This window comes from Cetorhinus maximus, chromosome 14, assembly GCF_964194155.1.
Source record: "Cetorhinus maximus chromosome 14, sCetMax3.hap1.1, whole genome shotgun sequence".
Taxonomy (NCBI): domain Eukaryota; kingdom Metazoa; phylum Chordata; class Chondrichthyes; order Lamniformes; family Cetorhinidae; genus Cetorhinus; species Cetorhinus maximus.
The window spans coordinates 78,650,537-78,883,145 of record NC_135892.1 but is presented as its reverse complement, the minus strand read 5'-3'; the positions used below and the strand labels follow the sequence as shown (position 1 = coordinate 78,883,145).

The 232,609-nt window shown below is 41.4% G+C and overlaps 2 protein-coding genes across 7 annotated transcripts in view; both read left to right on the top strand.

Annotated features, from left to right (window-relative positions):
- The first annotated feature begins 55,243 nt into the window (after positions 1–55,243).
- LOC144689757 (transcriptional-regulating factor 1-like) lies at positions 55,244–186,714 on the top strand. 6 transcript variants are annotated; one of them, XM_078557136.1, is made up of 16 exons: positions 55,244–55,305; positions 101,495–101,614; positions 103,612–105,275; positions 118,085–118,131; positions 121,061–121,205; positions 126,252–126,473; positions 132,872–133,235; positions 134,714–134,774; positions 143,602–143,741; positions 145,563–145,666; positions 147,080–147,155; positions 163,341–163,429; positions 170,863–170,976; positions 180,652–180,822; positions 184,966–185,168; positions 185,344–186,714. In XM_078557136.1, exons 3-16 carry the CDS (start codon positions 103,893–103,895, stop codon positions 185,654–185,656), a joined length of 3,432 nt encoding a protein of 1,143 aa, XP_078413262.1. In that variant the 5' UTR covers positions 55,244–55,305; positions 101,495–101,614; positions 103,612–103,892; the 3' UTR covers positions 185,657–186,714. The 6 variants fall into 6 exon arrangements, with proteins under 6 accessions (XP_078413262.1, XP_078413261.1, XP_078413260.1 ...); XM_078557135.1 differs by having other exon boundaries at positions 103,612–105,314; XM_078557134.1 differs by lacking the exons at positions 55,244–55,305; positions 101,495–101,614 and having other exon boundaries at positions 103,768–105,275; positions 126,207–126,473.
- Positions 186,715–214,484: 27,770 nt separating this feature from the next.
- Positions 214,485–232,609, top strand: part of mrps10 (mitochondrial ribosomal protein S10) — a 20,967-nt gene continuing 2,842 nt past the window's right edge. Inside the window, exons 1-5 of the mRNA XM_078557139.1 lie at positions 214,485–214,571; positions 216,982–217,040; positions 222,232–222,304; positions 225,110–225,249; positions 231,284–231,392. Of these exons, the coding sequence (XP_078413265.1) occupies positions 214,536–214,571; positions 216,982–217,040; positions 222,232–222,304; positions 225,110–225,249; positions 231,284–231,392 (417 nt within the window). The 5' untranslated portion in view covers positions 214,485–214,535. The remainder of the gene's footprint in view (positions 214,572–216,981; positions 217,041–222,231; positions 222,305–225,109; positions 225,250–231,283; positions 231,393–232,609) is intronic.

The following is a 232,609-nucleotide window of genomic DNA, read 5'->3' as shown; positions in this document are numbered from 1 at the left end:
CACCTGAAAAGGTAAGTTATTAAAAAATGAGAAACTCTGTGGAAACCTCCCTGAACTGCATTCACCAACGCCCCACTGCCCCCACCCCCCCAACTGCACACAGGTGTCTTCTCCCTCTCTTTCCCCACCCCACCACTCTCACATGTGCCTCTGAGGGGTCATGGCAATTTCAAAACTGAGAAATGGGCTCCCAATGGGAAAAAGTTTGGGAAGCACTGCCATATTAACTGCTTTCTCAACCTGCCCTGCCCCTTTCAATGATTTTCGCAGATATACCCTCCCCGCCAGTCTCTCTGCTCCTGCACCCCCTTGAGAATTGTACCTTTTTATTCTATATTGTCTTTCCTTGTTGTTCTGACCAAAATGTATTACTTCACACTTTGCTCTACAATAAATTTCATCTATCACATGTCTGCCCATTCCACCAGCCTGTCTGTGTCCCCTTGAACTTTACCAGTATCCTCCTCACAATTCACAATATCTGCAAATCTAGGTTAGGAATATAGCTAAAAAAAAAAGCGATCCTGATCCTGTTTCCTGCGGAACCCCACTAAATGCCTTCCTCCAAACTGAAAAAGAAAAACTACCCTGTTTCCTATCACTCAGTCAACTTAATGCATTGCTGGCTTTTATTCCGTGGATTTTAACTTTGCTGACCTTGTTACATGACATTTTATTGTGCACCTTTTTGGAAGTCCATGTACACCACATCAACTGCATTACCCTCATCAGCCCTCTCTGTTACCCCATCGAACAACTCGATCAAGTTAGTTAAACATAATTTTCCTGAGCAAATTGTGCTGTCTCTGCTGTGGAAATGACTGTTACTTTTATCCCAGATTTGTCCCAGATTATCATTTCTAAAAGCTTTCCTTTCATGGAGGTTTAACTGGCTAGTCTGTCGTTGCTGGATTTATCCGTGGAACCTATTTGGAACAAAAATGGTAGGGATTTTACAATTGATGTATGTTTCAAACTATGCAGAAGGCCACTGACAATTCTTTTCCTAGATAAAATTACACCCATTATTCTTGACGACTCCCTCCCAAAAGCTGAATGTAATATTTGTAATTGGAGTGAAAAGCATGGAGCACTAATCTTTCTAATTATAGTTTTCCAAGTTTCAAGATCATCCAGCAGCTGCCAGGTTTTTAGAATATTTGCCTTGGTTTATTTAGGCAAGAAGCTATTGCCTATATTGTACAAACATTCAGGACTGCACAGTTTAAACTCTGTTGAGCCAGAATTTGCATTTGCCTTAATTGTGGCATTGTTAGCTATATTGACTAGAGGATGACATCATACAAATCTGTAAGCTTACTGGAATTAGTTATCTATGTGGATTTAAGGAAATGGCTTCAGGCAGAAGTGTTGATGCCAGCAGTTTTTGCATCTGCTTTCTCTGAAGACTTTCGCTGCTTATTATTCCTGGAAGCATTCAAAAATAGAAATATATATCTCAAAATGTGTTAAATCTGCTTGCAAAGTATGAGAATATGCTGATATAATTCATGGCATTAATGATTAAGCCTAAATATTTCCCCAGTTATGTGACCATAATGAGCTTTAATTTGAGTTGATGAATTAACATTTTCTCCTTGTTGAGTGAGGTAGAACTGTGTAATTAAATTTTTTTCTCGTACTTTTGGGACATAAACTTTATCCTCAGTTGTGCTATTTGACTCCTAATAGCTTAGTCAATAAAGTCGCAGAACAGTGTTAAATTGACGCATGTGGACCAGGAGATCCTCGGTGTAGCCCTCAGTCTATGCTGACTTGACGTATGTGAATGGGAGCAGTCATTCACACTTCAGATAGCGTCAGTACCCTTGAGTCAGAAAGGCTTTTTTTTAAAAAAAGGATGCTATAAGTTTGTTGCTGGCTTCTGTTGGAAAAAGCATATTAGTGAGCATCAAGTGAGAGCAGGCTTGGTCATTTCTTTGGTTGATTAGATCAGTTCCACCCTCACTCAGCACACAGGCCAAGACTGGCTGTTTGGCATATAACCATGTCTGCAGATGATGGTCTTTTTAAACCTGTGCAAATTCACTTTGTTTTAAAATAAATTCTTTAACTGTAACTCAGACTTATGAAGAAAACAAATTGACAATTCTCAATGTGGCAATATGATCTGTGCCTGTTACCTGCTCTAGATTTGAGTTTTAATTTCGTCATCTTTTGATGTCATCTTTGGAACAACTGAAAACTCACTTGCTTTGCTATGTAGAAATGAAGAATAATCTGTTTGGTCTATTGAAATGGAAATTTTGATGACGTGGCTTCCTTGGCTCTGGTGATGCCAGGAGCCTGTGTCTGTCACTGGGTTGGGTTGAGTTGCCACTGGCTTTGAGCATCTCCCAGTCTGGTTCCTATTCCCCCCTCAGCGCCGATTGTCTGTCAGCCCATGCCTCATTGTCTTTAAGGCTACCAAAAAGTTTAAAATTGGAAAATAATTTATTCGCATTTGCCTAATTTAAGTTACTGGTCAACAAGTGTCAGTGCCAACTTGTTTTCTCATAGCACTTTTGGTTTTTCAGTCACAAGGTTGAGAGTTCAAGCCCTACTCCACCAACCCACTTGTCCTACCTCCCCATCACCTCTACCCCATCCCCCACCTCCAGGGTTTGAGTACATAATCTGGACTGATGCATCAGTGCAGCCTGGAGGGAGTGTTTTGGCCAGTTTTTCTTCTTAATCCAATTCCACCAAAACAGATAAACTCTTCATCTCATTTCCTGTTTGTGGGATCAAGTGTGTGAGTTCGTTGTCACTTTTGCCTGTGAAGCAACAATGATTACACTTCAAAAGTGCTTAGTTGGCTACGAAGTGTTTTGTGAATGATGATGTGAAAGGCATGATATAAGTGTAGTATTTTAATTCCTACAAGTGCATATCGTGGAAGAATGAGTCCAAAGCTAGTTTTTTTTATCTCAAGCTGGTTTATTCTTAAAACAGCTCAGCAGAGTGACAGACCCTCCCAGTCTCTTCCACTCTGTTATAGCTGTATCCATTTATAGGTGAGCCAATGCCCATTGCATGTTTTAACAATGCAGTTGTCTTAACAATGTAATTGCTATACAATGTAATTGCCAGTCAACAAGAGAGTTGTTATTGAACCTTGGCAATGTAATTACTGATACATTGACAAAGTATACCTTTCTGTGAGACTCTTTTTATTGTTCAAGGAAATTGAATCGTGAAAGTTTCTTTTTCCGTGGGTGTTTTGCATTGAAGTTGAGCTGAAATTTCCAAATTTCACGATGTTGGGCATGTTCTATGCAACTGCTTCTGCATAATTGACAGTGCTACTTATGCAATATTGCTTGAAAAGGTAATGGATATATGGTCTCAATTGGTATAATTAATTTCATCTTGGATTATATGTAAATTGGTCTCTTTTGCTTCTTTCAGTATGGACAGAAAACAAATTTAATCAGTTTACTTCTATTTAAGCTTTACTCAGATGTCTTGATCACCAGCAAATTAGAAAAACAACTTGTGTTTTTAATGTCTCAAAATGCAGCATTCATGGAACAGTGATCAGACAAAAATAAATGCTGGACTAATAGGAGATATAAAGTTTTATGGTGAGGTGGCATAGTGGTTATGTCTCTAGATGAGTAATCCAGATGCCCAGGCGAATGCCGTGGGTAGCTGGGAAGTATTGTGAACTGTGAGGAGCATAGTGAAAAATTCGAGAGGGCATAGAAACACTGGTGGAATGGACAGACATATACGACTGATGAAATTTAATGGAAAAGTGTGAAATTATACATTTAGGTAGGAAGAATGCGGAGAGACAATAGAAAATAAAGGGTCTAATTCTGAAGGTGGGGTGCAAAAACAGAGAGAACTTGTATATGTGCACATATCATTGAAAGTGGCAGGGCATGTTGAGAAAGCAGCTAAAAAGGCACACCGGATCTGTGCTTTTTAAATAGAAGCAAAAGGTACAAGAGGAAGGAGGTTATGATGAACATTTCTAAAGTACTGGTCAGCCTCCACTGGAGTATTGTGTCCAGTTGTGGGCACCACACTTGTAGAAAGCTGCGAAAGCTTCAGAGAGGATGGAGAAGGTTTATGAGAATGAGAGGCTTTTGTTAGATGGATAGAATGGAGAAGCTGGGATGTTCTCCTTGGAGAAGAGAGAGTTTAAATCATGAGGGGTCTAGACAGAGCAGCAAGAGAGAATATGTTCTCATTGGCAGAAGGGTTGAGGACCAGAGATTTAAGGTGTTTGGCGAAACCAAAAGGGAAAAACTTGTTTGCACAGCAAGTGGGTCGGTCCTGGAATGCACTGCCTGAGTGTGTGGTGGAGGGAGATGCAATTGTGGTTTCACAAAGGAATTGGATCAGCATTGAAGGAAAAAAATTTGTAAGGCTGCAGGGAAATAGCAGAGGAGTGGGATGAGCTGAGTTGCTTTTGCAGAGAGTCAGCAGGAAGGTGGCCACTTTGATTCTGTGACTTAATAATTCTCTGGCATTACTCCACCTACAATCGGATAACTCGGCATGAAATGTATAGCAAATTTAGGGCTTCCTCATGTATATGGCTTCTTCCATATACACTGAGTTGGAGGAGTCCAGAGTGTGCTTAGAAAAATATCTGTAAAATGCACCTAAAAATAGTGCAAAGACTTCCCAACCGTTTTTGACAGCACTTCTCAGCATCAGCGTATAAATTAATGAGAAGTTAAAATCAATTCAGATGGTTTTTTCCCCTCCCCAGTGTTGACCTTTTTTTGTTTGTTCCTCCATTGAAACTTGTAGATACATTTTCACATCACCTCTATTTAAATGTTGCTGATTTTTTTTAGATTTTCAAGTTTTTTGTTTACATACATCCACTACCTTGAGATTTGTTTCTGCTCCCTTCCAGTTATGCATTTGAGATGGTCTCTTACATGGAATAGTATTTCCTGTACAATTCGGCATTGCAATTGACATCAGCTTTTTTCGGTATTATTTTATTTAGGTGTTTTAAAATAACGAAACCAGTGAAAGGGAGAGATTGCTTGAATATGCATTGAAAAACATTTGCTGACTTTGTCATTCCTTTCTCTCTCATCCTCTGCCCTGCTGTTCTGATGGTGTCAACACTTTTTGGTGTTGAGCACCATCTGACACATTTTAAAGATTGGACCTTGCTCTGGCAGGGATCAAAGAATGCAGAGACTTGGGATTAAACCAATGTTTTCTTGGTCTACATTGCCCCGTATCCCGAGACTGTGGCCCCTGGTCCTGGACTTCCCAACCAGGGGAAATATCCTCTGTGCGTCTAGTCTGTCTAGCCCTGATAGAATTTTATATGTTTCAATCAGATCCCCTCTCATTTTTCTAAACTCTAGTGAATATAGGCCCAGTTGAACCAATCTCTCCTCATATGATAGTCCTGCCATCCCCGGTATCAGCCTAGTGAACCTTCGCTGCACTCCCTCTATGGCAAGTATACCCTTTCTTAGGTAGGGAGACCAAAACTGCACGCAATACTCCAGGTGTGGTCTCACCAAGGCCCTGTATAACTGCAGTAAGACATCCCTACTTCTGAACTCAAATCCTCTTGCAATGAAGGCCAACATGCCATTTGCCTTCCTAATTGCATCCTGCACCTACTTTCATTAACTGGTGTACAAGGACGCCCAAATCCCTTTGTACATCCACGTTTCCCAATATATCATTATTTAAATAATACTCTGCCTTTCTGTTTTTCACACCGAAGCATATAACTTCACATTTATCCAACTAATACTGCATCTGCTATTGGTTTGCCCACGCACCCTGAAACCTCCTTGCATCCTCCTCTCAACTCTCAACCCCACCCAGTTTTGTGCCGTCAGCAAACTTGGAAATATTGCATTTGGTTTTACACCAATCATCACCGCCTGCCATCCGGAAAAAGACATCATCACTTCTCTCGACTCCTGCACTGTTACTAAATAATCAGGCTGTTTATCCAACATCCAGTGCTGGTCAAATAGAAATTTTCTCCAATTAAATATTGGGAAGACTGAATCCATTGTTTTCGGTCACAGTTCTAAACTCTGTTCCACAGCTACTGACTCCATCCCTCTCCCTGATGACAGGACGAGAGTATGATAATAGTATAAACTATCTTCAAAACCTTGGTGTCACATCTGATCCCGAGCTGAGTTTCTGACCTCCTGTTTGTCACCACTAAGACTGTCTATTTCCAACTCTGTAACTTCCCGTCTCAGCCTGTTGCTGTTGAAACCCTAATTATGTCTTGTTATCTAAGCCTGGACTATTCCAACACACTACTGGCTGGTCTCCCACATTCCTCCCTATGTAAATTTGAGGTCAACCAAAACTCTGCTGCCCGTGTCTTAACCTGCAGCAAGTCCTATTCCCCTATCACCCCTGTGCTCACTAATCTACATCTGGTTCCCAGTCAGGCAGTATATTGATTTTCAAATTCTTATCCTTGTTTTCAAATGTCTCCATGACATTGTCCCACCTTGCCCCTGTAATCTCCCCTCACCCCACAACCCTCTGAGACATCTGCACACCTCTAATTCTGGCCTCTTGTGTGTCCTCAATTTTAATTGCTCCACAATTGGTTGTCCTGCCCCCAAGCTCTGGAATACCCTCTGTGCTTTTCTGCCTCTTCTACCTCTCTTTCCTCCCTTAAGGTGCTCCTTAAAACTTCTTTGACCAAGCTTTTGGTCATCTGACCTAATATCTCCTTATGTGGCTTGATGTCATACTTTTGTTTTATAATGATCCTGTGAAGTGCCTTGGGATATTTCATTATTTTAAAGATGCTATATAAACACATTTTTGTTGATATTGTCTCCACCTTAACCGATTGCAAGTGAGGCTCTTTGTAATTTTCCAAAGATGTTGCAAGGTGCTATACTAACCTTATTTTGACTCTGAAAAGCTATTGCTAAATTCAGAAATTTGAATAGAAAACAGGGAAGGACAATAAATATGGTTGTAGAAAGGATAATGAATCATGATCAATAATGCCTGTAATTTTTTTTATGGACTTTTTGTCCCCTGCATTCTAAGAAATAGATATGTACATGTTTAACAGGACTCAAACCGGTTGAAGTCAAAACTAAGACACGGCCTTTCCTTCCCAAGTTTATTAACTTTATCCAGTGTCGACACTCCTTGCTCACACTCAGTGTTCCAGCTGTCCCCTATTTGTATTCAAATACCTGTTTCCCTTAACAATGTAATTGACAAGACATTGGCACAGGAGAATGAGACAGAGAGGAGGAAACTGAGGAAGGGGTTTTAGCTAGCTTAATGTAACGTGAACTGTTTTTTATTTAGTTTTGAAACTATTTACCTTTGATTCCTCTAATTTTGTGCATTTTACATTTTTGTACTGACATGATAAAATTAAACCTTAAAAGAATATTAAGATTGTAAATATGAACTGAATACAAATGTTACTTTTATCAATCATTTTTGCTCTTTTAGTTCTGTATATTTTATATCTTGATGTTTTTTTTTATTCGGGATGTGGAGTTTGATTTTCCACGTTCGCATTAGTGATCGACAAGTTTTCCTTCTCTTCCTATTTTGTCGGTTGCTGTTTCAATTGTTAATGTTTCAACTGTGTTTTGCATTTTAACTTACAAATACTACTGAGCCTGCAGAATTTTCAAGATGTAGGGCAGTTCATTAAAGTTTAACATTGGAGATTTGAATTGATTTTGTTTAAAGCTGTTTTTAGTTTCTATGTTAGCCCAGGCTAAGATCAAAGTGATGTTATCACTTTTAAGAGTGTAAGTCATGTGATGCACACTTATCAGTGTCATCAGGAAGTTGTTAATGGTTTTAAGTAAGGTTTTAAGTGTTTCGACACAAGTGCTTCACCTGCTGCTCACCCACACATTGGATTTCCCAGAAATTGTAGATTGCGAAGGAGGGTGACTGTGTCCAGAACCTAATAAATTTTTAAAATTATTAATTAAGAACAGTGAAAGATGTGAATTTGGCCCCTTTAGTGGGCAGTATAGGTGAGAGAGAGAGAGAGTTTTTGTAAGGCTTCTGTGTGATGGCTTTTATCTTTCTGAACCTGAGGCTGGGGAAAAAAAATAGCAATCTGGTCATGAAATGTATCAACGGCGTTGTATAATGAGGTCACATTTGAATATGTGAAATCGCCATCATCTTGCAAGCTTGCCCTTCCTGAGGACCGCATTTTATTCTTATTTCCTCCACTCTTGTAAGTGTGATTTGTGTTGGGGGTATGGCCGTATGCCAGGAGGCAGCTTTCTGGTAGCTTTCACGCAGTTGTTTTTTTCAAATGGAGCCTGGTGATTTTCTGGTGTTTGACTATGCAGGATATCACAGCCAAGCTCAATCCTTACATTGCCCAGTATTCACAAACTCTTGAGCAATAGTGGTTGAACAGTGATCATGATCTGGAGATCTCAGTATTTTTTATTTCTCCCCCCCACCCCATTAGTCCAAGTGAGTGACCCTGGTTTAATCTCCTGGGAGCTGCCTTGGCAAAGAGCTTAACTGTAGACCTGCAGATCTGTAAGAGTTTGGGTTATTGGTGAGTTTTTTTTGTGAATTTGTCTTTGTTGAAATTCAGTGCCATGGGGAATGCAATTAAGGAAATAATTCAGCCATTCTTTCTGAAGTATCTTCCTCGTTAGCTTATACAGTGCAGACTCTGTCTGTGCTGAGATGCAGAGGCTGAGAATTCTTCACAGTCCAGCCGACCCTTTCCTGCTGCCTTGCTCAAGATGCACCAGCTTTAGGCAAAAGAGGGAGGTATGGAATGTGTCACCAATTATTTGTTTGCATGTGTAGATAATTGAGTCAATGAAAATTATGCCTCGGGTAATAGAGACAGTGAGGTGTTCCTTCAAGAGAAATGGTGCTTGAGCATGACTCTTTGGTGCTTGAATGGTTCACATAAGCTTGTAACACTCCAATATTTGTTCAGTTATTCTGCTGCAAAATAAAACTGTTGTACAGAGATGTAATTCCTTTGCAGGTTTATAAAAGTCACTTGATCTGATTAGTCATCCTGTCTTCCAATCCCAGCCCCGGCCGTGTATTCACCATACCCCCTGACCTTCCCCTCTCTGATGCTGAATGTTCAGTGCTCAGCAAAGGACTCAGCTTCATACCCTTACGCCCTCATCTCATGAATTCCGGGCTCGGCACAATGCTGAACTCTTCTTCCGCTGCCTTCGTCTCCGTGCTCACTTTTTTGCGCAGGAGTCCTCCCTCTGTTCAACGGACCCTTTTACCCCCCTCCAATATTCGCCCTCCACCTGGACCCCTCCCTCTGGATTCTTACCTGCCCTTGATCCTTTCATTGAGAACTGTCGGCATGACATCAGTATTCTCAATTTCTCTGCTCCTGTCACCCACTCTAGCTTGTCTCTTTCTGAACTCCGTTCTCTGAGGTCCAACCCTGACTTTGTCATCAAACCTGCTGACAAGGGTGGTGCTGTTGTCTGGCATACTGACCTCGATCTCGCAGAGGTTGAGCACCTCGCAGGCACTACCTCCTACCTCCCCCTGGACCATGACCCCACCACTGAACATCAAGCCATTGTTTTCAGGACTGTCACTGACCTCATCTCTTCTGGAGATCTTCCCTCCACAGCTTCCAACCTCATAGTCTCCCAAGCTCGGACAGCCCGCTTCTACCTCCTACCCAAAATCCACAAACAGGACTGTCCTGGCAGACTGATCACGTCAGCCTCTTCCTGCCCCACGGAACTCATTTCTTGCTATCTTGATACCATTCTCTCTCCCCTTGTCCAGTCTCTTCCCACCTACATCTGCGATTCCTCTGATGCCCTACATCATATCAACAATTTCCAGTTCCCTGGCCCCAACCGCCGCCTCTTCACCACGGACGTCCAATCCCTCTACACCTCCATCCCCCACCAGGATGGCATGAGGGGTCTCCACGTCTTCCTTGAAAAGAGGCCCGAACAATCCCCATCCACCACCACTCTCCTCCGCCTGGCTGAACTTGTTTCTCACTGAACAATTTCTCCTTAAACTCGTCTCACTTGCTCCAAATAAAAGGTGTGGCCATGGGTATCCGCATGGGCCCCAGTTATGCCTGTCTCTTTATGGGGCATGTGGAACATTCCTTGTTCCAGTCCTACTTGGGTCCCCTCCCACAACTCTTTCTCCGGTACACCGATGACTGCTTCAGTGCTGCTTCATGCTCTCGTCTGGACCTGGAAAAATTTATTAACTTTGCTTCCAATTTCCACCCCTCCATCATTTTCACATGGTCGATCGCTGATTCTTCCCTTCCCTTCTTTGACCTCTCTCTCAATTTCTGGTGATAGACTATCCACCAATATTCATTACAAGCCCACCGACTCCCACAGCTATCTCGACTACAGCTCCTCACACCCTGCTTCCTATAAGGACTCCATCCCATTCTCTCAGTTCCTTCGCCTCCGTTGCATCTGTTCCGATGATGCCACTTTCCAAAACAGTTCACCTGACCTGCCTGCCTTCTTCCTTAACCGAGGTTTTCCACCCACAGTGGTTGACAGGGCCCTCAACTGTGTCCAGGCCATCTCCCGCGCATCTGCCCTCACACCTTCCTCTCCCTCCCAGAACCATGATAGGGTCCCCCTTGTCCTTACATCACCCCACCAGCCTCCACATTCAAAGGACCATCCTCTGCCATTTCCGCCAACTCCAGCATGATGCCACCACCAAACGCATCTTCCCTTCACCCCCACCGTCTGCATTCCGTCAGGACCACTCCCTCCAGGACACCCTGGTCCACTCCTCGATCGCCCCCTACACCTCAACCTCCTCCCACGGCACCTTCTCATGCAACCGCAGAAGGTGCAACACCTGCCCCTTTACTTCCCCTCTCCTCACCGTCCAAGGGCCCAAACACTCCTTTCAAGTGAAGCAGCACTTCACTTGCACTTCCCTCAATTTAGTCTACTGCATTCGCTACTCCCAATGCGGTCTCCTCTCCATTGGAGAGACCAAACGCAGACTGGGCGACTGCTTTGCGGAACACCTTCGGTCTGTCCGCAAGCATGACCCAGACCTCCCTGTCGCTTGCCATTTCAACACACCACCCTGCACTCATGCCCACATGTCCGCCCTTAGCCTGTTGCAATGTTCCAGTGAAGCTCAACACAAACTGGAGGAACAGCACCTCATTTTCCGATTAGGCACTTTACAGCCTTCCGGACTCAACATTGAGTTCTACAACTTCAGATCATGGACTTTTTCCTCCATCCTCACCCCCTTTTTGATCCCCTTTCCTATTTCTATTATTTTTAGAATTTAATTCCATCCATTGTTTTATCTCCACCTTTTAGCCCATTTCGATCCCTTCCCCCATCTGTCACTTGCTCATCCTGCTTTCTACCCTTAATGTCACCTTTAGCTAATATCACTACCATGAAAACCTCTTTGTCCTTTTGTTTATGACATCTTTGGCAATCTCTCCTTTGCCTCCACCTATCACTGGCCCTCTATCCAGCTCCACCTGTCCCACCCGCCTTAAACAGCTTAAATTTCACTACATATCTATTCCTGTTTAGTTCTGATGAAGAGTCATGTGGACTCGAAACGTTAACTCTGTCTTCCTCTCCACAGATGCTATCAGACCTGCTGAGTTTTTCAGCAGTTTTTGTTTTTGTTTCAGATTTCCAGCATCCGCAGTATTTTGCTTTTAGCTTTGATCTGTTTGGTCATCCTGATCGGGCTTAGATCTGACAAGATCATAAGAATTAGCAGCAGGAGTGGCCATTCGGTGCAGTGAACCTGATCAACCATTCAGTGAGATCATGGCTGATCTGATTGTGTCTTTAAAGTCATTTCCAAGCCAAATCTATTGTAATAATCTGATTCCACTCTACTTTAAAAGCAGACTTGCATTCGTACAATGCCTTTCACGATCACCAAGCATTTGAATACACTTTATAGCCATTGACATACAGAGCATAGCTTACTTGAACTTTTCAGAAAGGTTTTAGTAAAATTTCATGGAAACTACTTCCAAATAATCTAAAAGCCATTGGAATCCAAGTTATATCATATATTAGGTGGATTGTTTAAAAGATCGCCCCTGGAGAACCCCACTAAGTATCTTTCTCCAGTCTGAGAAAACCACCGTTCACCACTACTCCACTGTTATCTGTCACTCAGCCAATTTCATATCCATGCTGCCACTGTCCTTTGGAACTTCAATCATAAACCTGTTGCCTGGCACTTTATCAAACACCTTTTGCAAGTCGCTGTGCATGCCAGCTGCACTACCTTAATTAACCTTCTCCTTCACCTCATCAAAAAACTTAATCAGGTTAGTTGAAAATGGCTTGCCCTTAACACATCTCTGCTGGCTTTCTTTAATTTATCCACATTCTTCGAAATGACTGTAAATTTTGCCCTGGATTGTCATTTCTAAAAGCTTCCCCACTAACGTGGTTAATTCAAACTTGAATATTAGGAATCGGGCTCGTGTCTCCTGGCTATGTTTCCAGTGCTTGAATGTCTCCCTTGTTGTTTGGTGCCAGAAATGGCAAATGTATTCGAGGTGTGGTTTGACCAAAGTACAAGAAAATTTGATTGTTGCCTCCTTTGACATATATTCTGCTGCTTGGTTATGTCATTCCACATCTTATTAGCTTTGTTGATTGGTTGGATGTGTTTAGTTTTAAATCTACTAAAGCTTCTTTCAGCTTCATGCTGGGCTGTTTCACCACCATTTGTGAAAATTGCTAGAGAACCTGCAAATTGTGGAGAACCTAAGTAAAATGCATGGGTTATGTAGTATGGCTTGCTGATTCAGAAGTAAAATTACAGGGGATAGTCGAGAAGTAAAGTCAGAGCAGCTTAGAAAATGGATTTAAAATAAATGCAAAGAAGGTGAGCTTCTGGTCGTCAGAAATCAAGATAAGCTCATGAGTTCTCCTGAGTCATTAAGGTAGAAATTGTGCAAGCGGTTTTCTTGCATATTAGATCAACACTAGAAGGCTGAAGTAATGACATGAAATAAAGGATAGCAAATTGATATAGGGAGTGACAAGGTATTGGAGGTGTTGGCAGGCTTAAAAGTGGACAGATCTCCAGGCCCGGATGATTTGTGTCCCAGACTGCTGAGGGAGGCAAGGGAGGAGCTCGCAGGGGCTCTGACCCAAATTTTTAATTCCTCTCTGGCCATGGGGGAGGTGCCAGAGGACTGGAGAACAGCTAATGTGGTTCCGCTATTTAAGAAGTGCAGTAGAGACAAGCCAGGGAACTTCAGACCAGTGAGTCTCATGTTGGTGGTAGGGAAACTATTGAAGGAAATTCTAAAGGAGAGAATCTATCTCCACTTGGAGAGGCAAGGTTTGATCAGGGATAGTCAGCATAGCTTTGTCAGAGGGAGGTCATGCCTAACAAATTTGATTGAATTTTTTGAGCAGGTGTGTAGATGAGGGTAGTGTGGTTGATGTAGTTTATATGGATTTCAGCAAAGCCTTTGTCAAGGTTCCACATGGGAGACTTATAAAGAAAATAAATGCACATGGGATACAAGGTAAATTTGATAAGATGGATTCAAAATTAGCTTAATTGTAGGAGACAGAGGGTGATGACAGAAGGCTGCTTTAGTGACTGGAAGCCCGTGTCCAGTGGCGTACCACAGGGATCTGTGCTGGGTACCCTATTATTCATCATTTATATAAACGACATTGATGACTATGTGGGGGGTAGGATTAGTAAGTTTGCGGACGACACAAAGATTGGCCGGATGGTTAACAGTGAGGCTGAGTGTCTTGGGCTACAGGAAGATATAGACAGGATGGTCAAATGGGCAGATAAGTGGCAGATGGAATTTAACCACTTGAAAAGTGTGAGGTGATGCATTTTGGAAGGAGTAATTTGACAAGGAAGTATTCAATGAACAGCATGACACTAGGAAGTTCTGAGGAACAAAGGGACCTTGGCGTGTGTGTCCATAGATTTCTGAAGGCAGAGGGGCATGTTAATGGGGTGGTGAAAAAGGCATATGGGACACTTGCCTTTATCAATCGAGGCATAGATTACAAAAGTAAGGAGGTCATGTTGGAGTTGTATAGAACCTTAGTGAAGCGACAGCTGGAGTAGTGTGTGCAGTTCTGGTCGCAACATTATAGGAAGGATGTGATTGCACTGGAGGGGATGCAGAGGAGATTCACCAGGATGTTGCCTGGGATGAAACATTTAAGTTATGAAGAGAGGTTGGATAAACTTGGGTTGTTTTCGTTGGAGCAGAGAAGACTGAGGGGCGACCTGATCGAGGTGTACAAGATTCTGAGGGGCGTGGATAGGGTGCAGCTGTTCCCCTTAGTTGAAGGATCAGTCACGAGGGGACACAAGTTCAAGGTGAGGGGCAAGAGGTTTAGGGGGGATGTGAGGGAAAACTTTTTTATCCAGAGGGTGGTGACGCTCTGGAATGTGCTGCCTGGAAGGGTGGTGGAGGCGGGTTGCCTCACATCCTTTAAAAAGCATCTGGATGAGCACTCGGCATGTGATAACATTCAAGGCTATGGGCCAAGTGCTGGTAATTGGGATTAGGTAGGTAGGTCAGGTGTTTCTCATGTGTCAGTGCAGACTCGATGGACCGAAGGACCTCTTCTGCACTGTGTGATTCTGTGATTGTGATAGCATTGCAAAAAGAGAACAATTCTGTATGGGTTCCCCTTGCCCCTCAGAGACCGTCCCAACACTCAAGTTCATGACATCAGATTCACAAGTGTATGGCTTGAACAGAACGACCAGCAAGACAAGTTTCTTATAATGTGCAATTGCTTTATTGAATCACCCACAACCCCACGATACAAAACTCAAAATTTAAGACAATCTATTCCCAGTACCCGACACAAAATCACGACTCGGTTAAAACTTACAAAAACACAGGGTCCTGTCCTGAAACTGAGGAAAAACCCTCAGACCAATATCACCAAGATATGGCTGAAACAAGTTACAAGGTTCTGGCAAAATCACCAAGTTTTCACCCCAAGTATTCACTAAAACTTCCGACCAATATAACTATGATTTGGCTGAAACTTACAATCCTCCACACGGTTGGTCCTTGCGGTGAGAACTGTAGGTACGCAAGCCAGGTTGACCCTTCCTGACCGCGCCACCCCCCCACCTGCCGACTGCAGTGCCAAACCCTTCGCTCTTGTCCCTTTTCTGATGATCCTTATCGAACATGTTTCCTGAGGCCACCCTGCTGGATGGTTAGTGCTTAGCACCACCTTTGATCCTTCAAGTCTGTTCCAGACAGACCTACTCAGTGCTGATGTTGTTTCCACAACTGAAAACAATGAATCCCATCAAGGTGAGGTATCCTTGGCTCCAAAGCTGATCTTTGTGTGTAAGGTTTCTCTCCTTGTGTGACAGGAGTGAATGGATGTTGTCTGGGGCCATTTATGACAATGGCCTCCTTCAATTCTTAATTAGATTGTGATGGTGGTTATTGTGTGTTCACTGCTGTGATGATGACTTAAACTCTAGTCCTCTTAATAGTATCAGTTCTGTTGTGATGTTGGAATATCTGAGATCAACCCCTGCCCCGCAATGTAGCCTGCCTTGGTGTAGGCTGGGCTTTCGTACACAGTGCTTGTGTCTGTGGGGGTTTTGGGGTTCTTCCACCACATTTTAGGAGGTGTCAGCTGTGGCTCAGTTCATAGCACCCTCGCCTTTGAATCAGAGGGTTGTGGGTTCATGTCCCACTCCTGGAAAACCAAGAACTGTGATTGTACTCGAAAGAAGTTGCAATCTGTGACTGTTGGTAACTCGAAAGAGTTTCCACCACATTTTATGCAGTCCAGGTGCAGGGGATTCTGATCCTACAATTACAGCATGGTGTTTCTGTGCTTCAGTTAAACGAAGGTAGTGATAAATAGAATGTTTGTACTGTGTTCAATAGCTTTATGCAGATGTGAAAAATAGACTTGGATTTGAACTGCGAGGTGCTTCAGTTGAAATGTTTCTAGTATATTTTGAAAATTAATTAATTAAATAACTAACAAGCAGGACATTCAATTAACAGAAGAGAAATTGAGATTGATTATTACTAACATTGGCAAATGAGAAGTCTGAAGTCATAAGATGTTATTTGTATTACCAACACCCTGCTCCCTTGTTTCTGTTGTGATTTCCATAATAACCACTCATCTCTGCATTATTTTCCAAATTTCTATTATGAGTTAGCAAGTACCTGTACTTGTTATTGGGGTTCATTGCATACCCATCATCACATTGTCTGAAGCCTAGCTCATAATAAGTGCAGAAGCCAAGTTTTTAAGTCCCTTTGCAATATATCCAATGTAAGTCATATGCCTCAATCAGGGCTTATCTTTGCCTTTATTCCTAATTTTGGATTTATCCCAAGTTATCAGTACATCTAGTCACACCAATGATCTCTCTTTCTGTTTCTTCTGTTTTGGAGGACAATACCTTGCTCTCATTGTGGCCACACCCCCAGCCCCACCTACCCTGCCTCAAATGGCTGCAACAATGACACGTCCTTTTCTCCAGCCTTCTAAGATTCTTCCTTCCCTCTCATGCACTATTCACAGCTACGTTCCTTGTCATGTGGACCATTGTCCTGGAATCACCACCCACTTCATCTCCATGTTGTTTCCCTTCTTCAAGCCTCCCTTCCACCTTTTGGCAAACCTTTTGGTCGTTCCTCCTGATCTCTCCTTCAATTCAGCATCCATTTTCTTCAGACTTCTGTGAACTGCCTTGAGATGTTCATATGCTAAAGGCATTAGATAAATTCAAGTAATAATAGCAATGGATCAAAATGAGTGCAAAGAATAACTTGGGGTGGCTGGTGTGATGAATAGATTGTTGTGTTGACATTGATTCAGTCTGCCAATGCGGAGTTCAGAAAGTCTGAAATTTTCTTTCAACCTCCAAAACAGAAAAAGCACAGAAAGAGAGATCATTGGTGTGACTAGATGTACTGATAGCTTGGGATAAATCCAAAAATAGGAATAAAGGCAAAGATAAGCCCTGATTGAGGCATATGACTTACATTGTATACATTGCAAAGGGACTTAAAAACTTGGCTTCTGCACTTATTCTGACTCGTGTGAATCAAAATTTAATGTTAGCTTAGATGTGATTCGTATAAAGTTGTTTCATCTTCAGTTTTCATCATTGCACAGATATGACTGTTGGAGTTTTAATATTCAGCATGTTCTGCAATGTCTAGCCAAGGAACTAAAATAGCTTTATAAAAAAAAAGCATGAATGAGTGTTATTTGATAGGCTGAATAACAGTTCATGGGAGTTTTTTTATTTTATGTATAAAATTACTTCCAGGAATGCCAATTCAGCTGACTCAGTTTCAGAGGCATATCCCTTCTGAGTACTTATTGTTTATGGGATGTGAGCATAGCTGGCAAGGCCAGCATTTATCGACCATTTCTAATTGCCCTTGAGGTGGTTGTGAGCTGCTGCCTTGAATCACTGCAGTCCATGTGGTGTAGGTTCACCCACCCTGCTGTTAGGTTGGGACTTCGGGGATTTTGACTCAGTGATAGTGAAAGAATGACAATATAGTTCCAAATCAGGGTGGTGTGAGACTTGGGAACTTGCAGGTGGTGGTGTTCCCATGTGCCTGCTGTCCTTGTTTTTCTAGGTGACAGAGGTCACAGATTTGGAAGATGCTGTTGAAGGAGTCTTGGTGAGTTTCTGCAGTGCATTTTGTATTTGGTACATACTGCTGCCACTGTCCACAGGTAGTGGAGGAAACTAATGATGAAGGTGGTGGTTGGCTGCAGACCAAGCAGGCTGTTTTGTCCTGGATGCTGATGTGCTTCCTGAGTGTTGTTGGAGCTGTACTCCTCATCCAAGCAAGTGGGTATTGAATTGGTCATTTCATAATGTATGCTTCGCGCAAAGTTTCTCTTAACCACACTGACTTGTGAAAGTTTGGTGAGAATTTTCACAAGAAACAAACTAATCGCTAAAAACATATCCTGCCTTGGCTAATTTTTGTACTTGGATGTCGGTGATAAGCATGGAGCAGTGCTTTGCTGCAGCTGTGTAAAATAGTGTACTAAATAGGTTGCCACATGAAGCAGCTTTTCTAAAAACAAGTTATTTGTTTTACTAAAGCTCTTGATTCAGCAGTCATTTTGTTGAGTATTCGTGGCCTGTTTTATCGACAATTGGGCTGAATTTCACATATTCCCTGTGCTCTTGTGCATTGCTGCTGAAGTTGTCATTTTTGTTTTATTTTTGAAGTAGTCAAACGAGCATTGTTTCAGAGAGCACTTCAGCCTGATTTGGATCGTTTTGTGCAGAATGTTTCATGCGCAAGAAATGCGTTTCATGTTGTAACAAGTTAAATTTATGTAACCTAAAGCTGGACCATGCCTATTGGAGATGCAGTGCTGTGACAAGATGTGTTAGCCTGTTTTTTAATACATTCACGAGATGTGGGCGTCGCTGGCTGGGCCAGCATTTATTGCCCATCCCTCCCTGCCCTTGAGAAGGTGGTGATGCCTTTTTGAACTGCTGCAGTCCAAGTGGCGTAGGTACACCCACAGTGCTGTTAGGGAGGGAGGGAGTTCCAGGATTTTAACCTAGCGACAGTGAAGGGACGGCAAGATATTTGCAAGTCAGGATGATGAGTGACTTGGAGGGGAACTTCCAGGTGGTGGTGTTCCCATCTATTTGCTGCCCTTATCCTTCTAGATGGTAGTGGCCGTGGGTTTGGAAGATGCTGTCTAAGGAACCTTGGTGAATTCCTGCAGTGTATCTTGTAGATACTGCTGCCACTGTGTCGATGGTGGAGGGTGTGAATGTTTGTGGATGTGGTGCCAATCAAGCGGGCTGCTTTGTCCTGGATGGTGTCAAGCTTCTTGAGTGCTGTTGGGTGGTGTGATGAGCTGCTCACTCCTGACTTGTGCCTTGTAGATGGTGGACAGGCTTTCGGGAAGACAGGATGTGAGTTACCTGTCGCAGGATTCTGACCTGCTCTTTTAGCCAGAGTATTTATATGTCTAGTCCAGTTCAGTTTCTGGTCAGTGGTAACGCCAAGGATATTGATAGTGGGGGATGCAGTGATGGTAGTGTCATTGAACGGCAAGGGGTGATGGTTGGATATTCTCTTGTTGGAGACAGTCATTGCTTGGCATTTGTGTGGCATGAATGTTACTTGCCAATTGTCACCCCAATCTTGGGTATCGCCCAGGCCTCGCTGCACTTGGACATGGACCACTTCAGTAACTGAGGAGTTGCGAATGGTGCTGAACATTGTGTGATCATCAATGAACATCCCCACTTCTGACCTTATGCTGGGAGGATGGTCATTGGTGAAGCAGCTGAAGATGGTTGGGCTGAGGACACTACCCTGAGGAACTCCTGCAGTGATGTCCTGGAGCTGAGATGACTGACTTCCAACAACCGCAACCATCTTCCTTTGTGCTAGGTATGACTCCAACCACCATGCTAAATGGGACAGATTTCGAACAGACCTGGCTACTCAAGCCTGGGCATCCATGAGGCACTATGGGCCATGCCATGTGCAGCAGCAGAACTGTACTCGAACACAATCCTTCATGCCACACACTGTCAAATTCGGCCTTGATGTCAAGGGTAGTCACTCTCACCTCATCTCCCCTCTGGAGTTGAGCTCTTTTGTCCATATTTGAATCAAGACTGAAATGAGGTCAGGAGCTGAGTGGCCTTGGCGGAACCCAAACTGGGTGTCATTGAGCAGGTTATTGCTAAGCGAGTGCCGCTTGATAGCAATCTTGATGACCCCTTCAATTAAGTTACTGATGACCGAGTGTAAACTGATGGGGTGGTAATTGGCCAAGTTGGATCATGGCCCACAGTGCCTCATGGATGGCCCAGTCTTGAGTTGCCAGGTCTGTTCGAAATCTATCCCATTTAGTGTGGTGGTAGTGCCACCCAACATGATGGAGGGTATCCTCAATGTGAAGATGGGACTTCATCCCCACAAGACTGTGTGGTGGTCATTCCTACCGATACTGTCATAGACAGATGCATCTGCAGCAGGGAGATTGGTGAGGATGAGGTCAAGTATGTTTTTCCCTCTTGTGGGTCCCCTCACCATCTGCTGCAGACCCAGTCTAGCAGCTATGTCATTTAGGACTCAGCCAGCTTAGTCAGTAGTGGTGCTACAGATCCATTCTTTGTGATGGATATTGAAGTCCCCCACCCAGAGTACATTTGGTGCCCTTGCCACCCCTAGTGCTTCCTCCAAGTGGTGTTCAACATGGAGGAGTATGGATTCATCAGCTGAGGGAGGGCGGTATGTGGTAATCAGCAGGAGGTTCCTTGCCCATATTTGACCTGATGCCATGAGACTCCATGGGGTCTGAAGTCAATGTTGAGGACTTCCAGGGCAACTCCTCCCCACTGAATACCACTGTGCCGTCATCTCTGCTGGGTCCGTCCTGCCGATGGGACAGGACATACCCAGGGATGGTGATGGTGGTGCCTGGGACATTATCTGTAAAGTTTGATTCCGTGAGGGTGACTGTCAGGCTGTTGCTTGACTAGTCTGTGAGGTAGCACTCCCAATTTTGTCACTTGCCCCCAGATGTTAGTCGGGAGGACTTCGACAGGGCAGAGTTTGCCATTACCGTTTCCAGTGCCTATGTTGATGCCGGATGGTCCGTCCTGTGGATTAACATGCTATTAATTCGGGATTGATTTTATTCTAATAATAACAACCTGTATTTATAAAGCACTTCAACCTAATAAAACATTCCAAGACATTTCACAGAGGCATTATGAAACAATGTGGCACCAAATCACATGTAGATATTAAGACAGATGACCAGAAGCTTGGCCAATGAGTTAGGTTTTAAGCCATTGAAGTAGTTCAGTCTGGAAGTAAACCCGCACCCATGGCTTGGTTCAGCAGCGGTACAGTTGAGACAGGGTGGAGTCGAGTGATGTTCGTAGGTGGAAATAGGCTGCTTTGGTGACTGTGCGGATGTGTGATTGAAAGTGCATTTTGGGGGCGGGCATGACAGAGGTTGCAAACAGCCTGGTTTACTCTGGTAGCTGCCAGAGAGGGGGATGGAGTCAGTGGTAAGGGAACAGACTTGGGAGCTTGAACTGAAAACAGTGACTTTGTTTTCCCAATGTTTAAATGGAGAATATTTCTGTGCATCCAATATTTAGATATCTTCCAATTTAGAGACAATTGGAGGGTTTGAGAGAAGTGGCGAGGTAAAGCTAGGTCTCATTGAAAACTGATGTTGCATTTCCAGATGCTGCTGCTGAAGGGCAGCATGAGAAATAGGATGGAGGCCAAAGATAGATAGTTGCTTCAGAAAACGGAGGTGACGGTGCAAGAATGGGAAGAGAAGCCATTGATGGTGATTCTCTGGCAATGATTAGATATGAATGGATCTAGGTGAGTACTATCCCATCCACTTTGACCGTGGTGCAGAGGCATTCGAGAAGGTTGGTGTGATCAACTCTGTCAAAGGCTACAGAGAGTTCCTGAAGTATAGAGGTCCCACTGGTTTTCAGTGTATTGCCAGGTGGAGGATTGTGTGGCATCAGATGGTTCTATATCAAATGGGATCTCCACCTATCACTGGCCCTCTATCCAGTTCTACTTGTCCCACCCCCCCCCCCTTAAACTAGCTTATATTTCACCTCTATTCTATTTTTACTTAGTTCTGTTGAAGGGTCATTCGGACTCGAAACGTTAACTGTGCTCCTCTCCACAGATGTTGCCAGACCTGCTGAGTTTTTCCAGGTATTTTTGTTTTTGTTTGAGATAAAGAACTGTTGGGATTTGTTGTGCCTTGGAGATTTTCTATCTACTTTTGGTTCACAAGTAAGTGCTCTGTAAAATTTGGACCTGAGCCCTACCAACAAGTCAAGTTAAGTTTGATTCTTGCTTTGCCTTGCATTACCTCATTTCAGCCAGGCTGGTGGAAAGGGAAGTTGCAATTCTTTTTACTGTTATGGGTTAGAAAAATAAAATCAATTAGATTTCCATTTTAGATGGCTATCAAATGACACCTGTGGGCAAGTGCATTTTCACTCCAGGCAATGTTTTACAGAATTTTGCAACCAGGCAATTCACAGATTTGATCTTTTAACATGATTGCTATCTGCAGCAACTCTTATTTTAACAGAACATTCAACATAGTAAAATATCCCAAGAGGCTTCATAGGAAAATAAACAAACTAGATTTGATGTTAAACTACATGAAATGTTAGAGCAGAAGGAGCTAGGTTTTAAGGAGCATCTTGGAGGAAAGAGAAATCTGGAGAACTGGGCTCAGTGTGAGTTTTTCAGAGCTGAGGGCCTTGCAGCTGAAGGTATGGCTGCTCATGGGTGGAGCAGTGAAAATTGGGAATGCGCAGAGGGCCAGAGTTTGAGAGCGCAGATTTCTTGCAGGGTTGTGGGGCTGGAGGAGGTTAGAGATAGGGAGAGATGTGCCTTTGCTTGTGGACCGGATTCATACTATAAATTCGCAACTTCTTAGGAGAAGGAAGGAGAAAACTGGATTCTCTACTCGTAAGGTTTTTGTGGTGATCAATGGGTGTGGAATCACCCATCGCATCACTTAATCACCGCATTTAATTTCTAATTGGTTCCACTGAATTTGATTTGAATCTTCGATTCCTAGATGCTAACTTTTATATTGCTCTCGTTAATCGTGTGCATTCCAACCATGAAGACTGAAAGCAATTTTTAGTGAACTTGTGTTTTTATTTCCTCAAAATTTGATGCATAAAAATGTCTGTCTTGCTTGCTGGATTCTGTAGGCTGTAATTACTGTTGTACTGTACAGATATGCAAAGTAGCTGCATTGTTTTTGGGCCAGGTTTCAAGTACAGTGTTTTTACTAAAAGGAAGGTGATGTAACTCCTATTTTGTTCAGGTCCTGAGTACTGCGTGGTAGCTTGAAACTATTTAACTGCCTGAAAAACTAAGACTGAGCAGAGGCTCACTGCATTAAATGAGGAAAAGGATTCTTAGTGAAATCTGTTGGCCAGAAAAGAGGACATGCAGTGGGGTGGGGGTAGGGGGTGGGATTTGGTGGAGTGGCTGGAGTAGGGAGTGGGTGTATGTTTTTGTGTGGTGGGGAGGGGGTGGTGGGGAGAGAGGTCGTGTTCCTTGAATAGCTTGCTTGCTTGTTGATGGCATGCACTCAGCAACTTTGTAGCATTCAGCTGAAATTTCACATTTCTGTCCCTGTGATGCAGATTTCTTCTGCGCTCAGCAACACCTTCAGATTAAATGACAGAGCTATCCAGAGCTAAATATTAAGGGGAAGAGTAACTTGTTTCGAAAACATGACTGGCTAGCTGATGTTCCCATCTTATTTTTCAATGTATTCACATTATGTAACTAATTTAATAAACCATATGCTTATTTTTCATTAGTATTCCCTTTAAACCCTTTGTTACTATTTTCTTTAAAGTACTGTTTAATTTTTTTTCAAAAGTAGCTTTGACCAGAATGTCTGGGAAAATGTAGAACAATGCACTAAGTTTTTTTTCAAAGAAAAAATATATGTCCTGTGAAATCTGCACACATTTGTAAAGGAAGTGAACAGTGCAGATGTGGTAACTGGATGTGTAGTCACCTCCTCCTGCCAATCACAGGTCATGTGATGTGATGTACTGTTGGGGCTCCGACCAGTGAGCTATTAGCATAGGCAATCCATGAAGTGGGGCTTTTCCGGTGAGAGATCCGATGTCAAATGTGTGCAATGTCCCTGTAATAAAGTTTAATTGTTTCTTGATGAAATTGGTCTGCTCTATAGAGTTATCACATTTGGCAACAAGGATGGGATCAACTTTGACCCTGCATCTTGCCCTGTTACAGTGACTAAATTTGAATTAAAAAAAAAACTACTTTCCAGTCATGCCGCTGTTTGGAAGAATCGATCCATATGATGCGAATATTGAAGATTGGAGCCAGTACGTTGAGCACCTCGGATTTGACTTAGTAGCAAAAGAAAAATGGAAAGCGAACCTTTAAGTGTATGTGGCAGCAAAACATATAACTTGATGCATGACCTCAATGCCCTGAGCGCACCCAATTCCATGTCATATCTTGAATTAGTGGACCTTGTGAAAACACGTTTCCAGCTGAAACCATCCGTGATAATGCAAAGCTTTAAATTCAATTCAAGAGTTCGGGCCCCGTGAGAGTCCATCACAACCTATGTCGTGAACCTCAAGCAGTTAACAGAATACTGCGACTTCGGAGACGTTTTAAACGATATGCTGCAGGACTGATTCGTATGTGGAGTCAAGGATGATGCCATTCAGTGCCGATTGCTTGCCGAGATCGATATTGGTTTTCAACGTGCCCAAGAAATCTCCCTTGCCATGGAAAGTGCTGCAAGAGACTTGCAGGCTTTGCAACACATGGATAATGGCGCCATACTTCATGTGGAGTGCGAACCTGCTGCCGAGTGTGGCGTGAAAGCCAGACCCGCAGAATTAAAGTGCGATTCAATGGCCACTGTCACAAACATTAAGAAGCCTAACAGAAATGCTTCATCATTGGTTTCGAGACAAAATTGCTTTAGATGTGGAGGTGACCACAGAGCAGGTACTTGTAAATTCAAAGAGGCAGAATGCCATTACTGTCATAAGGGGCATGTGGTTAGGCAATGCCAAACAAAGTTGAAGCAGTCTGCTAAAGAGCAAACAAATATGTTAGAAGTAATGGGTACAGCAAAGGCTAAAGCTACTGCTCCTGACGTTTACTCCTTATACAATGTGACTGCTGTGAAGGCTGAGCCTATTACGGTGACAGTCAAGTAATGAGAAACCACTGAAAATGGAAGTGGACACTGGTGCCTCAACTACGGTGGTAGAAGAGCACCCTTTCAGGCACGTTTAATGGACGACAGCCAATAAACTTGGAACAGACAACCGCGAAATTAAGAACTCTCACAGGAAAATCTGTTCAAGTAAAGGGCATTGCCACTGTGCCAGCCTTTTGCAAGTGACAGACAGCACAACTGTCTGTAATAATAGCGAAAGGAGAGGGACGCAGACTTTTAGGTTGGGGTTGGCTACAAAATATCAAACTCAACTGGTCTGAGATATTTCACCTAAAATCGGATGGAATCCCAGGACTTCTAAGGAAATACAACATGGTTTTTCGGGATGAATTAGAGAAGTTAAAAGGTATGCACGCCAAAATGCAAGTTGATCCTCAGGCGACACCACATTTCTTTAAGGTTAAGCCTGTGCCTTATACACTGAAAGAAAAGGTGGATGCAGAGTTGTACAGGTTACAAAAGCTGGGTATCATCCAACCTGCCCAATTCTTCATGGGCTGCACCCATAGTTGTAGTGGTTAAGTCTGACCACACCATATGCACCTGTGCAGATTATAAATTGACTGTAGATAAGGCAGCAAAACTAGACAAGTACCCCATTCCAAGAACAGACAACTTTATATGCTAAGCTGGTTGGAGGCAAGTCCTATACGAAATTGGCTATGAACCACGCCAACAAACAATTAACTGGGTAGCATGTTGAGAGAATATGTGACAATTCACACAAGGGTCTCCATCAGTGCACTCGTTTGCTCTTTGGAGTCTCGTCAGCATGTGCTATTTTCCAGAGAATAATGGAGAGCCTTTTGCAAGGATCCCCACGAGTGATCGTATATTTGGATGATGTTCTCATTGCTGGGTCAACAGAGACTAAACACTCGGTCAACCAGGAGGCGGTGCTAAGAAGGTTCATGGAAGCCAGCGTGCAGTTAAAGAAGGAAAAATGCAAAGTTCAGGCACCAGAAGTCACTTATCGAGGTCATAGGGCGGACACTATGTATTTGCATCTGTTGAAGATGAAGTTCAGGCAATAAAAGGTTCACCATAACCATCCAACGTAATAGAGCTCAAGTACTTCCTGGGTATGATCAACTACTATAGCCACTTTTTACCCAGCCTGTCAACTGCTTTGGCACCATTTCACTCACTGCTTAAAAAAGAACCACCGTTGATCATGGGGTCAACAACACGAAGAAACCTTTCGTGAAAGCAAAGTAATTGCTGCATTTATCGTGTTTATTGGTATCCTACGACCCATCGAAAGAGTTGATGTTAACATGCGATGCCTCTTTATGGTGTCGGAGCCGTGTTATCAAAAGAGTGGAAAATGGATCAGAAAGGCCCATTGGCTATGTCATGAGAACCCTTTCCCAAGCCGAGAAGGGCTATTCTGAGTTATTATCAGTAGTATTCGGCATAAAGAAAAGCTTTGCCAATACGACATTTTACCATTGTGTTGGACCATAAACCATTAATGGGATTATGCAGCGAGGATAAGGCCATTTCACCAATATCATCAGCAATGGTTGGCTCTGACATTTTGGGCATGAGTACACTCCCATCTACTGCCCTGGCCTAAACATTGCAAATGCAGATGCACTCAGCCGTCTCTTGTTACCAGATAGTTTTGTAAATACTCCTGTTCCACAAGAATTAGTACTACTATTTAATTTTTTGGCTTCTTTGCCTGTGTGCGCAAAACAAATTAGAACTTGGCCGAACAGAGATCCAGTATTGTCAGAAGTCAGAGACTTTGTTTTGCAAGGATGGCCAAACTCACCTGTGTATGAAGGATTTGAGACCATTCCATGTCAGAAACACGGAATTAAGTTGTCAAGACAGAATTGTGTTGTGGGGTTCAAGAGTTGTCGTCCCATCACAAGGTAGAGGGCCGCTCTTGATAGAGCTCCACAGTGCACATCCATGCATAACAAAGATGAAAAGGCTTACACGAAGCTATGTATGATGGCCAGGCATTGACCGTGATATTGAACGTAGGGCCAAGCACTGTCTCCACTGTCGGCAACAGCGGAAGTTGCCTGTTTCAGTTCCCCTGCGTTCGTGGGAGTGATCTGGTTGACCTTGGGTTAGACTACATATCGATTATGCAGGACCATTCATAGGCACCATGTTCTTAATTGTAGATGCACATCCAAAATGCATGGATGTGTACAAAGTCAAATTGGCACGGTCGAACGCAACTATCGAGAAGGTACATCACTGTTTCAGCATTCATGGCCTACCTGAAATAGCCATTCCTGATGATGGTACGGCCTTTGCCAGCACAGAGTTTCAGAAATTTATGGATCTGAATGGAATCTGACCCATGAAACAGCCCCTTTTGCATCCCTCATCGAATGGCCTAGGTGAGAGGGCAGTACAAACTTAAGTCTGGTATGAAAAAATTATCAGAAGCGACTCTGGAATCTCGACTTACCCAGTTTCTCTTCAGTTATCATACAACACCACGTTTGACTACGGGTTCAACATTGCCTGAGTTATTAATGAAACGTTGTCTGTGTACACGTTTACACTTGGTGTTTCTGAATTTAGAGGGGAAGGTGGAGCAGTGCCAGTGTAACCATAAATTTAACCATGCCATACATAGTCAAGTTCACAGATTCAGTATTGGTGACACGGTATACATGCAAATTTTCTGTTCTGGACCCTGCTGGGCTCTGGAGGCCATTGTTTCAGGAACTGGCCCGTTATCTTTCCAAGTACAAGTGGGAGATAGAATCGTCCGTAAGCATGTAGATCATATCCATGCCAGAGAGATATTCCAACAATTATCTGATCAACCTGAGATTAACGTTGAACCATTGACTTCTGAAGTGTGTGATCGACTTAGAATAGACATTACAGAATTGACCAAGGCTCCTTCGACTGTACCTTCCAAACCCACGACCACTACCACCTAGAAGGACAAGGGCAGCAGATAGATGAGAACACCACCATCTGCAAGTTCCCCTCCCTCCAAGCCACTCACCATCCTGACTTGGAAATATATCGCCGTTCCTTCAATGTCGCTGGGTCAAAATCCTGGAACTCCCTCCCTAGCAACACTGTGGGTGTACCTACGTCACATGGACTGCAGCAGTTCAAGAAGGCAGCTCACCACCACTTTATCAAGGGCAACTAGGGATAGGCAATAAATACTGGTCCAGCCAGCGAAGCCCACATCCCAATGAATGAATTTTTAAAAAAAATTACATATGTCACAGAACAGTTGTCAAATCCTGAAATGCCCAGTTCCAATAATGTCACACAATGCAGCTCCAGATCCTATTGATCCTGTTCAGGAACCTTCAGTGGTAGAGCTATGCTGCTCTAACCATGCAAGAAGAGCACTTCAGACTTGATTTATGATCACCTGAAATTGTATATATGTTCGTTGGATTGTTTAAATGTTTTTCTGTAAAGAGTAATTGTAAACAGGGGGAGGAAATGTGATGACTGGATGTACAGACACTCCCCTCTGCCACTCACAGGTCGTGTGATGTACTGTGGGGTGTTCGACCAGTAAGCTCTTAGTGTGGGCAATCTATGGGGTGGGGCTTTTCCATTGATTGATCTGGTCAAGCGTGCAAGCACTGAAAATGTATGTGAAGTTTAACTGTTTCTTGATGAAACCAGCCTGCTCCATAGTCATCACAGCAGCATTGGTTATTTCTTGTCCACGCAAAATCCAGTAAGCTAGAAATAGAGACAGGGCTGAGTTTAAAAAAAAATCTTTCTCCCAGACGCATTGAAAAGCTGGAGATGAGCATTTTTTTTTCCACATACAGAACAGAGGTTTTGGCATATCAAAAAGAAAGGTTTGTGTGGCCCTGCTTGATATCATGAAAGCTCTACAATTCAGTTAATGTTGAGGTTGTGTTGAATCATTGTTACGTAAGAAAGGGCTTAATTGTCTAAATGGTGCCTGACAAAATGGAATTTAAAATGTTATTCCTCTACATGAGGGCTAGAATAACCTTTTTGAGGGTGAGACTTTTTTTATTACGTTGATGGGATGTGGGCGTTGCTGGCTGGACCAGCATTTATTGCCCATCCCTAATTGCCCTTGAGAAGGTGGTGGTGAGCTGCCTTTCTGAAATGCTGCAGTCCCTGTGATGTTAGTACACCCACCTTGCTTAATATGGTGCTTGTAGGTGGGGCTGGATGCTATTGTGATTATGGTTTGCTTAGACCTTAAGTATTCGTCAGATTAGAAACACAAACAGAAAATGCTGGAAATACTCCGGTCAGGCAGCACCTGTGGAGAGTGGAACAGAATTAATGTTCCAGGTCTCTTATTTCATTAGCACCTCTGGATAAGAAATGTTATTTTGTAGTTGTTCTGTAAGACTTTTCCAGTGTCTTTCACAGACTTATCAACACCCATGTATAAATGACTTGACTCCAGTGTCAATCTTAAGGAGTTCAATTTCAGAAAATTGAACAAGTGAAGATATTGATGAAAATTCCAGTCTGGAGGACCCAGTGAGCAAATGATTAATCAAGAGAGATTAATAATTCAATAGGTACACTGAGGACTGTAATAAGCAGGTGTGAACATTTCAGACAGATGTTGAATATCTTCCCTTCACCCCACCCCATCCCCACTAGGGCTATCTGTACCTTGCTTTTCCTGCTTTCTACCCTTAATTAGCACATTCCTCAGATAATATCACCACCTTCAACACCTCTTTGTCCTTTTGTCTATGACATCTTGTGGCTATCTCCACCTATCACTGGCCCTCTACCCAGCTCTTCTTGTCTCTTCCCCCCCACCCCCCAAACCAGCTTATATTTCACCCCTCTTCTATTTTTACTTAGTTCTGTTGAAGAGTCATACGGACACGTTAACTGTGTTCCTCTCCGCAGATGCTGCCAGACCTGCTGAGTTTTTCCAGGTATTTTTATTTTGAATAAGTGTTATGAGCATGTATAATTTGAATACCTGAAACTAGTGTGTTTTGACCAATTTACTGAACAAACAGCCAACTGCTCCTGTAACTATATTGTTCTTGGGTTTCCATAATGAAATTACGAAGTGAAACTAGCCGCCTTTGGAATACAGAATGTGAATATTGGGCTGGATGTTCACTCCAGAGGTGAGTAGCCTGAGTCATGAAATTTCCCAGCTTGGCGCACCTCCCTTAGGGGTATATGTGCCCCCCCCCCCCCGACTGTTGCGTTCTTTGCTCTGGGAGGGTGCAGGATAAGGCCTGCTGCCTTCTGACGCAGTTTGTAGGTCGCCATGGCTGCTGAGCATGGAGGTGGGCTGTTTAAAAGGCCCGCCTTGGTTCCCGAGGACTTTGTCCCAGTTATTTTTTAAATATGAGGCCCTCTAGCCTCACATCCCACCAACTCCCCATGGTCCCATCCATGCCAATCATGCCCCCCACCCACCCACGGTGGCCCCTCATACCCTCCATGTCAACTTGTATGCCCTACCCACCACCACGCCCCCACTCCCGCACTCCCAAAGGCTCCTTTTAGCATCCAGGCTGACTTAATACCAACCCATGTTTCCCCCCCCACAACAGTCACCCTTTGACCTTGCACCATCGCCCAGTATTCACCATGAGCAGACCTCAGGAGCCATGTTGAGGTGAAATAAAATCGAGGTTTAAATACCTATTGCAGCTTTCACCATATTAAAACATACTCCCGTTCTTGAAAGCCCATTCAAAGCTTTAAAACCCCCTGAAGTATTTGATCCCTTATCAAAGCAAGTGGACTTTTATTCTTAGCCCCATATCAAAGGCAGTTAATTTTTTAATAACCATTTTTGACCTGTCAGTCAAGTTGAGGACTTACAATTATCCCTGCATGGGGGTTTTTAAGTTGTGGAAAGCAGCCAACCTTAATAATGATATCAGGCTAGCCATTGGGATAATGCCAACAAAAACCTGTTGTAACTGCTGGAACAGATTTTTTTTTTAACACTCACTGACATAGGCAGGCTGTTTTTATCAAATGTTTAATGCGCTGTGGATTTAACTAACTTCACAGCCTGACAGCTGTACAGACCTTAACCGCCCTTCTCGATTTTACACCTTCCATAAATTCATGACTCCCATGCTGCAGCATGAGACCCTTGTTACAGCAAAAATGGGCTGTTTGAATTCTGCAGAGTTCAAATAGCCCAGCTGAATTCAGGTTTCCTTCCTGTGTGAGTCACACTTAGCCCCCTTTCTCCTTCCGGCAAAAATGGGATCTGTTGGAAATAGGGGCGGGGCTGCTGGTTCCAGGCCCCATCCGCCATTTTTAAAGGTCCATGGAGTCTCCGTGCCTTCTCAAGAACCCGGCTCGTTTTCTCAATTTGATACGGACAGGAAGCCTGTTTATATCACCACTAAAGCTTGGTTTCTCTAAAACCATCCTTCAAAGCTATCATTGACACCTATTCCAGCTTGTTTAAAATTGCCCTGTAGATTATTTCTCGGTCCTATGTCTCAGTTTACACCTCTTGTTCCTCCAACTTCAGCTTAATGCAACATCCACTACCCAGCCCACTCTTTGCCCACTCAAACAAACTTCCTCTGTTATGTGTTGCACTCCGGCATTATCTCTGAAAACCCGTTTCCTTTTTTTGCATGCATCCACGGGATGTGGGTGGGCCTGCATTTATTGCCCATCCCTAGTTGTCTTGAGAAGGTGGTGATGAGCTGCCTCCTTGAACTGCTACAGTCGATGTGGCATAGGTACACCCACAATGCTGTTAGGAAGGGGGTTCCAGGATTTTGAACCAGCGACAGTGAAAGAATGGTAATGTATTTCCAAGTCAGGATGGTGAGTGACTTGGAGGGGTGCTTCCAGGTGGCGGTGTTCCCATCTATCTGCTGCCTTTGTCCTTCAAGATGGTAATGGTCATGGGGTTGGAAGGTGCTGTCCAAGGAGCCGTGGTGAATTCCTGCAGTGCATCTTATACATGGTACACACTGCTGCTACTATGCGTCGGTGGTGGAAGGAGTGAATGTTTGTGTATGTGGTGCCAATCAAGCAAGCTGCTTTGTCCTGGATGGTGTCAAGCTTCTTGAATGTTGTTGGAATTGCACTGATCCTGCTTCATCTTTCCCCACTATATATTTTTAACAAATCTGCCATGTTTGACAACATGTTGGTTACTTCCAGTCTGATGTCTGTTACCTGCGTTCTTGAGACACCTTGGTGTTTTAGCTGTATTAAAATAACACACACTGGTTACTTGCTATGTGATACAAAATGCACCCACGTACATTTTGTTTCTTTTCCTTTTTGAAAGTGAAACTCTAGACAGTCAAGCTAACATTTTAGCTTTCGTTTTTGTTGTCCTTTACAGCCTCATTCATGACGTGACATGATCTAAAAGGTCCACCCCATTATCTGTCCCACTATCAGTCCACCCCCCTCCCTCCGAAGTGCACTTTCTCAAGGCTACATTGGATGTAAAAAAAAAAATGCAGCTGTACCCCAATGTAGTGAAGGAGTGCTCGGGTTCAGTTTGCCCTGAAGTGAACGATGAGCACCGCATTACAATGGTAACTTGTGGCTAGTGTGAAAAAAATCAGCCAGGATTTCTAGTAGATTGCGAACTGCAAAGTGCATACCTGTAGTTTACAGAGTGTAGGCCTGAATTGTGATGGTGTGGATAATCCAACCGCTCAGAGACACTGATAGTCAAGTCCCAGACCAGAAGAATTCAGTGAGAGTGTGGGCAGCTGTCAATCCACGCTCAAGCATGTTAGCAACTGAAGGCAGTTTGGTGTAGAGGAGAAAGTATAAATCTTAAACCGATCCATCTCAGTTCTGTTTTTTTTGCATTGTGTGTTTTGAAGATACTGAAGCTTTGGCAGCATATTTGCAGGGATTCTGAATACTGTACATTTGGAGTATTGCCCCTAACACCTTTGTCTCAGAATGTTAATGCTGTAATTGGCAGACACCTGGGCATAGAGCAAAGTTTCATCGTTTGATGGCATTACTGTTCAATGCTAACTTTAACCCTTGGTGCAAAAAAGCAGCTAATTTAAGAAAGAAAGATGAACAGTTTAGACAAGTGGACTTCTCTTCCTCTTTGCATTATTGTACAAGATATTTAGCAAAAGTAGAGCTCAAGAATGTGCAGAATCGCCAGGCTTCTTAGTCCAGCTGGCTTATGCCAAAGTTTAAAAGCAGCGTGAACAGTTTGCTATCTCGCCCCTCAATTTATTTTGATTTTTTGACAAATGCATGTGTAGCTTAATCTTAAAATTATCAGCTTCTCACAGCACGGTCCCTGGTTGACCATTGCAGATTTTTGCCACCCTTTATTTAAAATGGTTAGGAAGAATCTGCCCATTCACCTAATTTCTTCTGACTTTCATCCGATGCCACTTAATTGTTGGTATTGGGCCCTGGTAAATAGTTTATTAAGGTGCAGCTTTATTGAGTTAAGAGGCTTTCCTCTCATAAATGAATTTGGATTTGCAGTTTCTCTTTGAAGCTCAAGAAACATATGGGACACTTTTTGGTCCACTTTGTCCAGTGTTATGGTGCCCTTAATATAATTTGGTGATGAGAACAGCTTGCAGTGCTGCACTTGGAGACAAACCAGTAACCTGTGCAGAAATAAAAACAGAAAATGTTGGAAGTTGTCAGCAGGACTGGAAGCATCTGTGGAAAGAGCAACAGAGTTGACATTTCGGGCCAAGGACCTTTCCTTGACCTGAAACATTAACTCTAGGCCAAATCTTCCGGTCTCTGGATAGTTGGAGGCTGGACATGGGACTGAAGTTGTGTCGGGACCCTGTGGCAGTCTTGATGTGCGGGCCTAAGTGGGGGTTGCCTGGGAAGTTTCAACTTCAGATCGGCAATTCCCCTGCTCCCCAGGACCCTCCGTGAATGTCTCCGACTCTGAGCTGGAGGCATGGACTTGGGGCAAAATCCGCAGTTATTACTTGGGTAGTTATCCAGGAAATGTTGGATTAAAACCAAGTCTTAGCACCTGGGTAACTACACAACTGAGCCCCCAGTCAGCCCCCCGCCTCCTGACCAACCTCCCCTTACACTAACCCCACCCCCCAACCCCCAAACCAGACAACACCATGAGACCTGACTAACCTCCCCTGCCCTACTTGACTCATCCATTCACTAACATTCAGACTGGACCTTTGAACTTAGCACACCATAGTTAGTGCAGTAAAAAGAGAATGTGTCCTGTCTTCCCCTGGCTCAACTCCAGTCCGACAGGGGACCCAGGGTGATGCACATTTCTGTGAAAGCTGGGATTGGAAGATCCCAAAAGAAATGCACAGCATAGTTGAGTTGGGGGAATTTACGAACACAGCACAATCTGGCTATCATTGCAGCTGCTCGGAAACTCTGGCCCTCTGTCTTTTTCCTGACAGATGCTGCGGGACCTGCTGTGTATTTTCAGCATTTTCTGTTTATATTTCCAGCATCTGCAGTATTTTACTTTTGTTTTAATGACTTGTCCATAGTCAGTGACTTGTCCTGTGATTTATATTCTATTTTGCATAATATATAACCCAACATCTTAGTTGCCATTGACCATACTGCAAATAGTTTCAATGATCTATCCAATAATATCCCCCAATCTCTTTCCTGTACTGTATCTTTTAGACAAGCCATGTTTAGTTAAACTCCCAATGTTTCTTTCCTTAGATTTGTCACTTTGCACTTGCTAATAGAATTAGATGTGCTGTTTCTTGGCTCAACTTGCCTGTTGCTCCAGGTGCCTCTGTACCTGATCAACCTGTTCTTGATTGTTGGCAAAATTCTTTCAACAAATCATCAAATTTTTATTGCTTCATTTGTTTTGCTATGGAATAGGTATAGCAAAAGTCACAGTACTGATTTTTAGGGCACCCCATTAATTACTTTTTGTAGCTGCATGTGTGACTACCTTCAAAGAAGCCAGTTGCTAGTGCAGTTATTTAATTATCTAAGTAAGCAGTGTTCGTGGGCTTTGCCTTTACCTACAAACTCTGGTAAACCAGTCAAAAATTATCACATCTGATTTTGCTCTGATCTGTAAACTCACTTTGCCTTTGCTGATATCCCTCCCTCTTTTCCTCCTTTCTCAAATAAGAGCAACACCAAATTTCCCTGATTTGATGCCCTTTATTCGGGTAGTGTCTTAAAGGTGGAATAATTTGAAGCTTGAGTCTTTCATTTCTGGCATACTCCTTTTGTCCTCATCCTTTTTAAAAGAGCTCATGGTCTCTTCCCTCCACTTCCTTATTGTTACTTAGTTTTATCTGTAAAATGTTCTGCTCATTTCACAGAAAATGAACACTCATTCTTGAGTAAATCGGTTGCCGCTTCTATGAACATTAATACGAAGAAAAAATAAAAGCAAGAAACTGCAGATGCTGGAAACCCAAAACAAAAATAAAAATACCTGGAAAAACTCAGCAGGCCTGACAGCATCTGCGGAGAGGAACACAGTCAACATTTCGAGTCCATATGACTCTTCAACAGAACTAAGGAAAAATAGAAGAGAGGTGAAATATAAGCTGGTTTAAGGGGGGGTGGTGGGACAGGTAGAGCTGGATAGAGGGTCAGTGATAGGTGGAGATTGCCAATAGATGTCATAGACAAAAGGGCAAAGAGGTGTTGACGGTGGTGATATTATCTAAGAAATGTGCTAATAGGTGACATTAAGGGTAGAAAGGACGAGCAAGGTACAGATAGCCCTAGTGGGGGTGGGGTGGGGGGAAGGGATCGAAATAGACTAAAAGGTGGAGCTAAAACAATGGATGGAAATACATTTAAAAATAATAGAAATAGGTGGGAAAAGAAAAATCTATATAAATTATTGGAAAAAAGGGGGATCGGAAAGGGGGTGGAGGAGAGAGTTCATGATCTAAAGTTGTTGAACTCAATATTCAGTCCGGAAGGATGTAAAGTGCCTAGTTGGAAGATGAGGTGCTGTTCCTCCGGTTTGCGTTGAGCTTCACTGGAACATTGCAGCAGGCCAAAGACGAACATGTGGGCATGAGAGCAGGGTGGAGTGTTGAAATGGCAGGTGACAGGGAGGTCTGGGTAATGCTTGTGGACAGACAGAAGGTATTCTGCAAAGCGGTCACCCTGTCTGCGTTTGGTCTCTCCAATGTAGAGGAAACCGCATTGGGAGCAGCGAATGCAGTAGACTAAATTGAGGGAAGTGCAAGTGAAATGCTGCTTCACTTGAAAGGAGTGTTTGGGCCCTTGGACGGTGAGGAGGGGGGAAGTAAAGGGGCAGGTGTTGCACTTTCTGCGGTTGCATGGGAAGGTTCCGTGGGAAGGGGTTGAGCTGTAGGGGGTGATGGAGGAGTGGACCAGGGTGTCCTGGAGGGATCGATCCCTGTGGAATGCCGCTGGGGGGGGGCGAAGGGAAGATGTGTTTGGTGGTGGCATCATGCTGGAGTTGGCGGAAATGGCGGAGGATGATCCTTTGAATGCGGAGGCTGGTGGGGTGATAAGTGAGGACAAGGGGGACTCTATCATGGTTCTGGGAAGGAGAGGAAGGTGGAAGGGCGGATGCGCGGGAGATGGGCCGGACACGGTTGAGGGCCCTGTCAACCACCTTGGGTGGAAAACCTTGGTTGAGGAACTGTTTTTGAAAGTGGCATCATCAGAACAGATGCGACGGAGGCGAAGGAACTGAGAGAATGGGATGGAGTCCTTACAGGAAGCTGGGTGTGAGGAGCTGTAGTCGAGGTAGCTGTGGGAGTCGGTAGGCTTGTAATGAATATTGGTGGACAGTCTATCACCAGAAATTGAGACAGAGAGGTCAAGGAAGGGAAGGGAAGAATCAGCGATGGACCATGTGAAAATGATGGAGGGGTGGAAATTGGAAGCAAAATTAATAAATTTTTCCAGGTCCAGACGAGAGCATGAAGCAGCACCGAAGCAGTCATCGATGTACCGGAGAAAGAGTTGTGGGAGGGGGCCTGAGTAGGACTGGAACAAGGAATGTTCCACATACCCCATAAAGAGACAGGCATAACTGGGGCCCATGATACGAAGAATATGTTCAGGATATCCACTGAAGGATAGCAGGCTTCAAGTCATGGATGCCAAGACCTTGTGCCCTCCCCCACCCCCGTGATCATATTTCCTCTTAATTTCCTCTCACTCGATCCCTTCTTCCAATCTCACCCTTGCCATGTTTTCACTATCTGCTTGGACCTTTCCCTCTCTGACTCTGAACAATTAGCCCTCAGCAAAGGCTTCAGTTTCACCCCCTTGCATTCCCCATCGCAATGACCTGCATTTTGCGGTTAGCAGTGAAGCAACAACTCTAGACATTGACTTCTCTGTGTGTTGGATATCCCCCTTTTTTTGATGTCAGTTTGAGTCAAAGGGATATCCAGGTGTCCAGTAGCATGTCATCAAGCCGGGTAAGGGCCTAATTATGTTGAAGTATCCTCACAGAGCAAACCAGGAAGTTAAATGTACTGAGTTCTAATTTTACTTAAAATTTTAGATTGTGAAATAAGTGATTGGGGTTAAGGTGTTAGTTGAAATATCATTAACTTAAATATACATAGACGTTATATGCAAATAAAAAGGAATAAAACAGATCACTGTGCAAGATTTCATTGGGCACTAAGTTCGCCCGAAGAATAATCTTTACATTTGCTTTTTTTTGGGGGGTTTTCTCACTCCCGTTTTATGCCTTGTGAAGGTAATAAAGTGCTGTACGGTTCCATGGATGCCTTGGCAATCCTTTACTCAGGAGCCTGCAATGTGTTAGCAGATTGTTTACAGGGAGTTTCAAAGCTCCTGTCCTGCTATGATGTTTGAGCTTTTAAAGTATGACTTAGTGGAAATCCTGCTATATTCACGCCCCCCTTCATTTTCATTTTCTTCCTTTTAAAGTATAGAATCAGAATTATATTGTGGCTGCTACAACCATGATCTGCTAACACAGCAGAGATTAAACATCAAATGTGAGCCCTTCTTAGTCAGTACCATACCCTAGTAACAGTGAGGAGATCTACCATGGTGATTTGGAAGATATCTGAGCACAAATTCCAACATAAGTACAGCAGATATGTTTGAGCGGTACACAATAAAACACCTTGTACTAAACTAAAAGTTATTGATGAATCAAAATTCCAGTTCTAGACTACAAGGAAACCCCATCCAAGTTATTTCACTAATGCAGCACAGGAAGGATTTTTTTTTCAACTGTTATGAGAAGAATGGTTATTGCTTTCGGCAATCAACTCTATTGTTGAAATAAAAGCAAAATACTGCAGATGCTGGAAATCTGAAATAAAAAGAAACGAAAAACTCAGCAGGTCTGTCAGCATCTGCGGAGAGAGAAACGTCTCTAGTCCAATTGACTCTTTTTCATAAGGTTTGCTGTCTAATGTGAGCACTCAAAGTTGTCGTGCTATTGCAGCTGCTTCCTCTTTGTTTTAGTGACAGTAGCATGACAATGTATTCTGGAGAAGTTTGTCATCTCCTTAACAAGTTCTTTCTAATGTTTCCATGCCTCTTTTCCTAAATGTGCCGTCTTCATTGGATGTTTTTTTTATTGGGGCAACAAGTGACTTGTTACTTCATAACTGAACTCGCATACTGAATGTCTGTCAGTGGATTATTGAACCATGGCATCATCAACTTGGCCTGATCCTGTTTTCCAACAATTGCAGATGAACACTTTCCTACAAAGGCTGTTGGATATCTAATGGGAATGGGACTCGGTGTGATTTTCCTCTCTAGGCCAGGCTTTATGATGCTAGTTGTAGCACTTTCTGCTGTTACTCTGGCTATTCAGCACAGATCATCAGTTGATCTGGTGCCTTCTGTTCTGCTGGAACCTTCTGGCCTGCATGGTTCAACGACCATTTTAGCTTTACTGAGTCATGGAAGGGAATTAATATGTTTGTTTTTAGGAGAATGTATTCTGACTTTTGATCTCTCCTTGCTTGTAATCGCAGATCTGGACAAGATTAATCAACATTTAAAAAAAAAAAGAAACACCTTTTGTCTTTGACATCTTTTGGCAATCTCCACCTATCACCAGGCTTCTATCCAGCTCTACCTGTCCCCCCCCCCCCCCCCTTAAACCAGCTTATATTTCGCCTCTTTTCTATTTTTCCTTAATTCTTATGAAGAGTAACTCGGACTCGAAATGTTAACTGTATTCCTCTCCGCAGATGCTGTCAGACCTGCTGAGTTTTTCCAGGTATTTTTGTTTTTGTTTTGTGATAAGAAAAATGTAACCTGAAAAGGTGTGTAGGTACAGACTTTCCCTAAGTCTGAACATTTGGCCCTATTACTGGGGTCACATGAACAAGGAACAGAGATTTATACAATACTGCAGTTCCTCTTTCAGATTTAAGATGCGTGGAGTGATCCCAAAAGTTGAGTTACGCAGCATTAGACGATTTGTTTTTGTGGTTTGGAAATGATGGGAATGTTTTTTTTTAAATACTATCTTTAAAACCGGTTAATAGGAAAATGGATTTATTAGCTAAAGTTGAAAAATCAGTTGAGAACATCTTCGCTTATTGTAAACCTGTTGACAATTAGTGGAGCTGGGTAACGGCCATGACTTTGGATTAGAGCACAGGGTAAAAAAGATGGAGACTGGGAGTCAAGGTTCACATATGAATATTGCAAAATGTTACAATAATGAAATAGCACTCCAGTTGCTATTGTGGTTGTCGTCATCCAAGTGCAAATGCTTATAGTCCCAAATTTTTGTGTTTTTCTTGAGGGAGGTGAGAAAAAGGAACTTCTGGTGGTTCAGAAATGGGTTGCATCTTTATGCGTACTTTTTTTGTCTCATGTTTCCACGAAATCCATGGTTAAAGTTTTCAGGAACAATTGAATCTTTTTCAAATTTAATCCAAGGTTTCAGGAAGAGAATGTAGTGCCTGTGATGACCAATGCAGCAAAGGCATTGAATTGGGAGTCGGCAAAAATGCTGCATCGGTTGATTAGCTAAACATGAAAAAATATTTTTGTTTTCTGGAAGTATTTTCACTTCTTCAGCCATTGACAATTACACTGTTGATACAGGTGCTATAAAATGTTGAATAGTCTGTTTATTATTTCCTCCCCAAACCTTGTGGCCCCCAGCTGTACCAGACTTGCACCAGTGCTGAGTGGTCATTTTCTATCGTTTCTGGTTGCTTGAATTTGCAGAGGAATGCCTTGTGGTAACTTGCCCTGCTTGCTTTTTCTGCCTTCCTTGTTGGGAAAATGCTTTCTCTTGCCTCTTGATGACACAGCTGAGGTCAGCCCCCACCCCTCCAATATATTACAGGAACAAACCAACATTCTACAGGGTGCCATAATATGGTTGATCATGAATCCACGCTACCACCTTGTGCGACAAGTCTCAAGCTGAAGGACAATTCCCTGTTTAGTAGCAATCTTTTACTAAAATATTTAATGCACGTCAAATCTGCCTGGAACAATGGTTGTAAGAGGGCATATCCTTTCAGTAGTAAACTTTTTTTGAGCAGTCTGTTTGTGGTTACCATGTGTCACCAGCAGACGTACTTAAATTGTCAGCTTTGGTGGGGTTGGAGAGAAATTAATTTGGATGTAATTATGTTTTCTTGTGGAGGTTATGGCGAATTGGTGCAGAGTAGATGGGGTTTTGTTTTTCGTTGTGACTGACCCAGGGGAGTACTTGATGCTAAAATTTAGGTGCCCAAAATGGTGGAAAAAGTTCTACAAGTGTTGCACATAATTGCCAGACTACAGAAGTTTCTAAAGCATTGAAGAATTGTTGGTTGAGAAAGGACTGTTGTAATGCGTACCTGCACTTCTTTGTTCTTTCACGTCATTGATGCTCCCCTGATTGGTATATGTAACTTTACCACTTGGATCTCTACAAAAAAATAAAATTGCAGTAAATGCAACCCACATTTCCAGTTACATTTATATTCCTGGATACTGATCCTAAAATTTAACTCAAATGATGCTTGCTTTAATGGCACATAGAATTTATACAGTGAATAGCTGAACCATGTAGTTTGTCAAAGCCCCATGTCTGATCCTTGGCCTGTGTGAATGGACTTCAGCTGTATCAATGGATTGTGTACTGTGCTTCGACCCTGCACTTCAGGCAGAGAAAATCAGCCAGGTAGGCAAGAACTCCTGCTGAAGTGCAAGTTTCTGATTTGTTGCTGAGGGTGGGACAAAGGAGGACTGGATTGTTTTCCACCGGTTTTATCCCTTGAGTCAAGTTTATCTGCCATACTTCTTCAAGGCCTGACTGTGAGGAGTAGCAACTTGAATCAAGTACTTGATAGAGCCCTGCAGTTGTGCATTAGTACCTTTGCAAGTAGTGGGTGCCTTGAGAAAGGGCGTGGAGAAAATTTGATGAGTGAAATTAGCATTTTTCTCCATGCTCTTCTTTCATCAAAGAAGAAAATGACATGTTTGGGATATTAAGGAAGGCTGCAATCTTCCTGTTGGTTTATCTTGTAACTGTCACTACTAGGTCAGTGTTACGATCAAGAAACATCTAAGGATTGTATTTGTCTAGCATCCTATCACATCACGTAAATATTCTACAGTGAATTCAAGTACTGAGACCGTTAGATAAATGCAGATTTGGGGAAATAAGTGTTGACCCTGCAATTTTGTTTTTGCTTTAGTAAAATAGCTTTACCTGTTCAGTGGGTAAATCAAAAAAGCTGATTGTTATTGACAGTATTAATACTTTGCATTCTACAATGCTCAGTCATTAATGGTTTTAACTATGTGCAATGTAATACACTGTTGATTATGCAACCTGCTGTTTGACAAAAGTAAATAGCAGTTCAAATTATGTGTATTTCGATTTAACCAATGTGGATATATTTTAGTATAATTGAAGCCAAATAATAGTTTACAAGATGCCTATTTTATACACATATACTGTCTATATATTTGCATTTTTTTTTCAGCTGAGTGAGATGCAAGCAAATTTAAACTCAGCCAGTAGTGGAAATTTTGAGATTAGCCTCTTGTAAGTGCGGTGTAAGAATGAAAATGTAACCTGGTTGCGCTCTGTGGTTATTAGGTTTCCTCTACACATGTACAGTAACATGAACCTTTTTACTGAAACTGTGGTTGAAACTCTTTTGTATGATGTATAATTTCTTGTAAGTAATGAATCCTACAGTAGTTCATGGCCCACAACTGCACTCATTCAACTCACTGTAAGCTGCAATGATTTTTTTTGCCTTAAGTTTTTACTAAAAATACCAGAAGCAGGAAATGCAAAAGGGTATGACCAGTTTTGAGAGTTTCAGTTGCTGTAACATAGCTTCATGCTTAGTATCCAGTGCTGCCTGTGACACTTTCTCATGCCCAGTATTGCAGGATTTATGTATCTGTTTGCAATCAACTGTACTTGAATGCATTGGCCCAAATCTTATCTTCAGGGCTTAAGATGGGAGATATGTGTCAGGACCCTGTGAAAGTCCTTGCGCAAGCACATGCACAGAAATTGTCCGGGAAGTTTAAACCTCCAATGGGCTGATTTCTGCTTCCACAAAAACTTGGGTCTTGAGAGGCACAGAGTTTACTTTCCACTGTTCCAGTTTGAAGACAGGATTATTGCTTGGGTATTGCCAAGAGCACATGCTCAGAGAATGGGGAGGGGGCGGTCGATGGTGGCGGAGTGATAATGTCACTGACTGGGGTGACAGCTAGTAGAAATTAAATTAAATTCATAAAATCTGCAATCAAAAGCATGGTCTCAGTTTCATGGTCACCGTTAATGCCATCAATTGTTTAAAAACCCATCTAGTTCACTACTGTCCTTTTAGAGAAGGGAACCTGCCATCCTTATTCACTCTGCCTACTTGTGACTCCAGGTCCACAGCAATGTGGTTGACTCTTAACCCTCAGAAATGGCCGAGTAAGCCCCTCAGCTCGAGGGCAATTAGGGATGGGCAACAAATGCTGGTCTTTCCAGTGACACCCACACCCCATGAAAGAATTATTTTTTTTTAAAAAGCCCAAGGTGAATAGTGAGCATGTTAAGTTAGCTCACATTACACTGATGCTGAGAGAGGAGAGAGATTCTGTCCGAACCACTTTTTAGGTTTACGTTGCACCAGCTTCCTAAATACTATGAAAGTAATCTCAAAAACTTGAGGTAAAGTAGCAGGGCAAGGCATAAAGAGCTGGAGAATGGGACAGATTAGATTGCTCTAAAGTGAGCCGGCATGGACTCGATGGGCTGACTGGTCTCCCTCTGTGTTGTAATGACTCTAAAAGGAGTTCAGAGAATTTACTGTCGGTGAAACAGTATTTGTACGAAACTCTGGTGGTGGATCGAGTTGGTTACCTGGTGTAATAGTTTCTGTGACTGGACCATTTTCATACCATGTAGAAGTGGAGGGCCGGATCACCCAAAAACAAAATGGGAACCTTAGGGTGGAGTTGTGTTTAGTTCTGGTTCTTGATGGAAGCATGTAACTGCTCCTGTAAATAAAGTTCACGGTTTCTTAAAGACTTGATTTATGAGAAACCTGTCTGGAAACTTGCCTCCCCTGTTCAATGTTTTTCTTACAATTTTTGTATTTACAAGAACAGCTGTATTCATGACATTACAAATACATACACGAGTTATGAAATTATAAGTTCAGTGTCTCGGGTGGCTTCCTGATCCAGGTGGGACGTCGTAGCTCCATGACTTGAGAATCTCTTGCTGATTCTTCATTTTTTTGGAACCGCAGCAACATCAAGTACCCCCTTAAGCACAAGCAGTTCGTTGTTATCCACTCCGACAGAGACATCTGTATGGCTATCCTGGGTTGATTAATCACAATGGGGGACCACAGGTTCTCCAATGGTTGCAGGTGGAACACTGGTTTGTTGGGCTATCTCCCTTCTTCTCAAATAATCCGCATGTTTTCAGGGGATCCGGCCCTCCACTTCTACGTGGTACGACAATAGTCCAGTTGCAGAAACTATTGCACCAGGTAACCAACTCGATCCGCCACCGAAGTTTTGTAAAAAAACTGTTTGACCAACAGTAAATTCTCGCTCTTGACTATGCAAAGCATGAGTCACTTTTTGATTCCCTTAACTGTTCTTTACCTTCCACTCGAAAATTGGGAAGTACCAGGCTTAGTCTCATGTGAAGGCAGCGCTTCATAAGTAATTCAGAAGGTGTTGAACCTGTAGTGCTGTGGAGGGTCATTCTACAGTGAAACAGGAAACGTGGAAGTTTAGTCTCCAGTGATCCTGCCAATTTTTTCATCCCAGCTTTAAAAGCTTGTACTATTCTCGGCCAATCCATTGGATGACGGGTGATACGGTGCTGTCTTTGTGTTGATACCATTTAGGCTCGTGAATCTTTGAAGTTCAACACTAGTAAATGTAGTACCATTGTCTGAGACAATAACTCCTGTCAATCCATGTATAGAAAAACTTTGCATAACCTTTCTACAGCCACACATGACAGGCGATCTAACTTTGTACGTGTCGAACCATTTGGAATGTGCATCAATTATTAGTCGAAACATGGTGCCTAGAAATGGACCCATATAATCTATATGCAGCCTCATCTAGGATCGACCAGGCCATTCCCACAGGTGCAGTGGGGCTGCAAAGGGCAACTTCTGTTGGCACTGGAGACAGTGTTTAATCATTTTTTTTCTATATCGCTGTCTATACCTGGCCATCAGATATAGCTCCTTGCAAACATTTTTGTTTTGGAAATTCCAGGATGCACGCTATGCGACTCAGTTAAGAGCTGTTCCATTCCTTGTGAAGGAATGACGACTCATGCACCCCATGACAGGACACCACCCTGACTGCTCAGCTCACTTCTTTGGGTGAAGAATGGCTTCAGTTCTTCAGGGACTGGTTCCTGGGGCCATCCTTTCAATACTTGGTCTTGTACTCCCGATAAGACTGGATCATAGCTCATCCAGTTTCTTATTTGTCTCACGCAGAATCTAGGAAATTCATTGCTAATATGATCTCTTGGCGAGTTGCAGCATGTTCAATGCTCTTCTGCAAAGGAAGGCGACTTAGGGCATCTGCATTGGCTATATGCACCCCAGGCCTGTGCATATAAGCATGTTCATATGCTGATAAAATCCAAGCCCACCTTTGAATTCTTGTGGAAGCTATGGGAGGGCTAGCTTTTTCTCCACTAAACAGACCCAAGAGCAGTTTGTGATCAGATACTATAGTAAAGTGTCAGCCATGTACACACTGATGGAATTTTTTAACTCCAAAAATAATCTCTCATCCTCCTTTGTCGATTTGTGAATAACCCTTCTTGGCCATAGACAGGGTTCTGGATACATAGCCTATTGGCCTTTCTGAACCATCATCAATCTTGTGAGAGAGTACCGCTCCCACGCCGTAAGGGGATACGTTGCGAGTTGGCACCGATTCTTTTGTCGGGTCATAGTGTGCTAACAAGTTCGAAGAATGCAAGAGCTGTTTAACTTTCGTGAAGGCTTCTTCTTGAGGTGATTCTCAAGACCAACATTGGTTTTTCTTTGATCATGAGTGTAGAGGGGCTAGGACTGTTGATAAGTTGGGTAGGAATTGACCATAGTAAGTTACCATACCCACGAATGACTTGATCTCTGAGACATTTGTAGGCGAGGGTGCTCCCTTAATAGCTTTGACTTTTTCTTCTACCGAGTGTAACCCTTGAACATCCACCCAGTGGCCCAAGTAAACAACTTCACTTGCCTGAAAGGTAGAATTTAACTTTTTCAAGTGCACCCCTGCTTCCAAGAATCGTTTTAAGACTTCTTCCATGTTAGCCAAGTGTTCCGCTTCTGGTAACCCAGCTATTAGGATGTTGTCCAGGTTGACCACAAGTTGAGGTAGCCCTTGCAGCAAGCTTTTCATTGCCTTCTGGAAAATCATGTAGGCCAAAGAAACACCAAAAGGCAGGCGCATGTATTGATACAACCCTTTGTATGTGTTTACCGTTACAAATCGCCTGGATGTATTATCCAGTTCCAGCTGCTGATATGCATGACTCGTATTTAATTTAGTTAAAGTTCTCCCTCCTGCCAGCATGTGCAAATTCTTTATATTTTTGGCACTGGTTTTGATTAACCTGGGAAGTTTGAAGCTTTTCAATATTTTAGATAGTCCCCGGCTCGGATTGTCCAGTTTTTGTTTTAACCTCTGTCACTGAAGGTGGACAGAGGTAATATTTTTGCTCCTGTTTTGTATGTCAGTCTGTCAACAATATATCTCAAAAACTAACAGGTGGATTTCAACAAAACTTGGTACATTGCCTGTCTGGCCCAAGATAGAACCAACGTGTTTTTTTCTTAAAGATGCAGATCTGGATCCTGGCATTTTTTTCAAGGATCTGTTAATTTGTCCTATTTCCCAATGTTAATGTTTCTTTCAAAAATGTGTTGTCTCAGCTGCTGTGGTGGAATTTATCACAGCTGTCAAAAAGTGAGCAGAGTTTTCAGAGCAAGTTTTTGGATGTGGATTGGCCTGAAGCCTCCTCTGTGAGATGGAAGCTCTTAATAAAAAGATGTATTTTCTTAGCTTTGTAGTTCAAGCGCATCAACCAGGCAAGGTAACAGCCTTGAGGAAGAGCTGTGCAATTGTAGTAACGTTGAGTTAGCACAGTATGGCAGATTTTTTGCACTCTACTGAGTGCTCCCTTCACTTGTTCAATTCTGTTTCTTCACTGAACAAATCACACGTACCTGTTATTGCCTTGATTTTAGATTTGTGTGCTCCAGTGCAGATATGGGATGATGCCATACATCTGTGTGCAAATGGAGGAGAGGAGTAGCAAGCCTCTGTATATTTTTATTTCTTGGGCTTCATGTTAAACATATTTAAAACTAGAATTTTGCTTCAAAAAGTGCAAATGTTTATTACTTGACAGGTATGTCGTTTTGCTGAACCATTTGTACTGCCCTGTTCCGATGGAAATTTCAAGGACACCTTTTCAGTTTCCAAGTTGAAAATTATTTTCATTAAGTTTGTCCTTAAATCACATTAATCAAATCTTAAAATAGACTTGTGCATTCTAGGCTGTACTTAAATTTATAAAGGGAAACTTGTGCTGTTATGCAACTGATACAACACCTGGAATTCTGCTCCCAGCTTATTTTGACTTAACAGAGACACCTTTGCTGCTGTCAGGATATCTTTTCCAAATATACACTTTTCATGTCTGTCCCTTGACAACAACTGTTGGCAAACCCTTTATTCATAAAGTCCCTTGCTGCAGCACCAAATCCTATTTCTGTTCGATGTCCACATGCCCAGCAAGGATATCTGTGATCATAGAGAGCAAGAATAGGAGTTCTAGCTGAGCTAATTTTGGGCTCTTTTTCACCATCGCCCCAAATCAGCTAACTCAGCACAAGATTGATTAAACCAGAGACAATGCTCTGTTTACGAGCCTCAGTTACTCGTTGACTGAACCAGCCGATGGAGGCATTGGCTTTTCATGTACCTTTTTTTTAAAATAAAAACACAAATGAAGTTAGGTGTTAGTGTTATCATTGGATATTGAGCTGTTCCCACAGAAATCAATCAGAGAAAGTTCCTGTGCCCCAAAGTCTATCCAACAATTTAAAGTTGTTGCCCACAAAGTAGGTTTAATTAGTTTTGTTAAAATGGTTAATTCATGATCTAATTGTCAGACGAACGATGTAAGTAACATCATCAGATTTACTGGTGTCTCTGGATCACAAATTATCAATTTACTCCAAATAAATATGTTTCTGACTTGTTCCAGTCACTGAATTGTTTTTATTACACGGTTTTATTTTTGATACGATGTTATATTCTGAACACCAAATTTCTCCTTTGTACAGGTATTTTGTGTAAAAGTTTGATTTGGTTCTTGATTTTTTTTCTTGATGAATAAACAGCCTTGTGTACGGAACTTGGTTTTAAAATTGGTTAGGTTGGCTAGATTACTGTTGAAAGGAGAACACAAACTATTTGTTCATAAAAGAATGTGTTGATTCTAACGTATAAAGTCACATCTTGCGTTTTACATTTAATTCAAATTTGCACGAAGATGTCGACTCTTTAGTGTTAACAATTGGAGCCAAAGCTGTTGAACAGCACAATCCAGTTATGCTTACATAACAAGTCATGGGTATTCTCATGTTAAGTACTGGTTAGCTAATGTTGTTGATGGAACTGTCACAAGAGTATAGTGCATCAGTATGCTATTTTTAAACATGGTGCCAAGTTGATGTACTCTTGCCTTTTTGTCCCATTTGCGACTAAATTGACTACTGATTCCCCCGCCCCCGCCAATCACCCAATTGCCCCAGTGAGGTTGCCACTTGAGAAATGGTAACTCTGAACAATTGTCCCAATTACACAGCACATGTTAGGCATTTTGTTTTGATTTGCTAATTGAATCAAGTGCATGTTGAAACAAGATTTGGGGCTGTGTAAACGCTTAACAGGTTGAACAGTACATCACAAGATGTTTTGCGATCAGATTTATTGAATGCTGTTAAGGTAATTGAAATTTCTCTGAAATTTAGTTTTGCTAAATTTTTGCTTTCCAATCCAGTTTTTTTTTTCCTAATCCCAAAGATGCCTGGGGATAGTTTAATCAGGACCAGTCCTTTAAATGGCTATTTTCAACAATGTACCTGCAGAATGATTATTGATATTTGAGGACATCACAGCTAAGACTAACCATGTTCTAATCTGAAGTCTCAGAAATTCTCCCTTTCTGACATACATTCACAATCAAAAGGTGTGATGTGTCAAGCTGTGTGTGGACCCTTGGTACACAAGCGCCAAGTGTCACGACATGCTGAGGTTGTACCTGTCCCTAGTGTTGTGAAAGATGGGACTGACCATGTCGCTGCGGGACGTTCCAAGCAGTTGGACCATGCTGTACCATTTATGTAGACAAACACCTTTGACCTGAAGTCCATCAGACAATGGTCTGCACCTAACGTCCTAGAGGCTCTGTGCGAGAACAAGATGGTAGATCATCTCTGATGGTTCCCTGAGCAGACTGTCAGTCATTTGGCAGAATGCCCCATCGTCAGAACTTTCAAACAAGCACCAAAACGTAGCTTGGCTGGTCGTGAGAAAGGTCCTCCTTGTTAGATCCTTCCTCAACACCCAGAGTCTTGCCCTTGATGTGGCCATGGTGGGAAGAGACCGTTGTCCACCTCCTTCTGGAATGTGCCTTTGAAAAGAAGGTCCGGAGAGGGATGCAATGGTTTTTAATCGAGGTTTACCCCAAGCAGCTCCATGACGTAGGACTGTGCTGCTCGGACTGTTCCCCGAGATAACCATCGACTGTGGCTGGAGGGCCATCAACTCGGTGAAAGGTGCCCTTCAGTCTGCCCAAAATTTGTTGGACTTCTAGTGCGAGGAGTTGTCCTCAGTGTTGCAGACTGGCACATTCCGAGGCCCAGAACTACATGCTGAGGGACGTAGATTAAAGCTTGAGGCTGTCGTCACAAAGATGCTACAGGGTAAGGTCACTGTTTGAGGCTTTTCAACCATAGTACACCAAGGAGCTGGAAGCTGTGGAGAACCCCTTGAGCTGTCTGCTTGACAAGGAATATACATTGTGAATATCAAGAGTATTGAAATTGTAACGAGTGGCTCAGAATGGAACATGCTGTTTTAGACGAAAGTTTAATTCTATTGCACCTTTTTCTGTAATTTTCAATTTGAAATGTTTGCCCCCGAGCCGTATGCCTGACATGGAATGTATATTGTAAATATCAAGAATATTACAGTTGTATTGAGGCATCTTGAGTGGAAATGCTGTATGGAGATAAGTCAAATTTTATGACATTTTCTGTAATTTTCAAGTTCATGTGATGTTGTGATGTACTTGTGAATAAAGTATATTTTTGGAAAAGGAAATCAGTACAATACTGAGGCAGATCTGTAGAGTTGGTGCTGTCTTCTGGATGAAATTTAAACCAAGGCCTTGCCTGCTGTTTAAGGGGATGCATGGCATTTTTGAAGGAGAGCACAAAAATATTGTGCCTGGTACTCTGGCCAGTATTTATCCTTCAAAGCATCACAAAAGTAGGTCATCTCATTGCGCGCTCATTGTTATTTGTGGACTTTGCTGAAAGAAAATTGGCTGTCCTCCGTGACAACCGTGAATGAACTTCAAAGGTACTTGGTTGTGAAGCACTTTGAGCTATCCTAATGTTGTAAAAGGCACCATTCAAATGCAAAGCCATTAATTTGTGAACTCAGTTGAATATCCAGTATAAGATCCTCAATAATTGCTTGCCCTTTTGAAAATAAAATCAGTCCCTTGACAAAACAAATTGACTTCATTTTTTTTCAATTCTTTGCTTGGATTTATTTTCTTGCAAGCGTAGCACAGAATTCGGACTGCAGTTTAGATCCATGCTGGATAGCAGTTCAATTGATGTATATCTAAATTTCAGTTCACTTAACTGCACTTGACCTCCAATTTTCAAAACATGTTTAGGGAAGGGTTGGAAATAGTTTGCTTTTGTAGTAAATATTGGCTGTGTATTTTTTAATGGATGAGGGCTTCATCTCCAGTTTGGTGGTTCAGTGCTTCTTGACAAGTTTTGAGGTGGGTGATGATGTTAAAGGATACAACTCGCCCTCAAATGCGTTATTCATTACTACTTTCTTTAGAACAATTGTTTCGCAATGCAATCTGCTTCACACCAAGCTCCAAGAAGAATTCTGGCCAAGGAGCAAAGGTAACAAGAGAACCTAAAGAGAAGGAAAAGTTTTCTTTTAAAACTTTGTGATTTAAATAATTTGACTGTCTGCTACTGGATGCCTGTATTAGGATTATGTAAATTAATTGTAGTTGGAATTGGACTACATCAGATTTGAGATCAGCATGGTAATGTGAGCATGAAATTTATTTTCTTCTTTATGCATCATCTGCAGTTGAAAATCTTTTCATTGTCTCACTCCTTACTGGTGAATTTGTGTCCAAAAATATTTCTAATTTTTTTTTTTCTGGCATTACGGCTGATTGTAATTCATTGGTGGCAGTAATTCTATTTATAGAGAATCAAGTTGGTGTACCAATGCATTCTGCCTCCAAGAATACAAAATATGCTGTTGCATCTTTCAAGTAACATGCTTAAAAGTGGCTATTTTTCAACATGTGTGGACATTGATTGGCAAATTCTAAATACTCTTTTTGGCCCACCACATGCTTGGTCTTGTAACTTCAATTGGGATTTTTTTTTGAAAAATATAATTTATTCATAAAATATCTGAAAGAACATCACAAAACATTGCCAAATCGCCATCACATAAAGTGCAATCAGATTCAACTTTTACACATGGAACACGAGTTGCTTCAATACAATCAATGAATATTACAATCATTTCAACATGGTCATTACAGACAACTCCAATACCATTGAACTATCGACATACATCATGTTGCACTCTGATGTGCTTCAATACAATTAGTATTCAATGCATACATTTATTGTGAGCTGTACAGCCTGAGGAGTCTATACCTTTCCCAGCCCCTTGGTGCACGATGGCAGGAAGGCCTTAGACAGCGACCTTTCCCCTTTGCGGCGGCTGCCCCAAGCTTTAGTGTGCCCCTCAGCACGTAGTCCTGGAGATTGAAATGTGCCAGCCTGCAACACTCGGTCGGGGACAACTCTTTGCAATGGAAGACCAACAGGTTTCGGGCAGACCAAAGAGCGTCTTTCACCGAGTTGATGATCCTCCAGCTGCGGTTGATGTTTGTCTCAGTGTGTCCCCCTTGGAACAGCCCGTAGAGCACAGAGTCCTGTGTCAAAGCACTGCTTGGGATGAACCTTGACAAAAACCACTGCATCTCTCTCCAGACCTCCTTTGCAAAGGCACATTCCACAAGGAGGTGAACAATGGTCTCGTCCCCCCCCACAGCCACCTCGAGGGCAACATGCAAAGGGGTTGAGACTCCTGGCGTGTTGGAAGGATCTGACGGTAAGGGCCTTTCTCACCACCAGCCAAGCTACACCTTAGTGCTTGTTGGAAAGTTCTGATGATGAGGCATTCTGCCAAATGACTTTTTGACAGTCTGCCTGGGGAACCATCTGACAGGACCCACCATCTCCTTTTCCCACAGGGCCTCTAAGACATTACATGCCGACCACTGCCTGATAGACTTGTGGTCAAAGGTGCTTCCCTGCATAAATTTTTCCGTGAGGGCCAGGTGGTATGGCACGGTCCAACTACTTGGAGCGTTCCGTGGCAGCGTGGCCAGACCCATCCTTCACAACACCGGGGATAGGTGACAGCACGTAGCGACACTTGGTATTTTCGTACCTTCAATTGGGATCAGTCAGAAGCAGGGCACTGCCAATTTTTTCTCCTCTACCTTGGCTTCTCTGGTCCAAGGATGCTGGGGCCAGTTGCAACAGCTTTAATGTTGCTCTAGATAAGATCACAAAAATGATGAGCAGTTTTTGAACTTTGCATTTAACAAGAAACTTACTGTACCAGAAGGTTTATATAATTTCAAACAGCCAATAAGTGAGTGGGGTTATGATGTAAAAATTGGCTGTTTGCTTGCCTTTTCAAAACTTGTTTAACAGCAGAGCAGAAAGCAAAATGAGCTTATGCCTGAAGTGGTTTTACTTAACAGGTACTTAATTGTCTGTGAGTAACTTTGGAAAGATTTGAGGGTATGAAAGGTGCTGCGTTAATGCAAGTTATTTCCTTTCAATACTGTTGCAATGTTATCATCGCATTCTCTTGACTTGACTTTCTCTCCCCTGCCTACCCAAACCCGAATAACAACACCAGCTCGTATTCATATAGCGGCTGTGGGGTCCCAAGGCCCTTAGCAGAAGTGTTAACAAACCAAATTTGACACTCAGCCATGCAAGGTATTATGGAAGATGACTAAAAGCTAAGTCAAAGATCAGTTTTAAGGAGCATTTTAAAGGACGAGAGAGGTGGAGAGATTTCAGGACAGAATTCTAGGGCTTTGGACTGAGGCAGCTGACAACATTGCCACCAATGGAAGAGCTTCGGGGGTCACACAGGAAGCCAAGTTTTAAATGAAGAGCTTATTGGGTGGCAAGTTGTGATATTTACCCTGTTCTTTTTGTCCCCTATAGTCAAAATCCAGTGCCACCTGCTGTCCAGGCTCATTAAGATAGGAATGGCTGCTAGTTGAAGGAACTGTAGGATTGTTCATAGCTTAATGGGTTATATTGCGTATCTTACTAACTTAAGGTAAGGGAAGAAAATTGGTGATATGGGGAGAACAATTACAGCGCATCAAGACAGAATGGAAATGTAATGCACTATTTTTCAAAGCAATGAATGTGATGCCTTTACGAGGATATGTAGATTTAAAGTAGTACAATGTTATTTCTGTGTCTCCATGGCCAGACTGGTTATATTATTCTCATTACTGCATTTTGCGGCCCTAATTGGAATTGGTAAAGTCAGGAGATACAATTAAACTGAACTGGTAATACGTTTCATTATCAGTACTAGACGATGGTTTAGCACCTTTCACCTTTAGGTCAGTGTTAAGTCTGGCCCAAACTGATGGAATGAAAGTTGTTTGTTTGTTGCTAATAATGGTGTATTGTGAATGGAGTCTCAGGAGTCTCAAAATGACTCCCACTTGAGCATAAGGCCACAATGCAAAACTGATCCAAATTTTCCACTAAATTGGCAGATGTACTCTCAGGCTGCTTTTCAACCATTGCCTGTGGCAAAACATTCCATGGTCTATCGACTCTGTGTACAGAAATGTCTTCTGACCTTCTCCTTAGTCTCTCTGCAATTATGTTGAGTTAATAACTCAATTGAATCTAGCCAGGGGGGTTTGTCTTTTGCTGTTGTGTTTATCAAAACCCTACAAGGCCTTTTTGCTCGAGGTTTAAATCCAGTTACTCACTAATTTCGTGTTGTGCTTTCTGTATCCCTGAGTGAAAATGTTTATGAATTGCTAACTACCTTGTTAAAGTATCATCATTTCACTGAAGTGTTTCTTGTAAATAATCAAGACTGCATAATCCACTTGTCAACTAAAATTAGATTTGTTTTGGGTGAACAATTAATTTATTTGCACAAAATGTCAGCTTGCCTTGATTGTTTGCACTTTTGTATCAGACAGAAGACTGCAGGATCAAGCCCCACTCCAGGACTTCAAGATAGAGTTCCTTTGCCGCGCTGAGGAAATAATGCATTTTAAAAATATGTATACAGCCTTTCATACATCTGAACTGTAATACCAGTTTTAGATACTGAGTGCAATTTTAAAATGGCTTGTTTCTGTAATGCCCTTTTATAACCAAACGCTTGCTTAAAAAAATGGAATATAAGAATATTTTATATATTGATGAGCTTCAGTGGAACAAGTCATTTCTAGCTTTCTCACTTAAAAGTCATTAGATCATTCTATCTACAAAGGTAGATTTTGTTTTACTGCATTTCCTTTCCATATAATGTAAAGCCTTCTGACTTATTTCTGAGGCTTAATTTTGTTTTACAGATTCTAAAGTTAAATTATGCAAACTTAGTTGCATTGAATTTTTTAATCATCCAATGAGTCCCATCTTATTGGCATATTTCCAGACATCCTAGTAAGCTGCTCATTTGAGACAGCTGCTTACCGAAAAAGGGATGCAAGGTCATGGCGAAGTTTCACACTGACCTCTACATTGAAGTAAGCATATTGTTTTTGAGGCAAAACAATATACTATGGATGCTGGAAATCTGAAATAAAAACAGAAAATGCTGGAAATACTAAGCAGGTACAGCGTTCATGTTAGTATCCAATTCTGAGATATTCTGAAGAACACAGGAACTGAGTATTACCCACAAATATTATCATGATCCACAGAAATAAAAAAAACACATGGTGGAAATACACAGCAGAGCTGTAAGTGTTTTAAAATGGGTTAAGAGTTCCATTTGTGCACCCTGCTCGCATGGTTCTGTCACCTGAAAAAAAAATCAACTTCTGTGTGGATCGTGATGTACCTTTTTTTGGCTCATGGGATGTGATGTTGCTGGCTAGGCCAGCAATTATTGACCATCTCTAATTGCTCTTTTTCAGGCGGTATTTAAGAGTCAAACACCTGTGTATTTTTAGGATATTCTGTTGTGATTAAGACTTCGAACATTTAAAATGTTGGAATACTGCTGCACAGAAGCAGGCCATTTGGCTCATCTGGTTTGCAGCAGTTATACTTTTCTGTTTGTCTGATCAGGTTAGGCTGACTGCTAGTTTGAAAAACGACAGGGAAGTAAACATTTCATAGTTGATCCTGTGGAACTGAAGATGGGGAAAATGAAAATCTTTTTAATAAGTTGCCTATGTGGTATTATTTAAATATTTTGTGTTGGTAATACCATTAATGAGGCGTCTATTTGCAGTCATCGACTTGAATGATCTAATGGAGTGGGGTGGTATAGGATAAGAGGAATTCATTTGTCATGCACCCACTGAAGATTGCTGTGAAAGTGATTAGATTTGAGATTTATCCTCGCACCAACTCAGCAAATTGATATTTCTGCACTATTAGTGAAATATTTTTTTGTTCTTCAGATAGGTTTGCTCCTGAATGCTGTGCACCAATCAGACTCCTATTGCGTGAGTAGAAAAATAACATCCTTTTACAATATTGATGCGTAAACTGTTAAGTGGTTGCTGACTGGTGACAACAACCTGTATTTATGTAACACCTTTAACATGCTAAAATGTCTCACGGCGCTTCATGGGAGCATTTTAAAACAAAACGATGAAACCAGGTTACATAAGGATAAATTTGGGGAGATGACCACAAGCTTGGCTGAAGAAGCAGGTTTTAAGGAGCAGCTTAAAGGAGGAAAGCAAAGGAGGGAGGTGGAGAGATGTAGGTATGGAACTCCAGGGCTTGGGCTGAGGCAGCAAAGGCGCAGCCACCAATGGTGGAGCAGTTCAAATGGGGGCATGTTCAAGGGCCCAGAGATACATGAGCTCAGATACCTCAGGTTGTGGGGCTGGAGGACATTGCAGGAAAAGGGCGGGGTGAAGCTGTAGAGAGATTTGAAAACAAGATGTGAATTTTAAAATCAAAACCCTGTTTGATTGGGAGCCAATGCAAGTTAGTGAGCATGGAAATGATATATTAACAGGATTTGGTGCAAGTTAGGATGCAGGCAGAAGGGTTTTGGATGACATAGCATTTACGGAGGGCAGAATGTGGGAGACCAGCCAGGACTGCATTGGAATTGACAAGTTCAGAGGTTTAAAAAAGGCATGAATAAGGGTTTCAGCCACAGATGAGCTGAGGCAGGGGCAGTTGTTACAGAGATGGAATAGGTTGTCCTAGTGATGGCAAAAATATGAGGTTGGTAACTTATTATGGGGTCATATATGATACCAAGGTTGCAAACACTCTGGTTTCAGTCTCAGACTGTTGCCAGGGATAAACCTGGATTCAGCAGCTAGGGAATAGAGTTTGGAGTAGGTTTGAAGCAGTCCCACCCAGCTGGACAACAGTGGAGAGGCATTGGAGGAGGATCATGTGGTCAACTTGAAGTCAAAGGCTGCAGACGAGTCGAGAAGGATGAGGAAGGAAAGTTTACCTTTGCCAGTCACATATGATGTCATTTATGACTTGAAGAGCCTTTTTGGTGCTGTGGTAGGGGATCCAAACATAGAGTTCCAGAAAAGACAAACACGGATTTTGTGGGCTACTACGCATTCAAGGTCTGGGGAGAGGAATGAATGGTTGGAGATGTGGTGATGGTTTGCATGGATGGTTTGTTTTTGAGAGGGGTGATGACAGCAGATTGACAAGGACTTAAGGGAGATTGGAGAGAGCCTAAAGAGTTCAGTGCTAAGACAATGGGGAAGGTTTAGAGAAATTTTGGCAAGACGGGCTAAGAGAATGGAGGGACGTGAAAGAGCTAACTGATTAAATGGTCTCAATCTTGCTGACAGAAGAAATCCATGAGTTCCTCACACATGTTGGAGGTGAGGAGAGAGGTTTCGGACTGTGGTCTGCAGTAGAGAAAAGAAGCTGAGTTATCTTTGCGTTCCAGGATGATCCTAGAATAGTGAGTAGTTGTAACTTGACTAGAGCAGGACCTGTGAGAATGTTGTGTGATCTAGCCAGACCTGGTGATGGATAACGAAACCAGTTGTTTGTTGTGTCCTTTGGATTTAATCAGAGTGGAGATGAGGTTCATTCCAGTTAGTGGCTAGTTTATTGGAGGTTAGTGCATCAAAGGTGGAGGTGAGGGTGGGATTAAGCAAATCATTAGTTCCAGAAATGTTGTGTTCAATGGACAGCCAAAGACTAGATTGTTAGGACTTTGTAAGTGCTGTTGTTAGAAAAGCTATCCTGCAGTTCACTTACATGTCGTCGCCCCCCCCCGCAAACACACACACACACGCGCACACCAAACCCCCAATGAAGGAGGTCGGGTTGAGGTGTGAAAAGGTCATGCGAGTGGAGTGTGATGCAAGGAAGCAATCAGAGATAGGAATGATGAGACGAGCAAGACCCACCTGAGATGGCTAAGTCAACGGGGTGGCCATGAATATAGGTTGAGATGTTTACATGGAGGGAGATATTTAGGTTGGAAAGAGGGCAGTGAGTTCAGGAGAGAGAGAGCATTGAGTTGAGATGGAAGTTGAAATCAACAAGAATGAGAAATTGTTTGGCTTAGAGACTGAGGGAAGAAAGCAGTGAAGGTATTTCAGTGAGAAAACTTTTATCATACTTGGGAGGCTGTTAACATGAGAATTTTTAACGAGGTGAGAGGGATGGAACAAGGTGAGATGCTCTGAGATGGAGAAAATGCATGACAAGTCGGGCCAAAGAGTGATCTGGTGATAAGTGCCACCACGATGATCTTGGCAGGGCAAATGATGGAAGGTATAGCCAAGTGGGGAGGCTTCAAGGAGGGGAGAAAGTTGTTGAGTGGAATCTAAGTCTGCTGGTGTGGGCATAATGGTGGCGGGGCCAGAAGGGCCTGCTGTGGGATGTCAGTTAAGTTCATCAATAAGCCACTAAAAGCCAATTGCTGAAAAGAAAGACATGTTGCCAAAGCTTTTTGTCTTGCACTCACCAGGCCAAATGCAAGAATACCAAATTTCAAACGGTAACAACAATTTATACTACAGGATGAAAAGGGCTGCTGATTTGGTTGGCAAGTCAACTGGTTGACTGAGACATAGCCATGGAAAAAGCAACCTGGAACAATAGACTTCCCATGCTTCCAGGTAATTTAAAAAAGGCGGAAGGTTTGAGCATATTCCTTTGGTCTGCAAAGGGTCCCTGCATATGAATGTATGTTGTTTCTAGCAAACATAAATGAGCCATGTTATGAGCTTGACTGGTTATCTTAAATTGGTTGTTAATGTAGCTATTAGTGTACTCAGGATTATTTAGCAAGTATTGCCCAGTTGAGGAATCACATCTAACTGTAGACATTCTGGGCTTTGCAAGCACAGGCTGGTTGTCGTTGGTTTGTACACTGCCTATTAACAACAGCCATTCATAGACTGTACATCCTGACAATTGGTTGATTGAATCAAGCAAGAAGTTCCTCCGACTATTTTGTAATAGGCTTGCTCCTTTCTCCATGGCAACACCTCAGCCAATCAGGTTGACTTTCCAGTCAATCAGCACCCCTTGTTCTTCTGTAATATAAATTGTTGTGGTCATTTGAAATTTGGCATTCTTGCATTTGGCCTGAGGAGTGCAAGACAAAAAGCTTTGTCAACATGTGTCACTTTTGGGAGTATTAAAGCCAATTATCCTTGAGCCCACTGGTTTTAATGGTAGCTCAGGGTTTAACAAGCCTCACGGGATTCCTGAAAGTCGCTCAACAAGTCTAGTCAGGTTTTCCAGCGGCATACATTGTAGGTCCCTTGGCAGGCAGTTGGTGCTCGATCAAGGGAAATGGCATTTGGTAGAGGGGGAGGCCCTTTAAGCCTTGCTTCTGACACTCTTTATCTCTCCTCTCCCCCCCGCCCCCAAATACTCCCTTGCAGCCATTCCCCTCCCTGTGACCTCCATCTGCCCTACTTCCCGATCTTGAGGGACCCAATAATGGTTGCTGGTGAAGGCCTCAGAGCACTACCGCAGCAGCCACTACTTGCAGTGGCACTGCCAGCAAGGAGACTTGACAGTCTCTGGCTGGCGGCTCTCAAGAGCAGGTTTTCTGTCTTAGTGGGGCCTTGATCATGTGGGAGGCCCATTGCTGACCAGGTTATGTGCCTGTTTGCACCAAAATTGCATTGAGCCTCCTGGGGAAAAGTGACATGGTGTTCTCACCAGTTCTCTTGGTGTCGATGTAACCATCCTCAATAGGTTCATGGATAAATGTTGCACGTTACAAGTTCTGATTTTTTTTTTAACAAGTCAGTAGGTTTTATGATTACAGTTTTGGAATAAAAATCTTGGAGCACAGGACTTGAATTGATGAACATAACTCAAGCCCTCAGCTTTGATGTTTACTGTTTCGTGCCATGAAAATTAAATTTTAAAATTCAAGTCAAAATTCATAATTTTCCTTTTTAAGGAATCAATTAATGTCTTTCAGGGTTGTCACAGTTAACAAGTGGGATGCAGGCTTTTCTGAGGTGTGCTTGTGCACTTCTTCGAAATATCCCATCCTGTGAAGGTCTCTGCAAATTTGCTTTTAAGAAGTGTTTGAACCAGAGAATCCAGGTTCCTTGACCTTGGGTTCAGGCTAATTGTGTGCTGTGTGTCATTGGATGGAAAGTCAGAGGCAAGTCTGCTTTCATCATCCCAGGATATCATAATTCAGTTTTGCATGGCTCAGTAAATTAATTGCCTGAGGTTGTGGCTTCAGGCCTCATGAGGGCGGCTGTCCCATCTCCGGCTCTCCAGTTCCAGCAGTGTCAGTGGTAGTGGCGGCCACTGTTGGAACTGCAGTCAGTCCCTGAGCAGGAGCGTCGCAGCAGGCTGAAGTTCAGGATAAGTGGGGCAGCCTCAGTGGGGCCAGTACTGCAGGCCCAAGGGTCAGTTGCAGGGTGGTCAAGCGTTCAGGGCCTTCCATGGCTGCAGGGTGTTTGAACTGAAGGGAACACCTCCCATATGCCTGCTGCCAGGATATATCTGGTGGCCGAATCATGAGGTGTGGATACCCCTGGTGGCAGTGAGAGGAGGCCCTTAATTGACCACGAAAGTGCCTCCATTGGCCCAAGAGTGGGTGTGCTTACCCTGCCACTGGTAAAATGCCAGTGGACGTGGGTTGGCCATGGTCATGGCCTACCAGCCTGCTCCAGGTGTGGGAGAAGGAATGAGTAATGGCAGTGCACTATTTTGGACTCGTCCCTGCAACAGGTCCAGAGTGGCTATAAAGAAAATGCAATATAAATTTATCAAAGTATTGCCAGGGATAAAGGGTTTGAGTTACCAGGAAAGGCAACGCAACTAGGTCTGTGTGAGGGATTTGGTAGAGATGTTAAAAAGGCACAAAGAATAGACATCGTCAAGATAAATTATTTCCATTGGCAAAAGAGAACAAAAGCTGTTGATTTCAAGATAAATAGACAGATTATAAGGGATTACAAGAAACTTGTCATAGTTATTGATATTTGGAATACTTTGCCACAATTGAGGATTAATATCAAATTGATTACAATAGTCAAAAAGATATAGTATGGTTAATTTAAAAGTACACCACGGTAAGAGTTGGAAGGCAAGTACAGACTGTAACAGTTACATTTGTCCACTTACATCCATTTATTCATCTATCTGTACATTTGCTGTGTTCATGACCCATCCATCAGGATTATGCCTGTAGTCGTAAATTCGTTCAACCCCATCAGCTCATAGGGCAATTTTCTAGTTTTGATGCTTCTTTTTGCTCCTACTCTTAGCTCAATACGGTTCTAAATGCTTGAAAAATATTTTCTCTTGAGGTCAATTCTGTTAGATTCTGATCCTGAACCCCAATTCTTTTTGTCTTTCCGCTGCCCCCCTGATTCTTTTCCCTTCTGACCACCTCCGACACGATTCCTATGTTATATATAGTTTGGTGGATGGATTCCAAGTGATGACAGTTGAGGGGCAGTGTACATTCTGAGACACTGTTGCTGGCCTAAGCATCTCCTTTCTTGCATTTAACCAACTGTTTATCTTGTCCTGCATTTCCTGTCTCTTTCACAGTTCATGAAGCCACTGATCGCCTGTGTTTAGCCTATTTATTTTTCCCCCACGCCTGAATATCAAATACCAAATGAGCTAGCTTCTGGCTACCAGATTCTGCCTGAATGCCATTTAACTGTGTGATGGAGCTATGCAGAACATTGGACTTCACATCTGAGATTATTATCCTGAACCAGCAACACCTAAATCTCTTATGCCATCAAATCAAGGTTGCTTATTGTCTCTCCCTTCCCATGCCCAAACAAAAGTTGTATTGTTCCATTTATCGCCCCCTTCCAATTGAACCAATTTAATTGCCTTGGGCTCTGCACTATAACTGACCAATAGCTATTACAAACTAAACTGTATATGGAAATAACCATAAGAGCTCAGAAAGCAAATAATTGCCGCAGCCAAGCACATTCAGACAAAACATACAGTCCACAAACACGATACAAAAACGCACCATCTTGAAATAAAACAAGAAACCAGTGAGAGCGAAAATATTCTTAATATATTATGACAGTGCTCCCTTCTACTCTAACATGGACATACATTGACCTTAACATGAGGATAATGCGTTCTCCATTTACATGATATCCCACACTCTCATCTAATTCACCATGAACTGGGAGGTTCACAAAAATGAATAAATATATAATCTCAACTGCACATCTAATATTAAAACAGAAAATTTGGCAGTAGTCAGCTGGTCAAACAGTATCTGTAGGAGAAAAACAAATCAAGTGTCTGATTTGTTACGCGTGTCTCTACAAAATTAGTTTTTGGTGTACATTTTTGTAACAATATTAAGTCAAGTATGAGAAACAAATAGAACACAACACCTTATTGATACTAACAACAAAAAACTACTGCGGATGCTGGAAATCCAAAACAAAAACAGAATTACCTGGAAAAACTCAGCAGGTCTGGCAGCATCGGCGGAGAAGAAAAGAGTTGACGTTCCCTGTCGCTTGCCATTTTAACACTCCACCCTGCTCTCTTGCCCACATGTCTGTCCTTGGCTTGCTGCATTGTTCCAGTGAAGCCCAACGCAAACTGGAGGAACAGCACCTCATCTTCCGACTAGGCACTTTACAGCCTTCTGGGCTGAATATTGAATTCAACAACTTTAGATCTTGAACTCCCTCCCCCATCCCCACCCCCTTTCCATTTCTTCCCTCTCCCTTTTGTTTTTTCCAATAATTTATATAGATTTTTCTTTTCCCACCTATTTCCATTATTTTTAAATCTATAACTGTAATACCCTGTCAGTCTTTCCACCCCACCCCCACTAGAGCTGTACCTTGAGTGTCCTGCCATCCATTCTTAATTAGCACATCTTCTTAGATAATATCACCACCTTCAACACCTCTTTGTTCCTTTTGTCTGTGACATCTTTTGATTATCTGCTCCTATCACTGCTTGCTTGTCCCTACAACCACCCCACCCCTGCAACTTCTCTCCCCACCCCACCACCTTAAACCAGCTTATATTTCACCCCTCTCCTAACTTTACTCCGTTCTGCTGAAGGGTCACGAGGACTCGAAACGTCAACTCTTCTCCGCCGATGCTGCCAGACCTGCTGAGTTTTTCCAGGTAATTCTGACCTTATTGATACTGCTGTGAGAACTTTGTGACCTTGGCAACCACATCTATTCGAGAAGAAAGACATTTGCTTATTGCTGAATGCTTCTGACCTTCAACCTGAAGTTTGAATGCTTTCTAATCTGTAACATTTCTTGATCAAATAATAAAATTCCAAATTTAAGTGCAGCAATGTTTACTACCAGTTCTTAGCATTAAAGGGGCATAGCTCCACCTTCAGAAAATAATAAATTGTGCATTACATGGCCTAAAAGTGTAATTCTCAAACCAGCATATCATCTGATGTACCATGAGCAATACTTTCATAGAATCGTAGAATAAGACACCATAGGTCTTTCAGCCCATCAAATTTTTTGAAGAGCTGTTCAGTTATTCCCATTCCCTTTCTCTTTCTCCACATGTTTGCAGTTTTTCTCCTTTAAGTATTTATCCAATCCCCTCTTGAAAACAGCTGTTCAGTCTTTATTCACCACCCTATTGGGCGGTGCATTCAAAATCCAAGCTATTTGTTACATAGAAGGCTTTTTCCTCACATTGCCAACAGCTTTTATGAAAGGTACTAAATTTGAGCTTGAAATTTACAAGTAATTGCAACTGCCTCTGCATGATCTAAACCTTGGTTTTCCATTTTTATGCAGTGGCAAAGAAGGACAAAGGAAAGCCATGTTTTTTTAAAAATCGTAGTAAGTTCTTCACTAGGACAGATGCAAGTACTGCAGAGAAGGAGGCAGCAGTAGTGAAATTGGGTAGGATTGGGTTATGGAAAAATACATAAACGATGTACTTCTTGAGAGAGAAGTCGATTCATATGGGGTATTGACATGCTGCCTGATTATAATGAGTATTTTCTGCATTTTTTTTTATTTCCGGTTTCCAGCATCTGCAGTGTTTTGCTTTTTAATGAAATATTATTGCTGGCCCAATTTGGATTTCAAACACTTGTTTCGAAAACCTCAAGACTGAAGGATCGTATATCCTTTTCTTAAAGTTGCTTTGGTCTTCAGTAGTGCAGTTGGCAGCTGGACTATCATTTTGAAGGCTTTAATTAGATCACCGCTCAGACACCTAAACTAAAGGGACGAAAAACCAAGGTAACAAAACTTGACCTGATAATTTTACTGTTCAAGTTACAGTATCATTGTGGTGAAGTTGTATCTCTTCAGGTGGAATACCAAAACTGAAATTATTATCCTAATTGGAATATGATCATGGAACTGTACAAGGATGCATCACTACTTCTCTTTACTGTTCCAGCTCCCTTGCTGTTTGTCTTCTGTTAGTGATTTGACCACATGGTCATTTTTTGCTTCCCCACAAGTTCTAGTGTCTCACCATTAAAATAAATATTCTGGTGTGTCTGTTTCAGAACCCCTCACATCCCCACATTGAAAGCCATCTGCCATAGTTTTAGTCACCCCCTTAGCCCCTCGATTAATTTCTCCTTCAATTGACACAAATTACTTTCCTACATGTCATTTATAAAATTGAATACATAACACAATTCATTCATCCAAGACATGTATATCTGTGTATTTGTATTTGTCTATATGGTTGTGTGTGTGTGCATGTTATGGTGAAAAGCAGAGGTCCCAGTACAATCTTTGGTGCTATGGCAAGTACTGACCCCCAATCAGAGAATCTCCCCTTTATCTTTACACTCCATCTCCCCAAGCAATTACCAACATAGATTAGTTTTTTAAAATTTGTTCATGGGATGTGGGCGTTGCTAGTTAGGCCAACATTTATTGCCCATCCCTAATTGCTCTTGAGAACTGAGTGGCTTGCTGGGCCATTTCAGAGAGCAGTTAAGATTCAACCACATTGAAGTGGGTGTGGAGTCACATGTAGGCCAGACAAGGTTAGGATGGCACATTTCCTTCCCTAAAGGACATTAGTGAACCAGATGGGTTTTTACAACAATCAACACTGGTTTCATGGTCATCATTAGACTTTTAATTCCAGATTACCAAGGTTATCTCCAATTCCATCTATTTTAATTTTTGGTGTTTTCCTGCATAAACCTTATCAAATACCCTGTCATCCATAGACACTCCCCTATCCTCTATGCCAAAGGTAACTCAACTAGATCGGTCAGACATAACCTACCCGTCACAAATCTCTGCTGCCTCTCTTCAATCAGCTCGTACTTGTCTAAATGCAGTTGCCCTGTCTCTAATCACTAGATTCCATTGACATCCCCCAAACTGATAAACGGACAGGTTTTGAGTTATCTTATTTTTCTCTCCTTCCCTTCGTAAGTAACGGGTCTTGACTTTGCTGTTGACCTCACTAGTGGAGCAGAGAAAATAACTCGCTACACGTGGCAATACAGGTGTCAGATTTTGTCATGAAAGCATTTACAGGGTTATGGGGATAGGGCGAGGGAGTGGAATGAGTTGGACAGCCCTGCCAAGGAGCAGACATAGCCACAATAGATTGAGTTGTTTCCTTCTGCCCTGTATAATTCTATGATTATATGTCACAGCGTGCTAATGTAACAGTTCAATGGACCAAAGGCTTCATGCACTTAGGTTTTTGGAGTGGACAATTCATTTTAAAAGTTTAAAAATGCTTGTGTTCACCAATTTTCTTCCATTGTAGGAGTTGTAGAACAAATATGCAGCTTGTGTTTACATGTTTACCCTAATAATGCTCAATCCTTACAATAGCCAAGAGACTTCAACATCCATGTGATGTATAGCCTGGTCACTGGGGAAACTGGCTAGCGCAGTACTATGAGCTTAATTTCCACAAAACATAAGGGATGCTTCAGCATTGTAAGTGAGAGCATAAAACATAAGACATAGAAGCAGAAATTAGGCCATTCGGCCCATCAAGTCTGCTCCGCCATTCAATCATGGCTGATAAGTTTCTCAACTCCATTCTCCCGCCTTCTTCCCGTAACCTTTGATCCCCTTACCAATCAAGAACCTATCTATCTCAGTCTTAAATACACTCAATGACCTGGCCTCCAAAGCCTTCTGTGGCAATGAATTCCGTAGATTCACCACTCTCTGGCTAAAGAAGTTTCTCCTCATCTCTGTTGTAAAAGGTCTTCCCTTTACTCTGAGGCTGTGCCCTCGGGTCCTAGTCTCTCCTACTAATGGCAACATCTTCCCCACGTCCACTCTTCCAGGCCTTTCAGTATTCTGTAAGTTTCAATCAGATCCCCCCTCATCCTTCTAAACTCCATCGAGTATAGACCCAGAGTCCTCAAATCTTCCTCATATGTTAAGCCTTTCATTCCTGGGATCATTCTCATGAACCTCCTCTGGACCCTCTCCAGGGCCAGCACATCCGTCCTGAATACGGGGCCCAAAATTGCTCACAATATTCTAAATGTGGTCTGACCAGAGCCTTATAAAGCCTCAGCTATGCCAACATTGCATTTGCCTTCCTAACTACCACGTCAACCTGCAAGTTAACCTTAAGAGAATCCTGGACTAGGACTCCCAAGTCCCTTTGCACTCTAGATTTCAGAATTCTCTCCCCATTCAGAAAATAGTCTATGCCTCTGTTCTTCCAACCAAAGTGCATGACCTCACACTTCCCCACATTGGATTCCATCTGCCACTTCTTTGCCCATTCTCCTAACCTATCTAAATCCCTCTGCAGCTTCCCCGCCTCCTCAATACTACCTGTCCCTCCACCTATCTTTGTATCATCTGCAAACTTAGCCAGGATGCCCTCACTTCCTTCATCTAGATCATTAATGTATAATGTGAAAAGTTGTGGTCCCAACACTGACCCTTGCAGAACTCCACTAGTCACTGGCCGCCATCCTGAGAAGGACCCCCTTATCCCCACTCTCTGCCTCCTGCCAGACAGCCAATCTTCTATCCATGCTAGTACCTTGCCTCTAACACCATGGGCTCTTATCTTACTGAGCAGCGTCCTGTGCGGCACCTTGTCAAAGGCCTTCTGGAAGTCCAAGTAGATAACATCCATTGGCTCTCCTTTGTCTAACCTACTCGTTACCTCCTCAAAGAATTCTTAACAGATTTGTCAGGCATGACCTCCCCTTGATGAAACCATGCTGACTTTGCCCTATTTTACCATGCACTTCCAAGTATTCTGAAATCTCATCCTTAATAATGGACTCTAAAATCTTACCAACGACCAAGGTCAGGCTAATCGGCCTGTAATTTCCTGTCTTTTGCCTCACTCCCTTCTTAAACAGGGGGTGACATTAGTGATTTTCCAGTCCTCTGGGACCCTCCCTGACTTGAGTGATTCCTGAAAGATCACCACTAACGCCTCCACTATCTCTTCAGCTATCTCCTTCAGAACTCTGGGGTGTAATCCATCTGGTCCAGGTGATTTATCTACCTTCAGACCTTTCAGTTTTCCTAGCACCTTCTCCTTGGTAATGGCCACCATACTCACCTCTGCCTCCCGACTCTCTTGAATTTTGGGGACGTTACTCGTGTCTTCCTCCGTGAAGACTGACGCAAAGTACCTATTCAGTTCCTCCGCCATTTCTTTGTTCCCCATTATTACTTCTCCAGCGTCATTTTCCAGTGGCCCGATGTCCACTTTTGCCTCTCTCTTACCCTTTATATATCTAAAAAAACTCTTGCAATTTTCTTTTATATTACTGGTTAGTTTGCCCTCATATTTAATCTTCTCCCTCCTTATTTCTTTTTTAGTTGTCCTCTGTTGGCCTTTGTAGGCTTCCCAATCCCCTGGCTTCCCACTGCTCTTCGCCGCATCGTATGCTTTCTCTTTAGCTTTTATGCTGTCCCTGACTTCCCATGTCAGCCACGGTTGCCTCGTCCTCCCTTTAGTATGCTGCTTCTTCCTAGGGATTGAATTTTTGCTGTGTCTCCCTTATTACTCCCAGAAACTCCTGCCATTGCTGTTCCACTGTCTTTCCTGCTAGGCTCATCTCCCAGTCAATTCTGGCCAGCTCTTCCCTCATGCCTCTGTAGTTAGCTTTATTCAACTGTAATACTGCTACATCTGCTTCCAGCTTTTTCCTCTCAAATTGCAGGGTAAATTCTATCATATTATGGTCACTTCCTCCTAAGGGTTCCTTCACCTTAAGCTCCCTTATCAAATCTGCCTCATTACACATCACCAAATCTAGAATTGCCTGTTCCCTAGTGGGCTCCACCACAAGCTGCTCCAAAAAGCCATCTCGTAGATATTCCACAAATTCCTTTTCTTGGGATCCACTACCAACCTGATTTTCCCAGTCTACCTGCATATTGAAATCCCCCATGATCACTGTAACCTTGCCTTTCTTACACGCTGTTTCTATCTCCTGGTGTATCTTGTGCCCAACATCCTGACTACTGTTCGGAGACTTGTACATAACTCCCATTATGGTTTTTTTTTTACCTTTGCGGTTCCTCAACTCTACCCACACAGATTCTACATCATCTGACCCTACGTCGTTTCTTGCTATTGATTTAATATAATTTCTTACTAACAAAGCAAGCCTGCCCCCTCTGCCAACCTGCCTATCTTTTCAATAGGATGTATATCCTTGGATATTTAGCTCCCAGTCCTGATTCCCCCTGCAGCCATGTCTCCGCAATGCCCACCACATCATACCTGCCAATTTCAATCTGCGCCACAAGCTCATTTACCTTTTTTCATATACTGCGTGCATTCAGATACAACACCTTCAGTCCCATATTTCCCGTCCCCCTTCTCATTGTCGTCCCTTTATCTGATGTGCTTGAAGTTAGATTCCTAGCCCTTTCCAAACACTCTGTCCTATTTTGTGTTCTGGAGACTTTAATAGCCTCTCCTGGGCTCTCCTTCCTTTTCAGTTTTTTCATAATTTTCCATGAAGTTGAATCCACCCCCCCACATGCTAACCTGCTGCTTTGTTTACCATTAGTCCTACTACTTGGAGTTTTACCCTTCCCTTCCCCCTCCCACTTTCTAGTTTAAAGTCCTGTTGACCACCCTATTTACCCTTTTCACTAGAACATTGGTCCCAGATTGGTTCAGGTGGAGACTGTCCCAACGGTACAGACCCCTCCTGTTTCAATACTGATGCTAGTGCCCCATGAAATGGAACCCCTCTTTCCTGCACCACTCCTTTAGCCACGTGTTTACTTCCCTTATTCTCGCGTCCCTATGCCAATTTGCATGTGGCTCGGGTAGTAATCCGGAGATTATAACCCTTGAGGACCTGTTCTTTAATTTAGTTCCTAGTTCCTGATAATCCCCAAACAGGTCCTCTTTCCTAGTCTTATGTATGTTATTTGTCCCGACGTGGACCACAACAACTGGATCCTCCCCCTCCCTCTCCATTGCTTTGTTTGCTGAGATCAGATGAAGTGAAAATTGAAGGTTTAATGGTACATTGAGAAGAATTCCAAGTTCCTAAAATCAGTAAAGGACAGTACTTCCTGAGTTGATCACTGGGCCTCCCTCCACTCCTTTTAAGGAAAGTGGAAAGATAAGCCACTGCTGATCTCTGACAACACAACGGTTTCTTCAATTGACAGGAACTAGAATAGACTGCTTACAGTTTACCAGCAGTTTGAGTGGAGGTGGTTCGTGCATCTGAAAAACTTGATTTGCGTCAGAAAAATTTGTATGTAGCCCTTGAAGAAATTATGGAATGTTAACAGGCACTTAGTAGTTTAAAAAGTATTCCTTCAGAGCGATAACATGCTGCACTGTTGGTTACATGGTACGACAGAGCAAAAAGCTGATGCATATTCCACTTTCATTCCATGTATTGAAAACACATGGATCTGTTTAAATAGCTATGACTAATAACGACTAATAAAGTGAAAGGCCAAGTATTTGTCTGTATTTTTGGCTATCCAGTTTGTAGCAACGAAACATGATTGCTCAGTGGCTGTCTAATTGTACAACCAGTATGGGGTGTACCAAATGGTTTGTCTTTTGTGAAAAAGGATTGAAATGTGGCTTTGATGATTATGATGCATGCTGATGTCAGATGAGTGATACTTTTTTGAAATGCTGTGATAACTGAAAGCAAATATATCAAGTTGTATGATCACGTAACAAAAAGGAAAGCATTGCAATTTAAAATTTGGCGACGGTTTCCTCTTTTTAATGGGGTAAAGGTCAAATGGAGAAATTTGCATGAAATGATGGTCAGTCACGGAAGGTTTGCCCATTACATCTGCAATCCTCATTATCCTTTCTTTTAATTATAATGGAGTAAATGTAGCCTTAAATTGAAACCTCTTTTGACTTGTGCATGTTATCCATTACAATAGAATCCTTCAGTATATTGGAGAAAGTTACTACAAGTTGCATTTAAATAATTATGGAATGTTGAGGAGGCAGTTTTGCCCATGCTACAGGGACATCGCTGAATAAGTTTTAACATGGAATAAGTTTGAGTTGATATTTTTTTTAAATTAAGGCGTGGATCATGTTGCCAAGGATGCATTTATTGTTATGCCGTATTGGTAGTGGGCTTTTCCATGCTTCAATCCTTGCTTTCTCCATTATCCTCCTGAGTTATGTAGCTCTAAGTACTTGAGACAATATCCAAGTTTGGACTGAAACAAGTTTTAAATGTACTAGTGGATATTTCCAAAATCCTTTTTCCACTGATTCATGAGATGTGTTGCCATCGCTGGCAAGGAAATTTTTTGATTTCTACCTGTCTCTGACTGAGGTGATCACATCTTCTGTTTCAGCTGTTGTCCTCCCAACTGCAGTTCCCATGTTCAAAGCTGCCAGTCATAACAGTCCTGTTCCTGTTGGTGTGCCCTTACTGACAGGTCCTTCTTAACCCAATCTAGCAGCCTCTTCCAGTTGCCTTACCTTTCTCTGGTTGCCAATGCTCATGTCTTTTGGCCCATTGTTGCTTTTGCCAATTCTCCACTAGCCCTAATCTGGGGCATCAGTAATCTGGCATTACTTCTACCACTTTATTCTAACTCGGTTGTTTGGCTGTGATCTGCCAGCAACCATTTTCTCTTGCCTTCCCGACAATGGGGAACAGGGAAACCGGCACTGAGCTTTTTTTTTAAAAAAGAAGCATTTAACTCTAACTTCTGGGTTTGTGTGGCTCAACTACTAACTGTTTTAAGCCACGATGGGAAGTATGAAGCATTTGCTCAATTAATCTCAAGTGCCATGGAGCAACTTGAGTGAATGGCATACTCCTCCTGTAGTCTTAGATGATTTTCATTAATTGAGAGTTGATGCTGAATTTTGTTGAGGTCCTTCAACAGCACCTTCCAAACCCATGACCTCTACCACCAAGAAAGACAAGGGCAGTAGATGCATGGGAAAACCATGGCCCTCAAAATCCCCTCCAAGCCACACATCATCCTGACTTGGAACTGTATCGCCGTTCCTTCACTGTCACTGGGTAGAAATCCTGCAACTCCCTTCCTTCCTAACAGCACTGGGTGTACCTACACCACATGGACTGCAACAATTCAAGAAGGCAGCTCACCACCTTCTCAAGAACCAGAAAGAATGGGTAATAAATGCTGGCCCAGCCAGAAATGCCCACCTACCGTGAAAGAGTAACAGGAAAAGGGCTTGCAGTTGCTCGGTGTCAAACGTATGGCAGACTGAAGATTGAAGAGGCACACAGAAACAGAATTTGACATGGGAATTTAAAAAAAAAATGAGGCTTGGGAATCTTGAGAGTTCATGGAATCTACAGCAGAGGAGGAGGTCATTCAGCCCACCATACCTGTGTCAACTCACTTCAAAAAGACTGTCCAATTAGATCCGCTTGCTGTTTCCCAACAGCCCTGCAATCTTTCGTTTTCAATTATATATCCAATTATTTGATCTGTTTCCACCAGTTTATAAGGCAGTGCATTCTAGATCACCATAACTTGCTGTGTACAAAAGAATCCTCATCTGTCCTTTTTACATGAAATTAATTTAAATAAATCTAAAAATTTATTGAGGAAAATGAGCAGCAACTATGAGCGAAGATGATTATTTTGACAATTCGGTACCCCCTCTATAGTTTAAAAGGAGGTCTGCATTAAACCGGAAAAGCTAAATAAGCTGTAATGTGGTAAAATGATTCAGGTAGAGCCAGTTTACCAATACTTTCAAATGCTTACTTTAATCCTGAATTTTCAAGTCCATTTAATGTTTTATAGTAGTTATTAACCCCTTGTGCATTGTCATGGGAACTAGTTGTCACTAAGCAACTACCTTCAGTCAAGAGAGAAGCCATCTCGAATGATCACAGAGCAACAATGCTCCATGACCAGCTGATGGCAAGTGTGTAGCAGGGCAAGCTGCATTTGGAGCTTTTTATTGATTTAACCTTCAACCCTGTAGTTAGGAGACTGGCATTCTACTGCTGCGTCTTACAGGCCAGCCTTCATCATAATGAATTTTTGTTTGCTACTCGAGTTACTCTGCCAGTCACAGGAAATGAATTCCATGAAACAAAATTTCACACATGCACAGATGAAAAAGGTGCACAGAACCAGAGCCTGTGATGAACTCAAAAATCGTAAGACTTTGGGGAAATCTTATGAATTGGTAATTTTTAAGCAAAATAAATGAACGTTGAAGCATTATTTTAAAATGTAGCAATTTATTGGACCGTGAGTGGGGTGGGGCAAAATGGGGCAAGGTTATGTCGATAACTAGTTTTTTTTTTGCTTGCTTGTGGAGAAACAGTAGTGGAGTAGTGCACTTAGTGCAATATTATTAGATATTAAACCAGACCTCCATGATAATTGAATCTAAGTTTTGTGACGAGGATATATGTACATTTTATACATTGTATATAATCATATATATTACTTGAGGATAGAGCACCACGGTAAGGGAACCACAGTAAGATAGGGGATGAAGGAAAATATCCCCAAGTGTTTTGGATGTAGACATAGGCTGTCTTACGTAATGGATTATTGTGGGGTTTTATGCTCTGTTCATGAGCAAATATGTAACATTTTCATTATGATCTAATGAGGATGGTATAGCTAGTGTTAATTTGCAGGGGCGGTAGTTGAGGGTTCAAGTTCTGGTTAGCCAGTAACCTGATGTCAGACAGCACAGCAGCAATGATGGAATCTGGAGTGGTGGTGGCTCAGTCATGCTGAGTGTCTTTAACATGGATCTGAAAACTTGAAAGCAATAAGTAGCATTTTTTTTTTCAGCACCTTTCAGACCACAGGGCATCCCAAAGTGCTTAATAGCCAATGAAGTTGTTTTGAAGTTACTGTTGTAATCTAAGAACATTTGACTGCACGCTTACTGATGTAATTTGCATGAGGCAATATGGAAATAGGCAAAAAGTGGAAATAAACATTAAGGCACAAGTGGTTATGTAGTGATGGGAACATACTGTAAATCCACAGTGTAAGAACACAATTCATCTTTTAATATCTAGCAAGTAGTTTTGGCAAGAGAAGAAAGTTATTTCTATCTGGAGCCAGTTTTTTTTTTGTATAAATGATAGGGACTATTACAAATGAGTATTTTGCATTACCTGTAAGGTAGGTTGATTCAAGTAATATATTGCTTCATTAAATTTGTGATATTAGGATGATAAGCAAAACACCATCCTTAAGATGGCAACAGGTACGCATGAGAAATTACACAGCATACTCTGGACTACCTGTGAGAAGCACGACACAAAATATACACATTTTTTGCGTGTTCTTGATTTGTCTATACTAGTTATTGTTGAAGTTGAGTCAAATAATGAGAGTGAGGGATGTTGCTGGAGACAGAATTTGGTTCAAAGGTAGGAAATGGAGCATGGCCATAAATGGAAACTTTTCAGACTGGAGAGAGGATGAGTCGTGTATTCATGAATATGCTTTGAAATCCTGCTATTTAACATGTCTGTGTTCTGTTACAGGAATGGATTCTTCTTGAGGATAGCATTTCTGCATTGAAATCTCAATATATCCCACTGGCATTCATTTTAAAATTATATTAATTAAGAAAAGTTTCATTTTTCTCTGCAATTCTGAGTTGCATTCATTAAAATGTTGACCATGCCATTCTGATGTGCTATGTTGAAGGGTCAGTGTACTTCAGCGAATCAGGATAGAATGTGGATTTGAGCTGTTTTCCATGCAGTGAATCACACACATAGCCATATCACTAAGTGGATTAGAGATAGAAAGCTGATGGGAATGAAGAGAATATTTTATGGTAGGAAAGTAGCCTGCTTCCAGGCTCCTTGCATCGTGCGGTAGTTTGTGCCCAAGAAACCAAAGGAGATGGGGGAGAAATGCTTCCCCCATCCTTCTCAGACCATCAATTATAGAAACTGAAAAATATTGCAAAGTTATATTAAAGAAAAGGTTTAAGCAGGGGGATGGAACCAGGGTGTTGCATTAGGATGGATGAACAAGGTGCACAAAGGATTGCGAGAGACAGGTAGCACTCGGGGAAGAAATCGTAAGGGTGTTAGGTGGGGTCAGACTAAGGGGGAGTGCAATAAAATCTAAATTAGATTTACAGTAAATATATGTAAACAAGCATAGTGCAGTATGTATGTTGGTGAGCTGCAGGTGTATATAACCACATGGAAGCATGACGTTGTGGCAGTAACAGAGATCTGGTTCAAAAAAAAAAGGCACAACTAAACATTCCTGGATACAAGGTGTTCAGGAAAGATAGGGAAGGAAAGAAAGGAGGAGAGCAGTCAGTTTTGATTATGAAGAATATTAGTGATGCTGAGAATTATGTTCTGCAGGAGTCAAGAGTAGAATCTATTTGGTTCGAGATAAAAAAAACAACAGAAGCACCGTACACCATCAGGTGTGTTTTATCGGCCACCAACTAGTAGGAAAGATGTAGGGGAACAGATTTTCAGGGAAATTATAGAAAGTGCAAAAACTATAGAGGAGTGATAATGAGGGATTTGAATTATCTTAATGCAGGTTGGGGGTAGTGAAAGTATGAAGGGCAAAGAGGACGCATAGTTTCTGAAGCATGTTCAGGTGAATTTTCTTGATCAGTTTCTGCCCAACAAGGAAGGAGGGATTGCTGGATCTGGTTCTGGGGAATGAGGTTGGTCAAGTGGACCAAATGCCTGTAGGCGAAATATTTGGGAACAGTGATCATGCCCAAGGACAAGGATCAGCTATCATAAAAAATACTTAATTGGAGGAGGGCCAATTTTGGTGGGGTGAGAACAGATCTGTCCGAGGTACATTGGAATCAGATTGGCAGGCAGAACTGTAATTTAACATGGGCTGTCTTTAATCGAATCGTATTTACAGTCGAGGTATATCCACACAAGGGGAAAAGGGTGAGCAACCGAAGCCAGAGCATTGTGGATGACACAAGAGATCGGATGAAGCAAAAAAGAGCGCATCTGACAGATGTCAGGTTGATGATACAAAATGAAAACCAGGCTGAATATAGAAAGTTCAGAGAAGTGAAAGAAGCAGGAGCAGCAAAGTATACAATAAGAAACTGGCAGTCCGTGTAAAGGGGAACCCAAAAGTCCCTTTAGTCATGCTACTCCTATAAAAAGGCCGTAAGAGGGAGGGCGTGGCCAATTAGGGATCTACACATGAAGATGCAAGGCATGCTGTGGCAATAACTGAGCACTTTGCGTTTATCTTTACCTAGGAAAAAGACAGTGCCAAAGTCATAGTGGAAGAGGAAGTAATTGAGATATTGGCTGGGCTAAGCATTGATAAAAAGGAGGTATGGGAAGGCTGGCTGTACTTAAAAATGATAAGCTACCAAGATCAGATGAGATGCATCCAAGGATGCTGAGAGAACCAAGGGTGGAAATTGCTAGTTCACTGGCCATAATCTTCCATATGGATATGGGAATGGAGCCAGAGGACTGGATGTGAATGTTTCACCCTTGTTCAAAAATGTGTGTAAGGATAAACTCATCAGCTGCAGGTAGATCAGTTTAACCTCGGTGATGGGAAAGCTTTTATCAACGATAATCCCAGACCAAGTTAGGTCATTTGAACAAATGTGGATTGATTGAGGAAGGCCAATATGGATTATTAAAGGTAAATTATGTTTAACTAACTTGATTGAGATTTTTGCTGAGCTAACAGAGTTGTTGAGGGTAATGCAGTTGGTGGGACATGTGGACTTTCAAAAGGCACCTTAGAAAATGCCACATAATAAGCTTGCCAGCAAAGTTGAAGCCCATGAAATAAAAGGAACAGAGACAGTTAGGATACCAAGTTGATTAAGTGGCAGGAAACAGTAACAAGCAGTTGTTTGTGGGGTTCTCCATGTTTGCTACAAGACCACTGATTTTCTTGATAAATCATTAATGCCGTTGACTTGGATGTCCAGGGCACAATTTCAAAATTTGCAAATAATACAAAACAAGTAAAGTGAATTTTGAGGAGGATGGTGTTAAATTTGAAAAGGGCATAGACAGGCTGGATGGTGGAGTGGACGGACATGTGGCAAATTAAAATTGATGCAGAGAAGTGTGAATTGGGACAGCCCTTTTGGTGGGAAGGATGAGGAGAGGCAATGCAAACCAAGGGCGCAATTCTAAAGATGGTGCAGGAAAGAGACCTGGGGTTATGTGCACACACAATTGTTGAAGGTGACAGGGAAGGTGGAGCAAGTGGTGTATGGGATCCTAGGCTTTATAAATAAATGCGTAGAGTCTAAAGGCAAGCAAGTTATGATGAACCTTTATAAACACTAGTTTGATCTCGATTATGTCCAATCCTGGGCACTGCACTTGAGGAAGGATGTGGTGGAGGAAGTAGGTAGTCTTTGCTTAGTGGGAAATTGGCTGGAAGCTGAATTTGGTGTCAGATATGATGCTGAGCTTCTGAAGAAACTTTCAGCATGATATAGTGACAGACGAAGCAGATTTATGTGAATGAAATACTCTAAATCTCAAATTAATGAATCAAGGTAACGCTGTGGAAACAAAATCTTCACCATTTCTGTCAACTTCATCTGCAGAAAATGAATTTAAACAGTGGAATAATTTCTTCAGTGTATAAAATAATTTTACTCTTGTACAGCCCTACCCAAGCTATATCAAACTGAGCAAAAATATTTGCCTGATTTATTAAATATCCTTGCCATCACATTGAAGTAAATCTCCTCATTCAGCTATTTGAGCCTCACAATAGACCACAGGAAATTAATGACTGGCTTTGTAACCTTGGCTTTCTAACCTTGGCAACTAACGATGATTGGTTAAATGGATTTCAAGTCGTAATAGCTAATTTCTCTTGCCTTGATTATTCTTAGACAAGTTTTGCTGTCAATCAAGATGGGTGGACTTGTGCTGCACTTGTTAAATTTCATGGGGAAATTGCATGAAGTTTGAATATTGCAGGACACAGGTTTAGAAATGGAGACATATGCAGTGATACAGTAGCATGTAGCTCCTATCACAAATGATGTCATGTTCAACTAATACTTTAGAAATTTGCTGGTTGTTTTTTTATGATGTCTATCGTTTTTGGAGCAAGTTGTTGTTAGCTTTTCAGCAACCAAGCCTGAACCTTTCAACCGCTCATTAATATGATGACCCTTGAAATAAAAGCTATGTCAACACAATAATGGACAATGTTGCAAATCATGGGCCAGAATTTCTGTGGACGTTAATCTCATGGTGTTTGCTGTTGACTGGGCCTTGCACATTTAGGTTTTAATTTTTGCAAGTTGGTGCAAGTGTGAGCTTATAACATCACAATGAGGGAAACGGGGAATCTGGGACCTAACTGAACAAGACAGGGAACTAACTGTGGTTTCCCCTTAACCAATCAGATTGAAGGATTGTGAAAATAACAGTACAAGTACTGAGGGGGAAGCATATTGTTGGCGAATTCAATGCCAAATCAAATGCAGAAAGAGAAATAGACTGTGGAAGAAATGGAGAGGGGGAGAAAAACAAGTGACAAAGGAAAAGTAAAAGAGAAATTTTAAATTTCCCATTTTTTAAAACCTCCAGCAATTAAAATCTAAAAGAATGAATGTTCTACACTGTTAATTTTTAGTGCGAAAGAGGTTGTTTTACATTTATTGATGCTTACTATGATATTAAAGGTGAAGTGGACAAGACTTGGCTTCATGTGATGAATTTGGGTAGGTTTTGTGTAAAAATACAAACCATCTATTGAAAAGAAAATGAAGTTGGTCATCTTCAGTGATCTAGGGAACATGTATCATGGTATTTGAGTAATTAATTTTTGGTTATTTTAAGTTGGTAATGGACTTTTTTTTTCAACAAGTGGATTTTAACCACAGAGATGACAGTTATGCACCTACATCTATGTATAGTACATCGAGTGGGTAAAGTGAATAACAGTGATGCATTTAAGAGGTAGTAAGATAAGTACATGGGGGGGGAAATGAATAGAAGGTTATGCTGATGGGGTTAGATGAAGTAGAGTGGGAGAAGGCTCATGTGAAGTATATTGAGCGGCATACCGAGTTGGGCTAGATAACATATTTCTGTGCTGTAATCCTTTGCATTCTTATCTATCATGCAAATACAGCAACTTTATGGTGTTCAATGTATTTGCATGATGAGATAGATGATGAGATGCTGTTTTTGCCAAGCTAATGACAATGACATGTCTCTATCACAGTAACCATACATCTGCCTTTGTCTGAAGCTGTTGTGGCATTTGCACATAATAACACGAATGCTATTAGCCTCACCATTACTTTAACAATGTATTATGGGCCCATTTGAAATTTCTGGTTTGATTCTGGACCTGACTAGGTATCGCAGACCTGCAACGTCAACTCTGTTTCTCTGTCCTCAGATTCTGCCAGACCTCCTGAACATTTCCAGCATTTGCTATTTTCATTTCAGATGGGCAGCATCTTCAGCATGTCATTCTGCGCTGAGTTAGCAATCCGAAATTTGACACTTGATGTGCTCCATTTGATTTTAATGCACTGGGTTAGAGATTCTGAAAGCTGACTGGTGTTTGAGCTTGTGATTGCCATCCAGTAACCTCTGTTAAATTGGGGACGTGTTTGGACATTATGGGCACCTTGTCTTGATCACGAATGTTCAAGGAACACTTCAGGAACTTCTCTGGTGTTTGCTGTCTCGTTTTGTTTTTAAACCAGCAAAAAAATAGCGACTTCCTATACAGGCCATCAAAAGAGAAGTGGAGTCCATCTGTTGGATAGTTTGATAAAACCTTGTGCTAAATATAAGTTTGTGTTCTGACATACTTCTAGCAGAAATGTTTCCTCCCTTCACTTTGTTTCTGTAGAAACAGCAACAAAGTGAATTTATTCTGTGTTTACATCTTTACTGATGAGTTGCTTACTAACTTTTTTTAAAAAGCTTTAAAAATTAGTTATCTCAATTCCTTAAAACATGCTTTCCTTCTATTTTCAAACATGTTTTAACTATTGTACTTCCGACTATTGTATATATAAAGTCCACTTCCAAATTTGCATGTAAACACCTTTGCTGTTCTGGATATAGGAAGAAAGAAAGACTTGCATTTATAATGACCACCCAGCTTCTCAAAGTTCTTCACAGCCTGTGAATATACACTGTTTTGATTTTTATTTTCTAATTAGGTACTTAAAATAATTTCTCCTCTTTACTGATGATACTGACCTTCAGTTGAGTCCAGTCTCATGGCTGGGGGCACTCCTTAGACATTTCTCTCAAATAGCTGCTCTTAACCTGTGCACCCAGGCTAAGGATACTTGTGCCTTCTGCAAACGCCTACCATTGTGGCTCCCAGTGCAGCTTTTGTAATGTTTGCCATTTTCAAACTAAAAACATGATTTGGTGATGTCTGATTAAGTCTGTCCAAAGTGTGTAACCGTGTGAATTTGCCACTTTAAAGTTTGAGAATTCTCTGCTTTCTTTCCAGATCTTGTCTCTAATGCACTTGTTATAGTTCTTCTGTTCTGTATGACAGTCTTAACCATAGAAACCAATTCATAGATTTATGGGGTTAATTATCTTTTTTTTTCCAAAAAAAAGATCGCTCTGTCTACCTCTTTCTCTTTTCGGTAGCTCTGTATGCTTCTCCCTTTCATCTGTTTCTCCACTTTCTTTCAGGAGTGAGTAGTAGGACCACATTCTGGTCGTGATAGGAGTTACCAATGGCTGCAGGCTACATTTAGGTGCAGGTTGTAGGGAAAATGTATCCTTCAGTGGCCTTGCTGTTTCCATCCCTTCCTAACCATTCAGACTTGGCCTCGCTTGCTCCTCTCCATTTCTTATCCTTTCACCTTCCTGCTACCCCTTTCCCTTCCTACTTTTTCGAAATTCCATGTAAAATGACCAATTTCATAGGAAAATCCTCACTCCCTTTGAACTGAAATATCACCCTAACTAAGCTGAAATAATAGATCGCAGAGTGAATGATGAACTGTTGTACTAATGAGTTATAGCACTGAAAGTGAAAGCAAAATACTGCGATTGCTGGAAACCTGAAGTAAAAACAAAGTGCTGGAAAAACTGGCAGCATCTATGGAGAGAGAAACAGAGTTAACGTTTCAAGTCCAATATGACTTCTTCGGAACAGGAGAGAGGTAAAAATGTGATGGGTTTTATGCTGTTGAAGAAGAGGGGAGGGGCAGGTGGAGCAAAATAGAAGGGCAGGAGAGATGACAAAGATGTCATGGAACCCAAGACAAAGGGAATGGTGATAATGGTATTAAAGACAAAAGTTTTAGTCCAGAATAGGTATTTATAGCAGAAAAAGGGGTCAGCGCTGTCTGCAAGCAAAAAAATGAGAAAAAGATACAGACTGGCATTTGGAAAGAGAGGGTGAGGGTAGTGGGGCGAGAGAATTCAAAATGGAGGATAGATTTCATGACTGAAGTTATTGAACTCAGTGTTCCAGAAGGCTGTAAAGTGCATAATCAGAAGATGAGGTGCAGTTCATCCAGCTTGTGTTGGGCTCCACTGGAACATTATAGAAGGCCGAGGACGGAAACGTGAGCATGAGAGCAAGATGGTGAATTGAAATGGCAAGCAATAGGAAAGTCGGGACTATGCTTGGGGACTGAGCACAGGAGTTCCGCAAAGTGGTCACCCAGTCTGCGTTTAGTCTCCCAATGTAGAGTAGACCACATTGTGAGCAGCAAATACAGTAGGCTAAATTGAAAGAAGTGCAAGTAAATCGCTGCTCCACCTGGAAGGAGTATTTGGGACCTTGGACAGTGAAGAGGGAGGAGGTAAAAGGGAAGGTGTGAAACCTCCTGCAATCGTATGGGGAGGTGTTGGGGTGATAGAGAAGTGGACTAGGCTGTCACAGAGGGAACAGTCCCTTTGTAATGCTGAAGGGAAGGTGTGTTTGGTAGTGGCATTGTGCTGGAATTAGTGGAAATGGCAGAGGATGATGCTTTGAATATGGAGGCTGGTGGGTTGGAAAATGAGGACAAGGGGAACCCTATCATGGTTCTGGGAGGAAGAGGAAGGGGTGAGGGCAGGGTGCAGGAAATAGGTCGGACACAGTTGAGGGCCCTGTCAACCACAGTGTGGGAGAATCCTCAGCTGAAGTAAAAGGAAGACGTATTAGAAGCGCCATTGTGGAAAGTAGCAGAACAGATGTGACGGAGACGGAGAAACTAGGAGATTGGAATCAAGTCCTTATAAGAAACAGGGTTGTGAGGAGGTGTAGTCAAGGTAGCTGTGGGAGTCGGTGGGCTTTTAATGAATATTGGTAGTCAGCCCATCACCAGAAATGGTGACAGAAGTCAAGGAAGGAAGGCAAGTGTCAGAGGACCCTGTGAAGGGGAGAGGTGGAAATTAGAAACAAAATTAATGAATTTTTCCAGGTCCGGACAAGAGCTTGAAGTGGCATGATACAGTCATTCAAGGCAATCAGGCCGATTGCATGGTTTTGCAAAGAGGAAATCATTCTTCTTGGAGTCCTTTGGAGGAGTCACTTGTGCTGTGGATGAAGGGGAACTGGTGGATGTACTGTCCTTAGATTTCCAGAAGGCACTTGATAATGGGCCACATCAAAGGTTATTGCGGAAAATAAGAGCTGATGATGTAGGGGGTAATGCATTGGCATGGATAGAAGTTTGGCTGGCTCTCAAGAAACAGAGGGTGGGCATAAATGGGTTTTTTTTTTGCTGGTTGGTGGAATGTAACTAGTGGTGTGCCACCAGGATCAGTGCTGGGCCCTCAACTTCTTACAATTTACATAAATGACTTGGATGAAGGGATCGAAGGTATGGTTGCTAAGTTTGCTGATGATATGAAGATAGGTAGGAAAGTAAGTTGTGAATAGGACATGAGGCTACGAAGTGACAGGTTGGGTGAGTGGGCAAAGATCTGGGAAGTGGAATATAATGTGGGCAAATGCAAAATTGTCCATTTTGGCAGGAAGAATGAAAAAGAAGCTTTTTATTTAAATTGAGAGAAATTGCAGAGCTTCAGGGGGATTTGGTTGTCTTAATGCATGAAAGGCTAGTACACTGGTACACCAAGTGATTAGGAAAACTAATAGAATATTATCATTTATTGCAAGGGGAATTGAATACAAAAGTAGGGAGCTTATGCTTCAGTTGTACAGGATAATGGTGAGACCACATCTGGAATACTGTGTACAGTATTGGTCTCCTTATTTAAGGAAGGATGTAAATGTGTAAGAAGCATTTCAGAGAAACTAATACCTGGAATGAGTATGTTACCTTATGAGGAAAGATGGACAGGTTAGGCTTATATCCACTGGAGTTCAGAAGAATAAGAAGCGACTTGATTGAAACATATAAGGTCCTGAGGGATCTTGACAGAGCCGATGTTGGAACGATGTTTCATCTTGTGGGAGAATCTAGAACGAGGGGTTACTGTTTAAAAATAAGGGGTTGCCCATTTAAGACGGATGAGAAGAATTTTTTTTTCTGAGGGCCGTGAGTCTTTGCAACTCCCTTCCTCAAAAGGCATTGGAAGCAGAGTCTTTCGATGTTTTCAAGGTAGAGGCAAATCCTTGATAAACAAGGGGGTGAAGGGTTACCGGAGTAGGCAGGAGGTTACAGTCAGATCAGCCATGATCTTACTGAATGGTGGAGCAGGCTTGGAGGGCCGAGTGACCTACTCCTCCTCCTCCTCCCCTCCTCCTCCTCATTCGTATGCATCAACATATCAGAAAAAGCGTTTTTGGAGGGGGCCTGAATAGGACTAGAACAAGGAATGTTGCACCTACCCCACAAAAAGACAGGCATATCTGGGGCCCATGCAGGTACCCATAGCCACTCCTTTTATTTGGAGGAAGTGAGACAAGTTAAAGGAGAAATTGTTTAATGAGAGAACAAGTTCAGCCAGGTGGAGGAGGGTGGTGACGGATGGGGATTGTTCAGACCTTCGATCAAGGAAGAAGCTGAGACCCCACAAAGTCCTTGTGGGGGATGGAGGTGTAGCGGGATTGCATGTCCATAGTTAGGAGAAGGCTGTTTGGGCCAGGAAACTGCAAATTGCTGAAATAATGTAGGGAGTCCTAAGAATTGCAAATGTAGATGGGAAGTGACTATACAGTGGGAGAGAAAGTCGAGTCAAGATGGGAAGAAATAGTTCAGTGGGGCAGGAACAGGCTGAAATGATGGGTTTACCGGGGCAGTCCTGTTTGTGGATTTTGGGAACGATGTAGCAATGGGCCGTGTGGGTGGGGCATTGAGGTTCGAGGCTGTGGAGGGAAGATCTCCAGAGGAGATGAGGCCAGCATCAGTCCTGGAAACAATGTCTTGATGTTTGGTGATGGGGTCATGGTCCATGGGAAAGTAGGAAGCAGTGTCTGAGAGTTGGCACTCAGCTTCTGCAAGGCAGAGGTCGGTATGCCAAGCAGAAACAGCACTACCTTTGTCAGCAGGTTTGAAAACAAATTCAGGGAGAACGGAGTGCACTAAGTTCAGGGGGAGACCAGGTAGAGTGGCTGAGAGGAGCAGCGAAATTAAGATGACTGATGTCACACCGACAGTTCTCAATGAAAAGATCAAGAGGGGTAAGAGGCCAGAGGGAAGAATCCAGGTAGAGGGAGAATACTGGAGGCAGGTGAAAGAGTCTATTGAGCAGGGTTTGGTGGGGGAGGGTATCTCCTGTCCAAAGAAGTGATCACGGAGACGAAGACAATGGAAGACGATTTCAGCATTGTGCTAAGCCTGAAATTCATTGAGGTGAGTGAGGACATAAGGGGATTAAACTGAGTCCTTCACTGAGCACAGCATTCAGCATCAGAGAAGGGAAGATCAGAGGTTATAGTGAATTCACGGCAAGAGCTGGGAGTAGAAGAAGGGTCAGGGGGAAGGAGGGGTGTCAGTACCATTAAGTTGTTGGAGCTTAGGTTCCTTAATACCTGAAATGAAGAGAGAAAATTTCTTGCTGAGGCATCGGATGAGATGAAGAATGAAATGGAACTGGGAACAGGGACAGCTTTGAGATGAGGATGAGTCGGTGCGGCTCGAGAGAGAGAAGTCGAGTGTATACAAATGGTGGTGCATGGCCCTGAGCATGGATCTCGGACTGTGGCAAAAGTAGCAGTCCGAGGAACATTGTGTCTTGGAGATGCCTGTAATCCCCGCACTCAAAATAGTGGCTTTGTTCTCTTCAGCTGTCAAAAAATGCCACATTGATCAGACGTGGGCTGGGAACTACAACAGAAGTTCATTTAAAGTATAGGAATCAGAGAATTTTCTTTTTAAAAAAAGCTGGACTTGGATAGATTGCAATCTTTCACTTCATTTTTCCTTCCAAAATAGTAAGTCCATAAATCTTTTGCAGTTTTTTTTTGCAGTACCTTAGAATTTAGCTAACATGTCCTTAATAAATTTTTATTTAAAAAATGAGCCTTTTGGAGCTCTTAGCCTGTGTCTGGTACACTGAGAAGCAAACAGAATGGGGAACCTGAAATTCATTCAATCCTAGAAGACTCCGTGTGTTATCAAGTTGATACAAAAGGAAGATAATGGTATTGCTCCAATTGATCAAAACTATAGTTCAAATCTATAGAAAAAAAGATTTGTATTTTTAAAGCACTTTTCACGACCACTGGACTTGTCAAAGTTGTTTACAGCCATTGACGATAGTGTTTTGATTTTATTTAATAATTAGGTATTTAAAATAACAAATTCTTTTGCCAGCTTTCTGCCATTTCTCCTTACGATAATGACTCTTTTTAGTTATCCTGATCAGTGTAGCAAGTGAGGGTACTTCAGTTACAGTTCCCCACCTGTTGCTGCAAATTATGCAGCCCATAGACCTGCTGGAGTTGAGATGCCATCTTTGTTTAAACAACTGAAAACTAATCCCACTGACCTGATCACTACCTGGAATTCTTCCTCTTCCTTGCCTCAAATAATCTTTACTCTTCCCCAAAAGATGCAGTTCCCTTCTCCTCAATCATGCTCAGTGGCAAAAGTACTCCATATCCAGCAATTCTGCACACAAATACTAACCTCGCTACTTAGTATAGATATACCCACAATGAACTCCAGACCATGTTCCTTATCAAAAAATGAGCAATCCAGCTGGATCACCTGGTAGGAGGATTCAAGCCAATGCACTGAACGCTGTACAGAAGGAATCAATGGTTTTACATAGAACTCCATACAGCAAAGCAAGATTACACCCTGATTGAGCAACTCATTTTTGTCAAAAAGACAGCAAACTTAGTAATTACCATAGCAGCCTGTCTTGGGATGGCATAGACATAGGATCCAGGAGGCATCAAGACTTTTACTGTGAGCACATGTTGAGCAGTGTTGGGAACCTGAAACTGCAGCTGACTCAATTGTCAATAGACAGTTATAACTCGAGCAGCTCCATGGATTCCTCCATGTGCACCGACAGATGGGGAATTATAATTGAAGCATGCTCACTGACTGCAATGATCAGAGCTACAGCATACCATTTACTAAATAATAGACCAAATAGTGAGTGCCGTAGGGCTACAGTTATTACATTGGCACATATGTTACACTCCGATATGGAAGTGCAGGCCAAACTAAATTATTCTCGTGTACAGTAGTTTAACTGGCTCCTTGCTCTGGGATAGTTGTAATTTGAGAGGTCGATTAGGGATTGAGGTATTTTTAATGTAAGTATATCCCATTCTGTGAATTATGATTTAAGGTGCGAGTCATGGAGCTGTTCGCTTGACATTTCCAGGAATGACCATAATGCATTTGGTTGGCCCACGGACAGACTTAAAATTTTGAATTTGTTGGCTTGCCGGTCTGTGTCTCCAGCTTTCTGAAGGATTCCGAGGAAGCCTCTTTGAAGTTATAATTCTGTTCCCTAACACCTTCCAACCAAAATAAATTTATGGAAAAAATTTGAAGGCCTGTCGTCTTCTGAAGCTGGAGACTCTGGCTGGGATTTGATTTCAGCATAGCACAGGAGGCCATTCAGCCCATTGTGCCTGTGTCAGCTCTCTGAAAGAGCTATCCAATTTGCCCTACTCACCTGTTTTTTCCCTATAAGCCCTGGAAGATTTTCTTTTCAAGTATATATTTACATTTGAAAATTACAATTGAATCTACTTCTTCACCTTTTTGTGTAGTCCCTCCCCAGTCGTCATAATCAGTGAAAAAAATTCTTCCATGTCAGTCGCAGAAGGGGTGGGGCCGGAAAATGCGGCAAGCCCTTCAAAAGCCCATTGACTGTGGTGGGACCAGAAAATCTTGCTGGTGGGAGGGGCCGTAAAATTCCGTCCCATATGTCCTGTTGGCCTCGGGCGACTCATTTGAGTGGCCATTCTTCATGCATTAGAGTACATGATGAACATTGGAAGTCTGTTCAATTGCTAGAGCTATCAAGGCAAACTTGGTCCTGTTTTCTTCTGGCAAACACATATGTCCACTTTCCAGCAATGGCCATTGGATAGTAATCAGGAGCTGGACTGTTAATGATTCTGCATCTTCTATGCTTCCCAGCAACTTACATTGCCCAGGGCTGATGAGGCCTGTTGTAGCACCCTGTACTGCCCTGGGTGAGATCAACTTGCTGATCATACTGTGACCCTTCCCAATTTCCACAGCTTAGTAACACGCATGACATTGCATTTACCCACCAAGACCAAGGTCAAATACTCCTCCTTCAAAGTAAAATCAACACATGAATTTAATATAGTAATTACTCCATTCTCCTGTAGTTATAGATGTTGCAAATGTAGTGCTTATTGCTGACTTTTGTTCAAAGGATCCAAATTAATTTATTGGTCATGTTACTTGCATATCTGTTTATTCAATGTAGTGACAACTATTTTACAGGATAATAATGCAACTGTAATATAGTTTGGAGAAAAAATTCTAATCTTAAGCATTTCTGTTCATGGTAAAGTTAATTACCAGATTATTTTTATTCCAAAAAAAACTCAGAAATAGGGACTCTCCTGGGTTTATGTATTAAGAACAAAACTGACTTTACTAAGGTAATAGTTGAGATTTGACAGTTCACTTTATATAGTGCTTCTACTGTAGGTCATAGTGTGAATCATTTCTACTCACAAAAGGTAACAGATACTTCTGAGTGAAAGCTGTGATCTGATGGTCAAACCACATACTGTGTGTAGGCAAACCGCATATTGGGATACAGCAGGATGTAGATAACCTTTTGAGTTGGTGAATGAGGTTAAAAAAGGCAAACAACTGGGTGGTGATGGTTTGCCATTTTAGGTTGTAAGTCAAAATTAGTTGTGATTTATTAATATATCCCTTAGTCTGTAAGCCACATGCGAGAGTTGTCGGATGAATGTTTCTGTTCACACTGTAGGATCCTATTTTTTCACCTTCAGTTGTTTGGGTCTCTGAGGTGCTCTCTTTGGTGTATTTGTTTTATTATAGAAAATTCAGTTTCATTCTATTACAGCAGAAGTGCTATGAATGAGTACTTAATCAGAGGGGCCACAAAGGAAAACTGTGTAATACCCACCTTACTGCATGAACAAGGAACACTAAACTTGATTATCAAAGCAAGTGATTCCAGCTCCATTCATACTGACACACAGAATCAGCATAAGCCCTGGAAGATTTTCTTTTCCAGTATATATTTACATTTGAAAATTACAATTGAATCTACTTCGATCACCTTTTGTGTAGTCCCTTCCCAATCTTCATAACTCTGTGTGAAAAAAATTCTTATCACCCTCTCTAATACTTTTGCCAATTATCTGAAATCTGTGTCCTCTGTCTTCCCTGGTTGGAGGGTCAGTAACCAATGTCTCCTTATTTACCCTATCAAAACCCCCCATAATATTGAAAACTACATCGTTCTCTCCATAGCCTCTCTGCTCCAAGGAGAATAATCCCAATTTTTCTTGTCTTCCCCAATATCTGAAGTCTCTTAACCTTTGGAAATTTTACTCTTCATCCTTTTATCATTCTTCCTAAAGTGTGATGCCCAGAATTAGGCACAAATTCTAGCTGAGACTTAATGGGTAATTTTAAGGGTTTAGCATAACTTTTTTTTTTGCTTCTTTATGCCTCTGTTTATAAAGCCAAGAATTTAATATTGTTTCACAGCTGTGTCAACTTGCCTGTCAGCTTCAAAGAATTTTTGTATGTGCGAACCTACCCTAGACCTCTGTCCTTGCATCATTTAAAACATAACACCCTTTAATTTATATTGACTTTCCTCATTCTTTCACCCAAAATGCATCATTTATTACATTGTCAGGCATTCTATTTCCAATTGGTCATCCAGGTAATTGGGAGCATTTCTCTGTTCCGGGAAAAGAGGCAGAAACTTGGATGGAAATAGATGTTAGAACTTTTTTGTATACCTTGAAGGTAGAACCACCGACACAATCCTGTGGAATGTGCCAATACCCTAAAATGTTCAGTATCCTAGGATAGTTTCAAAATACTACTGAATAAAATCTGGCACTCCCTCCATTCTCACTCTTGTAATTGCTCTCTTGAATTTTACCACTCTTATTCATCACTCTCCCTTACTCTGCTGTTCATCTAAATTTCATCGTTACTATTCATTACAGTTTTTCTTTTTTCTAATGGTGCACATCTGGTCAGTGTTTCTTTGAACTCTCCTTTCTCAATTCTTCCCAGTGTGCTGTACAGGATACTACATGCTCCCATGTGTATCCTTCCCAACTGTACAATCTTGTAATATTAGTTCATTCTTTCCTAAGAGCTTTAAACCTCAAAACTCCTATCATCTTCCAAGTTTCAAAACGCGAGCTTCGCATCATCGAATCATGCCCCACACTTCCCTTGGATTTCTTTCAGACTTGGTGATGATTGCACAATGGACTTAAATTGTTTCAGTGAAACAAAGTCACCATGCCTGCATTTTATGGCAAATTGATTTCTCAGTTTTAACTAGTTTAAAGAATTCCTTGGTAGCTCAACAGATTTTATTCTTTTACGGGACACGGGCGACGCTGGCTAGGCTAGCATTTTTTTTTTATTGCCCATCCCTAATTGCCCTTAAGAAAATAGCGGTGAGCTGCCGCCTTGAACTGCTGCAGTCCATGTGGTGTAGGTACACCCATAGTGCTGTTAGGGAGGGAGTTTAAGGATTTGGAGCCAGTGACAGTGAAGGAATGGCAATATATTTCCAAGTCAGGATGGTGGGTGGCTTGGAAGGGAACTTTCAGGTGGTGGTGATTCCATGTGCCTGCTGTCCTAGGTGGCAGAGGTCAGGGGTTTGGAAGCTGCTATAGAAGGAGCTTTGTTGAGTTGCTGCAGTGCATCCTATAGATGGCACACACTGCTGTCACTGTGCAACTATGGTGGAGGAGAATGAATGTTGAAGGGCACATCAGTTAGTGTGATTCCTGAATTACTGTGCTGTCAAAAGTTGAGACAACTTCAGCTGGAGAAATCACAATTATTGAGTAATGGAGGAGAGAAAATCCCCAAAATGGAAAGTGTGTCTGTTCCTTGTATGTGACTGGACCTATATGCAAAATTGCCCATCATTGTAGTGAAGAGTGAAAAACCAGCCTTGTTAGGAAGAAACTGGTCATTAGCACTGAATGAGCTTTTTCCCGTAGAAGTGAAATTCACAACGCTAGGTGATGTGACCTGGGTGTTTAGTGAAACCAGCAAACTGATTCAAGGATATAAGGCTAATGTACAGGTTCAGAGGATCGCAAGACCAGTTTATTGCAGGCCCTTCCAGTGCCCTAAGCTTTAAGGGTGAAAATAGAGCAAGAACTGAAAAGACTTGAGACTAAATATATTATTCTAAGTAGAACAAATTGGGCTGCTCCCATAGTGGTATCAAAGTCAGGTGGCAGTGTAAGAATTTGTGCTTGAGGTAACAGTAAATCGGGTACTGGCATGTAATCCACCTGATACTTGGCCAAACATGGAGGATCTGTTCAGTGTTTGGAGGCCAGATTTTTTGTTAGATTGACAAATGCCTATCTGCAACTTGAGTTAGGCGATGAGTCTGTCATTTTTGGCTATTAGTACACACATGGGTCTATTTTACTTTCATAGGCTGCCATTTGGTGTTTCTTCTGCCCCTGGAATTTTCCAAGGGGTGATGAAACACATTTTGCAAGGAACTCAACTAATAATGTGCTATTTGAATGATCCAGCTCCAAACAGGCAGACCCATGATGAAAGGTTGAATAGGGTACTCCAATGTTTGGAAAGGTATGGAGTTCGGGCGAAGACGCACAAATGTGAAATGCTTCAAACCTCTGGAGAATTTGGCTTAGAGGGTAGACAAAGATGTATGACATCCTACCAAGAGTAAAGTTCAAGCAATAGTCCAAAAAAGATTTGAGCTCATACCAAATTTGGCAACGTTATTGCATCCATTGAATTAACTCTTGAGGAAGGGTAATCGGTGGAATTAGACAAGGGAGTGTGACAAGGCATGCCAGTTGTATACAAGTCAATTAGTAGATAGCACAATGGTTGTACACTGTGATGTGTCCAGAAAGGTTAAGCTAGTATGTGATGCCTCTCCATTTGCCTCTCAAAGCTGTGATCTCTCTTGCGCATTGCTGAAAAGAGACATTTTTGCCAAAGCTTTTCATCTTGCATTCATCCGGACAATTTGCAAGAAAATACCAATGTCCTCGGGGGAAACAACAGATGTATGAGAAGAGAGTGCGGATTGATTGGCAAGTGGATTCTGGTAGAGGTGTTGCCATGGAGAATGCACCAGTTGATCTTGCTTATATCGGATACTGGTGAGGAGAGACCTGATTACATTTGCTTCACACACGGTACCAGTGAGGGAAATTATGCTCTGAGAATATGAAGCATTAGCTTTGATTTTTGGAGTATGAAGATTTCAGAAATATTTGTATGGTTATAGTTTCACAATCAAAACTGATCATAAACCACTGATGGCTATTTTGCATCCAAGTCTCCAGTTCCCACTTTAGCTGTAGCCAAATGCAGAGACGGGCTTTGATTTTTGTCTGTTTATCAGTATGAAATTAAGCACACGTGATGGGAAGATCATGGAAACGCCGATGCAATGTCTAGATTATCATTCCCATCAGGGGTAGAGCCGAACGGGGATGATGTATTTTTCTTTTCACATGTAGACGCGTTGCCAGTCACAGCAGGATGACTTTGGTAGGAAAACTTTTAGGGACCCTGTGTTGACAAGGATATGCGACTATATCGCAAATGGATGGCCAACACAGAGACTGGATTTAGAAATCAGGCAATTTTTTATGCGTAAGAATCAGATGAATAAAGGTTATTTGGGGTGCCAGAGCTGTAATTCCCGAAAGGTACAGATCGCAGTTACTGTTGGATTTACAGGATCAACATTTGGGGATGAACTTGACAAAGAGTTTAGTTTAGTAAGAACCCTGTTTGCCAGGGTTAGATTAGGATAGAAGACAATGAAACAATGTAGAGTATGTCAAGCAGTAGAAAAGCTGCCATCAGTACCTTTGCAACCATAGAAATGGCCAGTGTGACAGAGGGTGCACATAGGTTTTGCAGAACTTCAAGGACACCAACTATTCATTGTGATATATAGCCATTCAATGTAGGTTGAGGGCTTTACAACGAATCAAAAAACAACTATCAAAACTATTGTTTGCATATGAGTTCTCAGACGAAATTGTCCAAAAACGAACCTCAGTTTTGTTCAGAAAAATTTGGATAATTCCTAAGTAAATGGGATAAAACTATTATCACCCTGCTTCAAATGGAGCAGCAGAGCACAGTACAAATTGTTAAGAGCGCTCTCGTTCAGAAAATGCTAGATAAAAAATGGAATAAATGTCAGCTGTCATTGAATCACAAACTGAAGAATTTTTTGTTGATTTATCGTAACACACCTCGCATTACCTTCAGCAGAATGCCAGCTGAATTGTTTCTTAGCCCATCGAGATTTTCGTTGCTGAAACCACCTTCCAAACCCACAACCACTACCACCTAGAAGGACAAGGGCAGCAGCTAGATGGGAACACCACCACCTCGAAGTTTCCCTCCAAGGAACTCACCATCTTGACTTGGAAATATATCGCCGTTTCTTCACTGTTGCTGGGTCAAAATCCTGGAACACTTCCTAACAGCACTGTGGGTATACCTACCCCACATGGACTGCAGCAGTTCAAGAAGGCAGCTCACTACCACCATCGTTTGAAGGGCAAGTAGAGATGGGCAATAAATGCTGGCCCAGCCAGCGAAGCCCACATCCCATGAATGAATAAAAAAAAATTTAGTGCAGTCGGTAGAAGAGAAACAATCAAGACAGAAAGAGAGTTATGATTGGGATACAGTGAGAGAAAGAAGTCCGAAGTTGAACCAGAAGGTTAGTGAAGGATCTTCATCATAAGTGGTTGAAGTGGCTGCCAGGCAGAGTCGTGGAAATATGTGGTCCTCCCACATATTTGCTCAAGATGTTTAATAGTGGTGAGGTTAGGTTTGTGCACATAGATCATGTTTTCACATTTCCTTCACAGTCTCATGAAGAAGGAGGAAGCTGAGAAGAATCAAATGAGTCTGATGAATTGGATAGTTGGGATGCTAGTAGAGTACCAATAGTTACTCCAGTACAAGTTGTTCCTGGTCAGAGTCAGACAGACATGTCTGATGAAGTGGAAATTTCAGGTCAAAATCTGTCTTTGTTGGAGAAACCTTCTACACTGACTTGGGTTCAGACCCAAGTTTTGAAAGTATGGGTCAAGGAAGGAGGTATCTTCTTAGGAATAGGAAACTAGTGGTTGGGTATGATTTGTAAATAAATGAAAAACAAATTTATATAAGCTGTATGGATTTTGAACATTGCGTAACTTTTTCATTAAGGAGGGAGGAGCATAATATTGCCTGCTTGTGGCTATTTGTGTTATATGTGTATCAGGAAACAAGTTTAGCTGGACATTAGAGCTACATGTGTATGCTCCAGTATTTCTACTCTGCAAAGCTAATCATGGATCCATACCCAGGACATAGATGTGTCTATTCTCTCTACAGATGCTAACTGACTGGTGTGTTTCATGCATTTTCAATATTAGCACCCTCCTGGCTGGTGTTACTCTAAGAGAATGTTGTCAGGATAATTGAGAAGGGAACTAAATTAGGAGTGAAGGAGTGAACCCATTGAACAGTATTATTGCCTTGATAAATTGCTAAGATAAAGGCCTGGATTTCATGACAAAGCGATGGTGCTCATCACCAACCTTAAAGAAAGTTGTCAACAAAGTTCTAGCGGTCTCTGTGGCTTGGGTTTCTCCTTCCCCAGTGTCGGTTGGAATCTGAATCTGGCACCTAAGCTCAGAAGATCTTGAGGTATTCGACAATCAAGCAGACAATGACATTGCTTTGTTCTCTCAGATAGCAAACCAGAAAGTAAAATGCTTTAAAATTTACACTTCAACATGGTTCTACAGAGAAAAATAAATGACTGGTATGTACAGGATTAAGGTAGAAGCTGAAGTGTACAAACTTTATATAAAAATATATTGAAAGTGTATTTTATCATAAATGAGAGCATTGACATATAAACACAATTTGTTTTTCAGGGACAGAGTAACTTGGCAGTAATTATTAATTTAGTACACAGTTTAAAAATCCATTTACACATCATTTAGCAAGTGTTGCTTTTTCAAGGGGTTTTTGTATTGATACTAATAGCAGGTTTCGTTTGTTCAGTGATTGCTAATTGATTGCAGTCGTGGGGCAACTTCAACATTGCACCCTGTGGGGAAGCATAGAAACACTGGCTGCATGTGCAGACTCCAAAAGTTGCTGAGTTTCAATGGAATTCTGACAATGAATGCAGATAGCTTCACCACTATTTCGACCACAAATCTAGGCCCAAGTATTTTGTTTAATCTGCCAATTGCCTGACTAATAAAGTAACAATTCCATTTTTTTGGTATGAGATCTGATTTTGTAGGTCACATCAAATGTGTTTCTCTAGTATTATAACATGCCAGGTTGTTGCAGCTTGTTTTTAATACAAAGCTATGCACGTGTGGATTTTATTTCGGACAAGTGGGGGACTTCTGTGACAGGATTATTACCTCTGAGCCGTTACCAGGCACACACTCTGCTTTTGAATGCAGCTAAGACTCATTGGTGTCACAGTGTCCTCGGTGCTCACTTATGCTTCCAAGGAGTTGGTAATGCACACCAGTGCAAGAATTCAAGAAATGGGAGCAGGAATAGACCATCTGGCCCATCGAGTCTCCTCCAGCATTCAGTACGATCATGGCTAACCTTGGGTTTCAATTCTGTTTTCCCTGCACACTCCCCATATCCTTTAATTCCCTGGAAGACCAAAGACCTGTCTATCCCAGCCTTAAATGTATTAAATGATGCAGCATCCACAACCCTCTGAGGTATATAATTCTAAAGATTCACAACCCTTTGAGCGAAGTAATTTCTCCTCATTTGAGTCCTAAATGATTGGCCCCTTATCCTGAGACACTGCCCCTGTGTTTTAGACTTGCTGACCAGCGTAAAAAATCTGTGTCAAGCCCCTTCAGAATTTTGTAGGTTTCCATGAGATCGCCTCTCATTCTTCCAAACCCCAGAGAATATAAGTCTAATTTACTCAGCATCTCATCGTAGGACAACTTGCTCACCCCAGGGAATAATTTAGTGAACCTTCACTGTACTACCTCCAATGCAAGTATATCCTTTCTTAAATGTAGAGACCAAAACTGCACACACTATTCCAGATGTTGCATCGCCAAAACCCTGTACAGCTGTAGCAAAACTTCTTTTATTCTTGTACTCCAATCCCCTTGCAATAAAGGCCAACACACCATTTGTCTGCCTAACTGCATGCTAACTTTCTGCATTCCTTGTATGAGCACAGCCAAGTCTCTTTGAACATCAAACATCATACCCTGATACCTTGCCTCAGCTGCCGAGCTAAGGTTATTATCTAAGTGAGGATATTAATCAGTTTTGCCTGGTGTGGATAGGGGATGTCACCCTCGAGTGATGGAGTCTGCAATGATGGAAGAGGCAGATGATCCAAGCAAGAGGACAATGGCTTTGAAGGCAGACACCAGCAAGGTGCATGGCACATCCAGGGCACTCTACTGATGAACTTAACTTGTAGCCAGTCACTTTTTGAAAAGATTAGCACCTTATCGAGTATCATCTCGTAGTTAGCAATGAAACTTGGTCTGAAAAATGCTGTTGCTTAGAATGGAAGCAACTGGCACAACATTGCATTCAACTCTCAACAAGAGGAAGGAACCTGAAGAAGTTAATATCTTGGGTATTTTGGACCAAATACAGTTCCTATATGAGTAAGGTTAGAGGGTGTGGGCTAACTGGACCTGGAAGAGTTGGAGACAGATAAGATGTCGGGAAAGTGGAAGGTAGAGAAAAGGGAAATAAGAGAAATGGAGAAGACTGGTTAGTGGGAATTGATAAAGGAGTGGTAATAGCATTAAATCATTGAAGGGAGGTTCTGAAATCTTGAACATGGTTAAACGGAACTTTTTCATGACACCAAATGCTGTTACTATTTGATGAAGAGGAAGGGTATAAATTAGTTTGAATTTTAACCCTCACTGTTGTTTTATTGGGCTACAGGCTTTTAATAGTGGAGACAAAAAAAAGCTGACATCAGACATAAAGGTCAAAAGGACAAATGAGGTTTATTTTCTTCCTCCGATGGATATGAAAGATCCCATGGCATTATCTACATAGGACTTGGCAGGAGTATGCCATTCAGCCCTTCAAGCCTGCTTTACCATTCAATAAGATCATGGCACTATTTGAAAAAGAGCAGAGGAATTCTCCCAATGCCCTGACCAATATTTATCCCTCGATCAGCACCTTCAAAGAAGATTATTTGCCCTTTGATCTCATTGCTGTTTGGGGGTGCTTCCTCTGCATGAATTGGCTGCCATGTTTCTAAGTAGTAGCAGAGACTCGGCTTCAAAAAATGCTTAATTGCTTATGAAGCACTTTCGGGCGGCAAGGTCATGAGCGTCACTGTGTAAATGGAAGCTGCTTATTTATTTCCCTTTCCTCCTTTTTTGCATTTTTTGTCTCTGTGTTTTTGGCTGGATATGTTGTGCTTTTTTTTTTTTGCTGGTCATTATTAACTCGAGTAAATCTACTCTGATCTTTATGTCTGCCTCCAGCACACTCTCTTTGTATATTGTTGCATGATGTTTGAGGTCCTGCAATCGAAGTATTTGTCCTGCTGAGTTGGGGAGTGCAGAAAGGAAAAAATTCAAAAGGCAAGGTGAACCTCCCTTGGGTCTCGCTGCAGCCATCTGTTTTTTATGAAATATCTTTTGCTGTCTGCTTCGGTCATATTTTCAAGCCATCTGTCTTTATTGCCACGTCTTTGGATCTTTATGGTCTGTTTATATTCTGACCGATCCCTCTGTGCCCCATTTCTCGATGCTTATTTCCGGTCTGGTGCCCAACATCACTGTTGCCACTAGAAGGGAAAATTTGGCTGGCAGCTATGGTTGAGGATGTGGGTGCCAGAACAAAGCCAGGAGTGGCAGGAAAGACTTCGGAGAGCAGTAGGACACTAAGAAAAAGATGGCTGGAGGAATTGCAGTGAGCGTAGAGGAGCTAGATGAGCAGAGGGAGATGGTCAGGAGCTATGAAGAACAGGGAGGAGCAACAGCCAAGAAATATTAAAATAGAAAGTAATCTGCAAGAAAAGTTGGCTGAAATTAATCAAAAAAATAAGATGACGGGAAGACCTGGGTGACTCATGCCACAGATTCATCTTGTGGCAGGCAGCTGTTTACATATGGATTCCCATTGTTAATGCTGACATAGCATTTCACGTTGTAATTGTTGATATAAAAATATTTCTGAGAAATCCTAACAGGAAAATTTGTAGACACGATGGTATGCCATATGCAATACTTCTACTCAAGTGTGTTTACATATGTACACATGTTTATATATCCTCTGGCATTGTCCATTGTAAGTAAGAGGAAATGTTTTTATAGGAGAAAGTAGATATGGTTTGTGGGAATGGATTGCTTGGTTAAAACTTTGACTTTGGGGAATGAAATGGGATTTGTAAGTATTAATAAGGAAGTGTGGTAGGGAACAGGACATAAACGTGGTGGAAAATAAGTGTTTGACCCAAGTATAGAGTGGAATAAAAATAGTAGGCTTTCTTAAAAAAAAAAGCAAAAGACTTAATAGTAGTTGGGAACCAATTCAAGGGGAAGAGGCACAAAGGAGAAGGGAAATAGGAAACAAAAATAAAAATTGCTGGAAAAACTCAGCAGATCTGACAGCATCCGTGGAGAAAAAGACAAGAGTCCATGCTTTGAGTCCAGATGACCCTTCTTCTGAAGAAGAATCATCTGGACTCGAAGCGTGGACTCTGTCTTTCTCTCCATGGATGCTGTCAGACCTGCTGAGTTTTTACAGCAATTTTTGTTTCTGTTTTGGATTTCCAGTATCCGCAGTATTTTGCTTTTATCTTAGTGGGGAAATAGGTTTGGAAATTCTCAGAAAGGAAGTGAGCATTGAAAGCAGGGCTGAGAATCAAAGTGACAATGGTGTCACAGTGGAGGAGTTTTTGAAAAGTAGCATTGTGAAATTAAAAAAGCAAATTGGCACAACAGAATACATTGAGAACTGGGTGTTCAATCAGAACCATAACACGGGGTATTTAGAGCAGGCACAGGAATTCTGAAAACTAAAAACAATGAGGCACAGAAGCATGGGAGTGTAGACACTTTGGACCTATTCTGGTTTGACCTGATCAGGCTACTTCAATTTTTGGTCTAACAAAACCAACATGTATTTATATTATGCCTTTGACAGAATAACAAGGTGGTTGTAGGAGCATTATGGTGCAAACTTCGACACCAAGGTTTATAAGGCGATATTAGAGCAAGTGGCCAAAAGTTTGATTGAGGTAGATTTTAATTAGGTTTTTTTTACAGAAGGGGAGAAAGATGGCCAGATTTAGGGAGACAATTCCAGAGCTTGGGCCTAGGTAATTGAAGGCGTTATCAGGCCGCAAGAGGCCGGAATTAGAGGAGCACCAATATCTAGGAGGGTTGTGAGCTGGAGGAGATTTCAGAGATAGGGAAACCATGGAAGGATTTGAAAACAAGATGGAGAACTTTAAAATTAAGGTGTTGCTTAACCAGGAAACAATGAATGTCACCGAGCACAGGGATTATAGGCGAACAGGACTTGGTGCGAGTTAAAACACACGCAGCAGAGTTTTAGATGACCTCAAGTTTATGGAGGATATAATGTGGGAGGTTATCCAGGAGTGCGTTGGAATAGCCAAATCTAGTGTTAACAAAGGCAGCTGTGCACTGTAACTGGAACCATGGCCTGCTTAAGTCTCTGGCTGAATAGACCAGGTGTGACTTCCTGAGAGAGAGTATCATGAGGTATCATACCTCATCTGATCAGATGAGGTATGATACTTAATTGCCAGCTAAGGGAGCTGACCTTTGGTAGCAAAGTGCAGCACTGCCATCTATTGAATGGAGGTCATATAAAGTGTGACGAGCAAATGTGTATACGGTCTTTTATAAATATTTTACCTAGGATTTTAACATGTTAATATAAAATAATTACTCAAACAATTTGCCACAAAGTAAAGGTAATGTATACATGACCTATGTCCATATGTGGACCATAAGCAAAAATAAAGTTGGTATGGATTTTGTAAATTCTGTGCAGAACCATATATTCAGTGTGCGTTCAGTCTAATTGTGTGAAGTATTTTTTATGTGGACAGATAAATGTTGTCTCTGTGTCGCTTTCTGCTAGCTGGAATGCAAGTGTGACGTTCAATACATGAGAGTTAGGCAGGAGAACACTGGGGAATTTGGGTTCAGTGGTTTTGAGATATGAAACGGGGAGGAAGGAGCAAATAACTAGAATTATGGGGCGGTTGATGGATGGCTAGAAAAAGTCGAATGGCAGGGAGTGGTGGTGAATAGCTTAGAAAAAACAGGAGCTTAGTGGAATGATCTCGTGGTAAGGAGGAAAATGTTTATAGCAGTTAGTGTGGTAGTAATGATGAGAAAAATATGGAATAAAGTTTGGAATATAGTGTTATGCATTAGGATATGGAGGTTTTAGATTGCGTGGACTCAACAACACCAGTAGTGGGACTACAAAGGGCAAATTTAGGAAGCAGAACTTCTTAAAAAGAAAAATTACATATTTAAAGAATGGAAAATCAGAAACACAGCGTGGGAATAATGAAAATAATATAAACAGAGATGAGAGTTCACAAAGTCAGCCGTTAGAACCTAGGTGGGACTTGAGAAAACATAATAGAAATAGCAATTCAAATAGAATAATGTGAATAGGAAATTTTACTTTTTTTCCAAAAGTATATTTTATTCACAAAACTTGTACGGGTGCATCACTTAGTTCATATTGGACACTGTATTAAATGCAATAGAGTTCAATTTTTTTCAGTCAAGTAGGCGACACTCTGAGGTGCTTCATTACATCTACAATTATAGATTGTATTTACATATTTACATTTCATGTCAAACATTCTCCAGTGCATAGAAAGGGTTCCAGCAGCTCAGTGTACAACGGATGGAGGGCAGTAGACAGTGGCTTTTCCCCATTGAGCCTTTGCAGCTCCTGCCCCAAGCTACAGTGCGTCCCTCAGAACTTCGTCCTGGACCTTGGAGTGTGCCAGTCCGCAACAGTTGGTCATGGACATTGGAAGACCAACAAGTTTTAGGCTGACCATGGATGTCTTTCATCAACTCGGTGACCCTCCAAGAATTTCAATGGGGTCTGGTGGGCGCAACTGGCTAATAGCTTGAGAATATTTTACCTAATCCTTTCCTTCCCCCTACATCCCCTTCAGATCACTTGACAATCACTCTGTCTTCCCTTCTGCTCCCAATCCTCTGACCCAGAGTCTGCTGACCCCCAGTCTCCCACCTCCTCATTCTTCTTGAACTTAGACTGTATTTGTAAAGTTGGAGTGGGGGACAGCGTAAGGGCTGAAATGTCAACCAGGATGGGGGCCAGTGGAGGTAGGAAGAGGGCAGGGAAACAGGAAGCTTATTGGAGGGGCAAACCAGGTCAGCCTCTGAAAGCTCATGACTGCAAACAGAGTAAGCAGATGATGGAGAGCCAGCATCCCTGAAAAGTTAACCAAGGATATTTGTAATTGCTTGCAACTTTGAGGTTCCAGATCAGTGATTGAATTTCTTCCTCTCTCGCAATTATTTTGGATATGTAATAAAATATAATGTCTGGGGCTTGCTCAATAGTTCAGCTTCGGTTGAAAGCCAAAGTTTGAAGATGAGTCTTCTGTTTTGGAGACCCACACACTGGCTGCTATTAAGATTCAGGATTTATGGGGGTGCACTGTATTCAAATCAAAGAACTGATGGTGTGTAATTAATAATGCCATCACTCAACATTAGGAACATTTGTAATTTAGGCAAGTACAGTATTTTTGTATCAATGGATGATCATTAAAAACATCAACACAACATCATATAACAGCAAACAATCAGTACTTTTTACATTGGGTAACAGTGACTTAAATGTAACAAAACTTAAAGGATTTGAGTACTTGGGCTTTTAATCAGGAATGCAGTGAATGAAAGATAATTATGGTGTATAGTTTATGTAGGCAGTGCAAAAATATTCTTTGAGGAACTACCATGCTAATGAGTAACTTTGCCTCGTCACATTCTGATAAACCTATAACATGAAGAAACATTTGTGTGTTGACTTAAATTTTCTTTAAATAGTTAGTGTGAAACTGCTGCCAAGCCATTTATGGAAGAATGTTTAGTGAATGTGGGAATAAAGCTGAAGACAGATAAGGAAACTTCCAACCAGTGAAGGGATCCAGGTGCGGGACCAGTGCTTGTGCAAATCACAGTTTGTTTCTCTGGCAGCTTGATGAGAGAACTGTCTGCACACTCTAGTATGTATATATGAACATGCAGAATCATTTGACCGATTGCATGGATTTATTTCTGTTTTTGTTTTCCTTAACCTAAAGAGTTCACACTTGGTAAAATTGACAAACCCTATCTTATATTTATGTTCAAGTTCTCTTTTTAAGTTCACCAGCCTATTAACAATCTTCCTATGATTGAATAAGTTCTGTGATTACTGTAATATTGTGGGTAATGTGAAACAAGACTTATTTTGCACACGCTTCTTTCAGGACAAAACTATAATGGTAATTTAAATGATTGCTGGAAAGGAGTTCTCCCCTTAGTTTGTATATATTATATAAAATATATATAGGTATGCTTATGTGCGCGCGCACGCTAAATGTGAGTTTATACAGTCACACCAACTATTCGTCATAAGCTGAAGCTTTATCACAGTGATTGTAATTTTGATGAACTGAACAATTAAACAAGGCCAAACCTAACATCTTTAGATAAAATGCTATTGCAGACCTTGGTTATTACAAACAGAATCTATGTTGAAGGAGATAGGAAAGTTGTAATTTTTTCTCAGAAGAGGTGACATTGTTATCCAATTGATATGTTTAACTCTGGGTGGGTTGTACAGAAAGAAGATTCGTTCAAAGCAGGCAGTGTTGTAAGGTGTAAAGCTAAACTTAAATGCATATTTTTGCTTCCTATTATTGTCAGCTATTATAATTTTTAACTACTGTACATGCTCTGAACTACTATAGCTGATAATTTAAATGATTTACATATTTATTGTCTGTGCACCTTCAGTGGCAACTGAGGTGGCATTTTTTTTGTTTTGCGGACCTGGAACTCAAACATGTGACTTAATGGCAGATGAGGAAAGTAAACACTCTCTTTGAATTTGTTGCAGGCAATGATAGCTCTTAAATGTGAGCTAAATGCCAAGCAGTGTCCTCACAGTGCTAAAGGACACCCATCTGATATTCTTCATCTTTGCCAGCAGAGCGGGGCATGCAGGGCACTCCAGTTAGTAAGTAATTTGCATGGTAACATTGATGCATTTTACAAGATTTCTTTGTACTTGTGAGAATCATGCACTGTCTAACGCTCTGTGGAAAAAATATTTTGAATAGCTTACCTGGACAGGAAGGAAAGGGTTCTATATGATGCATTTTTTTCTTTCCTTCTTGCTGCACTGTTTTTATTTGAACAAATGTAATGTCCATTAGTTTTATACAAATATATTTTTTGAATCTTTAAATAGGTTGAAGTTAAAATGTAACCATGTAATTGACTATTCAAATTTCATAAAACAAGGAGACGAGCAAGTTGATTAATATATTTTAATGTGGAATGCTGCACAATAATCATTAATCTTTTCAGAGAAGTATAGAATAATGAAACTCTCCTCTTGCAGGAGATACCAGCAAACACCGAGAAAGGGGATGTTTAAACTACGCTAGCACAATGGATTGCAGAGATCTTTTGATGTGTTAATTGGCTGTTTCCTCATTGTTAGATTTTTAGCTTATGCAAACCTGCCTGCCTAAAATAAATATTGTTTGCCTCGGAAAAGAAGTAACTGAATGGCCCAAAACCTTACCCTGTATTTAGGTGATGTCACAAAACCCTGCTTCTTGACCCCGCTTTTCGCAGTTACAATATTGTAGTTCGGCAATCGGGAGCCACTAGCCTGGATTTTGTGGTCAATGGCAAATGAATGGTGCTCGTCATTTGTACATTTGGTCATAAACTTTCTAATGGGCTTTGACACTGAGTTGCAGTTTTTCAGAATTAAAAAGAGAGTTGTGCCCTCCATTTAGGTCCTGGGACCTGTGCGAACGGGTACCTCCTTAACCAATCAGATTGCAGAATTCTTAGTGATACACTGCCTGACCAGGAGCTATAAATTAGAATAGGTGATTCAATGCCAAATTACATACAGCAAGTGAAATGAAGAGAAGGAAAGAAAGATGGGATTAAGAGAAGGAAAAAGCTATATACTCTTTTTTAAAATCTCCAACAATAATTTAACATTTGAAGGAGAGATTCCACACTGGTAAAAGTTAAAATTAGTTAAGGGAGGATTTTCAGCAATTGAATGGACAAATTTTGATTTTTTTCTGGCTCATTTAGTGGGTATCTTATGTTTGCACTCCAAGTTTGCATTTATTTGAATATCTAGTTTCTTGGTGAGGGATCAGTGTCGTGAAGTTTTTGGGGAGCAAGGACACTCAGACAGCAACTTCCTGATTTCAGAGTTGAACTGCATATATGTGGGAAGAAGTAGTTGATGCCCAATTTACGCCACAATAACAGCGTTGATAACATGATCATTACTTCTACCACAAACCCGGGCCATTGTTTCTCCCGGCAACAGTGAAAATGATTTCAATTGTGTGATTAAGAAAAAAATAATTGTAAGGGATGTACCCTAGGAATCTTTGAAGGCCTCAAAAACACTCCATTCTCAAAGGTTTGTCTGGCTTAGGCTGCAATAACACCATCAGTTTGTACATGAGGGTTTTTTTAAGCAGACAACCTTTGCAAATGAACTATGAACTACCTCGTTAGCTAGACACTAGACTTTTACCTCTCGGACTTGGGTTCAAAATTTTCAGAGTAATGGAATGTAAGTTCCCATCTATGCTGTTTGTAAGAGCCTATATGAAGTGATGTAGCAAATCACAGTCTGGTTGATATGGGCATGTGCTGACAGCACAAAACTGACATGAATTAGCAATGTCCCTCACAGTCACCATAGAATGGCTGGTATTGATATAGTGAACATGTCTTATTAGTGCTGTACAGATGCTGCCAGAAGGCTAGGGCTGAGGTGCATTACTGGAGCAGAGTAGAAGGAAGCTTTACTCTGCATTTAGCTGTGCTATACTGTGCCTGGTCTGGGTACCTAAAAAATGTCAAGTTCCACTCCCCAGCACTAACAGTCCTTGCCTTAATGAATAGAAAAATGTTATAAACGAAGTTCCAGATCACTTACTGACCTCTGTCTCATTTTCATCACAGGTATATTGATGTTTTACTTTCCATGGACTGCTTCGAGATGTACTGTAAACATTTTCAACAAGATGTGATGCAGCAATCTAGATTCAACTTGAGGATAAGATCCAGCATTGCCAACTTGAAATAAAAGGAAAATTGTATTTCAATTTCGAAATCCACTGTGGCTTAAAGAAAAATTTTCTCAGGGAACTTGAGGATTCCAAACTTATTTTTGTTATTTTTATGCCTTGTTTAGGGGCCTGGCAATCATTTGTGGTTTAAACATTGAATTGCCTTAAGAACAAATGATGGGAGACCAACCCCTGTACAAGTCAAATCATGCTGTGAACAACACAGAAAACCTGTACTATCCACAACAGCCACAATCCAGCACTCTGACCGACATGAGTGGAAATCTGAATCATAGTTATGGATCTACAGGCATGGACACATCTCAGACTTCTCCGCCTTCCCCTCATTTTCCTCCACATTCAAGGGAAGCTGCAGTAGCAGGAACTATGCCGGTTGTTACCAAAAGCCTTATGATAGAGCCATCTAGGCCAAACAATTGGCCTCATTCCAATGCTGGCAATCATGTTCAAATGCAGAATGACCTTAACAATCCCTCTATGATGTGGACCTCCACTGCTCAGACTGATGCTCCAGATGGATATTCTTATGTATATTCTTCAGCAAACGACAACTCCTCACAGAAATTGACTAGTGATGTCTTGCACAAGTTGGACTCCTTCACACAGGTTTTTACAAATCAGAACCTCCGATTGCAACAGGCAAATAATGTAGCATCAAGCCAGCCAAGCCAGACTGCCATGGTTGAGAATGTACGTGACAGCACACTTCGGCAACTGCTGTCCCAGAAACCTCCAGCTGAACAACAAGCTACTGTACTTCCAATGCAGAGATTCCAACATTCCTTGACACAGCAAATGCATTGTGCGTTTCCAGTTACGCAATCGAAGCAACAGTTGCAAGCCATCCAGCAGCAGCAGCAGCAACAACAACAACAACAGATGTATTTTGAGTACCAACAATTGGCTCAGCTGCCACAACAGCAGTCAGTGTTGCAGCACTCGCAGTCGCACGTACAGCAGCTGCAGGCTCAACAGGTGTTGTCTCAGCACATTCAGCAACTACCGCAGCAACAATATTTTGTACGTCAACAGCAGTCGCAGCAACACACTTCAGCGCAGCAGCAGCAGCAGCAATGCCACATGCATTCAGTTCAGTTCTATCAGTCGCAGCCGATTTTGTGTCAGTTGCAGCAACCGATGCAGCAGCAGATGCAGCCGCCACCACCTTACCACCGAGACCAAAACCACAAGGCCATGCAGCAGCCACATCAGTACTCCCAAGAACAATCCCACCCTTCTCAGCACATTCAGATGGCTGCACCCTCTCAGTATTTCTACCAAGAATCGCCACACTATAGGCATTTGTACCAGCAAAGTCAATTGCATCAGCAACAAGAAGAAGCTATGCAACAGAAACAGTTTAATGCAGAAAGTCGGATTCAGGCTTCTCTTGCCCACCATAAAAGCACTCCTGCTTCAGAGATTGCAGAAGAAGTGACAAGGAAGGAACTAAGTAATATGGGTCATCCTGGGGGACTTATGGTTCCCCAAAGACATCTTATAACATCATCTAATATCCCTCATGCACCTGTCAAGGTATCTCAACAACAATCTCATAATTATACTTGGTCTCAGGTAAAAATTCCCAGATGGGTTTGAATTAAAATTTTGTACAAATTTATTTTTGTTATTCTTCAGTTGCTCATTTATTCTGCAGATGTGTTTGTGAATTGTGTTTTAGCAGTACGAAACAATCTGCCCCTTAAAAGGACAATCAGAGTAATTATTTATATTTCATTGCATTTAGTCAAAAATCCATGTGATTGTGTTCAGAAACTTGGACCTTTAAGTCAACATTATAAACTATGTACGTATAACAGGAATAAGAAATTTCCACCATTTGGTGGAATTCTGACTTTTGGATCATGGAAGCACGCCCTTTAAATATTTTTCTGACCTCCGCATGGCCTGAGGGGTGTGGGGGCGTCACTCACCCCCTTCTAATCTGCTGCCAGTTCTGACCTGGCTTTGACTTGCTTTCTGTGATTGGGAGATGCCCAGGCCCTGCCCCCAGTGCAACCTGCAGATGGCCTTGAGGGCCTGTTACTGATGGGGCACCTAGGCCCCAGCCCAACTGCAGCCTGCCACTCATCTTCAGGCTCTGGCCTCGGGAGGGAAGAAGGGAGACTCCAGCTGGCCTGGGCTCAGTTGCAACCTGCCCTCGACAGCAGTGGTCACTTTGTGGCACCCCTGGCCCAGCCTACTCTGGACCCCGATACTACCCAAGCGCCCAGTGATGGAAGGGGCAGCACGCCCTGCCCCTTTGGGGCCTGCTCCCCTGAGCTCCTGTTCCCCAGGAGGATGGCTTGCTCTTCCCCGACGGTGCGGATCTAAATGGCACTGGCCAAGGAGGAGCCGCAGACGCCTACTAGTAGGGGAAGCAGCAGTGACCAGGAGCTGAACCTGAACAAGGTGGAGAAATCCTATGTGGTGGAGGGTGAATAAGAAGGAGTGGATGAGAGTTTGGAGGGGGAAGGGAAGGCATAAATGGGGAGGCTGTGCAGGGAGGAAGGGCATGAGTTGGGGGGCTGTGTGGAGAGGGAGGGCATGAGTGGAGGCATGAGTAGGGAGAAAGGGTGTGAGGGAAAAGAGAGGGCATGCATAGTGGCATGAGTGGGAAAGGAGGGCATGTGATTATGTAGTTGACTGAATGCAAGAGAGGACACAAGTGAGGGACCGAGTGTTTGGCTGAACGGGGAGGGAGGGTATGAGCGAGTGAAGGGAAGGGGTTTGGGAAACGGGCTGCTGAGTGAGAGGTGGAGGATTGATTACAATTTCTGGGTAGGGGGATAAGGCTTTAGAGCCTTTTTGTCACCATGGAATATGGAGATCTTGGCTGAAATCTACGTGGGTACATAAAATTTTTACAAAGTACCGTTGAAAACACATTTTCATATTTGTATGATTTATTATATGTTGATCTATAATACACAACCTTCAATAATTATTTACTGAATATTACAATGCTGCTTTATTGCTGTTTGAGTTTTTGCGAGCCTCTGGGGTCACATTAATTTTGGAGATTTTTGAGTTTTAATATATTTGTTTATGGGACGTAGACATCACTGGCAAGGCCAGTCCTTGTTGCCCATCTCTCATTGTGCTTGAGAAGGTGGTGATGAGTTAAAGTGGAGTCAGTTTGGAAAATTGTTTGCAAAGCACTGCCTTATTCCTTTGCTTTGCTTCACATGTGTGTGCTAGTAAACATTTCATCCTGCATTGAATGCTGAAATGCTGAGGTAGGTGATGATTTGATACAAATGCATTAGTCCACAGCGTTGATGGTAATTGAAGCTAACTAAAGGCATAGCTAATGTTTCTACCCACTTGAAGTGACTGAGAAGCATTTGCATCTCACAGATCATAGTCAGTGCTATAATTACTTGATTCCTTGTCACAAAAGATTTTCAGACCTTTTTGACTTCAGCCGCTCTCGCCCCTGGTCAAAGATGATTTTGTATTTGCTCATGTATCCCCATAAATAATGAATTAACATGGTGCTGAATTTTGAAAGGTTCTCTCAAGCATTTGGTAAAGGTGTTATTAAGAATTTAAGAATGCATGCAGTCAGAAAATGTAATTCGTCAAATTGAACCTATTCCTTGCACAAACCATGTGCAACTTCACCAATCTCAGACTCTGCAATTCATTTAATCTCCTGAAAAAGGATTTTACAATGATTTTCTCTTTCTCCTTTAATTCCTAAAAAGGGTAGTGAATTGACTTGTAATCACAGTATTTCTCTGATCCATATCCTCATGATTCACCATTCACTGATTTTACTTTGTGTGTTAGATCGATGGTCCCCTATAATTGCAGGACAATTATTTTGCATATCATTTGACCATCTCTATCTGTATTTATTTTTTAAATTTTCAATTCCATTCATAACTGCATCTTTTCTTTTAAAGGTACATGTTCACACAGCATGATTAACTGCTTTTATAGGATGTCTATTGGGATGGGGGCTGTGGGTGCGGCGGAGAAGCAGAATGGAGGGAAAATGAAACAAATTCTTTATCTTAATTCTTATGTTTGTTAATCATGTCCTCTTGCATTGATAGCCAAAGTTAACCTGCTTGAATCTGCAATATCAATTACTCCCTTGGGTTTTGAATATTTGTATCATGTTCCAGTCTTTTGCCTTATGGAAATTGATTCACTTCTGAGCCATGTCCCTGAATTGGCTGAGTTGCTCAGCTCTGAACACTGACACATCAATGTTCTGTTGAATTCAAATTGCACTGCACTTCCAATTCTGGAAGTACACTTAAGCACACAAAATCTATCTGCATCTTTTGGCCCATGCACTTAATCTGTCCAATGCCTTGGAATAGAATCAGCCTTCTTGCTACATTGTTCGATTTAATGAACTTGGCATCTTGTCCGGTTGTGTATTGATTTTCCCATATTGATTCTTCTGCCTCATCAAGGTTTCCCGTACTCTGCAAAGTTGATCCTCTCATATGTGCACACTTGACTAATTGTTCAAGGAGGTCTGATCTCTTGTGTATTCTTTCCATGACCGCAATACGAATGTGCAAGTAGCTGAACATGACGCCAAGGTAGTATTCAACAGTGTGTAGGACAAAGGACACAATACTGTAACTGAGACCTAATCAGTGATTTATTAAGGTTTTGAGTATCTTGCTTGCTTTTGTGCTCCATGCCTTTTAATTATGAAGCCATGGATTTCAGATGCTTTTTTAAAATAGCTTTATGTGCCACCTTTAAAATTTGTACCATATAATTTATATTGCCTCACCTTATTCTTCTCTCTAAAATGCATCACACCACTTTTCTCTGCATTATATTTTAGCTTACCAAGATCTGTTGCTAGTGTCATAAAACTTAGAAATGGAGCAAAAATATCATCTGCAAACCGAAATTGTAACTTCTACACCATAGTTCATGTCAATATACATCAAAAAAGCAGTGGTCCTAATACCAACACCTGGGGAATACCATTGTATACTTGCCTCCAGTCTGGAAAAACCACCGCTCACCTCTGCTATCTGCTTTCTGTCTCTTTTCCAATTTTGTATCCATGCTGCCACTGCCCCTGTTGTCTGATGGGCTTCAGTGTTGATAACAAGTCTATTATATGGCACTTTATCAAATGCCTTTTCAAAGTCCATATACAACAGAACATGAACTACCTTCATCAACATTCTGTTATTTCAATGTATAACATAATCAAGTTTGTCTGACATAACTTCGCTTTAACATTCATGTTGGCTGTAATTATTGAGCACATGTTCTTCCAAGTGACAATTTGTCCTGGATGATGAGCTCTAGAAGTTCCCTCAGCTGACTGCTCTGTAGCTACCACATTTATTATGCATTTTAATGACCTTGGAATGGTGGCTATAACCATTCTATGATATTGTATTCAAGGAGGATTGAAGGACCGTGGCCAAAGCTACCACTTTTTCCACCTTTACTACATTCTGCAACCTAAGGTGAATCCCAGGATAACTTGGACTGAATAACTTTTATTTTGAGCACTGCCAGCCTTCTAAGCACCTCCTTTTTAAAAACCTAATCATCTATTTTTATCCGATCTACAAACCATATTATTCGAGTCAGGAATGTGTGTGAATATTCACCACTGGCTTGGGTGGGCGTAGCAATGTTCAAGATGTTCAACACAGTCTTGCCACTGGGCTCCATATCTATTTGTCCATTACATATGTTCTGTGACTGTACTGTGTACTATCTACAGGGTGCACTGTAACAACTTGGCTTGGTTGCTTTGTCAGCTCCTCTGTCCACCTTGACCCCCTTTCACCCAGAACAGCAAGAACGGCTTTGTCTTGGAAGCAACAACAACTCCAAGTTCCTCTCTGAATTACACATCATCTTTAGGTGGAGCTACAGCACTGTTCCTTCATAGTGATCAGGGAAATTTCTTACAATCTTCATGGGAGCACCTTCTTAAGGATTGAAACTGTTCAAGAAATTTTGAGGGCAAGTAACACTGGGCAGCATACGTGCCCTTGTTATTGATGGCCACATCCTATTCCCCAATTGCTTCAAATTTCTTTTATTTTTTTGCATATTCAGCTTGACTTTTTTTGTATTGTACTGCCTTAGCACCCTTTGAATTCATGACTTATGAACTCTTCATGTTCACAAGTGTCCCTTCTTGTATCTCTACCTGAGTACCTCAAGCAATGCACCAAATTCACTTCTAGGCCATTTCCCATTGAGATATTTTGCTTTGGAGGCCCCCCCACTACAAGGGGTCGTACAGCAGCATGCTTAAGGTCTGAGTAGTTTGTGGTTCCATTTCAGAATTTTCAGCTCTCTCACTTGAGTTTGTTGTTCAACCATCATTGATGTAATCTCGTCCAGTGGTGCATTTGCAAACCAACAAACTGGATCTCTTCTCCTTTTGTGCAAGTTTAATACTCAATTTAACTCTTCACTCCTTGCCATACAAAACAATACGTTGATGTGCATTATGTTTTAAAGCTTTAGCTAATTCCATGGCCTTTGTGTCTCTTCTACACAGTTACTACTTTTACAGAATTCCTTAGGTTGCGAGCTATTGTCTTTTAGTTGCCCTGTTTATCACTCAACATTTTGACCTTGCTTCAGTCAGAATTGGTTTTAAAGAGGCTGCTGAGGCGTCTTGTAATACTTTTCAGATCTTTACCCGATCATAATTCAACACTTTTTGTATATAAGCTCTATCTATAATGTGTATTGTTAACCAATTTATCTACGCTTTTTTGTCCCACTGACCAAACATCTCCCTTGCCATTTGCTTGGAGTCATGCAGTATGATGCAGGAGATTGCATTGAAATAGTGTTGTATGACAGCTCTTGGTAGGGCCTATAAGTGGCAAAGTTGCAAAACTTTCTCTTTCATTTTACTTTTTGACAAACAAAGTAGCCATTTTGTTTATGAAGATGAAAACAAAATGGCTGATTTTTCTATGCACAAGCCATTTCTTTGGAAAAGGTAAAACACTGGTGCAAAATCATAGTTTATGCTGTGATTGCAGAGTTTAGCTCTACAAGTTGGCTTTCAGTTTCCTGAGATTTCATTGCGACAAACTGCAGTTTAATTTTCAGTACCCTAATGGGATTGTTGCTGATAATTTTGAAGCCTTTAGTTTGGAGTTGAGATCATTTTGATGCGAGTGGTAGCATCACTTAGTGTTTATTTTCCAAGTTGGATTGTGTATCGAGCAACTTATTGTTCTTTTCACACTAAATCAGTTTTCTTTCTAGCTTTTTTCCTTTTCTCTTTCTATTCATTGTGCCCTGACCATTCATGCACTCCCTTCCCTATCTTGCACCATTGCAGCTTTTAGTTAGCTTAACTCACTTTCTGGAACCCTCTTCTAAAAATAATTTGCTTTTCTTCTCTGTAGTTATAAGCCACCTTTAAAACCCTTTTTTAACTGACTTTAGAGATATCTCTCCTATCTTGGTGCACTTCCCTTTAAGACACCTTAGGATATTTTTCCAATTTTAACTGTGCTGTATAAATGCAGGGTGGTTGCTTTCATCATCCTCCTTTTTTGTCTTTGTCGCCCAAGATACCAGTTGACCATTTGGGAAAACTCTGCAGGAAGAAATCCCTTCTCACCATATCACCACTAGGATGTATGTCACCCTTCAAATGCAACAATGTGGAATCTCTGCTGTAATTTTGCTCTATAATGTGCTTCAGAGGGAAAATATTGGACGGACACAACTTCTGGCACCATCTTGCTCTTTGTTGCATTTGGGCTTAAAAGAGAATAGGTAGACGTTGCCTCTTAACCCTGTTGATCAAGGAATAGTGCATGGCAGGGAGAGATCCTGATTAAGGAGAAAGTAATTAACAAAACTAGGGTGAAAATAAATTCAAATATTCTATATGAATTTAAACTTTTCAAAAATAAACTTCCAATTGAAAAAAATTGTTTCAGCTACCAATAAATTCAGTGAAGTTTGGGCCAGACTTGTGTTGCACCAGTTTCTATCATAACATGCTTCATTGTATGCAGCAATGTGTTCTTAGCATAGTTTTAATGCTTGAAGTAATAAGAAAGCTTTAGGAGAAATGAGACCTCTGGGCTTGTAGTACCATTTCTATCATTCTTGTATCCTGCCTCTCCCTTTACTGTTCTCTGTTATCCTATTGCTCTTGGCTTTATCTTGTGCGGATCCAAGTACCTCGTACTATTTCCTAACACATTCTTGAGAGAACTTCATGGCTCCTCCTATAGCTTATCTTCAGATTGCATGTTTCCACTGTTAGTTTCATTCATATCTTGGCTTCTTACTGTTTATTGTCTTTGTTACTTTTTTCTCCCCTCCCACTCCCCTCCTTTTACTTTTTCATATTTATTTGTACTATGTGTTAAGGATGAGTGCAGTTCTGATATTAGGGTCTCAATTTATACCACCAAATTCTTAATATTCCTGAAGTTGTAGCAGTAAATATGTCTTTTATGTTATTAATAGTAGCAAATATCTATGCAGCATTTATGATCTTTGTTAGATTATGTTTGGAAATGTGTTTTCTGCGCAAGCTTTCTACCTTGAAGCTAATGTTTGGACCCACTAAGCAGATCATGAGAGTCGGAATATTTTGACTATCCAAGTCTTCTACTGGGCATTGCCTTCAGTAATCCAGCTGAGAATGTGCTTTAAACCTGTCCCTACCATTCCTCCAAATGCAAGTCTAACCCCCCTCCACATATCAAGAAAAAAAATGGTTGTAGGAGGAGAAAATCTGGTGCAAGTGAACTCCACTCTCTGTCTCTCACATGGCAGAACTCGGTTGTGTAAGGATTTGCAGTAGCTGAGAGTGCTGCACAAAGGGGATCCTATCAAATAGTTGAAACTTGGATAGCGTTTGAACAGTGACGGCTTGTATAACACCCTTAACATAATAAAACATTCCAAGGAACTTCCCAGAATTATGATGCTGAGCCTAATAAGGAGATGTGAGGTCAGACGATCAAAAGCTTGATCAAAGAGGTAGGCTTTTGAGTGTATTAAAGGAGAAAAGTGAGGTAGAGAGGCAGTGAGTTTTATGAAGTGAGTTCCAGAGCTTAGGGCCTAGGCAACTGAAGGCGCAGCCAGTGATGGAACAATTAAAGTCGGGGATGTTCAAAGCTCAGAATTAGTTGAGTGCCAATAGCTCAGTGGGTTTGGAGGAGATTATGGAGCGGGGGAGGTGAGGCCATGGAGGAATGTTGCTACACAAGGAGCCAGTGTAGGCCCGTGAGCACAGCAATGATAGGTGAATACCGTACTTGGTTCAAGTTGAAATGTGAAGAGCAAAGTTTTAGGTGACCTCAAGTTTATTGAGGGAGACCAGCCAGGAGCTCATCGAAATAATCAAATCTAGAAGTAACAAAGGCATGAATGAGGGTTTCAGCAGCAGATGAGCTGAGATGGAGTGAAGTTGGGTGATAATAAAGTTAGAAATATATAGTCTTTTAGTGATGGTGCAAATATGAGGTTGGAAGCTCATGCTTACTCAAATATGACACCATGGTTGTGAACAGACTGTTTTTAATCTCACTGTTGCAAGGGAGATGTGTGGAGTCCAGAGCTAGGGAATGGTGTTTGGAGATGGATCGAAAACAATGGTTTCAGTCTTCCCAATATTTAATTGGAGGAAATTTCTGCTCATCAAGTGCTGGATATTGAATAAACAGTCCAATAATTTAGCAATAGTGGAGGCTTTGATAATGGTGAGGTAGAGCTGTGTGTCGGCAGCATGCATGCACTTTCAGATTAAGTCAATGAGCAGTGGCATGTAGATAAAAAAAAATGCGAGGGGTCGAAGGAGAGATCCTTGGGGAACACCAGAGGTAACAGTATGGGAGCAGGTGTGGAAGGCATTGCAAGTGATACTCTGGCTCCAATTAGAAAGCTAAGAATGGAACTGGATGAGTCCCACCGAGCTAGAAGACAGAAGGGCATTGGAGGAGGATGGTTTGGTCAACCATGTCAAAGGCTGCAGACAGGCTGAGAAGGACAATGAGGGAGAGTTATCTTTGTCACAGTCACGTTGGATGTCACTTGTAAATTTGAGTTGTTTCGGTGCTGTGGTAGGGGCAGAAACCTGATTAGAGGGATTCAAACGTGTAGTTCTGGGAAAGATGAACACAGATTTGGGAGGTTACCATACCTTTTGAGGACTTGGGAGAGGAAAGGGAGGTTGGAGATGGGGTGGTAGTTTGCGAGAACGATGAGGTCAGTTTTTTTTTGTGGTGATGACGGCAATTTAAAGGAGAAGGCAACACTTGAATAAAAAGAACCTTTAACAATATCGGTCAACATGGAGACCAGAAAGGAAAGTTGGGTGATCAGCAGTTTAATGAAAATAGGGTCAAGGAAGCAGGAACATGGTCAAGGTGAGCTTGGGAGAGGGCATGAGGGGAAATAGGAGAGAAAGTCAAAAAAGATTCAAATTCAGGGTTAGGTGAGGGTGTAGCTTTAGAGGACGCTTGGCCCACTGACTAATGTAAAAGAGAGACATAGAAGCAGCAGATGATTGATTGCTCTCAATTTTGGCGCCAAGCCCATGAGCCTCTTTGCAATTCAGTTATTTCACAATATGTCAATTAGCTGATTGTTGCTGAAATCTTTAAAGCACAATGGAGGCAAGTGTTTTTCTGTACTATGTTTCTATTCAAATTGGTCAGGCAATTTGATAATATGGGACTTGTCACTGGGCTTGCGAGCTTCAAGGCAGCAATAGGCTGCTGTGACACTCTATCAGACTGGATGTTTGCAGCTGCGAGACCCCTTTAAATCCTTACATTTTTTCAATTGGTGGGCACAGTCTAATGACTGCTCTTTCAGGGCCGATTGCTGATACTAAAAAAGCCCTTGTAAGATAGGTGTTTTGTTTTTCTTTTGTAGAAACCATGCCTTTTCATCAACCCTCCCTGACTCACTCATCAGTAGCTAACCAAACCCATATCTCGGGTATTAAGATATATGCAACAAGCTTGCAACCTCTTCTGTCATTGCAACAGCCAAAGCTTGTGCAAATCAGTCTAAATATGATATATACTTTTTAAACCCATGTAAATATATCTATCCATACTTACGAAAAGTTCTGTGAACTATAATACTTTTGCAGGGGAGAGAAAAGTGTTATGACTGTGTATTGCACTGATATTTTCTGTGTATAACTAAAACCCTATAGTGGTGACTGTTACAAAATCTGGTTCTGTGTGTAATTTGTCATGTGTATCAAGTGTCCTGTACACAGAAATTGAACTTCCAAGATTTTATGTAGCTAAGAAGTATTGAGAGTTATGAAGAGTTAATTATGCACGAGTCCAATTTACAATGTAGGTTTTACAATACATCAAATTTTAGTTCTGGCCTTTGCAAGCATTCAGCTGCTCTCGCGTTTCAGACTAATGATTGTACAAGCTGTCTGTCTGAAGTTCCACCCCCCTAGCCTTTACTATCCACTTTACAACCCACTTAACAGCTTTCATACACCCCTCCCCAAATTTTCACTCCGGAGTTGCACACAGTCTGACATTAAATTGAGGTCACTGCATTGTTTCCAGATCAGCAGCTTCAATTTGGTATTGAAATAAATATTATAAACTTCAGCTATTTATAAAAGCTCTATACCTAGGTTCTTAAACATTGTACTACTGCAGTATATCCCAAACTTTTTCCTGGTGTGTGACTCCATTTTAATGCCTCAGACTTTGTGTGACCCCCAGAGTGACAATTTGGTGGGGGTGGGGTGGTTGCTGTACGAGAGCTCTTGAACAATTGTAGGGGGCAGCGGGAGGATGGGTGGGGAGGCAGTGGGAAGGGAGGCTTCTGACTGACAGATTGTGCAATCCTTATTGTGCAGAACACTTGAAGTAACTAAATACTTGAAATAACCTCAACTAAAATTCGACATACCCTGTGGGTATAGACCGCTATAGGTATGTTTTATCTGAAACAGCTGTAATTAGGAAACAGGTGACACAAGCAGGACCAGCCAGAGGAAGTGAGGCTGAATGGATCTTCAAATTTTCTTTTTAATATTAAATACAAAAATACAAGTTGAAATTTAGAACTCGGCATTCACTTGGTGCATACTAAGCAATATAGAGGAAGAGGGGCTTTGCAACTCGTGCACCAACTCATATCACCTTAACCTGAGGATGGATTGTGGTTTAACAGTTGTACAGTCATTTGTTCTGGGTAAATCTATCCAGCAGCTAGAATGACATTTTTGGCTTTGTTATTCATGCTGGCTGTGAAAAGCAGTTCGCACCAGCATTTTTGGCCAGCTGCATTTACTCACGAAGCAATTAATTCCTGAATTTCAAGTTCCTGGAGAAAGAATATTCAGAGCCAAACCCACAAATTGAGGGGTTAAGCATTTTTAATACTCTTCGACAGTTGAATCTCTGTTATAGTATCTGGCTTCCAATTATTTTTCATCTAAAATTGTATTGCCTGGCACCAATAATTCAACAACTGGAACATAACATTTCACCAAAAAGATTAATTTAATATTTCTTAAAAGTCATTTTCTGAAATGGTTGTAACTATTCATAGTTGCAATTTAAATGCTTTATTGTGACTTTGAATTGGCAGGCATGCACTTACTTTTCCTCCATTTTCCCCTTTATTAAACAAAAGCCCATGTGATGTATGATATATGCTGCGTTTTGACATTTATCGTGTTTGTAATAATTTAACACTGACCAGCAGTTATGTAGAGAATTTGCTTGTTCTGTGGAACACTCACCCCAGAACTGAAGCCTACGTTGTCTCTATTACTAAATAATAGAGATTTATTTCTCTTTACAAGTCCTTGCTCATGTTCTGGACTTGTATCAACTAAAGTATAGGCTAAAGTAACAGTGATTTATCAAAAAAAAACTTAAAATTTAAAATTAGCTTTTTTCAAAGCATTGAGAAATGAACAAATTGCTTGAGTTGGCCATCTCGAGTCCTGCCCACCTCCCTCATTCCACTTTCATCTCTATGTTTTCCTAAACCTCTTTATTATTTCGTCTTGGCCCATTCAGCACCCAGGACAAAAGAATGATCTGATTCATTTTTTATTGTTATCAACATATTTCACAGCTAGTACTCGTCCAGGGTATTCTGGTTATTTGTATTCTCATCCCTGAAACGGCATATCTTTTTAATCTCGAGTATTCAAATCTAGCTTCATGTCTGGAAAAAAAATGATCTGTATTAAAACCCTTTTCTGTTTTCCTCCTGCATTCCACCATTCACTTGGAGATCAGAACAATATCCAATGTTTTTGACTGAAAGGGAGTTATATAAGATGTTATATGAAGCCACTCTATCCTGCCTATCTTGGATAAAATGCACAGACACATGTTTTCTGATAGGACCACTGGATCAAAATCGGGAGTGAAAATCCTTGCTGATTGCTTTTTTTCCACTGTTCGAGGAGTTCTGGAACTATTTGTCATATCCCACCTGCCACCCCGAGTTGAGATGAACTAGCCCTGAGGATTGAACCTTGCATCTCCCTCACCTGTATGTCATTTTTATACCAAGCAATGGCCAATTAAATTGTTGAGATTTTTATTTTGAAACAACAGGATTGTAATAACATCCCAGAGAGCAGAGTTAGACTGGAAATGGGCACTCCTCAACTACATCCTTTTTGTTCTTGCTAAAGCTGGGAAGGTACCCAGATAGAACGTGAACAAATTATGAAATGAAGATCTACCACCTACAGAAAATTGCTTGTGGGATCATCGGGAGCTACATTTGTTCCCTTTTTCATAATATAATGGCCCAGATCTTCTGGTCTCCAGGTAGTTGGAGACCAGGAAAACCCCCTAAATGCACTTCAGGAAATCCCGACACGCTGATTCCATGGTGTTGTTAGAACCCGAGATGTTAGAACTTTCGATGGGCAGTTCTGCTGCTCCCTAGGACCCTCCGACCAAGTCTCCGAACCAGAGACTTGAAACAGTTCTGACAGACCTGGATAGTTACCCAAGAAATCTCAGACAGAAAAGTCTTAAGTCTAAATCCTGGGTAACGGTTTAACTGATGCCACAGAATCTCTTTCTTCCTCCCAACCTGACATCCCTCCCCACCCACTTGGCCCTAATAATCCACCGCTATGAGGAAGCCACTTGTTGGAAGACTGCTTTGCATTTTTGAGGAATCTGGAATCAGAAGACCCAGCCAGAAATGCAGAGCGGAGCCGCAATCCGACAGTGATTGCGGCTCCTCAGAACGTTCGGGCCTGTATATTTCGCATAGTGCTCAATTACTTGTCCAAAGCTGAGGATGTTAGATTGTTTGGAATTAATATACTGAAGCAGAGTATTGAAAAGATTTGTTGTCTATTTCTCTTCCAGATTTCTCTGACTGACATCAAACCAGGGGAACCAACAGTTGAACTCAGGTACTGATCTATTTTATCCCAGTATGTAGATATTTAATGAGTCATATTTTTAAAGCAACAGGAGAACTTCCTAGTTTTTGAAATACATTGGAATTCTGGAACTTCGTCATATTTGACGTTTCACCAGTCATTCAAACTTAGCAAATTAAGTGGTGTCAGACAAATATGCCAAATTAGAAACAAAATCGAAAACCTCATTGCGCATAAGGAAGCGAAAAAAGGGGAAAGCCTGTGTATCTTAAAAACTGAGGCATTCTTGCTCATTTCTATGGTTTGTTTTTTCACTTCCTTAGTTTCATGAAATTTTGATTTGTGAAATCTATTCTTGTACAGAAAATGAAGAATCTTTGTCCCTCAAAAACCAGAACATTTCTCAACACTGCCTTGTTCCAGATTTAGTTGTATTCCTCTGTGGCCTCTTACTACATTGGTGGCTTTCTGAACTCATCATGCTGTGATTTTTATAGGTGCAATAGATCTGTAGTTAATTATAATAGGATTAGGAAATTGGTTCACTGTAAAAGGATTTTGCAGGTCCTGCAGTTACGTTAGATAAACTTGCCTATTGTACCCTTGAGCTCTGGTTTGCTATTTGTGCCTTATATGCTACCTGATTCAATTTTAATATATTTAAATAGATAAGCACTTGTCAATTTAGTATGCTAATTTGGTGCGTAATAAAATAGCACTTGAGTTCGTTGTAATTTGGGATGCAAGTTTTTTTTAACTCCATTCTCTATCCATTTTCATATTCCCAAAGGCCGTCATCTTCACAACAGGAAAATGTGTTGCGTTTTTTTACCATGGCTTCTGATACTTCATTGTCTAGCATTAGATGAGCTTTCAAAGGATTGAAACATAAGTTTTGTTTTTAATTCTAGCTGGTTTGTAGTCTCTCATTCATCAGAAGGGGCAGAAGTATTATGTTACCAATTATGTTCAGGTGTCTATCTCAACTTGAGACTAGGCTGTCGATGACTGCAGGTGAAGCAAACAAGAGTGTAGTAAGTGACCAGAATTTTGGAGATGTGTAAAGCACTACACCAGTAATGGCTCATTGTAGACATTTGAAAAGCAATTTCAGTTCAAAAATTACAGGCTCAAGCAGCATCTCATCTGCTGCACTGCTCAAGCAACCTTTGAGGGCTATAGTTCATATAACACTGCAATGAGTATTGCTGAAAAAAGGGACGTGTTGTCGAAGCTTTTCGTCTTGCACCCATCAGTACAGATTCGCAAGATACCAAATCTAATGGGAACAATAATTTATACTGAATGAGAAGCACTAATTAGCATCCCCTTCTCATTCATTATAAATTGTTGTTCCCATCAGGTTTGGTATCTTGCGAATCTGCCCTGATGAGTGCACAATGAAAAGCTTCGACAGCATGTCCCCTTATTCAGCAATACTTGAGTTCTGTACTACGAAGTGACTAATGCAATAATGGATACAGCCTATGAAAGTCCATTAATTGTTATAATGAAGTGAGTTCAAATCATGCCATACGATGTGATTCTGTTCAAGTCAAATGATTTGATGGAGAAGATTCTCCATGACTGACTTAAGAATCTGATATTTCTCTGACTTGACTTACAATTATTGGAAAACCTTTTCAGTGATGAGCGATCCTCTTCAAACTGCCAATTAGTATTTGGCTTCCTTCTATCTTGGTAAGCAGAGCTCTCAGGTTTATCCTTGCTGCTGAGAATGCAGTGATGATGTCAGCTGATAGTCTGTCCAAAATAAAATGAGCTCTGTAACAGAGCTTTTAGTTTATCATTAGCTTTTCTGCATATGATTGAACTCTGAGCCAGGGTTCAGTCTTTCCTTGAAGCGGTTCATAGAGAGGAACTGAGAAAATTATTCCCCCCCCCACCCCCACCCCCCGTCGCTCCACCCACAAGGTTACAATGGCATTTTCACTACCATGCTGTCGTTATGTTCTTTTATTTGCCAAGATGATTGTTATATGAGCTTTAAATTGTCACAAGCTTCATGTTTGCTGCATTTCCTTCAGTTGTCGACTGGTATTACAATGGTACTGCTACAGATATGCATTCCACAAAAAATTACGGTGAATCTTATCATGAAATTAAAATGCTGGACCAAACTAGTCTGGTACTCTCCATTCTCTCAATTTCCTGTAGTGAGACATCACTGTGTAAGAACCTCTCGCAGAATGTTAGGTTTGCTATCTTGAGCAATATGATTTGATTGACTTTGGAAATCTTAATTATAAAGAGGAAATGCACGCCTCTAAATACTTTCCTCCCAGAACTTCTCTCTCAAAATTTGATGTTCATAGCTCTCTCCCACTAAGATTTTCTACCCTTCGTCACAATCGCCCTCCTCCACACACATCCCCCCCCCCCTCTCTCATTGTACACATTTGGTTTGTTGACTTCATATGATTGGTAGGTTTTCCAGCTTCATTCCTATCTAAGCGGTGTTTTACAAATGTGAAATTTGAGTCATTCTATTACAATAAATTTGCCTGTAAGATGTGACACCAATAGTTTGATGGAAAGTTTTCTGGGCTTACATACACCTTGCAAGTATTTTCTTTTACACAGCCTTTCATTAGCTATGCAGGTATATATAAAACCCAGAGTGTTGTGTACTGACAATCTGCCTTTGCAGAGATGAGTTACTGATGCGAGTAACTAATCACTTTTAGTGAAATATCACCAGCAAGGGCCATAAAATTGAACTGTTCAAATGTATACTGTTTGAATATGTAACAAATTATCGTCTTTGGTCATGAAATTAACCAGCACCAAAATGGCAAAGCATATCTTGTTCCAAATTAGAATTAAATTTTAATAAACAAAAGAAATCAGACATGCCCGCACTTAGTACTGGTATTTCTTTATCTGGCCATAAGTTGCTACATAAAAAGTTGTTAATGGATGATGTGTCTCCAAACAGTGGCCAAAGTAGGCTTCCATTCCAGGAAAGGGCAGATATCAAGAACAGGCTGACGTGTACAATGTGCCACAAAGAATTCAAGAGCCTACCTGCCCTTAATGGCCACATGAGGTCTCACGGTGGTCAAAGGACATCTCCCAAACAGGTCAGTAAACGTGTGTATTAACATTTCTATGTATATTGGAAATATATCCAGATACTTCTGATGCTTACATGTGCAAAGGATTGCTTGCTGCTTGCTCTGCTGTATTTTCGATACAATTTCATGAATTTAAACAAATTATTCGGAATATAGGACCAGCAAAAGTGGAATGGAAGTTTTTTTCTCATAATTTATTTAGATTTGCCTTCAGTTATTCTAATTAATCTGCAGTGGGGATTATCATGGCTAAACCAGATCCTCGCTTTGCTAGAAATCCACATAACTAAATGGTCTGCAGAGGTCACTAGATCGTAACCAGGACAAGGAAACGTGGTTATTTAAATAATTAAGTTATGTAGCCTGAAAATGCAAGTCAATTGTTGCGCCAGTCAGAGTTTGGCTAAAACTTGCTAAAACAAAGACTGAACCGATGATCTTCTCACCTACATTATTTTTAAGCAAAAGCTGACAAATTTTGGGTGACTAGCTGCCAGAGACAGAGGCATGGCCACAAACCCCACACCAGAAATAGAGAAATTCTGCCCTTATGGAACTGCCTGGTAGTACAATAAACTTGGAACACAGCTGTTAACTTCCTCTGAATGTGAGAGTTTTCAATAAAGTGATTGAAATAGGAGAAAGAGAATAGTGTGAGAGAGAGAAAAAATTCCCTAAATGACCCAATTGAAAATTCAACTGACTGGAGGTGAAAACTACTTCCTGCATGATTAAAGTCAGTTTTCAGCACACAAAATTAACGATATAGACTGAGCACTTTATCACTTAAATTGCAGTATTCAGCAAAAGAGCTTCAAGATTAAAGTAGGGAATATTATCAGCATCAACATCTAGGAGTTACCACTGACTAGAAATTGAACTGGGCCATATAAATATTGTGGCTAAAAGAGTAGGACAGAGGCGGGGAATTCTCTGGAGAGTAACTTAGCTCTGACTCCCAAAGCCTGTCCATCGTCTACAAGGCACAAGTCAGGAGTGTGATGGAATAGTCTCCACTTGCCTGGATGAGTGTGGCTCCAACAACACTCAAGAAGCTTGGCATCATCTAGGACAAAGCAGCCTGCTTGATTGGCACCCCATTCACAAACATTCACTCCCTCCACTACTGATGCACAGTGGCAGCAGAGTGTACCATCTACAAGATGCACTGCAGCAACTCACCAAGGCTGCTTAGACAGCACCTTCCAAACCCACAACCTCTACCACCTAGAAGGATAAGGGCAGCAGATCCATGGGAACACAACTACCTGCAAGTTCCCCATCAAACCACATACCATCCTGACTTGGAACTGTATTGCCATTCTTTCACTGTTGCTGGGTCAAAATACTGGAACTTCCTTCCTTAGTGTACTGTGAGTGTACCTACACCACACATATTGCAGTTTTTCAAGAAGGTGGCTCACCACCATGTTCTCAAGGGCAGTTAGGGATAGGCAATAAATGCTGGCCCAGCCAGCGAAGCCCACGTCCTGTGAACGAATAAAAGAAAATGTTATTGTAATTATTTACTGAGAATTATAAGTAGTTATCAAGGTAAGTTTTTTTTGTTTAAATTAAACAACTTTCCTTTAACTCAGTAAATTGTCTACCATATCACCAATCTTCAACTGGAGATTTAGTTAAAATCGGTAGGTCTGAGCACTATCAGTTCTGTAACTGACTACAGACCACCTCTGTCTAATGTTATTTGGTTGAAAGTACAGTAATATTTGGATGCATTGTAAAGCATTGAAACCATGCAACCTCTTAAGTTATACGGGGCTCTGAGTGGATCGGATGAAAGACACTTATGCAATGATCATTTTGTCACATGTTTTTATATTACTTGGTGCAAACATGCCTTTTGACGGTTGTGTATGTATGGATTTGGCACAAGATTAAGTAGGCAGTATCTAGTATTATTGTCTAGTAAAATGTTTGGGGAGTCCAAACCAGACCTTTGCACTGGATCCCCATTAAGCAAATGCTGCACTTCAGCATAACATTGTATTAAAATGCAGAGTGAATTTTGACTTGTGTCTGGGCCAGTGAAGATGCAGAACTTGCTGCAGGACCTAGAACAGTTAATGGTTACAATTTATAGTCAAGAAGCTTCATGAAATGCACCAAATGCAACTTGTGACCAAAGCTGCAGCCAAGTCTCCAAATGAAAGCAGAATTATTTCTCCATCAGTTATGTGCATAAGATCCATCCTGGTCTCTTTCAGTAGTGCGGTCTGAGGTGTAATTGGTGGGGTAATTCCCTCATCAATCATCTCCATTCTAGTCACCGTTTGCAGCTATTTCAATGTTGGCCAGCTGATAACCCCAGTGATTTTGATCTCTTGCATATAGGATAGCACATGCTTGCTTGCAAACTTGACAATCCAAATATAGGCTAGTTAAACAGTTATTTTGAGAAATTACAAGTTGGCATTGCGAGACCTATTTTAAATCCCTCCATTTTGTGCAGGCCCGTTTTGCATTCTCAGGAGTATGAGAGGACCTTTCTGTTTTTAGGACTGAACAAAAAGCGGAAGCTAGTTTCACCACCACCGATACCATTTGGGGAAACTACAGATCAGCAAGTTGATTTTTTTTTTGATATAATAGGGAGGGTTGATGTGGTGTATATGGATCTCTCAAAGATGTTTGACAAATTGCCACATAATAGGCTTGCCAGCAAAGTTGAAATCCAAGGAATAAAAGGTACAGTGGCGGCATGGATACAAAGCTGGCTGAGTGATGGAAAACAGTAGTAGTAAGCTTTGATTTCCAGATTGGGGATGATATACCCAGTGGTCAGTACTAGGACCACTGCTTTTCTTAATATACATGAATGATTTTGACTTGACTGTACTGGCATAATTTAAAAACTTGCAGATGACACAAAGCTTGGAAGTAAGTGAAATGGGAAGAAGAATTCAAGAGGACATAAACAGGCTGGTGGAATGGGCGAACAGGTCACATGTGAAATTTAATGGAGAGAACTGTGAAATTATACTTTTTGGTAGGAAAAATAAGGAGAGGCAATATAAAAGGATACAGTTCTAATGCTGAGCAAGAACAGGACGACCTGGAGTTATATGTGCACAAATCATGGAAGGTGGCAGGGCAGGTTGAGAAAGTGGTTAAGATCCGGACCTTTATATATAAGAGGTATAAAGTCCAAAAGCAAGGAAGTTATAATAAACCTTGATAACGCTGGTTCGGCCTCAACTGGCATATTGTGTCCAATTCTGGGCACCACACTTCAGGCACGATGTGAGGGCTTTATAGAGAGGACTGCACAAAATATTTCACAATGGTTACAGCAATGGAGGACTTCAGTCATGAGGATGGAGAAGGTGTAGAGATTTGGTAGAGGTGTTCAAAATCATGAGGGACCTCTCAGTGCAGATAGACACAAACACTTCCCATTGGAAGAAGGGTTGACAGCCAGAGGACACAAATTTAAAGTGATTGGCGAAAGCAACATGAAAACTTTTTTATGCAGCAAGCAGTAATAAGGCAATACCTGAGGGTGGCGGTGGCATTACCCAATTGTGGCTTTCAAAAGGAAATTGGTTAAGCACCTTGAGGGAAAAAAAGTTGCAAGGTCAACAGAAAACGGCAGGTAGTGGGACCAACTAAATTGCCCTTGCAGGAAGCTGCCGTGGATACAATGAGCCAAATGGCTTCTGACTTTCATATTCCTTGTTCCGATGGCAAAAAATACGACCTTGGTAGCATAACCCATGTCCTGAGAACTTGTGTCTTCTGTGACCCCTCTGAGAGATTGCGAAGTAATTCTGATATTTAAGAGTTTCATGTGTTGGCCAACTTCTACAGTAAATGGAATCGGGACTGCTCAACTGGAGTGGAATCCTGGACTTTATTATTTTATTATTAGCTGTATTCATCATTTGTGAGTACCTCATATTAATTTTCATTAACCCAATTGAATTGTTTTAATTAAATATTCTACTGCCGTATGTTTACAGAATACAGAAGTAATGCCTTTATGGCAATTTGAAGCACAATGCAGTCCTTACAGTTCAGTTTGCACATTGTTTCAATGTGCTGTAAGCCTCACTAATTTTTTAGGCAGTTGTGGCAGTGATATAATTATCTCATGCATGCCAATTATCAGCACTCCATGATGATTATGTTTTGGGAACTTAGTCAGCATGTTTACATTTGCTGATTAAAACCCAGCGGGATTAAGCTGCCCTGTCCTTGGTGCCCTGCCACTCCTCCAATGGCCCTCGTGTAAAAAGAAGTAATCCTGGCTGCTGCGTGCTATAGGTGGGAATTCGCAAGGAATTCCCATCTGTGATAAGTAGTGGGCAAGGTCCCTTCCATTAGCAACAGGTCATGGGTAGGAGTCATGTTGAGGATAGTCCAGTGGGATGGGAAAGACAGTGAACTGGAGATTGAAACAAAATAAATGGTGAGGAGGACTGGCCAGAATCTTTCCGGGTAAGATTGTTAAAAGAGTGACAACATTAACTGGGGCAGGAGGGGAGGGGCTCCCCCAAAGAGTGCCAGGATGAACTGGAATGGAAGCTGAAAGGCCAGTTTGAGTGGGGAGGAAGTTTCAATACATCAGATTTTCAGAATTCTCTGTAACACAGTAATGTGGTGCAGTATTATTGGAGCAACCATCTTGTGTTTGGTTGACATATTTAGATAATTTCATTGTACTATCCTGTGCTTTGGGAGTACAATTTATTTAATTTCTTGCATGTTTTTAATTAAAGCATGGACTTGCTCAAAAGTTAATGTTACTCATCAGTGCACATTGGACTCCAGTAAAAGAAAAGTCCACATTGAAAATAGAAATCAAATGACCACTGCAGAAGCTAAGCCAATCATGCAAAGACTTTGATGTACATTTGTATGGCAGCATCTTGCAATTTATTTTTAATTCACTGAATGTACAACTGCATTTAGAAACTGAGGGTATATTACTTTATTAATCTGTTAGATCCTATCTGATCTATCTCAGGTGTGTTGCTTTGCTAGGACCCCTCTGTAACTGAGGCTGAAAGCCTTTGGTTGTCTGTACAGGATGAAGGAGAGAAGCAGCCTAAAGAGGTGGATCACCTCATGCCCATCATCATGCCTGTCTCTGTGCCTGTAAAGCTTCAGCCTGCTGAGCCCAGCAAGCAGGCCACCACTGCCAAGGACAAGCCTGCCAACTCTGTGTCAGATGACGAAATGCCAGTCCTCACGAAGATGACTGATTCTCCACCACACGCTCCCAAAGTGGCCCAACCCTGCTCGTCCTCTGTGAGTGCTGCCATTCTTGCAACTAACCCTGCCAATGGTGTTTTGTTTGAAACCCTTTGCTTGCTGGTGGGAAACTTACCATGGCTTATGCTGCATGGTTTCAGAAAGGACCAGATTGTTGGTAAAATACTAACTGAAATTATCTGTTGAGTTTGGTTACCAGCCCAAGTTACATTGGCAATTCCACAATTTATCATTCATAGATAATGCATCTTTCTAATAAAAGTGCAATGGTTTTCACTTTTAAATTAGTTTAAGCTTTATATAATGATACAAGTCCTGCATGCAAACATGGTCTGGATTGTTAATTATTTTGTGGTTCTAAATCAGATTCCCCTGGGATGCAAAGGGATTTGTGTGTAAATCAAGTTTTGTTGTGTTTGCTTTTATCTGCATGCTATTGCCTTTGTGACCTTGTGACTTTGATAAGTGAAGCTCTTGTACTTCTGTATTTCAGTTCAATTGCAACTCACTTTGTTGGCAGGAATCTCTTAAATCCAATTCTTTTTCAGATGTGTAATGGTCAGCAGGGAGAATGCTAAATTGCCTTTCACATCAACGACAACAGTGACAGCAAAATATTAATTGTAATCTCAGCCAATATCAATGCTAGGCATTCTCCAACAGTGCCTCAGCAGCATATGCATAAAATATAGTAGTTGTAGTACACACATCAAGAAATGCTTGACAAAAACAAAATTACCTGGAAAAACTCAGCAGGTCTGTCTTGAATCTGTCCTTATAGGAAACCTGTTTGAGGACATTTTCCAAAAAGTTGCTGTGTTGTACTTTGTTTCGTTGTTTTTGTTCATGAAGTTGTCAGTTGTCAGAACCTTTATTTGTATTTTTGATTGAAACGGAATATAATCTTGTTTATTTACCATTTGAGGATGTAAAAACAGCCCCTTTTAACGGAGAATTCAAATATATCTCAAAAACTAACAGATTTCAGTGGTGCAGAATCCAGTATAACCTATGTTTTAAATCACATGCTTGCTTTGATCTTGAGAAATGAAGTTTGCAACAATGCAAACTCTGACAGCACTGACACCTATTCATTCCATTCCTTGTGTCTAATAATGCCATGAAATGATTTCATAGTAAAGTTATTCCCAAATGTAGACTTCTTATACTAAGATTACAGGCAGGTCTCATGATTGTTATTGGTAACTATTTGCTCTGGATAAATTGTCTATTATGTGATCTGTTTGACTGGGTATGTCGGTATGTTTCCAACAGAGGGATGGCATGTCCTGTGTAGGATATAGTATAGTAGAGGTGGAGATGGGCAGTTTTGCAGAGAGAGAAAAACAGGTTGTTTTGGTAATAGAAATGCCATGCTTAGAAGTGCTCTCGTTCAGTCTTAGTGTGGCCTCGCAGAGAATGAGATGATCAGTGGCAGGGGAGTAGTTTGTTGCAGGGGTTGTAGACTATGTCTTGCCGGTGTTGAGTGCAGAAATACAAGAGCGTTACTTGAAGAACCTTCCCAGATAATGGGAGCAGTTTTAACGTCTTCAACAAATTCGGCTTCATAAAGAATTAAGATGTTGGCTGGGAAGGAAACAGTTTAGGCATAATGAGGGAATCAAGGAACGTGCGAGTTCTAGATGTGGTCAACGAATAATGAGACTATGAATATCCATACATGAATAAGAGTTAACATAAATGGTGGACCAATGAAGGTAAAAGTTGTGACTGTTGAATAGATGTGCAAGAGAAATGAAAAATGTCTCAAGTAAAAGACTATTTCCATTGCCTCGTGGAGGGATTCATGAAGTACATGGGACTGGTGATTGTAAGCACGTAGGCATTACAATCTCAAGAATGTTATGGCTGGAACCATCAGCAAATAAGTCAATTGGCTTGAATGATTACTGGTGAAAATCAAATGCTAAAATGAATAGGAGGTCTTGAGAAAATTTGTTTATAAATGTACAGTGCCAGACCCCGTAAGGGTTTGTGAAAATATCAAGAACAATTGCTAATAGCTTTATAAAATGCTCATGAAGAGATTTTCAAAGGTGGATAGTACAGACTAGAAGATTGCTAGGAAGCAGGCATGCTGAAAGCCATAATGACCATCGATTCACCCCACTAAGGAAATGAACCTCTTTCTTGGGCGCTCCTGGTTTAATGGCTCACAACCATTCCACCTGCTGTTTTCAATTATTTTAAGCTTAAAATGGTCACAATGTTTTCTTTTTGTGATGAAACAATAGTATTTTAGAATAAATTGTTTTTTTGAGAGAGGTGATCTTATATTTTCAATAAAAATTAATTACTAGAGCAGATGCATGTTTTTAACATGCCCAGAAGAATATGCAAATGTTCCTAACACAAAGTGAGGACCCCAGCAGATGTAGAACTGTAATTTACAGCACAGAAGGAAGCCACTTGAACCATCAGGCCTGTGCCAACTTTTTGCTAAATTAACTCAAAACTTAATCCACTATCATCTTTTCCTTTAGCCTTATTTCAAATATTTATCTACCTGCACGATTGGAAAATGTAGTGGTCTCTAGAATTCCTTTCTCCAACTTTCTCCTAGTTTTCTTGGTGATAATTTTAAACTGATGACCCCCAGCCCTTGTTCCTGATTTCCCCAGTCATAGGAAATAATCTTTTTTTATTCAGCCCATAAACCCTTTACTAAACTTTCTTTGAGTCTTCTGTGCGTCGGTAATTGTCATCTCTCCTCATAACTCAAAACATAGGGCAGAATTTAATGTAGGTGACAGATGCTTTGCTTGCCAGCTGAAGAGCCAGCACGAGCCCTACATTACCTCTTTATGGGATGACCCACTGCTATGGGTGGCAGCAGCAAACCTTCCCTGGGATCAAGGACCCCTGGAGCAGAGGTCCTGCCCACTGAGAGCTGCTAGCCAATCGGAGGCCAGCATCTCTTCTTTGCTCCGTAGTGCCACCAGCAAGGCGGTAGCTGCTCTCAATAATGCACCCACCTGAGGCCCAGGAATGCTAAGGGACCCAGACCACCGGTGAGCGATAGCAGGGGGTGGGGTGGCGTGGGGAGATGGGGTCAGCAAAAAACACAGGTGGCAGCTCTCTGTGCCCCTCCTCTCTGTTCAAGATTCCTGGTCCCTTGATCAGACAGAGTGCCTTTGAACGAGGGACCCCCTGCCCCCCACCCCTTCCCTGGAAGCTTGCAACAACCCCAACACGGCTTGCTTTCTGGGCTTCCTTACTGTAGTTGCTCAATGCATGAGTCATTCAGTTGTTTCTTTGGTTTCCGTATTCTCTTAAAATGTGGCACCAAAGTTGCACACAGCATTTGAATTATGATTTAGCCATTGCCTTTTACAAATTCATGATTACTTCTTTGCTTTTGTGTCCTATATCTCTTCGTAAAATCAAATGCTATTGGCTCTTTTTGTGGCTTTATCTGCATTTCTATTTTCAAAGAATTGTGTTTGATCCCCTTGTTGCCTCTGTTAGCATCCACACACTTCAGTGTTTCTCTGTTGTACTCTCACTTCTTGTTTTAATTCTGTTTGCATCATCTCACAAACACACTTCCTCACATTAAACTGCTTCTGTTGCCTGTCTGCTCATCTCATTAACCTATTGGGGAGACGGTGACATAGTTGAAATGCCACTGAACTAGTAATCCAGAGGCCCAGGCTCATGCTCTGGAGGCATGGGTTCAGAAACCACCATGGCAGCTGGTGGAATTTGAATTTGAATTGGAATGTCAAGCAAGTCTCACTAATGGTGACCAGGAAACTATCAGTGATTGTTGTAAAAGCCCATCTGATTCATTAATATCCTTTAGGGAAGGAAATCTGACATCCTTATCTGGTCTGAGCTAAGTGTGACATCAGAGCCACAGCAATGTGGTTGACTCTTAACTGCCCTCTGAAATGGCTGAGCAAGCCGCTTGGTTCAAGGGTAATTAGGGATGGGCAGAATGTTGGCCTTGGCAGCAATGCCCACATCCCATGAAAGATTAAATAAAAAGAATAAATAAATCTGGCTCCTGTGCCTACATATTTGCCTGTGGTTTTGTACTTTCTATGCCCACTATATGTTGAGAACAGAGGTTGGCTTAGCGCTGACCAACAGCTCCAACCCTTTCCCATTTAAGCAAAAGCCGCTAACCCTAACATTTTGTTTGTTCTGCCAGGCAACATGCTGCTACGTATCCTCATATACTATATGAATTTTTGTAACAAGTCTCTTGTGACAAAAATTATCCAACGCCTTCTGAGAATGCATATGCTGAGCGTCTATTGTATTGCCATTACTTATCCACTTCTTCAAAAAGAACTCTTGGATTTGTCAATCACAACTTACCTTTAAATCTATGCTGCATTTCCTTGAATATCCCTTGTACTTCCAAGTACTAATTTGATTGTGAGATGTGTATTCTAATAATTTGTCCACAGGTGACATGAAGTTAACTGGTCTATAGTTAGCTAAGTTATTCTCATCTACCATTTTGATAATAGGTGCAGTGTTGGCTGCCTCTTTCAGTAATTCTGGCAAAATTTGCATATCAAAGGAGAATTGAAAACTTACCATCAGAGCCATTTCAATTCCTCAATCTCAATTCACAATTGTTACAGCACAGAAGGAGGCCATTCGGCTCGTCATGTCTGCACCGGCTGTCCAAGTGAGCAGTGTACCGTTCCCCAGCCTTCTCTCCATAACCCTGTATATTCTTCCTTTTCAGGAAATAATCCAGTTCCCTCTTGAGTGCCTTGATTGAACCTGTCACCATCAGATTCTCAGGCAGTGCATTCTAGATCTTAACCACTAACTGTGTGAAAAAGTTTTCTCCTCATGTCTCCATTGCTGCTTTTGCCAGTTATCTTAAATCTGTGCCTTCTCGCTCCAGACCCCTCATGATCTTGAATACCTCTATCAAATCTCCTCTCCACCTTCCCTCTAATTTATTCAGCCTGAGTCGAGGGGCTGATGACTTTTCTACCTTGAGTCATACATTATTTGTGAGGATCAATTCTTTTTCTTTGATGTATAGTTGTTCCACATCCTCCTGTAGTACATTTACATTGTTCCTATCAAACATTTTTTATTTTAAAAAAAATGACAAATATTTTTCATATCTCTGCCATACCTTCAACCTCCGTAACAAGATTTCTCCTTCATCCCTGACCACTTCAAACATTTATTGAACTGTTCCTGTACCTTTAAATGCCATTAAAATTCATTATTATTACCACCTTATATTATATGCCTCTTGAATCAGTTCAGGAATTAATTGTTGGAACTTCACTGAGCTGGGAAAAGATAAGAGCACATAATTTCCTTCACCACATGTTCAGAATGACTTCTACTCAGCTGAGGTTTTGAGTATTGCAGAGAAATACCATCAACTTAACACCTGTCCAACCTCAAAATGATGAGATATGTCGCGCAATATTAAAGAAACTGGTTAAAATTAAAGACATTTCTTCTTTACTTCCATCTGTCATAGATATTTCAGCCGCCCAACACAGTTGTCTTCAGCTGGCCAGGTATGCTTCTGTGTACCATGGCAACTATCATGGTTGTTTTATGCTCATCTAGTGGCAGTTATACTTTGGCGGAGTAAGCTGACTTTTTTTTGCCCTCCAACTGAAAATTCAATTCTAGAAGAGAAAGCTAAAGTCATTTGCATGTCACACTACATATCAACAAATGCTATCAACCAGCAATGATCCAAAACAACATTTGGGTCTTGAAGTTCACATTCCAGCTATTCCTGAGTTGATGGCTTTACTGAGGCAGAGGGTAAATATGAAAGAAAATTAAGTGTAATAAATGTGCACAACAATTCTTGGGCTGATAATTCTGTCATGCCTGCAGTCCTTTGAAATCAGTGGATTGTGATCTAATGCTAATGCCAGCTGTTCTGCTTGTTTTAGAAGGAGTACTGTAACATTGCCTATTATACATAATAAGCACAACTTAAGGATGCACTGTTTGCTGCTGCTCATGAGTCCTTCAGAGTGCGCGTGTGCATGTGGGTTTGTTTCAATTTCAATCTTTGTTTCATCTACTGATGCATGAAAGGAGTACAGAATAAGATGCAGTGCCCTGATTTTAACAAGCTTGTTTTTTGATTTGTGATTGCTCTTATTACAGCTATAGATGATTGGTGCTGCTTGTTTACATGTTTTTCTTTGACAGTTTTTTCTGTTGTATTTAACCTCATTAACTGACCTGAAACCCATCTTTAATATTGGGGTTGAAGAGGAAATAATTGGTTGGAAAGAAAGGGCACTGCCTTCATTTAAAAGGGATTCAAAGCATCATTTTCTGATTTGCGCTGGTTATGGAATTAATATTATATACTTACTAACACTTTACGTTAGGTATTTCTTTCATTCAAAGTTTTCCAAAAAAAATCAATAAACTTCAAACTATGAATTTCTTAGGAAGCCGTCCGAAAGTGTCAACCCAGCAGTTCACAAACAGAAGATAGCTACAGATCTCAGCAGGACAAAAAGAAGTATCGACATAGGCCAGAGCCTCTCTACATCCCTCCACCTTCTGTCAACCTCTCTGCTTCATACCCAGGTGCTACCCTGTACCAAAGTCAGCTCCGCTCACCTCGAATCATGGGAGATCACCTGCTGGACAGGACGCATGAGCTCCCACCCTACACACCACCCCCGATGTTAAGTCCAGTGAGACAGGGCTCGGGCCTTTTCAGCAATGTCATTTCATCTTCATATGGTGGCACCTATCCTGCACTGCCGATTACCCCTTTAACGCCACGCATCCTGCTTGGCCGAGCTAGTGAGTATTTCATATTTAACTTTGCTGTGCAGTTACGAGTTTTTTATTGAGAAGCTCAGATTTTTAATTAGGCTTGATTCTAATTTTAGTGAGTTGTTTCAGAATGCTTATATTTGTCTAGATGGCAGCATTCTCCTAGTCAAGCAGATTAACTAATTCTGCTAAGTTGCAGTTTAGGAAAGGTCTAAACAACTTTTACTGACTTGTCATCAGACTTATTTTACATTGCCATAATCAAAAAAAAATTTAAAGTACCTGAGCTTCACTTAATACTTTGGCATGACTGAATTCACTGCAGTGCAGCTTGTCTTGAATGGATAAAGACTTCCAGTTTAATGAAAGCATATCATTGCACTATGTTCTGTCTTGGTTGTCAAAGGATGCATTTTGGGGTCCTGTGCCTGCAGCAGGATAAATTCTACAGACTTTTCAATGTTCAATACCTACCAAAGTTTCCTGGATAAAAATGTAACTGCATTAAATATCCTAACTTTAGATCAAACAGTACACCTAAGTGAAGAAGTGATTTTTATTTTGATGGTATTGCTCTGACCTTAAGAACTGACATTCTTAGTTTTGAAGAGTGAAGTGTTTTAAGTAATGATGTATATATCATAAGCTAGTGCACAGGTACAAGAATTAAACAAAAAAGTTAATGAAACTTTAGACTTTGTCTCAAAAGAGCTACAGTTGGAAAGTTAGGAATTATGCTTCTCTTATACAGAGCCTTGGTCGGACACCATCGGGAGCATTGTGTTCTGTTTGGCATCACCACGCAGGGAGGATAGATTGGCCTCAGGGTGCATGATTGACTCGCCAGAATAATGCTATGGATTAAAGGGTTAATTATGAGGGCTATGTGCCTAAACTTGATATATATTCCTTTCATTTGAGAAGTTTTGAAGGGTTATCTAATGAAGATGTTTAAAACAATAACACAAGAAATGTATTAAGGTAGTTGCAGATGAACTGTTCCTTCTGCCGGGGGATCAAAGTGAAGAGGCAAAATTTTAAAATTAAAGCTAGGACACTTCGTAAAATCAGGAAGCATTATTTCACAAGAGGAGAATTCTGGAGCCCTATCTCCCAAAGTGTGGTGAATGCTGGGTCAGTTGAACCTTTTTAAGGACTGACGTAATAAGTATTTTGTTAGTAAAGTGGTATTGAGGGGTATGGAGTAAAGATGGGTAAATGCAATTGAGTACATATCAGCCCTAATCTCATTGATTGGTGGAATCGGCTCTGGATTGAATGGCCTACTCACATTCGTATGTTGGCAAATATCTTCAAATAAAATGCAGTTGTTCCCAGGGTTGATTAGATTGAAGTCAGATTAAAAACTAGAAGCAACCATTTACTGTAGGTACTTAAGAAAAGGCCAACTAATGACTCTTTAGTTAATTTTAAGAAAGGCTGAGGTTTTTAATTGAACGATGACTGAAGAATAACTTCTTATTACCGCTTTGCCCTGGTTTCAGATAGTATTGATGCAATGACAATAACTCCTGGACCTGGGGAACAGACTGTTGACATTGAACCGTAAGTGACTCCCTTTAACTATCACTTAACAAAATACAGTAAAACTGTTTGTGCACTTCTCTACCAACACCCAAGGAAGCTGCAAATCCTATTAAAGTGCTGCACTAACAATTCATATAGATGTTCATACTTTGACTATAATACTGTGAATTTCTTCAGCTATCAAAAAGTATTTTAAAACACACTTGTATCCAATACTTGTTTTATCTTTCATTTTTACAAATTGGTTACATTTTGGGGGAAAATATATTATGATGCTTTTCAGACTGGAGGGAAATATTCAATTGTGTTTCCCCAGAGGCAGGTATTATATCCTGATGATATGTAGAAACAACCTGACTTTGGTAAGCAGGGCATAAGTTCAAAGTGTTCAATTCAGAAAGATAGTAAACAGTGAGGAAGATAGTTATAAACTTGAGCAAACTAGTGAATTGGGCAGAACGTGACAGATTAATGCAAAGAAACGTGAAGTTATGCATTTTGGTCAGAAGAATTGGGCAAGGCAATATAAACTGATACAATTTTAAAGGCAGTGCAGGCACAGAGAATTCAGGGGATATATGTAGATATATCTTTGAAAGTGGGGGACAAATCAAGAAGACTGACTTTAAAGGCATATTTCTGGCCACCCCGTTGACTTTGCTATATCCACATGGCGTTGCTACTCCTGTAATATCAGAGATAAGGCCATCTCTGATCGCTTTGTATCATTCTTCATCCACATACCCCATCCCAATTCCACACCCTTCCGTTTTTGCTTCTTGAAAAAGCTACCCACAATCCACTAACAGCACTTTGAAAATTCCAACTGCCTAATCTTTGGTGCCCTGTTCATTTTGACATTTTCTGCAGCTACTGATGTACTTGACTGCACCTTTGCTTCTACCACTTGAACCGTTCATCTTGCTTACCTTGGCTATTCTCTCAGTACTTGTTGATGATCATTCTTGGGGGAAGGCAATGGTGCAGTGATCAGGCCATTGAACTAGTAATCCAGAGGCCTAGGCTAATGTTGTGAGGACATGGGTTCAAATCCCACCACATCAGCCGGTGGAATTAAAACTGAATGAATAAATCTGGAATCAAAAGCTGGCCTCAGTAACGGTGACCATGAAACCATTGTCGATTGTTGTGAAAACCCATCTGACTCCTTTAGGGAAGGAAACCTGCCATCCTTACATCGTCTGGCCTACATGTGACTCCAGCAATGTGGTTGACTCTTAAATGCTGCCAGGGACAGCCTAGCAAGCCATTTAGTTGTATCAAACTGCTACCGAGTCTTAAAAAAAGCAATGAACTGGACGGACCACCCAGCATCAACTTCAGCACCAGAAACGACAACGGCGCACACAGCCTGTAGACCCTGCAAAGTCCCCCTTACTAACATCTGGGGACTTGTTCTCCAGACTAGTTAGGCAACAGTCTGACATTGCGAATCAGTCCCAGACAACGCCATCGCCATTCCTGGGTATGTCCTGTCCCACCAGCAGGACAGGCCCACCAGAGGTGATGCACAGTGATGTACAGTCAAGAGTTGCACTGGGAGACCTCAACATGGAAGTCTCATGGCATCGTCAAACATGCTGCTGATGACCCCACCTACTGCACCCCCACCCCCGACCCCCACCCACGGCTGATGAATCAGTACTCTTCCATGTTGAACACCAATTAGAAGAAGCAAGAACATAAAATGTACTCTGGGTACTCCATTCCTAGTCCATCACCAAGAATGGCTTGGTAGCACCACTACTGACTGAGCTGGCCGAGTCCTAAAGGACATGGCTGCCAGACTGGGTCTGCGGTTGGTGGTGAGGGAACCAACAAGAGGGAAAAACCTTCTTGACCTCATCCTCACCAATCTACCTGTCATAGCTGCACCTGTCCATGACAGTGTTGGTAGGAGTGACCACCACACAATCCTTGTGGAGACAAAGTCCCATCTTCACATTGAAGATTGGCACTCTAACCATGCTAAATGGAATAGATTTCAAACAAAGCTGACAACTCAAAACTGAGCACCCATGAGGTGCTGTGGACCATGAGCAACAGAATTCTATTCAACTACAATCACCACCTCATGGTCCGTCATATCCCTCACCCTACCAATATCATCAAGCTGGAGGATCAATCCTGGTTTAATGAAGAGTGCAGGAGGGCATGCGAGAAGCAGCACCAGGCATATCTGAAAATGAGTGATCAGCCAAGTGAAGTTACAACATCGGACTACTTGCGTACGATAAACGGGCTAAGCGACCCCACAACGAACGGATCAGCTCAAGGCTCTGCAGTCCTGCCACATCCAGTTGTGAATGGTGGTGAACAATTAAAAAAACTAACTGGAGGATGAGGCTCCACAAACACCCCCACCCACAATGATGGAGAGCCCAGCATATCAGTGCTAAAGATGAGGTTGAAGCATTTGTAACCATCTTCAGCCGTGAGTTCCAAGTGGATGATCGATCTAGGCTGCCGCTTCCTCATCTTCAACCAATTAAACTCACTTCATGTGATATCAAGAAATGGCTGAAGGCACTGGATATTGTGAAGGCCCTGACAACATTCCCGCAATAGTACTGAAGACTTGTGCTCCAGAACTAGCTTCATCCCCAGCCAAAATGTTCCAGTACAGCTACAACACTGGCATCCACCCAACAATGTGGAAAATTGCCCAGGTATGTCCTGGCAACAAAATCCAACCCGGACAATTACTGCCCCATCAACCTACTCTCGATCACCAATAAAGTGATAGAAGGTGTCATCGACAGTGCGATCAAGTGGCACTTAGTCAGCAATATCCTGCTCACCAGTGCTCAGTTTGGGTTCAACCAGGGCCACTCAACTCCTGACCTCATTACAGCCTTGGTTCAAACATGGACAAAAGAACTGAACTCCTGAGGTGAGGTGAGAGTGACTGCCGTTGATATCGAGGCAGCATTTGACAGAGTGTGGCACCAAGGAGCCCCAGCAAAACTGGAAATCACATGGAAAACTCTCCACTGGTTGGATTCATACTGAGCACAAAGGAAGATGGTTGTGATTTTTGGAGGTCAATCATCTTAGTTGCAGGACATTTGCTGCGAGAGTTCCTCAGGGTAGTGTCCTCAGCCCAGTCATCTTCAGCTGCTTCATCAATGACTGACCTTCCAGCATAAGGTCAGAAGTGGGGATGTTTGCTGCACAATGTTCACCATTTGTGACTTCACAGATACTGAAGCAGTCTGTGTCCATATGCAGCTGATAAGTGGCAAGTAACATTCACGACACACAAGTGCCAGGTATTGTCCATCTCCAACAAGAGAGAATCCAGCCATCTCCCCTTGACAATCAGTGGCGTAACCTTTATTGGAAACCACTCCCCACCCATCAACATCCTGGGGATTACCATTGACGAGAAACTGAACTGGAGAAGCCATATAAATATTTGGCTACAAGAGCAGGTCAGAGGCATGAAATTCTGCAGTGAGTAACTCACCTCTGCCTCCCCAAAACCTTGCCATCATCTACAAGGCACAGTCACGTGATGGAACAGTCTCTACTTGGTGGGATGAATCCGGCTCCAACAACACTCAAGAAGCTGGACACCATCGAGGACAAAGCAACCCACTAATTGGCACAACATCCACAAACGTTCGCTCCCTCCACTACCAACGCACCATGGCAGCAGTCTGTATCACCTACAAGATGCACTGCAGCATCTCGCCAAGGCTCCTTTGGCTGCACCTTCCAAACTCTTGATCTCTGCCATCGAGAAGGACCAGGGCAGCAGATGCACAGGAGCACTACCACCTGCAAGTTATCCTCCATGTCACACACCAACCTGGCTTGGAAGTAGATCGCTGGCCCTTCACTGTTGCTAGGTCAAAATCCTGGAACTCTGTTCCTGGCAGCACTGTGGGTGTATTTACACCACATGGACTGTAGCAATTCAAGAAGGCAGCTCACCACCACCACCTTCTCAAGGGCAATTAGTGATAGGCAATAAATGCTGACGTAGCCAGCGACATCCACATTCCGTGAACGAACATTTAAAAAATATATTGGCTTTCTAAACCAGTATAGTGTACAAAAGCTTGGAAGTTATGCTAGTTACTGGTTAAGTCCCAGCTCAAGTAATAACTTTAGAAAGAGAATTGGACACATACTTGAAAGGCAGACATTTGCAAGCCAGTGGGAAAGGGGCAGAGCTGAGGACCAATTAGATAGTTTCGGTGTTGTTTCATGCTGTGATTCCATTAAACTGTTCTGATAGAAAAATTATCTCAACCAAAAAATGATGTAGCATCAGCCTTGACAAAAAATATCCTTCTCGCTTTGTATCGTTCAAGTTGGAGTCGTGTAGGTTAGCTTGGAAATGTGAAGTGTTTAGTAAAATTAAACAAAATCTAGCAGACATCAGTGTTGTCCATGATTGGTATAAGGCATTTATGTTTGAATTCAATTTGAAAAATAAAAAGTGCAGCAGTAGCATTAAATTGAATGTGTCTCCATACTTTCTGTCGAGAGCATCTAGAACTGTGCGACATTAGATTGAAATATTGCTGGCAACAGGCTTGTCACTGGTGGTGATAGAGGTTGGAAGAATTTACAGAAATGAGCAGCAGATAAGAACATGAAAGCTGACAAGCTTGTGTAATTTTTCTCTTTGTGTATTGTATTTATTTGGTAAGTAAGCCTAGTGTCAACATTGAGGCATTCATTGGCATTTCCAAAATTTCAACCTGATTATAATTATGTCTGTGCCATGAAACAGCTGATCCCTCCTGGTATGTATATGCAAACTTCAGTTGTTATTGGGATTCTTGTAACTCTGGTATTGTAGCCATGTAACACACCATAAAATAGTTAACTATAATCTGATGCTAGAGCTGAGTTTCAGTTTTGAAAATCTAAATGTTTACCTTCACAAAGTCTTGAACATCTTATTTGTTCCCATGAAACAATTCTTCAGAATTTGTTAGTTGATCACTGTCGGAATTTAACTTTGAATATAGGGAGAATATATTTCTGTCAAACTATACTCTATTTTAATTAAAGCATTGCTCTTACTCAATAACAACTCTTAATGGAATGCCCCAAGGCACTTCAGCAGCATTAGACAGCAAAATGTGCCACTGACTCTCAAAAGGTGATATTAATGCAGGTGGCTAAAAGCTTAGTCAAGGAGATAGGTTTGAAGGAGCATCTTGAAGGAGGAAGTAAAGGTGGAGAGGTTTAAGGAAATAATTCTGGAGCTTGGGGCCTAGGCATCTGAAGCATGACGATCAATGGCGTATACTTAAAATATGGGATGCTCGAGTCCAGATGTAGGGGAGTGCAGATATCTCGAGGAAGAGGTGACCGAGATCGGGAGTGGTGAGACCATGGAGGTATTTGAAACCAAGGACGAAAATTTTAAAATCAAGGCATTGCCTAGCCAGGAGCTAAATGTAGGTCAGCAAGCTCAAGAGTGATGGGTGAACAGGACTTGGGTTAGGACATGCGCAATGATGTTTTGGGTGACCAGGTTTTCATGAGAGGCTGGCCAGGGGTGCATTGGGATAGTTCAGCCGGAAAATTAAACGAGAAATGATACCAGGGAACAGGTTATTCTGGATTTGGTTTTGTGTAATGAGATGGGATTAATTAATGATCTCATAGTAAAGGAGGATCCTCTAGGGAAGAGTGATCATAGTTCCTAGAATTTCAAAGTCCAGTTTAAGAGCGAGAAACTTGAGTCCCACACTAGTGTTCTGGAGGTAAACTACATAGGCAGGAGGGCAGATTTGGCTCTCGTGGACTGGGCAGGAAGACTACAAGGTAGGATAGTTGACGAACAGTGGCAGATATTTAAGGAGATATTGAATTCCTCCCAAGTAAAATATATTCCAAAGAGGAAGAAAGATGGTAAAAGGGGGAAAAAGCATCTGTGGCTAAGCAAGGAAGTTAAAGATAACATAATGGCAAAAACTACGGCATACCAAATTGCAAAGGTCAGTGGCAGGCTGGAAGATTGGGAAAGTTTTAAAGATCAAAGGGTTACTAAAAAAATAATAAAAAGAGCAAAGGTAAATTATGAAAGAAAACTAGCACAAAATGTAAAAACTGATAGCAAAAGCTTCTACAAGTATATAAAAGGAAAGAGTGTAGCTAAAGTGAATGTTGGTCCCTTGGAGGATGAGACTGGGGAGTTAATAGTGGGGAACACAGAAATGGCAGAGACGCTTAATCAGTATTTTGCCTCAGTTTTCACGGTGGAGGGCACTGGTACCACCCCAATACTAACAGGTAGTGCAGAGGGTAGAGAAGGAAGAACTTAGAAGAATCACCATCACTAGAGAAAAAGTACTGAGCAAACTATTGGGATTAAAGGGTGACAGGTCCCCAGGACCCGATGGCCTACATCCCAGGGTCTTAAAGGAAGTGGCAGCGGAGATAGTGGATGCATTGTCTATAGTATTCCAAAATTCTCTGGATTCTGGAAAGGTTCCAGTGGATTGGAAAAATGCTAATATAACACCCTTATTCAAAAAGCGGGGGAGGCAGAAAGTAGGAAACTATAGATCAGTTAGTTTAATGTCTGTCGTTGGGAAGTTGTTGGAATCCATCATAAAGGAAGTAGTAATGGGGCATTTGGAAAGTCAAAATGCAATCCATCAGAGTCAGCATGGTTTTATGAAGAGTAAATCGTGTTTGACTAATTTGCTAGAGTTCTTTTGAGGATGTGACAAGCAAAGTGGATAATGGGGATCCTGTAGATGTAGTACATCTGGACTTCCAGAAGGCCTTTGATAAGGTGCCGCACAAAAGATTAATACACAAGATAAGATCACACGGAGTTAGGGGTAATATATTAGCTTGGATAGAGGATTGGCTAACCAACAGAAAGCAGAGAGTCTTTTTCTGGATGGCAAGCTGTAACTAGTGAGGTGCCACAGGATTCGGTCCTTGGGCCCCAACTATTTACAATCTATATTAATGATTGGGGGGGGGCGGGGGAATAGAAGGTACCATAGCTAAATTTGCAGATGACACCAAAATAGGTGGGAAAGTAATTTGCAAGAAAGAAAGAAATTTACAAATGGATATGGACAGGTTAGGTGAATGGGCCAAAATTTGGCAGATGGAGTTAAACACCTCCAGTGTGAGCTTATCCATTTTGGTCGGAAGAATAAAAGGGCGACTTATTATTTAAATGGAGAGAAACTTCAGAATGCTTCAGTGCAGAGGGATCTGGGTGTCCTCGTGCATGAATCGCTGAAAGCTAGAATGCAGGTACAGCAGGTAATAAGGAAGCAAATGGAATTTTGGCATTTATTGCAAAAGGAATAGAGTATAAAAATAGGGAAGTGTTGTTGCAACTGTACAAGGCATTGGTGTGACTGCGCCTGGTGTACTGTGCACAGTTTTGGTCCCCATAATTGAGGAAGGATGTAGTTGCATTGGAGGCGGTTCAGAGGAGATTCATGAGATTGATTCCAGATATGCTGGGCTTGTCTTATGAGGAAAGATTGAGCAGTTTAGGCCTATACTGGCTAGAGTTTAGAAGGATGAGAGGAGATCTAATTGAGGTATATAAGATTCTAAAGGGGATAGACAAAATAGACATGGAGCGGATGTTTCCCCTTGTGGGGCATTCTAGAACGAGAGGCTGTAGTTTTAGGCTAATGGATGATAGATTTAAGTCAGAGATGAGGAGGAATTACTTTTCCCAAAGGGTCGTGAATCTGTGGAATTCACTACCTCAGAGTGTAGTGGATGCCGGGACGCTGAATAAATTTGAGGAGGAGATAGACAGATTTTTAATTAGTAATGGGTTGAAAGGTTATGGGGAGGGGGCAGGAAATTGGACTTGAGGCCGAAATGAGATCAACCATGACCGTATTGAATGGCAGGGCAGGCTCGAGGGGCTGAATTGCCTACTGCTCCTAGTTCTTATGTTCTTATGTTGCATCTGAATCTTGATTAAAACATTTCCTTGTCGCTATGTATCGTTCAAGTTGAAGTTGTGCAAATTTACTTGGTAATGTGAATTGTTTAGTAAAATTAAACAAAAAAAAATGAGGGGAACAAAGGTGTGAGTGGGGATTTTAAAAGCAGATGATCTGAGGCAGGGGTGGAGTCAGGTGATATGGAGGTAGAAATAGGTGGTCTTTGTGATGGCATGAGTATGTGGTCAAAAGCATATCTTGGGGTTAAACGCAACACCAAGTTTGCCTGTTGCCAGGTAGAAGGATGGAGGCTGTTCCCACGTTTAGCTAGAGGAAATTTCTGCTCGCCCAGGACGACGCCAGGCAAGCAGGATGGTAAAATGCCGAATTTGGAAGAGTTAAGAGATTTGGTGGTGACGTAGAGCTGGGTGCATCCACTGCACATTTAGAAACTGACATTTAGTTTCCAGATGATAATATGAAGGGGCAGTATATAGATTAGAAATAGGAGAGGACCCAGAATAGATCTTTGGGGATACCAGAAGTAATGGTGCAGGAGCAAGAAGAACAAGCATTGCTGGTGATATTCTGGCTTTAATTAGATCGAATAATGTAACTTGTGTTTGTTTACGTACCCGATTGAGAAGTGTCGAGGTTTTCAAACTGATTATCGAGATACTGTACTTATTGAGAAAATTAATTTAATGTTGATTGCTACTTATGTTATGTAAAAGATAAGTTCTGTAAGAATTGAAATTGTTTTTATTTAACTTAAATTTAAACATTGTTTATTTAACCCTTAACACCATTCCACAGAGAGTTTGTGTAATGTGGGTCTTGCCAATGCAGTTTGAATCTACTTATTTTGCAACTATTTAAACTGTGCTCACAAAGACTGAAATATTTATTCATTTTGCTAGGCGAATCAATATGGGATTGCGGTTTCAAGCGGCGATCCCAGTATTGCAAGATAGGTCGTTGGTTGAAAAGGATGTCTCCAAAGCTGACTTGGTGTGGAAGCCTTGGTGTGAACTGGATGACCCAGAAGTACAACAAAAAGGTCGAGTGCTTCTTCAGTAAATACTGCTTTGCATCTTAGCATGTTACATAGAATGGTTTTGTTGGGGAATACTTCGGTCAAGTGAAGTAATTCTTCATGTAAACTACAGTTCTATGTTTAACACTTCAACTTGTTTAAATCTCCTACCTTGTACAAGTTTTTGTTTTAATAATCTTTCCAGTCTTACAGAGACCCAAGAGCAACTTATTTAGCAAGTTAGCAGTGATTGGTTGCTCTTGTGGTTCAGGATGCCATTTGGGATGGCATCAATGATGTTTTTTTAAATTCAGTTACAGCTGGGTACTGGACTATATTCAGCCAGTGACTCTCTTGGTCAGCATCCAGGACCCAAAAGGCACCAACTCTTTGGAGCCACTAGCTGACATATCAGGTACTGACATCATCTGACTCTTTACCAATTTCCAAATTCACAATGTCAAAATTGTAGAGTTGTGGTGAGATTAAAAAATACTTAATTTCTGATCACATAGACATATTTTTGAAATGTTTATTCTCATTCTCCCACCCAGTTTTTTTTTTGAATCTCTTTATTAAAGAAATACTGAAATAGATCCAAATATCTCAATTAGTACATGCATTGCGTGATGTGCTACTGAGCTGAACAGAACAAGGAAGTCCCTGGTCCCCACTGAGTTGGGTGATCTCAGTGGGCATAACAGTACATTGACATCTGTGGTTTGGGAAGGAGAAAAATATAATTGCATTCCTGCTCCTCTACTCTTAAGTGTATGTGTGAATATCAGATGGGAAGGCATTGCCCAAACACTTGATGTCCAGATTCAAATATAAATAATAGCCACTTTAATAATGTGCTGATGGGCCACCTGTGTTTAGACAGCCATACCTCAACATGAGTTGCTGCCTCCAGGAACTGAGAATTCAGGGGTGGGTTGCCTAGAGGAGAGGAGCAAAACTTGACTTTCTTTCTCCTTATATTTGTTACCCTGTATCTTGGCATATTCTGTTTTGAAAGGAGTTGGTAGATTACCTTTTGTTCAAGTACCATGCTTGAGGCTATCACTGGGGCAGAGTGAGGTTTTTTTCTGCCCTTATCCCTGTTCCTCCCTGTCAAACACTGTCTATCTTCTGCTTGCTGTCTGCCTCTGACAGTGGCTGGGATCAGAATGTGCCCTTCAATCCTTCTAAGAACTGCAGCCTGAAGTTGCATGTTCCCATTAAGTACAGTGCACAGCACTGGTATATTATCCAAGTTTTTTTTGATTAAGATTGAATAAGACATTATCCAATAAAATTAAATCATTTACTAGAAATGCATATATGTCCAAAATTCAACAATTGTGGAAACTCATGAAAATTTTGAAAATTCATTGTTGGCTGCAAGTTATCTAAATTCTTATTAGCTGGATCATCAGCCATCAAATACCACTGGTATTTTGTTAATGCAGCCTAGTTTTAAGAATTTGGGCACAATTGCATTTTTTTTTCAATGAAAGCACCAAAGTTATATTTTCATGTACTTGCAGAAAAAGAAAACGTGCCTTTGCATATTGCCTTTTGCATCCTCAGAATATCCCAAAGTGTCTCAAGGCTATTGGGGTACTTTTGCAGTTGTTACGCAGGCAAAAACAACAGTTTATGCACAGCAAATCCAACAACACCAATTTGATAAATGATCAGATACCTGTTCTGCTATTGTTGGTCAAGGAATAACTGTGGACTAGGAAAATTCCCCAGTGCATTTAATCATAGCATGGAATCTTATTTTATTTTCAATATAAAGTTGACAGTATCATTGAGAGGTTTTAAAGTTGTATTAACTTGATTTTGTATCTTTTATAGTGGAGGATCTGCTGAACATGGCTTGCTCTAGTGTCCTACCAGGTGGTGGGACAAATCGAGAACTTGCCCTACATTGTCTTTTTGAGGCAGATGGTAACATTTTGGTAAGTACGATATTAAAACATGGTCTGATTGCTGGTTTCTAACCGGGATGACATAATGCTTGTACGACATATATTTGACATTTTATAAAGTGCAGCGCTAGCAGATGTTACTGTGGAAAACAAGGATTGTCAAGAATCTAGATTTTAATACATTTTACAGCTGCTTGCACTTAAAATCAGATGCTTCCATTTCATTTTCTAGTAGCAAAATCTTTTTATTTAACTTCATCAGGTCTGTGCATATCTGTTCTGTTAATAAAAATGCAATTGTGCAAGGTCTGCTGATAAACCACTTGGCAACAATGTTTTTGTAGATTTTATAAAATTGTTTTTGTAGATTTTATAAAATAAAGAATGTTTATATTTTAATAACCGTAGAGGTAATTCATTGTCCTGAGCAACAACCCTCCAGAAAAACATGTTGATTCACCCTTTGCATGCGTGCACTGCATAGATAAAATAAGAAAAAATGTGGAAATGTGAAGTAAAAATTCAAACCGCTGAAAATCCACAAGTTGATTAGCATTTGAAAAACAAAAGGTTAATGTTTTGTTGTGTGATCATTTGTTTCATCTGTATGGCCTACAATATAGAGTTTAGAGAACATTGTATGGATTGCAGCAATCATCAATCAAATCTCTATCATTGGGTATTGATAACAAATAAGGGTCAGAATTAGGAAATTGAAAAGGGAAGGAAAAGGCAATTATACCAAATAAATCAATCGGACTTCTGTTGCTTTCTACAGCAAAATGTATATTGTTGTTCAGCGTTTTTGTTTGGCACCTGTTTGTTTTATTTAGTCATCACTGCCAGCTTAGCTGCTGAATTTAAAGTAGTCTTGTGCTATAAGCTCTATGTTGGATAGCAAAGAGTTGGCACTAAGTTTTTAAACTTGTGTTTGTATAGTGTTTCTAATGACATCCAAAGGGAAAAGATTTATGACCAATAATAGAATCTCCAGGATTGGATAATTGGTTTAACTTCTTCACTTGTGTGATAGCCAGTTGATTTGTTTCAGATATTTGGTTTAAAGTTTTATGTCCGTTTATGTGGTGTATTGTCTGCAAAAGAGGCACTGTGTGGTTCGTGAAAGTGATGATGATAATGTGCCATCATAAGGTACGTCAGATGACTGAAACTAATCCACCCAAATTTCTTTGGCAGGGATTTGAATATTTCATAATTCATTACTGGGAAATAAACTCCTCACAATGTTGCATTTGAGTTTAGCGCAAGATTTAAATATGTTTTATTGTGTGAAATGTACAACCAGGAATAACATAATGGAGTGATCTCTCTAATAGAATGAATATAAAACATATTGCACTTACCTGTTCTGTTTCACTTGCTAATTACGTCCCTTAAGGATGCTACCAAAACATTGAATAAATATGTTTCCTTTTATGCTAGGTGGCTGTGGAGATTTTACTGATGAGGATGCCTATTAAAGCCAAATCTCATCCACTGGCAGATTATCACTATGCTGGTATGTAGCTTTCTTCCCAGTTTCTATGGCTTTCTGTATGGAACATAGGATTTACTTATAAAAATAATTGTCACTCATTTTGGCAATGAGAACATTGAAAGTAATGAGTATTTATGTTGATTATGCTGTTGGCAGAATCAACACCCAAGTGATAGACAAAAAAAAAAATTTGCATTTATATATAATGCCTTTCACAACCTCAATGTTCTCTAGAGCTTTACAGCCTTTTGTTATTTTGTCGCTGTTGTGATCTCGGAAATGTGGCAACCAATTTATGCATAGCAAGCTCCCGCAAGTGGCTATATAATAACGACCAGATAATCTGATTGTCGTGTTGGTTTGGGGATAAATATTGGCTGGGATACCGGGGATATTAAAATAAAAGCAGAATACTGTGGATTCTGGAAATCTCTAAAAACAATGTGCTGAAAATACTCAGCAAGTCTGGCAGCATCTGTGAAGGGAGAAAGGGTTAACATTTTGAATTGAATATGACTCTTCTGCAGAACCTGGAGTAATGCAGAAGGGTCATATTCGGACTCAAAGTTAACTGTTTCAATCTCCAAAGATGTCTCCAAATCTGCTGGGTATTTCCAGCACTTTGTTTTTATTACACCATGGATATGTTCCCTGCTTTTCTTCAAAATAGTGCCATGAGATTTTTCACATCCACCTGAGAGGCCTCAGTCCAACGTCTCATCGAAAGACTGCACCTGACCGTGCAGCACTCGCTCAGTACTACATTGTAGTGTTGCCCTAGATTTTTGCACTCAAGTCTCTGGAGTGGAACTTGAACCTGCAACCTTCTCCATCAAGAGGTGAGAGTAATACCAACTGAGCTGTGGCTGACATTAATACTCATCTCGACATGCACAAGTAACGCATTCATCTAAGCGCATTAAACAAGTGCAGAAGTCACAAAGTATTGTGCTTGGTCAACAAACGCGATAGAAATAACTATTTATTTGCAATTTAAAATAGAAGCTTTTTTTTTATCAGAAGGAAGTTGTCAAGCAGAGTCTCTTTTCACAGAATTTGCCCTGTTCACTGATTATTCATCCAAATGCTGTCACTCAGCCACATCAACTGAAAACACCATGTTGGGTTTTATACACGTTGACCACACCTTTTGTCACCGCCTTTCTCAACCACTCCACTGCCTCTGATTTGTCAAACTGCTGTCCGCATCAAGTATTGGCTGAGCAGATATTTGCTCCAGCTAAATGTTGAGAGGATTGAAGCTGTTGTCTTCGGTCCCTGCCATGACTCTGTTCCCTAACTGTTGAATCCATCCCCCTCACTGGCAATTGTCTGAGGCGAACTGAACTGTTCACAGCTTTGGTGTTGTATTTGACTCTGAGATGATGATCTATCCCAAAGCTGCTCCATCACCAAGACTGTCTACTTCCATCATAATAGGGCCTGACTCCGTCCCTGCCTCAGCCCCTTATCTCTGTAACTTTCTCCATCGCTACAAATCTCCAAAATTTCTAAGCTACTCTTGTTCTGGCCTCTTGCACGTCTTTAATTTTAATATCTTCACTATTGGCAGCCATGCCTCTAGTTGCCTAGGCCCTTAGCTCTGGAATTCCTGTCCTAAACCCTTATGCCTCCTTCCCTCTTCACTTTTAAGACACTGCCTAAAACCTATCTCTTTGTCCTAACACCTTAAGTAGCTTGGTGTCCAATTTCATTTAGTAATGTTCCTGCAAATTACATTGGATCATTTTGCAACATTGAATGTGCTAGATAAATGCAAGTTGTTGTCGCGTTCATTCTTCAGTATTATTAAATACATGTACTTTTTCCTGGATGTATTGATTCTCACTTTCCCATCTTCTTCAGTTGGCTTAGTTGCTAGTTTGTATTCACCACTGAAGCTGAAATGTTGGTTGGATATTACAGCATGACTTCGCCAACAGTGTGGAATACAAAATGGCCATAACGGTGACAATACATCACTCTGGCAACTTGGAAATTTCCTAACCTCCAACAGTCAGTTCAGGGCAGTATTTCTGTGGGCCAAATCTGTTAGAATTCTTTGAGGAGGTAACGAGTCGGTTAGACAAAGGAGAGCCGATGGATGTTATCTACTTGGACTTCCAGAAGGCCTTTGACAAGGTGCCGCACAGGACGCTGCTCAGTAAGATAAGAGCCCATGGTGTTAGAGGCAAGGTACTAGCATGGACAGAAGATTGGCTGTCTGGCAGGAGGCAGAGAGTGGGAATAAGTGGGTCCTTCTCAGGATGGCGGCCGATGACTAGTGGAGTTCCGCAAGGGTCAGTGTTGGGACCACAACTTTTCACTTTATACATTAATGATCTAGACGAAGGAACTGAGGACGTCCTGGCTAAGTTTGCAGATGATACAAAGATAGGTGGAGGGACAGGTAGTATTGAGGAGGCAGGGAGGCTGCAGAAGGATTTGGACAGGTTAGGAGAATGGGCAAAGAAGTGGCAGATGGAATACAACATGGGGAAGTGTGAGGTCATGCACTTTGGTAGGAAGAATAGAGGCATAGACTATTTTCTAAATGGGGAGAGAATTCAGAAATCTAGAGTGCAAAGGGACTTGGGAGTCCTAGTCCAGGATTCTCTTAAGGTTAACTTGCAGGTTGACGTGGTAGTTAGGAAGGCAAATGCAATGTTGGCATTTATTTCGAGAGGACTAGAATATAAAAGCAGGGATGTGCTGCTGAGGCTTTATAAGACTCTGGTCAGACCACATTCAGAATATTGTGAGCAATTTTGGGCCCCGTATCTCAGGAAGGATGTGCTGGCCCTGGAGGGGGTCCAGAGGAGGTTCACGAGAATGATCCCAGGAATGAAAGGCTTAACATATGAGGAACATTTGAGAACTCTGGGTCTATACTCGATGGAGTTTAGAAGGATGAAGGGGGATCTGATTGAAACTTACAGAATACTGAAAGGCCAGGATAGAGTGAACGTGGGGAAGATGTTTCCGTTAGTAGGAGAGACTAGGACCCGAGGGCACAGCCTCAGAGTAAAGGGAAGACCTTTTACAACAGAGATGAGGAGAAATTTCTTTAGCCAGAGATTGGTGAATCTATGGAATTCATTGCCACAGAAGGCTATGGAGGCCAGGTCATTGAGTGTATTTAAGACCGAGATAGATAGATTCTTGATTGGTAAGGGGATCAAAGGCTACGGGGAGAAGGCGGGAGAATGGGTTTGAGAAACTTATCAGCCATGATTGAATGGCGGAGCAGACTTGATGGGCCGAATGGCCTAATTTCTGCTCCTATGTCTTATGGTCTTATGGGCCAATAGCATGTACTTAATTTTGTGTTGGTGGCTGATGTGCTGGTTTGCTGGCACCATCATCCCCCCAAGCCATTTTGGGGCGGGCCAGATTGGGGACAAAACAGCGACCCCGTATGCAAGCAGGAGGTCGTGAGTTGAAGTAATCAACAGGCCAATTAAGGCCACTGATCAGAGGCGGACTTGAATTTTCCAATTGGCCTAAGGACCCCCCCACAGCAACAGAAACATGGCAGCTGTCTGGGGGCTAGCATCCCTACAGCAGACGAGGGTGCCCGCACTTCAGGAAGGCTTTGAGCCCACCCCACCCTTCTCTGCCTATCTAGCTGCAGTTGTGGCCACAGGCTGTTTTTTCCTGTGTTGCAGTATGGCAGGTGGCATTTGCCAAGCTGACCAAATCCACAAGGGAAATTTGACCACGCTATCACAACAGTTAGGCGATTTGTATTTATCACAAGAACGTTTGTGCACACAAGTCAGCACTATGAGTCTACTACCACCTGCAGAGTTTTCAAAGATTAAATAAAACATTTAACTACAAAAGAACAACGAATTTATAAACACAAGATTACAGCTACACAGTTATAACAGTTCCCAAAATTTCCACTTAACCAGATTTCCAACTACACACCCCCTTTAAGGCAACAAGTAGATTCCAAATTTATAAAATCATCCAGCGATGTTAACGCAAGCACTCACTGGACAATGGACTTCCAAGGGCTTTTAACACAACCTTGGTTACCAGAGTTCTGCAGGGTGGCTAGAGGCTTTTTCTCCAAGTCTCTTTCACATAATCACCTTTCCAGATCTCCCATGGCCACACTTTTCACAGCCTTCATCCTCCTTTAAATATATTTTGCCTCTTTTGATTTGTAAATCTCATTGCTTCCATTTGTCTTTAGAAGTTACTTTTCCCAGAATATAAAAATCTTTCACATTCACATTATGGTCAGCACTTTTGGGAAAAATCAACATAATCATCTTGCCTTGTTTATCTTGCCAGTTGTAAACATTTCCCATGACCCTTCAAAAATCAAACACTTGTCCATTTATCTAAAAATGCAAATTTCATTTGCACCATTTCTGCTGAGACTTCTCCCTAGCTATACTCTTCTCTACTTCAAATGCCTGTTTTACACCTCACTTTTGATAATTTAAACCTTGCAGTATAAAATCATCTCTAGTTGAATTAAATTAGCCCCACACATAAGCCTGCTTTAAAATATCCCACAATAATATTAGGAAAAATGATAGTTTCCTGACACCCTGCACAATGATGGCCCAGCAGCTATGACCATTATTTAAATTTAAAAATTTTAACACTGCTGAGAGCTGTCGCAAGACAGAAACGCCATCTCTCCTGTTAGCCCCTCTGCTTCAAGAGCCCTCTCTGTCCTTAATTGCACCCTCTGGCCACTAATTGGCCAATTCAGGCCAAATGGATGTCGGCTCACTGCTTCCGATATGGTGTGGGTCAAGACCTGCATTCAACCCCAACATTGGGGGCCTGGCCCAAAATTACTGGCTTTGCTTCCCCCACCCCAACCTCCCCATCTCCAATCAAACACTTTTAATTATTCTTATTTTAAATGAACTTTTTCTCTGGTCACGATAAAATCAACTGGGGGGGAAATAGAAAAAAAGGGGCATTTTTAAATTTTGCATTGACGTTTACAAACTTTTCCAGCGAGGAGATTTAATAATTTCGTATGGGTATCTGTTCTTGCATATTCAAAATATCAGTAAAGTATTAGATATTTCCCAATAAGAGTTAATTTCCTGCGTCTTTGCAAGTTTTATGTCTCTTGATTGGTCAATGGCGGATCAACTTTTCAGTTGTTCAGTTCTGACTATTTGTGGACTTGTTAATGCTGCGAAATCCTTGTGTACTTCTGTTCTTTTATTTTGAGATACTCCGATCTGCATTTTCCCATGTACTTTTTTTATTGGTTAATACTGTTTTTGTAGCCTCGGATTTTTGTTTGCCCTTTGGTCGCCTTGGTTTCCAGTAAAGTTGCATTGTTCGTCTCAGTTCATGGAGGTTCAGTGGAAAAATAGCAAAGCTACATCCACAGCTGAACTTTGACACCCTTAAGCCAAATTATACAGATCAACATTCAGAGCATTGTTGGTCTGATCCACCCCATCGCTTACATGGTGGAAATGAAAGGATTTTTCATAAGCCACCACTTGAATAATGCTCTTAAGGCCTGTACCATTGTTACATTCAGGCCTCAATGCAGTAATATAAGCAAGCAGGTAGCTCATCCATCTGGGGTGGGGCCTGGGGAGGGGGAAACCCGGCAACTCTTCTATGGAGCTGTGCGAGCAGTGAAACATTTGGGTTTGTCAAAGAGAAACTGACAGTGGGTGGAAAGATTTTTCTGTGGGATCAGGAGCATCATTTTTTTTTTTGGCAAAGCTTTATTTGTAATTTTCCTAATTGGCCAAATCGGCAGTCACTTTTAATCCCCAGTTCCACTGATGTGCTTCACCAATGGAAGACCAAAATTACATCAGCATTCTAAGCAAGCTGAAGGATCCTGATATATTGTAACTAAGCTACTGATGTGAACATTAGGATTTTTTTGAAATATAAAAGTTAATTTACCTCCATTTTGATGGGCTTGAACTTCACCTACCTGCCTCCTTACTATATATTCAGATCCCTTCGCTCTTCAAAAATTGATTTACTTGCTTCTGTACCACGTACTTGAGGTTGACTTTGCTTTCTAATTCCTAACTTCCTAATATTAATTATGTTACTTGATCTACGAGTAACCAATTTTCCCAAATTAACATTTTATCTATTTTCACACACGCTCTTGTTTGACTTTTATGTTGTTAAGCAATCTGATAGCTCTACTCGTTGGAAAGCAGATATTCCCTAAACAGTGGTGTATGTTCTGTCACTTTATACATCATCTTACCCATTGGAATTATTGCTGTCTGGAATGGCCTTCTAAATGCAAATATTTAGAAACAGTTCCTTTTTTCAACTATGGATGACTATTAGGAATGATTGTTATACTTTTTTTTTCTCATTTGCTTTCTTTCATGGGATGTGAGTGTCACTGGCAAGGCCAGCATTTGTTGCTCGGCCCTGAACCATATTGCTGAATTAATTTAATGATTTTTCTCTCTTCCTTCCTCCTCCTCGATTGACTCAATGGGCCTAATTTTAACCCATTCAAAACCACCTACTTGCCCAAGTTAAAATTGAGCTCAACACTTCTCTCTGCAGTTGTTTTCAAATGCTCTGTAATTGTAGAGTTCCATGAGCCAGAAAATTACCAATGAATCACTTGCAATAAGCTGCATATGGTGTTAACCACAGTCTTGTGCTCTGCTGTTTGCACTCTGAAGAAACCCAACAAGTTTATTTTTCTCCACTTAAGTCATTTTTAAAATTAGGTGACCAACCATGCTTGATACATAATATGTGATAATGCAACAGAAGTACATATCCATAGTTTTCACAATTGAATTCATTCTTTATGGAAATAAATGTTCCACTGTATCCACCTCCCATAGTTGTTACATGTTTCCAGGTAAATTAGTTTTTAATCAGCTAAATAAAATAAGACATTTGACACCAAACTACAAAATTATAAAATTTAGTTATAATTTTAATTGGGAATAAATGATTGTGAAAATTGCAGAATGTTGCTGGTTATGTTATTGTCCAGGTTTCATTTTTTCCCTTACTTTATCATCAAGACAAAATCATTAAGAAAAGTAATTCTGGCTTTCACAGCCTGGCTTTGTCCTGAATGGGTGGACGGCTGAAAACAGGTTCCTGGGAAACCAGCCTGATACCGTTGAACCCTACTGTGAGTAACAGTAGTATTTAATTCTGAAAAGCACTTTTTTGCGACTCCACTGTCTGAGTTCAGCTTTTAGCACAGAATGTTGATGTTTAGACTCCTTAGTAGATTTCTGTCACACCAGGCCACTTAGAAGCTGAGGCTAGCAGCAGAACTCAAGAATATGCAATTCCAAGTATAAGCTTTACTGGTTCAAGAAAACACCTTCATGGAGAATCTCATGAAAATTTTGTAAAAGAGTGATATTTGCTTTGTTTGCGCATTATTTTGCTACACTGAATAAAACTGCTTCAAAATGGCAGGAGGGACCTTGCAATATATTCAATGATCTCAGTAATATCACTTTACCCTGTGAATGCTAACTGTGGTTTGGTAAATTTGATAAGGTTAGCATTTGATTCATAAGTGTGCACTTGTCTATGAAAGTGATGATTTGTGCTGAATGTAAGAAAAAGTATCTAGTGTCCATATCAAGCTGAGAACATCCTCAGTTACAACGTGTGAATATATTGTATTTCTCCACTGAATAAAATAGTGACATTAGACAAATATGTGCATGGTATTTTGGGTGAATATCATGGCAAATTGACAGGAAGATTTTCTGTTTTAAGTGCAAATATTGGAATTTAGTTTAGAAATCAAAAAGGATAGGCTAACCATAAATGAAAATCGTACAGTATGCAGTTATGCCAGAAAATGTTACAGTATCTCAAATCAGGGAGAAAAATCACCAAAACAGAAACAGAATTACCTGGAAAAACTCAGCAGGTCTGGCAGCATCGGCGGAGAAGATAAGAGTTGACGTTTCGAGTCCTCATGACCCTTCAACAGAACTGAGTAATATTAAGAGAGGGGTGAAATATAAGCTGGTTTAAGGTCGGGGGGGGTGGGGGGAGAGAAGTGGGGGGGGGAGGTGTGGTTGTAGGGACAAGCAAGCAGTGATAGGAGCAGATAATCAAAAGATGTCACAGACAAAAGAACAAAGGGGTGTTGAAGGTGGTGATATCTAAAAGAATGTGCTAATTAAGAATGAATGGCAGGACATACAAGGTACAGCTCTAGTGGGGATGGGGTGAAATAAGACTAACAGGGCATAAAAGGTATAAATTTAAAAATAATGGAAATAGGTAGGAAAAGAAAAATCTATATAAATTATTGGAAAAAACAAAAGGGAGGGGGAAGAAATGGAAAGGGGATGGAGGAGGGAGTTCAAGATCTAAAGTTGTTGAATTCAATATTCAGTCCGGAAGGCTGTAAAGTGCCTAGTCGGAAGATGAGGTACTGTTCCTCCAGTTTGTGTTGAGCTTCACTGGAACAATGCAGCAAGCCAAGGACAGACATGTGGGCAAGAGAGCAGGGTGGAGTGTTAAAATGGCAAGCGACAGGGAGGTTTGGGTCATTCTTGCGGACAGACCGCAGGTGTTCCGCAAAGCGGTCGCCCAGTTTGCGTTTGGTCTCTCCAATGTAGAGGAGACCGCATTGGGAGCGACGAATGCAGTAGACTTAAGTTAGGGGAAATGCAAGTGAAATGCTGCTTCACTTGAAAGGAGTGTTTGGGCCCTTGGACGGTGAGGAGAGAGGAAGTGAAGGGGCAGGTGTTGCATCTTTTGCGTATGCATGGGGAGGTGCCGTAGGTGGGGGGTTGAGGTGTAGGGGGTGATGGAAGAGTGGACCAGGGTGTCCCGGAGGGAACGATCCCTACGGAATGCCGCCGGGGGTGGTGAAGGGAAGATGTGTTTGGTGGTGGCATCATGCTGGAGTTGGCGGAAATGGCGGAGGATGATCCTTTGAATGCGGAGGCTGGTGGGGTGATAAGTGAGGACAAGGGGGACCCTATCATGTTTCTGGGAGGGAGGAGAAGGCGTGAGGGCGGATGCGCGGGAGATGGGCCGGACACGGTTGAGGGCCCTGTCAACCACCGTGGGTGGAAAACCTCGGTTAAGGAAGAAGGAGGACATGTCAGAGGAACTGTTTTTGAAGGTAGCGTCATCAGAACAGATGCAACGAGGCGAAGGAACTGAGCGAATGGGATGGAGTCCTTACAGGAAGCGGAGTGTGAGGAGCTGTAGTCGAGGTAGCTGTGGGATTCAGTAGGCTTGTAATGGATATTGGTGGACAGTCTATCACTAGAAATTGAGACAGAGAGGTCAAGGAAGGGAAGGGAAGTGTCAGAGCTGGACCATGTGAAAATGATGGAGGGGTGGAGATTGGAAGCAAAATTAATAAATTTTTCCAGGTCCCGACGAGAGCATGAAGCAGCACCGAAGTAATCATCGATGTACCGGAGAAAGAGTTGTGGGAAGGGGCCGGAGTAGGACTGGAACAAGGAATGTTCCACATACCCCATAAAGAAAAATCACCATATTGGACATATTTTCTTCTTTTTATCTCTGGGTATAGAGGAAGTTTACATGCAAGGACTCTTGAGGGACCAAATAAAATCATCTAAGGAAATTGAAGAAAATAGTATCAATAAATTACAGATTGCCTCTGCATTAATTTTACAAATACTTTACAAGATCCTAAAAAGCCAGTGGGGGAAAGTGATTGTGAAACATTATGTAGTTGAGTCTTGACCCCACCTACAGTATGGTCACTGCATTGATTTATTTTTTAAACTAATATTCTAAGACAATAGAAATAAATGAAGGGAAACTGGGTTGATTGAAGGACCTTTTCTAGAGAAACCAAACTTTGTTCATATTTGAAAGGAGTCTGAAAAGTAGAAAGTCAGTATTTAAATTGGACTTATTTGTGGTATGGTATGGTTTATGAAGCTGAGGAAAAAGTGCAAGCTAAATGTAACTGAGTGATAGCATCATATTTTACACTAACAAAACTAAGAAGTAAATGATCACAGTGCTGTTAATGCTGGACAAGTCAGATCCCAGAATGAAACCTGGCTTGATAGATTTAACTTTTTTTTTCAAATTTATAGGAGTCTGCTGATGACCTTTAATACAAAGAATAAAATATTTATTTAACCAAGGAAAGTGAACTATATTACACCAGACAAAAAGGTTAGAAAGTTGTCAATACAAACACAAGAAGACAATTCAAATTCCTACTTTTCCTTTACTTCGGTGATGTCTTTAGAGACACATACAAACCAGTGAAGAGTTACCACTAGCTTGACACAAAGGTTTCTCACTTGGGACTGGCACAGTTGCAAACTGTTTTCTTCTGGTGAATTCCTGAGCATTCACTTCATGCTTCTCACCCAACTCATATCTCTCCCCGAGCCGCCCAAAAACAGCACTCTAAACTCACTGTTTCTTTAACTGCAGAGCAAACAAGTTAGTCCCCTAAACTCAATCTTCCAGCAGCACCTCTGCTAAACTCTTCACTTCACTGAGTCTTATAACTGATTATTCAGTTAACTACTGTCCCAATGGCCTTGTAGTTTTTGTCATCTGAGAGAACTTAAAACCCCTGTCTTCTCTCCCTGATGCACACTGGCCACGCCCCAATAAATAACAGGTACAACCAAAGCAGATTCCATGCATTTCTTAACAAGCCATCCAGACTTTTGTGACACAGCCAACCAACCTCACTGACACTCTGCTTTTCTCAAGAGGGTTTCCAATCACCACGTTTGAAGACCTCACCTTGGAATTCTTTTCAAAAATTGCTCCCACTCAGGCGGTTTCAACAATGACGCATTTCGCAGGGTTTTAATCTCGCCTTCCAAGATTCTGTTTCCCTGGAATTGCACTCAAGTGTCACCTTCCAAGGACAATTTCAGATCTTCGGCCATTCCAAGCAGAGCACCACTACTTCAAAGGGACACCTCCTTCCCAACGGTCCACAGCACAGAGTCACCAATCTTCTTGGGTCTTCAGGGCTTCTCTCAAGCCCACTTCACTTCAAGTCTGCTCACTGCAACTCTTTCTTTAACTGTGAGTGCCTATTTCTCTACTCCTTTCTTTTAGCTTAACTTAATGGGACCTAGTCCTGATCCCTGTCTTTGTCCCTTACTTGGAGCTTAGTTCTGGGACCTCTCCCTGTTCCGCTCCCTGGTTCGGGACCTTCTCCCTACCCTCCTCCTATGTCCTACACACTGGGACACCTACTTGGTAATGGCGTTCCAGTTCAGGACGTCTGACCTGCTTTTCATGCCTTTTGCCCTCCCTTGCTTCTGCACAGGTGCACAGCACCAGTTCCCAGCCTAAATAAAGTGAAGTAAATGAACTGCACGTGTGTGGCCACTCCCCAGTTGGCACGTGCACAAAAGTCCAGAGGCCTTCTGACCTCAGACTTCAGATTAATGCTAATTATTTGAGTTTCATCACAAGTGAATGTTAATAGTGTTGATACAGGCAGAAAAGAAACAGGTTGATGATGATTGCAGCAGGAAGAAGGTACAGGGCTGGCCCATTATGCAAACAGGGTAGAAATTGATATATTCTTGTAATGGGAACAAACTAGAGCTCTGATGAAAGGTCCTCGACCTGAGATGTTAGCTCTGCTTTACTCTCTCCAGTGATGCTGCCTGACCCTGAGTATTTTCAGTATTTTCTGTTTTTATGTTGAGAGCTGATAGGCTTTGTCTCACTTTCAGTTCCGGGGGTCCATGTAACTCAATTTAAAGGGAACCAATTTACCAAAATCCAGTCAAGGTTCATCTGCTGTGAATTAAACAAGAATGTAATTTGTATCAAAATAAAGTGTAAGTTACTTGATTTGGTTCTGAAAATAATATGGTTACAGACAATAACAGATTATTCTACTTAAATGGTACCAATAATTTGTTTGTCTAGTAATTAAAGTTAAAAGTGGTATATGTCAGAAGTGTCTAATAACCTCACTTAGATGCAGTAAAATAAGTATTACTGTATAGCAAAAATGCATGTATGCATACTAACTGCTGCATTAAGGCTATGTGTAATTTCTCATTAAGTTTTACTTATGCAAGCCTGACTTTTTTTAAACAAGTGACTTCAGTTTTCATTTTCCAAATATTTTTCATATAGAGAATAGAAGAATTTTGACTAATTTTGTTCATTATCATCAAGTCATTGCATCGTGGATTAAAGTGGGATAAATTTACTTGGTATCGTACACTATTGTGGTCAGATTTGGAATCATACCTAGCACAAAAGAAGCTGGTTGTGGTTGTTGGAGATCAATCGTCTCAGTCCCACATCATCACTGCAGGAGTTCCTCAGGGCATCACCCCATGGCTAATCATCATGATCTTCTCTCCATCATAAGGTTAGAAGTGGGGATGTTCGCTGACGACTGCACGATGCTCACCATTCGTGACTCCTCAGACACTGAAGCAGTCCCTGTCAATGTGCATCAAGACCTGGACAACATTCAGGCTTGGGCTGATAAGTGGCAAGTAAAATTCACACCACACAAGTGTCAGCCAATGACTGTCTCCAACAAGAGAGAATCCAACCATCTCCCTTGACATTCAATGGCATTGCCATCACTGAATATCCCCCACTATCAACACCCTGCGGGGTTACCATTGACTAGAAACTGAACTGGACTAGCCATATAAATATTGTGGCTACAATACCAGGTCAGAGGCTAGGAAATCTGCAATGAATAACTCATCCCCTGACTCCCTAAAGCCTGTCCACTATCTACAAGGCACAAGTCAGGAGTGTAATGGAATACTGTCCACACTCAAGAAGCTCGACACTATCCATGACAAAGCAGCCTGCTTGATTGGCACCCCGTCCACCACCTTAAACATTCACTCCCTCCACCATCTGCAAGATGCACTGCAGCAACTTCTAATACCTAGAAGGACAAGAGTGACAGACAAGTATGGGAACACCACCATCTGCAAGTTTCTCTCCCAAGTTGCACACCATCCTGGCTTGTAAACATATCACTATTCCTTCTCTGTCTTCGGGTCAAAATCCTGGAAGTTACTTCCTAACAGCCCTACACCACGTGGACTTCAGTGGTTCAAGTAGGTGGCCCACTATTACCACCACAAGGGCAGTTGGGGATGGGCAACAAATGTCGGAGTAGCCAGTGATGCCCACATCCAAAAAAAATTTAAAGGGCTTATATCACCTTGTTTATTGTTGGCACTAAAATAAAAGGATAAGTTTCTTTGCAATGAGACGTGTAATGTTTATCTCCTAGTTCTTATCCTGTCAGTATTGAGGAAACTGCAATTGGCCACAACAGCTTTAGGTTAAGACTTCCTTCTGATGTGTTTAGTGAACTCTGCTGGAAGTGCAGGTGGCATCATCGAATAAGGACAGGATTTGGCACTATGATTTTCCGTAGTCAAATCGTCTACCAACACAATCGGCTGTGAGAGAGAATAATGGGCAGTTGGACCCAGCTGGTACCCAGTGAAACTATCTTCATCGATGGGCCAAGCTTTTTGGAAGAGCAGGAAGCAGAAAGTTGATAAGAAGAGGGAAAATAGTATTTGTATGTGAAAGATTACTCTGGTTTGGTACATGTTTGAAACCAAATTGACTTGGCTGTGGTCTTATTGATTGTTTCTTAACTAAATCTGGCTCTGTTTCATTATGTTAAGGTACCATAGGAATTTATAGTGTGATGTTAATAGGTTTATATTTGATTCTCTGCACCAGATTAGCTCGCTTTCTGAGGCCTCTGTTGGTAAATAATAATGCACTTATTCTTGAATATATTATGTAATATTATAGGAGATGAATGAAACTCAGTCATTCAGTGACCATCCTGAATTTGGTGCAACCCCCACACTATTTGGGTCATACTTTTCTTGATCCAGGATATTGCTGAGATGCCAAATATGATTATTCTGTACTTTCCCATCTCTGTCAGTTATAAGGATGAAACTTCTCCTCATCATGTTCTTCATTTTAATTCCTTTACTCTTTCCTAAAATTTATTAGAGTAGAAAACCCCACACACTCGTTCTTTCTTTTGCCATTTCTGATAGCGATACCGTTTTCCCTGTCTCAGGTGTTTGGGAATGACATATTTACCTTTAACAGCACATATGAGTAGTTAATTAGCATCAAAATCTAACTGTTACTTCAAAAAAAAAACATTAATATCAGCAATCTATCTGTGTCTCAATTTTTCTTTGGTGTGTAAATTTGATTTGGATGGGAGCATAGAATGGCCGGTATCACGTTGGTCACCTGTTGCATGCATCATCCTATTTCCATCCTACTGCAGTGCTGTGCTGCCTCCTTGCATTCACTCTTTCCATTTCTCTCTCCCCTACCCTCTGGCCCTCAAGGAGATTTAATTTACTGTTGTATTTTATTTTCTATTGGTCTGCCAGAATATGGAATTGAATGGTCATTCGTACTTAATGTTATCCGCTATGTTGTCATTGATAATATTTCCTGTACTTGGAGATATAACTATATTCTGACTGTAGTGAACCAGCAGGCAGGACCTCATTGTATAATCTGATTGTAGTGAACCAGCAGGCCGGATCTCATTGTATAAGTAGTTCCAAACAACAGCCACACAGATTGTAAAGCTGGTTGTCAGTTTGCCAGATATTAATTTGACAAGTGAAGCATTGGCTGTTTCTGGTGTTATGGGAACTTAAGTCATATCAAGAGAAATTTAAGCAGCCTTGCTGTGAACAGATCACTATATAATGTTACCAGTAATGTAACAGTTGTGCAGTAGAAAGTATTAATAGGTCAAAATTCTAAGTTTGTACTTAATTAATGTAATAGTATAATCGCAATAGGTAGAGAGAGAACTTGCTACGCTGAATCTTTACCTTTGTAGATCTTGTTCCATATCATTGTACATATCTCTCCCCACAAATTCTACATGCTGGAATCCTTCCAAATGTTAAGTTTCATTTATTAAAATAAGTTAGATAAATCTTTTATGCAAAAGAGGGATGGTGTTAAAAAGATGTTTCATGGGTTGATTAAGACAAATTTTTTGTGCAATGTAAGATTATTATTTAAATGTACAAAAGCAAATTTAAGTCAATATGCCTGGAATTTTATCTGGGCTCAAAGTAAAAAAAAAACCACCCAGTCCAGATGGGCTACTTGGGAAAATAAGAGTGGCGATTGTGAAGTTCTGGCCACACTCTTCCAATCTCCCTTAAAAATTGAAGTGGTGACAGGGGAATTGCAAATGTTATGCACCTGTTGCAAAAAAAGGGGAGTAGACTAAACCCAGCAACAACAGGCCAGTCAGCCTGCCAGCTATGATGGGGAAAATTCACAACATTGTCACTTGAAGAATAAGGATTAATAAATGACGGCATAGTTTTGTTAAAGGCAAATGTGTTCAACTAACTTCAGTTCTTTGAATTAATCCATTTTTCTTAATATGATTTAAGTTCCCATAACACCAGAAACAGCCAATGCTTCACTTGTCCAATTAATATCTGGCAAACTGACACCAGCTTTACAATCTGTGCGGCTGTTGTTTGGAACTACTTATACAATGAGGATTGATGAAGGTTATGCAGTTGACATTGTATATAATCACTTTTAAAAGGTGTTTGATAAAATACCACATAATAGACTTGTTAGTAAAATTGAAGCCCATGGAATTAAAGTGACAGTAGTAGTGTGGCCACAAAATTGACTAAGGGACGGACAGCAAAGATTAGTGATGAATGGCTGTTTTGCAGACGGAGGGAAGTATACTCTAGATTCCCCCAGTGGTCAGAATTAGGACTAGATTGCCAGTGGATAGTTTATGATGGTTGGAATCACTGCTTTTGATCAAGGGTACTGGATGTAAACAGCCAAACAATTAGACTTGTGTGATGAACAGAGGAGCACATTGGAACAAAGATGTGCAAATTCTAGGTTTTATTCCATTCACATCTCTGGCATGATAAAGTGAAGAAACACTTGGACAATTGGGTCTGCGAGAATAGAGGAAAATCAAAGAGAAGGTGGTTGTTGGCCTCAGTCACGTACTCCCAAGCAGCTGGATGAAGAGCAGCTGAGGCAGTGGTCAGGGTCCCTGCCTTTTTGGCAGTCTGTCTCCAGTCATGATTGTCAAAGCTATATGCCCTTAAAGAGAACAAAAATTAAGGGTAGAAACGCTAAAGGGTAATAAATCTCAGCAAAGTGGTCTTTGATTTTTTTTTTTAAATTCTATCCTTTTCTTAGGCTCTGACAAGTGGACAACGACAGAGAGGAAACTATTCAACAAAGCTCTGAGTGTACATAATAAGGACTTCTTCCTGGTTCAGAAAATGGTAAGAGATTTGCTTTAGGGACTGTCCCATGCTATATTAAAGAATGATAAGGATATATTGAAGTCTTATTCTTAAATTTCAATTGCAAACATACAGTATAGCCCAGATCTTACTGGAGTGGGACGTGTTATACATGTCATTAGTTAAACTTTCTCTTGCACTCTCCAGCTCGTTTATTTTCCGTAGGTGGCCTGCAGTGTGAGCTGATGATGGTACAGCAGGAACAGTGGGGCATCTGGTGGTTTGGTGAACAGTAGGGCCAACGGTGCATCACCTGAACCAGTGAGATTTAAGAATTGAGAAAGAAACAGGAATGGCTAAGAAGGAATTTGAGTAAAATCAAGTACAGAAAGAAAAAGAAGGAAAGAAAGATTTGATTAAGTGAAAGAAAAGTAAGAAAAAAAAGACATTTTTAAAACCTACAATAGCAACTGACTGTATACAGTTTAGGAAAGATATATTGGCCTTGAAGAATGTGTAGTATAGATTTACCAGATACCTGAACTCCTAAGGTTACATTATGAAGAGAAATTACGCAAACTCTGGTTGTATTGCCTGGAATTTAGAAGGTTAAGGAATGATTTGGTTTTCAAGATATAAAAGGGAAATGGATAGATGGATAAATAGAGAGAAACTATTTCCCCTGGTTAGGGAATGTAGCCTAGCCTTTCAGGATTGAAGTTAGGAAACACTTCTACACACGAAGGTTGCTGTGTAGAAGTTTGGAACACTCTTCCACAAATGACAGTTGATGGTAGGTCAGTTGTTAATTTAAATCTCGAGATTGTTTTGAAATTTTCTATGATTAAGAAATATCACCTTATGAAAAAGGTCTTGTGCTGTTAGGTTTCAGCCCTAACATCCTGCAGCAAATTTAATGGGAAATTAATGTGCAAATCCAATGAATTATTTAAAATTATGCTGTTTTTGTAAAGCAAATGGCAGAATGGTGTAAATCTACATGCAAGCTTTGGAGACCTGGACCTTTTAACCCCTTAAACTTGCTAGCCGATTGGCCGTTATTTTTCCAGCAATATTCGGTCTCTTGTCTTCCACGTGTTTATAAATTGGACTTGCTGCCAACCATCATGAGAGTTCAACATATTAATACTTTTACAGCACAAGAACAGAAATAAGAATTCACTTTACTGTGCAACATTTTAGTTTAGCTTATTTTGCAGATCTATCATCTGCAGTTCTTAGTTCTGCACATAATGTAAATTCTCAGTGCACTGTATCCATGACACAAGTTTGTCAACCTGTGTGCAGGGATGTGTGGCTTGTGGTCGATCTTAGTATTATGTTTGGCACTGCTCATTGTTTTGTTTTCTGTAGTGGATAGGTCGGAACTTGGGTATTGAGAGTTAGCCCTTTTTAAAATCAATTTCTTGATAACTTTCCTCAATTTTGTTAGTAGCTCAGCATGTTCTGGCTAAATACATAGAATTATGTGGGCCATGTGAATGTTACGGTTCTCCTGTTCTTTGCAATAGTACTAGAAATGGAGACTGCATCTTGAGGAAATTCCTGACTGGTTGTCTTTGATCATGTGTTTTTTTTTCAAATTGAGCTATCTTCTAGAACACACATTGGAGATTCCACACCGCTGATGGGAGGGGGAGGAGTTTTGTCTGACTCCATTTCAAGGAAGGTTCAATCAGTAGCTGACAACTGTGAACTGATTTAACTTCTACAATGAACAAATTGCATACTAGACTCTGACCGCCCCCCCTTACAGCAGATAAGATTACCTAATCTTACAGTTTTAGAGCATTGAAATGCTCTATTGGTTGATAGTGTTTTAGTAATTGTTACCCTATATCTTATGTCAATGGATTATACCAAGTGCACAGTGCTTCCATTTTGTTGTATAATTGCACTATTTTTATATGTTCTATATTGGTGACCATTAGCACCACATAGTGTTGCCTCATCCTCATAGTTCTACTTAAATGACAACCAAATGGGAACTATCTTCCCAACAGCAACCAGCTGGAGGCAAAAATTTAAACATGTGTGCTCACTCTCAGCAGATTTAAGTCCCAGAATTGTGTACATATGTGATCTGGAACAGGGCCCTTGGTTGATTTTTTTCCCCTTCGCTTTACTTGTGGTGCTCTTATTTCAGCCCCGACTCATGTGACATCTCTCTCTCTCTTTCTCTCTCCTGCCTGTCTGTCTGTTTCTCTCCCCCTCGTGCTCTCCCAGTGATTCAATAACGGAAGGCTCTGGCCAATTTTCAGTCTGAGGCTGGGCCTCTTCCTCAGTCTGCAGGGGCTGAGCCCCAATCCTGGGCTGGGAGTGGGAGGGGTGTGAGCTGCCATGGAGCAGGGTGTCCTGCTCCCTTTCTCCCCTGCCCCAGGTTACTCATTGTTAAGTTTATAGTGTGGAACTTCTAATTTCTGCACTGCCCAACAAGTTCCTCTATCCTGGAAAGGATTGTATCTCTGTTGTCAGATCCATCTGGGAAATGAAGTTCTGAGTTGAGAGCTGAGCATTTAGTACACTGACTCTCCTATTGAAAAGTAAATAACATAATGGAGAGTAACTTTTCCTGTCGTCCTCTATTCTCCATTTCCCCTACAGCATACATCATTCTGGCCAGCCTAATCATGGTTGATTTTTTCCTATTTAAAGCTCTAGAGTAGGCCACCCACTGTGGCTGTCCGGGTTACTTTCACTTCATCCAATCGACAGCTGACAGCTCCCATCCTTGCCTTGCGCTTCTGCTCCTAGGTCTGGGGCCTCGCTCTTTCCCCACAGCCTGGGCCTCAGGTGATCGTGGTTGAGGGTCAGGCATTAGAACATGGTGGTGTCTGGCCAAGTGCAGCAATCAGTGTGATTGTGGCGGGGGGGGTGGGTGCTGGATGAAAAAGTACAACTGGCTGATCTGGCCCCCTGGCCAGGGATTCCCCTACCCCTAACTGAGTGACTGCAAGCATCTTCCAGTAGTCTGCTCGCTGACTGCTTTTTGTTCACCCCCCCACTCCCTTCTCACCTGAAATCCATGCTGAGTATAGTTGCACTGGGGTTGACCTCGCCTGTGTGACATTCTTCAGATGTTAACTGGATAATGGATTGTGGCCAGCGTATTTTTGTCCCCACCAATATCCCTTGTAGCAGTATTGACTTGGTGGTCGTCAAGAGCAGTCAAATCTGGCTGATTTTTTTTTTCTCTTTCCTCAACAGCTGTAGTGCTTCTACGAATGCCCTGACTGAGATCAGTAATTCAAGGTTTTGAACCTGTAAACTAGAGTTCTGTATTGAATATCACATTTAACAAATGAGCTGCCAGAAAAGCTGATGGATTTATTGGCTGTGTTTCATTTTCAGATTATCATCACTATAACATACTGTAACTTTCTGACTGCTTTATAAAAGGAGAGCTTCTCTAAGGGATGGTGATGTTAAACTTGAACTTTGAGCACAGAACTAGGTAATGCAGCTACAATGTTAATAAGCCTCAGATGAAATTTCAGATGCAAAATTCCAGATGGTTATGTGCCTGGGCATGCACAGATGGATGCACCTGATTATGTGGATCAGACCCCTAGTAAAAGTAGTTGACTCTGTCAGCTGACTGCTTCAAAAGGAGCCAGATAAACATCTAGTTGGAAATGGGAGAGAGTTGTTGGAATATGAGCAGACAAAGATGGTCGATAGTTTGTTTGCTGGGATCTCAAATGTTAGCTGTGAAAAACATCTGTCCATTTTGAATAACAAAGCTGTAAGTATAGGTAGATAATGAGAAATTTATCAGCTATCCTTTGGGATGTTTAAGAATTTTCCTTAAGGTGTTGAAGTAAGTGGGGCAGAGCCAATAATATAATCGTTACAACACAGGAGACCATTTGGCCTGTTGTATCTCTGCCAGGTCTCTGCAAGTCCAACACAGACAGCTCCATTCACTGCCCTTTTCCTGTAGCCCTGCAATTTTGTTTTCTTTTCAGGTGCTTACCAAGTTCCCTTTTGAAAGCCATGATTGAATCTGCCTCTACCACACCCTCAGGAAGTGGCTTCCAGATGCCAAACACTGTGATTAATTAAATTGTATATGATCAATGAAGAAATGTGCTGTAAAGTATTTAGTTCTGAGCTTTAATATGGTTTAATTTGACATCATTCTAATGTAATTATGCACCAGCCTGCACTTCATTAGTTAAGTCTGATAATTAAAGTTTTGTATATCCAGCACTTTCAAACATTAGTGTTTCCACATGCTATTTGTAGCTTTCACTCATCTTTCTTTACTGATTTCAATGAAAGTTTTATGCCTGCTGTTTAAATTATTTACATTGTCTCTGATGCTCTGGGTATAAGAATTATTTTAATTTTTAGTTCTTTGGTGGGGGTACATTTTGTTGTCCCAAAAATATAATTGACACCCTTTCACTTCACTGCAAAATGAGATATTGCTGCAGCTTGCAATGCAATTTCTTGTTACAGATATTTTAAGATGAAATGCACAAAAGTAAAATTGGACCCATGGAAGCTTCAGATTTTGTTTGAAATGAATGTAAAGAGTGTTATCTTAATCCTTGTTAGATTTTCGAACAGAAGTAATAGGCAATTTTGTGTCAAAATGTATCTCTAGTAGAATGGAAGTTGTTAATATTTAATATAAATAAAATAATCAAACTTATAAATCGTAGCATACTTACTCTCTCACTCTTTTTCATCCCTATTTGTGAGTTGGACCCAGACATGTTGATTCAGATCAAGTAACCTAAGACTTACTCTTCCCATATGATTTTACAGCCATTTCTTATAATATTCGGGCAATCCATTTAGTTTTTTTAAACATAAAACAAATAATTTCAACCTGAAAAATACAAATTATACCACAAACATTAGTCTGTTGTTGCAGCTTATGTCAGTACAGTTTTTTTCCCCACCCCTTTATGTTACCATTGCCTAGCAAGGACTCGCAAGCAACCTACTGTCAAGGTACTGCTTAAGCCACTGTAGCTGGTTAACAGGAGGTATGAAATCATCTCCAGGTAACATGGCTGCTGGCCTTCTTTATAAGAAAGTACTATTCTACCTAGCTGACAGCCAAGAAGAAAACTTCCAGTATGGGAATAAACGTGCATTTGCATGCTACCTGGCACAGCACATTGGTGTAGCAGAGATCAGTGCTGAGCTCTCCTAAAGTCTCAGCTGATAAAGACAGAATGCCTCCATATCAAACGAACCAGGAGGTTCCAAGTTTGATCCCTTGTCAGTACTGAGTTAACTGACCTGGATAGTATCAGGTTCCTAAATTGTCCTTGGCTGAAGAGATTAATTTTGATCATATTTTCTACAATTTTAGTGATCAAGATTCCATCCTGTTCTGGAACAAACTTAAATCTGATGTAAATAAAGCTGAGGCAGCACACAGATTGATCCATCGTTGTTTGTGCTTATTTGTTGGTTATGTAATGGTGTGCAGACAATCCTGCATCAACCTTGTTAGAATACCAATACTCTGCCTCACTTTAGTCACTTGCAACATAGCAAACACTTTCAGCAACATCAGTCCATTGAGATGTGCGCAATAAATGGGCCAGTTGAGACTTTGAAAGACTGAATTCAATTTAAAAATAAACTCTGAACAATTTGGATCCGATTAAACTTCCTGCTAAGTACAGAATTTAAGCAAAAAGGGCCGTGTTTGCCAACTAAGGACAAATTGAATAGGCAATGTAAGATGAATCCTTTAACTTAAAGACTGGTAACTAAGTGGAACAGATTACTTGCATGGGTGGTGAAACAAGAAACCTTGATAGATTTCAAGCAGGAAATAGACACGGTTCTTGTCAACAAATGGGACTCTCAACTATTATAAACGCACCAAGGAAAATGAAGGGGAGAAGGGTTGGGGGGGGGTGTGGGGGTGGGGCGGCGGGTGTGGGCAGGTGAGATAGTCATAGGTCTTCTGCTTGAATCTGTTAGCACATTTATATTTTACTAAATGTGGAATTTCAACAGGTCTTTCAGCAAAGGTGTCAACTGCGCCAAGCATTTTACTGTATTTGAAATAAATATCAGCACCTTTCCTGGGTGCTCATAAAATCAATGAGATTTGCTCTGTGCCACATTTAAGGGAGCTCCATCCCTCTTGCCTCCAGTTGCCTTCTTCGATTATCCTGGGTCTCATTCAAGGAGGTGCAAATGTGAAAATGAATATTTCCTTACGGTTACATTCTACCACATAGGTTTGTAAAAGATACATATTAGCTTGCTCCAAAGGCACTTATAGTATAGAATTAGTCACTGTCTAGATTTCTTTGTGTTTTCTCCTGCTTGGAGCACAAGGTTTGGTTTCCATCCCTAAAGGTGCACATATTCTCAAGGTTTGCTTTTCTCAAAATAATAGTTCCTCCATGATAAAATGAAACAGTAAGGAGAAATCGTTTCAATTACAATTGCATATGAAAAGTAATTATTGCATTCAAATCCAATTGCACTCTTGCATACTAAAAAATATCAGTGCAAATTTGTTTTCTTTCCCTCCAATGCTTATTTTCTCACAACTTAAAGCTGTTTGGACTTCAACTTTCTACCTTCGTTCTTTTGTTGTATAAAAATGTAATTTAACTTGATTCAACACTGCTATTTTCAGAAATCAAATTTGCACTTAATTGAATATTTTACAGACTTGTTTGCCTTCTTCGCGCAGCTGTTCATTATTCTGCCATTCATACCTCTTCAAGACACACATTTTATGTCTTGTCCCATTACCAGTCCCTTTGGTTTTGCACCATGAAACATTTTGCCAGCTAATCTCCTGCCCTCCACCTTATCACAGAGACTTGACTTTTGCTGTTCTTCCCACCCTTCTCCCGCTCCTTTCACTTGCTCAAACATATATTTCTGTTTCCCCAGTTTTGAAAAAAGGGCATTGACCTGAAACGTTAACTCTGTTTCCCTCTCATAGATATCGCCAGATCTACTGAGTAGTCCCAGAATTTTCTTTTTTTTATTTCAGTTTTCCAGCATCTGCAGTATTTTCCTGTTGAACTACTTCTCCCACTTCCTTTTATATAGTGCTTTTAAACATTTTTGTAAAATGCAAGGCACTTCAGAGAGGTGCAAGGAAAGAATGTAAATTCTAGTGCTGGAGAAATGGTGTAGCATGTCATAAATATAGGATTGCACTGCTGTAATATTGTGAGTCCATTTTCTTCAGCAATAATGTATTGCTGGAAGGAAAACCAGATAAGAGAATACAACGTGCATATTAGTAAACCACCCCCACCAGTCTCAAACGCGGAGGTAAATTTCTACTTGTTTATAGGAGGATATGTAACGTCCACCTGCAATCATTCCTACAATGGTAAATAAGCTCTGTTTTAAAGTTTAATGTAAAACTTCTGTTATTAAGCAAATGTGTGAATATGAAATTCTGATTGTAATGCAGCACTATTAACTTGATTACCTTAATACAGGTAAAGTCCAAGACAGTGGCACAATGTGTTGAATATTACTACACTTGGAAAAAGGTCTTGCGATTAGGTCGAAAGCACAGGACCCGCCTTGCAGAAATGGAGGCAGAGAAAATGGTAAGAAGTAACCTGAATATGAAGGAGCAAGTGATGATCATATCTTATTAGGTTTTAAGATACATTGCCAACTGCTTATTTTCAAACTGAACATTTCTTAGATTTCTTGATTGATATATGATAGCTAATAGGACAAAATATATATTAATTTTAAAAAAGGCAGGACACAAAGTGTCCAAAAGGAAAAATACTGTGATGCTGGAAATCAGAAATCTAAACAGAAAATGCTAGAAATGCTCACCAGGCCAGTCAGTATTTGACTGTGGAGTATTTTCAGCATTTTCTGTTTAAAATATAGTGTTTAGTCTTTAATAATAGGGGAGACAGTGGTAATGTCACTGGACCAGTAATCCAGAGTCCCAGGCTAAAGCTCTGGGAACACATTTTCAAATTCCACAACAGCAGATGAAATTAAAAGCTGTTCTAATAGTGACCATGAAGCCATTGTTGATTGTCCCTAATGTCCTCTAGGGAAGGAAATCTGCAGATTTTATCAGGTCAGGCCTACATGAGACTCCAGATCCAGAGCAATGTGATTGACCCTTAAATACCCTTTGAAATAACCTAGCAAGCCACTCAGTTGTATCAAACTGCTACAGAAAAGTCAAGAAGGAATGAAACCTAAGGGACCACCTGGCTTTGACCTGGGCATCAGAAATTACAACGGCAAACCCAGCTCTGTCGACCCTGCAAAGTCCTCCTTACTAACGTCTGGAGGCTTGTGCCAAAATTGGGAGAGCTGTCAAACGTAATTCAAGCATACTCCTGAATCATACCTTGTAGACATTGCCCAGACATCATCATCACCATCCCTGGGTATGTTCTTCCCACCAGCAGGACAGATCCACTAGGGGCGCTGGTACAGTGGGACTCTTCAGCATCGACTCTGGACCCCAGGTAATCTCATGGCATCAGGTCAAACATGGGCAAGGAAACCTCCTACTGATTACCATCTAGACCTGGACAATATTCAGACTTGGGCTGAAAAGTGGCAATGAACATTCTAGCCACACAAGTGCCAGGCAATGACCATCTCCAACAATAGAAAAGCTTACCATCTCCCTTGACATTCAATGACATTATTATCACTAAATCCCCCACTGTCAACATCCAGGGGGTTACTGTTGACTAGAAACTGAACTAGATTAGCCATATAAATACTGTGGCCACATGAGTAGGTCGAGGCTGGGAATTCTGTGGAGAGTAACTCTTGACTCCCCAAAGCCTGTCATGCATCTACAAGGCACAAGTCAGGAGTGTGATGGAATGCTCTCCACTTGCCTGAATGAGAACAGCTCAAACAACATTCAGAAGCTTGACACCATCCAGGATAAAGCAGCTCGTTTGATTTGACACCCCATCCACCACCTTAAACATTCACTGCCTCCACCGCTGACGCAGAAGTGTGTACCATCTACAAGATGCACTTCAGCAACTCACCAAGGCTCCTTCAATAGCACCTCCCAAACCCGCAACCTCTGTCACCTAGAAGGACACCACCACTTGCAAGTTTCGCTCCAAGCCACACACTATCCTGAGTTGGAACTTTATCGCCGTTCCTTCACTGTCACTGGGTCAAAACCCTGGAACTCCCTCCCTGACAGCACTGTGGGTGTACCCACATTACATGGACTGCAGCGGTTCAAGAAAGCAGCTCACCACCACCATTAGCAAGACATTTAGGAATGGGCAATAAATGTTGGCATAGACTGAGACGCTCACACCCTGTGAATGGGTGGGGGGGGAAATAAGTCCTCGGGTGTTAATACTGCTAAGAAAAGTTTATATTTTATTATTTCTTCAATTCTTCCTGCTGCTTCATGGGCTGCATTCTGCACTCCCCCACTGGCAGATTTGAAGGTGTGGGGGCACATAAAATCCAATGGACGGCCTTCCTGTTGCCTATCCACCTGTCTGGAGTTTTACAGGAGATGCCTCATCCTCCTAAAAGGTCATCCCCCCTTTACCCCTGCCTTCAGCCTCTTGAACCCAGTCACCATTCCCCTTGTCAGGATCCCCAAACCTGAATTTACCTGGGCTCCTTGGCATGGTGGAACTGCTTGTAGACCCAGCAGGGGCCACTGCTCCTGGCTGGCACTGCTGGGACTACAGAGCTGCTGGCCATCCGATTGGCCAGCAGCTCTCCAAAGCAGGACTTCCTCCCATGAAAGTGTCACGTTAAATCAACTAGCATTAATGTTAAATTGCTTCTGGATAGCCATCAGCATCATGGGCGGGCTCCCCTTTCTCTTTCCACCCCCCCCCCCCCCCCCCCACCCCCCCAAACCCCCAAAAAAGCCTTTAGCCAGTGGGGAGGGGTTTGCAGGGGCAGCAAGGCAGGGAACATGGCTTCCTCTAACATCCAGCCCTGTGTCTCAGCTGATAAAAGATATCCTCTTAAACACCTTAACTACCTGCCCTGCTACCTTCAGGGAACTGTAGACTGCACAAGTCCATCTGTTCCTCTGCAATCCTTGGCCATTAGATTTTTTACATGTGCAATGCAGCAGCCTGAAATTAAACACCCTGTGCTGGCAAGTGCTTGCAAGCTCCGCAGCTGCTCACAGGTTTCCAGTCAATTTTAAATAAGGCTCAAGGCTCAATATCACTTGTGCCTTGGACCTACCTGTAGCGGCACAGGGATCATGATTTGCATCCTGTTCATATCAACAAGTTGATGCTGTCCAATTTTACCTCCCCTAGCCTTTACAATTATTTCTTTTTTTTTGGAAATGTGTATTTTTGGAAAATATGCATTTACAGCTTTCAATAACTTGTTTCTGATATTAAAGGGTGCCACGACTTCTGTGCACCATTAGATTTTTAAATGTGATCTGTTGAAAATTGTTCTTTGTTTTATTATTTATAAAACAATATTGGGCAAAGCGGAAGATCAGAATACTAGATGAAAATGTATATTACTTTGCCTGATAAATCTATACCAAGTTTTCATCTGATTGCATCAGTATATATGTAGTTTCGCTCGATGATGTACATTTGTTTTATTGTAACACTTTCACAAAATTACTTGATTTTTTTTTCCTTTAATAACTGGATTTATTCTTTCTGCCCCCTTCCAAGCTATTTAAGTATTTGCACTACAGTATTATCTATGAGCAGTAATCGTGTCATGTATAACAATGTAGCTGCATTTTAATTTGCTCAAATTCCCAAGTCCTTTGTTCCTCTAATTGTTAGTGAGAGTCACTGATGAGATCTGAGAGAAGTTAATAAATCAAGGTGTACTATTCACATTTTAAATGCTGGATTCTTTGAGTTGATTATGTGCCAATTGTGCCCTTTTACCTTTGCAGTTAGCTCAATATTTATAGTTGGCTGCATTGTATGTTTGAGACGGAGGAAATTGATATCTCTTACAATTATTCAGCTTTTGAATTGACACATGGTTATTAAATGTATGTAAGACCAGAATTTGCCAGAGGCTTATCTACGGCACATGCTGTTACAGTTCTTAGGAGTGAGTGATTCGGGTCATTGCTTTACTTTAAGCCATGGTAAAAGTTGCTGGGACTCTCTCTGCCATTTTGCCATGAGACTCTGCTTAACAGTGAGAATTTCAATTTACTATCTCTGCCTTCTCACCCACCCACACACCCCCAATCATAAATTCATTGTCCAATTTTCTGGATTAAGGTTACTTTGATGGACACTGTCACAGGCTGAACTAGAATGGCACTGGTGACCTAGTGGTGGAGTACTTTTTTAGGTCCACGATTGATTTCTTTGAACAAGGATATCTTTTTATTGAGCTATGCCAATTTATTTAGTTAATGCAAAGATAATTATGTCTTGAACCTACTAGCTGGCCAAAAAGTTTCCTGTTAAATGGAATTGAATTTTTAAAAGCCATTTAATACTTGTATTAATTCACTGATCTCTGGTCCCTTAACAATCTCAGTCTTTAAGTTTATCATGGCGTATCGATCCAAATACATGTTTCTTTTCGAAATGTTGTTAATTATATACTTTAGCAATTGATATGGCATCAAATCAGTCAATATTGTTGAGGGAATATATTGTCCTATTTAGAGTAAGGTGACTATTAGAGACCATGCAGCTTCAATGAATCTAATGGCATAGATATCTGAATAATAATTAATTACCTCCTACCAGTCCTGCATTGAATTTTTAATATATTTCCCTGCCAAATGCAAGACATACGCATTAAAATGAATTTACCCACCACCATCTGAAAACTATTAAAATTTAGAAGTCTTCTATTAGCTGCAGCCAAATTCCCAGGAACCAATCTAGTGAACCTTCGTTGTACTGCCTTCAATGCTAGTATTTCCTTCCTTAAATATGGAGACCAAAACTACACATTGTACTCCACGTGTGGTCTCACCAAAGCTTTATCCAACTGTAGCAAGACTTCCTTGTTCTTGTATTCCAGTCCCGCTGCAAAAGAGCCTTCATGCCATTTGCCTTCCTAAATTTCTCCCACTACTGATGAACTGGAGGCCAGTCAATTTGTCAAAAAAAGATGAATTAGAATTACATTTTTGTGCTACGTGGAAAGCAATGATCTGTTTCTGAATGCTAGTGATTTGATCATGTTAGACATCGCACCAGAGCACAGTCCTGTGCTAAGCTGATATTTGGACTTGTCCATTTCCAGGAGCAGTTGCTGGATAGTGATCGAGTAAAAGTTTTGTCTGATGTGTTTTGTTTTTCTTCCCCTTTCTACCTCAATTACACTAAATCAAAGTGTAGTACATGACCTAGGTTGAAAAGAATACGAGAAAAGATGAAGTAAATTAAGAAGTAATAGGCAATCTCAAGCCATTATCAGCTAATTTGGCACCTGCCAGGGAAAAACAACCTTTTTTAATTCATTCATGGGACGTGCGTGTCGCTGGCTAAGCCAGCATTTATGCCCATTCTTAATTGCCCTTGAGAAGGTGGTGATGAGCTGCCACCTTGAACTGCTGCAGTCCCTGTGGTGTAGGTAAACCCAGTGTTGTTCAGGAGGGAGTTCCAAGATTTTGACCCAGTGACAGTGAAGGGATGGCGATATATTTCCAAGTTGGGATGGTGAGTGATTTGGAGGGAAACTTCCAGGTGGTGGTGGTGTTCCCATGAGTTTGCTACCCTTGTCCTTCTAGATCATAGCAGTCGTGGGTTTGGAAGGTGCTGTCTAAGGAACTATGGTGAGTTCCTGCAGTGCACCTTGTAGATGGTACACACTGCTGCCACTGTGCGGTTTAGGGAGTGAATGTTTGTGGATGGGGTGCCAATCAAGCAGGCAAGTTTGTCCTGGATGGCATCAAGCTTCTTGAGTGTTGTTGGAGCGGCACTCATCCAGGCAAGTGGAGAGTATTCCATCACACTCCTGACTTGTGCCTTGTAGATGGTGGACAGGCTTTGGAATAAGGAGGTGAGTTAATTGCCGCAGGATTCCTAGCCTCTGACCTGCTCTTGTCACCACAGTATTTATATGGCTAGTCCAGTTCAGTTTCTGGTCAGTGGTAACCCCACCCCCCACACCCCAGGATGTTGATAATGGGGGACTCAACGATTGGAGTGTCACTGAATGTCAAGGGGAGATGGTTAGTTTTACTCTTGTTGGAGATGGTCATTGCCTGGCACTTCTATGGCATGAATGTTACTTGCCACTTGTCAGCCCAAGCCTGGATATTGTCCAGGTCTTGCTGCATTTGGACATGGATTGCTTCAGTATCTGAGGAGTCATGAATGGTGCTGAACATTGTGCAATCGTCAGTGAATATCCCCATTTCTGACCTTATGATGGTAGGAAGGTCATTGATGAAGCAGCTGAAGATGGCCTAGGGCACTACTTTGAGGAACTCCTGAAGTGATGTCCTGGAACTGAGATGATTAACCTCCAGCAACCACAACCATTTTCCTTTGTACTTGATATGACTCCAACCAATGGAGAGTTTTCCCCCTGATTCCCATTGACTCTGGTTTTGCTAGGGCTCCTTGATGCTGCATTCAGTCAAATGCTGCCTTGATGACAAGGGCAGTCACTCTCACCTCACCTTGGAATTCAGCTCTTTTGTCCAATCTTGAACCAAGGCTGCCATGAGGTCAGGAGCTGAGTGGCCCTGCTGGGACCCGAACTGAGCGTCAGTGAACAGATCATTTGCTAAGCAAGAGCCACTTGATAGCACTGTTGATGACTCCTTCCATCACTTTATTGATGATCGGGAGTGGACTGGTGGGGTGATAATTGGCCAGGTTGGATTTGTCCTGCATTTTGTGCACAGGACATACATGGGCAGTTTTCCACATTGCCTGGTAGATGCTAGTGTTATAGTTGTACTGGAACAGCTTGGCTCGGGGCACTGCAAGTTCTGGATCACAAGTCTTCAGTACTATTGCCGGAATGTTGTCAGGGCCCGTAGCCTTATCAGTATCCAGTGCCGTCAGTCATTTCTTGATATCCCATGGGGTGAATCGAATTGGCTGAAGACTGACACCTGTGTTGCTCGGGGCCTCCAGAGGAGGCAGAGCTGGATCATCCGCTTGGTACTTCTGGCAGCTCTGTAGCACAGCATGTTGTAGTTCAATGGATCTAAACAGCCATTATAAAGATAAGATTTTTTAAGAAAAATTTGCTTTCTTTCCCTTTAGAAAGGCACCTTATTAGGAATCTCACTGCAGGATTTTACTGACAATTATAAATCGCTTTGCACTCTCAATTTATTAAGTCATCTGAAATTGGCAGACTGGTACCAGATTTATAAATAACATTTGAATCACAATGAGGTAGAGCTTTGAAATTATTCTAGGAAACCTATTCTCTAGCCACAGAACAGATTGCTTAGCAGCCTGTCTGCCCATTTGATGACTGACGGTTCCTGCCAGTTTAGATTCTTAGTGGCGCTATGGCATTTGTAACAATTCAGCAGTATCATGTTCCACCTGAAAAGACTATTTTAATCAATGGTTTCAAGTGTTATGCACTTTGCTAATTCCCAGGAGCTGAACTTTCTAGCCTTCATCCTATGCTGAACTACTCTGATAATTGACAAAAGAAGCAGAGGGGAGACCAGATTTTTTTTTTTTAGTGCTGTTATGATCCATAATGCACTCTCTGAAAAGGTTGTGAAAGTTGACATAACTTTCAAAAGGGAATTGGATATAAATTTGAAAAGGCAAAAAAAATGCAAGAGGAAGAATGAGGAGTGGAATAATAAGGCCTCATGATACAGGGGGTAGAGGATTGGTTAGCTAACAGTAAGCAGAAAGTGGGAATAAATGGGTCATTTTCGGGTGGCAAGCTATTACTAGTGGAATGCCACGGGGATCAGTGCTGGGGCCTCAACTAGACTCTTTAAGTGAGTGGGCAAAACTTTTGCAGATAGAGTATAATGTGGAAAAATTTGAACTTGTCCACTTTGACAGAAAGAATAGAAAAGCAGCATACTGTTTGAATGGAGAGACACTCTACAGTACAGAGGGACCTGGGTGTCCTGGTACATGAATCTCAAAATGTTAGTATGCAGGTACAGCAAGTGACTAGGGAGGCAAATGGAATGTTGATGTTTATTGCAAGGGTTAATAGAGTATAAAAGTAGGGAAATGTTGCTACTGTTGCACATGACCTTAGACTGCCTCTGGATCACTGTGTACAGTTTTGGTCTTTTTAATTAGGATATAATTGCATTAGAAGCAGTTCAGAGAAGGTTCACTTGACTGATTCTTGGGGTGAAAAGGGGGCTATCTTATGAGGAAAGGCTGAGCAGATTGGGTCTATACCCATTGAAGTTTAGAAGAATGAGAGGTGCTTTTATTGAAGCACACAAGATCCTCAGGGGACTTGACAGGGTGGATGCTGCGAGTATGTTCCAGTCTTGAGGGAGTCTAGAACTAGGGGACACAGCTTAAAAATTAGGGGGTCTCCCATTTAAAACTGGGATGAGAATTGTTTTCTCTTGAGGCTTGTTAGTCTATGGAATTCTCTTCCATGGAGGACAGTAGAGGCTGGGTCATTGAATATATTCAAGACTGAGTTAGATTTTTGTTCAACAAGGAAGTCTAGGGTTATAGGAAGCACACTGTAAAATGGAATTAAGGCCACAATCAGATCAGCCATGATCTTATCAAATGACAGAGCAGGCTTGAGGGGCCGAATGGTCGTCGTCTCCTAATTCTTGTGTTGTTTTGTGTAATTAGATATCTCTTTGAAAGAGCCAGCCTTGGTATGGCATGAATGGCCTCTTTCTGTGCTGTGCTTTCTATGAACCTGTGTATGCATAGGCTAAAGGTTAAATTTAACTGAGAATCAGTAGCTGGGCATGACAACCTGACCTATAGGTTTACAGCAACATAAACAACGATAGTTACACCAACTTTAAAAATAAATGAAAGAGAAACTACCAACCAGTTGTGCTGAAATAAATGGATAGATTATGTACTTAAAATGCATGTATGTAAACTACAATTAACAACAGATTAATCAAGTGATCAATGATCTACAGCAGTCTGTAGGATAGTGCTTTCTTTCATCTGTTTTAAAAGTGATGCAATCATTCTTATGTTTACGTATACATAATTAAGTTGAAAAAGGCTGAAAGCTGAAGTTTGATACTAATTGAGAGAACTTTGTGATCTCAAGTTATAGTTTACTGTTCCTGGTTTCTTCTCTGCTTTCTTGAAAGTACTCTCAGCTACTGAGATATTGGCCAGGTCTTCTGAGCATTGGTAGTCTGGCTGCTGCTACGTTCAAATTCTCCCAACTTGATGCTGCGCATTTATTCCAGAGTCTTCTGAGCCCAGCTCACGCAGAAATGCACAGCACAGTGTCCCTTTGGAAGCTGCATCTGAGCAGTGTTGGGGGAAGACAAGACACACCTTTTTATGGCACTAACTGCCGTATGGGAAGTTTAAAGATTCAGTCTTCATGTCAGTGAATGAGTGAGTGAGTGAATGGCTAGGTGGGTGAGGTGGTAGGTGGTTGGTTGGGTCAGTGAGGTGGTCAGGTTGGTGGGGGGGGCGGTTTTGGTGCAGTTGAGTCAGGTCGGTAGGGTGTTTGGGAGGTCAGTTGTGTAGATACCCAGGTGTTAGATGAGGTTTCAATCTGTGTAACATTTCCTGAGTAACTACCCAAGTAAGTACCATGGATCTGTCTCTGACACTAGATCAGAGTCGGAGACATGTGTGGAGGATCCTAGGGAACAGGGGAATTGCTCATTGGAAGTTGAAACTTCTTGGACCATTCCCACACAGGTCTGCAAGTCAGGACTTCCATAGGATCCCAACGCGTGCCTTCAGTCGTATGTCCGGTCTCCGACGATCCAGAGAACGGAAGATTTGGCCCATAGTTCCATAGGTACTGACAGCCTTCAGGTGCTTCACACAAGTGGCTGTTAATCATGCATGAGATTAGCTTCTTTGAGGGTAACTTGAAGTGAAAATGGATTAAAGACATCCTCTTTCCTCAGTAGCTGAATAAGGAAAATACTAGAAATTCTGCTTAAGTGAATTACTTAAGGGTCGATCCTCCTTTATAATGTTTGTCAAAGGGATATGTGCTGCCATGCCAACATTACAGGGCACTGGCCTACAAATTGATTTTATGCAATCCAGTCTCAAACCTTGATTTCAACTATGGGACTGTATATAACAAAACTCACTGTTCATTCTATGATTACACTAAATTTCCTTATTTCTGCTTCCTTTCTGTAGTTTAGTGATGAAGATGAAGATTTGGAGGATGAGGAGGAAGACGACAGAAAATCAGATCAAGATGATAATACGGAAATACAGAAGTCCCCCTTGCCACTACAAATGATTACTGTGGAGCAACCAGTTGTTCAGGGACCTACATTCATGTGTGAAATGCCTAATTGTGGTGCAGTAAGTATCAGTTGTTGTCTTCAAGATTTGATCAACAGGATACAGCCCACCTAAATTATACCTTTAGAATAATCATTTGGTAGTACAGAGCTTGGCTACTGCTGAAGAAGGACACGTTGTCAAAGTTTTTCGTCTTGCACCCGTCAGCACAATTCACAAGAATACCAAATGTAAAGGTAACAACAATTTATACTTCATGAGAAGAGAGTGCTGATTGGTTGACAAGTGGACTCTGATAGAGGCGCAATGTATGTACATATACACACACTATGCCTATTTCAACTAAACAAAATAAGGAACAGCCATTCTCTGGTTCATTCCCCAGGAGAATACCTTGACCAATTGGAGTCAAGCTGCCTGTTTTGAATTTAAACAAAGCTTGGCAGTTAACTGTCAGTCATCAGTTAAATGGTGCATTCTCCATGGCAAAACCTCTACCAATCAGAGTCCACTTGCCAACCAATCAGTACTCTTTTCTCGAGGTGCAAGTTGTTGTTCCCTTTACATTTGGTATTCTTGCATCTTGTCCTGGTGAGTGCAAGACGAAAAGCTTTGATATCGTCTTTTCCCACCTTTTAGAATGGTTTATATCAGAGATTCCCAAACATTTGTGCTGACCCCCTTTTGGGAAATTCAGGTGCCATTCACATTTCCTGCCTCCCTCACCTTTTTAAGAAATAGTATTTTACAGCTCCCCCCCAAAAAGATGGCTGAGTTCAGTCCTATTTGTTTCTAAAACTGGAGGGAAAAACAAGTTCAAAAAGCTCACCCTGCCTTCGGTCATGTAGGAATTGTGTGGTTATAATGGCCAACTACTTGCACAAGGATGGACTAAATAATAAAGTGCCAGCAAGGATTTGCTGAGGGGAAAATCATGTTTGACAAACTTGATGGAATTTTTTGATAAGGCATCAGGGAGGGTGAATGAGGGCAGTGCAGTTGATGTTGTGCAAATGGACTTTCAAAAAGGATTTGATAAATTACCGCATATTAGGCTTGTTAGCATTATTGAAGCCCAGGAGATGCTAGGGGCAGTAATAGTATGGATACAAAAGTGGCTAAGGGATCGAGAACAGTTATGGCGAATACATGTTTTTCGGACTGGAGTGAAGTGGCGTTCCCCAAGTTCAGTACTACGACCATTGCTGGTTTTGAAATTCATTAATGACTTGGAAGTATAGTAAACACTGAGGAAGCTAATAGACCTCAAGAAAACAGACAGGTTGGTGAAATGGATGGACACATGCCAGATGGATTCCAATGCAAAAAAGTGTGAGGTGATGCGTTTTGGTAGAAGAATGAGGAGAGAAAATACATGCTAAATTTTAGAGGGTGCAAGAACAAAGCCACCTTGAGGTTTTTGTGCACAAATTTTTGAAGTTGGCAGGACAGGTTAACAAAGCAACTAATAAAGCATATGAGATCCTAGACTTTATATATAAAGGCATAGAGTACAAAACCAGAAAGTTATACTTAACCGATATAAAACACTAGCTCAGCCCCAACTGGAGTTTTTGTCTATTTCTGGGCAACACGCTTTCTGAAGGACATGAAAGCTTTGGAGAAGGTGCAGAAGACATTCACTAGAATGGTTCCATAGATGAGGGCTTACAGTTGCATGGATAGACTGGGCAAGCTGTTGTTGTTCTCCTTAGAGCAGAGAAGAGGATACTTGATAGAGGTGTTTAAAAGCATGAAAGGTTTAGAATAGGGTAAATAGAAGTAGTTTCCAGTGGTTGAAGAGTTGATAAACAAATGGCACAGACTTAAGGTGATTGGAAAAAGAACCAAAAGCATCATGAGGAAAAACTTATTTTATTCAGGGAGCAGTTAGGATTTGGAATTTACTGCCTGATAGGCTGGTGGATACAGATTTCCATACTCGCCATCAAAAGGGAATTAGATAAATACTCGAAGGAGAAGATGTTTCCGGGATATGGGGAAAGAATGGGCACGTGAGATATCTGGATTGCTCTTCAGAAGAGTCGATGTAAACTTGATGGGTCAAATGGCCTCCTTCTGTGCTTTACTATTCTGATTCTATGGCTCAAGAATCTCTACTTTCCAGCAACATGTCAAGAAATGCCACAGAAATGTCTTTCACTTTAAATGATGCATAGCCAGAGGTACATTATGGGGCAATTTCACGAAGGCATGGGAAGTTTGGATCACCACCCATTACTAGAAGCAGATACAGCAATTCCTCGCTTAATGTTGTAGTTGCATACCTGGAAAGTGCAACTTGAAACAAGGTTAAGTGAATCAGCTTTTCCCATTACAACCAATGTAAAAGCTTTAGTTAGGCTCCGTAGGACCTCTGCCATCAGAAAAAAAACATTGAAACATTAAATCCCGTACATTGCTAAATTAACTTTTAAAATAAATATCAAAATATAAAAGAATTATGTTAACTCCTTTTACTTACCACTCATACCTCCTGCTCACCATCTCTTCCGCTCCTCAACCCTTCAGTTTGCTGCTGATCGTGCTCCCCCACCCTCTGGCTTGTTGCCCATTGTGCTCCTTGACCCTCCTGGTTGCCGTTGACCCTGCAGCTGCCTAACCCTCACTTTGGCCACCTCCCTCTCCCAAACCCCCCGAGATGAGCAACAGAGGCAGGAAACAACCTCTGGGGTGAGAGCAACTTTTGCAAGGTTGCAGAGGTAAGCTGTAAGATGGAGAGCCGACGACTGGGAGTCTCAGAGAGTGGAAGAGGCTACTCCAAAATGGCGTAGAATCGGGTCATGCAACCCTACATCATACCTGGTGTGAAATGATGTTAAAATGAAACTCCCAACTATAAATATGAATACCCACCCCTTTAACTGAGTGATGTTAAATTGAAATGACTTCAAACAGGCTGACTTAAAGCAAGGACTTGCTGTATTGCACCTATCAGAGCTACTTCTATTGGAACAGTAAGCAGTTCAAGGGAAAAAAAGGGCCCAAGATTATTTTTATGTAAGCTTTCCTTAGGCTTAGAAAGCTTAAAATATTTAGTGTTGAAATTACTGAAAGTTTGGTTTTACACCTCTAGATAATTTAATACCTCAGTTATATTCCTTTGCACAAAGAAAATGTTAAATTTTTTAAAATCACTGTTTGCAACTATCATACAGAATTTTGGGGGAATGGAACAATGGTACCACCTGCTGGTCAGATCATTATAAAGATCAGTACTTGCAAAGAAAGCTATTACGAGGAATGTGGTATAACTGTTTCATTACTGCAACACTCTTAATCTCTTACAACAAACAGCATAATACAATGCTCTGTGTTCAAATCTTGCCTGACTATCAGACTGCCAAGCTTCAATAGGGAATGGTATGTTCTGCAATGCTTTGAAAGGAAAAGCAGATTTTGTTAACTTGCACTATGCACTACAGGGCCAATAATGCATCTCCTATGCAGCAGCACTGCCACAATGTGGGCGCTTTGTGTGCTACACACAAATTAATTGACCTCAGCAGATAATTTATGGTCACTGCGTTTGTATAATTTTCTGGTGCTTTGCATTTGTTGCTCATGACATGCTGACTGCCAGGGTCAGCACAGGAGCCAACTTTGCAGTTTTTCAGCATGGGTTGGAGTGGACAACCACCATCATAATCGCTGCAAACTAAAAGAATTTACTCTGTTAAGCATTTGAAGACATTTCAACAGTACTATCTAAATGCTGCAAATACTTTTGTTCTATAATTTTACTCTACAGGAGTGCTCTTTTTGGGGAAAATTGGGACATGCTGTGAGCATAACACCAAATAAAGTCTGCTAGTTTTATCTTTGAAAAACATCACACTATTGCTAAAATCTAAAAGACTGTTTTGCCTACTGGGATATCATGATAACATTTTAATAGTGAATTTTAGACAAAGCATGTTAACATTTAAAATTGTACATATGATGCATGGAAATTTTCTGCAAGATTTTAAATGGTTACTCCTCAACCATTAAACCATTCTTCTCTTTTTACTCCAAGTAGTTTATCACAGTGGTCCTCTAAATGAAAGTTCAATGTAATGCATTTAAGACTAAGGCCACAAAATATTAAAAATCTCTTGTTTTGTTGAATTGACTTAAGAGTTCCAGCATAGGATGAGTAAAATGAATTTCTTCTCCTCTTCATCTTCCCCTTTCTTTTAGATATTCAGCTCCAGACAGGCTTTAAACGGCCATGCACGTATTCATGGTGGTTCGAACCAGATCCCAAAGCTGACTTCTGCAGCTAAACTTAAAGTGGGAGGAATTCAGCCTGGTTACACCTCTCTGAAGAACTCTCCTGCACACAGTACAACTAGTGGTGAAACAGATGCTGCTACAATTTTCCCTTGCAAGGAATGTGGAAAGTAAGTTAGATGGCACTTTTTTCCCCCTAAGCCCCCAGAATTTTTTAATCAGCTGCCCATTTGCATAGCTTTGTATTATTTTCTCTTGGTTTCATTCAGATATGGAAAAAATAACCATTTCTTTCTTGCATTTTACTGAGTGTACATAGTTCTAAGTGTCAGTTCAATGTTTCAGGATGTTCTACAAGATTAAAAGTAGAAATGCTCACATGAAAACACACAGACAGCAGGAGGAACAGCAGAGACTGAAGGCACAGAAAGCTCTTGAAGTTGGTGAAATAGCAACAATAGCCAGGCCTGCTACTCCAGTAACACATGTGTTACTTCATCCAGATCACATGAGTATGGTAAAGCGACAAATCGAAGCTGATGAGGAGAATGACCTCATTCAGGGTTTAGAAGATGTGATGGAGGAATCAGATGTCATGGATACAGACCTACTTTTAGATGGGGAAGATGGAGAATTTCTCCAGGGTGATGATTTGTAAATCTGTTTATATATTTTATTTTATATAAAGAGTAACCCAATTACAATTAATTAAACAAACTTGCTACTTTTTCTAAGTCATCAGGAAGTCCTAAAACTAGTTCAAATGCAGTGTGCAAAAAACATCCTAGGAGAGTTGCACATAAAGAAAACTGCTCTTGACTTGCCTTTTTGTCGTTTATACCGTTACACAGGCCACAAAGACTTATGGACTTTTATTTTTCCCTCTCAGCTGCTTGTTAAAAGTTATTTCAAAGCATCGAAACCAAACAGATTTTTTGCTAAAGAGAAAAGGTTTGTGTCTTGAGTAAAAGTTGCAGAAATTAAATTGTCTACTTTCCTATAAAATGAAACAAAGCTGTAAATAAGGTTCAAAATTATATATATTTTAAAGGAAATTGTCAAATCTGATTTGTTTACGGATTTATTTAACTGCTGTTCCTTGGTGTTATCTAGCAGGTAGGGTGTAAATACTTTATATCCCAAAACTCTATTATGAAAGCAAAATATTTTTGAAAGTACAAGTGTCAAAATGCCTCAGAAAGATGATCTTTCACTGGGACTCTCTTCTGTTATTACAATGTTGTACAGATTTATTAAAGCTTTATTTTATTAATTTTGGGGTACCGATAGTGGCCAGATTGCATGCCTTTTACTCCATAATGTAATTTATTTTTTTTAATTGCACTGTTAAGTGTTTTTTTTCTAAGGAGTGTATGGAGCCCTTTCCATACATTATCATCTTTCTGCTATAACTGAATGCAGTGTCTTTGTCACGTTATAAATGAAGCACTATGTATAGACCAGTGAATGACTTCACTTTGTGAAATGCTTTTGTTGTATATGCAAAAAAAAAAACTTCAGGAAGATTTCTGTGCCATCTTCTTGGGAAGACCATGTAATTTAAAAAAAAATGGCATCTTTAAAATAAGCAGTATTTTCCTGGGAATTTAATATTCGCTCTCACAACACACAAGTTGTGCTTAAATATGTACTTATGTTTTTTTAAGAAAAAGTGATGGGATTGACTGATTTTTTTGTTCCCTATTAAACTAATCTAAAAAAGTCACTTATTTTTTATTTTTCTGCCCTCCAGAGTTTCTTAATTAAAAGTTATTTTGAAAGAGTTCCATTATGCAAGAATCTGCTTGCAACCTATTGACTGAAGTTCCTCAAAACTTGAGTATAAAATGACATGATAGCGGGGTTCCCAGGGTCTTACTCACCCTAAAAGAGGCATTTATCAGACTGATAACGCCAAGATGACAGCTCCTGATACCAGACTTTATAAATATTTCTTCCTTGACTTTGCTAAGTTAACTGTTTCCTTCTTGTGTAAATGCAAGAAATTCTATTTGAGAAATTTCCACCCAGTTCCTTGATCTGGACTGAGTTGATATGGGCCGAAGCAACAATCAAACTAGGTGTCCTTGGCTTGGGGAAGCAAAACATCAGTTGAGATTTCCATTTCCGTTTAATGTCTCCTGCTGGAACATCCGTAAGTGTAAATGCATAATTAATTCAGGGTTGGGCCCTTTAATGTTTTCTACCCTTAGATAGTTTGCTGACACTTGGGTCAAGATATTGCTCGTGGGCTTTGGGATCCCGATGTCAGGACCAAAAAGGGGCCCCAAGCCCACACTTACCAGCAGCAAAATTCCCTGAGGTGGCTTCCAACTTGGCTGACAGAGCTTGTTCAATTAAGAAAAGCAGGTGGACCCCGATATTACCAGCCCAATCAGCGATCCAACAGCTCTGAAGCCGCAGCAACCTCACCAGGAGAGGTGAGTGTGGTTGAGGCAGACAGGAGATAAAGGATCAGTTTCCCCAAGTACAATTTCCAAGGAGTCAAGCCGACAGGCACCTTGGATCAGAAGCAAAATCCCTTTGCGTTGTTTGTTGAGGCCACAGTGCAGCCTTTTCTGCTGGCGGTCTCCCCTCCGAAAGTTAGTTTCCGGTTCCAAAGGATTGCCACAAGTGCTGCCTCTATTGAGCTGGCGGCTGCACATGATGGAGAGCTGTGAGTGCTCTAAATGGTCCCTAATCAGGGCCTTAAATATACAGATTGACTGCCTCCCTCTGTTGAGTGGGCCTACTCCTGCGAAACATCCCTGTTGGTGGCAATGCATTTGGGACCTGTCCCAATGGAGCCAGGAAAATTCAATCCTTGCTACCTGGACTAGTATGTAAGAATGGTTGCAATGAGTGAGGTACTGCAGACTGTAGCATTAGATCCTAGGAGTAGTCAGCACATTCAGCAAAGGAAGAGAAAATTGAAGATAGTGATATCTGAAAAACAGATCCATTAGCTGCTTTATGCGTTTGATGTATGAGTAATACAGAATTCTAGACCAATGTTTCTTCAAGCAAATTTATATTTATGGGAACATCTCTTCACATACAAACTGAGAAGCATCAGTATACAAAAGAATTAGGTAACAGAAGATATACTTCCTAGTGTAAAGAAGAATCCTGCCAGTTGCTGCATCTCCTGATTTAGATGCCAATCAAGGGAGGGTAAAATGCACCAAATCCCTTTGAATGGTCACTTGTTTGCACACAATTTTGGTGCAAGTAACTTGCAACAGTTGAAAAGTAGCTCATACAATGCTTATACATTAAAAGCTTATATGTTAAAAATAATGCTATCTACATGAGACAAAAGTCATTTAAGAATGATAGGGAAGGGTTGTACTCTCATCTCCAATTCCTGCAGCATCCAGAGCAAAAGAGAGGGCTGAGATTTTCTCCCAGGCTTCCACCAAAGCTCTTCTAGTGATTGTAAGTAAGACCTTTCATACTGTTTTGGGATCATACAGACAAATCAGCCCTCAGTGCAGGTAATCTTAAGAGGTGGAGCTAGTAGTGGTCCTGGTTCAAGCATGTAGCTTCATTAGGAGCTCTGTAAATATATTACATTGTTTCTAGCAAAAAACCTGTCTACTACAAGTTTATTACAGCTCTCTAAAATCAGCCACTAGGACAGCAAGCACATCTTGGGTTGGTTTTTCATGTCAAAATGTTTAGATTTGGGACTTTGCTCGTAGGTGCACTTCCCATACCAAAGTTTAGGTAGGAAAAAGTCTTGTACACTGTTAACGCCTGGTTTCTGCTTGGCTGCAACTCAACCTCTACTACTACCAACATTGGGACTTGAGATGTCAAAATGGCAACACAACAATTGGACTTGGGCAGGGACGAGAGGAAAGCAAAAAACGTCCTAAGGTTGAATACCCTCTCTGTTCCATATAGACAAAAACTATATGGTACATGCTAACCTTAATCTGCCACCCAGAAATTAGTGCTACTATGTTTTTCATCACACCCCCTACATTTTTATGTATTACCTAATACATAAATCACATAGCCAATGGAGAACCTAACTGCTGTTTTTAATATAGAAAGCATTTTAATATTCTAAATCTGCATTGAAGATTCAAATGATTCTTTGTGAACTCATGGCTTTTTAAAACCAACTATTTGGATAGATTGGGTTGGCATCGTGGGCTGGCACATTTATTTCACCCTACGCAGCATTCAACATCAGTACAGACTGACTTCATTGTTGTGCATTAACAACCTTATGGGCAGCATCTGTGGCCATGGCCAGCAGTATAAAACTCCCTATAAGTTAATAAGCATCTATGTTAGATGTAAATAGCACACTGACATAAATACAGCAGAATAGAGAGCGGTACCTGGAGTCTGGCTATGCTGTATTTAATCTCTAAGTGCTCTACGGCAATAGTTTACTAAAATGGGAAACTTTTACAATGCAAATGTCATTCTCCATAATGAACACAATACTCTTAAATCTTAGCATTTCCGATAGCATTTTGACAAAATTGTACTCAAACATAAATGCTCAGCATTAAATTTACAGTCCAGTAAGATTTGCTACAGTATTTTGACATTCAGACTTATTTTCACAACTATGTGTATTTCTCTTTATTTATTTATTGGTTACTGCACTACTTTGTAGTGATTGCACTTCAAAATACATTTTTTTTGCTTGTAAAGAGTGATGACAATACCCCATTTATATAACACCCTTAGTGTGGTTAAAAACTCCCAAGGAGCTTCATTGGAGCGTTCATAGAATTGTTACAGCACAGAAGGAAGCCATTCAGCCCATTGTGTCTGCACCAGCTCTAAATGAGCTATTCACCGAGTGCCATTCCCCCTTTCTCCCATGACCCTGCATTTTCTTTATCAGATAAGTCTAATTCACTTCTGAATGCTTCAATTGAACCTGCCTCCACCGCACCCTCAAGCAGTGCATTCCAGACCTTAACTAATCACTGCATGAAAAAGTTTTTCCTCGTCGCTTTTGCTTCTTTTGCAAATTACTTTTAAATCTGAGCCCTCTTGATCTTTTCATGAGTGGGAACAGTTCTCCCTATCAATTCTGTCCAGGCCCCTCATGATTTTGAATATCTCTATCAAATCCCGTCAGCCTTCTCCAAGGAAAGCAATTCAAACTTCTCTATTTTCTTTAAAATTGAAGTTCCTCATCCCAGGAACCATTCTCATGAATCTTTTCTGTACTCTCTCCAATGCCTTCACATCTTTCTTACAGTGCAGCGCCCAGAATTGGACGCGATACTCCAACTGAGGCTGAACTAGTGTCTGATACAAGCTTTAATAAAGCCTAGGATATTGCAAGCTTTATTAACTGCTCTCTCAACCTGCCCTGTCACTTCCAATGGGAGGCCATTGTCATAGAGGTCCACTGCACAGAAAAAGGCCCTTCGGCCCATCGAGTCTGCACCAGTCAAACAAATACCTAACTATTCTAATCCTATTCTCCAGCACTAGGCCCATAGCCTTGTATGCCACGGCAGCGCAAGTGCACATTCAAATATTACTTAAATGTTAAGAGGACTTCTGCCTGTACCATCCTTTCAGGCAGTGAATTCCAGATTCCCACCATCCTTTGGGTGAAAAAATTCTTTCCCTCATCCCCTCTTAACCTCCTGCCCCTTACCTTAAATCTATGCCCCCTGGTTATTGATCCCTCCACCAAGGGGAAAAGTTCCTTCCTGTCTACCCTATCTATGCCCCTCATAATTTTATACACCTCAATCATGTCCCCCCTCAATCTCCTCTGCTCCAAAGAAAATAACCCCAGTCTATCTAATCTCTCCTCATGACTAAAACTCTCCAGCCCAGACAACATCCTGGTAAATCTCCTCTGCGCACACTCTAGTGCAATCACATCCTTCCTATAATGCAGATTCCAGAACTACATGCAGTACTCTAGCTGTGGCCTAACCAGCGTTTTATACAGTTCCAGCATAACCTCCTTGCTCTTATGTTCAATGCCTCGGCTAATAAAGGCAAGTATCCCATATGCCTTCTTGACCACCTTATCTACCTGTCCCGCTACGTTAAGGGACCGGTGGACATGCACACCAAGGTCCCTCTGAGCCTCGGTACTTCCCAGGGTCCTACCATTCATCGTGTATTCCTGTGCCTTGCTTGTCCTACCCAAGTGCATCACCTCACACTTATCCGGATTAAATTCCATTTGCCACTGATCAGCCCATCTGACCAGCCCGTCTATATCCTCCTGTAATCTAAGGCTATCCTCTTCACTATTTACCACCCGTAGTGGTATTGTTGCTGGACTAGTAATCCAGAGACCCAGGGTAATGCTATGGGAACTCGGGTTCGAATCCCACCATGGCAGATGGTGGAATTTGAATTCAATAAAAATCTAGAATTAAAGTCTAATGATGACCATGAAACCATGGTCGATTGCTGTAAAAGCCCATCTGGTTCACTAATGTCCTTTAGGGAAGGAAATCTGTCGTCGTTACCTGATCTGGCCTACGTGTGACTCTAGACCCACACAGCAATATGGCTGACTCTTAAATGCCCCCGAAACTCAGTTGTAACAAACTGCTACAAAGTCACAAAAAAGGAATGAAACAGGATGGACTACCCTGCATCGACCTAGGCACCAGAAATGACAACGCTAATCGCAACCCTGTTGACCCTGCAAAATCCTCCTTACTAACATCTGGGGACTAGTACCAAAATTGGGAGAGCTGTTTCAGACTAATCAAGCAACAGCCTGACATAGTCATCCTCACGGAATCATACCTTATAGATGGGACATTTGTACCTTACAGATGGGACAGACCCAGCAGAGGTGGCGGCACAGTAGTATACAGTCGGGAGGGAGTTGCCCTGGGAGTCCTCAACATCATGGCATCAGGTCGAACATGGGCAAGGAAACCTCCTGCTGATTACCCTCCCTCACCTGATGAATCAGAGTGGCAAGTGTGCAGAATGTACTCTGGGTGGGGGACTTTAATATCCATCACCAAGAGTGGCTCGGTAGCATCACTACTGACCAAGCTAGCCGAGTCTTAAATGACATAGCTGCTAGACGGGGTCTGTGGCAGGTGGTGAGGGAACCAACAAGAGGGAAAAACATACTTGACCTCATCCTCACCAACTTTCCTTCCATCATAAGGTCAGAAGTGAGGATGTTCGATGATGATTGCGCAATGTTCAGCACCATTCGCGAGTCCTCAGATACTGAAGCAGTCCATGTCCAATGCAGCAAGACCTGGACAACATCCAGGCTTGGGCTGACAAGTGGCAAGTAACATTCACGCCACACAAGTGCCAGGCAATGAACACCTCCAACAATAGAGAATCCAACCATCGCCCCTTGATGTTCAATGGCATTACCATCACTGAATCCCCCACTCTCAACATCCTATGGGTTACCATTGACCAGAAACTGAACTGGACTAGCCATATAAATACTGTGGCCAGAGAGCAGGTCAACGGCTAGGAATTGTGCGATTAGTAACTCACCTCCTGACTCCCCAAAGCCTGTCCTCCATTTACAAGGCGCAAGTCAGGAGTGTGATGGAATACTTTCCACTTGCCTGGATAAGTGCAGTTCCCACAACACTGACGAAACTGGACACCATCCAGGACAAAGCAATCTGCTTGATTGGCACCACATCCACAACCATTCACTCCCTCCACCACTGAGGCACAGTAGCAGCAGTGTGTACCATCTACAAGATGCACCGCAGGAATTCACCAAAGCTCCTTAGCAACTTCCAAACCCACGACCACTACCACCTAGAAGGACACGGGCAGCAGATAGATGGGAACACCACCACCTGGAAGTTCCCCTCCAAGTCACTCACCATTCTGACTTGGAAATATATCGCTGTTCCTTCACTGTCACTGGGTCAAAATCCTGGAACTCCCTTCCTAACAGCACTGTGGGCGTACCTACACCACATGGACTGCAGCGGTTCAAGAAGGCAGCTCACCGCCACCTTCTCAAGAGCAGCTAGGGATGGGCAATAAATGCTGGCCCAGCCAGCGAAGTCCACATCCCGTGAATGAATTTTTAAAAAATGACTTATACGTGTATACACTCAGGTCCCTCTACTCCCACACCCCCTTTAGAGTTGTACTCTTTATTTTACATTGTCTATGTTCTTCCTACCAAAATGAATTACTTCACATTGAACTTCACCTGCCACTTGTCCACCCATTCCACCAACTTGTCCATGTTCTTTTGAAGTTCTACACTATCCTCACAGCTCGCGATACTTCCAAGTTTTGTACCATATGCATTTGTATCTAAATTTTGAAATTATGTCCTGTACACCAAGGTCTAGGTCATTAATATATATCAGGTAAAGCAAGAGTCCTAACACTGACCCCTGGGGAGCTCAATTACAAATGTTCCTCCATGCCAAAAAACAGCCATTAACCACTACTCTCTGTTTTCTGTCACTCAGCCAATTTTGTATCCATGTTGCTATTGTCCGTTTTATTCCATGAGCTATAACTTTGCTCAAAAATCCGTTGTGAGGCACTTTATCAAATGCTTTTTGGAAGTCCATGCACACCACATCAACAGCATTACCCTCATCAGCCCTCTCTGTTGCCTCTTCAAAAAGCTCCAGCATGTCAGTTAAACACAATTCCCTAGGAAATCCATGCTGGATTTTCTTAATTAACCTGCATTTGTCCATATGACTATTGATTTTGTCCATAGGTTTTTCAACCACCAAAGTTAGTGGGCTTATCTTTACACCCTCTTTTGAACAAGGATGTAACATTTGCAATTCTCCAGTCCTCTGGCACCAACCCTGAGCCTGAGGAAGATTGGAAAATTATGGCCAGTGCCTCTGTAATTTCACTTCTCTCAGTATCTTTGGATGCATCTCATTTGTTTCTGGTGCTTGATCATCTTTTAAGTTTAGACAGCCTATCTAATACCACATCCTTATCAATTTTAAAACCTTCTCGCACATTGATTACCTCCTCTTTCACCATGGCCGGAGTAGCATCTGCTTTCTTGGTAAAATTTAATACCTCAGCTATGCCCTCTGCCTCCATGCATAAATCCCCTTTTTTGGTCAGCCCTACTGCTTCTTTTACCACCCTTTTACTATTTATGTGACCATGGAAGACTTTAGGATTCCCTTTTATGTCAGCTGCCAGTCTACTTTCATATTCCCTCTTTGCTTCTCTTATTTGCCTTTTCAAGTTCCCTCTGAACCTTCTATATTCGGCTTGGTTCTCCATTGTATTATCCATCTGGCATCATAAGCACACTTTTTCTTCTTCATCTTTATCTCTTTTTGCCATCCCGGGTACTCTGAATTTGTTTGCCTTACTTTCCCTTGTGAGGTAATATACCTTTACTGTGCCCAAACTATCTGTTCTTTGAAGGTCGCCCATTGTTCAGCTACCGGTTTTCCTGCTAACTTTTGATTCCAATTTATTCAGCCCAGATCCATTCTTACACCATTGAAGCTGGCTTTCCCCAGTTAATTATTCTTACTTTATATTCTTTTCCCTTTTCCATAGCCAACCTAAACCTTATGATACAATGGTCTCTGTCCCCTAAATGTTCTCTTATTGATATTTGATCCACTTGTCCAACCTCATTCCCAAGAACCAAGTCTAGCAGTGGAGCCCCTCTTGTTGGGCTGGGAACATATGCTTGAGAAAGCTTTCCTAAGCACACTCTAGGAACTCTTGCCCCTCTCTGCCTTTTACACTGCTACTATCCCAGTCTTTAATCGGATAATTAAAGTCCCCTTGTATAACTACTTGATAATTCTTGCACCTCTCTGTAATTTCCTTGTAAATTTGTTTCTCTATATCCTTTCCACTAGTTGGTGGTCAAAGACTACACTGAGCAATGCAATTGCACCTTTTTGTGTCTTTGCTCTAGCCAAATAGATTCTGTCCTTGTCCCCTCTGGGACATCCTTTTTCACCAGCACTGCAATGCTCCCTTAATCAATACTGCCACCCCCTCCTGCTTTTCTTCCTTTCCTATCTTCCTGAACATTTTGTATCCAGGAATATTTAACACTCAGTCCTGCCCTTTTTAAAGCCAGGTCTCTGTTATAGCAACAACATCATATTTCCACATATCGATCTGCTCCTGTAACTCACCAATTTTATTAACCACACTCTGGCATTTACATACATGCACATTAATCCTAATTTTGACTTTATTACTTTCTCCCTTACTCTGACCCCACCCAGGAAATTATTATTACTTAGTTAGGGGAATAGACAGGCATTTCTGTGGTCACAGATGTGAATCCAGGATGGTGCATTGCCTCACTGGTGCCAGGGTCAAGAATGTCACTGAATGGCTGCAGAGCACCCTGCGGGGGGCAGAGTGAACAGCCAGCAGTCACGGTACACATTGGCACAAATAACATAAGCAGAAAGAGGGATGTGGTCCTGCAGTCAGTACTTAGGGAGCGAGGTAGGAAATTAGCAAATACGACTTCCAAAGTAGTAATCTCTGGATTACTCCCAGTATCACACGCAAGTGAGTAGAAAAATAGGAGAATAAAGCAGATGAATGTGTGGTTGAAAAGATGGTACAGGATGGAGGGCTTTAAATCGTTGGGACATTGGGACCAGCTCTGGGGAAGATGGGACACGTACAGGCCGGATGGGTTGCACCGAAATAGAGCCGGGACTGAGTTCCTACTGGGGCGATTTGCTAGTGCTGTTGGGAAGTGTTTAAGTGAACATAAACACAGGAGTAGGCCATTCGGTCTGTCGAGCCTGCTCCACCATCAATTAGATAATGGCTGATCATCTACCTCCTTCTCTCTCTGCATACTGTTAAACTGCAGGGCTATCATATCTATAAATGTGCTTTCCACAAAGCTCTCCACCTCATGGATGCACTGCAGTGATGCCAGCTGCTGCTCAATTTCCAAAAACTGGAGCTCAGGCTACTGCAACTGCATAGGAAGTGCCCTACCATTCCTCTATCCGTTGGTTAATAACTTTACTACTGCTAATAAACCTTTGCCAATACACTAAACCTTACTAATAGTGATAAACCCTATTAATAATTAATATACCTTACTAGTACTAATAAACCATGCTTTAAACCACCCCCCCCCCCCAATGGTTATTTCCCAGCTTAGATAAGATACATAGGAAATACTCACAGTCAATCACCTACCTGCTCCCCTGTGATGTTACCTTAATTTTACTTTCTGAATGCAGGCTCTGAACTCACAGACTACCTACAGCCAGCTGTTATAAGCGCACTGTGCTTTCACTGTTTCCCGCCACTCACCCAAGTAAAGTCTCACTCTCTGCACTGTTATAAGCGCACTGTGCTCTGTATTTCCCACCACTCACCAAGTGAAGTCTCGCTCTTTCTTTCAGTGATCTGTGACCTGTGCTATGCTTTCCCCCTGCCCTGGTTGCAGGCCACTCGTGCCTGGTGTTTCACCACTTGCAAATCTCACCTATAATCTATCCTCTAAGATACACAAAGTGTCAGTATCTGAGCTAGTAACAGCAAATATGAGTGCAAGTGAGTGTTTCTTCACCATTACTGTCTTCCTGCTCTTCCACCAAGTTCTGTTGCTTAGGTATCTGCAAGGACATGGAGAAGTGGGATTTGAGAAGGAGAATTAGATATAAGGCTACTATCATCTTTGATGGTTTCAACCCCTCCATTGGCTATGCCACAACCAGGGTCAATCAATGATGAGGACCACCATTTCCTCCATCGGTGGCAACCCCCACTGGTTAGCTCCTGCTTCAACTTGTCCTGCAAAAGAGAGAGAAGTGTATCAGTGAGTTTGGTGCAATGTGTTCTGGTAATGTGACTGTCAAAGTTGAATAGCTGACAGTGCGTGCAAGCTGTGAGATGTGTGTGTGAGGTTTGCAGCTCAGCATGTGAGAATGAGGTGTAGCTATGAGTGTTGGGTATGAATCATGATTCATAGAGATTATTGATGGCTGAGTGATGGGGCCATGGTGCATTAAGGAATATGTGAGGCTAGTGATGCAGTTGGTGGGATGTGGTTGAAGCTATATTTACTGACCTTGTCCACTTCTGTGAAGCCATTGAACTTTTTTGGGGCACTTGATCCTGGTCCTCAGGACTAGATTTCTGACATTGAGCCCTGGCTATCTGATCCCAAAGCCTTTGCAAAGTTTGTCTGGAAGGCCTTCTAGCTCCCTGTGGATGAATAACATCTCTCCTCTCTGCAACTCCTCTAACAAGGCATCCAGTGCAGTGTCAAGGACGCTGGAGCCCACTCTGTTCTCTGTTGCACCACAATTGACTCCTCCTCCTGCCCAGTCTCTCTTCCAAAACAGTTGCAGCAGCTGCTCCAGCCAGAACGTTCCAACCTTTAAAGAGGTGTAGGCTGGCTTTAAGCAGTGCAGTCTAGCTTTAAGTGATGCTCATCTCGCACAAATGTAGGACCCCATTTAAGGTGTGCAGCCACTCAACAGAGTGTTTGGCACTGGCTGCACACAGCTATCATGCAAATTAGCAGGCAGCACAAAGATGACATGCTGCCTGCATCAGAAACAATGGAAACAGTTTACTCATACACCTCAATCCCTGTGCCCCTTTTCAAAGCAGTTAAATGTTGCCACCCACTGTGTTCAAGAGAGGAAAAAAACTGGGAAAAGGAAATGATTTGCATTTTTATACCATCTCATCATGTTCTCTTAACATCTTAAAGTTCTTTTTTTCATCTACATGATGCCCCTCAGCAATACCATCAGAAAACACAGGGTCATGTTCCACTGACAACACCCAGTTCTACTTCACCACTACCTTTCTCGACCTTTCACTGCCTCTAACGTTACTTTCAAAAGCAAGATATTGAGGATGCTGGAAATCTGAAATAAAAACTGGGAAAAACCTGAAAGAAAATACTGGAAACAGCAGTTCAGGCAGCACCTGAGGGGAGAGAAACAGAGGTAATGGGCTGAAATTTATTCAGGAAGAGGAAGTCCTGGCATCGGAACCCAAATCAGGTTTCGTGACTGGCTGCAAGGTGGTGGGCAGAAGCCCTGGCAGCTGAAATGTAGGTGTCAAATTTAAAGAGAAAGCAGCACTCATGGAGGCATCATACAGAAATATATACATATACATCATACATACATGGAAGGAAAAGTAATCAAGGGCTGCTCTCAAGGAATGCTGCAATTTGAGAAAGAATGGCTCCCAAGTTTAGTAATTCCTCTCAATTGTTGCAACTCCAGGCAGCAGGAGCACAGCAGGAGGTGCTTTTCCCACCCAAGAGAGGAAGAGGCCAGCAGGCCTCACCAAGAAGGCATGGCTGGAGGTCACAGGTGACATCAGCAGCAGCAGGGTTGTCACACACACATGGTTGCAGTGCTGCAAGTGATTCAATGACCTGCTGAGATTTGGCAAGGTGAGTAGACCTCGTTATATCAGGGCTCGCAGCCTTGCATGTCACAAAAGGCGCCAATGAAATGTTAGACGAGGTTGAGGATCCAGGCAATGGGAATGACCAAACACCAGCATCCACAGTGAAATGCATAGTAGTCTCATAGTAGAGGCCCCTGCTCAGTCAGTGTTTGTCATTGCATTGCCAATATTAAATGGTCCTTAGCAGCAGGCCTCCATGTGGTGCAACGCTGGACTTTGAAACTGTCACAAAATACTGAGTGGAGTTGAGCTATGAGGAATCAGTGATACTATGTCTGTGTTTGAAGGAGAAGCATGCTCACAAAGCCAGGGTGCGGAGATGAACTAGTTGTACCGATGCCAATGGAGGACAGGGCAATGGAGCTAGAAGAGGTTTAAGCAGAGCAGCCTGTCTTTGAGGGCAAGATGGTTGTAGAGGCCACAGAAAATGAGTTGATACAGAAGCATCTGTTGAACCTTATGATTCACACTATCTATATCGCTCTTGTGGCCAGTGGTGAACACTGGGAGTTCCAGATACATGACAGCAGAAGCAATGGGTGGAAAGTGCACCACCTTCACATCACTATTGTCTCTCTTGCAGGTCAAATCATAAATGAGGCAACAAGGGCACATCAACTGCTTGTGATTTCAAAGAAGAAGCAATCATCTCAAGAGACATTGTCACATCATTCTAGTGCATCTTCATCACTGCAGATACTTGCACGTCAGTGAGGATTAGCGTGCAATTCGAAAGGATGATGAAAAGTCATCAACCTAAAATGTTAACTCTGTTTCTCTCTCCACACATGTTAGCTGTCCTGCTGAGTATACCCAGTATTTTCTGTTTTTATTTTCACACTGCTTTGTCTGACATCTAGAGCTGGAAGAGCAGAAATTTCCTCCAATTAAATATTGGGAAGGCCAAACCCATTGCCTTCGGCGCCCGCCACAAACCCTGTTCCCTCAACACTGACTCTCCATGGCACTGTCTGAAGCTGAACCAGACTGTTTGCCTGTGTGATGTTTGACCCCAAGATGAGCTACCAACCACATCCTGTGCTATCACCAAGACCACCTATTTCCACCTCTATAACATTACTTGACTCCACCCCAGCCTCAACTACAGCTGAAATCCTCATGTATGCCTCTGTATTTGAGTATTCCACTCTCCATAAACCTGAGCACGTCCAAACTTGCACCAAGGTTCGCCCATCACCCAAATGCTTGCTGACCTAAAATGGTTCCTGGTCTGGCTTCACCTCAATTTTAAAATTGTCATCCTAGTTTTCAAATCCTTCCATGGCCTTATTCTTCCCTATCTCTCTAACCTCTTCCAGCTTTACAACCCTCTGAGATCTCTTCTAATTCTGGCCTCCTGTGCATCCCCTATTTTAATCGCTCCACCATTGGCGGCTATGCCTAGGCTATTGGCTCTGGAATTCCCTCCCTCAACCTCTCAGTCTATCTCCCCTTAAGATGCTCCTTAAAGCCTACCTTTCTTTTTATTTGTTCATGGGATGTGAACATCATTTATTGCCCATCCTTAATTGCCCTTGAGAGGCTGGTGGTTAACTGCCTTCTTGAACCACTGTACTCCATGTGGTGTAGGCACACTCACAGTTTTGTTAGGGAGGAAGATCCTGGATTTTAACCCAGTGGCATTGAAGAAATGGAGATATGGTTCCAAGCCAGGATGGTGTGTGTCTTGGAGGGGAACTTGCTGGTAGTGGTGTTCCCATCTGTCTGCTGCCCTTGCTCTTCTAGGTGGTAGAGGTTGAAGATTTGGAAGGTGCTGTTGAAGAAGGCTTGTTGAATTGCTGCAGTGCATCTTGTAGATGATTCACACTGCTACCACTGTGTGCTGGTGATGGAGAGAATGAATGTTGAAGTCAGTGCTGGTCAAGCGGTTGCTTTGTCCTGGATGGTGCCAGCTTCTTGAATATTTTTGGAGCTATACTTATCCAGGTAAGTGGACAGTATTCCATCACATCTTAGTTAGTGTCTTTTAGATGGTGAATAGGCTTTAGGGATTCACCAGAGAATTTTCAGTCTCTGATCTGTTCTTGTAATTTCTGATCAGTGGTAATCCCAGGATGTTGATGTTGGAGATTCAGTGATGGTAATGCTGTTGAACTACATGGGGAGATGGTTAAATTATTTCTTTGTTGAAGATGGTCATCACCAGGCATTTCTGTGGTGTGAATGTTAATTGCCCCTTATTAGCCAACCCGGAATGTTGGCCAGGTCTTGCTGCATACCAAAAACTGTGTAATCATCAATGAACATCATCAGTTATGGCTTTATGTTGGAGGGAAGGTCATTGATGAAGCAGCTGAAGATGGTTGGGCCTAGGACATTATGCTGAGGAACTCCTGTTGTGATGTCCTGAGACCGAGATGATTGGCCTCCAACAACCTCAACCATCTTCCTTTGTAATAGGTATGACTCCAACCATTGGAGAGTTTTCCTCCCGATTCCCATTAACCTCAACTATGCTATGGCTTCTTGATGCCACACTTGGTCAAATGCTGCCTTGATATCAAGGACAGTCACTCTTACCTCACATCTGGAATCAGCCTTTTCTCCGTTTTGGACCAAAGCTGTAATGAGGTCTGGAGCCAAGTGGCCTAGGCAGAACCCAAACTAAACTTCAATGAGTAGGTTATTTCTGAGTAAGTGCAGCTTGATAAAATTATTGATGACACTGTTCTCCAATTTGCTGATGGTCAAGAATAGACTGATGGAGCGGTAATTGGTCAGATTATTTTTTTCTCTGCTTTTTGAGACTGAGCATACCGGGGTAATTTTCCACATTGTTGGGTAGATGCCAGTGTTGTGGCTGTACTGGAACAGCTTGGTTTGGGGCCCAACTAGTTCTAGAGCACAAGTCTTCATTACTACAGCTGGGATGTTGTCAGGGTCTATAACTTTTGCTGTATCCAGTGCATTCAGCTGTTTCTTGATGTTACATATAGTGTAACAAATTGGCTAAAGACTGGCATATGTAATACTGGGGACCTGAGGAGGAGGCCAAAATGGATCATTCATTCAGCACTTCTGACTGAAGATGGTTCCAAATGCTTCAGCCTTGTCTTTTGCCGGGCTCCCCCATTATTGATGATGGGGATGTTTGTGAAACTTCCTCCAGTTAGTTGTTTAATTGGCCACCACCATTCATGACTGGTCGTGGCAGGATTACAGAGGTTTGATCTGATCCATTATTTGTGGGATGACGTAACTCTGTCTATTGTGTGCTACTTCTGCTGTTTAATATGCATGTAGTTCTGTGCTGTAGCTTCATCAGACTGTATACCATTTTCAGGTTTGCCTGGTGCTGCTCCTGGCATGCTATCCTACATTCCTCATTGAACCAGGCTTGTTCCCCAGGCTTGGTGATAACAGCAGAGTGAAGGTTATGCCAGGCCATGAGGTTATAGATTGTGATTGAATACAATTCTGCTGCTGCTGATGGTCCGAAGGACCTCATGAGTGCCCAGTTTTGAGCTGCTAGATCTGTTCTAAATGCATCCCATTTAGCACATTTGAAGTGTCACATCGCAGTCATTAGCTCAGATATTGACACTTTGTGCAGCATAGAGGATGGTTTAGAGGTGAGATTTGTACACGACACCAGGCACGAGTGGCCTGCAGCCAGGGCAGGAGTATCCCAGATCCCTGGAGGGTGAGTTGTCTTACGAGTTCTGCTGCAGAGGACTTAGATGAACATTTTGATGGGGAAGGTTACAGAAGAGGCTGATGGCTATGCACAATGAAATGCTTGGTGCATTGGCATACCTCCCAGTAGTCCTGCATACAATGTCAAGCAGCATGGAGGAGTCCAACACCAGCTTTGTACAAGGCTCTGTGCAGAGCTTGAAGTCCATCCTGTCCAGCATGGAAGTGGCATCCAACTCCATTATCGTATTTGTGGACCCAACCATAATGCAGCTAATATCTGAGCTTCCATTGCAGCATGGGGAGAAGACATCCAATGTCTGGGTGCTGCAGTGGAAGCTCAGACTTCTCTCAAACAAGCTCAGCTTGCTACCATGAAAGCTCAGGCTGCTTCCGTCATGGCTGTGAATATCAGTGTTTAAAGGGACTTGCAGGGTGTTATAGCAGTCCAGCAATCTGTCCTCCAACAAGTTACTAGGATTGTTGAGCCAATGCGCAAGGGGAGGTGTCAGTGGTCCGTGGAGCATGAACGTGCTGTCCTCTCTCAGGATGACAACGTGCATCCTCCCATTTTTGCCACTCCACCAATGCCCTTGTTGTTGCCTGTCAGCCAGCCAGCACAGAGTTCTGTCTCCATGCAGGGGTGATGGAATCGAAGCTGAACTTCTAGGCTTGCAGCTGCATAAGGTCGTCATCCAAGGGTATCTACAGATCCCCCACTGAGAGTCAGCTGCTTTCCATCAGGCATGCTGCAGCCACTAAGGAAGCACTATGCAGGAGCACTAGGGCAGTCAAAGACACATGAAAAATCAGTACTAAGGAAATGCACAAAGATGGTACTTGCAACAACTTATATTTATAAAGCATTTTTAATGTAATGAGAAGTCCCAACGCATTTCACAGGAGCATTGGAAAACAAAGTATGACACCAAGCCACACAGGAGATATTAGGTCAGATGACCTCAATCTTTGTCAAAGATGTAGGTTTTAAGGAGTGGTCTTAAAGTAGGAAAGTGAGGTAGAGAGGTATAGGGGGGGAATTTCGGAGCTTGGGGTCTAGGCAACTGAAGGCACTGCCACCAATCATGGAGGAATTAAACTTGCAAAAGAGGCCGGAACTAGAGAAGTGCAGATATCTCAGGAGTTATGGGGATGGGGATTAGAGACAGTAAGGAGGCAAGGCCATGGAGGGATTTGAAAACAAGTGTTAAGACTTTAAAATAAGATGTTGTTTGACCAGGAATCAATATAGTTCAACATGGATGGGTGATAGGAGAATAAGGCTTGCTACGAGTTAAGACACGGGCAGCAGAATTATGGATGACCTCAGGTTTATAGAGGGTAAAAAATGGGCGACCAGCCAGGAGTTCAGCAGCAGATGAGCTGAGACAGGGGTGAAGTCAGGTGGTGTCACAAAGGTGAAAATAGGTAATCTTAGTGAAGGCATGAATATGAGATTGGATGCTTGTCTCAGGATCAAATGTGACACCAGGGTTGGGAACAGACTGGTTAATCTCAGATGGTTGCCGGGTGAGGGATGGAGTCAGTAGCTCGGGGATGGAGTTTGGAACAGTGACCGAAAACAATGGCTTTAGTCTTCTCAATATTCAGTCCTGGTTTAGAACATTTGTGGTAACTGTTATTTTTGCATTGTGGCCAAACAGACACTGTGATGGTCAATAACGCAGGGAAGGTGAATGGGAAATTGGAGTTGTATTTATTGGTATTGCGATCAGATAGCTGTTCGCAGACATCCTGGCCTGAAGGGGGTTGCCTATGTTGCCTCGTCCCTTCCTCTTCCTCATTTGCTGAGCTGCTTACTGTGTAGCTGGTGGCAAGGACTCTGTCCTTGTGATGGCAAGGTTGTGCAGCATACAGCAGACCACCACAGATCTTGTCACCCATTTTGCTGAGTATTGCAGGACTCCTTCAGACCAATCCAGGCAGTGGAAGTGTTGCATTTGCACGCTAATGACCTGCTCCATCTATTTTGTGTGGGAGCATGATTTTCAGCATATGCATGCAACCCACATATGCATGGGTTATTGACTGTAGTTGTCAGCCTTTGTCACCCAGTACCAACGTTCAGCTTGTCATTGTCACTCAAATGGAGAAGGCAGAGTGGACTGCCGCAGAAGAATCATGACTACTGCTGGTATACCTGCACTGACTTCCATGCATGGTCACACACCAGCTTAATGCTGAAGGTGTGGAGTCCCTTTTGGTTGTGGTACATCTCAAAGTTTATTTGTAGCATCTGGAACGTGACCTGCATGCATTAATGATATCCTGCACCATGGGAAAGCTTGCTTCACGTGCTGCTCTCTGGAAAGAGAGAATGAAATGTGGTCAGCTCTCTTTGAATAGAGGGCATCAGTGCACGGCAAACTGTGAGATGATGTATCTCCAGCTCCAGCCTATAAAGAGCTCCAACACATGAAAGTGCAAGACCCCAATCATTGGCAATGCCATCCTCACCCTGTGACTGCAGCAAGTGACAGATTTCAATGTGGACACATTTAATGAAGTGCAGACGACTCAGACACTTCTACTCATTGAGGCTTAGGTAGGAAAATTGAATTCCTGAACACCCTGTGTGGATATGGCCTCCTGCTGTGAGAACTTCTCCTCCTCTTCATCACTCTTCGAGCAGTTTGCCCTGCTCCTTTTGCCCTCTGCTCATTCTCACAGTCATGCTGCATTCCAAGGAGAATGTCTTGTACTGTTCCCATATCTTGGAGCTACTGGTTTATGCAGAAGCCTGTTAAGCCTGCAGAAGTCAAGGCCAACTCCTTCAGCATCTATCACACTACTTCTTATAGACATTAGCAACTTTAAAGAACTCTAGAAGGAACACATGCTTGTACATTCATAGCAACAATCAGTAGCAATCAATCAGCAATTAATCTGAAAATAGTTCATGAATCCTTAAAATAGTGCTGGTGAGAGGATTATTCCTGCTGGTGTATACATGTTCAGTCATGTGTGATTTAAGAGACATTGACTAAACCATTGATGTCCAAAATGGCACTGCTGGCATCAAATTAGCATTGCACACGAAATGACTTTTTAAAATTTGTTCATGGGATGTGAGCGTCACTGGCTAGGCCAGCATTATTGTCCAACCCTAAATGGCCCTGAGGAGGTGGTGGTAAGCAGCCTTCTTGAACTGCTGCAATCCATGTTAGGTAGTTATACCAACAGTGCTGTTAGGAAGGGAATTCCAGGATTTTGACCCAGCGGCAGTGAAGGAATGACGATATAATTCCAAATTAGGATGGTGTGTGCCTTGGAGGGGAATTTGCAGATAGTGATGCCCTTGTCCATCTAGGTAGTAGAGGTCATGGATTTGGAAGGTGCTGTTGAATGAGCTTTGGTGAGTAGCTGCAGTACACCTTTTAGATTGTACACAGTGCTGCCACTGTGTGTCAGTTGTGGAGGGAGTGAATGTTGAAGGCGGAGGATGGGGTGCCATTCAAGCAGGCTGTTTTGTCATGGATGGTGTAAAGCTTTGAAAGTGTTGTTGGAACTGCACTCATCCAGGCAAGCGGAGTTTGGTCCATCACACCCTGACTTGTGCCTTGTAGATGGTGGACAGGCTTTGAGGAGTCAGAAGGTGAGTTACTTGCTGCAGAATTCCCAGCCTCCAACCCGATCTTGTAAACATGGTATTTACATGGCTGATCCAGTTCAATTTCTGGTCAATGGTAATCCCCAGGATGTTGAGAGTGGGGAGTTCAGCGGTGGTAATGTCATTGGATATCAAGGGGAGATGGTTAGATTCTCTCCTGTTGGAGATGGGCATTGCCTGTCACTTGTGTGGCATGAATGTTACTTGCCATTTATCAACCCAAGTCTGAATGTCGTCCAGCTCTTGCTACATATGGGCACGGACTGCTTCGGTATCTGGGGAGTCGTGAATGGTGCTGAACATTGTGCAATCATTAGAGAACATCCTCACTTCTGACCTTATGATCTAGGGAAGTAATTGATGAAGCAACTGAAGATGGTTGGGCCTACCACCCTGAGGAACTCCTGCAGTGATGTCCTGGAACTGAGATGATTGACCTCCAACAATCACAACCATCTTCTTTAGTGCTAGATATGACTCCAACTAGTGGAGAGTTTTCCCCTGAAACCCATTGACTCCAGTTTTGCTAAGGCTCCTTGATGCCACACTCAGTCAAATGCTGCCTTGATGTCAAGTACAGTCATACTCACCTCACCTCTGTAGACGACACCTTCCATCACTTCGAGAGTGTACTGATGGTGTGGTAATTGGCCAGGTTGGATTTGTCCTGCTTTTTGTGGACAGGCATATCTGGGCAATTTTCACTTTGCCGGGTACAAGTCAGTGTTGTAGATGTACTGGAACAGCTTGGCTAGGGGCATGGCTGGTTCTGAAGCATAATTGTCCTGTCCACAAAAAGATATCATCGACAGTGCTATCAAGCAGCTCTTAATCAGCAATGAGCTGCTCACAGCTCTCAGTTTGGGTTCCGCCAGGGCCATTCAGATCCTGACCTCATTACAGCCTTGGTCCAAACATGGGCAAAAAGCTGAACTCAAGAGGTGAGGTGAGAGCGACTGGCTACTCTGCATACTTCTGGCAGGAACTCACTGCACACATGCTAACACCCTCACCAATATGACTTGCACCAGAGTGTGCGCATGCACAGGGGTTGCCATTTTAGACCTCTGTGGCCATCCACAGAGCTCAAAAAATGGGCATTTGAATTTTGCATCACTTGTATATTCAGCACTGGCTTCAGTTCAGCTTTTAAGGTGAGTGAAGTCAACACCTGAAGCTCATTATAGCTAAGAATTTGATCCAATTACAAATGATGTTTATTATGTTCAGTCAGGGTCACATTGTCCACAGTCACTTTTACTTCTGTGATCACAGTGAAAATAAACTATATCTATTATGTGCTGGTCTGGTTATCAGAGTGAGAAATGGAGTTGCATTTTTTCAAAGAGAAAAATGACTGTTCATAATGAATCATGGGGATCATAGATATGGTAAAATGTAAGGATACTATTTTCCAATAAACCAACTTGCATTTACATAGCACCATTAATGTAGTTAATACTTTTGAGAAGTGACAAATTGACACTGAGCAGTGAAGGGAGTTTTGAGCAGGGAAAATAGGAAGCATGGTAAAGGAGCTTAAGAACAGCTTCCAGATTGTATGGCCAAGATAGTTGAAGTCTCTAAGGCTGAGGGTGAAGCAGAGAAGGTAAATGTAAATGGAGGCCAGATTCAGAAGGTTGGAGGACATACACTGGCTTACAGGGCAGAAGGAGATTGCAGAGGTGGGAAAGATGAGGTTTTTGGGGGACTTATTGGTGAAGACAAATATTTAAAATTTTATGCATGGAGAGATGAGGCCAATGGATGGTGGTGAGAAAAGGACAATAGGAGAATGGGATTTAATAAGCCTTAACACATGGACACATTTACACATCTTGTTAGTCATGGGTGATTTCAATGTAAATGTTGGAACAACATTCAAACAACATTCAAGAAAACTACACCTGGAGTAGCCCAGGAGATGTTCACAGAAATCAAATAGATTTTCGGATGATCAGTGAGAGGTAAAAGAACAACTTTAAGAATGCCTTCACTTGCCCAGGTATTAACATCAATTCAGATTACTGCCTGCTTGTAATGAAGGTGAATATCAAGCTGAAAATTCTGAAAGGAAATCCCATGAAAGGCTAAGCCAACCTAGACAGACTGAGAAAGGAACACGTAAAGAAGAAATATGCTGTGGAGATTACTAACAAGTATGAAGCTTTACTTCAGGAAGTGATAGATCAAGATATTAGTGAGAAGGAAGTGACAAGAAGGCATTGGGAAAGGTTGAAACAGAGCAGAAAACACGCAGTGATTGAGGTGGTCCCTAAGAAAGAGAGGAAAGGAAAGAGAGGAGATGACTGATGAAATACTACACTGTACACTGAAGCTATCTTCCAGAGACATAGAAGATGTGCCAAGTTGCAACATTAGGGGAGTTGAACATCAATAACTTGAGATTCGCACTGTACTGATTGCAGAGTCAGAAGAAGCAGGACAGAAAATTGTAAATAAAGTGGAAGCAAACTGTGAGGAACATGGATTAAGGATGCAAGTGAAGAAGACAAAGGCAATGGTGATAAGCAGTGACCTAACCTCAGAACTAAAAATGGAATAAATGGACAAGTCCTGGAACAAGTGAAAAGTTCAAAAACATTGTGCAGATTATTAAAGGCAATAGGAGATGTGATTGTGAGATCCAAAGGAGAGTTGAGATAGCTAAGACCAGCTTTGCCAGAATGAAGGATGTGTTAATATCAAAGAAACTGAACCTGAATCTTAGGAAAAGAATGCTGAAGTGCTACATTTTGTCATCTATGTTATATGCCTTGGAGACATGGACATCAAAAAAAAAAGAAAATTTGACCATATTTGAATATGTTAAATGATTTAGACTTAAATGTGGGAGGCATGATTGGGAAATTTGCAGATGACAGAAAAATTTGCCATGTAGTTCATAGTGAAGAGGATAGCTGTCAACTCCAGAATGATATCAATGGTTTGGTTGAGTGGGTGGAAAAGTGGCAAATGGAATTCAATCCGGAAAACTGTGAGGTAATGCATTTGGGGGCGGCAAACAAAGCAAAGGAATACTCAATAAACGGGAAGTTATTAAGAGGGTTGAGGAAGTGAGAGAGCTTGGAGTGCATGTCCACAGGTCCTTTAAGGTGGCAGGGCAGGTGGACAAAGTGGTCAAGAAAGCATATGGAATACCTTCCTTTATTGGGCGAGGCATTGAATACAAAAGCAAGGATATAATAATGGAACTGTATAAAATGTTGGTTAGGCCACAGCTGGAATTTTGTGTATAGTCCTGGTCACCACATTACAGAAGGACATAATTGCGCTGGAGAGAGTGCAGAAGAGATTTACAAGAATGTTGCCAGGGTTTGAAAATTGCAGCTGAGGAGAGATTGGATAGGCTACGGTTGTTTTCCTTACAACAGAGGAGGCTAAGGGGTGACCTAATTGAGGTGTACAAAATTATGAGGGGCCTAGATAGGATAGACAGGAAAGACTTGTTTCCTGTAGCTAAGGGGTCATAGATTTAAAGTGATTGGTAGAAGGATTAGAGTGGATATGAAAAAAACTTTTTCACCCAGAGGGTGCTGGGAGTCTGGAACTCACTGCCTAAATTGGTGGTTGAGGCCAAAATGCTCAACACATTCAAAAGGTACTTAGATCTGCATCTGAAGTGCTGTAACCTGCAAGGCTACGGACCAGGTGCTGGAAACTGGGATTAAAATGAGTGGCTAATTTCTTTTTTCTCTTTTTGGCTGGCGCAGACACAATGGGCTGAATGGCCTCTTTCTGCACCATAACTTTTCTATGGTCCTATAAACTGAAAGCATTCAAAATGTGGAGATATAGAAGGATGTTCCACATATCCTACACAGCCAGAAAGACGAATGAGGAAGTGCTGGAAATGGCTTGAGAAAAGAAGAAATTAGTGTATAACATCAAAGAGAGAAAGACACAGTACTTCAACCACATCATTAGAGCAGACTGAGACAGTTATTGGAGAGGAATTGGGAAGCAGAGGAGAAAATGGATGATGGATATAATAGACTGGATGCAATTGACTTATGCAGAGTGCATGGGTACTTTACAAGTTTAACATAACTTCACTACTGTTGAATTTTATGCCCCTATAAATAAATTCCAATACTTTGTCAGTATTTTTAAAATTGTTTTACTAACCTGTGATGTTGTTTTTAATGATTTGTTCACATTTATCGCCAAACTTTCTATCCCATTCAGTTTGTCCTCTTCTAAGAAATAGGTGACGTTTCTATTTTCCCCACCAAAGTTCACTGGCATACTTAATTAATTACTGTTGAAGTTGTTATGATATGGCAGGTGGTATGTGCCAGGCTGACCAAATCCCAGAGGGAAACTTGGCCATGCTATCACAACGATTTTGCAATTTGTATTTATTACAAGAGGGTTTGTGCAGTAATGAGTCTACTATCACCTTTAGAGGTTTTAAAGATTAAATTAAAACATTTGTTAACAAAAGAAAATAAAAAGTTAAACACATACAAGGTTACAGTTACTCAGTTATTTTGTCTTATAACAGTTCTGAAAATTTCTACTTAACCAGATTTCCAATAACATACCCCCTTTTAAGGCAACAGTCCAAACAGATTCCAGATTTATAAAGTCTTCCCGCAATTTTACCACAAAGCACCCACTGGACAATGGACTTCCAAAGGCTTTTAACGCAACTTTGGTTACTGGAACAGTAAATTTCTGCAGGGTGGCTAGAGGCTTTTACCCAAGTTTGTTTCACAGTCAGCTTTCAAGATCTCACACGGCCACACCTCACACAATGTTCCATTCTTCTTTAAATATATTTTATTCCTTTTGATTTGTAAATCCCATTGTTTCAACTTGTTCTTAGGAGTTACTTTTCCCAGAATATAAAAATCTTTCATGTTACGTTATGGCCAGCACTTTTGGGAAAAAATCAACATAATAACTTTGCCTTATTTATCTTGCTAATTGTAAAAATCTTATCACGTCCCTTTGAAAATCAAACACTTCTCCACTTACCTAAAAATGCAAATTTCATTCACTCCGTATCTGCTGACCTCACCCTAGTTCTACTCATCTCCATTTCAAATGCCTGCTTTACACCTCACTTCTTTCATAATTTAAACCTCGCAGTCTAACTGTCTCTAGTTTAATTAAATTAGCCACACACACACAGAATCATACACACATAAACATAAGCCTGCTTTGAAATATCCTACAGTAATGTTAGGAAAAATATGATAGTTTCTTGACAAAGTGCAGCTCCGGTTATGTAAGAAAATGGAAAAGCCAAATTCTATAAAGCAAGGTCCTATTGTAAGACAATTTACCAGCCACTCTGTTTTGATACTATTGAATGAAGTATAAATGTTGGTCAGGATAAAGGCAGAAATTCCCTGCTCTTCTTCGCATATTGCCATCCCCTGAACAGGCAGATAGGACCTTGTTTTAATATCACATCTAAAATTTGACACCTCCAACAGTAGATATGGCACTGTACTGAACTGGGATAGCAGACAAACTCTAATTTTCATTGCTGCACCATCACAGGAGTTGCCTGCAGTTGATATTCCAAGGTAGGAGATATGAATGGACATCCTAACATACAATTGATAGATTGCTTCACAATCCATCTACTTGGATAATAGCATTGGCCCAGGAACAGCCTTAAATAAAAACAGAAAATGCTGGAAATACCCAACAGCATGTGGAGAGAGGAATAGAATTAATGTTTTAGGTCAATGACCCTTCATCATAACTGAGGAAAGTTAGAAATGTACAGTAATTAGAGCAAAAGGGAAGGTCTGTGGTAGGCAGGAGAGATTAAATAAAAGAAAGGTTTCATGGTACAAAAGCCAAAGGGTATAATAAAGAAACAAAAGATGTGTGCAGATGAGGTGTGCATGGTTGCATAGCAGCCATTTGAATGCAATGTGAAGGAATAAAGAAAGAAACTAAACAAAACCAAACCAGCAAAAAAAAACATGGAGGCAGAGGTTATGATCTAAGATTGTTGAACTCATTGTTGAGTCCAGAAGGTTATAGAGTGCTGAGTCGAAAGATTAGGTGCTGTTCCTCGAAATTCATTGGAACACTGTAGCAGGCCAAGGACAGAAAGATCAGAGTGGGAGCAAGGTGGAGAATTAAAATGACAAGCAACAGGAAACTCAGGGTCATGCTTGCGGATTGAAAGGAGGTGTTCCAAAAAGCTGTTACCCAGTCTTCTTTTGATCTTTCCAATGTAGAGGCAACCACTTTGCTAGCAGCGAATACAGTATACTAAATTGAAAGAAGTATAAGTAAATGGCTGTTTCACTTGAAAGGAGTGTTTGGGGCCAGGAATGGTGAGAAGGGAGTAGGTATAAGGACAGGTGTTGTGTGTATTTTTGCTCCTGTGCTTGGATGGAAAGGTGTCATAGAAAAGGGAGGGGTGTTGGAATAACTGAAGAGTAGACTCGGGTGTCACAGAGGGTCTCTTTGGAATGCTGAAATCGAAGGACAGGGGAAGATGTGTTTGGTGGTGGCAACATGCTGGAGCTGGCGGAAATGTGGAGTATGATCCATTGAATATGGAATCTCATGGGGTGACAGGTGAGGACAAGAGGAAGGAGAGAGAGAGGAAGGGGTGAGAGCACAATTGCGTGAAATAGATTGAACACAGTGGAGGCCCTGTCAACCATGCTGGGGAGTGTCCTTGATTGGGGAAAAAGGAAAATATATCAGAAGTACTAGTGTTACAAATACAAAGTTTATAATATTGTTGTGTTCAGGAATTGCATCGCTAATTTAGGATAAAATGGAGGAATGAAGGAGGTCATGTGACCTGCTGACAACAAACCTGGTGGCTTTGTTATTAAGGTTAGAGGGGTGCCCAGGTTGTTTTACTGGGAAGAAGATGCAAGATATTCACACCTGTAAACAATGACTTGGGCAGCTGTGCTGATGGTGGATAGACTATTAGTCTCCAAGTCCCAGGGAAGCTTAGGAAAGTCAGGCTTTGTAAAGGTTGTACTTTAAACTGTCTATTTAATTCCAAGATAGGATGGAGTTGGGGGTCTAGAGGATAGCTAATTAGCATTTCTACCTGGAGACAAGGCCCATGAGATTCACGTTACCATGCAGATGGGCTTTGAAAGGGGAAAGATCCGTAGAAAGCCATTGTAGGATCATATTGCAGGTTTTCCTAAAAATATCATTGAACCTCATAGACAGGTTTTGTCTGCAAAAATCCAAGAGAGAGCTAAGAGATAGAGGCAATAGGTCTGTATTGTTCATCACACAGGATGTGGATGGGAGCTGGTGTTCAGATTAAAGAGACCAAGTTTATGAGAATGTAAACAAAGCTGGAAGACTTGCCTAACTTTGGCTAGAGGGAGGGATCTCCAATTTGTCTCTCACCGTGCAAGTCAGTTTGGGGAACAGAAGTTATCTGACTGGAAAAGGTAAAAGGTGCTGAGAATAGCTTTGGACAGATTCCTGGAGAATGAAGTGTCCGCTTAAGGAACAGAGTAATGTGTAACAGTGGCAGGGGGATTTTCAGTCATTGTAAAAGTTAAAAGGGGTTTTTTTTCTGTAGTTTAGAGAGTAAGTTGCCTTGAAATAGTGCTTAGATCGTGTTTTTAGTTTGTTTGTTACAATGGAAGTCACTCACTGGAAGTTAAAACTTTTTAAAAGTATATCAGTCTCTAGTCTGAACAAATGCAATGGAGACGGAGAAACTGGGAAAATGGAACAGAGTCCAGGAATATCCTTCTGTGCTGTGGGATTCAATTATTGTATGAATTGATTACTAGCATGATTGTCTGCTTACTGGCAAACAGCTTCATTGATTTTTTTTTGTTATCATCAGTCTATTGGGTGTGATTTTTCCTGTATCATCACTTTCTTGATTGCCTGTCCTTACTATGTTGTGACAATATGAAGAGCATCAAGCCCTTAAATTATGATCATTGGGTACTGTTAAACTGCTAAGGTTTTGGACTCTTACTATTTTGTTTATTATGTGATGAAACTATTGTACTACCTATGCATTTGTATCCTGTATAATCTTTCTCGTAAATTATTTGACTGTTAGTTTTAGCCTGAGCAATACAATTTCCCCAAGGTGGACAAGCCACATGCATCTCTCGAGCTTCACCCTGTGTTAAAAGAGTGTTAGTCACTATTGCACTACCCCTTCAGGGATTTCTTGAGCACTGCAGCCGTAACTTCACCAGGTTGCAAGTTTTAGATCCTATGAGATACCGGTTTTCCTATGGCAAATATCATGAGAATGAGTAACTGAGAGGAGATCAACTGCCAGTTAAGCTAAGACACGAGGAGGAGGAATTGGGCTATACATTCATCAAAAGTCAGTTTAGTCTTGTAATCTGGAAGAATGAGACATCAACACCTGGAGTGGTCTCTGTGTCGGGTGGTAACTCTTTCGAGTACATTCACAGTTCTTGGTTTCCGGGAGAGGGACATGAACCCACAACCTTCTGACTCAAAGGCGAGGGTGCTATGAACTGAGCCACAGCTGACACCTCCTGTGTCGGGTGGTAGGAGCACATACCTTAGTCAAAATGTAATTGAATATGATGATTGTAATTTGTTTAAAACTGGGCAGAGGCTAAATAAACTCAGGATCATTTACTTATTGTGTAGTTGTGCTTCTGCCATCCCAGTAAGAATCTGCAGAGTTGTCATTCACACTTTCTAATGACTGTCTTCAGTTTGAAACGTTAACTGTCTCTCTCCACAGATGCTGCCTGAGCTGCTGAGTATTTCCAACGTTTTCTCTTTTTCAACATTTTCTTTCTGTTCTCTCCGGCAGCCCGGAAGCAGTACCCCGGTGACCCGGAAGTCGCCGGGCGCCGTGACCAAGATGGCGGTGACCGTGCTGTTTCGAAAGCTGCTCCAGGTAACGTGTCGCCGCTTTCACACATTCGGCACAAAAATTCCCCAGCCGGCCATTGTGCGGTGTTTAAAATAATTTCGCCGTCTCCATGATGGCGCGTTACCCAGGGAACTGTCACTCTCTTTTAAACACCGCCCCGGACGCTGACTTAACCATTTGAGACTTAACCTCCAATCCGCTGAGAGTGAAAAATTGCACCGCTGTTTAACCTCCAGAGGGGCACCAGAATCCCACGTTTCCGCTGTGTTTCCAGACTCCAATATCCATCGGTGACATCCAACCCGCAATTAAATATTGACATGGTCTAACCAGTAAGCCCGGTAGTGCATTTCACAACTTCACCACTCTTTTCTCTTGCTGTTGGTCTTAAATCTCTGGCTTTTAATCTTCTATGTTCCCTCATTGTAGATTTCTCAATCATTGGAAACAGTTTGTTTCATCTAGTTTACCCCCTCAGTTCATAGTTTTTAAATCCATCTATCACTGTAATCAACTCAGCGCTCGTAAAACAGCTCCGATTTTATTTTCCAAGTTTTTCTTTCCTACTTGCATTTTATCATATCTGGTAATGCCCTAGTGAGTGAATTTATGATGTGTTGTTGCCTCAATATCCTTTCTATAATGTAGAGACCAGAACTGTACGTAGCACTCTAATTGTGATCTTATTAAGGTTTTATATATCTTCACCATTTTGTCTCAATGTTTTTATATTTGATGCTCCTTTCTATAAAATGTAATATTCTGCTAGCTTTCATGTGGCCTTATTCACTTAGAATGTTGCTTTTAATATATTCCATATCACTCAGCCATTCTTTCCCTCCCACCAAATGTACGACTTCACATATACTGACATTGATTTCCATTTGCTACTTTTTTTTGCCCATTCTACCATCGTCTCAATATTCATTTACGTATTAATTTTGGCCTTAATTATTTACTATGCCTCTTACATGATCTACACACTTGGACACCATTCCCCCTAGCCCTGTATCCAGATCTTTGATCTACACAGTGAATGCAAGCAGTCCCAGAACGGAACTCTGGGACACTGCTACCCACTTTTAAACAATCTTGAGAAACTGCTATTTCCTGTCTTCTAACCATTTATTAATTTGCTACCTACCCAATAATTCCATGCCCCTTAATCTTCTGCAATAGTTTCAGTGTTGGTTTGTCAAAGACTGGCCAAGAATGCATGCACACCACATTTTCACCATCCGTCACATTTGTCACTTTGTTATAGAACTCCCATCAGGTTTGTCAAGTGCAACCTTTTTGAAATATTTTTGGCTGTTTTTAATTATTTTCTCTTCATCATAAGAAATCAATCCCTGGAGCACAAATTGAAAATTAAGCCCCTGAACACATTTAAAATGAAGCCCCTGAATGCCCGATGAGGACTCAATCCCCTAGACCCATATCAGATCTATTTCCAAACTCTGAAAGATTAATTCCCGTACCTTATGTGTGGGGTCAGCTTTAAGACCACATGTGAAAGATCATCCCCTTCACTCCATATCTCTCAAAGTTGGGATAGGGAGGGATGCTGAGCAATACCTTTCTCATTTAAGTACAGTGACTTTGTAACCTTGACATAATGCTCTGAATCAAGTTTCCTTTCCCACATCCAAATTTTTACTAGGTTTGCATTCACCCACCTCCAAAACACTGCACGCTCCAGCCCTATGACTTCCTGCTCCTGTCATACATGCCATTATTACCCAGAGACTTGACCTGTCCAATATGCTTTTTGCTGGATTCCCAAATTGCATCCTTTGTAAGGGGCAAAAAAGTCTTGCCTTGCATGAAATGCTGCCATCCTATCCTTGCCAAGTTCATCTGGTTACTGCGATCTGTTACATGCATTTAAAGATCCTTGTATGCTCATTTTGAAATCCTTCTTTGATCTTATCCCAGTGGTACTTCCTGTAGCAAAGTCCTCTACTCTCTTCCTTTTCTCTGTCATAAGCAGCTGGCCTTTCAACCCATAAGTCAAACCAACCAATCTGGCCTGCTGGAGCTCCCTTCAGAAATCACTCCACCATGCTACTTCCCTCATTGCTTTCAAGTCTTCTTAAAAACTCTGGCTTTTAACAGTGTTGATGGTTCCCTGAAGCTTTTTCTTTCTGCCTGGTGTTCACTGTTTCCTCATTTCCTTTAACATTCTCAAAAAATGTCCTTCTTCCTCAAAATGTCAATCATTTAAAAGGCATTCAGTTTGTTGTAACTTAATCTCTGTAGAATGTCCTCATCAGGAGGAGGTAATGTAACATTCCTGGAAGTTCTGTAGTTTAAACAAAGTTTGATTATGCTGGAAGAAAGATATTATGGGATTTTGTTAGCTTAGTTTTCTTTTGAATGATAATGATATATGCATGAATAACTCAAAAAATTCATACTGTTTGACTTTCAGGTTAATCGAATTCCAGTTTTGAATTATGCCAGCCACAATATGTTAACAATACACCTTTGGTAAGTTCAAAGATGTTAGCTAACTTCAGATTAAGAATATTCCTATTGGTATGCCTTTCAAAAATTAACAGGCAAAGAATCTTTAGGGTGTATATATACAATAACTGTGCAAAGCGTTACCATATAGAGTAATTGGAGCTCAAATCTAAATTCAGAGCTGAACTGGAGGAAGGAGTCTTAACATGGTTTGCTCTTGAGATCCCTTCATACCTTCACCGACATTTAATTCATAGTGTTATTGCACTACAAATCTAAATTAAGTTTCTAAATTTAATTTTTTTTGCTGAATATGTTTGAATGCACAATTGGTGGCATTGTGACAATTGATTTTCAGGAATCACTGTGCAGAGGGTATAAGGAAATTTAAGTAAATGCAAAAATGACATTCTCAGAAGTGTCTTGTGTTAATCATATTTCTGCTGTTTATAGTTGAGCGCCCTCATACTTACATCATCAAAAAGATGAATAGAAGTAAAATATGTAGTATAATTGATTTTAAGGGAGTACTGATATTGAATATTCCTTCATGAAATAGTAACATCTAACCTGTATCAGCAGAGTAATTTGAATTCAGCCAGTCCTAATGATGCTGGATGCCACTATAACATTTTAATGTTGCCAAGTGCATTAAATGCTAGTGGTGTGCAAGGTGAAACAGTTCTACTCCCAGAATATGGAGGGACTAAAGTTGTCGTGGATGATAAGGATTGCTACTTGTTTAGAGATAGAGGTATTCTTGGAAAATACACAGCATAAATTTTGGATGTTCCCTCAGTTTTAAGAAACTGACCATTCCGTGAAGTACCTGTCTTTTTGTTTCAGCCTGTAAATACCATTTTTTGAGCTTTGGTACAATAAATTCATAGTTAAACCCACTACTTTCTCTGTACTACAATTACTTACAACTTTAGAATTAATGAAACATGTGATTACTATCTTTTTGGTTAATTTGATCCTTCTGTTAAACTATAAATACAAACTTGTGAATCTGAAAAAAAAAAATCAGGTTAATTCTTATTACCATTTATTCATTGTATGCTTGTTAAGCTTGCTGGTCCAGTTAAGCTTCTGCTCAATGGAGAACCCCAGGATGTTGATAATGGGGGAAGACGGCAATAGTGGTGCTTTTGAAGGTCAAGGGTATTGGATTGGACCTTTTATTGAAGATGGTTATTTCCCAAGAATTATGTGGTCTGAATCTTAGCTATTTGTCAAGATTAGGTATTGTCCAGTTCCTGCTATTGGCTGGGCTGCCTCATTATGTCAGGAAATGTGAATGAATGTGCAATGCCAATCAACTAGTTTGTTTTGTAAAAGCCTTTTCTGTCACCAATACAGTTAGCCTTCTGTCATTTTTAGTTAAGCAACATCAGCTTGCATTTATATAGCACTTTTAATGTACTGAAATGTTCAAGAAGTGTAATCAAACAAAAACTGAGACAGAGCCAAAGAGGGAGGCATTTGGTAAGGTGACCAAAATCTTGATCATAGTGATAGGTTTTAAGAACCAACTTAATGGAGGGCAGGCAGAGAGGTTTCGGGTCTAGAGGGCACTAGGACCACTAGTGGAGCAAAGAAAATGAGGGGACAAGAGGACAGAGTTGGGGGCTGCATAGCTCTCAGAGGGTTGTATGGTTAGACAGAGTTATAGACTTAGGGATGAGGCCATGGAGGAATATGAACACGAGTGAGAGAATTTTAAAATGAAGTGTTTGCTGGACTGGGAGCAAATGTAGGTAAATGAGCATAAATATACATGAAATAGGAGCAGAAGTAGGCTATTCGGCACCACAAGCCTGTTCCGCCATTCAATAAGATCATGGCTGATCTGTTTGTGTTTCGAATTCCACATTCCCATCTACTTCCGATAGCCTTCAATTCTTGTTAGGCAAGGGAATCAATCTACCTGTGCCTCAAAAATATTCAATGACCCTGCCTTTGGAGGCAGAACGTTCCAAAGTCGCACAACCCTCAGAGAAAAAATTTCTCCTCATCTCTGTCTTAAAAGAGCAGCCTCTAATTTTAAAACAGTGCTCCCTAGTTCTGGACCCACCCACAAGAGGAAACATCCTTTCCACGTTCGCCTTGTCAATACCATTCAAGATCTTTAATACTTCTATCAAATCACCTCCTCACTCTTTTAAACTCCAGTGGAAACAAGCCCAATCTGTCTAATCTTTCTTCATAAGACAACCTGTTCATTCCAGGTATTAAGCTGGTAAACCTCCTCTGAACCACCTCCAATGCATTTACATCTTTCCTTAAATAAGGAAGCCAAAACTGCACACACATTGGAGATGTGGTCTTACCAATGCCCTGTATAACTGAGCCATAACATCCTTTTATGTTCAATTCCTCTTGTAATAAAGGATAGCTTTCCATTAGCCTTCTTAATTACTTGCTGTACCTGCACACTAGTGTTTTGTGACATATGCAGTAGAACACCTAGATTCCTCTGCACCTTAGAATTCTGCAGTCGTTCTCTGTTTAAGTAATACTCTGCTTTTTTATTCTTTCTGCCAAAGTGAACAACTTCACATTTTCCTAAATTACACTCCATCTGTCAGATTTTTGCCCACTCACTCAACCTATCTATATCTGTCTGCAACCTCCTTATGCCCTCTTCACAACATACTTTCTTACCTATCTGTGTCATCTGCTAATTTAAATACCATGCCTTCACTCGCCTCATCTCAGTCATTGATATAAATTGCAAAAAATTGAGGCCCCAGCACAGACCCCTGAGGGACTCCACTTGTCACATCCTGCCAATCCGAAAAGGACCCATTTATTCATACTCTCTGTTTTCTGCCAACCAGCCAATCTATCCGTTATAATATGTTATCCCCTACACCATGAGCATCTATTTTCCGCAATAGCCATTGATGTAGCACCTTATCAAATGCCTTCTGGAAACCCAAGTATAGCATGTCTACAGGCTCCCCTTTATCCAAAGCACATGTTACTCCTTCAAAGAACACTAATAAATTGATTAAACACAATTCCCCTTTCACAAAACCACGCTGACTCTTCCCTATTACCTTGAGTTTCTGTAAGTGCCCAGCTATAACCTCCTTAATGATCGATTCTAACACCTTCCCCATGCCAGACATCAAGCTAACTGACCTATAATTTCTTGTTTATATTTGCTACCTTGCAGTCTGATGGAACCTTTCCAGAATCTAGCGAATTTTGGAAAATTAAACACCAACACATTTACTACCTCATTAGCTATCTCTTTTAAGACCCTAGGATGAAGCCCATCGGGACCCGGAGACCTGTCAGCCTGCAGCTCCATCAGTTTGGTCAGTACCGCTTCTCTACTGATTGCAATTTCACCAAGCTCCCCTCTCCCATCCACCTCTTGATTTACCACTATTACTGGAATGTTTTTTGTATCCTCTGTAGTGAAGACAGACGCAAAATATTTGTTCATTTCATCTGCTATTTCCTTATTATCTATTATTATTTCCCCACTGTCACACTCCAGAGGACCAACCCTCACTTTACTAACTCTTATCCTTTTTTAAATACCTGTAGAAACTCTTGCTATCTGTTTTTTGCATTTCCAGCTAGCTTCCCCTCATTCTAATTTCTTTTTCCTGATTAACCTTTTAGTCATTCTCTGCCGTTCTTTATATTCTGACCAATCATCTGACCTGCCCCTCATCTTTGGGCCGTTATATGCTTTTTCCTTAAGCTTCCTTATTGTGATACAGGACTTAGTATGAGTTAAAATACAGGCAGCAGAGTTTTGGATGAGCTGTTTATGTAGGATGAAAGATGGGAAGCTGGCCAGGAGAGTATTGAAGTATTTGAGTTTGGAGATAACAAAAGCATGGATGAAGGTTTCAGTAGCAGATGAGCTGATGTAGGGACAAGAGATGAGCGATACTATGTAGGTGGCAGTAGGACAAGGAGAGAATATTGTGTGTGAAGCTCAGCTCAGGGTCAGATAGGTCACCAAGATTGCATACTGTCTGATTCAGCCTGAGACAGTGGTCAGGGAGAAGGATGGAATTGGCGGTTTGGACACAGAGTTTGTGGCAAAGACCAAAGACAATAGCTTCTGACAACCAATGCTTAATTGGAAGAAATTTTGGCCCATCCAGGACTGGATGTTTGATAAGCTGTCAGACAATATAGAGGCAGTGGATGGGTCATGACAGATGGTGGTGAAGTAGAGCTTATCCTGGAGGGAGGTAAGCCTGGTTTGGTGCCAAGAGAGTAGAAGGTCAAGGACTAATGAGGAGTTAGGACTACTGAATAGTTAAACATTATAATCAGCACACATTTATTCTAACCAAGACCAAGTTATTAGGCAAATCTACCAGCTGGAGCTAGACCACAGAAGAAGAAAGTTAAAATAAATGATAAAGAATTGATCAATCTAAGCTGGTGTAAATTTAGCTTAAACTTTTTAAGCTATTCTTACAATTATAATTCACACTGCCTGTATTCTGTAGTCATCTTACAAGTGCATCACAATTTTAAAATATCATGTTTCAGTCCCCCTCTAAGTACACACCAATTCCACGACGCCTTCTACTTGTCCATTGGCCTGTCAGACTTCGAAAGCTAGGGTTCCCAAATGCAACGTGACATCCAGCCAAATTTAGCATTTATTTCAGGATTGCAAGTATATAGTTTTAAAGGGATTTACATTTACATTTTATTTTTTATGGTAAAATGTCCAGGCTTATCTCAAGTGTAACTTGACTCAATGGCAGCACTCTTATCTTGGAGTCAGAAAGTTGTGGGTTTAAGTCCCATTCCAGAACTTCAGTACATAATCTAGTTTGACTCTTCGGTGCTGTACTGCATTGTTGGGAGTGCTGACTTTTGGATGAGATTAAAGTGACATACTGTCTGCCTGTTCAGACAGTTCTAAAAAGATCTCAATATTTTTGGTATCACAGTTAACAATCATCCTTCAATTAACAAATTAACTGGTCATTGCTCTCTGTTCCTGGGATCTTGCTGTGTGTCAATGGGTTGCCTCATTTGCTACATAACAACTATAACTGTGCTTCATAAGTAATTCATTGGCTTTTAAATGCTTCGAGCTGTCGTGAAACATGAAATTGTAAGTCTTTTTAGAAGCTTTTTAAATATAATTTAGTTTTTTTAAAAACTCAGATGTGATGCATATAAAATTAATAATTATATCATAAATGTTTTTATTTAACAGCAGTAAAAGGCCAGCATTGACACTGTCAGCAGGAATCCATTTGGGGTCTCCACACTATATCACAGCTCCCCTGGTAAGATTTCTGGCTTTTTTTTTGTTTTGGTGTTCTCCTTAGTCTGTTAGGATCTGTACTGTATATTTTTAAGTAGCGAGCTTGTCATGAAGTCTAGACACAAATTTCAAATGCAAGATTTTTATTAACTTAATTTTTCAGTGATCAGAATAGAAATTGTCCAATTGTACTTTCATTGTTACTTTACATATAATTATCTACTTTTCTAGTGACGAAACTATCTGGAAACCTTTTAGAAAATGTTGAGTTTGTATAAAATTGTGAATGATGCTTGTCTATATTTATAACAATATACTTACATATTTGGAAGTTATAACACTGAAAAGGCTATTGAGCTCAATCAGTCCGTGCCAGTGTTTATCTTTCATGTGAGCAAATAACGTATCATGTTTACCCACCTTGTTCTCATATCCTTCATCCACCTATCTAATCTAATCTTGAATGTTGACATAGTTTCTGCCTCAATCAGTAGCCCTGGATATGAATTTCACAGCTGTAAAACTTGAGTAAAGAAGTTTCTCCTGCCCTCTGTTCCAAATTTCATGCATTTAATTTTGTCCCAATGGCTCTTTCTTCTAGACCCCCTCAACTATTGGAATTAGTTTGCTTTTATCTACTCTGTCCCATCCTTTCATAATTTTAAACACCCAAATATGTTGTTCTAACAAAAAATACCTTTTTTCCAAGTCTGTCTTCATATTTATATTTTCTCATACCGATCAGGTCTGCATTACATCCTCTCTAAAACCTCAATATCCTTAACATTAGAAATAGGAGCCATGAGCAGACCCCACGGACTGTCAAGCCTACTCCGGCATTCAACTCGATCATTCCTGATGTGGCCTGAACTCCATTTTCCCACCCCCTCTCCATATCCCTTGATTCCCCAAGAGACCAAAAATCTGTCGTATCTCAGCCTCAAAAATATTCAACGATGGAGCATCCACAAAACTTTGGAGTAGAGAATTCAAAAGATTCACAATCCATTTTGTAAAGAAATTTCTCTTCATCTCAGTCCTAAATGATTGGCCCCTTATCCTGAGACAATGCCCTCTTGTTCTAGATCCCTTCCATTGGTGAGAGGCACAAAACTGCATGTACTACTCTAACTAATGTCTAATTAAGGGTTTAAATGGACTCAGAATCTTTGCTTTTATATTCAATATTTCCTAGGATAAATTTTGAGTTTCTTATCGACCTGAAATGCTGCCTTTAACATTCTGTGAACCTATGTTCCCATTGCCCCATCTTATCAGTATTCCTTTGCAATTTTCTAATTTGGAATCCTCTGCAGCGAACAGACAGATTATCTCAAGAGGCAGAGTCACTTTTAATAACAGAAAGTTGTCAGTAGTTTACTGGAAATCTTTTTTTTAACAAAAAAGAGCATAATGTGCAATCAGGCTGGCAGATGTACATTTAAGAAATCTTTATTTGTAGATTTTTAACAAAACTCAGTTCATGCTTCAAAATCACCAACATATAAGCCAGGCTGATACTTCATGCAGTTCTGAAGGGGGCCCTGCATTTTTGGATAAGTTATTTTGCTGATGCCTTGCCTGCCTGTTTCAGGTTCATATGAAGAACTCATAATTATTTTTTAAGGAAGAACAGAGTTCTTCTGATGTCTTGGGCAAAGTTCACTTTTCAGCCAACATGGCCAAAACAGGTCAACTATTTTTTATTTATTGGAATCCTGATCTCTGCAAATTGGCTGCGGTATTTGCCTAAAAACAGTGACTACACATTAAAAGTAATTAATTGACAGTGGTGTATTTTGAAATGTTCTGCGATGTGAAATGTGCTATGTAAATGAAATTCTTTCTTCTAAGTCATAGGTGGGAAGACTGGTTAGAACCATAGAAAGGTTACGGTGCAGAAGGAGGCCATTCAGCCACTCATGTCTGTACCAGCCAGAAAAAGATGAAAAATAAACTAGCCACTCATTTTAATCCCATTTTCCAGCACCTGGTCTGTAGCCTTGCAGGTTACAGCGCTTCAGATGCAGATCCAAGTACCTGAGTTGGGCATTTCAGCCTCAGCCACTGATTTTAGGCAGTGAATTCCAGACACCCACAACCTTCTGCGTGAAAAAGTTTTTCCTCATGTCCCCTCTAATCCTTCTACCAATCACCTTAAATCTATGCCCCCTGGTAATTGATCCCTCAGCTAGGGGAAACAAGTCTTTACTATCTACCCTGTATAGGCCCCTCATAATTTTGTACACCTCAATTAAGTTACCTCTCAGCCTCCTTTGTTCTAAGGAAAACCACCCCAGCCTATCTAACCTTGCCTCATAGCAGCAGTTTTCAAGCCCTGGCAGCATTCTTGTAAATCTTCTCTGCAATCTCTCCAGAGCAATTATGTCCCTTCCTGTAATGTGGTACCCAGAATTGTACACAAAATTCCAGCTGTGGCCTAACCAGCGTTTTATACAGTTCCAACATTACATCCCTCCATTTGTATTCAATACCTCGTCCAATAAAGGAAAGCATTCCATATGCTTTCTTTACCACTTTATCCACTTGTCCTGCCAACTTCAGGGACCTGTGGACATGCGTTCCAAGGTCTCTCACTTCCTCAACCTCTCAATATCCTCCCATTTATTGAGTATTCCCTTGCTCAGTACTGGTTAAAACATTTTCTAGTTAATTTTTATTTGCTTTACTGTTTGTATATGGTGTAAGTTGAAATCTGTCATGTTTTGGAATATTTGGCTGCATGAAAACTGGAGACTTTTCATTTTAAAGAATACATCTCTGCAATAAGTTATTTTGTTTGTCATCTGAAATTATGTTAATGCAGGCAGCAGTAACAGACGAGCCTGATGCACTGTACAAGAGGATCTCTGTGTTGGTGAGGGGCCATGATAAATCTGTACTGGATAGCTACGAATATTTTGCCACACTTGCTGCTAAAGAACTGAATATCACTGTTGATAAAGTGTAAGTACTTAATTGCTCTTACAAGCACTCTCTTGGATTTAATTTGCCAAGTGGATTCTTTTCAAAATTGGACTTGTTTTCCTTTCATTCAAATGCACTACAATGACACAGGCAAGAGAAATTCTGTGTACTATATCTGCTCTGCATTATTAATGGCACTGTTGTATCTGAACACAGACCTCCTTCTCCACATGGACATTAAGTAGTTGGTTCCCAGTAAGTAGTTAGTATACAATACATAAAATATAGCAATGAAAATAACTTCTAAAATTTGCAATCAATTCATGGCTTCATTCTCATAGCAAACCCAAATCCCTGCCTACATAACTTCTACTTCCCTTTCTCACAATACTCAACACTATGTTAATCTCATTTTCTTTCCATTTTGGGTACCCAGTTTCGGCATAATATAGTCACAAGTCATTTAGTTGCAGAGTAAAACTGCCTCAAAGTTCACAGTCCAGAGGAACCACCTGAAAAGCACCATTTTGATTTCCCACAGCAGTCACACTGTTGACCAATTTGTACCAGTGTAGTGACAATGCATAGTAGTAAGCCAATCAAGTCTATCCAAGTTAGTCCAATACTGGTCTCTTTTGCATCACCAACTTCATTTGCTCCACTATTATCAGCCATAACTTCAGCTGTCTTGGGGCTAAACTCTGGAATTCCCTCCCTAAAGCTCTGGACCCTTCTTTGAGACACTTCTTAAAATCTACCTCTTTGACCAAGTTTTTGGCTAACTGTCCTGATATATCCTCCTTGGGCTCAGTGGCATTTTTTTTTTGCCTGCCTGATCATGCTCCTGAAACACCTTTAGCATGTTTTGTTGTATTGAAGACATTATAAAAATGCATTGTTTATTCTTTCATGGGATGTCAGCATTGCTGGCAAGACCAGCATTTATTGCCAATGCTAAATTGACCTTGAGAAGGTGGTGGTGAGCCACCTTCTAGGGCTGGATTTTGCATTGGGGGGCATTGGTCCCACCCCTGGTTGACGGGCTCACTCTGTGGCCATTAATTGGTTTGAGGTGGGAACTGCTGCCCCTCAGCAACAGCAAGTCCTGCCTCAGAGTCGCTGGCTGGCAGCTCTTAGTACCACAGCACCACTGGGTCAGTGGGCATTAAGTAGCCCAAGGGCCAGCGAGCTGTCAGACATGCCCCCTTCTCCCCCCCCATTGGCAAGCCCCCTTCCACACCTCCATGTTCTCCCCTTAGCTGCTGGTAAAATTGCAGCAGGGTTGGGTGGCGCTCATTGTGCCTGTGGTATTTTAGAGGCCTCTTGCCTGCAAACCCCTGGCGGGGGGCCATAAAATCCAGCTCCTAGAACACTGCAGTCCATCTGGTGTAGATACACCCATAGTGCTGTTAGGAAGGAAGTTCCAGGATTTTGACTCAGTGACAGTGAAGGAACAGTGATATAGTTCCAAGTCAGGATAGTGTGTGGTTTGAAGGGGAACTTGCATGTGGTGTTCTACGTGTCTGCTGCATTTGTCCTGGTAGAGGTCATTGGTTTGGAAGGTGCTATCAAAGGAGGCTTGGCGAGTTGCTGCAGTGCATCTTGTATATGATGCACACTGCTCCCACTGTGCCGCGGTGGAGGGAGTGAATATTTAAAGTGATGGATGGGGTGCCAAGCAAATGGGCTGCTTTGTCCTGTATGGTGTCAAGCTTCTTGAGTGTTGTTGGAGCTGCACTCATCCAGGCAAGTGGAGAGTATTCCATTACACTCCTGACTTTTGCCTTGTAGATGGTGGACAGGCTTTGGGGAGCCAGGAGGTGAGTTACTTGCTGCAAAATTCCCAGCCTCTGACCTGCTCTTGTAGCCACAGTACTTATATGGCTGGACCAGTTCAATTTCTGGTCAATGGTAACCCCCCAGGATGTTGATGTTAGAGATTCAGCAATGGTAATGCCATTGAATGTCAAGGGAGATGGTTAGATTCTCTTTTGTTGGAAATGGTCATTACCTGGTGTTTTTGTGGCGCAGATGTTATTTGCCCCTATCAGCCCAAACTTGAATGTTGTCCAGGTCTTGCTGCATGTGGACACGGACTGCTTCAATATCTGAAGAGTCATGAATGGTGCTGAACACTTGCAATCATCAGTGAAACTCTTTCGAGTTATCAACAGTCACAGATTGCAACTCTTTCAAGTACAATCACAGTTCTTGGTTTCCGGGAGTGGGACATGAACCCACAACCCTCTGATTCAAAGGCGAGGGTGCTATGAACTGAGCCACGGCTGACACCTCCAATCATCAGTGAACATCCCCACTTCTGAACTAGTTAGAGTGAAATTAATTGATTATGCAGCTGAAGATGGTTGGGCCTTGGACACTACCCTGAGGAACTCTTGCAGTGATGTCTTGGGACTGAGATGTTTGGCTTTCAACAACCACAACCGTTTTCCTTTGTATTAGGTATGTCTCCAACTAGTGGAGAGTTTCCCCCCTGATTCCCATTGACTTCAATTGATGCCACACTTGGTCAAATGCTGCCTTGATGTTAAGGTTAGTTACTTTTACCTCCTCTCTTGAATTCAGCTTGTTATGATCCCAGCTGATGTTACTACTGGACAAGCCAGATCCGAGGGTGGAAATACTGAACAGTCACAGGAGTCAGCTGATGAACTTTTAACAAAAGAATAAAACATTTATTAAACAAGAAAAGATTAACTATATTACAATACTCTTTCACCCACAACTATACTTTTACAGATATATACAGATTGGTAAGGATAACACAAGTTACAAAAGCTATTTTATACTCTAATGTTCACCTGCTTCCTGCAGCTCCCTCCTGTCCAGTTTCTTCCAGCTCCTGTTTCCAACTCTAGCTTGGGACTTGCTGTCTGTTCCTCTCCTACGCTGCGTCTGCAGGCAACTTGGTATCTCCCTTGAGATCCAGAACTCACTTGACATTCACTGTTACTTTAACTTTAAAGCAATTTGTCTAAGATTCTTAGACTTATTCTTCTCAGCAGTCTGCTAATATATCAGCTAGAGAGAGACTTAAACTGCTCCCTTCACCTTAGAGCAGAATGACCAGCTGAACTCGAACTGCTTTTGGCTTCTTTGTATCTATGTGGGGCCTCTCTCTCTGGACCCCTGTTGACAGGCAACAGCACAATTTTTTCTACCGTGTTTGTTTTAAATCCTTCATTAAAATGCAGGTGTCTTTTAAAGTAAAACCAAAACTCAAGTTCTCCCTTTCTTAACACACACATACAGAAATACAAATTAAATTAAAGCTAAAACTAATTCCTAACACCCACAAAAACAAATATAACTTAAACTATCTCTAGTCCCTAACAAGTTATTTTCTGCATGTTTGCACCAAGGCTGTAATGAGGTCTGGAGCTGTTTGGCTCTGGCAGAACTCAAACTGAGCATCAGTGAGCAGGTTATTACTGTGTAAGTGCCACTTAATAGTACAGTCTACAACACCTTCCCTCACTTTGCTGATGATCAAGAGTAGACTGTTGGTTGGTAATTGGCTGAATTGGATTTGTCCTGCTTTTTGGGAACAGGATTTATTTGGACAATTTTCCACATTGTTGGGTAGATGCCAGTGTTGCAGATGTACTGAACCAGCTTGGCTAGGGGTGCAGCTAGTTCTGAAGCAGAAGTCTTCAGAGTTAATTCTGTGCTCTTGCTGCCTTCAGTGCTTCTCTCAACTGCTGTTCAACATAGAGGAGTATTAATTCATTGGCTAAGCCTGGGTGCGAGGTGGTGGTAGGTGGTAATCAGCAGGTGGTTTCCTAGTCCCTGTTTGACCTGAAGGCATGAGACTTCATGAGGGTCAGAGTCGATGTTGAGGACTCCCAGGACAACTCATTCCGATTGTATGCCGCTATGCAGCCACCTCTGGTGGGTGTGCCCTACCGGTGAGATAGGACATATCCAAAGATGGTGATGTTGTGGGACATTGGCTGTCAGGTATGTTTTGGTGAGTATGACTATGTAAGGCTATTGCTTAACTAATCTGGGATAGCTCTCCCAATTTTGGCACACTCCTCAATAAGGTGGACTTGGAAGGGTCAACAGGACAGGGTGTGCCGTTGTAGTTTCTGCTGCCAAGGTCGATGCTGGGTGGTCTGTCCACTTTTATTCTTTTTCACCTTTTCAGTAGAGGTTAGATACAACTGAATGATTTGCTAGGCCATTTCACAGGGCGTTAAGAGTCACTCACGTTGCTGGATCTGCTATCACTTATAGGTAAGGATTGCAAATTTCCTTCCCTCAAGGAAATGAGCAATCCAGATGAGTGTTTACAACAATCCAATAGTTTCCCGCTCAGTGCTCAGTTTCCTGAAGGTAGCAGGGCAGGTAGATAAGGTGGTTAAGAAGGGATATGGGATACTTGCCTTTATTAGCTGAGGCATAGAATACAAGAGCAGGGAGGTTATGCTGTAACTGTATAAAACCCTGTTAGGCCACAACTGGAGTACTGTGTGCAGTCCTGGTCACCACATTATAGGAAGGATGTAATTGCACTGGAGAGGGTGCAGAGGAGATTTACCAGGATGCTGTCTGGGCTGGAGAGCCTGAGCTATGAGGAAAGGTTGGATAGACTGGGATTGTTTTCCTTGGAGCAGCGAAGGTTAAGAGGGGACCTGATAGAGGTGTATAAGATTATGAGGGGCATAGGTAGTGTGGATAGGAAGGCACTTTTTCCATTAGTAGAGGGGTCAATAACCAGGGGGCATAGATATAAGGTAAGAGGTCGAAGGCTAAGAGGGGAGTTGAAGACACATTTTTTGACCCAGAGGGTGGTAGGAGTGTGGGACTCACTGCCTGAAAGGGTGGTTGAGTCAGAAACTCTCGTAACATTTAAGAAGTATTTAGATATTCACTTGCGTTGCCATAGCCTCCAGGGCTATGGGCCAAGCGCTGGAAAATGGGGTTAGTGTGTTAGTGATCTTTGTTGACCGGTGCGGACACGATGGGCCGAATGGTCGCCTCCTGTGCTGTAAATTCCTATGAGTCTACCATTACTGATACTAGCTTTTAATTCCTAATTAATTGAATTTAAACTCCACCAGCTGCTGTGGTAGGATTTGAACTCGTGTTCCCAGAACAATAGTCAGAGCTTCTGGATTTCTGCTTGAGTAATATTACCACAATGCAACCATCCCTTTGTATATTGTTGTAAGGTTCTTGCATCCCATCAAGCTGGACCTGGTTGAAACCTAGACCTGAGGCAAAAGGCAGATTACAACTCACTGTACCACTCAGTCCTCAGTATTTTGTTTTGTCCAATTTAAATCAAAAATATCCATGCATCTTTATTCTATATACCATTAGGAATGAGCACCTGGACCGTGCACTCTTGGGGGATCCTAAACAGGATTTGTTAAATAACTTGTTGGTCATGTTTGGTGCCTCCTCAAAGCTATGCAACTCAGATCAAGAACTCAGCAGAGTGAGGATTAAGCCATTTTATGGTATCAAGTGTCACAATGATCATAAAATGTAAACACAAGTAATCCATCCCAAAATGAACATAATGAAAACGATGTTGGAATGGAATTTCATTCAAAGAAATAAGTTGGTAATTTCCCTTTACTTTTAGTGTAATTCAGATTTTACGCTAGCCCAGTGAACCGGTGATGAAAAAAAATTCAGATACGCATTATGGGGGACAATTCCTATGCGGTTTGCCAAATCTCATGCCTGAACTTTGACTGAAGATCAGTGGAAACCCTGGAGAAAAGCTGCACTTGGCCATTTTTAGCTGTTGACGGTTTTTCTTCACAGGTTCCACTGATTACATCGGAGAATCCTAAAGGAAACTCTAGGTATATTTGTTTTGTCTACATTGTTCCAGGCTTGTACTTTTTTTCTAGCTTTCCCCATCCTCCCCTGCAGAACATATTACAACAACATTGAAGCCAGTCATTTTGATATTTATATGCAGCTCTGGAAATATTGCATTTGTAAAATCAATAAAATAAAGATTGAAGTCCTGTGGTTTAAAATAATGTCTTGTGAAGTGAATCTAATTTTTTCAAAATAAAATTCTTTTTAGGTATGAGCCTGCAAGGAAAATTGATAGAATGACACTTCTCAAATCTGTTCACATTTTCAAGAAGCACAGAGTTCAGTATGAGATGAGAACATACTACAGATGCATAGAGGCAAGTAAGAGGCAAGATATCAGCTAGAAATCTAGGGTATAGTGGATATCTTACTATAAACTTTCACCTGATATGACAAAAAATATTTAAACTTCAAATAATTTTGAACCATTAAATGGAACTAAAGTGAGGGTCAGTTTAGATATTACACTTGTTTTCTATTTTTTCTTTGTTGATCTGTTCACTAATTTAGGCTGCCCAGCTTAACATGAATTCTTAAATGTTTTGTATTAAGAATTTTATGTAATTTGTGTTCCTTGGTATACATGCTCATTTATTTTCTTTCTCATTTCACTGTCCTAATGCTGATGGAGAGAAGATTTATATACAAGAATCACATAATCAGTTTATATCACTTATTCGTGTTATTGATTAGGAAAAAAACCTGACCAGCGTAACAAGAGTCAAAGTATTTAAATTTGGCACACTATTGAGGAAAGGTGTGACATTACTGGAATAAAGGTGACTTAATTGACAAATTTGCATTAAAAGTGAGACTTCTGGTACAAGGTTCAAAGAGATGAGAGCATTAAGTTCTTCAGTCTGTTAGGCCGTGATGTAAATTTCACTGATTAATGAATATGATATTTATTTGTGATTTGTTTTAAGCGACTAATTCTTTGAGAATTGCTTAGCAGACAGGAAACAGAGTAGGAATAAACTTGTCTTTTTTGGGGTGGCAGGCGGTGAGTAGTTGGGTAGGGATCAGTGCTCGGGCCCCAGCTATTCACAATGTATATCAATGATTTGGATGAGGGACCCAAATGTAATATTTCCAAGTTTGCTGATGACACAAAACTTGGTGGGAATGTGGATGGTGAGAAGGGTGTTAAGAGACTTCAAGGCAATTTAGATAGGTTGAGTGAGTGGGCAAATACATGGCAGATGCAGTATAACATGGATGAGTGTGAAGTTATCCACTTCGGTAGGAAAAACAGAATGGCAGAGTATTATTTAACTGATGATAGATTGGGAAATGTTGATGTACAAAGGGACCTAGTTGTCCTTGTACACCAATCACTGAAAGCAAGCATGCAGTTGCAGCAAGCAGTTAAGAAGGCAAATGGTATAGTGACCTTAATTGCGAGAGGACTTGAGTATAGGAACAAGGATGTCTTACGGCAGTTGTATAGGGCCATGGTGAGACCAGTCCTGGAGTATTGTGTGCAGTTTTGATTTCCTTACCTAAGGATATACTTGCCATAGAGGGAGTGCAG

Bases quoted from the DNA above. Each gene is read 5' to 3' on its own strand.
- LOC144689757 (XM_078557133.1), top strand. From the start codon at position 103,893: ATGATGGGAGACCAACCCCTGTACAAGTCAAATCATGCTGTGAACAAC. The intron at 118,132-121,060 runs GTACTGATCTAT...GTCTCCAAACAG, and splicing joins GAACCAACAGTTGAACTCAG to TGGCCAAAGTAGGCTTCCAT. The intron at 134,775-143,601 runs GTAAGTGACTCC...TCATTTTGCTAG, and splicing joins CAGACTGTTGACATTGAACC to GCGAATCAATATGGGATTGC.